The sequence below is a fragment of the Eublepharis macularius genome, chromosome 12 (genome assembly GCF_028583425.1).
Source record: "Eublepharis macularius isolate TG4126 chromosome 12, MPM_Emac_v1.0, whole genome shotgun sequence".
Lineage (NCBI taxonomy): Eukaryota > Metazoa > Chordata > Lepidosauria > Squamata > Eublepharidae > Eublepharis > Eublepharis macularius.
The window spans coordinates 62,794,689-63,062,230 of record NC_072801.1 but is presented as its reverse complement, the minus strand read 5'-3'; the positions used below and the strand labels follow the sequence as shown (position 1 = coordinate 63,062,230).

The 267,542-nt window shown below is 46.0% G+C and overlaps 13 protein-coding genes across 25 annotated transcripts; 8 read left to right on the top strand and 5 right to left on the bottom strand.

The window, feature by feature from the left end:
* Positions 1-19,387: 19,387 nt before the first annotated feature.
* ZNF865 (zinc finger protein 865) lies at positions 19,388-32,882 on the top strand. The gene is made up of 2 exons (XM_054993115.1): positions 19,388-19,571; positions 26,282-32,882. The coding sequence occupies exon 2, from the start codon at positions 26,305-26,307 to the stop codon at positions 29,218-29,220; it is 2,916 nt and encodes a 971-aa protein (XP_054849090.1). The 5' UTR covers positions 19,388-19,571; positions 26,282-26,304; the 3' UTR covers positions 29,221-32,882.
* Positions 32,883-36,756: 3,874 nt separating this feature from the next.
* LOC129338695 (zinc finger protein 226-like) lies at positions 36,757-40,920 on the bottom strand. 3 transcript variants are annotated; one of them, XM_054993116.1, is made up of 2 exons: positions 40,791-40,920; positions 36,757-39,222 (listed from the first exon to the last, which is right to left on the bottom strand). In XM_054993116.1, exon 2 carries the CDS (start codon positions 39,190-39,192, stop codon positions 37,168-37,170), a length of 2,025 nt encoding a protein of 674 aa, XP_054849091.1. In that variant the 5' UTR covers positions 39,193-39,222; positions 40,791-40,920; the 3' UTR covers positions 36,757-37,167. The 3 variants fall into 3 exon arrangements, with proteins under 3 accessions (XP_054849091.1, XP_054849092.1, XP_054849095.1); XM_054993117.1 differs by having other exon boundaries at positions 36,757-39,217; XM_054993120.1 differs by lacking the exon at positions 40,791-40,920 and adding an exon at positions 40,704-40,784 and having other exon boundaries at positions 36,757-39,217.
* Positions 40,921-47,761: 6,841 nt separating this feature from the next.
* On the bottom strand, positions 47,762-53,420 carry LOC129338261 (zinc finger protein 581-like). Its single transcript, XM_054992339.1, has 2 exons — positions 52,478-53,420; positions 47,762-50,642 (listed from the first exon to the last, which is right to left on the bottom strand). Exon 2 carries the CDS (start codon positions 50,597-50,599, stop codon positions 49,832-49,834), a length of 768 nt encoding a protein of 255 aa, XP_054848314.1. The 5' UTR covers positions 50,600-50,642; positions 52,478-53,420; the 3' UTR covers positions 47,762-49,831.
* Positions 53,421-61,271: 7,851 nt separating this feature from the next.
* CCDC106 (coiled-coil domain containing 106) lies at positions 61,272-74,639 on the top strand. Of its 2 annotated transcripts, XM_054993403.1 has the most exons (7): positions 61,272-61,346; positions 66,757-66,828; positions 67,523-67,622; positions 69,180-69,302; positions 70,558-70,734; positions 71,096-71,296; positions 72,953-74,639. In XM_054993403.1, the coding sequence occupies exons 3-7, from the start codon at positions 67,559-67,561 to the stop codon at positions 73,363-73,365; spliced, it is 978 nt and encodes a 325-aa protein (XP_054849378.1). In that variant the 5' UTR covers positions 61,272-61,346; positions 66,757-66,828; positions 67,523-67,558; the 3' UTR covers positions 73,366-74,639. The 2 variants fall into 2 exon arrangements, with proteins under 2 accessions (XP_054849378.1, XP_054849379.1); XM_054993404.1 differs by lacking the exons at positions 61,272-61,346; positions 66,757-66,828 and having other exon boundaries at positions 67,577-67,626.
* Positions 74,640-77,368: 2,729 nt separating this feature from the next.
* U2AF2 (U2 small nuclear RNA auxiliary factor 2) lies at positions 77,369-100,326 on the top strand. Its single transcript, XM_054993327.1, has 12 exons — positions 77,369-77,580; positions 84,416-84,551; positions 86,825-86,854; positions 87,142-87,245; positions 88,340-88,491; positions 89,561-89,677; positions 90,975-91,113; positions 92,036-92,115; positions 92,394-92,516; positions 97,641-97,727; positions 98,552-98,800; positions 99,797-100,326. The coding sequence occupies exons 1-12, from the start codon at positions 77,532-77,534 to the stop codon at positions 99,929-99,931; spliced, it is 1,401 nt and encodes a 466-aa protein (XP_054849302.1). The 5' UTR covers positions 77,369-77,531; the 3' UTR covers positions 99,932-100,326.
* A 5,044-nt stretch (positions 100,327-105,370) lies between these two features.
* Positions 105,371-135,750, top strand: EPN1 (epsin 1). 7 transcript variants are annotated; one of them, XM_054992317.1, is made up of 12 exons: positions 105,371-106,081; positions 112,875-113,381; positions 115,981-116,230; positions 121,311-121,429; positions 122,715-122,780; positions 124,536-124,607; positions 125,599-125,685; positions 127,242-127,506; positions 129,084-129,251; positions 129,497-129,595; positions 130,072-130,314; positions 131,491-135,750. In XM_054992317.1, the coding sequence occupies exons 2-12, from the start codon at positions 113,154-113,156 to the stop codon at positions 131,832-131,834; spliced, it is 1,941 nt and encodes a 646-aa protein (XP_054848292.1). In that variant the 5' UTR covers positions 105,371-106,081; positions 112,875-113,153; the 3' UTR covers positions 131,835-135,750. The 7 variants fall into 7 exon arrangements, with proteins under 7 accessions (XP_054848292.1, XP_054848291.1, XP_054848295.1 ...); XM_054992316.1 differs by having other exon boundaries at positions 121,311-121,441; XM_054992320.1 differs by lacking the exon at positions 122,715-122,780.
* Positions 135,751-135,768: 18 nt separating this feature from the next.
* LOC129338251 (uncharacterized) lies at positions 135,769-136,844 on the bottom strand. The gene is made up of 2 exons (XM_054992325.1): positions 136,623-136,844; positions 135,769-136,224 (listed from the first exon to the last, which is right to left on the bottom strand). Exons 1-2 carry the CDS (start codon positions 136,709-136,711, stop codon positions 135,927-135,929), a joined length of 387 nt encoding a protein of 128 aa, XP_054848300.1. The 5' UTR covers positions 136,712-136,844; the 3' UTR covers positions 135,769-135,926.
* A 4,728-nt stretch (positions 136,845-141,572) lies between these two features.
* Positions 141,573-147,752, top strand: IZUMO3 (IZUMO family member 3). Its single transcript, XM_054993579.1, has 7 exons — positions 141,573-142,916; positions 143,007-143,081; positions 143,643-143,732; positions 145,256-145,273; positions 145,408-145,488; positions 146,933-147,023; positions 147,695-147,752. The coding sequence occupies exons 1-7, from the start codon at positions 142,685-142,687 to the stop codon at positions 147,750-147,752; spliced, it is 645 nt and encodes a 214-aa protein (XP_054849554.1). The 5' UTR covers positions 141,573-142,684.
* Positions 147,753-148,191: 439 nt separating this feature from the next.
* Positions 148,192-154,099, bottom strand: IZUMO2 (IZUMO family member 2). The gene is made up of 7 exons (XM_054994118.1): positions 153,853-154,099; positions 152,442-152,516; positions 151,127-151,213; positions 150,279-150,299; positions 149,832-149,912; positions 148,384-148,507; positions 148,192-148,234 (listed from the first exon to the last, which is right to left on the bottom strand). Exons 1-7 carry the CDS (start codon positions 154,097-154,099, stop codon positions 148,192-148,194), a joined length of 678 nt encoding a protein of 225 aa, XP_054850093.1.
* Positions 154,100-155,987: 1,888 nt separating this feature from the next.
* LOC129340545 (mpv17-like protein) lies at positions 155,988-160,393 on the bottom strand. Of its 2 annotated transcripts, none has more exons than XM_054995401.1 (5): positions 160,325-160,393; positions 157,551-157,979; positions 157,395-157,465; positions 157,281-157,310; positions 155,988-156,231 (listed from the first exon to the last, which is right to left on the bottom strand). In XM_054995401.1, exons 2-5 carry the CDS (start codon positions 157,870-157,872, stop codon positions 156,025-156,027), a joined length of 630 nt encoding a protein of 209 aa, XP_054851376.1. In that variant the 5' UTR covers positions 157,873-157,979; positions 160,325-160,393; the 3' UTR covers positions 155,988-156,024. The 2 variants fall into 2 exon arrangements, with proteins under 2 accessions (XP_054851376.1, XP_054851377.1); XM_054995402.1 differs by lacking the exon at positions 160,325-160,393 and adding an exon at positions 158,867-158,966.
* Positions 160,394-168,920: 8,527 nt separating this feature from the next.
* On the top strand, positions 168,921-230,504 carry LOC129340225 (myosin-10-like). 2 transcript variants are annotated; one of them, XM_054994881.1, is made up of 43 exons: positions 168,921-168,984; positions 181,389-181,747; positions 185,021-185,177; positions 185,476-185,503; positions 187,186-187,288; positions 189,612-189,632; positions 189,980-190,072; positions 191,880-191,943; positions 192,376-192,474; positions 192,857-193,000; positions 194,232-194,327; positions 195,363-195,481; positions 195,640-195,792; positions 197,045-197,218; positions 198,008-198,181; positions 198,752-198,866; positions 199,137-199,193; positions 200,174-200,367; positions 200,753-200,874; positions 201,257-201,326; positions 201,456-201,616; positions 203,298-203,406; positions 204,649-204,780; positions 206,600-206,806; positions 208,302-208,439; positions 208,803-208,926; positions 210,456-210,627; positions 212,112-212,324; positions 212,470-212,614; positions 213,187-213,393; positions 214,242-214,346; positions 214,580-214,732; positions 216,829-217,077; positions 218,188-218,400; positions 219,538-219,750; positions 220,425-220,586; positions 220,741-220,869; positions 221,194-221,282; positions 221,450-221,573; positions 221,922-222,130; positions 223,097-223,205; positions 224,034-224,206; positions 227,300-230,504. In XM_054994881.1, the coding sequence occupies exons 2-43, from the start codon at positions 181,391-181,393 to the stop codon at positions 227,490-227,492; spliced, it is 6,069 nt and encodes a 2,022-aa protein (XP_054850856.1). In that variant the 5' UTR covers positions 168,921-168,984; positions 181,389-181,390; the 3' UTR covers positions 227,493-230,504. The 2 variants fall into 2 exon arrangements, with proteins under 2 accessions (XP_054850856.1, XP_054850857.1); XM_054994882.1 differs by lacking the exon at positions 199,137-199,193.
* A 2,692-nt stretch (positions 230,505-233,196) lies between these two features.
* Positions 233,197-245,128, top strand: ISOC2 (isochorismatase domain containing 2). The gene is made up of 6 exons (XM_054993440.1): positions 233,197-233,344; positions 240,540-240,696; positions 241,891-242,103; positions 242,576-242,646; positions 242,762-242,879; positions 244,551-245,128. Exons 2-6 carry the CDS (start codon positions 240,565-240,567, stop codon positions 244,629-244,631), a joined length of 615 nt encoding a protein of 204 aa, XP_054849415.1. The 5' UTR covers positions 233,197-233,344; positions 240,540-240,564; the 3' UTR covers positions 244,632-245,128.
* Positions 245,129-247,900: 2,772 nt separating this feature from the next.
* Positions 247,901-266,771, top strand: DBP (D-box binding PAR bZIP transcription factor). 2 transcript variants are annotated; one of them, XM_054994943.1, is made up of 4 exons: positions 247,901-248,968; positions 256,277-256,612; positions 261,806-262,026; positions 265,100-266,771. In XM_054994943.1, exons 1-4 carry the CDS (start codon positions 248,806-248,808, stop codon positions 265,313-265,315), a joined length of 936 nt encoding a protein of 311 aa, XP_054850918.1. In that variant the 5' UTR covers positions 247,901-248,805; the 3' UTR covers positions 265,316-266,771. The 2 variants fall into 2 exon arrangements, with proteins under 2 accessions (XP_054850918.1, XP_054850919.1); XM_054994944.1 differs by lacking the exon at positions 247,901-248,968 and adding an exon at positions 250,669-250,947.
* Positions 266,772-267,542: the final 771 nt, after the last annotated feature.

The following is a 267,542-nucleotide window of genomic DNA, read 5'->3' as shown; positions in this document are numbered from 1 at the left end:
TCACCCAGCTGTAGTCAGGCGCAGAACAGGAGGCAATGCTCCCCCTTTACTCAGCATATATCAGGCATGGAGCAGGTAGCAAAGTCTACCACCTTTCACATGGCTGAGATCAGGCGTGGAGCAGATGACAATGCCCACCCCCCTCTTTCACCAGCTGGAATCAGTGATGGAGGAGCAGCGAATGCCTGCCTGCCCGCCCTCCCCTTTCTAGGGCCCATTATGTTTTTCCCCCACAACAGGCTTCGTTGCTAGTTAAGCATATATTAAAGGGGACCCAGGGTCACCCAGTTGGCTTCAAGCAGAGGGGTAGGAAATCAAACCCAGTTCTTCAGATTAGAATCCTGCTGTTCTTAAGTACTACGCCAAACTGGCTTTCTCTCTCTCTATTTCTCCAGGCAGTTGGCAAACCTAATAGCATGTTGTCTCTTGGGTATACATTATGGGTAGCCAGTTGCAGATGCATTTTGCTGCTGTAGCCTAGTGATCAAGGGATTGTGTTGTGAATTAGTACTCTGCTGGTTCAACTCCCGCGACTGCCATGAGCACAGCAGGGGGCCTTGGGTAAGCCACTCCTCTCAGCCCCAGCTCCCCAGCTGTATTGCGGAAATAATAACAACACTGCCTTTTTTCAGAAGGGTGGTATATAAGCACACTGTTATTATTGTTATTTTGTTTAAAATATGCTGCTCTGTTTCTTTTATCCCTTTGGAAACTTGTATGAAACTTGAGGGCACACAAAATGCCATCCCTGCCTCTGCTGTTGCTACCACAAAAGTTACAGTGCAGTCCTATGCAGAGTTCCTCCAGTCTGAGCCCATTGACTTCAGTGGGCTTAGGCTGGAGCAACTCTACATAGGATTGCAGAGATAGTGAACTAGGAAGGGGCAGACTAAGCGCAGGGGGTGGAGATAGCTTCAGCCTTCTTGTTTCCAAGGGGAAAGTGCTTAAGGCCAACACGGGGATGAGAGTGAGAAATGAGAATCACAAGGCATACAGCAAAGGGCAGGAAAGCATTCAAGAAAAAAATGCAGTCTTGATGCAGTTGGGAGGAGCAGCAGATAGGATTGCCGGCTTCATTCCTGGAGAGAGGCCTTCTGCCTAGAAGAACTGCTTCTTGAAAGGAAGGATTTTGCCCGTTGCTGCTTGCTTCTCCAATTGTTTATTGATAGAATTAAGCCCTTCAACTGTTGCTTCCAAGACAGTTTTTCAGGATACAATGAAACAGTAATTTTTTTAAAAAAGAACACTTAAACTGCAAAGCACAAATATAAATGAAACCAATAAACAACACAAGAGATTAAGGTAAGTGAGATGCCCTGAAGAGGGCATTCCGCAATACTGGAGCAATCACTGAAAAGGCCCTGCTACTATTGGCTGCCAAGCCAAATTCCATAACAATTTTTTTCTTTTAGCAGGTCTTCACTGACTCATCTTGAAGTTCTCAGGGGCTCATGCAGGAGAGAACATTCTTTGAGATAGTCCAGATACAGACAGTTGGGTGTGATGTGGAAAAAGTAGCAGAGTCCAGTAGCACCTTTAAGACTAACCAACTTTATTGTAGCATAAGCTTTCGACGGCCACAGCTCTCTTGATGAATCTGACGAAGAGAGCGGTGGCTGTTGAAAGCTTATGCTACAATAAAGTCGGCTAGTCTTAAAGGTGCTACTGGACTCTGCTATTTTGCTACTGCAGACTAACACGGCTAACTCCTTTGGATCTATGAGAAAAAGTGAAGCAGATGAAAATATTTTAATGCTTTTATCATTTGTCAAGAGCATAAAACAAACTATATGCTGTACAGATGTTAAAAGGACACACTCCTACCTTCAAGCTTGCAACCTAATTTTGGGACACCTCTTAAAATCAAAGGAGCCCTCTTAGGATGGTGCAGCTGGCAATTTGAAAGCACATGGGCCATATTTTGGTGGTGGGAAGTGCCATCAAGTCACAACTGACTTCTGACGACCCTGTAGGCAAGAGATGTTCAGAGGTGGTTTCGGTGCTGGTTCACCTTTCTTGCCTCTGCATAGCAACTGTGGTCTTCCTTGGTGGTTGCCCATCCAGGTGACTCTGCTTAGATTCCAACATAGGAGGAGGTTGGGCTAGCCTGGGCCATCAGGGCAAAGATCCGACTCCAAGTTATTGTCCCCCAAACTCCAGGTGGGAGTCTGAGACCATCTAGTGGTAGAGGAGGGAACTGAATCATCCAGCTTATCTTTGTACAACCAGCTTTCATATACCTGTAAGGTTCCTTATTTAATTCCAGATATAAATGTTGTTAATGTTAGGCTATGGCAGGTACTATTTTTGCCTCCCCTACCAAATGTTGTCCATCCACAAAGTTAAATCTTGGTCTACACATGTAGCAAAAAGAGGTGGTAGAGTCTTGAGGTGGCAGAGGGGACTGTGCCACTTCAGACTGCAGGTGTGATCTATTATTTCAGAATGTTCCCCATGTAGAAAAAGTCCTTGCAAGTAAAAAAACAAAAACCTAGCACATTGTAGTTTAGCCTGCTTTCTGCTGTGCTGGTTTGGGGGGGGGGTTGTTTTTAAATGTAGGGAAATGTTACCCAAAAAATGACCCCCAAAATGGTGATGGTTGGTGTAATTAAAGTGTCAGACTAGAATCTGGGAGGCCCAGGTTCAAAACTCCACTATGCCATGCAGGGCTTTTTTTCTGGGAAAAGAGGTGGTGGAACTCAGTGGGTTGCCTTTGGTGAAAATGATCACAAGGCTGGTGGCCCCGCCCCCTGATCTCCAGACAGAGGGGAGTTGAGATTGCCCTCCGCACTGCTCCAGCAGCACCGAGGGCCATCTAAACTCCCCTCTGTCTGGAGATGGGGGGGCACCAGCCATGTGACCATTTTCAAGAGGTTCTAGAGCTCCATTCCACCACATTCCAGCTGAAAAAAAGCCCTGCTGCCATGGAAGCAGGTTGGGTGATCTTGAGTCAAGCCCTCTTTCAGCCTAACTTATCTCACAGGGTGGTTGAGAGGATAAAACGAAAGAGGGGAGAACCGATGCGATAAGCTGCCTTGATCCCTGTTGTGGGGAGAAGCGGCATATAAATATATCTAAATAAAAAGGCAGCCTGATTAGAGCTATTCCACTTCATTCTGGATCATGAGTGCAGGAGGATGACACGGACACGGACAAAATCGCTGCAGCTAAAGGAACATATTTTGGAATGCTCCCCCATGAAAGCCAGCACAGCAACAGAAAGGAGCGAGTGGGCTGTGTGGGATCCTACCACTTGCTGAAAGGTTGCCTTTTCCTTGAATGGAGTCTTTAAAAAGAAAAAAACATGCAAACCAGCATTAAAAACTGGAACACACCATCTGCAGTCTCAAGTGGTGCAGTCCACTCCATTCCACTTCCTCAGCATTCTGCAATCTCAAAACTAAGTCTAACTATGTCAAATTTACACAAACTCACTCTGTGTGTGTGTGTGTTTTAAGTAGACAGATGCCCAATGGGTCAAAATTAAACCTATGAACACATGTAGTTGCCATATACTGAACCAGACCAGTGGCCCATCAAGGTCAGTATTGATGTATTGTCGAAGGCTTTCACGGCCGGAGAACGATGGTTGTTGGGGGTTTTCCGGGCTGTATTGCCGTGGTCTTGGCATTGTAGTTCCTGACGTTTCGCCAGCAGCTGTGGCTGGCATCTTCAGAGGTGTAGCACCAAAAGACAGAGATCTCTCAGTGTCACAGTGTGGAAAAGATGTAGGTCATTTGTATCTACTCAGGAGGGGTGGGGTTGAGCTGAGTCATTCTGTAAGAGTTTCCCAGGGTGTGGAATGCTAATGGCGGGAGGCTTCACTGTGTCCTGAGGCGGTTCTTTTGCATATGGATTGGTGCTTGATGTGCTAATCTTCTCTGCAGGGCTATTGTCGGGTGTGGAGTGTTTTGTTGGCCTGGTGTTTTTCAGAACTGGAGCCCATGCTCTGTTCATTCTTAAGGTTTCTTCTTTCCTGTTGAAGTTTTGCTTATGCTTGTGAATTTCAATGGCTTCCCTGTGCAGTCTGACAAAGTAGTTGGAAGTGTTGTCCAGTATTTTGGTGTCCTGGAATAAGATACTGTGCCCTGTTTGAGTTAGGCTATGTTCAGCCACTGCTGATTTTTCAGGCTGTCCAAGTCTGCAGTGTCTTTCATGTTCTTTTATTCTTGTCTGGATGCTACGCTTTGTGGTCCCGATGTAAACTTGTCCACAGCTGCAGGGTATACGGTATACTCCTGCAGAGGTGAGGGGATCTCTGCTGTCTTTTGCTGATCGTAGCATCTGTTGTATTTTTCGGGTGGGTCTGAATACTGCTTGAAGGTTATGCTTTTTCATAAGCTTTCCCATCTGATCAGTAATTCCTTTGATATATGGCAAAAACACTTTTCCTGTGGGAGACTGTTTTTCTTTGGTTGTTTGATTCATCCTGGGTTTGATTGCTCTTCGGATTTCATTTCTGGAGTAGCCATTTGCCTGAAGTGCGTGGTTTAGATGATTAATTTCCTCATTGAGAAAGCGCGGCTCACATATCCGTCTTGCACGATCCACTAATGTTTTCATTATGCCTCTTTTCTGTCGGGGGTGGTGATTGGAGTTTTTGTGTAAGTACCGATTAGTGTGAGTTGGTTTCCTGTAGACCTTGTGACCTAACTGAAAGTTTGCTTTGCGGATGACCAAGGTATCCAGGAATGAGAGTTTTCCCTCACTTTCTTTCTCCATTGTGAATTGTATGTTCAGGTGGATGTTGAAAAAACAGCTCTAGAATCAGCACCCCACAAACCCAGTGTATGGTTCCGGTTTGTGGATGATACATTCATCATTTGGAGCCATGGGGAGGAAGAATTGATGGAGTTTTTGAATCATCTCAACAACATCCACCTGAACATACAATTCACAATGGAGAAAGAAAGTGAGGGAAAACTCTCATTCCTGGATACCTTGGTCATCCGCAAAGCAAACTTTCAGTTAGGTCACAAGGTCTACAGGAAACCAACTCACACTGATCGGTACTTACACAAAAACTCCAATCACCACCCCCGACAGAAAAGAGGCATAATGAAAACATTAGTGGATCGTGCAAGACGGATATGTGAGCCGCGCTTTCTCAATGAGGAAATTAATCATCTAAACCACGCACTTCAGGCAAATGGCTACTCCAGAAATGAAATCCGAAGAGCAATCAAACCCAGGATGAATCAAACAACCAAAGAAAAACAGTCTCCCACAGGAAAAGTGTTTTTGCCATATATCAAAGGAATTACTGATCAGATGGGAAAGCTTATGAAAAAGCATAACCTTCAAGCAGTATTCAGACCCACCCGAAAAATACAACAGATGCTACGATCAGCAAAAGACAGCAGAGATCCCCTCACCTCTGCAGGAGTATACCGTATACCCTGCAGCTGTGGACAAGTTTACATCGGGACCACAAAGCGTAGCATCCAGACAAGAATAAAAGAACATGAAAGACACTGCAGACTTGGACAGCCTGAAAAATCAGCAGTGGCTGAACATAGCCTAACTCAAACAGGGCACAGTATCTTATTCCAGGACACCAAAATACTGGACAACACTTCCAACTACTTTGTCAGACTGCACAGGGAAGCCATTGAAATTCACAAGCATAAGCAAAACTTCAACAGGAAAGAAGAAACCTTAAGAATGAACAGAGCATGGGCTCCAGTTCTGAAAAACACCAGGCCAACAAAACACTCCACACCCGACAATAGCCCTGCAGAGAAGATTAGCACATCAAGCACCAATCCATATGCAAAAGAACCGCCTCAGGACACAGTGAAGCCTCCCGCCATTAGCATTCCACACCCTGGGAAACTCTTACAGAATGACTCAGCTCAACCCCACCCCTCCTGAGTAGATACAAATGACCTACATCTTTTCCACACTGTGACACTGAGAGATCTCTGTCTTTTGGTGCTACACCTCTGAAGATGCCAGCCACAGCTGCTGGCGAAACGTCAGGAACTACAATGCCAAGACCACGGCAATACAGCCCGGAAAACCCCCAACAACCAAGGTCAGTATTGTTTACTCAGACAGGTAGTAGCTCTCCAGGGTCTCAGGTGGAGGTCTTTCACATCACCAACTGGAGATGCCATGGATTGAATCGGAGACCATCTGCATGCAAAGCAGAGGTTATGCCACAGAGACATGAGCCCAGATGAAGCTTTCCCAACTTCTGAAAAGGAAGTTTTCCTTCATTCACTGTTGATGCTGTATGTAGCCGATGGTGGCTACATAGTGTAACCGGGGAGGAAGGGGCTTAAATTAAGGTTTCCCCAAACACTGAGGGTTGGTGCCTTTAAGAATAGGAAAAGGCAGGGGCTATCCCCTCTTTGCCAAAGAGCACCGCCACTGAGAACTGCCATACTCAGATAGGAGGGCTGTACTGTAAGGAAGTGCTCTCAAAGAAATGCACCACTAAAGGGATAAGGACTATAGACTTTACTACCATAGACTTTACTACTATGTTGCTGTCAGTATGATCCAACTGGGTAGTTTCCGTGTTGTTTAATATCTCAGTCTTAGAATTGTGTACGCTCTGTTTCAGCATTTCTTCATCTCTGTATTAGATTTCTGTGGGTTTTAAATCTTTGCACATTTGCATTTATGTACCCTGCTACATTGTATATTGAAACGTCTTTGAAATGGCCTTGTCTGACTCTCACTGGGAAATCCGCCTCGAGCCTCAGTGAGAAAGGCGGGCTATAAATAAATAAATAAATCCTGTCAGCCTCAGAGTTGCACAGAAGGCTGAATGCAAGAGAGGGAAGAAGTTGCCGATACCGGCCCGCGACCGGGAAAAGCAGGACATGTTTTAAAGAGACAGGCTTCCCACCCACCCCCCTCACCGCTTCGATCCGCCCGCCTTTGCTTCGCTTGCCCCAAACCTTTGCACGGGGCTTTTTGCCCGCACCAGGCGGCGCTGGGACCCGGGAGCGGCCTCGGAGTGGAGGGAATCGCCCTCTCGGCTCGGTCCAGCTGCTGGGTCCGTGCGCCTCCCGGATGCCCAGCTCAGGCCGGCCAGCCTCTTTTGTTCTGCAGCGGCCGGGCGGCGAGAGGTCCCCACCGGACGCTCCTCTATCTCCTCCCCACCCGCTGCCGGCCCATTGAAACCACCAGCTGCAGCAGATCACGATGCAAAACAGGTAAATAGCGGCTGTCTGTGTCGCCTGCACCGGGTGGGTGACAGCCCAGCCTGGAGCAGAAATGAAGGGGAGGGAGACCGTGGAAGATTTAAGCTTTAGGCTTTCGTGCATAGGCTGGGGGCGCAAGCAGGAAGCCAGATGGATGCTACGGATCTGCTACGGATCTGCTCTTTGGGGCGAGCCTTTCTGCGTTTCAGGAACGGACAATGGACTAGACCTGGATCGTTTTTTCCCACCGCTTCCCCCCCCCTTTTAAAAAAATACTGGGAACCAAACCTTTCTGGAAACCTTTTATTTAATCTGCCCTTCTTCCCTCAAAATGGCATGTGCTTGAAGGATGGCTTGTGATGGAAGGGCACTCATCACAAGCTCAGAGGCCCTCTCTCCTTTTGCCTGGAGCAAAACCAATCCCAAAGTAAACACATGTGGGGGGGGGGTATATTCAGGATCCTTCTAGAATCTGACACAAGATTCTGGAAGATTCATTGGCTGAGCGCTGCCAGGATCTCCGTCCAGATGAAGTGATGAAAGTGGTGGTTATGTTGTTATTGCTGCTGATGCTTGACCTCATGAATTTAGCTGGACGGTGTGCACAGTCCCTACCCGCTTCTCAGAGTCCAGACCTATAAGACTGGTAGATTGTAGAGGTTAAATTAATTGGAGGGAAGGGAGGAATCTCTTCTCCCACTTCATAAAGTCACAGTCCAGATCTCTTGTTTCTGTTCTATTCATTTTTTTTCCTCTTGAGCATTTCTTGTATAGAATACCAGAAATTGTATGGGAATCTTTTAGAAAAAGCATAAAATAACTGAAATGAGCAACAAGATACAGGACTTGACTGTCTTAAAATGCACCAGCAAGACCTGCATTTTTTAAAAAGTACTTGTCAAAGTTGAGTTTCAAAACCAGAATTTGAAAATTTGAATTAATATTCTGAAATTTTTGGTTTGTGCAAAATTTCACCACAACTCTAGTGGATTCTAATTTGTATTTCAGTATATATCTGTAAAACTGGGAAGTAAAGTGTGGAAAGGGTATTCATGGGGCTATGAAAATGATCTGTATAAAGAGATACCAACAAGATTGAAAATGGGTTCTAGAGCAGGATAGTAAATAAGCCTTAAGCTTTTGTGTTTGGTTGCTGTACTGTGAGATACCTGCCATGTGTGTCTCCTGGCAAATGCAGTGGCCAGAGAGAGTTCCCAACAGATAAACAGAGTGACTTCTGCTGGTATCCACCATCCCTTGAGAATGGATGACACCCCTAAAGAATCCAGAGAGTTAAGTTTTGCAGGTATTATTTTTAGGGCACACATCAAATCTCCTTATCGTTCAATAGGGATCAGCCATCCCCTTAACATCTCTGAACTACCCTGTTGTATTTACAAAAGTTCAATTTATGTTGCAAAATCAGAATGTTTGCACAAACCTTCAGAATAAAGGACACAAGCACTGGGTGCACAAATAATTCCTATCTCTATACTTCCCCTCATATGTGACCTTCCTGTCCTCCACATCACATTCCTGTACTTCCTTTTAATAAGCTTGGAATAGCTATTGCCCATGGTTCCTTACTTATGATTGCTTATAGAGTTCGGAATTCCCACCTCATCCACAAGTACCCCTCTTCAGCTGGCCTGACTTTGTGTATGGCACAGTGGTTAAAGGCTAGCTAATCTATGTCATCAGTGTTAAACGGAACTAACTCATAGATTTGGGGCATCAGCGTACATAGTTGGGAGGCACCCAAATGCAAATGCCCCAGTGCGCACACGTTTGTGTATCTAGTTATGCTCCCAAATCTATCATAGGGATATAAACACACATATTTGCATTGACCAAGGAAGACACCATGCATAAAAATCTCTACATCTCATTGAGATTGCACATACATACATTGTCCACAATTGCAACCACGTTTGAGTGCATAATCATCCCCACAATTTGGTGTACATTTTAGAATAATGGTGTACACAGATAGGAAGGTGGATGTGCTTATGGACACACTCTCACACACATGAGCTCTTTATTTTAGATAAAGTGAAGAAAGAAGCTGGGAAACTGGAGTTTAGTCACTATTCGCACTTTATTCGTAGCCTTATTTCCGTGCATTTTATGTGAAACTGAAGCCTGCTGACTTTAATAAGACTTACTCCTAAAGGGCTGCAGAACATGGCGCCACTGGTTTCTAATATGTGCTCCCATGCTTTTTGCTGCTATAGGTTGGTTTAGCTAGCCTCCTAGCTATAATACACCAATATCTTCTCATGGCTTGACCTGCATAGATCATAGAGATTGTGCTCCTAAGATGACAGAATGCAGTTCTGGGGTGGGGATGCTTCCGGATAGACTTCTGTGTGTTTTTCACTGTTCTCCCATCTCTGCAGCAATGTCCCTGTAGCTGAATGTGCTCTTGTTCCTGGTGCCCAATGGAGCCATCTCACAGGTGGCATGTCGACAGGAGTGATGAGCATCCAGCGGAGCTGCAGGCGAAGGCTCGGATGCTGGTGCCAGCTGGGAGTAGTTGGCCAAGAGCAGAAAACCATGGCAGCATCGGGCTTGAGCACCAGCTGATAGAAACCTACCCCCCAGTTCCTTGGGCCCACTGTATGCAGACGTCAGTCGAAAATGATATCCCCCAGAACCATATGGGGATACAGGACCGGCCCTCCCACCCTGAGATCTACAGCATTGCCCTGTGGGGGCCAAAACTGCATTCAGCACTGACCAGACACAAAGGGGGGCGGTCCAACACCCAGGCCTCACCTTCTGCTGCCAAGCATCGTGGCCAGCCAGGAGAGGGAGAGGCAGCAGATGAGGGGTCCTTGGTCTTGATTGATGCAGAAGGGGTGCCTCACACAGTATCCCGACAGGAGGTGGAGCTGGCTGGGCAGGTGCAATCTTCAGAGCCGGAGCTATTGGCGGCAGCTCCACCACCACGGCAGCTGTATTTTTGTCCGATTTGCCTACGGACGTTCCTGTACCAGTCGGACTTGGAGCGCCACAGCATCACCCACTCTGAGAGCAAGCCGTACGTGTGCCGTGAGTGTGGCAAGGCCTTCAAGCGCTCCTCGCACCTTCAACGGCACAAGCACATCCACACCGGCGAACGGCCTTTCAGTTGCTCGGTCTGCCGCAAGGGCTTCCGTGAATCTGGCGAGCTTTTGCGCCACCAGCGGGTGCATACAGGGGAGAAGCCCTACCAGTGCCAGATTTGTCGGTTGCGCTTCACAGAACGCAACACCCTTCGCCGGCATGCCAAGCGCAAGCATGCCCGTGAGACTTACTACCAGCGTTCTGTTGAGGAGGGAGGTGGCAGCTGGACTATGGCGGTGGACTGGGAATCGGAAGTGGTGGCAGGAACTGGTGACTGGGGTATGGAAGAGCTTGGGAGTGGCTGGACCAATGATGCTGTGGAGGACTGGGTTGGGGACAGCAGCCACTGGGGGGAAGCTGCAGAAGGAGGAGTGGGAGGCACACCAGTAGTCATGTCACTGCCAGAGTCAGAATCTGTCAAGGACACAAACAAACTTGAGATCCAACCCCCCTAAATATGCAAATGCTGGGGGGACCAGTGATGAAGCAAGCCTGGGAAATGAACTCTATCCTGCAATTCTCTGTAGGGGCTTAAGTCTCTTGAATTGCCCCTTCCAAGATGTCTCTCAAAGGAAGACAGAAGACTGAGGATGGAGCCCCTTCCTAGAACTGATTTAGAACGTTGAGGACCTTGACATTCCAGTGGTTAGCAAAATGGCGGGGCATCATGATGGACTGGAGAATGCTGCTGGTGGTTAGAGGATCATGGGAGCACTCTTCCTTCCAACAGTTGTATCATGACATCCCAGAGCTATTCAGGGATTGGAGGAACTGCATCTGACATTAAATTCTGTAACAGGGTGGAGCAAGAGCAATTGGGGATTTTGCTCTCTAAGTATGTTGCAATTTTCTGAGAAGAATGAGTGCTGTGAGGGGTGGGTTCCCCCCCACAATTGTTCCCAACAAAACTTTGATACACGGTGGACATGTGTAAGATTATTTACCCCCTTCCTGTTTAAAAACAAAGAATATTATTCTCCATGCAATGGAACGTTTTCAGTTTGCATATGTTTCAATGAATTAACATATATAAAAGAGAAATGGTCTGCTCTCCCCACCCCCCACTTTTCCTAGAAAAGGGGGTTAACTTTCAAAAACATCCCAGTTGTTCATAATGCTAATGTCTGTGCCTAGAATGTGACAGAAAGGGAGTGAACATGCTTGGCCTATGTGGAGTTGTATGCCTTCTCTTGTGTGCCTCTCATTAAGTGTTAAGGGGGCGAGGCAAATTCCTGAGGAGTAGGCCCACCTGGATTCATGTCTGAGAAGAAGTGAAAGACTGAAGAAGTGTTTAGCCGGCAGAAAGGTAGTACATACATGTACTAAACACATTCATGAAATAAATATATAAAAAATGGAGAAGAATGTGAATGCAGTGTTCCCTTCCTGACTGTGCAGAAGTCTGTCATGTTCTTCCTTCCCAGCATGTGGAGATAAAACTGGCATATCATTCTTAAGCATGCTCAGTTACAAGCAAATGCCGTTGGTCTGGCATACTTTTAAAAACAAGATTGTGATATTAGGTCATTGCTCAGCTCCATAAGACCCCATGTGACCTGAGACAAAATCATGATAATTAACGATGACAGATGTGCCAAAGCTACATCTACACCACCAACGGTAACTGGCGTGGCCTCTCCCAAATAAGTTTGGAAATGCATTATTTTAGGAAGGTGCTGAAAATTCTCTGATAGACAACCATAATCTCTTCCCAGAACTATGTTCCCCAGGGCTCTTTGTAGTCGAGCAGGAAACCATATCAATTAATCTGGATTACATTCAGAGTGCAAAAATGCTGCTATCCCAAGGGTTCTTAAATATTCTAACAGCAAGCTTTCCCAAACCAAGCAAGTCATTTCTTCTGGTTTCTAATGTCAAGCCAACCAAGGAGTCAGCTTCCAGTCTTTATTATTTATGTCTCTTGAAAGCTTAGCAAAAAAAGAAGAGGGGGCGTGCAAGTCTGGACAACATTCTCTAAATTCAGGTACTCAAAGCTCTGAGAAAGATGGCTGTTCCAGACAGACCCTGTTGATAAAAAATGATTGCTGCTCTGATTCGTAGCCCAGTTCAAGATACCATTTAGAGGCATTTGAGGGGAGGAGGAACCTGAGCCTGACCAGTCTGTCCTTACAGAGTGGCTCTCAAAGTGTGAGAGCCACTGCCCTGAGGAAAGGTAAAATGCCTCTCTCAGAGCAGAGGACAGGTGCTGCAGGCAGACAGGAATCAGTATTGTGATGTTCAAAGAGGGAGGTGTATGTGGCTAAAAGGTTTGGCAAAAGGGAATACCAATATGCTTAGGCTTTTGATATCAGGACAGTTCAGGTACCAAGACAGTTGGTTTCTTCAGAACCAAGGGACACATGCTAGAATGTCCTGTGAGCTGGCATTCTAAAACTATCTTGCATAGATTTGGTAGATAATAAATATGTTCTGTTGAGTTGTTTTTCTTTTGCCTGTGTGGTTGCACAGGCAAGGGCCTGTATACAAGGTCATGTCCTTGCGTTCTGTTAATTTGGAACAGCTAATTTTGTCTTGTTTTCATTATCACAATTGTCAATGAAGATTAGCATCCCCATTTTGTCCACAAAGATCCATTGGATATGCTACTTCCTGGTAGTTCTTCAGCACAGATCTTATTCTAAAGTCCTTTTCATGTAAACAACATACAGCGTGGAAGCATCTCCAAACTGAATCTGTGTGGTAGCTGTTTCACATAGCAAGCCATTCATGTGCAGTGAATCTGCCGCCACCAGTTGGCTTTCTCCTTGGACTCAGGGCCAAGCTACAAGTGATGAATGACACAGTTTGGACGCTTGTCAGCTTCCCTCAAGTTTTGATGGGAAATGTAGGTGTCCTGGTCTTGCAGCTTGGCTCTCCGGCTGCTGTCCAATGGACTTTTCAACTGTCCCTTGTCCAACATTCTGCCAAGCTGCCTACATTTCCCATCAAAACTTGAGGGAAGCTGACAAGTGTCCAACCTGTGTCATTCATCACTTGTAGTTTGGCCCTCAGATAGCAGTCCTGCCAGGGTTTTCCAGCAGCATAGAGAAAACTGCAGGGCTGTGCAGTATCTGCAAGGTTTGCTCATAGATGGCCTGTTACGTGAAGTAGCTGCTGTGAGGATTGCAGTGAATGAATGAAGTGGCCCAAGTGGATGCTAAATTGGAGGATTTGTGGCATGGAGAGGAATGTGTTGGTTGCACTCACTCAGTGGTCATGGTCCCAACAAGATCACATAGTGTCAAACAAAACAAGTAGCAGGTGATATAAAAGACCTCTGCCTAAGACCCTGGAGAGCTGCTGCCAGTCTGAGTAGACAATACTGATCTTGATAGACCCAAGGTCTGATACAGTGATTTCATGTGATCGTGCATGCATCCTCACCTTTCCAAACAGCAGAGGATATGAGTTAGTGTGACCTGTGCAGTCTTTTTGTAGGAATGAGGCCTATGAACACACAAACCCTACCTGCATTGTAGGCAATGCTTTCCACATATCACCGTAATGCACCAGAGGGATTGCAGAAAGCTTGAAGGCATGTGTGGCATTCCTGTGTGTAAGTCAGTGAGAATGTCCATGTGCAGCACAATATGCAGATAACATTGGCAATGTGCTGTCCACGCACACAAAGTCTCCTACTCCAACTCTAAACTCACGCAAGCTCGAATCATGACTTCTTTGTGTTTTAAAAGGAAAACCAAGATTCTAAGAATTCTGTTTTTGCCACTACATCACGCATGGATGGGCTTTCACAGCCATTTCTCTATGCTTTTGTAGGTAGTAGTATGGGAGAAATGGAGGTGTAGATAAATGTCTCTCTAAAAATTACTCTTCCTTCTCCCCCTCCACCCCCACATTGGTCTTTTGTAGGTGTCTTTGATGGATGGATTCAAGTTGCCGCTGGTGAATAAGCAAGCAAACTTTTGACATTTTCTCCTCCAACAGTTATCTTCTACAAGTCAGAGCATTTCCCTTTAAAATCTGCTCCCTGTCCAATTTTTCTCCCCTAGTGACACCACAGATTAAAGCAGTTCTAAGCATTGCAAAACATGGCGGCCTATTTTATTTGAGGCCATGTTGTATCCTCACTGGCAAATTTCCACCCAGCAACATTATCTCTCTTCCCCTCAAAGGAGCTCCCTGCCTCCTTTTCCCATCAAACTGCATGCGAGAGATGCATGTGGGAGGAAGAGGGTATTTGAAAAGAGCTGGCCTTTTGCCTTGAACTACCTCCAGGGCTCCCTTGTATGCCCAGACCTCCAAGTTATCTGTTAGTTGCCATGGAGACCACCTTGAGCGCACAGTTGGGTTGTTACAAGCAGAATCTTTGTTAAGAAGGGGCTCAAGGCCTTGGCTGTGCAAAGGCTGCAGACGGATTAAATGAAAACAGGCTATCGCATCTCTGTTTTTCTTTTTTTTCCCCCCAGGCAAAGAGATATGAAACTCTGGAAATAAGGAAAATGAGTTCTGGAAGCTTATATTCTTGGATTGTTGTGGTGCAATACTCCATTAAATATTTGTTTGTGCCAGCTGTGTATTTTTTTCCTCCATGGGACATCTATTAAACCACACCTCATGCTTGGAAAGTGTTCTTTGTTTTGTTTCAGTGCCTCATTACAGAGATATAAATGCCTCTGAAGTGTTTACTCACTGGCACTACTATAAACAGGACTTCTATGCAGATTTGTTGCTTTGAAATGGCAGGGTAGGTTGCTTATCCAGGTGAGATCTGCTCCGAGGTGAACACTCCTACTGGAAACAGTAGGCTTGAAGGCCTACCTGTTAAGAAATCTATTCACAAGGAAACACCTCAGCCTGCTAGATGTTCCTCACACAATTAAATGGCATTGTGTTTGAAATGGTGATGTGAAAGTGCTGCTTGTGATATTAATCTGCCAGTTCCAGGTTGGGAAATTCCTGGAGATTTGGGAGGTGGTGAATGGAGAGAGGCTTTGGGGAGGGGAGGGACCTCAGTGAGGTATAATGCCATAAAGTCTGCTCTCCAAAGCAGCCATTTTCTTCAAGTGAACTGACCTCCGTTGTTTGGAGATCAGATGTAAGTCTGGGAATCTTCAGCCAACCACTTATGTGAGATGTTACCACAGTTATCAAGCCTTGTGTGAACCACAATTCTTGGACAGAGTCAGACGGGTATCTTGGAGCAGGTGAAGTGACCCATCTGTAATCCTAAATCTATTCACTCAACCATCACAGCCCAAAGAGAAATAGAACAAATCAGATTTTAAAACCCAAAGACTCCGGTCTGTTTCTTTATTAATATTGTACTGTATTTAAAACTGTATTTTTATGCATGAAATACTGTAAAATAGCTTAAGGGCCCGATTTTGGTGCCAAAAGGTGGATTTTAAAACAAATCTAAAAATAAACCAATAAAATCCCTTTCAGGTGTCTGTGTTTCTGGGTAGGGGAAGTATGTGGGCACATTAATATGCATAATTAAAATGCAAGAAAAGCTCTTCTGGATCCTAGTCCACTATCCCATTTCCCGCTATGGCCAATCAGATGTTTCTGAGAAGCTCACAAAAACAGCCAGAAGGAAACAGCCTTCTTCTGTGGTTTTCCCTCAGCAATTGCTGTTCAAAAGATATACTGCTTCTGAACATAGAAGTTGCATTCAAGTAATGTGGCTTGTATGTGTGTGTAAAGTGCTGTCAAGTCACATGGCGATCCCAGCAAGCGGCTTTCAAGGCAAGTGAGCAGAGGTGGTTTGCCTCCCCCTGCACGGTCTTCCTTGGTGGTTGTTCATCCAAGTACCAACCCTGCTTAGCTTCTGAGATCTGATGAGATCAGACTATACCATGCTGGCTTCCCTCCCAATGTGGCTTATAGCTTTTGTTATACTTCCACAAAGCCACCTAAGGCTGTGGCCAGTGCTACATGTTATGGCAGTGAATTTGTTCCTTTGGTCATGCATTGTGTGAAGGAAAACTTGTCTGCCTTCATCAATTTCATTCGGTAACCACAATTTAGAGGGAAAGGGGGGAATCTTTATTCAGTTTCTCCTCAGTTTTATAGACTTCAATTATATCTCCCTTTGACAGTTTTTTTAAAAACTAAAAAAGCCCCAAATTCTTGGATTTTCCTTGTGGGACAGATCATTTTGGCTGCCTCTTTCTGCACCTTTTAAACTCTAGCTTCTTTGAAATAAGATAGCCAGTTTAAGTAAATGAGAGGTACTAGAGCATTATTCTGAAGTTCACTCATCCCATTGATTTCTAGTTTCTAACCAACCAGGATGTTAGCAGAAGTCAGCATTACATCTTCATGGCCAACTGTCAGAAAAGGAGGTTGTAAAGGTAGAAAAAATGTTTGCCATTTGAATTATTTGCCTACTTTCTATAGAGATGGGTGAATAGATAGTCTTTCTGAGATGAGAATTCTACATGAGCTCAAAAACATTTTTTTCCTATGCATTAAAAAACCCTGTTTCCTGTTGCAATGAAAAGTCAGTCTGTGTATGGCAGCAAGCCAGAGCTTCCAGGGTTTTTTTAAGAAAAAAAGCTGGCAGATACTTTGGGTTGCCAACTGCCTGGAGAAAAAAACGTCCTGCCCTTTAATGGAGGCTTGATGAGTTGTTATTTATGGGGTGATATTATTTACCTCCATTCCATGAAAAAGCTTCAACTGCCCATTTCCACACATTAAGCCTCTATTGAAGAGACTGAACTCTTTTCTTTGCCCAGGTGAGCCTGATCTCGTAAGAACTCAGAAGCTAAGCAGGGTCGGCCTTGGTTAGTATGGGAGACCTCCAATGAAGACTAGGGTTGCAGAGCCAGGCAATGGCAAACCACTTCTCTTAAGTCTCTTGCCACAGAAACTCCACCGGGGTTGCCATGTCAGCTATGACTTGAGGGCTCTCTCCTCCTCCTCCTCCTCCACCACCACCACCACCCTTTTCTCCAAGCCTAGTGACAACCCTACATGAAATACTACCAAAGATTATGGTAACAATTCAGGGAGGTAGTTCAAAAGATATAAAGGAGTTAAGGGATTAGCCACCTATGGATGGGGTGCACTACACACACAAAATATTATCAAATGTAAAATCCTGAACCCTTAATGGGTCCTTTGGAATCTCTAGTATGTGGCATCCTTACCACATTCCACACCAGATAATTACTTTTAGGGCCAGAATCTCAATGTACTTAATAAGGCAAAGTTGCTTCTCTCTTTTCTTCGAGTGTACAGCACAAGAGTGGCATGTATCAGGATAACTCAAAACAGAAGCCCATTGATACCTTAAAGACTTAACATTTATTCAGTATGAGTTTTTGTGAGTCAGAGCTCCCTTCCTCAGATACAGCAGAAACAAAATCATTTTCCTTATTACAACACTGAAAATGTTAAAAGGGAAGGGGGGAAAGATGGAGATGAGCAAAGACTAGTATAAATCAGCAGGTGTGATTCTGTCAGGAACTTGAACTGTTTGTGTAAAGGAATATGAAATTTGCTGCTTTATGTGGCAGAGTTCCACCAGTTACAGCTCTGCTTTGATTTATTCCAGTTTTCTTTGTAATTTGCCCCTCCTTGATCTTGTGTTGCTCTTTAGAGGCCACATTTTGTGCAGTGAGTATCCAGAGCCTGGGGAAATGATTTTCATTGAATGCACATCTGATGTTCATTGAATCATGAAATGATGTCAGATGCAAGGCTCTGAACTCTTACCGTTTTTTTTCAGGATCTCATGAACATATGAAACTGTCTTATACTGAGTCTATCAAGGTCAGTGATTGTCTCCTCTGGCTAGCAACATTTCTTCAGGTTCTTGGGTCCAAATCTTTCATGTCACGTAGTACCATCCTGATCCTTTCTAATTGTAGATAGCTGTGACTGAACCTGGATCTTTCTGCACTAAGCCATGGCCCCAGCCCTGACTCATGGCACCCTTAGCATTCTACACGTTAATCACATTCAAGGTCAGACTCCCAATGTAGGGCAAAGGTACTGACTTGTCAATGGCAGCAAGTACTCCAATGAACAGATGCTCATCAAATAGCAGTGGAATTGGCTTTCTGCAATAAAAAATTGCCAGTCATCTGATGGGGGAAGAATCTGGCCCTCCACATCCTTTGAGTATTTCGCTTTCACTACAGATGTATTGTTCCACACCATGTGCGAAAACCTGCATCTTTGCTAGTTTAAATAGCACTGCACCACAGTAGCAGTTTGTTTATAGTGTAACTTTACAAAGGGGGAAATCATGAAATAGCATGTGGAGGAATATGTCACTCTCATGTCCCCCAGTAAGCATAAAATGTCTCAGAGCTCCATCTCGTCCTATACATTTGCACAACCCTTTGCTCCTGGGGCCACGCCAACAACATTTCTTCCTTTTATATCTCATCATCAATTTTCTCCCCAGTTAATCCCTAATTATTTTCCCAGGCAGAACTCCCCTGCCCTTAACTGTTGAGGAAATACAGCAGTGCAACGTTTTCCATTACTCTCATCTCACCGCAATGCCACTCAGCCACATCCATCCACCTAAAAATATGCAAATACGTAGCAACGCTTTTGATTCTGCGCTGTCGTACGAACGCGTTATTTTTATTGCATTGTATTGCACTGAACTACATTTGCAACACCCAAGAGGGAACTAGAAAATAGCTTAATCTACTGAAATTCTGCCACCCAGACAGACCTCTCTCTCACAAACAGGCAACCCTGAATGCGTTGCAACGCTTTTCATTCTGCTGTGCAGGACTAACGCGCTATTTTTATTGCATTGAACTGCATCTGCCACACCAAAGAGGGAACTAGAAAATAGCTTAATCTACTGAAATTCTGCCACGCAGACAGCCCTCTCACACACACTCAAAATAGGCAACCCTGAATGCGTTGCAACGCTCTCTGTAGGACTAATACATTTTTTTCATTGCACTGAGCTGCACTTGCAACACCAAGGAGACAGAGTCGGAGGCGGGGCACGCAGAACTCCCGCGACGCCTCGTGGGTAAAGCGAAGGGCCCGCGGGCACGCGCAAAGGACTCCGGGAAGCGAAGCTGAGGGTAGGTGGGGGCGCAGTGCGCAGAGGGTTGTGGGTACGAAGGGAGGGCAGGAAGCGGGGCTCTGGCCTGGGAGGGAGGCTTCCGGTTCCGGCCGGGCCTGTGCGAGTTGCAGCCTGACAGTGCCCCCCTTACCCCCACCCCAGCGGGAGCAGAGGCGCCCCCCGTATATCCCGGGGGCAAGGCGAGGGCGAGGGGGGTCCCCCCGACTCCAATCCTGCTGCACAGGGACCAGCCCCTACCCGGGGCGCAGAGGAGGCTGGGGCAGCGCCACACACCGGTGAGTGCCGCCCTAGAGCCAGCCTTGCCCTAGAGATTACCTTCCCCCCCCTCCTATCGTATGGCGGACGCGAATTCTTGCGAGCCCCCCTCCCGCTTTGACTTCCGCCTCCCCCTCCCTTCTCTGGCCCCACCCCTGGCCACTCTGCAAACCTGCTTGACCCACCCCGTCGCCCCCCTTCTTCGCCTCCTTCCCCAGGAGTCCCTCTGGTCGTCCTTTCGTCAGGGAGATGCACCCATACTGGCCTCTACTTGTTCGCCCGTCCGTATCCTGACACACACACACCCCACCACCAGAAAGATGCATTACGTATTTTCACCCCTCGCCCACCTGCACATCCTACCGCACAGTTGTGCTGTCTCCCCAGAATCTCTCGGATTTGAGTTCACTGGCACCCTAGAGACCTACGAGATTGAGTCAAAGCTCCCTTTTTCAAATACCGTTAAAGATATAAAGATATTCTTTGTATTTGAAGAAGGTAGCTCTGACTCTCGAAAGCTCATAGCCTGAAAATCTTGTGGGTCATTAAGGTTCCACTGGACTCAAATCCTGCAATTCTACTACAGACCAATGCAGCTACCTACCTGAAACCAAAATCTTTCGATTTCTTGTATCCAAACCTTTAACCATAGCATATAGATTTAGGTTGCACCCCCAAACTTCTAACTTACATAGCCATTCATAGCTCTGCCTTTCTCATAGCGGGGTACCTGATCTTCTTTTTAGCTTGCTCCGTATTCTTTTATAAAGAAATATCAACATCTCTATTTCTTGCCTCAAATCTGAAGCATGCTATCACAAGCTTGTTTTATCTCATAAGCCTGCCATCTTTTGCCTGCCATATCATAAAGCACCTTCTGTTTTTTTTTTAAAGCGTTTTCCTGGGCAATGTTTGTTTGATTGTTCCATTCTCCAAATACTCCAGGCAATTTACAAGTAGAAGGGATTACCTCAGTTTCCTTGACCCCTCCCTCCCCTCTGTCCTACCATTTAGTTCTGCCCACATCTTTAGATCAGAAGGGCATTGATTGTTCTTTACCACTGGGGGCATTATGCTCTGAAATTCTGCCTTTTTTCTTTTAGTCAAGGGCAATTTGCCAAAAGTTGAGGTTAGGGTAGAAATGGGCGACAATAGCACTGTTCCTTAGTACAACAGTATATTGATGTCACAGCGTGTGGAGAGCAGGTTGGGAATCTTTTCTATGGTTTCCCAACCTTTAAGAGCATTTTGATCATGAAAAATGGGGGGAAATAGTTGAAACCCCAAGCTCTTACTAGGCGTCTTTGTGTGAGCACGCATTTATAGGTGGCAGCAGAGTTGGTATAGAATGTTGAAATTGGCCTCAGGAGAGGAGACAACTTGAACACTCAAAATAGTTTTTACGTTTAATCCCTGTGTCTTCAATGGTTTACAAAGTGAAGTTATAGACTGTCCTGGTTTTTCTTCCCAATTCTGGCAGGAATTTTGGACTACTTCACATTAGGCTGCTTCTGTGAAGAATATCCTATCTCTGCAAGACCATGAAACCCATGCACAGATAACCATCATGTGAGATAGCTCATTCACATGTTTCATTCAGTATGCACACACTAGGATGCCATACCCAAATGAAGCTTCTCAGGGTGTGCCCATGGAGTTAAAAAACAGACATTTCTGATAATTACTGCATTTGACTATGGCTTCCAACAAAGCAAATGTGTCTGTCACTTGCAGTGATCTCTGTAAGGATATCATGTTTTCTTTTGCAGAGAAGGACTTTCCACACAGGAACAACCTATAATATTAGTCCTAAGATTCCTGACAGAAGGAAGGGGGAAAAATACTGGGACAGACCAGTATAGCCTTGTATGACTTCGATGCTGTCCCTGTATGCTTCTCAGTATCATATTGCGATCCCTTCCATTATTAAGAGGATGACTGTTTTACTACAGGGTAATTTAAAAGCAGTGGACATGGACAGGTCCATTTGTTGTGTCTAGCCATGTAGTAACATGTTTTGGAACACATCTACGCTGGGTCAGAAATCCAGGGCAGTGGTAAAATTCTCCTTTATTCAAATAGAGATTCCTTGACTAAATAGTTCCTCGTGTTGCTGGCCTTCTGCACCATGGCAAGCCTTTACCTGCATTCACTCACAATGTGTTTTCCTTATGATGCCACTCATATAGTAAGCTACACCTTCCTGGAACTCCCTTCCCTTGGACTGTTGTTGGAGCTGTAACTACAGCGTATTTTGAAAGCAGCCCTGCAAGAATTTTCTGTTGGAATAGACATGATGGTGACCAGAGTTAAGCTAACGAGGTGGATGTGTGGTTATTTAACTTTTTGATGATATTTTCCATAAACATTTTGGCTTGGACACTTTGAACAAGTTCCATATGCGCTAGACAGTTTCTGTGAGGGATCATGCTTCCTCTTGCCTTAGTACTTACGTTTGCACAAAGGCTCATTGAAAGCAATTGCTCTTGTGCAAATGGAAGTACTAGTGGAAGAGCAAGTATGTTCCATCACAGAGGCTGTCTAGTGCTCATGGAACTTACTATAGGACCAAGGACTGTTAGTTGTTGTGAATATCTGGCACTTATGGGGGGGGGGGGGAATCCAGCAATTAAATATGAGCTGTGTATGTCATATACCATGTGTTTCTTTCTGACTTTGCAGGAACCTCAAAGAGGTAAGCCACAGTACATCTGCAAAGCTTCTCCTGGTCCACCATGACCTCATTTTATTTATTGGTTAACCCGTCCCTCTTCCTTTCTTGTACAATCTGTAGAGTATGGTTGTTTGGCTCCTACCCACCTAATTTAGAGTGTAAGCTTTATTAGGAAACAGTTGGATTCACTTATAAGTACTTTATAGGGTCTAACATGCTGTTGGCATTGATTTTAAATGGTTAGCTCTACTGGACAGCTGAGTAATGTTTGACCCATTGTCATGTGACCAAATATTCCAGTTAGTGGCAGTCTACCATTTTTATTTCATTATGGTGTAATTTCTTAGCAAGGGTGAGAAAGAAGTCTGTTTTCCTACCCTTTCCCTGCAGCATTTAGGGGCAGACCTGACCCCCATAACAAAACTTTTCCTACTGGCTACCTGCTGGCAACTCCAAATGGGAAAGATTGGCTTTTTACTTCTTAGCATCATTTCCTGTAAAGAACTGACTTTGGAGCTTTGTTTCTAATCTGCCCTTTGTTTTTTATTTCTTTTTTTCAGTGCAATCCTAAAAAGAGTTATTCCAGTCTAAGCCTATTGATTTCAATGGTCTTAGACTGGCGTATCTCTGCTTAGGATTGCTCTGTTAGAATTGTATCTGGTCTGACTCTTGAGTTCCAGCTTCAAATCCAAAGAACTGGACAGTGATTTATTTGCATTTGTAGAAATCTTACCTAGCATTAAGTTATGATAATTCATTGTGATTTTTAAAAGTTGTTTCATTGTTTAATAATAACAGCTAATTCGTTTTTGTAACTAGCGTAAGTATCTAATCTGTTGACAGTATTAAAGTATCTTTTTTGTTCCAATACAGTTAATTCTTTGAAAATATATAAACCAGCACTTCACCCATCAGCTGACAAAGACTTCTTTAATTGGTTTAATGGTCAGCTCTACCATTAAGTAGAATGACAAAAAAAAGTTATGGAGACACAGGTTGCAAAATAAAATAAAACCATCTCTTCCCACCCAGTGGCACCTTAAAGGCTAACCACATTTGTCCCAACCTAAGTCTTCATGAGTCACAGCTTACTTTTTCAGATGCGAGAAATGTTCATGCATAAGACAGACACGGTTATACTGAAAGCTGCAAACTACAGAAAGGTGGGGCAGAGGGAGATATTACAAAGAGAGAGAAATTTAAAACTAAATCCAATCAGAAGAATAATAAATCTACTCAGAGTAGGTGAGGATCGCTTCCAACTGTGATAGATGGACAAAGGAGGATTAATGTAAAACAGATATGTATAGAAGTGCCGGTTGAAACCTAAAGATATAGCTGAAGTATAGCTGAAGTCATTACATGTGCAAGAGGTGAGATAGGCTAAGATGTTAGCTCCTATTGTGAGAAATCACATGTCCTTGTGTGGGGATGGGGATGGGGGCTGACAGTGTTGATGAATTCAAGTGCTATGGATTGGTTACAGTTCCCAGTGCGTCTGCTATTGATGTAATAAATCACCTATTAGTAATATTAGTCCTATACATTAGATTCTTCCATATATCTATAGCTTGAGCTACCTTTGTAGACTTGAAACGGAAGGAGTTGAATGACTTGGAGGTAACTTGAAAAAGGTGTTCAAAAAGGCGCATTTACTGAATGCGAACAGTGAAGAATTGCCTTGATGAATCACACCAACTATCCCAGTTCTACCTGTAGCAGTGGCTAACCAAAAGTTGCATGCAAAGTGTGATAGGTAGTGACCATATTATGTGATTACTATGTTTGAGAAGCTTTAGGTGGGTAGATGTGTTGGTCTGCATTAGAACAGCAAGTGGCACCTTAAAGACCAACAAGATTTACAGGATATGCGCTTTCAAAAGTCAGAGCTCTCATCATCAGTTACAAGTAGTTTCCATTGGCCTATCCCGGTATTATTTACTCTGACAGGCAGTGGCTTTTCAGGGTATTAGGTAGAGGTCTTTTACATTACCTGCTGAGAGCCAGTGTGGCATAGTGGTTAGAGTGGCAGACTAGGATCTGAGAGGCCCAGGTTCAAATCCCCACTCTGCCACAGAAGCTTGCTGGGTGACCTTGGGCCAGTCATACCCTCTCAGCCTAACCTACCTCATGAGGTATTTAAGATAAAATGGAGAAGAGGAGAATGACGTGAGCTGCTTTGAGTCCCCACTGGGAAGAAAAGCGGGGTATAAAAAAATTAAATAAATCCCTTAATGGAAGTTTGAAGTTTGGATCTTCTATAGGCAAAGCACATGTTCTTATCACTGAGCATGACTCCTTCCTAAACCTGTCAGAAGGGGTGTGCAAGTCTGCTGCTGTTCTTGTTCTTACCCTATAATGTATGAGAAAAGGAACCAGGACAAGTCTTATGAAGAACAATACATGTAAGTGTTTAGCCAGAGCTGGACACAGGAATTGGAGGTGAGCCACATTGCTTGTAGGGCCATTCATAGTTCCTTGACCCTTCTCATGTCTAACATACAGAGTAACGTGGCATAGAGGTTGGGGTTTCATCCTAGTAACTGGGGAAGTCCAGTTTCAAATCCCCACTCTGCCATGGAAGCTTGGGCCGATTACACCGTCTCAGCCTAACCTACTTCACCGGGTTATCATGAAAATAAAATAAAGAATGTAAGCCAATTTGGGGTGTAAGGTGATACAAATAAAAATACATGCAGCTGAATTAGTCTGCTTTAGTTTATACAAGTTGTAGAATTCAGTGCTTTGATGCAGAATGTTCGGGAAGTCTTGAGTGCAAAGAAGAATTTAAGTTTGAATAAGTCTAAAGAACACATGCTCCAATTAGGGACAAGCTGAACTAGGAAAACATGGGACTAGAAGGGGCCAAGAAGCCCACTTCTTCAGTTTGGAATCCTCCGGTCCTATGCGAGTTGTTATTGGTCAAATTTGTATTGTGCCCTCCCCTTCCTGGGTTTTCAAGGGCTCATATATGGGGTGTCTGAATTTAGATCTGGGTTTGTCACATTCAGTCTCAACTCCATGGGGTGCCAAAAGCAGCGAGGAGGCACATATATCTTGCCAAAACAGACTCTGCTGTATGGCCAGGTCATAACTACAAGGGAAGCATGTGATTAGCTGAGGGGCAAGTATGGGCTTCTGGACTCCCTAAAATGACCCTGGCCATCCATGCTTTCTTCATCCATGTTTCTAGTCCCTCATTTGTCTTCCACCCCACTTCAGACCCACATGTCATCCTCTCACTCTGAGTTCGTGGCTGAACTGAAAATTTGTATCCAGGTCTTCCAGCTCATAACACATGCTTTCAGCTGCAGTAGTTTTAACAGCTGATAGAACTCCATAAATCTTCATAGAACTGGTGGCACAGGAGTTATCAGGGCTCATCAAGTACTGCCAAATATAAACCCTGCTGGCATCATAAAAATAAAGTGGTATCAAGCATCTCACAGATAGCGAGCCGCATAAAAAGAGGTAAGGAAGCCTCAGAGCTCATTAGCTGAATAGCAATTAGGATCTTTTTAATTGCATGTTCTTCATCTCACAGTATGTGAAGCGTAATGGCTCAGTGACTGAACATCTGCTTGGTATGCAGAAGGTCCCGGGTTCAGTCCCAAGCATCTCCAGTTAAAGACTCTGGCAGGAAGTGATGGGAAAGATTTTTGCCTGCAACCCTGGAGAGCTGCTGCCAGTTTGAGTAGACGATACTGGCTGTGATGGACCAAGAGTCTGAGTCAGTGTAAGGCAGCTTCATGTGTGAGTTATTGTTTGGTCTCAAAAACAAGGGGCTGCAGAGGAGGAGAAACTTGATATACCTAGCAGGATTTGAATCCAGTGACACCTTAGAGACTAACACATTTTCAGGGTATTAGCTTTGGAGAGTCAGAGCTCTGACTCTTGAAAACTCATACCCGGAAAATCTTATTGGTCTCTGAGGTACCACTGGACTCAAATCCTGCTGTTCTTCTGCAGACCAACATGGCTACCCACCTAAAACTATCTTGATGTACATAGTATGCATATATTTATGTTGATACCGTGTTTTGCTTCTTCATCTAGGCAGTGCCCCCTCCCGGGCGGAGATGGAAGCCAATGCAGCGAGCGATGAGGGTGTGCATTTCCAGAGCTACCCATTCGACTTCCTGGAGTTCCTAAACCACCAGCGCTTTGAACCTATGGAGGCCTATAACCACGAACACGCCAAAGCAGTCGCTTCTCTCCCCTGCCCACAGCCGCAGTACGAGTACACCCAGCCACCTACTGCTGCCCCTCCAACTCACTTTGACCGTGTCCCTCCAACTGTTGGCACTTCTAAGCCCAAAACTGAGGGCCCCTCCTCCTCTTCTTCCTCATCCACCTCTTCTACTAACGTTCAAGTCAAGAAAGCTGACCCTGGGGCACCTGCATCACAGCAGCAGCAGCCGCCACAGCCCCCATACAGTACTCCAGCAGTGGTTCCACCAACAGGCCAGCCTCTCTTTGATACTACAGCTGCAGCTGCCGCAGCTGCCGCTGCCTACAACACTCCACAGTGGGGTATTGTGGACCTTTCTGGCCACCAGCACCTCTTCAGTAGCCTGAAACGTGGGCAGGCACCACCACCGGCTGCCACCTCTGTAACCCCTGACAGCCAGGCAATCAAGGACGACAAAAACTACTTTAGGCGTTTGAAATACTTCATTGATCGGCGCTTCCCGTGTGGGGTGTGCCAAAAATCATTCAAACAGTCATCCCACCTGGTGCAGCACATGCTGGTACATACGGGCGAACGGCCATATGAGTGCACCACCTGCGGGCGCACTTACAACCACATCTCCAGTCTCATTCGGCACCGACGCTGTCACAAGGACACAGAGGATGCCACAGCGGCTGCTAATGCAGCGGCTGCTAATGTAGCAGCAGCAGCTGCTGCTGCTGCTGCTGCCGCCGCCGTAACCAGCGCAGCTCCTGCTCCCAATGCTGAGGGAGCCGTCCAACCTCCTCCTCAAAGCAGCAACCCACAGGTAGTACCAACACCGACTGGTGTGACTGCTGCCTCTGCTCTGGGTGCGGCCATTGCTCAGACAGAAGGTCCTTTCACTTGTTCTCTCTGCTGGAAGGTGTTTAAAAAGCCAAGCCACTTGCATCAGCATCAGATCATTCACACTGGTGAAAAGCCGTTCTCGTGCTCCGTCTGCCAGAAAAGCTTCAACCGCCGTGAGAGCCTGAAGCGGCACATACGGACCCATTCAGACCTCTTGCGAGTGCAGTGTGGGGTGTGTGGCAAGGAATTCCGAGATGCCTCCTACCTACTCAAGCACCAGGCAACCCACGCCCCACCTGGAACCATACCCCCACGTCCAGAATACAAGTGTGACATCTGTGGCAAGGGCTATGTAGCTCCCCAAAACCTCCTGCGTCATCGGCAGCTGCAGCATGAGGGAGCCCAACTACCCAAGGATGGCACCAATGCTGCACTTCCCTACCTGCCCCCAGGGGCATATCTCCTCCCCCAAGATGGACAGACTACCAGTTCTGAGGGAGACACCAAGCCAGCATCATATGGGCTTTTGGGTGCTCACCCACTACTGGTGGGGACAGCAGCGGGCAAGAACTTCTGCTGTGGGATCTGTGGCCGTGGCTTTGGGCGGAGGGAGACACTCAAACGACATGAACGGATTCATACGGGCGAGAAACCCCACCAGTGTGCAGTGTGTGGGAAGCGCTTCCGCGAATCCTTCCACCTCAGCAAACACCATGTGGTGCACACCCGGGAGAGGCCCTACAAATGCGAGATATGTGGGAAGGTTTTTGGTTACCCGCAGAGCTTAACCCGGCACAAACAGATCCACCGGCTGCAACTTCCTTGCTCTTTGCCACCGATGGGACCTTCACTGACCCCCATGGGGCCCTCGCTGCCCCCACCTCCTGAGGGGCTAACCTACGGCTGTTCCGACTGCGGAGAACGCTTCCCTGATCTCTTTCATGTCATGAGTCACAAGGAGGTCCATGTGGCTGAGAAGCCATACCCTTGTGATGCCTGCGGCAAGTGCTTTGGCTTCATTGAGAACCTCATGTGGCACAAGCTGGTCCACCAGGCTGCTCCTGAACGGCTCCTGCCCCCAGATGAGACAGCAGCAGCAGTTGCACCGCTGGAGAATGGGCTGGCTGGGGGTGACAATATGACATCGTATGAAGATCACCATCCCACCTTGCCAAGTGGGGAACGCTTCTCCTGTTCCATCTGTGGCCAGACCTTCAAGCATTTCCTGGGGCTCGTCACCCACAAGTATGTGCACCTGGTGCGTCGCACACTGGCCTGTTCAGTATGTGGGCAGAGTTTTGCAGGAGCCTATGACCTGCTGCTGCATCGCCGCACCCATCTGCAGAAGCGCCATTTCTCTTGCCCAGTTTGTGGCAAGCGCTTCTGGGAGGCCGCTCTGCTGATGCGCCATCAACGATGTCACACAGAGGAGCGCCCTTACCGCTGCACCGTCTGTGGACGTGGCTTCCTGCGCTCATGGTACCTACGTCAACATAAAGTGGTGCACACAGGAGAGCGAGCCTACAAATGTGCCCTCTGCAACAAGCGCTTTGCGCAGTCATCCAGCCTGGCCGAACATCAGCGTCTTCACGTGGTGGCCAGGCCCCAGCGTTGTCCCACCTGTGGCAAGACCTTCCGCTATCGCAGCAACCTTCTGGAGCACCAGCGAGTGCATCTAGGTGAGAAGGTCTACCGCTGTGACCGCTGTTCCAAGAGCTTCTTTTACCTGTCATCCATCTTGCGTCACCAACGCTCCCACGATGCCAAGCGTGAGTTAAGATGTGGGGCCTGCCTCAAGCTCTTCAAGGACCCCAAGTATTTCAGCAAACATCTCCAGGCCCACCAGGGTGGGCGACCCTTCAAGTGCAGCACCTGCGGGGAAGCCTTCTCCAACACCTACGGTCTCAAGAAGCACCGCCACATTCACAAGATGGAGCGCTTTGCTGCTATGGGGGGCCACAAAGAACAACCGTAGTGTTGAGGTGGCTGCAGAAAGGATGGGTGGTCTAAGGGAGAGAAAAGGGGGCTAGTTCCAGGCTACTGTAAGCCATAAGGGCGGGGGGTTCCATATAGTAAGCAAATTGTGCTTGTTTGAAGTGAGATGGCACAGTTGGGGAGGGGTCACAAATACCTGGATTGGGCAAGTCATAACACCAGAGAGAGAATACGTGAGAGCTTAATGAGGAAGGAAAGTTAATACAAGTTGTCCTGCTGTTCAGTTTCCTAAAACAAATAGTCATAATCCTGTCCACCATGGATTCCCCAGGATGAAGGGGTGTGTGGGGGGGTGGGGGCTGCCTAAGAGGTGGCATTTTCCCACCAAGAGTGAGTATAGCTTTGGAGATGGAAATTGTGGGAAGAGAGAATAGGGCTAGAGCATAGCCTCCATGACATGATGCTTTTCCGTATGCAGAGAGAATTGAATATGAGAGACCATTCAGACGTGTGATTCCCCTGACTGCGCTCTAAAATGGTACATCACAGGAGGACTGTGTCACAGATGAATTCTTTTTAAATATATGTGAATTGGCCTTCAGAAGGTAGACAGGAAGTGCAAAAGCATTGTTGGTTGTCCCTTATTAAACCTATAGCATGGGCCCTCTCCTTTGGGTTAGCCATCAGTGCCTCTCCTTTTTCCCCAGTATGCTAAAATTCTTGCATAAGCCAATGCACCATTGCACCTAGAGTAAATGAGCCACCTCCCAGCATCAATGCTGAATGCCTTTTCTTGAGCTAGAGTGGATCTGGGATGGGGGCTATGGTAAGTGGTCACTCACGCACAATCCAAGTCTACTTGTTTGTATGCCCCTGTTGGTTGAGCCAGGAAAGCAAACTAACCTGGTGGCCACTCACATCCCAGGCCAGAGTGATATGTTGCTTCTGGTTTTTTGCCCATCTATTCATGTGCATTCTCCCCTCCTAGGTCTGAGCCATGGGCCCCTCCCTTTCTTGGCATGTCCTCCCCCCTCTCCATCAAATCAAATGCAGGCTGGTCAGTTTGGAGTCAGCATGCCTCTTGATAACATCTTCATCCTCAGTCCCGTCATGGGATGTCATTCCCGAAGTAGGAACAGACAAAAGAAATGCTTGCAAATAGTCTTTTGTCCCCATGTGTTACCTTGACCTCTCCACTCCTTTTTTTGTACCTTCTTTCAGCAAACTCCAGGGCATATCACTGTGTAGCTCTGAGCAGGAAGGCATGGCTGATGTACTACAAACAACCAAAGAGTTCTAAAAGAGCCGCTCCTCCTCCTCTGGACCCTATGCTGGACATTCCGTTCTCTGTGGGGGTCCCCCCCACTTTTGTGATCTAAGTAGAGAATTTGGAGCAGCATTTGGTGGCCCAGTGTGCCATTTAAACAATCTAGATGCATAACGAAAAACATGAGGGACAGAAGAGTAATGGCTAAAATGTGTCTCAGCAGAAGAAAAGGGGAAAAGATACCTCATGATAAATAAGTTGGATCAGCTAATTGATCCAGTCACACTAAAGTCTTGCCTCCAGCAGTGATGGATACTGGATCTTCCTTTTGTTTTTAATTTTTATCCTGAAGTTAAAAACCTGAACATGTAGCTGAAATTCAGTGGACTTTTTCTGGTTCTACTTCTGTTTGCCTTCTATGGAAACCGTTTTTCCATATATTCTTTCCTGGCTTCCTGATTTGCCAGTAGAAATGAACAGTAGTACAAATTTCCCTTTATGAATATGCTACACCCTCTTTATCCCATATCTGCTTATCAGAAGTAGCTCCTTCTATATTTTACTTGAACAGTGCATCCATGGAAGTCCCATGGAAAGGAATACTAATCTCCAAACTTTTCAAATCCTGAAGGTTATTCTGTATGCCATCCACTTTTTAAACTTGATAAAATGGGTTCACAACAACGTATCCAGTAGGTGATATGTGTATTGAATTGTTTAATTGTAGTTTCCTGGTTGGACAATAGAACACAGGAGAAGATGGGGGTGGGAGGGGAGAGAGAAAAAATGTTTTATGCTTTCTCATAAGAGAAAATACTGTTTTAGAATCGCCAAACCATCTGCCTTTGGCCAAGCCTGTGGACCTCCAAAGGAAATTTTCTCAGAATAATTTACAAGTCTGGAACATACATGACAGATTTCATGATTGATTGCGATTTCAATCTGAAAATTGATTTTATCCTGTTCAGCCAGACCTTGCTTAAGACGTTCACAATCATGACCTATTTCCAACAAATGAGAAAATGTAATCTCTTTATTTTAGGCGTTCTTTTAAAAGTTTCCTGGCCTCAGTTAATGTAAGTTATCCTTGACATTCTTTGACCACCCTTTTTGTGCTCAGAATTAGAAAGTGACACTCATTCAGTGCATATTTTTGGATAGAGGGGAAGATGGCACAACAGAAAGAATGCAAGTGCTTTTCTAGCCAAGTCTTTTATGGCAGAGCAGGCATGAAGTACTTGCTAGCAAAGGCTCACCTGACCCCTGATAATTTTTTCAGAGCTGTTTAACATTTGCAGTCATCCTTTTTAGAAGCTGTTTCATCCCCCCTCCCTCCCCCAAGTATATATTTCTGTTCTGTGTTGTGGTTGGGCTTTGCTAGTTGGTACAATGTGAATTAGCTCCTGAAACACATCCTGTCATGATTCTGAAAGAGAGCCAGCTAGGACCACATTGTCTCCGGAAAAGCTGAAAGGCTCCGGAAGAGCAAAGGGCCTGGGAGGCAGGGTGCTTTGGGTAGAGTTCTATGGAAGAGGCTTGTAAGAACTCAGTGGGTTGAAGATGTGGAAGGCCAAAGTTTTAATTCTGGTTGGGAAGCCAGAGGGTTTTTTTGAAGAATTGGTTGGTTTGGATAACATGGTTCAGAGTTCCCATTGCATTGCCTTGCCTGTTATATTCCTAGTTGGATTCTGAGCCCTGATTTGTGTGCTGCTAGGATGCCACTGGTCCTGCAGGTCCCTGTCGACACTGATGTCTTCTCTGCCTCTTATTGGAATTGTGAAACAGGGACAGGGACGATCATCTTTTCCTAGCGTTGGGCATTACTTTTTAAGACACCACAAGACACACAGTAATCGTCAAAGAACTTCTTCAGCCCTCCCATATTTTGGAGAATTTGGGATTCAGTGGGTATGACAGAATGGCAGGACAAATTTCTCATGCTGGCGAAACTGGGAGATGAATATTCTTGAGACAGGACTCAAAAATCCCCAGACCTACAACCGTTGCAACTTCGGGATGAAGAGTCAGATCACCATTTGAACCCAACCCTTCGTTATCGTGTTAGCAGATGACTTTTTATATTAATACAGATATATAAATACATACATTTATATATAAATTCTTCTTTTCTAATTACCCCTTTCTCCTATTGGCCACAGAGTGCAGTTCCTTTGGTGCCAAGCTTCCTCTGTGTTAACAAATGTACTAAAATATGTATAGAACCCCTTTCTTCACACAGTTGTTGGGCCTGGACTATGATAGGCTCTTGTTGTGCCCCTCGGGAACTGTACAGTGTGTGTGTTTCTCAGTCCGGTGGGGGACTGGAGCGTGTTCGTGTTTTAAAACAAGCAGTTGCTAAAAGTATCTGAATTACAATGTACAGACTAAACAAACATTAAAAAAGAATGGGAAAAATGTATGTGCCATGCATTGGAAAGGGGGCCAGGTTTGTTTAACGGATGGTACGGGGGCGCTGGAGCTCAGAGAAGTGTCCCTTTTAAGACTCTCCACTATACAGAGCTTCCTGAAACAACCGCGTTGGGACTGCATGAGTATTCTACAGTGGAGAGGATTTCTGTTGCTTAAAGATGGTCCAGGCTAATCCAGTCTCCTCAGGTCTTGAAAGCTAAGCAGGATCAGCCCTGGTCAGTATTTGGATGGGAGACCACCAAGGGAAGGCCAGGATTACTACATAGAGGCAGGCAATGGCAAACCACCTCTTAATGTCTCTTGCCTTGAAAACCCCATAGGATCACCATTAGTTGGCTATGACTTGATGGCACAAAAAAAATGGGGAGATATCCCTGAAGTTGTTAGTATACAGCTCCAGGGTTAGTCAAGGCCAAAGTTTTGAGACCAGCTGTATGAAGGGTAGACCTCCTTCTAGATCCTAGCCAGGAAGGTGATCCAGATGGGCTTCGCAGCAACCTTCCTCAATGGAGCTCCCTTTCTGCTGTGCAGAGGGTTTCTATTGTCCTTGCAGATCTCCAGGAAGTCAGAGTACAAGGGGTGAAGCTCCTGCTGAAAAGTTTCCGACCAGTATTGATGTAAGATGGAAAGTTGTGGGCAAGCTGGAGGAGATGCACAATGGAATCCCACTTCCACATTAAAATAGGCCCAGAAATGAAACATTCCGAGACAAAGCAGGGTCCCCAAGACCTGGCTGCCTGCCTTTTTCCAGTAACATAAGGGGGGAAAGAAACCTTAACCCAACTAAGTAGGTCAAGGAATAAAAACGTAATGAACCAGGGTGGGAGGATATAAATTTAATAAACACCACTTAGAAATACGATAAAATTATGAAATGCCATATATTACATATATTAAAACCCCAAACCAGTTAAGATAACAGCACACTAAATCATTGTCCAACTGATCATCAAATGTGGTTCGACAAAAAATTGCTTTCATCAGTGGGAAAAAATTTCTCAAGATAACTATGAGTGTAGTCACATCAAATGACCACATAAACACATGTATCCAGCCAATCAGGTGAAGCACTTCAGTGTACCATTGTAAAATTAGTGTCTTCCTATAAATCAGAATCTTTGGGAAAACTCTAGTCACTCTATGCTAAATTCCCTGAAATTAGTCAAATGTGTACCTTTCTATAAATACGTAGTAGTTAACCCTTTGCAAACAGTGCTTCATTTAACTGAGCAGAGTCGTTCTGAAAACTATAGGAAGAGACTAATTCTATAATGGTACACTGAAGTTCTCCACCTAATCAGCAGGATAAATGTGTTTATATGGTCATTTTATACACATAGTTGAGAATTTTTTTTCCACTGATGAAGGCAATTTCTTGCCAAAACATATTCAGTGATCTATTTGACAATGATTTAGTGTGCTGTTAACTAGTTAGGGAGGTGGTGTTAATGCATTGTATTTCATCTATTTTACTGTAGTTCTAGTGGCACTTACTAAATTTATATCCTCCCTCACTGGTTCATTATCTGTTTGGTTACTTGACTTCCTTCCTCCACCAGTCCTTTTCGGGGAGGGAGGCAAGAACTGGCAGAGAAGCAGCTTTGTGCAAACTCAATTAGCTACAAGATTTGAAAGGGTTAAAATGTGTGGAGTTATTGTAAAACATATGAATTAATTTTAAGACAACGATGAAGGCAGTGTCATCTAGCCAAACAATACTTTCAAATTGTTTTTTCCTGGGGGGGGGGGAAGCACAGTCCAAAAGTATCCATGCATTGGCTGACCTTAAATTGCAATATAACATTTTTGCAAGCAGTATCGATTACACAGAACTTGCTTGAGAAATCCTCTCTCCCTTCCCCCGTTTATTTTACCTCACCACCCGTAGGATAGAATAGGCAGAATATACATGAGAAGGTATAGCAGAGTTCCCTTACTCTTCTTGCCTATCTCATTTTTTAACCCTCATGTCTTTGAGGCTCCTGTAATACTCCACTTGGAACAAGTTCCCTTTTTTAAGGATCAGTGCATGTTGATTTTCTATCATGAAATATAAGTTCAGGTGGTAACTTGAAACACCCTGAAAAATATTTGAAAAATGACTTGAAAACTGAGGTATGGTGTAAGTGGCATGCGTTCAGAATCTGAAGTTGTACAATATAGCCAAGCGACCCAGTTTGCATTGTGTATGGAAAGCAGCCATGAGAATACATCTTTGGAGAAGACCATAATGATGTTAAATTGTAAATGTACAATGAAAAATGAAGAACTGAAAACAATTTTGTTTAATTAAAGGAGGAGGGAGGCCCAGCAGTTTATAAGGTTTCCTTTAAGACCAAAAACAAATCACTTCTACAAAGAGAGATACAAGATGGTGGGATCTAAACTGATGAAGGAAAATTTGGGCTGCATCTTCAACTGATGTTTGATGGAGTAGGTCGTCTCGGATTTTTCTCTTGGCGTTTTCTGGCTGGATCATGCAATTATTTTGCTTCCCTGCCCCCTATCACAATCACATGAAAATTCACGATAGTATAAAGCATACATTAAAAAAACGCTTTAGATTTGCAAATCAGAATTGTCATTATTTGGGGTTTTTTAGAACATGACATCAGTGATTTTTCGGAAAATTTATTTCTGGCTTTGGGTATTGGCTGACAGACAATATTTACAAGACTTTGGGGAGACCTATTTTCCCTTAATTCTTGTGCCCATTTTGCATAATATGAACAAATATTTAGGGTTCCCCTGATTTATTTATTTACTAACAATTTGGACCAATATGGTTCAAATAATTTTGGCTCTGTTAAAACTTTGTAGCTGGTGGTTGTTACAAGGGCTCTGCTAAAGAAAAATTCTGTACACAAAAGAAATTTCCCGTGTACAATCAATGTCTCCTTCCAATAATATTATAAACAATCTATTTATTAATTATTGGAAAATTAATATCACGACTCATACCACATATTACAGTGCAAAATAGCTACAATTTCATAGGCGTTATATATACTCCAGATTAATCAATTAAAGTGTCCTGTGCTCCAAATCCTATGGTTCATACTACTTAAAGTGCAATTGTTTTAAGCATCATTTGACACAAAATTTCATATATGGAGTCAATTTCGCCTTATATCTCAGTTCAATATGGGTACGGTCCAAAAGTATCCCAGACACTGTGAAGGTCACAGATCATACGTAGACCTTGGTTATATTCTTTTGGTATACATAGAAGATTCTGTGACCATAGAAGATTCTGTGACTTTACAAGTATGCTTCCTCATGTCAGTTACCAATTCATTGCTCTCTCTTGGTAACTGACATGAGGAAGCATACTTGTAAAGTCTGACACAGAAGATTCTGTGACCATGATTTTTCTAACGGACGGTCCAGATTCCCATCAAGTCCGTTTCCAAGGTTCTTTCTCAAAGAACACAGTTGTCAGACTTTACAAGTATGCTTCCTCATGTCAGTTACCAAGAGAGAGCAATGAATTGGTAACTGACATGAGGAAGCATACTTGTAAAGTCACAGAATCTTCTATGGTCACAGAATCTTCTATGTATACCAAAAGAATATAACCAAGGTCTACGTATGATCTGTGACCTTCACAGTGTCTGGGATACTTTTGGACCGTACCCATATTGAACTGAGATATAAGGCGAAATTGACTCCATATATGAAATTTTGTGTCAAACGATGCTTAAAACAATTGCACTTTAAGTAGTATGAACCATAGGATTTGGAGCACAGGACACTTTAATTGATTAATCTGGAGTATATATAACGCCTATGAAATTGTAGCTATTTTGCACTGTAATATGTGGTATGAGTCGTGATATTAATTTGCCAATAATTAATAAATAGATTGTTTATAATATTATTGGAAGGAGACATTGATTGTACACGGGAAATTTCTTTTGTGAAAAGAAAAATTCTGTGCCAGCCTAGCTCAATACCTGCACCCCCCCCCCAAATTCTACCAATTGTATAAACAAACTAAGCAAATTTGCACATCCTTGCTTATTTTATATAATGTATTTTTTTCTTCTGCTAATCCTGGGAAGGGACACACAGCTCTACAAGGCACTGATCACTACAAGGTTGCTCAGCTTCTCTACCCCACTTCCACTAGGCACTGGCAATTTATTTCAGGCCTTTCTTCGTAGCCTTAAGGACTAGAAACTTTTAAATGAGGAAACGTGCTGAGTGAATGCCAAATCTGGTATTGCAGTGTTGCAATTGCCACAGACCGTATACCATCCAAAAGGGAAGAACTTCCCCCTATTGTGGTCACTGTGGCTTGGCATTCCGTGATGTTTTCTCCACTGCTTTACTGCCACCCCCCCTGCTCTCCTGCAAATGAAGCCGGCGATGCTTGGCAAAGTTGGAAGAGTTATTGAAGCGCCGACGGCACACGGTGCATTCAAAGGGCTTTTCCCCAGTGTGCAACCTGCGGTGAGTCACCAGGGCTGAGCTCTGCGTGAACCGCTTACCACAGACAGTGCAGCCAAAGGGCCTTTCACCTGTGTGTACTCGCAGGTGTTCCTTCAAATCCGTAGCACGTCGGAACTGCTTGGGGCATGCAAAACACAGGAAGGGCTTGGAATCGAATGTGGCTGGGGAATGCTGAGCATAAGGCTCAGGATCTTGGAAAGGAAAGTAAGGGCTCTCTTCTTCCCAAAGCTGAACCGTGCTGCTGACCTGGACTTGCAGCGAGTGGGACTGAGGGGACACCGAAAGGTCGTAAGGCAAAGAGCATGGGTCAGAGATACCTGGTTCCCAAGGGGATGAATGCCTGTCTAAAGGAGCGCATTCATCAAATCCATCCCTTCTTTTTGTTAACTCCGTATCAGGCTGTTCCCAGGCCATGACATCCCTGCTTTCAGGACAAGTCCGGACAGACACGTTAGGCAGTAGAGAGTTCATCTTTCCAAGAGTGCATGCTTGAAAGTTCACCTGCTTCCCCTTACTGATGCCACCATCCTGTCTCAGCTCTCCAAAATGGCCAGTGCTATTTTCACTCATGCCATTGATATGCCCTCCATGGCTGACATTTTGGCTCAGCTTGGTAGCGTTGCCATACTGACTTTGCCTCAGCCCACTGATAGAAGCTGCGCCATTCCGCCTCATGTCTGCAATGGTGCCCTTTCCACCATTATGCTTCAGCCCTTTGAGGTAGTCTCCATTAGGTCTCTGGTCTAAGTCATAGCCCCCAACAACGCTGTCTTGACTCAGCTTGTAAATATGGTCCTTGTTGCCACCCACTGATAAGAGACCTTTTCCACAGCTGACACCGTCTAACCTGCCACTGGGGCTGGCAAAATGTTGCTTCCACTCTCCCTGAGCATGTCTTTCCCCTGATTTCCTTGGCTTCAGACCTTTAGCTTGATTTTCCCCACTAGCATATTTCACAAGCCTGAAGCTGTGACCATTTTGAGTTGCCACTTGATCATAGTTGCTATCCCCATTTTCTCCCAGTTCACCAACACGTCCTTTGCTGTCACCTGTCTTAAATCTGCCACTTCCATGTTTTGTTTCAAGGGTAGGGCCACAGTTAGTGGCACCTTGCTTTACTTTCATCCTCTCGAAATGGCCTACATTTTCACCAGGTTGCCTTACATTATAATTGCTGCCATCTGGGCTTATTAGCCTGTTAATATAAGGACCATTTTGTCTCCCAACAAGGTCACAGCTCCTGTTCTTCTCTCCTTCCCTCAGTTCCTTAATGCTTTGGCAACCATTTTGCCTCAGTATTTTGCCCTGCCATCGCTTGCTGCCATTTTGTCCTTCCATGGGTTGATTCTGCTTCTTCACAGGAAGGATGATACAGTCCTTCCCACCATTCCCCTTGGCACCGTATCTGTATGGTTGGCTATGGATACGTTGGTGCTTGCGAAAATTGGAGCCATTGTTGAAAGACTTAAAGCAGACACCACAGTGGAAAGGTCGTTCCCCAGTATGGATGCGCATGTGGCCAGAAAGCACTGAGCTCTGAGTAAAGCGCTTCCCACAGATGCCGCAGCCATACGGCCTTTCTCCTGTGTGCACCCGCTCATGGTCACGCCGGTCTGAGGCCCTCTTGAAGCACTTGGGGCAGAAAGAGCAACTGTAAGGTCTGTCAGCAGGGAGGGCCTGGGCCTCTTGGTTGTCAGGCAACCAATTCCTGTGCTCCAAGACGATCCTTTTGCAGGCCTGGCATTGTGGAATCTGCTCCTGGGATCCAGTAAGTTCCGGTAGTTCCCTCTGGCACAGGCAACAAGCTGGGAGTGTTACCGACCCATTTTCTTCCTTCACTGTAATCAACTCAGTTTCCATCAGTTAGTCCAAAGCAACACAGCATCTGCCCTTAGAAGAAGAAACAAAATAGAATATGAGAAAAGAGAACACGGAAATACGAAGAAGGGAGTGGAGGAAAGGTAAAATGAAATAAGACGCAGCCCTGGCGTAAAATATCATTTAGCTGCACTGTTCTGTCATATTATAAACTTAATGCCACATATTATAAACCTAATGCCCTCCCATACACACACCATGTATACACCTCCTTCCAGGAGAATTCAGTTTCCAGCGTCTCTGTCTTAACCCAAGTTTCCCTGGAAGCCTTGAAAGTTCTAAGCCCCAGCTCCACCACATCTCTACCTCCAATTTCTTCTTCAGAGATCCTTGGATGAGCAGCGCCAGCAGTTGTGTTCTTCTGCCCACTCTCCTCCAGCAGGGGATTCTGGGCTGGAAGCTCTCTCACTCCTATATCACACATTGATTCACTTTGTTCCCGAAGGACTCAGGCACTCCATCTCCAAAGTGACCCTTTCCCTCGCTAGGCTCTGCTTGTTCCTTATACAGTTTTCGCTAAGTGCAGCCTCCATATACAAGAGCAGTATACCTCTGAATACAAGCCTCTGGGGGCAAACGGCAAGAAGGGAAAGGCCACTGTCCTCCTAGTGAGCACCCAGTGGCCATCTGGCATGGCAGGCACTGCAAGAAACAGAATGACTTGGTGAGCCACCATGCAATTCAACCGTCTGACCTAACCGCGCACCCCCACCCCCACCCTACTAGGTCCCTCTACTTTTTAAGAAGGAGCCAGTCTCCCAACCCAGTCAAGGGATACTGTCTTCCAATCCTGCCCTACTATTTGGGTTGCCAGCTCCAGCTTGGGAAATTCCTAGAGATTCAGGGCAGAGCCCAGGGAGGAAGCTCAACATGGATACGATGCCATAATGCCATAGAATCAGTCTATCCTCTGAATCTTCTATTTCCTTCAGGGGAACAGACCTCTGTGATCTGGAGATCACTTGTAATGCCGTGAGAACGCCAGGCCCCGCCGGGAGGATGGCAACCCTACCTATTCCTCGATAGGACGGAGCTCGTTTTCTTCTTAGAAATCCCAGGGCATCCTGGCTCCCCAATACAGTCACCCTATTCTTCCCCGGGAGCCCTGGCTGTCTCAAAGCTTTCCTCGCCTGCTTTTAACCCACCAGCCCCCTTGCAGAGAACCCAGGCGTCCTGGCTCCCGGCCGTGTTCCCCCTACCCCTTCTAGAGAGGCCAAGCAGCCCGGCTACAGGCTTGGCACAGACCCTCAGGATTGGTGCCCGAGCCCTCCGTCTAGCTGTAGTCCAACATACCCGGTGGTCGTTTTTGGAGTCCTGGGAGAGCAGAGAACAATAGCCCGGGATCGGGCACAGACATGCGGTTGGTTGCAGCTCTGCCGGGCGGGTTGGATCGGCCTGCAAGGCGCCCGTCGATGATGACCCTCCAGGGAGTTCTTCCCGCTTCTCCCACCACCCCACACTCCCCCGATCTGCTTTGGTCCCTTTGTTCCCACCTGCATGCGAATCTCTCTGCTCAATCCAAGAATTGCACCCAGGTCTCTCCGGCCATTTCCCTCGCCTTTCTCCAAATGGACTCTCACCTGCACCAGCCGTCCCTCTCATCCAGGGTGATCCCGGGAAGATTTTTTTTTACAAAGTCCCTTCCCAACTTTCAGTCGCCTTCCGAAGGGAGCAGCAGTTGGGAACAACTCCCCTCCCCCTCTCCTTTCTGCCCATCCTCTTCCTTTGCCTTTACCTCCCCTTTAAATGGAGCCCCAATGGAAATTAAAGGTAACTGGGAGATTGTTTTTCCCTCTTTTTTGTCTGCAGTCAAAAAGACACTCTAAACTGCATTTTTTTTTAATTTAAAGAGCAAGAGGCGCTGAGGTGATGTTGCTTTTCATGATTCAGTTCAGTTGAAATTTCAACATTGCCAGCGATTTAGATCCCACCAAACCCAATCAATATCTCGGTTTAGGGGCAAAGGTAGCCCTGTTGGTCCATAGAAAAATATTAATTTTTTTGTGATACTAATTTTTTGTGATATCAAGAGATATCACAAACGGCATGTTTCAAGTTCCCCAGAGCTCTTCATCAGATGAGATGTTCAGTACAAAAACAATATTTTTTTAAGGGGTCAAGACAGCCTTTCTTATTCTCTGAAACATCTTTTATCTCCCTCCCTCCATATCTTTTCCCCACTGAACCTGACAAAAAGTTCCCGGAAATTTTGTAACATTTTGGTTGAGCCTAATAAAAAAGGTACTTTACTGCTATGTGCTACTGTGTGCTATCTGTTGTTGGGTATGATACTACTGGGTAGTTCTGTGTTGTTTAATGTATCAGTCTTAGAATTGCTTATGCTCTGCTTCAGCATTTCAGGATTTCTGCTAGCTTTAAATCTTTGCAAATTTGCATTTATAGATCCTATTACATCGTTTATTGAAATGTCCTTCAAACTGACTGCACTCTCACACTGTGTGATCAGCTTTGAGTCTCAGTGAGAAAGACAGACTATAAATAATGTAAATAAATAAATAAAATAGTTGACAGTGATCAGTTCACAGAAGGGTCACTGAAGTGACAACCTGTCACCTGTGACAGGTCCCCATCAGTGCAATGCTATACAGAGTTACTCCATGTACTTAAACCGGGGTAACTCTGCATTGCATTGCTCTGAAAACCTAATACCCCGGGGTAAGCTATTCAACTATCTGCTCCACAGCTAAAAGGGAATAAGAGTTTGTTCGTCTTCTAAAGCTGGTACTACCCTACTGCAAAGCTATCTAGCACAGGTGCATAATTCAGTTTCTGGCAAATTTGTTTTCATTGGTTGTATATGGCACAACAAATCAATACAGATGTACAGATCCTAGTATGCACATCATCATCTTGTGTGACAGGGATAGATCTTGCATGCAAATCATGAATCCAGGTGAACAAATTGGGGGGGGGGCTCTGAAGTTGCACCGTTGAGTTTAGGAATGGCTCTGAGGGTTTCAGATCCCAATTTCATCAGTAAGAAACATTTATTAACCACTTGATGCTTGTAGCTTGCTGATGAACTGCCATTAGGATGGAAATGTGGCTTATCTTTACCAAAAAACAGAAAACCACTGAAACTGGATACAGTTCATCACAGTAACCTTCATTACTCCATTTGCATGCAGTATTTATCCTCCTTTCGTTGAACATGAGCATAAAGCTGCAGATAAGCCAGAAACAGTTCCAAAATGTGAGTTAGAAAATATGTATTTATTTATTTACAGTATTCATAGCCTGTTTTTCTGAGGAATAGATAGACTGATAGCACATCAAAGTTAGTTAACAGTACCACTTACATATGTATCATTGCAACCGTTTGGGATCCCCTTATGCAGGAGTCCTACTGCAGGAGAGAAACTACTACAGGGATCCCCCTGCCCAATTCAGCACCATGGTGTGAGGCCGCCAAACTCTTACGTGCAGCTTGCTTCCCTAGCTTTGGACCTCAGCAATTCAGAACTGTAGCTCAGTTGCTCTAGGTAGGATGCAGTGATTCTATTCCTTTAATGGTGATGCTCTCCTCTGTGTCAAGGAGATTTCCTTTGGAGAGAAACAATCCTCTCTTAGTAGAGAGTCCAGTAGCACCTTTAAGACAAACCAACTTTACTGTAGCATAAGCTTTCGAGAAACGATGCATGGAGGGTATGAAGAAACTGGCTAGATAGGTGGTGAGGGGAGGAGGGAGTAGATGCAAACAGTTGCAAAAGTCATGAAAGAGGTGGAGTGCACCTCTGGGTGTGACCCCTCTCCTCCATAGCTGAATCTGAATAGAATGCCTGAAAGGTAGTTACTTCTGATAATGAGATAACCATCCATAGTCTCTATTCAATCCAAGTCTGACTGAGTGAAATTTACATATGAATTCCAATTCAGCAGCTTCCCATTGGATTTTGTTTTTGAAAGCTTTCTGTTGAAATATAGTGACCTTTAAGTCCTTGATGGAATGTCCTGGTAGATTGAAGTGTTCTCCCACTGGTTTCTGGGTGTTGCCATTTTTAATGTTAGATTTGCTTCCATTTATTCTTTTGCGCAGAGGTTGGCTGGTTTGTCCAATGTACAGAGGAGATGAACATGGTTGGCACATGAGGGCATATATCATGTTGGAGGATGAGCAGCTGTAAGAGCCAGAGATTATGTAGTTGACGCCATTGGGTTCTGTAATCGTATTTCCTGGGTAGATATGAGGGCAGAGTTGGCATCTGGGTCTGTTGCAGGGTCTGGTACCTGTGTTGGTGACTCTGCTAGCCGATTCATGGTTGTTAGTGAGAAGTCGTTTAAGGTTGGGGGGCTGTCTGTAGGCAAGGAGAGGTCTTCCACCCATGGCTTGTGAGAGAGAGGCATCATTTTCCAGGATGGGCTGTAGATCACTGATGATACATTGGATGGGTTTGAGCTGGGAGCTATAGGTGACAACCAGTGGTGTTCTGTTGTTAGTTCCTTTAGGTTTGTCCTGCAGCAGGCTGTTTCTGGGTACTAGTCTGGCCCTGTCGATCCATTTCCTTATCTCATTTGGTGGGAACTGTAGTCTCAAAAATGCTTGTTGTAAATCTCTTAAGTGGGAGTCCCGATCTGCTACTATAGACTAACATGACTAACTCCTCTGGATCTCTTAGTAGAGTGGAGTTATAGGTCGGGGATAGGTGATCAGCTACTGTACAATGAGTGGATATAGTTATCTCTTTCTTCCTGTGTTGCATGTGATAACAGGAGTGGTGGTGGCAGAAGCTCTTCCTCCTTTTCCTTATCCTTCTATAGAGAAGAGAAAATTGGAACACTGAAACGTATCCATCACTGCACACCTTCCCAAACCCTAATTTTAAAAATACACAATGATAGGATACAGTATAAAAAGTGCTACAGGCTATACCTTCTTTGCTATTTAAATTATCAAGGGGAAGGAAAGGAAGTGATTAATTAGGATCAAAGGATGTGCTTTTCTTCCAGTGCTTAGTAATTCACACATCCTGTCTCTTTCATATTCAGTGTGGTCCAGGCCCTTAAAGCTCTAGCACTGTGCACTGGTATTGTGATGTGTGGGCCATTGGAGTCCTCCAGCCCTAATCTCCCTCTTCAGAATACTGTAATGGACTCCAGCAAATCAGCATCTCCACCACCTCACATCTGTCACAACTGTGCTTAATATTCCATAGCTTCACGTGGGCAACAGGCATGATTGGTTATTTGGTATTCCCTCCGATCTCTGCTTTTCCTTTAAATATACAAACTCAGGGCTTTTTTCTGGGAAAAGAGGTGGTGGAACTCAGTGGTGGAACTCAGTACTGCACAATTACATCACTTTGGGTCAGCTGGAACAAGGGGGGAGTTTTTAAAAGTTTAAATTGCCCTCTGTAAAAATAGTCACATGGCCTGTAGCCCCACCCCCTGATCTCCAGGCAGAGGGGAGTTTAGATTGCTCTCCCTGCACTGGTGTGGAGGGCAATCTAAACTCCCCTCTGTCTGGAGATCAGGGGGTGGGGCCACAGGCCATGTGACCATTTTCAAAAGGTGCTGGAACTCTGTTCCACCATGTTCCTGCTGAAAAAAAGCCCTGTACAAACTAATAATTTTCTGCATACCTGGGGAGTCAGAGTTTCACTGCCCTGCTGATAAGCAAAGCCACCATCAAGTTCACTATTAGAAGGAGAAATAAAAATCAAATTGAAAATAAATCCACAGCAGCCATCAGAAGAAAAACCAAGATTAAAAACGGTCCGTAACTATGTATTGTCGAAGGCTTTCACGGCCAGAGAACGATGGTTGTTGTGGGTTTTCCGGGCTGTATTGCCGTGGTCTTGGCATTGTAGTTCCTGACGTTTCGCCAGCAGCTGTGGCTGGCATCTTCAGAGGTGTAGCACCAAAAGACAGAGATCTCTCAGTGTCACAGTGTGGAAAGGATGTTGGCAGGTCATTTATATCTACTCAGGAGGGGTGGGGTTGAGCTGAGTCATCCTGTGAGAGTTTCCCAGGGTGTGGAATGCTAATGGCGGGAGGCTTCACTGTATCCTGAGGAGGTTCTTTTGCATATGGATTGGTCCGTAACTATTTTTTAAAAATAGCCAATGAACACATCAAGCAGCAGCAAAAAGCCACAAAGTTACCCATTGCTAAAGGCCTTATGAGATAGGAATGCTTTAAGTGTCAGAAGATAGGTGAGAAGGCTAAGCAAGACTCTTGGGGCTGAGAATTCCAGGTCTGGAAAAAGTCATCAACCTCACCTCTATCATTGTGTATGAACAGAGCAGAAACTCGAGGGAAGGACTCAGATCACAAACTGGTTCCTATCACTGTAGATGGTCCTTTAGCAAGTCCAGTCCTAGACCACTAGGCATCACCACCAGCTCTCTGAATTCGGCCCAGAAAAAAATGGATAGACAATAAAGCTGCAATAGCAATAGTAGTGGAATTACATGTTGGAGAGTAGTTGTAACACAGCAGTAGAGCTCATGCTGTATGTATAAGAGTTAGTCCTGGTTAGTCACTGGTAGTATGTGCTGCGAAAGACCTTTCTGTACTGGAGACCTTGGAGAGCTGCTTACAGTCAGTACAGACACTGTTGAATGAAACAGGCTAAGATACCATTATACGTTTGACTCCCTAAAAAAATAAGATTTAAAATAGCAAGATATTTATGTTTATTCAAGTAAATTTTAAAATAAAGTAAAACTAAACACTACCCCTCCTTTGCTTTGGCATTATCATTATTTTTTTATCATTATTGTTGTTGTCAGGGAAAAATGGAAGAGGACAGCATTTCATTTTAGGGATTGTGTTATTCCAGCTATTTGTATCTGTTCATGATAATGCTCAAAATAGAAAATGCGATCCCCTTTATCACTCCAACAAAACTGAGGAATGATCTTCTCTATGAGTTTTTGGAAAATACCTGCAAAGTAAAATGTTTGTCACATCTAACTTGCAAAATTCTGGAAAATCTCTCTGCTAATCTTTAACACTTATCTTCTGCGGCTTATGACCTGTTACCAAATACTGCAAGATTTGAAGTTGTATCCTACCATTCTACTCAACTAAGTGTGGAGCCTTCCGCGGTAGATGACTCTTCCTGGAGAAAGACTTCACATATAGCTGAGTGATTGGATACAAGCTGACTTTTTATTTTATTAGAAGCAAAAATCTAATAGTAGCAGAAGCAAGAGAAGGCTCAATTTCAGAACTTCTTTAAATTAAAAAAGTAAACATAGGGATGGATCATGCCTTGACCTTCCTCTTCCGCAAGGGCAAGAACCTAACCCCAACCCCATTCCTTTCTCTCTCCTCTGTGCAGACCCCTTTGCTGTGTGGCTACTGGTCCATGTGCATCCTAAGAACCTGGGAATCAACTTTCCTGAAATCAGAAGGGATTGTGTGGGGAGCGGGGAGATATGGAATAGATTTGCAAATGCTAGTATCTTCCACCAAGACTGCTGGATCCAGTCCACTATTGACCTGCAGGATTCCCTTCTCTGGATCCAGTCCACTATTGACCTGTAGGACTCCTTTCTACAAGATGTATGAGAAGCAAGGAGGCTTCAGCCTTCCTAGAAGACATGGTCCATAAATACCAGCTGCATATAGTCCATCTGCGGTTTCTTAGGAGGGAAGTTTTCTGCATGTCCTCAAAGGTGCCTTCTTCAGTCAACTTGCAGATGAAATGACAGCTAATGATCTCAGAGCAGCTTTATGCGGCAATTGTGTTTACTGTAACAAGCGTGCAAAGTGTGACAATCCTTGAACACCCATATACACACTGAGTTGGGTCCGGCACAGAATTTTTTGCTTGCACCAAGCCAAACGTATTGCATCCTCACTTTCAGTTGTGCTTGAACAAGATCTTGTGCACAGTGCAACCAATTTCTGGGCACTATAATACAGATAAAAGAAAGCACTCGGTATTGCGTAAGAGCTTGTGAGTAGAACTGCGCTAGGTCCATTTATGTTTCCACTTTCTGGATCTAAGCCATTGCTTATAAATTCCCAATCTAGCCTGGTTCCCTCACCCCAAACTACAGCAGTTATAAAATCTATTCATACCCGAATCGCACTTTTAAGGGCTCCTCCTTTACGTCCAGAAGGTCTGGAATCTTCTGATCAGCTATAACAAGTGCACTCACCAAAACATTTATTCTACATCAATGTCTGTTTTCTTTATCCCATGCTGTGTGCAGTTTTTTGAAAGTAAAATTTAAATTGTCAAGTATGGCAGTTTTTCCATTTTCTACAAAACAAAACTCTAGACCTCATGGTCGCATGGAGATGTTTGCAATGTACAGTTTGCAGTTTGGAAAGATTTTCCACACTCAGCTTGAAACCTTGCATGGCTTCCATTAAGGCTTCATTTAAGTTTGTGAACCTTCACAGCACTGAAGCATTTAAAAGCACATCCTGGGGTTTTTTTAAAAAAAGGGTTTTTTAAGCATACGTTTCTGGTTCAGAATAAAGCGAGTGACTGAAGACGTTTATGCAAAATGAGCACTATGCGTACATTTTATTGATTTGCATATTTTGAGCACTAGACTGGCATATTCAACACATATTTGGATTTTTAAAAATTTTGGTGCATAAAATGACGAGTCCAGTGTATATCCATCCCCCCTCCCCCTACAATCAAACTTCTTCCCTTTCTCGCCCTCTTCTCACCATGGTCAAAGCAAACCGCTGATCTCCCATATCTTGATAAAAACCTTTGTTGCATTTTTAAAAGTCACATATACGAAAGGCACTCTTCTCAATCTCAGCATCAGAGGGTTCACTTCCTATCAACGCTTCTACAAGATGGGAAGTAATATAGCGTCACTTTATAACAAACACACAAAGATGAACCAAAACCCGAGAATTATGTTTAATTAAAAAAGGACACACACAGATCAAAGACTCCACGCTAAATATGAAGTGGAGAAAAGATGACCCAGGGATCTCCCTGGCAAACTTTGGATGTATCAGTCTCTCTGGCACCTTGGAACACATGCTGTGGTTCAGGCTCCCCCACTTATTTCCCCTGGTTAAGGAAACAGACATCCTAAGTGCATGATCTATTGTAGGAAGCCACTACAGTCTTATTGCGTATACCCCACAAGCCAAAAGTCAGGCATGAAGCGCAAAATATCCTTCTGCCGCACAACTGGGGTTTCAATGTGCCTGACTCACAACTGTCTGGAAAACTCTCAGTGTCTGATCAAAGGCAGAAGGAAACAAGGCCTGGCAGGAAGAGTGGGTCTTAGCCACAGCTCGATTAACAGTATATTTTAGAAGAAATGTAGAACTGCCAGCTCTTTTTCTTTTTAACTGGAAATGTCTGGAGGATTTGGAAATAAGAGATTAAAGGACAAAGTGCAAAGGAATACCCCATATTATGTCCCTCAGTACCACTGCTCCCTAATTGCTTTTAAAAAAAATCAGAACCAGAATCTCTTACAGCTAAATGGCTCCTCTTACTACTCCTTCATCTGTTTAATATGGAAGACCATCCCAGCAGAAGCTTTCATGAGTCAGAGCTCACATCATCTCATGCCAGGCATCTGACAACATATGCTTTGGCTGAGCTAAGCTTATGCTGGAATATATTTTTAAGGTGCCACTGGACATAATGAAACAGCTACCCCTCTGTTTGTGACTGCGGATGTAGGGTGGGAAGCAAGTTTGGGCACAGGTGAGTTGGGGGTAGGATTCTATGCCAGGCTGGCACCCAGTTCTTCAAATGAGACTTCCGCAAGGGGTTCAGAATTCTGAAAACTGAATTCAAATCTGTAGTCGGTAATTGCAGAGGAAGGCATTTCCTTGGCTTCCCCCTCCAGTTCATTTCCCCCAAACCAACAGAAGCTGACACTTTTCCATATTTGTGAAGCATATTTTTATGAAATGGGCAGGCCCAAGTTTCTTTGGCCAGAATGAGGTCTCCATGCTGTTTCTGGGCCAATGCGCACCTGAAAGGGATGTAGGGTAACCCTTAGCAGAGGGCTGCCACTTCAAGGCCAGGTAAATGAACGGGTAGATGTGCGTTGCCAGACTACAGACTTCATGACAACATGTCCTTCAGGCATACATGGTGGGGACAGCGCCTGCCCGTAAGTGCAAGGTTTGGGTCAAGTGGGCTGGGTTCTGCCTGCCACACAGTCAAAGTATTGGCCAATGCTGGATGCTAGTGGGCCATGCTCTCTGTTACAGAGGCCAGCGTATTCATGGTGGATGCAACTGACCTACAGGGGCAGTGGTCACCAGGGGGAAGCAGGAGGGAATAGCTCTCCCGGCCAGTTCATTAGGAGCCCAGACTGGCATGACAAATGAGGGTATCTACAGAGCTGGAAGGCCAGGTCCTTGCAGCATGAGAAAGCAGGCAATGTCCATGTTAGGTCTCAGCAAGCTGGCTTTCCCATGCATTTCCAATGCATTTCAGGCATTTGAGGGCAAGATTCTCTATTCAATTTTTTCCATGGAACAGTAAGCTGTTAAGTGGCAGATGTGGAAGTACCAGTTCCATAAAACGAGGCCAGGATTGCCATAGCATGCCTGGATGCTAGCAAGTCCCAGAAATTAGATTCTTAAGGTCTTGGCAGGCAGCAGGTCTCCATGATTGTGACACAGGTAGGTCCCAGAAGGCCAGTCTCTATGGTGTAGGGAGGAGCTGTAGACGATGCTTCCGGCGGATGTGCCTCTGGAGAGTGTTGCGCTCACCAAAGCGCATATAGCATGCTTCACACTGGTAGGGCCGCTCGCCTGTGTGCACTCGCTGATGATGCAAGAGCTCCCCAGAGTCACGGAAGCTACGCTGGCAGATGGGGCATTGATGGGGCTTACGGCCAGAGTGGGTATATTTGTGGCGCTCCAAGTGGGATGTGCGTTTGAAGGCCTTGCCACAGGCTCTGCAAACATGTGGCTTGCTTTCTGAGTGGGTAATGCTGTGGCGCTGCAGGTAAGACAGGTACTCAAATGTTCGTGAACACACTGGACAGCAGTACACCTTGCGCAAGGGCCCTCCACTCCCTCCACCATCTGCACCTCCTGTGGTTGCCCCTGTTGTCCCTACCCCCTCTTCAACCAGTACCGTGTATGGCAGCCCCTGGCTGTCAATCAGCAAGTAGCGCCCCAGTCGAGAAGTTTCTCCTTGTTCTATGCTAGTTGTCCCGACAGGAACATGGGCCCGTTTGCCAGCTGTGGGCAGCCCATTCAAACCCTGAAGAAGGGCACCGGCAGGAGAAGGCACTGGTGGGCGAGACAGTTTAGGAGGTGGTATTTGGATATTTCCTCCCTCTTCCTCCAGCTCCAGCTTGATGTGCCCCATGTTAGTTGTGGGGTCTTGCAGGTGGGGGCGTTCCATGGTTTCGGCTGGTCTACAGGGATTCCCTGTAGACTTGGAATGTCTTTGCAGCTCCATAAGGATCTCCTTAGAAATATTTCCTTGGGATGAACTGCCAAGTCTGCAATAAGAAAGCAAGCATGTTAATTGCGCAAGTGAGAGTTATTCGAATGGCTGAATCCACAGTACTTGTAGAGCTTCACAGTGCAATTCTAAGCACAATTATACTTTTCTAAGCCAATTGACTTCAATGCACTTATGCCTAGGAATGAACTTATGCTTTGGAATGCAGCAATGCCAACTTAAAAAACTGTACTTGATAAATCATTTTCTTTTAAACAATTTAATTATTACTCCAATACTGAGTGCTCAAGATTTGAGGTTTAGAAGGAAAAATAACATGCAATGCAAAAAGGAAAGTTACCACTAACTGTTAGAAGGAAAGACATTTTGCATATTTTCTTCTTCATCTCCAGGTTACAACAAACCAGACCTGAAAGAGCCTTAAAAATTAAATAAGTACACCCTAACCTAACAGACCAACCGATCACAACTCCAATGATTAACTCAGTCCTACTCATGCTACTTAGGAATAAGTCCATGGGATACAGTGGGACTTGTTTCCATATAGGCACACACAGGATTAGGTTGGAGTTTCCTGTTCTTGGAAATTTCACAAAACTTGAGCTGCAAACAACAACAAAATATTCCAGCTGGTGCCAGAATAGTTTGTTCCATTTGTTCCTCTTCTCTTTGCAGCTGGATTCACTACAACTCTAGGAAATTTACACAGGCGTTACTCACAGCAGGAAGCAAAAGCTTATGATCCCTCCTGCTATACTTCCAAAAAGATATTCAAAGTATTTGTTGTGTTTCTTCTTGTGAATGCAGCCTTAGCCCTAGTCTTGCCTAGAAAATGCTAACCAAGTTTTGGCCCATAGATGATACACTTCATAGGACAAATCCAGTACAAACCAAAAGCAAAGGAACTGAAATAAAATTTGGCTAGGAAGTCAAAACAGGCTGAGATAGTAAGATTTCATCCCCCGGAGGGTAGCAGGGGTCACATGGGAGCACAAGCTTCTAAATAAGGGGTAGAGGTCTTAATAAGTTTCTGACATAAATATTGCAATTTTAGGCAATGACCACCATACCCCAAGAATGACTCGTTCACAATTTTGGGGAATTTCAAAATACTTTTGGAAAGCTTACAAGCCCTTCAGATGCTCGCTGTATCTGGTAAGAGATACACTGCCTCTGAACATGAGGGTCCCATTTAACTATCAGAGCTGAAAAGAGAAGCTAGCATGGCCAGAGCTAGAGAAAAATAGGTAGGAGGAACTTGAAGGTGCCAAGGAGTGCAGTGGAAATGGCTTGGCAATAGGAGTGGGAGCACCCCCACGTTTTGAAGGCATCTGTGTGTCATAGCCACCATCCCAGCTGACCCTTCCTTTAACATACCAACAGGTCATAAGAACATAAGAAGCACCTTGATGCAGTGGATCAGTGCTTCATCTAGTGCAGCATCCTATTCTACACCATGGCCAACTAGCTGCCAGCATACAGGGCATAGAGGCCAATGTGGTTTCCTAAAACTGGTATTCAGAGATTTACTACCTCTGAACGTGGAGGCTCTCATTTTCCATCATGGTCAGTACCCAATGATGGGCCTATCCTCCATGAATGGGTCCCATATTAGCAGCCACTACTACATCCTGTGGCAGTGAATTCCACAATTTAATTACTTGTTGAGTGAAGCATTATTTCCATTTGTCTGTCCTGAATCTACTGCCCATCAACTTCATTGGGTGCCCTCAAGTTTTAGCATTATGGGAGAGGAAGAAAAAAGTCATCTTTATCCACATTCTCCACCCCATGCATAGTTTTATAAACCTGTATCTTATTCCCATGCGCCCACCCCCCACCAGTAATTCCCCTCTTCTAAACTGAACTTACCCTGCTTGGATGACGTCCCTAAGTGTACATCTGAACTCTCATTTCTGCATCAAAGTTTCATGCCAAGGTGGGTGGGCAACAAAATATGCCCTTTGCTACCATCCTGGAGGGCTGAGTAAAGGAAACGGTAACATCCCAGTGGAGAAATCCTATCAATCCAAGGCAGCAATATCAGTTGGTGGTCTGCAGAGGTCCAAGCAATGCAGTTTGCAGTAACAATCCAGGCTATGTGTCAGGCTGCGACTGGCAGAGAGCACCCCCCCCCAGTCCCACATTACCAGGATGAAGGAAAGGGACGAAGAATGCCACCTTAGTACCCCAGGTGCAGCAGACAGAACCAGGCTAATTAAGTACCAATCCAAGAAGCTGTGAAGTCGCCCAAGGCTCAGCAAGGGAAGAAACAGTTCAGAAGAGGTGGCATCCATCCAGTGGGCACAGCTGGCAGCAAGCTATGCCTACGCATCCTGACAAGGGTAAAAAGATCCATGCTGGAGATTTGCCCCTGGGGTCTGATGAAGTTGGCAGCCCCCATCCCCCTCCACTTCCCACCCATGGAAGGGTCTTTAATCCTAAACCGATGCAAATTTAGGATGAGCCTGCTGCACCCCCTCGCCAAAAGAGCAACAGTGGGAGCTATCCAGGTCAGGGTGCCTCTCGCCCCCTTCCCTCCACCCCGCTCAGCCTCAAGATCCTCCTCAGTTCCCTAAAAGGAAGAGGCCGAAAAGGATGAAACGAGCGGGGGGACATTGCAGGAGGGAAGGGAAGAGCTCGGCAGGGAGTGGGTGGGAGGGGAGGGGAGGGGGGATTTCTACCTAGCTCTGCCAGGGGGAGGGGGGGCTGAAGGTGGAGGAGAAGGAGGCGGAGTGGGTGCCACAGCAAAAGGAGTCCTGACGGAAACGCAGCAGCTTCTCCCACCGGCTGGTGACAGAGAAGTTCCCGGATAAACATTACTCTTCCCCCTCTTCGGGGTGGGGTGGGGTGGGGGGGATGGGTGAGGTTCTCATACACCTTCGAAAGCACCGAGGAATCCGGGATCCACCCCCCGGGGGCCTCCACCCACTAGACTCTCCCTCGCTTTGCTCCGCTTCTTTTCCTCTGCTGCCAGCCCCGGACTCTGTATGCAGCCTTGGAACGCGATAGGAAGCAGGGGTCTGATGTCGTATAAGATAAAAAAACTAGGCTTGCCAACTCCAGTTCCTGGAGATTTAGGGGTGGAGCCTGGGGAGGAACCTCACAGGGTTGCCAACTCCGGGTTAGGAAATTCCTGGAGATTTGGGAGGTTGGAACCTGGGGTGAGTTATGGGGAGGGAAGAGACCTCAGCAAGGTATAATTCACTCTCCAAAACTGCCATTTCCTTCAGGGGAACGGACCTCTGTCTGGGCTGGAGGTCAGTTGTATCGACTCCAGGCCCCACCTGGAGGCTGGTAAGCCTAGACCTCACGGGTATAATGCCATCGAGTTTGCCCTCTAAAGCAGCCATTTTCTCCAGTGAAACTAATCTCTGTGTCCTGGAAATCAATTGTAATTCCAGGGGAATCGCCTGGCTCTGACAGGGGGTTGACAACCTTTGCATGCATCTTGAGTCTTGAGCCTCCTTCTCACCCCCCTACCACAGGTAAGCCATCACAGGCCAGCCAACCCCGTTTCATCAGGCACTAATGGAGTGGAGCTTTGCATACAGGGCTAGGGTGTGCAGCTGCCTTGAACCCCAAGTCAGCTACAGGTTTGGGGCCATGTGTTCCCCCATCACCCTTAAAATTCCATCCTGCCCCCCAAAAAGTTACATTCTAGTGCACCCCCTGGTGTCCAGTTGCTTACCCTGCCCACTTCTTACCCTATCCAGAGTCTCTAGATGCTGCTTTCACACATGTTGAATAATTCACTTTTGCAGTTAGTTGCAAGTTGGTTTTCCAGTTTCATACAGTAAAATCCAGTTGCAAACTGCATTGGAAGTGAATTGAAAGTGCCATATGGTCTTGGTTACACACTAGACTCCCTCTTCTTAGGGTTGCCAAAAGGCCTGGGGAAAATTGTCCTGTCCCTTTAACAGAGGTTAGATGGGATGTTATTTACCTCTATAGCATGACAAGCATTTACATGCACTAAGCCTGCAGATGCAACTGTTTTCTCCAGGTCTTTTGGCAACCTTGCCTCCTCTCTCTTCCTTCCCCCAGAGAATTTGGAAGGATCCATTCTCAACTCTACACCTTCAGGCTGATGAAAAACGCATATGTGTTTTCCTTATTTATCATGCAAGCTGATAAAGGCTCAAGAGAGAGAAGAAGAGTAAGAAGTAAGATTTCCTGACAGTTTTTCTAGAAGCTACCTGTGTATTAATTAATAGTGGCAGTAAGAAGTGGAGTCAGAATATGTAATAATTTAATCCAGAAAAATAGGAGGGGGGTTGTAGAGCATATTTTTATTTACTTTATTCATATCCCACCTTTCTCCCCAATGGGACCCCAGGTGGCGTACATAAATTATCCTCCATTTTATCCCTGCAACAACCCTGTGAGGTAGGGTAGGGTAAGAGTGTGTGACTGGCCAAAGGTCACTCAGCAAGCTTCCATGGCAGAACGGTGATTCAAACCTGGATCTCTCAGATCTTAGTCCAATACTTTAACCACTAAACCATGCTGGCTTGGCAGCAGTGTGAGGAGACACAGGATAATCATGAAATATTGTAGCACAATGGTTAAGTGGTTTGACTGTGAAGCAGCACTCTGCTGGTTCAAATCTCACCACTGCCATGAGCTTAGCAGGTGGCTTTGGGTAATTGACTCCTCTCAGCCCTGGCTCCCCAGCTGTATTGTGGGCAGGGTTTTTTTCCCGCTGGAACACGGTGGAACGCAGTTCCGGAACCTCTTGAAACTGGTCACATGGCTGGTGGCCCTGCCCCCTGATCTCCAGACAGAGAGGAGTTTAGATTGCCCTCTGTGCCGCTGCCAAGCGCCAAGCGGCGTGGAGGGCAATCTAAACTCACCTCTGTCTGGAGATCAGGGGGTGGGGCCAACAGTCATGTGACCATTTTCTCCGAGGGCAACCCAGTTCCACCACCTCTTTTCCCAGAAAAAAAGCCCTGATTGTGGGGATAATAATAGCATTAACTTGTTCACTGCTCTGAGTGGGGCACTAATCTGTCTAGAAGATGGTGTATAGCTGCAGTTATTATTATTATTGTTTGAATATCTCCATGTGGTGACATAAACTATGCTAGCTGGTGACATTTTGAGGACTTTGGATAATTTGACACTAGAACTTAACAGGGAGGTATGAAAGCCAGTGGGCTCTTTGATAAAATGGTCAGAATCTATACACTGGGACAAATAATTTTTTTAAAAAAATCTTGTGGAAGAGATTTTGAGCCCCAGCCCTCCCTATCTGTCAGTAGTTATGTTGATTTTGGCAAAAATTTTCATGCTCTTTTCTGTCTGTTTCTATAACAATCACAATCAAAGTACAGCTAGTCTGTCTTGTGATCTTGAGCCTGCTGTCATGCTTAAGAACATAGGAAGCGCCTTGCCAGAGCTGACCAAGGTCCACCTAATCCAGCATTCTGGTAACCAGAAGATATTAGGTAGACAACTGGAAGTTGACCAAGAGTTAACTGCCAGATCATTACCTACTTTGAGCCTGTCCTTGATCTAATTGATTCAACTTTCTCACAGAATGTCAGAATTATGAGTTAGACCTTTTTGCTCTTCTATACCGCCATACCATATACATGGCATATTCCCTACTCCAGGCGGCTGTGACAAGACACTGGGTTGGATCCAGACTAAGTTTTCTAATGGCAGAACGGAACTTTCTTTTTAAAAATATTATTGTTTGTTTATTAATTTCAGATAATAAAGTCAACCATATACACAATAAACAGCAACTTCATATAATCGTCCAGATCCTATTTCTACAATCATCAATTACTTCAATCATCAGTAATCATCTATGTCATATATAAACCTAAACACAACATCTAAATCATATAAGAGAATAACTTAACAGATAAAATGCTATCAGTTAAATTGTCATCAGTTAAATCATATACCTATATAAAAATATATATTCCTAGCTTTCCACTTTTATTTTAATATCCGTCCATCTATCACCATTTTTAATAATAGTTGTTCTTAGTTATTCTTAGTTTTCAGCTACATAATCAAAAAAAGCTTTCCATTTTTCCTGAAATGCTAAGATTGGCCTATTATGTATATAAGATATTAATTTTGCCATTGGCCTATTATGCATATAAGATATTAATGTTGTCATTGGCCTATTATGTATATAAGATATTAATGTTGCCATTGACACATAGCAGAATGGAACTTTTCTGCTTCCACCCCTCCTACTGCAATCCAGTAATCTCCACAGAATGCTTTTCCTGGGGATAGGGGACCCCGAGGAATTACGTGAGGGAGATCTGCAGCAGGAAGGAGGAATCTGCGGAAATTTCCATTTTCATCTGCATCCAGCCCATTGATTCCGCAGTACTCACTTGATAGAACTCCATTGTTATCTGAACTGCAGGCTGCAGTGTGTCAATAATGGTTAAACAGAATAGAAGGATTTGAATCCAGTGGCACCTTAGAGACCAACAAGATATTCAGGGTATAAGCTTTTGAGATTTAAAGCTCCCTTCTTCAGATATAAAATAGAATAGTTAAGAATGAAATCGCCATGGTCACAGACAGTTTACCTTTGAGTAGCAGATGAAACTTTAAGGCACACAGTCTTCCTCAAGGCTACCTCTATCCTGTTCTGCTTGTGAAAGTACTAATATTACAATGATTCACATCCTGAAAAAATATTTGTTTCTCTGCATTTTGGGCTATGGAGCTCTTTCCACAAGACCATTCTGGCACTGGAATATTGATGGTGAGGGATACCAGCTTCTGCTCATTCTTCTGCCTCAGAAATGACAGTATTAATTCCACCTGCCATTTTCTGCTGCCACACACAACCCTCTTTCACAAGTGCGTACACAGCCATTCTTAACACACAGTATACAGAGAGCTATTGAAGGAAACCCAGTACAGCCATTCTTCCCCTACACATACACATGCTCACACGTGCGTGCGCACACATTACACATACTCACAGAGCAGATGATAGTTGGAGGGTAAGTGATATGTTCAGGGTGAGGCCTTTTGTCTCATGGCTTCTCCCACCCACTAGGATAATTGTTAGGCTCTGGGATCCTATTTTTAGTCTTAATTATGGGTTGTGGCATTAAAATAATGTCTGTTCCTGCGCATTCTAGGTTCCGTTTCAGCACGTTTCAGTATCCCTCTCTCCCGCATACTCCCCTGCATTCTTCCATAGCTGTCTTGCCAAAGAGCAAGAGGTTCTTTAGGATTTGATAGCAATAAGCATACCGGTATGGAAGGAAAGCAATTTATTAAACAAAGCACGTAAAATACAAGAAAGACATAAATGCATAATCAAGACAGAGCATACATACAAAGAGATAACAGAGGAAACATCAGCACAAAAGCATAGCAGAACAGAGGAAGGATGCCACCTGATGATTTACACTGCCAGTTTCAGTTGTTTGGGACCCCAAAAGACCACGGGCAGTCTCTTGTGGCCAATTTGTGCCCAGCATCTTACCGGTCCGTCTAGGCTGAAGTCCAGTTTGAGAGGGATTTCACCAAGACTTATATAGGTTAAACTTACATATGCCCCCCTGGTACATTAATCTTCCTCAAAAGAGGGATGATTAAAGAGAAGTTGACTGATTGTCACAAAGGGAAGGTTCAAGACCAAAACATGCTGTGTCCCAGGCCAGCTGGCGCCAGTTCAAGAAATTATTGCCTGCCTATCCTTGGGGCCAGTTTGCTTGACCTCTCTGGGAATCCCTGTACCCAAACCACCAGCAAGGCTAGAGCTTATATCAGGAGAGCACAGTATAGCTTAGAAAGGCATATTCAAGCAAGAAATCATATTCAGGCCCTGGCATGAACAGGGCAAGATGGCAGAACTTGTGATACACCCACTAACTCCTCAATATACCATATTCTTGCACAATTTCCACTACAATAGTTATGGCAAGGTTTTCTCTTGTTTGTTGGTTAATTTTTTTTATAACTTAAGCCCACCTGGAGTTTAAAGTTTTTACATGAAGATTAACATCCAGCATGCTTTGCAATGTAGCTTGCCTGCCCAACCAGCCCAGTTTTCCCTCCATATCTTCTGAGGCGCTCCTGCAACAACCAAAAACAAGATGCTGGGTGAGGTACATTTATGCTCTAACGAGTTCTGTAGGGGAGACTCAGAGAAGGAATTATGCTGGGAGTCTGACTGCTGCCTATGTTCTTAGATGGGAAGCAACTTCCTCTTCCCTCCAGATATTATTAGCTTATAAAAGATTATCCAGATTTATAATAAGGATGAGGAAGATGAAGGATGGTTGGGAGTTTGTGAGAAGGGAGGGAAAGTGGGAATGGACAGGGAAAGTGAAATAGGTTTGTCTGCAGCAGAGATGCCAAAGGGGTGGGATCACGCACTGAAGCTACTGGGTTAGATCCAACTAAGTTTTCCAGTCTTGCCCAGTTTTCTACTTTATGACACCTCATATGGCTTTTCTTTAATTCCTTCAGGTCCCATGATCCTCAGCTTAGCCGTTTTGAGTGGTCAAAGGGGATCCCTCGTGCCTTTTCCATCAGTGTAAAAACAATTTGGATTCAGTTCATTGTAACCAGGCCTTTGCTGACTTTATCACACTTTTAATTACAAATTTTATTTACAATATTTCTGTACCGTTTTACCCTGTACTCTGAAAAATGTACAAGTGAATTAAAACGTACAATAAAATAACCAAAACTTCAAATCCACAATAAAATACCAAACAACATTCAAACAACAAGGCTCTACAGACCAAATTCAGGCTAAGAGGAAAGTCTTGCGCCCTTTGTGGAATAAAACATAATATTGCATTCTGCTGCCTCTGGTTGGGTAAAGAATGGAAGTGCTGTAGTAGAGCCTTGTCCTGGCAAACAGAAGGGCCCTGGCATCTCCAGAGCCCATAGTAGGTGATGCAGAAGAGGTCTCCTTGAACCTAGAGTGCTGCTGCCAGTTAGTGTGGACTAACTCTAGGGAGAATGTGTTGATGCCTCCCCCCCAAATATCACCCTCTGAAGCCATTGTTTGAATAGTTGCATAAGAAGAGCCCTCCTGGTTCAGTCCGATTGTCTATCCAGCATCCTGTTTTCCCCGGTAATCAATCAGATATCCCAAAAAGTTCACAATGCAGGAGCCTGGAGGCTAAGGACTCTTTTGTCATTGCACCCTACTTAGCTATCCTGGCTAATAGCCCTGGATAGATCCAACCTCTGTGAATGTGCCTAATCTCCTTTTAAAGCATTGAAGCTAGGGGCTGTCACTACATTACATGGCCGTGACTTCCATAAGTTGATGATTCGGTGTGTGAAGATGTACTTTTCTCTGGTCTGACCCAAGTCAATTGCCCATCAATCTTAACTGGGTGCCTCCAAATTCTAGGGAGAAAAGTTCTCTCAATCCATTTTGACCAGCTGTGATTTTTTCCCCTTCAGGTTTGGTTTTTCTCATTCTTGGAACAGTTGCTTAAGGCTGATCACTTTGGGATTTTAGCATGTTGGGGATATGAAGGGATGGGGAGAAGGCTTGAGCTCATTGGTGTTTGGATCTAGAGCAGATTTAAAGACTGAGTGTTCAGGGGTAGATGACATAACTTTCAGGAAGTCTGAACCCTGTTGCCCCTCATTTTAGAAATATGCATTGTTTATATAGACATGCATTGTGTGCTGTTGGTGTCAGGTTGTTTCTGACTTATGGCAACCCTATGAATGAAAGACTCCAAAATGTCCTGTCATTAACAGCCTTGCTCAGATCTTGGAGGATGTGGCTTCCTTTACTGAGTCAAACCATCTCAGTTTGGCTCTTCCTCTTTTCCTAATGCCATCAACTTTTCCTAGCATTCTTGTCTTTTCCAGAGAATCTTGTCTTCTCATGATGTGACCAAAGGACAATAGCCTCAGTTTAGTCGTTTGAGCTTCTAGGGGGAATTCAGGCTTGATTTGATCTAGAACCCACTTATTCATCTTTTGGGTGGTCCATGGTATCGGTAAATCTCTTCTCTAGCAGCACATTTTGAATGAATTAAAAGTCTTCCTGTCAGATTTCTCCGTTGTTCAGCTTCTAAATGTTTCAGTGCCTGTTCTGAACAGCTAGGAACTCTTGGCTGTATAGAGGTGTACGGAGTCTAAAACAAATACAGAAACACACTCCTCCATGGGCTTTTCAAACAAAATGTCTTCAGGGGCTGAGCAAAGGCCTCCCTGGGCCAGATAGTGGTGACAAGAGGATTGTGTGTGTGTGTGAGATGCACTTTTGGATGGGTGGAACGTTTTAGTGAGATTGATCGGCGGCGGTTCTCCTTGAAGTCAACAAGGAGATTATTTACTTTATTGATAACTAGTAAGCTGAATGTCGGATGACCATTTGATGTTGCACTGATGAACGTGTACGTATGGACATGCAGGGCCAGTTAAGGTTGCCAGTTTCCAGGCGGGGCCTGGAGATCTCCCAGAATTACAACTGATCTCGAGACTACCGAGATCAGTTCCCCTGGAGAAAAAGGCTATTTTGAAGGCATTGCACCCTCCCCAGGTTCCACCCCCAATCTCCAGGAATCTCCAAAACCAGAGTTGGCAACCGTACCTTTGCCTCCAGCCGCCAACGCGCCCCTGTTCAGCCAGCCCCCTCCCCACCTTCAAGCTGCCTCGCTCCTCCTCCCTCTGCCGCCCCGCCTTCTCCCGCCGCACTTTAGGGACGCTCCCTGCTCGGCTCCTTGCTTGGGAGCTTCGCTGCGGATGCGGCCAGAGGTCCAAGGTAAGACTGGGGGTGGGATGGGATGGGATGGCCGGGGGAAGCAGGGCTTTCAGCCCTCGTTCGCAGCCCTCGGCCCTTGCCTGCCGCCGCCACCTCCTTAGAAGAAGGGCTGCTGGTCCCCCGAGAGGTGCTCCCGACCATCCCGCTCGCCGAGCCCAGGGGCGCGCTACCCGAGGCGCACGGAAGGTCCTTTGGCGACTCCAAAGTCCTGGGGCGCGCGTCGCCAACCAGAGGGGCTGGGAGACGAATCGCTCTTCGCAGGGCAGCAGCCGGAGCCATTTTGCAGCGGGGAGGATGATCGACTCTTGATTTTATTTTCCCCCTTATTTACCAAAGGCCCGATCTGGTTGGGCGAGGGGAGGGAGGGACGGATCTTCAGCCCCCAATTTGGCGTCATCGAGCGGGCTGGAGAAGGGAGTTAGCGTGGGAGAAAGCTGGTGGGTAGGAGGGAGAAGGCAGGCAGGCAGGAGGCCCCTGGGGTGGTCTTTTTGGATATAAGATAAGGAGAGTTGAGGCTTGCCAACATTCGGGGTGAGGGGTGGGGGGGATTTCCCGGAATTACAACGGATCTCCAGACGACAGAGATTAGTTCCCCAGGAAGAAATGTCAGGTTTGGAGGGTGAATTTCATGGCATTATACCCCCCTGAGATCCCTCCCGTTCCCAGGTTCCACCCCCAAGATCTCCTAGAATGTCTCAACCTGGAGTTGGCAACTGTAGCTGGGAAGTGCATACATCAGTTTAAGGACCCCCGCCCCCAAAAGGGTGGCGGAGGGAGTAGGGTGGAGGTTGGCTTTGCAGAGACGGCAGGCAGGTGGTGTGTTGAAGTACCAGTACCAGTGAGCCTTGGCTAGACAGGGAAGTTGTGTGTGTGAAGGCTGGAGAGGGTGGGAACTCTGTTGTTGCTAGGTACAGCCCAAGTTACTTACAGTGCAATCCTAAGAAGAGTTATTCCAGTCTAAACCCATTGCAGTCATTGAGCTTAGACCGGAGTAACTCTGTTTAGGATTGCACTGATAGATGCCCTCAGGAGGTGCAGGTCAGAATCTCCCAGTTGTGCCCCTGGAATCCCTTGCAACATCACAAAGGATATTGGGACATGACTTTAGGGTGGTTCTCTGCTTCACTATGCCCTTAAAATGTTATCTCGGAAACCATCGCTTGGGCTGCTTGTGCCCATACCTGCCCAGTTTTGCTTTCCGTAGGCTGAGGTGGCTGGTTAAGATGCTATCACTTTCTAAGCTTTAGTTGGATAGGCTTCAGTTAGAGGGGGGGGGGGCATAGCTAGAGAAAAGAGGCCCTTTGGGGGCCTGTACATAATAATGAAAATGGGATTTAAATAAGTGAGGCTGCATATCAGTGCAATGTTCAGAGAAGGCTGAAAGGTTGGCGGCTGAAATATTGAGCCTTAGATCTCTCACTCTTCTTGATCTAGATGATGCTAGTTGAGCCCAAGATGCAAGAGGGTCCGACACAGCTGATTATTACACTGTATTTGTAGGGTCTTGGGTGGAGTTATTAATAATTACAGTGATTAGGGAGGGAAGTAATATATAAATACTGAGCGCTTAAAGTCAATCGCATGCACCTGGGATCTGCAACTGATGGCTCCAGAGCCAAATGTGGCACAGTGGGATGTTAGAATAACCAGTACATGAAGAGAATGGCAGGCAAGTATTTTTATGGGGCTGAAGGGCCTCTTAGGGATAACTTCACAGAAATGGAAGTGAGAGAGGTGAACAGTTGCCAGTAATCTAGCCGTGAACCATGCACATATTTATGCTAGTACATTGAAACAACTTGCACAGAGTGCTACTGTATACATTTATTGTGAGACCTCACCTGTGCCACTTCTTAATAAAAGACTCTTAACAGCCTGTGTTTGATCTGCAGAAACCTTATGGATTATTAATCAACATGTCAGTTATGAGTATATTGTCTTTAATAATGAATGGATTTGGGGAGTTGTATAAGAGAGAATCTACAAATGAATGGACCACAGGTGGTTGAAGGGCAATTGAGTGGGTGCGAGGAGGATAGCAATGGGATACAGCAATGGATGGACCAAAGGAAAATGGAGCCTACTATAAAGCAGGATGGGGAAAGAGAGAATAGGAACAAGATGCAGTAATGAAAGAATCATGAGGCTGTTGGGCGTTGTTTGGGAACTGAAGATGGTGTTTGGACAATGGCTGAGCCGCAAACCTAGAATTGAGAAAAACCTTAAACTTGAGACTTGCACCAGTATCAGATTTTTAAGTGCTTGAACAACCAGGCAACTGGGATTATTCTGGGATAGCAATATCTGGGATAGCTGGTGAATAATTCACTGTGGCAGAACCTGACCCTTTTTGGGGATAGGCATTTGCAATAGGCAGAGTGGTTTTTCTGGCAATGTTTGGAGATTGGTCTGGGATGCTAGAATAGCAAGGCCCTGTGCATGCCATAATGCTTAAGGCTAAAATCAGTCTCTCTCTTTCACCCTCCTGTAATTTTCTGGTATGAAATATCTTTGAGGTGGAAGTAATAGATTTGTGCGATCCTGAGAATGAAATGGATATGTTAATGAATGGCTTGGTTCTGCCCTTGCATGAAGAAGATGTACGTAGGTGGGATACAGTAATAGATGGACCATTATTAATAGGCTTTAGTTGGCTGGGAGAGGTGCGGAGGCAGGGGAAGGAGAGAGACAGATGAGAGGTTGTGCTATTAAGAGGAAGGAATCCAGCCATTTCTGATGTATGGAACCTTGACTGGCATGTGATGCCCAGGTGGAAAAACAGCTAGTTTATTTTGGGATGGAGGTACAAAAGATTGGGCAAGGGTAGTGGAGAAATCCAACGTTTAGCAGAATGGATGTTAAATTTAATGAACTTAGAGTCATTCCCACTCCACTGCCACCCCCGCAAGAGTCATCTTTATAGACGTAGCTGCTGTGCAGGAAAATCTGGTTTCCAATCCCAAATAATTTTATGTTTTCTTTTGTTTTAAAGCCCTAAGATGTTTTCTCACCTTTTAAAGAAATGCTCCCTTCGCCCTTAAGAATGTCACATCGAAATATTCTATCATGTTTGAACATAAAATACAAACATGGGATGTTTTGGAAATCTTAAAAAGATTCCCTCTGAAATATTAGAAAAGGAAATGAAGTCAGTGCCGTTCACTTACATCAGTTTAGCCCATTTGGGCCCCGTTCTGTTTCCAGAGAATTTGCAAACTTGTGACAATTCAGTCACTTGATGATTGAAACCACCCAGGTGACCATGTATGTATGAATGAGCCATCACAAATAAAACACGCATCTGACGAAGAGAACTGTGATTCTCGAAAGCTTATGCTATAGTAAAGTTGGTTAGTCTTAAAGGTGCTACTGGACTCTTTTTGATTTTGCTACTACAGACCAACACGGCTAACTCCTCTGGATCCACAAATAAAACAATGTTCTTAGTGGGTCATAGTGCCTCTAGGGTCACCATTCCTGACAACTGATCAATCATATACGATCAGTTAACCATATTGTAATTGGGGAGGGGTTGCTGCTCATGGGCAGAGAGGCTGCTTGGCATGTAGAAGGTTGCAGGTGCAATCCATGGCAGCTCCAGTTAAAAAGATCAGGTTGTAGGAGATACAAAAAACCTCTGCATAAAACCCCAGGGAGCCTCTGAGTAGACAATACTGATCTTGATAGACCAGTGGTCTGATTCGGTGTAAGGCAGCTTCATGTGTGACTCCAGTCCAATATTGACAAATTATTACATGAAGCAACGAATGTCAGTGTAAGTGGCAGCTTACTTTTTTAACTTATTAGCAAGAGCAGGAACGAGTGTGCACCAGCCCTGTAGTAACCCAGGGCCGCCCTGAAATGTTGCTTCTCTTACTAGCTGCTTGTTAATACAGAGTGATTCCGCACACGTTGGATAATGCACTTCCAATCCTCTTTATAGATAATTTAGAACAGATTTTTGTGTGTGCGGAACAAAAAATCCACCTCAAACGATTGATAAAGTGCATTGAAAGTGCATTATCCAACGTGTGCGGAATCAGCCAAAGTAGACATTTCCAACTGGAAACATGCAATCCTTTCTGCACAGTACACTTTAAGCCAGTGCCTCTGCATATTCGTGCCAATCAACGCTGAATTGGATTGAATTATGTTCCTTTAAATCAATTTGCTTACAAAACTGTTCAGAATTGCATAGTTGCTTCCTTTTAATTGCAACTGCCTTGAAATCTGACTTTTTTTAAATTTAAGAGTTGCTGTTACTTTATTTTGGTGCTGCTTTCATTTTTCTTTTTTAAATAATTGGAAATTGATGTTTCAGGATACAGACCAAAGGGAAGTATTGTTCAGTGAATTGTTCACCTTTTTTGAAACCTTACCTGAAATAGTTATTCATTTTAAAAAATCCTAAAATTTAGTTTTGCTGTGTTACAATAAAAATTAATAAATTTGTAATTGGCATGAAGTATCAGAACTGTTGGTAATTAAATTTTTCTCTTTTTCTAAGAATGTTAGTACTGGATTTTTAAAATACTCAACCAAAATTTCATGGATCTGACCAACTCTGAGCACCACAAACACTATGTTTTCCAACAGAATTAATTCACATATTCAGCTGCGAGTGAACTAGAATCCCTATCTGGATTGAAAGGTTTAACAGTATACTTCTAAAGAGAGTTCCACCTTTCTAAGCTCATTGAAGTCAATTAAAGGTGTAACTTGGCTGAATCCTAGAATCTTATTTGTCTTTGGTTAGCAATAGGTTATAGCATTTGACTACTGATAATATCAAAGTTAATCTCTTTACATAGGGGAAATGGGGAGGGATCGGGAAAGTTAAACAAAATCATACTAAGGGGAAGACTATTATAAATCACTAAGTTGGGTGAGAGGGGAGGAGGGAGGGGCTAATTTCAATAAGAGGGAAGACAGTTGATTGTTAGTAAAATGGATAAGGCACAATGTTAAAATTCAAAACTACTGTTACATATATCTTTAATTGATGTTATTTTCTGGAATTGTAAATCTTGCAATAAGCAATCCTAAAACTAAGATCATCTGTAACGATCATATTTGTGTTTAATGAATATCATCCCATTTGTTGTTATTGTTATTGAAAATATTGAAATAAAAAAAAGGTGTAACTTGGCTTAGGATTGCACTATAAACATTCCTCAGGCAGAAAGTAATTGTTGGGTACCTCTACAGGACTGCTATGAGCAGAGGTACCCCCTCATTCCTATCTCCTTTGGGCAATGTTCCTCCATCTGCCCTTTTCGATGGTATCTGGGAAAACACTGAAGATATTGTCTTCCACCTACCATTCTTGATCTGGCTTGGCATCTCTGATTACCTCTGTTTTTATAGGTTCCTGTAACCTACTGATTTTCCACTTTTTACCTTTGCTCAGGTATCTGGAGTCATTTGCAGGTGGACAGGCAGCTGTGTGGAGGCTGGAGCCCTGAGAGTCATCCTGGCTCAGGTAGACATCCTCTTCAGTTTAGGAGAAGGAGATGATACTGGGGAAACCAGGATTTCTCGCCTTCCTAAAAGAACTTACGGAGTTTAGCATGCTTACACTAGGGCAGAGCCCCCAGATCTTTTCTCAGTGCCCAGCCTGAGAATGTACAATAATAATAGTAGTCATGGTGCAGAAAAGTACCTCTGAACACGTGTAGGTGCCTTTTTTCACCACAGGAATTGAGGGTTTCTAAAGCAGATGGCATGGGTTCCAAGCAGGTCTTCTCTCAGCAGTTGAATATATTGCGGGATTTGGGAGACAAGAGGCACAACTCCTAGTTCTACATATAAGAGAGTCCATAAAACGTGCTTGTGCAATTTTTACATGGAGGGGAGTATTCAAGAATTATCTCTCCCACCATTCCTGTGAAAGGTTGTGGCATGTATGACCCTGCTAGAGAGACCTTGTCATTTCCCTAGATGGGTACAGCTCTTAGAGAAGGGCTATAGCTATAGAAATCAATTATTTAGTGTTCTCTGAATGGATCACAAAATTTTAAGAGATGAATAGAGTATTCTGGAGAGTGTTAATTGACTTAAAGAGTTCACTGGCTAGGAAAACCTGAGAAATAGGTATCTTGGACCATGTAGGGGAAACTAGAAGGTAACTGTATGATCCAACCGCCCAGTCATAACCCTTCTTCTCTCTTCTCCAGGCTGGCAATATCCGTCCCCCCCGAGGTAGGAGGACAATGAGTGAGAATAATCATCATCACCAACGGTCAGGTATGGGTAGAGGACGTCGTGCAAAGCAAGGTTGGTATGTGTTGGTCGACTAACTGGTGAATTACATGGGGTCGTGTGGGGTAGAGTGGCAGTTCATCTGCTGTTGTCCTGATCAGATCTCTTAGCAAGAGCTTCAACATGTACCTGTCATGGAGAATTCCTGTGAATCCTAGAAGCAGCTCCTGCAGAATGCCAACTGTTTGTCAATGCAATAAACTGTTAAGGTTGTTGTTATTCCTTGAGAATGCAGATTTGACATCCAGCAAATATAAATGGTGTAGAGCACAAACACAAGTATGCAAACAGAGAAACCGTATAAATGCCTGGAGTGTGGAAAAAGCTCCAGGGACAGTGGAAGTCTTACAGTCCATCAAAGAATTCACCCAGGGGAGAAACTGTATAAATGCTTGGTGTGTGGAAAAAGCTTCAGTGGCAATGGAGGCGTTAATTCTCATAGAAGAATAGAGCCTTGTCCATATGATCTGGTAACACTATTCCAAGGAACTCTTGAAATATCAACACAAATGTCATTTCCAGGGTTTTTTTTCTGGGAAAAGAGGTGGCAGAACTCTCAAGAGGGAAATGAGGAAGAAACACACGGGATTCTTTGAAATAATATTATTTTCAAGCACTATTGCCGAGCAGGGGTCATTTCATAGAAAAGGAGCTGGAGGAACTCATTAGCATAACTCATTCACATATGCCACACCCCTTGACATCACCGGAAGTGTGTCATTAGTATAACTGATTTGCATATGCCACACCCCCTGACATCACCTATCCTGGCCATTCAGGGCTGAAATTGGGCCCAAAATGGCAAAAAGGGGCTGGAAATGGCTGAAAAGGGGCCAAAAATGGTCAAGATCAGGCCACTACTGAGTGGGAGAGTGATCTACCACCCATCAGAGGCCTGATCTGGGCCGTTTTGGCCCCAATCCAGGCTGAAATGGGCCCAAAATGGCTGAGAGTCAGGTGGGTGGGGCCACCTGACATGTGACCTCTTTGGGGAACTGCTGGAACTGCATTCGTGTGCATTCCCCCTTGAAATGAGCCCTGTTGCCGAGTATTTTCAAGAGGTGCCGGAACTCGGTTCTACCGCGTTCCCCCTGAAAAAATGCCGTCATTTCCATTTTTGAAATCCAGTTCAACAGAGTGAGATCACACAAACACATACAAGTTTCTGTAGGTATATTGCACTTACTCTTAACCACTGGTGTCTTGTTTTATTTTTTAAAAAATTGGTACACACTAACAAGGATTACTTGTTGGTACACCGTGTTGGGCACAGAATAGAGAATCTTCTGGAAAGGCATATGTGTGGTTTGCATGGTTTTTTTTTCACAGAAAGGCAGAAATATTGTCACCTTTAAAGCAGCCTCAAGATATTACTGTAAGACGAAAAGTTGGGAAACGCCTGGATTGCTGTCTGTTGTATCTCACCCACTGTTATAATCACCAGAAATTCAGCTTTAAGCCACTATCTTTTCCTATCAACATTTCTCTCTTCCTTAGAGTTTCATGGATTCTTGTCACGACAAAATTATGCTCTTCTTTCTCCCCACCCCAACCCCGTCTTAATGTCCACAGTGAAAGAAGACAGTGAAACTTCTGAAATATCCATACCCCTCAATGAGCCACAGCAGATGGAGTCACAAATGCAAGCTCAGCAGCAGTTATATTACGGCCTGAGTCCCCCACAGAATTTTGATGGTGAGAATATTTTTACTCTCCCTCCTGCTGAAACTTACACATCTGTGCTGACCCAGTATTAATGTGTTACTTGACACAGGTAAAAGGTTCCCGTGTGATTTGTTTTTTTAAAAGTGGCCATCCCTAGATTGAATGTAATCCTGCTGTCATTTCTGTCATCGTGGCAATTCCAGAAAGTAGCAGTTGTGGAGTGTAGTGGTTGTTGTGACTTTGGAAACGGGGATTCAAATCCCTACTCAGCCACGAGTCTCACTGGATAATCCTGGGCCAGTTGGCTTCCTTCACAGGTTTGTTGTGTGGATTAAAGCAGGACTGTATATGCTGCTCTGAACTCCTTGGAGCGAGAGCAGAATAAAAATCAAGTAAATAAAATACAATACATTTCTCCATGTGATCGGAGACCATTTTGTCTGTGTGAAGCTGCTGTAAGAATTTTGTATTTTTGTAGGATATTGATGGGTGATTTCTTGGGGTGGGGAGTGGAGGAAAAGGAATAAAAAGATGGAGATCAGTTAGACCATTTTGCATAAAGGCATAACCTTTCCCCTATTTTTTCTCCTCCCAATTACAATTTTCAATTTTCAATTAGATGAAATCTAAATCTGTCCACATGGGAGGTGCCTTAGCAAGAAAGCTTAACTATAGAAGAATTTATTTATTTCAAATTTGTATTCTGCCCTCCCCACGAGCGGGTTCAGGGTGGATAACAACATATTAAAAATACAATTTAAAATTCATGTTCACTAAAAACAATACATTTAAAACAGGTAAATGCCTAGGAAAAGCAACCCCACTGTGGTTGTCACCAGCCCAAGTGTAAGGCTTCCTATTTGTTTATAAACACACTGGTTTTCTCCCAATGTTTGGGGACCCAAAACAGCTTACATCATCATCCCTCCTCCATTTTATCCTCACAACAAGAAGCTTGTGAGGAAGGTTATGCTGAGAAAAAGTGGCTGGCTCAAGGTCACCCAGTGAGTTTCCATGACAGCTTGAAGTTTTGAGACTGAGCCCCTCATGTCCTAGTCTCTTAACCGCTACACCACAATGGCTCTTTCCTTTAGATGCAAAGCAGAAGATTTATGCAGGCAGGGTGCAGACTTCTAACGCTTCCCCTTGGGGATTCTTAGGAAGGTTTTTGGGACAGCATGGGATTGGCACCTCAGGGTGTTTGAGAAGAAGAGTGTGTGTGTGTGAAAGAAAACAGTTTTTGCTGCGACAAGCTCTTTCTTTTCCCCCTCTTGTTGAATCTCAGAGGCTCCTGAGATGTCAGCTCCCTCGCTGACTCTGGTGACAAGCATGAGGACACAGTTGCACATGGCCCTAGAGAGGAACTCCTGGTTGCAGAAGCGAATTGAGGACTTGGAAGAAGAACGGGACTTCCTGCGTTGCCAGTTAGACAAGTTCATCTCCTCTGCCCGTCTAGATGCTGGTAACAGGAGGGCTCAGGAAGCTGAGTGGGTTGTACCAAGGTGGATTCTGGATTCTCTTGGGAGGAAAAAAATAACCCTAGAGAAGGTGATAGGGGAAGCATAAAAGACTCATGGCTCTCCATGGAGAAAGAAGAGGATGCCTAGATTCTACAGGGAGGGGAGCAGAGCTCAAACAAGTTAGGGTAGAGAGGGAACTGGGATGTGGGGAGGGGTGAAATAGTGGGACTAACAAAGCAAAGGGGAGGATGTCTTGGATTCTCTGATCTTGAGAAATTGAGCCTGTTAGCTGGGCAGACTGTAGATGCAGATCCCTGTCTCTCCAGCTGTGTGATGCAGCCTGTTCTCTCCTCCCCACCTTAGACGACCACTGCCGCAGTAAACAGCCCGCACGAAGGTCTGAGATATCTGAGAGTCGGAATGGGGATGTGACAGATGATGACAGCTTGGGATCTTGGCTGAGTGCCAGCCCTGAAGAAGGGGGCTCTGCAGAGCATAAGAAACAGAAAGGAGGGGTTAATCGGCGGCGCTTTGTCAAGCCTAAAGTCCGCGAGAGGCAGAGGGGTGAGTAGTAAGGTTGCGAAGGAGAAGGGAGTCAATTCATGGTTGCTCATGGTTAGACCTCCCCAGCCTCCCCAGCTACATTTATTGACTCATTTGCAAGCTATCTACCCACAAACGTGAGCTCGAGGAGGTTTATAAGATACACCAATCATATCCCCCCCAAAGAAACAGCTGGTAGCAGTTTTTTAAAAACACATGGAGCATTTTAACAGAACAGAACTGGAGAGGCATTGTAGTGTAGGGCAGTGGTTAGAGTGTCGGACTAGGATCTGGGAGACCCAGGGTTCGAATCCCCACTCTGCCATGGAACCATAGGGCAAGTCACACCCTGTCAGCCTAACCTACCTCACTGGGTTGTTGTGAGGATAAAATGAAGGATAGGAGAATGATGTAAATTGCTTTGAATCCCCATAGGGGAGAAAAGTGGGGATATAAATAAAAATAAGTACATAAAATTCAGCAATACAGTATCACCAAAACAACAACCCAGAATAAAAACAATCAGAAAGTGTTTGAATTAGTGTTGCCTTACAAGGTCTCAATTTTTATTAAAGGTAGAGAGAAAATAGCTCATGTCTCTTCGGTAGCCTCTTTTAGAGCATTGGAGCAACCAATGACAAAGCCCTGGGATGGGCCCACAAAAATCTGAACCTCCCTATGGAAGGGCTTGTGAAGGAAGACAAGAGATGATGATCAGTGTTAGGGCACAGGTTCATACAACAGTTCATCAGGCAGAAGCTGTGAATCTTAGATTTGGTCTTTCTTATTCTATTCCCATCCATCTTGTTCTACTAGAGCAGATTTCCCCAATGAGGAAGTGCAGATCTGTTACCTCCCAATATAGTATGCAGCTGGACTAGATTTGCAACCATGCATTTGATTGGTGCAATTGATTCTGATTGTGAAGGTGTTGGGAGTTCCAAGTCTTAAAACTTTCTGAGTCTAAAAACAATGATAGAGTAGAAGGGTGTGGAGATTAATAATGGATTGGGAAGCAGAATGATAGAAAAAGTGTTCAGCTCACACTTTGGAAAATAGGGGGATTGTTAAATTATTTAAAAGGAAAATGGGAGGTGAGCAGAAGCATAAAGAAGCACATATATAAAAATGATTATCACAAAAGCAGCACATGGCAAATTGCTATAATAATATGAACTCTCTTTTTTTCCCCCTTGCCTGTACTGGATCCCACCTTTCTCCCACCACCGCATTTCCGTGTTCTAAATCTTCATCTCCTCCTGTTGCAAACCACCTGGCCTTCTTCATTATGAGATCTCTCTTGCTTGGCTTTGCCTTTCTCCATTGGTTCCCTTTGGTGCCTGCCTGCTCTCTCTTCTTGCTTGTCTTCTATGCATTATCTCTTTGCGTTCCTATCTACTGAACTTCCTTTTCTTGCTCAATTTGGTTATCATCTTTGCTTGGTCTTCATTCATCTCTCTCTTCCTCCTATTGGGCTGTTTCATGTTTTCTACATATCACATTTGTATCTGTTTTCCAACCCCTGATTCCCACCTCTTTTGATTTCTGATTCTTGTCCTGGTCTCTGGGCTATCATGAGCTACCACTTCTCTTTTCTGTTTTGTCCTTTTCTTCCTACTCCCAAATGACTCTTCTTCCCCCACCCAATCACCATGTGAATCTGGGCCTGCTGCTCAGTCAAAGACGTGGACGGGGTGTTGTGCCGCTACAAGAAGATCCTCTACACTTTTCAGAAGCTGCAAAGCATGAGCCGGGCCTTTGAACACCACCGAGTGGACCGGAACACGGTGGCTCTGACGACACCCATAGCCGAGCTCCTCATTGTGGCTCCTGAAAAGCTGGCTGAGGTGGGTGAATTTGACTCCTCCAAGGAGCGCCTGCTGGAGTATTCCCGACGCTGTTTCATGGCACTGGATGACGAGACACTCAAGAAGGTCCAAGCTCTCAAGAAAAGCAAACTCCTTCTGCCCATCACCTACCGATTCAAGCGGAAAACAGACTCCCCTGGCCCGGCTGCCAGCAACCCCCTGCCCTTGCCTGCCACACCACCCAAGCTGCATTTACCCATTGCCGATTGCTTAAAGCGATGATTTCCTGCCTCAGTATCAGGAACCCACTTTCTCAGCTCTTCAACCCTCTATCCCAGTTAGGATAGACTGCCCCCCCCCGCTTTGTTCCCCAGGACTGTCCTCCATTTCTTATCAGCCATTTCCCCTACCCCCTTTTTCTTTTCAGTGGTTTGTAAAATGCCAAATGGAAGACCCTGTTTCAGGGCAGGGTTGGCCCACCTTTAAGGGAAGCAGGATGCTTTATTTTGAAGCCAGCACTTCAGGGAACGTTCTTGAGGCATGCACTTTGAACAGATCTTCAGTCACTATAGCATTTGTGGCACATCAACAACTTGAAAAGGGTTGAGGACGCACTTAGTATGCAGTTTACAAAAAATCTCCATCTTACTACCTGCAGGATTTTCTTACTGCCCGTAGGAGTGGCCTATTCCCAAGCCTGTTTTAACAACTCCAGAACACTGAGTCATGGTGTTTCTGGATGTTGCTTAGAGTTGCTAGGTCATCCCGTGGAGACAATGCTTGTCTGCTCTCAGAATTTAGTAGACTGAGAAAATAAAGCCACTGCCTATCCTATCTGATTGCTCTACCCATCTCTGTAGCTTACTGTGGGCTCATATTGGAGACTGGAGGTCATGAGAGAAGGAAGGCGATACAGAATAGATTTCAAAAGTCCTGATCATTGAGCGTGTTTTTTCAAAGTCTTTGGTGTATGCTACTGGTATCCTCTCAAGCTCCTTAGATGGAGAAACTAACTGCAACATTCAGCACCTTCCAAACACTTCCCTATTCTTTCCCAAAGATGTTCCCCTGGTCCCACGGGATCTCTTTACCTCATGGTTGTTCTGAGAAGCATCCATGCAAACCACTGCCCTTTCCTCCCTAGCTATTATCCCAATCCAGAGCTGGCTTTATTTCATTGGCACTTTTATGCCATTTACACTCCTTCCCCCCTCCCTCTGGTCTCTAAGACAGGGTGTGTGTGTGTTTTCTTATACTTCTGTGGCTTCAAGCTGCTGCTGTGTGTGTGTGTCACAAGCGTGCAAGGATTTCGACTGTGTGTTGCCTGCTTCTTAGGGAGGCCTTCTTTCTATTCAGTGTCATTAATGGACTGTTTCTACTGTGCCTGTAATTTCTCAGTCTTTCCCCCCATGTTTAAAAAAAATTATAAAAAAGAAAATCTTTAAAAAAAAACCAATTTACTAAGAGAATTTAAATTAAACAGAGTTTTGAATAAAACCAAAGAGTGTATGGTTCAGTTTTTATACATGCTTGATATTTCCTATAATTGCAGAATCAGGCTTATTTGTGACTAGTGTTGATACCTGTACAGGTGAGGGTACAAGCGCTGGAGGGTTTTTCTAAATATTCTCTGGGTTACTTGGGTCTTGTTCAGCCTCGCTTTCCTAAAATGGGACTACTACTAGCTTTCATCATAGTTTCATTGAGAAGACAAAACAGTCAGCACAGTAGAAACGACTATTAATAATGGCAAAATGCAGTGGTAAAAAGACAGTAAATAAATAGGTCTAAATAAATAAATCTTGGTTTTAAAGGATTGCTGTTGTGAACAAATATGCACACTTTTGAGTTAAGCAGATTTTAAAACACTGCACAAAAGTAGCCAATTCACTGAGAACAGCTTTTATGACTGAATTCTGTACTATACATTGAAAGAAGTACATAGGAGGTAAAATGCATAATGCTAGAGGCCTACACTGCAAGATATACAGCCGTTTGCTGCTCCTGAACTATCCAGTTCACTGACAGAACCACTCTGATCTCTCTTTTGTACCTGTTTCTCTTGCTTCTCACCCATTATGTGCACATCTATTATTGGCATACATTCTGCTTGTGGAGAAGCTTCACCACTTAAAAGAATAATACAGATCTGTGAAAACTATTAGATGTTCATCACTAACTGGGTTTGGGGGGATTTCAGGGTCAACACAACCTCTACTGCTCTTAAAGGAACATTATTGGTCTTTATCCTTGATGCCAATCACTTAGGCAAAACTCATTTGCAGTAATGAGATAGCTGAACTCAACAAAAATACCACGGTGTAGGAAAAAGGATATGATACAGTCTTTTTGCATTAAGAATTGAGGGGGTTTATCATAATACAGTGATACTGTACCCCATGAAGACTGACGAATATATACCGCAATATTTACCCTTGAAATGAATGGGAGTTGGATCCAATTCTTGCACTGTACTACTTCATTCAGTAGGGCTTGTGCAGGAGAACTTCATTCTGTATTATGCTGAATGACTAAAAACAAGGCTTTTTATATGTGTTGTATAGCTATGTTAGAGCAAAAGTTAAACCCCCTTTTTAAAAATGGGTGTGTTCACTCAGGTAGACTTCGTGGTCTCAAAGAAATGCATCAAGGATTAAGTTTCGCTAAATCTGCTGTGTTTAAAGAGAATCTATATAAGATGTTCCATAGATGGTATCTAACGCCAGTTAGACTGGCTAAATGTTTAAAAATATGTCAAATAAGTGTTGCAAATGTAAGGGAGGTATAGGGACATTTTTCCATATGTGGTGGTCCTGCAAAGAAGTACATAGATATTGAATAATGGTACATAAGTTAATACAAAATATCTTACAGATAACAATTCCTTTGAAACCAGAAATTTTTCTATTAACCTGTATGTCGGATATAAAGAGAGAGCAAGAACACTTAGTAATCCATATAGTAACAGTGGCTAGAATCTTATTAGCAACCTACTGGAAACAACAAAGAATCCCCCAGCAAGAAGAACTAATAACAAAGGTAACGGAGACGGTGGAAATGGATAAATTAACATTGTTAATGAAAGGGCAAATGGAAGAAGACTTCTCTGTACCATGGGATCCCTTCTACAAATGGATGACAAATAACTATAACCGGTAAACACAAATATGATATTAAGATTAACTGTATAATGACATAATAGAACTCACGATGTAATAAGATGAAATATAAGAGATAAAGAAATAGATAACAGATATTGACAAGTAAAATAACTCATGTTTGTATATATATGTTGGAAAACAAAAGTATTTTTTTTAAAAAAAGGATTACGTTTCGAGTCCAGTGGCACCTTACAGACCAACCAGAGCTTTTGAATCAGACCATCAAGAACTATAGGCTTAAAAAAAAAACCTATAGGCTTTACTACTATGTACTGTCTCTTGCTCTATAATCCAACAGGATAGCTTTGATGTTGTTTAATATGTCAGTCTTGGAATTGCTTATGCTCTTTTCCAGCATTTCTTCAACTCTATTTGAATTTACGCACGCACACACACACAGACGTGATCTTGCCCTTTTTACTTCAGATATTTTGTGTCTGGCTTTGAACAAGTCAATAGTTAATTTGCTTTTCCAAAAATACTGAACTCGTCACCAAGAGCTAATGACTAGGTAGAGAGAGGATGCCCAAAAACAAGAGAGCGCAGTAGAAACACCGAGTTGTACAACTGAGCCTAAAACTTGGAAAAAAGGAACAGGAGTATAGTTGCCAAACACTAGGTGGAGACTAGAGCGCTCCCAGAATAACAACTGATCTCCAGACAACAAAGATCTGTTCCCCTGGAAGAAATGGCTGCTTTAGAGAATCAACTTCATAGCATTAGGAACTTGATGGAAGTATCTGCAGAACTGAGCTATGACTCACGAAAGCTCGTACCCTGTCACAAATCTTATTAGTCTTATAGGTGCTACTGGACTCTTGCTCTTCTTGTACTGCTACAGACAGACTAACACGGCTACCCATCTTTTGACCTCTACGGTATTTTAAATCGCTTAGCCCCAACCCAGCCCCCGCCCTCCATGGGACCAATAACCTACAGCTTGTTAGAACAACGGAAGTGACGTTAACGGAAATATACCGTTCTTTCCGAGTTCTAAAAAAGTCTCTTCCGGAAAAGCGCGGCCTCCTTTCTCGAGCGTTTCTGGGAGCTCCTCCCCCGAAGCATTGTCCTCGCGAGAAACTCGAGCGCGTCCGTCGTTCCCGTTCCGGAGATAGCCGAGCGCCTTCGCAAACGCTCGGAACAGCTTCCGAAAGCTGCCGAACTCCGAGGAAGGCGCCGCTGCGGCCTAGTGCGTGAGAAGGCGCTGGGAGAAGCGAGAAGTCCGAAGCGAGCGTAGTGGCGAGGTCGGGCCTGGGCCGCCGCCGTCCTTCTCCCTTTCCCGTGACCATGTCCGACTTCGACGAGTTCGAGCGGCAGCTGAACGAAAACAAACAGGGTGAGCGCGAGGGGAGCGAGGCCCAGCCGCGCTCTTCCCTCCGACATTGACCGCGCTGCGCCTGAAACGCGCTCTGAGGCGGCCGCGTGGGGTGTTGCTGGCGGCGTTAACTGGCTTCTGGGCGCCTTCCGACTCCTCTCTCGCGCTCTCCTGCCTCCTCTGCAGCCTGCTTAGTTTGGCGGGAGTCTGAGGGGAGAGGCCCGTTGGCCCTGTGGCGGGCGCAGCAGCCCCTTAGGAGGGCGAAGGGCGCCAAGGAGGCCTCGGGGGGAGGGAGCCTTTCGAATCCCCTCCACAGTCGTTTATTGCCCCTCATTGTCCCGAAAAGGCTTTAACCGCCTCTTTGGGGAGGGAGGTGTTTATATTTTCTCTCCCCCCACCACCTAATCCAGGTTTCGGGGCCTTTTTCTTCCTCCTTTGTCTAATTTTAATTAGAGTGGCCAACCTTCAGAAGGTGGCTGGAGATCTCCCGGAATTGATTGTACAGACTGACCCAAGCTGTGAAATCCGCCTTGAGTCTCAGCGAGAAAGGCGGATTATGAATAAAGTAAATAAAACAAAAATGATTCCCGGGCCACACGGAACAGTTTCCCTGGAGAAAATGGCTGCTTTGGGGTGGGTGGGTCTCTGTATGGCATTATACCCCTTTGAGATCTTCTCAAACCCGGCTCTCTTCAGCCTCCACCCCCAAAATCTCCAGAATTTTTCTAGCCTGGATCTTATTAGTCCAAATGTGTTCTACTCCCCTGCTCCCGTTTCAAGAGAGGGTGGCTAGCCAGCACCGGGTTAAGGCCTGACCTCAAATGCCTGCTTGAACTGTGAAGCTCACCAGTGATCTTGGGCCTGTCATTATTTCAACATGACCTACCTTGCAGGATTGTTGTGAAAATAAAAAGGGATTGAGCTAGCTTCAGCTTTTGGGAGGGAAGGTGATGATGCCTAGCATTGTACAGTGCTTAGGGTGTTCAAAGTCATAGATACTTTCTGTTAGGTAACTGTGTTGGTCTGTAGTAGAACAGCAGAATTTGAGTCCAGTAGAGACCAACAAGATTTTTAGGATACACGCTTTTGAAAGTCAAAGCTCTTTTCTTTAGATACTAAGAATGGAGCTTTGACCCTTGACAGCTTACACCCTGTAAATCTTGTTGGTCTCTAAGGTGCTACTGGACTCAAATTTTGCTCTCAGTGTCATATGAAAGCAAGTACAGTAGGCCTCTAGTATCTCCCATTTTGGGGAGGAGGAGGGCTTTATGCTGAGTGAGAGACTGGTGGCCACCTATTAAATTATTGGCAAGGGCCAAGATTTTAATCTGGTACATGGCAGATCACAACTAATCTTAACTGCTGTTCTGGCTTATGATGATGGGCTGGGCTTTGTGAGGCTGCCTCAGCACAATTCTTAGAATTTGTTTCCCCACCCCCTCTGCCCCTCATTGGTTTGTATGAAAATCACATACTTCTCATCTTTAGTTTCCCTAAATCAGATGTTGTAGAGGTCAGCAACTGGGCTTTCTCTGGCCAGATCCTGCCTTTCTTCTCCCTCCCAACAGCCCCTTCTCAGCCTAGACGTGAGAGGGGTGTGGCAGCCATGGCAGTAGGTCTCAGGGAATTCCGGTTTAGTGGAGCTCTGGGCCACTGCCTTCCATCTTTGTCTCAAAGCTGCTTGGAGATGAGGGTCCTGAACACTTTCATTTCACCAAAGTGGGTCTTTCCCTCAGAAATGTGGCTTAATCTGTCCTCAACTTCACCATCAGTATCCCTAAATTGTGTTTTATTTCTCTATCCTCCTGAAGAAAATAATGTTTCTTCTCAGTTTTGCAGAAATGTGAATTGACATTGTTTTTCACCCTCTTACCTGAGCAGCTATGAACATTGGTTTATGTTACCATAGTTACCAGGCTTGATCCCTAATTTACCTTTCTTGGTGGAGTTGCTGTGCATCTGAGTACTTTTATAGTTTTAATTTTCCTGCAATGCATTGAGAATATATAATTCACATAAATCTCTTAAGATAGTGAATCCCATATTTCAATTTCTCAGTTTCCTACTTCATCATGGTCAAATACTCACATAGTCAAATGCAGGTGTACGTGTACAAAGTTCCTCACCTGCTTGCTCACGTGTACAAAAGAGAACCAAAATGACTGACTTGTGTAAAGTTTCTATGCCTGAAGGTCATCCTTACTTGTCACAAACAACTGGACAAATTGCTGCTTAAAAACAGAGTATAATGAATCCCTGTTGGGGGTTATTCGAGAGAGGCGTCCCTTTCTTCCATACTGTTCACATGGTCTTTCATACAGGCTTCTATTTTGCTGGATGCTGTTAAAGACTTGTCAAGATTTTTTAAAAAGGATTGCACACGATGCTAGCAGCTTAAACACGTTCACTCTCCTATTCAGCTCAGTATAAATAGTAGCTGTTTGCTGTCATCTGTGGCAGACTTTTTAAGTATATGCAGCTATTGTAAGTTTGCAAGAGAAAGACAGAGCATATGCTAAACCAGTATGGCAGTAGTTCTTAAACTGTGAGGTACCTGGAAGACAGGGTGGGAGCTTTAATTTCCTGCTGAAGTTAGGGTGCTGAGACAGGTGGAGCCTTCCTTTCCCACCAAGATCAGGTAGATTGAATTGCCCTGACTGTGATGCCACTCAGCTTGTGGGGGTGAAGGCACTTACTGACCAATCATCCCAGTGGGAATTGGCAGGATTGTTGGGAGAAAGATTTCAGAGCTCCTGCTCTGTTTTTAAGGTATTTTTTCTGAGCAGAGAAATCCTGTTATGCTAGCATGAGATTACTATCCTTATCCACAGATCCTCATGCATAATAGAAGTATGCATAAGACTCTATGCCAGGATCTCCATGCAAGATGCATGGAAGAATGCTGGACTGGGGTCTTTAGAAAGTAGCATAAATTCAGAAACTGTCTTTCCTTGCCCCTTCCCCTGGTTTGAGAAAATTTTGATGAACACTGCAATATTGTGAACTACAGCAGTGCCAGTTTCTTCTTCCAGTGTTTGTATTTCCCCTGCGTTTAGAGTACTTTCTACAAGTACTGAATCTGGTAAAACACAAGAAAGTAATAGATGAGGTTTAGATAGAATGGGTCATTTTAGCATTCCTGGGTTATTTATTGCACCATGATGGCTCAAGGCAGGAGTAGATTCCTATCCTAGATTAAGACTTGAACAAATAAATAGCTGACAGAACAGAAGGAGAGCTGCATTCTTCTCCTTGAAGTTTCAGAAATCTGTATTGGTGCCACATCTTGCTCTCCCATTTGTATTGCTTTTTGCACAAAAATTAAGCATCACAGCTCCTGGTTCCATTATGCGTGTCTGCATGAATTCTAGCTAGCCAGAAACCTGCATGTGCCTCTTTATCAGAATGTTTTTGCACACACATCCCTGCCTTTCATGGTATAACAACTGATGTCAGGACAAATATGGCTTTGTGCTAGTCACTCTACAACATTACTCCTTATTGTTCCTTTCCAGCACAGCTGCATGAGCCTTCTCTGGTATTCAGAACTGTTCTTTATGTTTGGAGTCTAGCCCTCTGAGTTCTGTTGCTTGCATTGCTTAAACTATATCTGCATTTAAAATAGATAGCCCCAGCAGTTCTTCCTAACAAGTCAGTGAGGTATAGTAGTCACAGTGTTTAACCAAGACTAAAGAAGATCCAAGTTCAGATCTCCACATAACCGTGAAATGCTCTGAATTGTAATGGAATGATCCATTCCTCATTAAAGTTTCCAAACAGTCCAGCTCTGAGATTTATATCTTAAATTCCGAACAGCTCAGAGAGCTTCAGATAAAGTCTCAAGACAGATCTTTCTTCTTGTTTAACCCTTTCCATCAGGGCACACAGAGACTGCTTTTTAAAATTTAATCTTGATTTCAATAAAGAATCATCTTCTTAATAATCTAATATTTTTATTAAAGCAAGCCACTGAAATATAAAATTAAAATGAAACCAATATTAAAATGAAACCAATAATTGATGAACATATATATGCAATAAAAAGTAAATCTAACATTTCTCAATTAAAATGAATGATTTAAGATCAGATCATACTCAAGTCTACTATGAAATGCGTTGGATTTTGAATAAAATCACACACAGACCCAAATCTTCCTTACCTAAATCATCTTCATGAGATTTCTTTCATCAAAACCCTAACTTCTTATCTGGGTGATATCATTTATACTAATTAAATATGTGCTATCTATAAAGACATTTCTAAGATCTTTTACATGTAACAATGACAAACATGTGACATAAATCTTAGCTAATTCTTCAGATTTTCAATTGTGTGACATTTTACTAAAGCAAAGTGTGATGTAGATGCATGATAAACTATAAACCTTTAAAGTTGTAAAAAAGTTACCATGAGCAGATTAAAGAATCGTTAATCTGTCTTTGTCCAAGTACTTTTAATTGGTTGTCAAAAGATAAAAGGAACAGCTTTGTCTTACACACCTGCTAACAAATTACATTGACGTTTATACAAAATTCACTAGAATAAATGGTTATAACGAGACTATATTGTGATTTAATTCATATTTGCTCTGTAGGGTGACCGTGGGCCAATCACATTCTGCCTATCCTACCTCATTGGGTTGCTGTGAGCATAAAATGAAGGAGGGGGGAATTATATATGGGGAATTATATATGATTCCTTAAGCTCTTTGAAGAAAGAGCAGAATAAAAATCTAATTAAAAATGTCCACACAATTCTCAGTTGTTTAAAAAGTTGCAAGCCAAAGATCTTTAATTTGTGCAGAGTTGAAACTCTGCAGCCTCTTCCACTGACTAGTGTTACAGTCATGTATACACAGAGAGCTCCTGGTTCTTGCTTCCTGAGTTGACGTTGAATCCTACCAAGTGGGACAGAAAGTGATCTCATGCGTCTCTTTGTTAGGGGATCCAACCTTGTGTGTCTCAGCACCCATAGGTCTGGCTATGCTAAATGGCTTGAAGATGAGGGTTATTCTCACTTATTAAATTGATTCATTAACAAAAAACATCGTTTTGCCATATGTTAAGAAAAATTCCAATTTCCCTTGCTCTGTAAAAACATATAGCGCTTCCCAGATCTTTCTCCAGTGACGTTTCGGCTGTTTACACATGACTTTCCATGATGAAGGATATATGCTGTAGTGGAGGAACAGCCCATATAACAAAGTGAATTCTTTAAAGTGCAAGTGCTATAAAATGTGCAATGCTGATGCAACAATTTGATACAGTAGTTAATACAACAATTAATACAGCGATTTAGTACAGAAGTACTACATAATCAGTTCATAAGCAATTGTACAAATTATACACGAATTACTTTTTGCCAACAGCAGAGTCATTAACTCCGGGTGAGATAAAGATCTTTGATAGTCATGAGTCCATTTTTAACCGGTTAATTCATTCAAGTTTCTTCAAGAAGGAGTAGGCTGATATGCCGAAGCTGGAAAAAAGACCTGTCACGCCCAATCTGGGGCCAGCTATAACAGCAGATTTCGTCTATACTTCTTCAGGAGCGTGTACTCTATTACAAATAAAGAATTTTTAAAATATTCTATACACTAACGATTATCTTCCATGTAACTCATAATACAGCATCTTTTACTCACTCATTGGAATGAATCCTAAACACACAACCCGGAACATGAAAGAAGCTGAAAGAAAGCCGGCAGAGGATTTGAGGAGAGTTCTCTCAGCTGTTTGGCGCGCAAGAGAATACACTGCCACCATGTTCCGGGTTGTGTGTTTAGGATTCATTCCAATGAGTGAGTAAAAGATGCTGTATTATGAGTTACATGGAAGATAATCGTTAGTGTATAGAATATTTTAAAAATTCTTTATTTGTAATAGAGTACACGCTCCTGAAGAAGTATAGACGAAATCTGCTGTTATAGCTGGCCCCAGATTGGGCGTGACAGGTCTTTTTTCCAGCTTCGGCATATCAGCCTACTCCTTCTTGAAGAAACTTGAATGAATTAACCGGTTAAAAATGGACTCATGACTATCAAAGATCTTTATCTCACCCGGAGTTAATGACTCTGCTGTTGGCAAAAAGTAATTCGTGTATAATTTGTACAATTGCTTATGAACTGATTATGTAGTATTTCTGTACTAAATCGCTGTATTAATTGTTGTATTAACTACTGTATCAAATTGTTGCATCAGCATTGCACATTTTATAGCACTTGCATTTTAAAGAATTCACTTTGTTATATGGGCTGTTAAGCCTTTTTCGTTTCCCGTGATTATTCTCTGTTGGGTTGCTGAATCTTAACGGGAACGGCCATTGTTTTTGGACTGTAGTGGAGGAACAGGCAGATAGCAAATTGAGTATCCTGGAGCATTGTTACGCGTATAATGCCTGTGTGGCTGTGCACTAGCCATGACCCAGCCAGCAAGTTCCCCCTTGGTACGTGGGAGTTTTGTGTCCCCATTTCCTACCTTTAATTGCAAGTTGCCATTTCTTTGGAAGATGAAATCCTGCCTACTGAAGGAAAAAGCTTACTGCTTTGTTGACCTGGGGGGGGGGGGGCGTTAATCACAGAGGGACAGGGTTGGGCCTAACAAACAGGGTTAAGGATTGCAGTGTTTAATGCATTTGCCTCTTAGGTTAATACATACTGGCAAGTGACTTGTAGAAATTGGGTTGGGGTAGAACACTTCCCAGGTTTTACCAGGTAGTTTTTTCCAGAAACCAATCAGATTTTTTTTTAAGCCGGTTCTTCCTGGAAAGGGGAAAGAATATGTGATGTGTGTCAGCGTATTTGATTATTCTAAGGCTGCAGCCAGCAGCTCACCATGATTCTGCTGTCCCCTTTAGAACGTGACAAAGAGAACCGTCACCGGAAACGCAGCCACAGTCGCTCACGGAGTCGTGACAGGAAACGCCGCAGCCGTAGTCGTGACCGGCGCAACAGGGACCAGCGCAGTGTCTCACGGGATCGCAGGAGACGCAGGTGATGGGGGACACAGATTTCCAGCTGAGGGGAGGTCTGTGTGGGCTTCTTCACTGTTCATTGTGGATAGGTGGAAAAATAAGGACTCCTGGTTTGGTTTATTGGGAGCCAGAGTATCTTGGATCTTTGTCACATTGTGGCCAGCGCAGCCTGGGCTAGGAGGTAGCAATTCTAATTTATTTGAGATTGGGGGCGGGGGGGACAGAGCAAGATGGCAAGGAATTTATTTGAGAATTGAACCCTAATTGATTTTTATGGGAAGAGTAAAATGTTAGAGTCCAACGGGTGGGGGAATAGCAGAAGATAACCTGTGAACTAGAACAACTGAGCATATCTTGCCTAGGATGGCACAGGGCATCTCTGGCTGGCTGAGTCTTTTTCACTTCATAAGACAGCATGGTATGAATGGTTGGATTAGGATCTGAGAGGCCAGGTTTGACTCCCCGCTCTGCCATGGAATCTGGTGGGGTAAATTTGGGCCAGTTGCAGACACTCAGCCTAACCTACATTACGGGGTTGTTGTGGGGATAAAATGGAGGAGAGGAGAACACTTTGGGTCCGTATTGGGAGAACGGTAAAATATAATTGAAGTAAATAAGACAGCAGAAGATTTGCACTGATTAGTTGCATACTGACATCCTTTCTTCAAAGTTCTGTAAATGGGTACAGGGTTCCTCTGAGATTCTTTATTTAACGGGTGATGAAATGTATTGATTGTTTGCTTGCTACGCCTTAAGTAGAAAACTACTGCAGTATCTTCAACTGAATATAAGTCAAGCAAAAGTGGGAAAACTGGAACCAGAATTTCCTAAATTTCAGATAGGAATAGAGGTTTTTTCCTGTAGTAGTTTGTAATTTACCATATCGTGCTTAACATGCTCTCATTTTAAGGTAGGAGAGGCTTTTTGAAAACTTGATGAACTTTCTCATCCTGGAGTTGAAAGTTCTGAGGAAGTTTGTCTTTCCCCCATATTGCTTATATACCAAGTACCAAACAAAATCTTAAGTTTTACACATAAAAATAAAATGGCCCCTGTCTGCAGCTGTATAACTTAAAATTCCATGTCTGTGGTGCGTACTTTCAAACCATGATTTGAAGCAGATGGTTGGAGTTTTTTCCCATGTGGGCCACTTCTCTTCCTGGATACCTGTTCTGAAACCCCAAAATGATTCTTCTGCATAGGAAGATACAGCTAGAAAGTGGCAGGAATTTAGGTGGGTATAATGTTCCACAAGAGCCAATTCTAAGGCAGTTCCAAGAATTTTGCTCACAATAAATAGGACTGCTGGTGAGCACCATTCATTAGCAAAGTATTGTGCACAAACCTAATTGATTAAATGCAGCTTTGTCAGAGTTCTATTCTTATACGGGGCTGCTGTCCGATGTCTTCAGTGAGTTGTGGTTAGTGTGCATCATAGTGTTTGTGTGAGGGGGGGGGCGTGTGGAGTTTGTGGTGTTTGGTTTGTTTGCTTTTGGCAGTCTTAATGAACAAGAAAAGGGATGCTGCACTTTATAAAGTGTAGCTCTCATTTCATATGGGAGGGGCAGGTAGGGTAAATCTATTTCTGTTAAGCAACAAAAGGCTTATTCAAGAACTTTGGATTCTTAAATTGTTGATGCCCACTCTAGGTGCCCACTTGGTGGCCATGACATTAGAAGTACAGTAAAAATTAAAAGAAATGTTGTCACTCACCCATCCACCTGTATATCTACTCTCCTTATTACTTTAGTTCTATTTTCCTGGTCAGAATAAGCATCAAAGCCCTATTACTACTGACTTTCCTTTTTTGGGGTATATTTCTGTGTATGTTATGTTATAATATATGACTTTCCTATGCATCTGTAAAGATGAGAACTTGCGCAGGTCTTTCTAAAAACCTAGAATCTTGTTACTGATAGCTGACCATAACACAGCTCTCTGTTCCCTAGTGGATTTTTTTCTTTATTGAACTGCCCATTCGAAACAGACAGATCCTCCATATGTTTGAATGTGAAGATTTTCATATACCCTGGGAGAAAACCTAGTCTTGAAATTGAGTAAATACTGTGTATTTTTTTCTTTCTGAACATAGTTATAACGTTGACTGTTGCTGCTGCATAAATGAGTGGGGTTCTCTGTGAAGCTTCTTCCCCATCTCAATCTCTCAGTTGTCTCTGCTCGCTCAGGACTACTGAGATTCTAAGGCCACAATTGGTTCTCTCCATATAGGCCACCTAGGCCTGCTTTGTCCAATAGGGGAGGATGCAAACTCATTTTGTTTTTCCTTTTCAGATCACCTCTAAGCCTCTCAGGTCCTTTGAGGTGAGTATTGCGAGTTCTCCCTTGTGCTGACAGAGAAATCGGGAGGTGGAAGAAAGCCCATTGGGGTGGAGAAATCACAACAGTATTTGACTTTGGGGCACTCTTTTCCCAGTACACACACCATGTGATAGCTAGGTTCTCCTGTAGATGCCAGTGCCAGGAATCATCTTCGGGATCACAAATTAACAAGGATCAGCATCTTATTGTGAGGTCTCAAACTGAAACTAACCCAGAGATAGCAGCTTGACACCAGACAATTCAAATTGTTACCATTTTTCTCTCCACAGCCGTTCGCCACGGCACGAGAAGAAGAAGAAGGTTCGCAAGTATTGGGATGTCCCGCCTCCAGGTTTTGAACACATCACACCCATGCAGTATAAAGCCATGCAAGGTAGACCTATTCCTGCTTGAATTACCTTGTCCTCACCTTACTGTAAAAAGGAAGTGGAGTACTGTCTGCTGAAAGTGTCCTTGTCCATAATACAAATCTATGGCAGTGTAGTTTCATGTTATCTCCAGAAGTTCTTACTTTATTTATGCAGAATTCTCCCTCCATTCATTGTCATGCATGCCTGCCTTCTCCATTCCCGAAGAGAAATCAAACTGAAGGTGGAACCTCTTGGTAGCAGAGAGGCTCCCCTTGAACACTACACCTTCCTAGATCCCTTGTTTAATCACAAACCAGCCAATAAGCAATCTACATCTGACCCCTTTTTCTCATGTGATGTTTGTATTCCTGTAGCACACATGTCACTGAATTTAAGGGAACAATTTTGGAGTAAAAGTGTAGCTTTGAGCTGCAAATCTTTTAACATTCCTTTACTCCATCGTGGCACAGAAATAGACTTGCTAACTTGGGGCATTTTACCTGCATCTGAATTTTAATTCTTACTGATTATAGCATTAAAAGAAAGAAAAAACCTCACTCCAGCAATCATGAGTACAAATAAAAAGAAAACTGGAATGATCAGCCTCTTAGATGGGAACTCCTTTATGTACTGAACCCCCTGAAAACTGCATGTTGTCTGTCTTTGGACTGATCATTGATTTTCCAGCTTTTTGAAATGGAGATACAATTAGTTTATTGGTCATCTTGTGATCCCTGAACATTTATTGCCTTGCTAGTTTGTATCTCTTCCTCCTCATTTGTCACAGTTTTAATTAAATGCTCTGAATTTTTGGAGTCATTTTTCCAGAACAGCAGTGTTACAGTCTGATTTTAGTCCAGTGGCACCGTAGAGACCAACAAGATTTTCACAGTGTAAGCTTTCAAAAGTCAGAGCTTCTTTCTTCAGACACCTCTGACTCTCAAAAGCTTACACTCTGAAAATCTTGTTGGTCTCTTAAAGTGCCACTGGATTAAAATCCTGCTGCTCTACTGCAGACCAACCTGGCTACCCACCTAAGTATTACTGTAATGCTGCAGCTACTTAGCATGATGGTGATCTCAGGATTGTAATTTTGGGTGCTATTTTTTCTTCCCAGCTGCGGGACAGATTCCAGCTACAGCTCTCCTGCCAACCATGACCCCTGATGGACTGGCCGTGACACCCACTCCGGTGCCTGTGGTAGGCAGCCAGATGACACGGCAAGCCCGGCGTCTCTATGTGGGAAACATCCCTTTCGGAATTACTGAGGTATTGACTTGTTTCCTTATACATGTCTCTGATCTCACTGGAGTGTTAATTCCTTTCTCTCTGGATCTGGGAATTTTGAGCGGAGGACTTGTTTGGAAGCTTCACTGAGAAGCGTGGGCAGTTGAAAGCATAGACTAGGTTGAAGCAGAGAAGGTGATGACTTCTGAGTGAGGCTATCCAGCCTTTAAACATTCACCACCACCCCTCCGGCATCTTGTTTCCAAACTGGTTCGCTCGAGAACAAATGGCAAGTAGCTGTATTTCAGCTCCAGATTTTCCTTTAGAAACTAACAGGACTTCACAATCCAGCTAGAAGAGACACAAGCCTAGGGTCTGGTACTAAAGGCTAGTCCTGATATTTCTGCTTTGTGTATCCTGATCACTTTCCTCTTGGGGAAGCTCAGTTCCAGAACTAGATTGGCAAATGACTAGAGATTTTACTTCCTGTCTAGTGTGGTTGTAGTGAGGAATAAAATGAATTTTATGGGTAACTTTATCTAGTCCTTCTTTCCTTCTGTTTCTTGCAGAATAATATTTATAATTCAGATTTGTACAGGAGCATTATTGTGTGTTGCGGATGTGGGAACTTTCCTTACAAAATGGCTAAACCGTATAAATAGCTTCTCCTGTTGTTACAATTCAAAGATACATTTTTAAGTCTCCTGCATGCTGAATCACCTTGCCTGGAGCTCTATTTTCAGATAGTCCTCTTCTGTGCATATGTTTTGTCTTGGGCAGAAAAGACCAGATATGCACCTGTAATAGGATTTCACCCAGGTTAAAGAAAACCAAGCAATGGGGATGAGAAATAATTGCATTTTACTGTCTCAATGAACAGGAGATTCAGTACGGGTGGTCATTATTTCAATTTCGCTACCAAAAAGAAATTCCAAATAGTTGTTTCCATTTCTCTTTAAAGTGAATAATGTGTGGGGCTACAAGCGGAATTGCAGTCCCAAAGTTTGCTACTGTCACAGCAGGCAAGTAGGCAGTTTTGCTTTATAAACTCTTTGGGGTCCTGACAGCTATTCCAGCCTGTGTGATATTTTTATTTCTCCTTTCTCCACAGGAAGCTATGATGGATTTCTTCAATGCTCAGATGCGTCTTGGTGGTCTTACCCAAGCTCCTGGTAACCCAGTCTTGGCTGTGCAGATCAACCAAGACAAGAACTTTGCATTTTTAGAGGTGAGTTGGAGGACATGGTATATGGCAGTCACCTCACAAAAGGAGTCCTGCTTCTACATGCAGACCAGAGCATCCAACAATAGCAATTAGTGGCAGCTTTGAAATCCTAATTTTTAAACAGCAAATTACTAATCAACCTCATTGCAGAAAAACCTAATGGGGCAAGTAGTATCTAAATGAGGCTTCTAGTGTAGGGAGAATGTAGGTTGTGGGGTGGGCAGTTGGTGTTCAGCACACTTCTTTTTCTTGACCTAAACACTCCCCCAAGCAACCATGCATAGGTTGACCTCTCAGTCCTGTTCTTCGGGCTAACACATTTAGGAAAGCGTCTCCTCCCTTATGAGGCCATGTATTAAAATTAGCAAATGGTATTCAGATTATCCAAACTTCTGCAAATTTACATATTAGAGAGCAGCAGTAAAATTTCATTGTTTTTGTTCTAAACATTTTTGTAGACCTTTCAGGAAAACACCATGTTTTCAGTATAGTTTTATAAAAGGCATCATTCTCCATCAGTGGAGGAACAATACAGTCTGTTGTCTGAAAAACATGTGAATTCCAAAAAGGGCTTCTGCCTAGCAAATTCCAACTCTGTTCAAAGTGTTATGTCAGAACATCTTTAATATGAAATTAAGAACTAAAAGGTTCTAGGATGGTAATGATAGGGTCATAAAGTTCTACGTCACAGGGGCAGAGTGCAGATTTGGGAGTACATGGCTCAAAAAGAGCAGGGGTTTAGATTAGTGAGATGGGAAGCTTATAATAGCGTCCTTCATTGCAAGTGTTGGGAAGCTGTTTACGGGACAATAGTTCAGTTGTTCATTGCATTGACAACTGTGGGAGACCAAGAGACAACAGGGTTAGCCTTTTCTTTATGCAGGAGACTTCTAGCAGCAAGGCAGTATTTACTTGTCCAGTTCTCACAGTTTCTAGATAAGAGTGCTAAAGGACTTAGGAAGGGGGCAAATTGCAGCTGGGGGTGGGAAGAGAAGACAAGATGACCTGGCTAATTTGAGAACAGTACTGCTTCCATTACTTTGTTTAACTCTCTCACCTAGAATTTCTATGAAATCTGAATAGTAAAGAGTCCAGTAGCACCTTTAAGACTAACCAACTTTACTGCTACAGGAAAGTTGGTTAGTCTTAAAGGTGCAACAGGACTCTTTACTATTTTGCTACTACAGATTAACACAGCTAACTCCTCTGGATCTATGAAATCTGAGGAAACCTCTTGCTTGATACCTAACCACTCTCTTTCAAGCACTTTTCACTTTTTTCCTTTTTAATCTTTCTGCAGTTCCGTTCAGTGGATGAAACAACCCAAGCTATGGCCTTTGATGGGATAATTTTTCAGGGACAGTCACTGAAGATCAGACGCCCCCATGATTACCAGCCCCTTCCTGGCATGTCTGAAAATCCTTCTGTCTATGTGCCAGGTGAGTGCATCAGGGCCCTGATAAAAACGGAGGAGTCAGCTGTCTGATACACAAATAATATAGACAGTTTGATGTGGCTGATCCTAAACATGTTGAAATATCATAGAGCTAGACAGGATTCCAAAGGTCATTTAGTCCAACCCTCTGCACAGTGCAGGAAATTCACTACTTCCCTCCTCATCCCCCTCCCCAGTCATTCCTGGGGGAATGCCCACAGGAAGGCAAAAAATTTCCAGAATCCCTGGCCAGTCTGGCCTAGAGGAAAATTCCTTCCTGAGGCCAAAGTGGCGATTGGTGTTACCCTGGGTTCATAAGAGAGGGCCATGAGAGCCAAGCACCGGCTCATCCCTCCCCCCCCCCCTCACAATCTGCCTACATTCATACTGAGTCATAGAATCAGCATTGCTGACAGATTGCCTTCTAGTCTTTGCTTTAACCTCCAAAGAACAGCTTGCCACCTCTTGGGGAATCCTGTTCCATGAACAGATACTATTAATTTTTGGGATGATCTTTAATACTTAGCTGAAAGTGCTTTGAGTTTAATTTTATTTAACCTGTTGGTTCTTGTCTGACTCTGGGGCAACAGAAGACATATCTGCTCCATCCTCTGTCACAGTTCTTCAAATACTTGAAGGTGGCTATCCTGTCTCTTCTCAGTCATTTCCTGCCGATGCTAAACGTACCTAACCCCATCAGCCTTTCTTCATAGGATCTCACCATCTTCGTTGCTCTCTGTTGGATAGCTTATTAACAACTTTCTTAAACTGTGGTGCCCCAGAATTGAACACAGTACTCCAAGTGAGATCTACCCAGTGCAGAGTACAGTGATACCATTACTTCACATGATCTGGACACTGTACTTCTGTTGATGCAGGCCAAAATTATGTTTGCCTTTGAGTTGAGTTCCTTTTCCCTCTTGCAGGCGTTGTGTCCACAGTGGTTCCAGACTCTGCTCATAAGCTGTTCATTGGGGGTCTGCCAAACTATCTTAATGATGATCAGGTAAGCCTGGGAGCAAGAGGAACAGTTTATCATCTACCAAGATACTCCTCAAGAGTCATTTCCTCACCCCCCCCCACAGCCTCTTTTTAAAGATGCCAGGCAGCTCTCGCTAGTGTAACTTGGTTCTTCAATAAAAGTATCCATATCTCTCCACCACCCCTCATAACTCCACCATATTTATTTGGCCAAGTTCCCATATTTTGGAGGGGGGGGGGGGAGGTCAGTCTGTGGTGGTGTAGTCAAAATCACTCAGTTTTTCTTGTCTCCTCTGCTTGCAGGTCAAGGAATTGCTCACTTCTTTTGGGCCCCTGAAGGCTTTCAACCTAGTGAAGGACAGTGCCACTGGCCTGTCGAAAGGTTATGCCTTCTGTGAATATGTGGACATCAACGTCACAGACCAGGTAAGGCCATCCTCCCTCTTTTGTCCTTTTATTCTTTTGCTCCACAGCGGCCCGCCGACCTGCCCGTGGGATGAGGGGGGTTCTTTGTCCTTTGAGCAGGTGGGGTGTTTTTTTCTCTCCTCCTCCCCTCTAGGGGGCGCCAGCTTTTCTCTCCTTTACAGCACAGCTGCTGACTTAGCGGCAGACACCATCGAGTTAGTGTTCTGATCACTTCTGCTTTTTGTTCCCCCCAAAAAAACCAACAACTCTCCCCGAATGTTAGTCGGAGAAGGCTTCGGCCTTTTTGCGAAGACCCCGGCCGCCGTGCCCGACCGAGAGCCGGTAAGAAGCCCTCCCCTCACCAGCCAGGGAAGAGCCGGGTCCGTAGCGCATCTTGCCCATTTCCCCATCCCCACCCCCCAAGTGATTTCTCCGTCCCACGTGCTTAATAACTGTGTTTCCTTTCTCCCGCTGTGCTTTGTGTTACAGCGGGAGGAGGTGGAACAGGCCCTTAATTTTCAGATGTGCTCTGCTTGCGAACTCCAGTAGGAGTTGTAAAATGCAAGTATTGACATATATATACTATAATAATAAACCAAAGGAAGAGCACCCCCATTTCCCCTTGCCCCTGTTGGAGAGGGGGGATCTGTGGTAGAGAGGAAACACCCCACAACCCCCTGTAGGGTTCAAAGAGTGTCGGTGGTAACTTTGCATGCTGAGCGCAAGCTCTTCTTTCTGGGTTGAGCTCCTAAGGGTTATTGCATGTCTATAAATAATTGCGTGCCTCTGGTGTGTGTGGATATGTGTGTGTTTTTATATACCCTCACACATACATTTGCTTCATGTCCTGTGCAGTTTTTTTTTTCCCATATGCTGCTTGGGAAGTATGTTTTTGTTTCTTAACCTTCCCTCCCTCCCTGCTCCACCCTTCCCTGGTCTCTCTGCATTAAGGAGAAAGGTATCAGTTTTAGCAAGAGCTAAAATCTTGGTTTAGACATACAGAATCCAACTGGTCTTCTCTAGAAGAAAAAGAGAATTGCAGGGTGTGTGTGACAGATATTTGAATGGGCTTTGGAAGAGGGGAAAGGATTGCTTGCCGTCTTTGAGGTTCGGGCATAATGCAATTTAATTTACAGAAAGGTAAGCTTATGAAGGACGTTAGGGAACATTATTTTAGAGTTAAGAAAAAGTGATTCAGAATAGCAAGCTGCCTAGAGGGACTATGGAATGTCTCTTAGAGGCTTTTAAGAAATGGTTGGTCAAGTATTTGCATGGGGGACAGGGCTTTGAATAATGGCCCTTTTCAAGTATGGTTCTAAGTGCAGGACTTTGTACTCCAGTTCAGTTAGACTACTCATGCACAGAATTAAACAACCTGAGAAATCTGTTTTTTCAAAGAAAAATATTGAAAATCAAATTTTAATGTCTCTGACAGCAAAGTGTGACCGAGGTGGCGGGGGGCCCTATGAAATAGGGCCTGCAGAGGTCAGGATCAAGCTTTAAGTTAGTGATACTCAGTGGCTTAGGAGCCAGATGTGGCTCCTTGTTATGCCACCTGTGTCTGTTCTGAGCTGTGTTCCCCTGCGTGACACCTACCCCATGTTCCAGGGAAGTGAGCAAGGCCATTGCCCAGTAGAGCTTTCGGTTGGCAGGTTGTTCTCGCTTTGAAACAGCTGCTGCCACAGTGACTGGAGAACAAATAAGCTGCAAGCCTCCAAGAGCTGTGGGCTTCATGCCACAAATGGAAGTAAAAGGCCAATACTCTCCAGCAAGCCCCCATCACTTTGCAGCGTCTGAACTCTTACCCCAGTACTAGGGCAGCTGCTGGGAGTAGAGCAAGAAAAGAGAGAGAGTACAACCACCCAGAAAAAGAGCAAACTGGCCACAGTGAGGTAGTGGTGGTTTTACTCCCCTTTCTCTATGGCCATCTTGCTCCTGTCACCTTTGCCCTGAGCTACTATGGTTTCTTGTTGGGGAAACCCTTCCCCTCATTAGTCCAGATACACAAGGGCTGGCTAAACTTCAACAGTGGTGGGGCAAGACTGCCCTATATGTTCAGAGATATTCTGGCAATTTAAAAAGTTATATTGATGTATTTTGTGGTTTTATATTAGTGTGTGTGTGTGTGTGTGTGGGAGGGGGTGATGCCATGGGTAGGATATACAGTAGTCACATGGCTCTTGTTGTTGACGGTAATTGTGAATGTGGCTCTCCATCAGCTGTGGAGCAAGTACCACTGCTTTGGGGGTTGTCTCCAAAAGGCTGCTTCTGCTCTCTGCAAATGCCAGTATTCCTGGCAGTTGTTGAATAGTTGGTATTAAGCGCTGATGGCAGGACTACCCCTCCTCCCCCCGGTGGCTCAATAAGTACAAGCTGGCTGCACCAATATCCTCTCACTGTTCTGCTGTTGGAGTGGACGTGGAGGATCGGAGGTACAAAACAGGAGGAGCCAAAATGAAGACTGAACCAGTGCAAAGTTAATTCTGAAGAAAAATGTCTTGAGGTTATTAAAAGGCAATTTTGAACTTTTTCAACCTACAGAATGTGTGAATAAAAATAAGGCTTTAAAACGGAAACCAGGTGTTGGAGCCCGGTTCTTCAGCACTGGATCCTTGGATTCCCTAGGAGAGGTGGAAATGACACTTGGGTCCTTGAAGCCTTTAATAATATAGTTTACAAAATGATTTTACAACAATACCATTTTATTTACACAACTTGTTTTAAGAGTTAATGGTTTACTCAAGGCTGAGATGGGGATTTGAGCCCCAAGTCTTCTGCATGTAGACCTTATATTAGTTGCTACTCCAAACTATCCATTTATTTAAACTTGTAACGTATTCCCATTGTACAGATGGGCTGCTGACCAAGTTGGATGTTCCGTCTCCAGAGAACCAAAGTTATAAACTAAGTGAGAACTTTGTGTATGTATTCACTCAGTGTGGTTGTGCTTCCTGAATTCAAAATTTCAGTTAACTCTCTCGGTGAGGTCTTGAGTGGCAAGTTGCATGGAAGGGAGACATAATGAGGAAAATAGAGTTGGGCCAGCTGAGTGAGCAAGATGGGGCTTGGTGTGTACTCATCAGTGTGCAGGAAATTCATTGGCACCATGCTACGTTGCTATACTATTTCTACGTTTTCAGTTGTCTCCAGAAGTGTTGTACAAAACAAGTGCCTTCAAAACAAGACAATAAACAGAATGAATGATGTCTGCAACACCCTGCAGAGCGCAATCTGCAGGGTGTTGTGCTCTGCAGACAAGCAACTCCTGGTGGTCCCCGGCCTGAAGGACATCCATCTGGCCTCAACCAGGGCCAGGGCTTTTTCTGCGCGGGCCCTGGCCTGGTGGAACGCTCTCCCGCTGGAGATCCGGGCCCTGCAGGACTTGGTACAGTTTCACAGGGCCTGTAAAATGGAGATGTTCCGCCGGGCCTTTGGCTGAGTGCCAGCGGCTGTCCTCCTTCTTCCATCTAAGACCACCACTTCTTCTGGGGCTGCCCTCGGCCGTCTGCTATGCCCGTATATGGACTCCCAATATTTGTTTAAATGGCCTGCTCCTGGACTATTTTAATGACTTTCAAAAAAATATTATTGATTTTGTTTTTGTGACTTTTAAAATGTTTTTAACATATTTTTAAAATGTTGTTAGCTGCCCTGAGCCCATCTGTGGGGAGGGCGGGGTATAAATAAATAAAATAAGTACATAAATAAATAAAATCAGATGTGAACAACCAATCACAGGAGAAATGCTAGTGCAAATAATTGATTCTCAAAATGCAGAGCAGACCAAGATGTTCCTAACCTGCTCCTGGAATGCTATAAGAGTGAGAGATAGCAACTTGCTGAGGCTCATTCCAAGGCAACCACTGAAAAGTCCCTGCTCTTTATGGAGGCCAGTGAGGCTTCCATAGAAGGTGGAATTTAAAACAGGCCTTGCCTGTCAAACTTAGGGGAGGTTCATACAGGCAAAGATGCTTTCTGAGTCTCTCAGGAATTCAGGCTATTAAAGATAAAATCCAGCGCAGGCTGGACAGCAGTGTAGTTTCAAAATAGACACCATGTGATGTGATAAGTCATAAGATGAACTGTGACATTGAGTACTAGCTGAAGTTTTCTGAGCTGTCTTAAAGGGTAGCCCCATGTAAAGAGTATTGCTACAGTGTAATTTCCGCTACCAAGGGATGCATGATGGCAGTTGATTCTGTGTTAGTATTGAAAGTGTTGTGTTGTTGCCCCCCCCCGGCAAATCCTTGCTTAGAAAACTGCTCATATTCTTCTCTATCTTTGTAAAAAGTGGTGGCTAGTGGCTTATGCCCTCTTATGCCTTATGGCTCGATAGTTGATTTAAAATACAGCCCCAAGGAATGAGTCGATTCAACCAGTGAGTCTATGGCTGAGTTGCTGCTTTAATTTGAGGCCTTTCCACTTATAGACAAGGTCCAAGCCTCTATCCACTGGGTCATTCTCAAAATGGGTGGAAGTCCTGGAGCCTGAACTATGTGGATTTCCTTTCACTGCTCAGTATAGCTACATGCAGCCTACTGGAATGGAGCAGTTCTTGCATTGTTGTGGAAGGTCTTTTCCTGTCTGGGAGAAAACATTTCTTTGGGATGTGAGGCCTGCCTGCCACACTAGAATGTACTAGTATGTATCTTTTTGCTCAAGCTAGTGAAAGTAAATCTTGCTCTGGGGCAAGGTAGTGGTAGTAGTTGAACTTGGTTGTGACTGGATGCAGACCCTGGAGCACATTCTGGGGAAAATAGGAATTTGCCTGTCTCCTTTGGACTTCTGTCTATGCTAAGGACATTTAGCTGAAGCTGAAACCTCATTTCTGCCCTCTTCTCCTTCATGCAGACAGTCCGTGTTGACTCACCTTAATTCCTTCTGATATGGAGTGTTTTTTTAAAAAAATTAATCCTCTTGCTACCTTGCCCATTTGGGCCCCAGCAGGTGGTAACTAAGCCAAATATGTTGTTAATTCTATAGCAGTGCAGTTCAGGTAGGAGTCTTGTGGGGAGGGGCAGGAGAGGTACCTTTTTGTGTACGAATGCGTGGATGTTTTGGAAGTGAGGGTGGAGGGGTTGTGATTGGCAGTCTTGGAGGCTCAAGTTTTGAAGTGTCTGGATTCACTTTTTTCTGCCCTCACAGGCCATCGCGGGCTTGAACGGTATGCAACTGGGCGACAAGAAGTTGTTGGTGCAGAGAGCCAGCGTGGGAGCCAAGAATGCTACTCTGGTGAGCAAAGGAGTTGTCAGCTAGGAAGGGCCGGGAGATGGGAACAGTGCCAAAAGACTTACAATTTAGTGTACATATTTGCAACTTCTTTTGTCTGCGGGTTGGTTATCAACAAGTACAACGCTGCAGGGACATCACTCACACTTCTGCTTAATCTCAGCCTGTTAAAAGAAATGTGTCCACTTCTTTTTAAGCATTAGCAGTGAGCCATTTTAAATCTGTAAAAGGCAGCTAGGAAGATCTGTGCAAAACATTTCTGACTTTGCACTGCCATTTCCCATTTTCATTTCAATGTCAGGCAGATATAGACAAACTGCCCATGGCCCTGGTGGAGTAAAACAAAAAAAAATTGCCAAAAAGTATCTGGAATACCTTTCCCTAAAATGTTGACAAATGAGCATACAGTCAGGACAACCAAGCTAAATTAGGCCACATGTTGGCAGAATTGTGCATGAATACATCTCCTTCTAGTGTGAATCTTCAGCTGGAAAACTGAAGCTCCCCATGAACCACACAGCAACTTCATATATCTGAGGACCGCAACTGTTGCTCTTCTGCCTGTCAATAGAAATATGAGCTTATTACCCATGCCATTGACTAGGAGGAAGTACTCTGCAAACACACACAGTCCCTAGGGACATGATTTAAAATAATTAGACATGTTTTTTGGAACATAGGAAGACTGGTAAGGAAAGCTTCCAGAGTTTTCTGGGAGGGAAGAGTTGAGGAAATGATGTAGGGGTTTTTTGTAACAAGTGTTTTATAAGGAGTCGGTGGCACTTAGCCAGGTGTGGCATTAAATTCTTGCCTCATTCTCCACCTAGAGCACAATAAACCAGACCCCAGTGACCCTGCAGGTCCCCGGCCTGATGAGCTCACAGGTTCAGATGGGTGGCCATCCCACCGAGGTGCTGTGCCTCATGAACATGGTGCTGCCCGAAGAGCTGCTTGATGATGAGGAGTATGAGGAGATTGTTGAGGACGTACGCGATGAGTGCAGCAAATATGGTGTTGTGAAGTCCATCGAGATCCCCCGGCCCGTAGATGGTGTCGAGGTGCCTGGCTGTGGAAAGGTACTCAAGTGCTTGCTCAGAATGGGGGAAATTGTGTGCGCGCGTGTGGTTTAGAACAGCAAAGGCAAATGCTGTGGTACTGCTGAATAAATACTGCCATCGCCAAAACATTTGTTTGGCACCAGTGGGATGCACTGTGCTGCATGGAACACAGAAGTACTATGGCTGCTGCCCAGCAGGCTTCCGCTCCTGAGATGCTTCTGTAAAAGAGTGACTGGACTGGAGCCCAGGCATGTGAATAGGCCGCTAGCCATTTAAAAGGCGCTGCTGTGTAGTAGTTAGAGTGCTGGACTTGGATCTGTGTGATCAGGTTTGAATCCCTCACTATGCAACGGAAGCTTGCTAGGGGAGCTTGGGCCTAACCCACTTCACAGGGTTGTTGAGAGGATAAAGTGTGAAGGAGGCCACTCTCAATTGTGGAGAAAAACGGGGTTTACATAAAATAAATAAGACTGAAATGGGCCAGGAAAATCTTTTGGGGTGGGGTGGTGGTGGTAACTTAAGTAGTGCACCTTTCCCTGCTGAGATTCCTGGCATCCCAGCCCTAAAGCAGAATTTAAAAGTTTTTGAAGTACTTTTGTAGGAATTGAGTGTATAGAATGAACATGGGAGTCAGGGCTCTTAGGAGAGAACTAGAATTTTATTGAAGCCTGGAGTCACAGGTTGAATTCCACAAGATTGAAATGATTACATTTATCAGTACAAAGCTGATAGTTTTATGAACTACTAAGCCACTGTAGTCAGTTGGTCAAAACATATTTGGATCAGGGCGTTGGTCAGTTGTGCACAAGAAATACTTCACAAAAGTACAGTGTTGGCAGCCTAATTCACCTTCCTATGCATGCAAACAAATGTCTGTGGATATTGGTTGTTGGTACTGTGGTGGGGGTGTCGGATCTTGCTCCTTTTGGGTTTGATGCTTTCAGTATTACAGTGGAAATGCTTGCCATTAATTCTTTCTCATTCTCTTCTCCTCCCCCAATCATCTCTCTGTAGATCTTCGTGGAGTTCACATCTGTCTTCGACTGTCAGAAGGCCATGCAAGGCCTGACTGGCCGCAAGTTTGCAAACCGGGTTGTGGTGACCAAGTACTGCGACCCTGACTCCTACCATCGCCGAGACTTCTGGTAGTCAAACCCTGAGCCAGGCTGGGGGTAGGGAGGGGGGTGTCTGAGAAAGCAGGGGCAGCTCGCTGGCCAGGGAGGCTCCTTTAGCAGAATAGCCTGTTTTATGGCCAAAACCACCTGTATTTTTTTCTTCCAATTGTCCCACTCCCTTCCTTTTCTATCCCTGCCACCAACTCCTTCTCCCCACGGTTTCCCAGTGATGGTTACTCTGTAGTAGAGTTGTTGTCTTTCCTCCCTGCTCCTCCCCTTTCTCCATGATGTTTCTGATTTTTTTGCTAAGAGGAGTTTCGCGCTCAAAAAGATGGGCCTGTTTTGTTGTAATTTCCTTTCCTCTGCGCTGTGTGTATGGACAACTATTTCTCTAGCGTTGTCTCTCATAATTAAACATTTTTTCCAATTCCCTGGTGTCATTTGGGCATCTTCCTCTATTTGGTTTTAATATCTGGTTGTAAGTTAACATGGGAATAAGAATATCCAACCCAAAGGATTGTTCAGATTGATCCTGGGTTGGTCCTAGGAACAAAAGATGTGGAGTAAAGTGATACCTTAAAGGCTGGATAATTCTTTAATTAGCCAGCTGTAATGGGACCAGTAACCAGCCTCTAAGTGCAAAAAAACTCTTCTGCCTGTTCACCACCAAGAGCTAACTCACCTATATTCAATAAAAGTCCCAACTGACTCATCTGGCATCTTTTCATACTTGGGCCTACATCTGTCAGTGAAAAACCAGTGTGTTCTCTTCTTAGGGTGGTTCACACATGAGCTTTCTCAGTGCAACATAGTCTTAAGGGAAAGCAATGCACTCTCCTCTCTTCCCCTCTGTGTTCCTGTTTAAGGTACAGGAGATCACTCTTCATATGCCTGGACTGCCTGCAATGCTAGAGCTACATATTTGGTGGTTTTTAGACATAGGAAACCCTCAGAAACTCATTTGCTAAGAATCTTTCATTTAAAAAAGGAGCAAGTTTGTAACACTTAAAGCTACAATGTAATGCTTGGGCAATACCTGGTGAGACCTGGCAAACCGGAGGAAATTACCTATATGTTGATGTAATGAAATTACATTGCAGTGGTTAGCTGAGGAAGTAACAAATCTTAAACTTGTCTTGTACAGAATCTAGAAAGTGATTAGATAGCTGCCAATATACACGAATGTGTATAGCCTTATGGGAGCATTTCATGGAACTCCCAACTCTTGAATGGGAGGGGTGGGTTTAATGGTGATTGTTTCAATCACACTGTGGGAACCACTTGAGCACTGGCCCAGCTGCCTCCAACTCTGTAAAAAGGGCTGAAAAGTACAGCATTCTTCTTTGTGGAAGGAATTATAAGAGGCAGCAATTGACTAATGAGTGGCAGTGTACAGCAGGCGTGTTACTTGCTGCCCAGGTTTGTGGCCCATATGAACAAGGATCTGTCGGCATGGTTGTTAAGCGAAGCCTCTACACGGGCCTGCCTCTCTAATGCTGTCTTCCTGCTGGTTGCTTATGGCAAAGCTTAGAGCAAAAACACATTCAAGGTAGAAAGCAGCAAATGAACTTTAACTCCGAAACGGCCAGTATCAGACCGCTGATGGGCGGGGGAGGGTTCCTCCACCCAACAGCAGCCTGTTTCAGCCTGATTTGGACTGAATACAAAAAGCCGGGAGTCCACCAGTTAACCAAATCTTACTATTAAATATAAGTGCAAAGTGCAGGTGCAAACAGTGTAAACTGTGTACAATAGCAATAAATGAATATAAATATGAATGCAATTTCAGTTCATCAAAGTCCGTATACAAAATCCATAAATAATCCACAATGGGAGATCCGGAGGTAGGAAAAAGCTGTGCCAGGGTGCCAGGTAAGTAGACCACAGTCCACGCAGGGGTAGAAGATGAGTGTGCCGACGAGCAGATGCGTGCATAGATTTTCCAGTTTCCGTTTCGTGTTGAAAACACTTCTTCTTAGGCACAATGAACATGGAAGGGCAGAGTTCTCCCGGTCACAAACACTCCTAGATCATGTCTTTTACTGTAAGGTTATCCACGGACAGATGCCTAAGAAGTAGTGTTTTCAGCACAAAACGGGAACTGGAAAATCTATGCACGCATCTGCCCGTCGGCACACTCATCTTCTACCCCTGCGTGGACTGTGGTCTACTTATCTGGTACCCTGGCACAGCTTTTTCCTGCCTCCGGATCTCCCATTGTGGATTATTTATGGATTTTGTATATGGACTTTGATGAACTGAAATTGCATTCATATTTATATTCATTTATTGCTATTGTACACAGTTTACACTGTTTGCACCTGCACTTTGCACTTACATTTAATAGTAAGATTTGGTTAACTGGTGGATTCCCGGCTTTTTGTATTCAGTGCTATCTACTATCCAGGTTTGTCTCCCCTACTCTTGTCAGCCTGATTTGGACCTGATCTAGGCTGATCCTGTTCCCGGAAGTGATGTTGTTGTGCAGTCCTGGGACACACGGGCAGCACCTCCTCCTGGGAGTTACCCTAGGTGACAGTTCCCCCACCTCTTTCCCCAGAAAAAAAAAGCCCTTAGGTGTGCTTAACTATGCTGGATTGGGCTGTTAGAGGCAGCTATTAATGCTAATATACTAAAATGGAAGACACGAAATGGCCACTAGATGGTGTTATGTTTCTTTTGTGGGATCGTTAAGGGTTGGTACACTGAATTTCCAGATGGCCATTTAAATGCATTAAATCACTAGCCATCTACTCAGTATTGTCTCTTCTGACATGCAGAGCTTTGGGCAAAGCATAGCCCTTCCTCCCCCTTTTCCCAAGATGTCAGAAGTGTAGGTCTCAGAACTTAAAAGAGAATGGAATCATGAGGCACTATTCTATCTTAATTTCTGATAGCTAATTAAGGGACACATCATCTCTGCTGGAATTCATCAAACCACGCACTCCTAGTATATTTTCATTCTTCCTTTCTTCCAAGATGCTCAGAGCAGCATATATAGTTTTCCCTTCCTCAGCACAAGGCTGCGAAATTGGTTGGTTGAGAAGAGAAGATGGTCCAAAGTTCACTGTGGCAGTCAGATAGGGAATGGGGTTTATTTTAACTTGTCCCACCGATACTGCCATTGTGACAATAGGTTGTGAAATATTTTTTCTGCTGTCACTATTCACCCTTAAAGGTGTAATTTTTTTTTAATGTCGTACCTTGACACTGAGACTAAGGAATCTTTCTATATAAAAGGCAAGCCGTGTTGGTGACAACTCACTTTTCATCCTGGTGCGTCTGTGCAGGAGCACCAGGATAAAACCTGAGTGATTGCCAATATGGCTTCCAGAGGGCACCACCATGGCGGGAAGGCCAGCATTCCTGGGTGCCGTTTTCTTTAAAATGGGCTCTGTTGCTAGTAATAAAATAAATGTAAATCTTTATTAAAGAGCTTGCTGTTAATATAAAGAAAGCTGGTGCTACCAATATTCCTTCTCTACCGTGCTAAAGGTCATATAGCCTGTTTCCCTTTCTACTGCTCAAAGCACACAGACCTTTGCTTATGTGCTGTGAGGTCTTCCTTGGCTTTCTTTGTATCATAAAGCCACCAATAGCTTTTTTCCCTTTCTGGCCCTCCCTAGCCTCCATGTTCCTCTTATCCAGCTCTATTTTATTGCCTCTTTTAACAGCTGTTGAATTTTCATACTTCAGACTGCTTCAGCCAACTAAAATGGACTGTTTCAGGCTCACATTGCATTGGTTCTAACCTAAAGGCCAACACAAGTCTTTAAATTGTCCACTAACTAATCAGAAGTGATGCATTTGGGATTATCTAATATACATGTGACAGTTACTGAAATCCTTGGACAGTTACTTTCTTGGGAATAGGAGCTAGGTATCAGCTGCACAGGCAGCCCAGAGACCTACATATTTTGTAAGATTATCTCCTAATTTAGAATTTGAAAAAAAAATCTAAAACATCTTTTTAAAAATAAACTGGTTACCCACTTTGTCAATTTTCTGAGCAGGATTTTTACTTTCTCAGCAATCAGTATAATTTCGTGGCAAAATGGGGCAAGAGAAGGATATAAATTAAAATTGGGTTGGGGGGGCGGAAATGCTGGCTTTGTTTTCTTCTAGATGTTCTCTTATTTTCTAGCTGGTGCATGGGAAGCAAAATGCAAAGCAGCTCGCATGCTTGCAGTTTTAACTTGCTTGAAGGGGTCTCTCTTTTTTGGCCTTTTAAGTCAATACTTTCGTAATTCGAACAAAAACATTCAAAATTCCATGTGCTTTGCTAAAGGCAGCACCTAAAAGACACTCTTACTGATTACAATATTAAAGGTAAGAGAAAAGCAAGAAGAAAGACACAGGAAGTAATTGTGAATGATGGAAGTCACGATAGCCGCCTTTTGCCACAAAAACCCCTAGCAGATAAAATTGGGCAGCGGCTCCTTTAAATTCTGGGATGCTGTGCCTCCATCTTGTAGGCAGAACAATAGAGAGAGATCACTCTGAACTTCCGGGCAATGCAAAGTTACCACTAGCTGTAATTTTAAGAGTTCCAGGTTGGGAAATTCCTGGCGGTTTGGGAGGTGGAGCCAGAGAGGGCGGGATCGGAGGAGGGAAGAGACCTTAGCAGGGGATGATGCATGGAGGCAGTCAACATTCCAAAGCAGCCATTTTCTCCAGGGAAGCTGATCTCTTGCCTGTAGAGCAGTTGTAATTCGGGTGCTCTCCAGCCACCACTTGGAAGTTGACAACCAAACCTATTCTTTCCTGTAAAGTTACGGTGGGAAATAATAGCTGTGATGTAGTGTGTGACTTAATTTCTATCTCTAGGGGCTGATTGCGGCTAGTTTTTGTCCCCCTCTATTGGTGGGCTGAGCCAAGAGGGCCAATGAAAAGAGAGCCTTCAGTCTTAATAGAGGTAGAAAAAGCTGTTTCCACAGGCACAATCAAATGCAGGAAAAAATCGAAATGATTTGCACCTTCGTGGAGGCAAAGGCTGTGGAGGCTTCATTATAGACATGCTCGAAAGTGGGGACTTATTGTAAGGGCTTTCAATATTCAATTTCGGTTTTTTAATTTGCCAGAAAGTGAGGTACTGCGTCATTCTGACGTTTCTCGATATAGTGTCTCACTGAGAGCTCTCTGACCTAGAGGCACTTCCGGTTCTCAGTTGGCCGTGCGGGGTTACCAACGCAAAGAGAGAGGACACGGTAGAAATACAAGCCAGCCTCGCATATGGCGCCGGCCATCTAAAATCCGGAAGTGAAACCTATCACACAAGCAGCTGCGTCCGTAGTTTTACTTCCTCTTAGTCCTTTGATCTCCCTTCCGTTCATTCTAGTCGCCTGCCTTCTCTCTATGATGTAAGGAAACTGCGGTCATAGAGGCGGTGCGGACGGAAGTCGGTAAACCCCAGAGGAGGGAGGGAGGGAGGACGGAAATTGCGGAAACTCTACTTCCGCTTCCGCCTTGCGGAGGGACCTCCCGGCGCTGCTGTTGCTGCCGCTCCTGCCCCGAGGGCCGAGAGGGGCCCGGAGCCTCCCGGGGGCCATAGAGACGCTGTGGGGTAGAGCGACGCTCTAGGGGGCCCATACTTCGTTGGCCTGTCAGGGCTGCCGGTGTTCACCAGCTGGGGCTTCTCCGAGACGGGGTCAGGCTGGGGCCAAGCCTAGGACGGGGGCGGAGAAACCGCTTTCCCCTTACACATGCCCGCCTTCCGCGTCCTTTCTTCACAGCGGTGGAGTGACACCCGGGTGACCTTTGACCCTCAGCCTGGCCCGTGACATGACCTCTCCCTTCCCTGTTGTGTGACCCTTGAACCCAGCCCTCGGCCTTCCAGCTGTGCTCCATAGAGGGTCTCTGCCTCTCTCATCCCCCGACGTGGCTCCATCCGCCCCCCGTCCCCTTCTGCACTTCTCGAGCTGCCTCTCATGGCCGGCCTGCTTCCCTCCTGAAGCCTCCGCCCTCCCGCTTCCACCCCCACACTGTCACCATTCCCTCCACCTTTTAAGAAAGACGGACTCTGGCTATGCCCCCTGGCTGGGGGAAGTTGAAACCCCCGCTCTGACCCCAGGAGACTTCAGCGGTGCTGTGGTCGCTTATGGAGCTGCCTGCCTGAAGCCTTCACCCCAAGAGAGGCAGTAGGGGGAACCTGCAGAAGGTGCAGTTAAGGGGATCCGTCTCCTAGGTGAGTGACTGAGGTTTTGGTTAATGTGGTTAATGTTGGGGAAAGGGTGGAGATAGGGGCTGAAACAAGCAAGGCAGACAGTATTTTGAAGAGTTAGCAGAGAGACTGATTTGGGATCCCTCTATTAGGAGGAAGGGAGGTTTGGCTTTCGAAAGCTTCTATACCCTAAAGATCTTGTTGGTCTCTAAGGTGGCCCTAGGCTCAAATCTGGCTGTTCTGCTGCAGACCAACGAGGCTACCTATCTGAAACTATAATTTCTGCTTTAATCAAGTTGCATTGTGCCATTGAACCTTGGTATCCTGATTCCCTTCTTTGCTACACCCCTCCCGCCTCAAGAGTGGGATATAAAGGCTCAGGGATCTCCACTTCTACTTATATTGGACAAAGAGAACTTTGACTCTCAAAAGTTTATACCCTGAAAATCATTTGGTCTCTAAAGTGCCCCTGCTCTTTGATCCTGCTGTTCTACAGCAGACCAACATGGCTACCTATCTGAAACTATCTTTGGTGCTTGCTAGACTTTGCAACTGACCCCTTGCATCCTAGCTTCTGGGTCAGATTCCCAAAGATCAGATAAGGAAGCAAGTGTGTCCTGTAGAAGTGGGTGGGTGGGGGAGGAGGGAGGGACTCTGACTTCCATGGAATGAGGCTGACATTGGGCATGCCAGACAAGTTATATCGGTATCAGCTTGTAGAGAGGGAAAAGAAAAAGGGCTCCAGTGACTCTGGATTAAAATAGAAGTCTTAACAGCTGTGGATTCACTGCGTTCAGCAAGCTGATAGCTAGCTTTTGGTTTGGGGCAGGCTAGAGGGGAATGATTAAAGGGAGGGTGCTTTGGTAATGTAGTAAAATGGTTTGGCAAGAGACCTAGAGTGAGTAAAAGGAAGTAATTTTTCAGGCTATAAATTGGGTAACACTTGATGTAGCAATAGGATTTACCTTTGATGACTTTTGAATAGATTAGATGAATTTATGGAGGAAAATCTACCAGGATATTAGCCAAGAGAGCTGTTAGCAAACGAACCTCTGAATTCAGAGGTAATTATATTATCTCTGATAAATAAACATTGTTGATTAGAAATATGAGGGATAGTTATCTCCATGTCCTGCTTGTGCGTTTTCAAGAGGACACATAGCTGTCCTGTTTTAGTGATGGGATGCTAGGCCAGATGGATTTTTGATCTGATCCAACAAGGCAATTTAAGTTATTTCAGTGAAAGACATAACTGAACTTGCTCCTTTTAGATCTTTGCTTTTGAAGCATAGAGAGCCTGTTCTTCAGTCACTTATTTCCAGTCCAAATAGGCTTTTGCCTCTGTACTTAGCACCTGGACCCATTTGACCCACTTTCTTTACAACCAGTTCCACATCCTAAAGACAGGAGGGGAAAATGTTGCTGCTTGACATTGGGCTTTGAGTTTGCAAATAGTGGAGAAAAGGGGAGAAGTCAAGTGTTTTTACACAGTGCCAGAGTTTCTGCCTCTGTAGGAACCCCCCTGTATGCCTTCCTTAAAGTCCTGGTTCTGCTGTGATTGATTGTTCTGTGGGGAAAAGATTGTGTATAATTAAGGAGCAGAAGATCTCTGATGTTAGGCTAGTGAAACAGAATGGGAGCAAACAAGTTCTGAGTGGGAAAGAGTTACTCATAGGTAGGAAAACAGGGTTTGAGGAGCCACACAGATGGGTTGGATGCAGACATTATCAGTATAGGCACTCTGGAATCATTTCCAATCTCAGTCAATCTCTCTGTCTTTGAGTAAACTCAGAGATAACAACTCACATATCTTCTAGAGGCTCTCCCCATAGCTTAGGCCTCGAAACATTTTCTTTGTCTCTGGGAGAGAACCCAGGCTTATTTTCAGCCTTCATAGTTTTGCACGTTTATGACCGTATTTTCTAATACTATGTGCCATGATGACATTTCTAAGTGCCATGAAAAGCTGGGGCCTGGGATTTGTCTAGTCTTGCTATAGCTGTATGAGGTAGAGACTTCTGTTGGCTTATAAGGGGATTTCTTAGAAGCTCAGATGCACTTCCAGATTTTTTAAATTGTGCAATCTGCTTGCAGCATTTGGTTTTAGTGAACCCACAATGCCCTACACAATTGCTTAATCTTTGTTTTATTTATTTGATATATTTTTGTCCCACTTTTTCTTCCTGATGGAGACTCAAAGCAGCTTACAAAAAAATCTTCCTTGGTTTCAGTGGGGCTTGTATGTGGTCTTCATAGCTGTTTGTATTCAACGTGGGAAAGTGACTTAGCTCTGTGTAACTTAGCTGTCCTCTTCTTTTGGAAGAATAAACCAGACCTTAAACAGCATGTTAAACTTTGCCTCATCTACATTAAGTATCTCGCACAGGAATGAAATGGTAGGGCTGCTTGTCATTGTAGGAAACATACTTGGGACAATGTTATTCTCTTCTGCCTTATTATAGCTGGAAACCTGCAGACTGCTCCTCTGACAATTGCCTTCCCTTTTCATGAGAGTGCAATCTGTGATGCTCTCTATGCCCCTCTTCTGCAATAAAAAGTACCCCAAGGGACACTTCCTGGGATGCACTCCTATCATACTGTACTACCAGTCATGTGTGCTGGAGACATTGTGCTAGTGCAGAGGAACAGCAGTCCCCAGAGGATAAAAACTTAGTGGAGCAATTTTGGTTGGTCCTGGGGGAATGCACTTCTCGTGTATGCTTGGTTGTGGTAATGTAATTGTAACCTGCCCTTCCATTAAAGAACACATAGCAGTTTTTAACCACTCAACCCCATGGGGTATTTTCAATGGGGTGAGAGCAACTTGCTTAAGGCTCACCAGTGAGTTCTATATCTGAGCTAGGGTTTAATTTGGGGTTCCCACATCCAAACCCAGCAGTCTAGCTGCTGCACCTATCCCGGCTTAGTACAGTTTTGGTCCTGCAATTGATAATGATGATTGACAACAGGGTAGGATGCAAAAAATGTATGCATATGTTGCTCCTGAGACATGGCATGCAGATTCTTCCCATGTTTATTCCCACCTCCTTTTGTTTCAAAAGCTACATTGCACACTCCTCAGGCAGGGAATTGTCCTCTACTGCTCTGTAAAGCACCATCTGCACTGGCGGCACTGTATTTTAAAAAAAAGTACGACTAATTTGTGAGACATCACCCACTAGAAGCTTTAAAATGAAAGCTGAAATCACAAGGAAGTTGAATTCTGTGCTTAAGGCTACTTCCTTTGCTATGCTGTGGAATACACAATACGGTAACCGTGGTCAGCACAGCAACTCTGCCCCAAGGAGAATCAAACTCTCTCTAATGAATGATATGGCGCTAGGACAAGGGAAGCGATTTGGGTCAATGATGCCAAAGGAACAGAGTGGCGAGGTGCAGCACTTTAAAGTTGCTCAGATTCTTTTAAATGCTCTGCCTGCTTTCCAGTATATTGCTATGTTCAAGAGGCTTAGAAACTTGCTATTAAAAATGCTGAGTTTAGAGTCTGCACAGGGAACCATGTCTACATTACGGCACACACTTCCATAAAAATCAGAAGATGGGTTCATCTAGTTCCACAAGTGACTATTGTGTTTGCAAGCACCTTTCCAAAAGTCTTTCCCTGAGCCACTGCATATGCCAAGGCTTGAATCCGAGTCCTTCTCCACGTAAAGTATGTCCTCGGCTGCTGGGGTATGACCCTTCCCCAGCTTATATGTGAGGAAATTTCAGGATTGTGACCCTTGACTACACTTGGGTGGTGGGTGAGTGTGAAGAAGTGAGACCCAACAAGCGCCTCCACCAAAGCAGCCAGCGCTGTTGCGGTCGATTGGTTTTCTAATTTAAAAGTGTGGAGTCTAATTGGATTGGAATCCCCGCTGTCTACTGTGAAGGGGGTGTTCAGGGACCCTGGCATCATTCCATCCCTCTTGACTGAGCAATTAACTTATTTTTCCCTCAAATCCAGACAGTTTTTTTAAAATTCCTGGAACATTTAATCAAGAGAAATTGTTTGCTGTCATTCAGTGTCCTCAAATGGTACTTGGCTTAAGAAACTGCAATTTTTTTACTAATTGTTTGATGAAGTATAAGACTGGGAGGAAGTGTGAAGCTCTGTTTCAAAGACTTTGTTAGGGGTTTTATTTCTTTTTCAGCTAACCGTTTTTGCCGTCTTGCCAGCTCCAGCTTTAGACTGTGGGATGTGCAAGAGTAAGGAAGGGCAGGGAAAAGATTAGATAAAAGCAGATTCAGGTGAAAAAATGTCCTGTAGCCGGGGGTGCTTTTTCAACCTCTTTCCCCTTTTGAGCGTAGCTTTCATTGTCCTTGAAAGCTGGTTGGTGGAAATTGGGAAGGAAGGAGAGCTGAAGATTCTCTTGAAGGACTAGTTCTACTGTTGTAGAAGGAGATGGTGTCATGGTGAAGAGAACAAGCTGCAATCCCAGAGGTTCCTTGAGGCTTTGCCACAAACTCACTCGGTAGCCTCAGACAAACTGTTCTCGGTTCAGCCTGCCACCATTTACAATATGTTTTTGCAAGGGAGTCAGATAAATGAATGTTGGATAGATCCACCAATAGCTATTAGATGTGATGGATAAACAGAACTTTCTTATTTAGAGTGTAGCTTTGAATTCCAGTTGCAGGGGAGCATCAATGCAGGAAGCCTTGACCTCCGTACTTTTCTTGTAGGCCTTCTGCAAGGTGGGGGTCTCTCTGGATGCCATCATGGGAAAGAGGATGCTGGCCTAGGTGGATCTTGGTCTGATCCAGCAGGGCTTTTCTTGCTTTAAGATCAGAGATGGCTGCAGTAGTCAGTCCTTATCTGAAGTTAATGTTGGGTAACTCACTCCCTTCATCTTTTACAGTACTGATAGGCATTGACTTTTTTAAATAATAAAAGCTATTTTGGAGAATTACTATAATTGCATTTTCTTGCAACTCTGTTCTGCATTGCTTTGGATAAACTGTGTTATACTTGAGGGGAGGACTTCCTTTCCAGAACATTTTTAGAAAAGATGCTACTGTTTGCAAGTTTAATTAAATTGGTTAAAACGAACTTGTGATTCAGTGGCATAAGAGAGTTGCATTTGCTGCAGTTATTTCTACCATCTGGATCGTGAAGACGTGTACCAGGAAATAAGTTCTGTTTAAATCAGTGGTGCTTACTTTGCTATTAATCTTTTAAGGACAAAGGTGCACAGTAGTTCCCTCTCTGCCACCGCATCTTCTGCAATGGTTTCCTGTGTCTTTCAGTGAAAATTCTAGCGTCAGAAGCAACATTAAGAAATCCGGAAAGGGATGGAAGGAAGAAGTTTCCAAAAACTGGCTGCTGTGACTCATTCCTTAGAAATGTCAACTTCCTTCCTGTTTTGCATTTGAGGATGTCAGGGGGGTCAGGCGGAGCCAGGGGCTCCAGGATACAGAGGATGGGTTTGAGAGAGAATCCATGGCTACATGTCCTCTGCCTTCTGCTCTAGTTTTCCAAATACTTCATATCTGCCTGAAAATCTAGGGGTGTGTGTGTGTGTGGCTCCCTTCCCTCCCCCTCTGACCCAGACCCTCAAGCCTTTCTGAAAGTCCTGTCAAAGTCTCATGCCTTCGACTGGCAATGGTTACTTAATGATGAAAGATGTTCCATGTCCTCAGAAGCACTTTGCACTTTAGTGTGCAGGCATAGAGAGGCTGTTGAGTCTATGCCCGATATAGGCAGGTGTGTATAGAAGAGCCCAGAGTCTTGGTGTCAACCTTGATCAGTGCTGATCAGAGATAAGAATGAAAGCCAAGTCTAATGTTCTGCCCATGAAAGTGACTGGCCCCCTCAGGCCAAGTTTGAGTCATTGAATGTTCCATTTGGTGGAGATTGAATAGAACAAGGTCTACATCTCTTCTAAGCTACCTAGAAAGTACCAGTAGCTGCCACTGGAGAAGGAGGTAAGGATGGCTGCATGGGATTCCTTGGGGAACCACTTTGGCCACATGAAGTTTTGGACCAGAGATGAACCTTTGGTTGTCTGATTGAACATAAACCACTCTTAATGAGCTGTGGCACCTTAGAGGGGCAGGATTCAGGATCCTCAGGTTCTCAGGAGAGTCCCTAGCACAGTGGCAACGCATGTGCTTTATATGCAGACGGTCCCAGCTCAGTCTCCAGCCTCTACTGTTGAAAAGATTTCCAGGAAAGACCACTGCCCAAGATTATGGAGCACCACTGTCAAGCAGAGTAGGCATGGACCATTGGCCTGACTTTCTGCAAGGCAACTTGATACATTCAGCTTTTGTTTAGTTGTTTTTAAAGTTTCACACTCCTTGAGGCTGTGCACATGCTACTAGCCTGTGAGCAACTTTTGGTGACTCATAGAAGGAGGATGGGACTGAAAGGTGGGCTTCAGGTAGCCTTGTGGGTATATGGTTTTGGTGCCCTGGAAGACGCTTTCTTCTTCCTGAATGAGTAATGGAAAATAGGCAAATATAACGCAACAGGCATACTTGGTTTGCACAGTTCGTACAGGCAGTGGAATCTTGTGTGGTTTTTCTTTTGGCTGTTTTGGCACAAAATTTAAGATTAGCTCAGTGAAGAAGACAGATTTCAACTGACTTACTTGGACAAGGTTCTTTATTACAAGGGTCTGCTGATGCAAACATTCAAATATTCCCCTCCGTATGTTCTGCATGGGAGTTTCACTGGAAATAGGTTCGGGGGAGGGGACTGTTCCTTCAGTAAAATATGAAACATTTGGCCCCTTTGTAAATCAGTTTCAACCAGGTGTATGAAAGGAAGTGGTTCCTTCGACTGCTGATGTCCCACCTTCTTGTCTTCCAGGTGCATTTCAGAATGACTTTCACGCCCAGGTTGCCGCCAGGTGAGTGTGCAGCACACTGAGGTGGCACGAGAAGAGCTGCCGTGGCCTCCCCTCTCAGGAAGCATTGGGATCCATTCCATCTAGACACAGCGGACACCTCCATCTTAAGGAGGTGTTGATTTCTGTGCAGGGGCAAGCCCCCTTGCCCTGCGCGGCCAATCCTATCTCGGAGCCATTGCCAAGAGGTCTGTGGTAGTGGGGGGCTGTGGTCCCCCCTGTCTGTTTAAGCAGCTGCCACCATGTCGACTTCCTCTCTGCGCCGCCAGATGAAGAACATTGTACACAACTATTCCGAGGCAGAAATCAAGGTGCGGGAGGCTACCTCGAATGATCCATGGGGCCCCTCCAGCTCCCTCATGTCTGAAATTGCTGATCTCACCTACAATGTGGTGGCCTTCTCTGAAATCATGAGCATGATCTGGAAGCGTCTCAATGACCACGGCAAGAACTGGCGTCATGTCTACAAGGTAAGGCGCTCAGTCACAGCCGTTACCACCACCCCATCTCTGAACTGCTAGATCAAGTGTTGGCAACCGTTCCTAGTTAAACAGCCAAACAATGTCAAATCTCACAGCCAGAGATCATTAGAGAGCTGTTATAAGGCAGTCTAACTGCATGACTGAAAATATACAATTTAAGATTACTGATAATTGACACGTTTCATAATGTTTCTGCAGCCCAAACACTGGTTCTTGTGAGTCCTTCGTTAGGCAGTGCCATGCATGACGAGATGCCAGCAATTCATACCCAGGAGCTTCAGCATGTGAGGCCAGTACTCAGCCGCTGAGCCACGTTGCCGGGGAGGGGGTGACTCAATAGCGAAGCATCTGCAGTACACGCTGAGGGATCTTTGGCATCTCCAGTGAAAAGGATCAGATGACAGGTGTTGTGAAGGATCTGTGCCCGAGAACCTGAAAGCCACCGCCAGAATGAATAGACAGTACAGACCTTCATAGACCGATGGTCTGATTCAGTATAAGGCAGCTTCATTTGTTCCTGTTTGCTGAAGATGTTGGCCACCAGTAGGAAACTGGCTGCACGGTTTACGACAGGGCTGGGAGAACGGAAGAAGACTGGGTTTCATCTTGAGTGTGGCTAGTGGAAAGCTCAAGTTGAATCAGAAAGAGCGTGCTGTAGAGTTCATTGAAAAGCCCATGAGCAGCAGTGAGAGCAGCAAAGGAGTTACTTTTTTGCTGCCCTTTTGTCAGCAAAGTTACATCCAGCTCAAGTAATTCAGCATTTGACAGGTTCAGAAATATGGAGGGAATTGGCTAATCGCTGTGATGTCTTTTTGTGAGAGATTTTATCTCTGAGAGAGATTTTATCTGCAAAGAATCACAAAAAGACACCACAGAGATCGCTCAGATTTTATCAGACTTGAGTGCTTCTTTAGAAATATTTTGGATAGTAAAGGTGTCTGAAGAACCATCTTGGGACTTTCTCTCCCTACGGATAGTTTCAGCTTGTTATCTTTGAATGGTGTTGACAGGATCCGGAGTGCTGTAAAGCCCCACCTGGCTTAGGCCCTTGCCTATCTTGGTTGATAAAATCTTGTGGGACTAAGGCAAGGGGGCCAAAATGCGGATTATCAATGCCGCTTGTGCTGTGGGAGATTTTCTGCAGCCTTTGTAAGAGGGTGTCCACTGCCCCTCATAAAAAAACCAACAACTCTCAATAAAAGGCTTATGGCCAATCACAGGCTGTTGTAAAAGTTGCCCTTTTAAGGAAGTTGGTGTCAAAGCATTTCCCAGGTTTCCTGGATGACTCATCCACCCTTGACCCTTTTCAGGCTGGCTTCTAGCCTGACTATGAAAATGTCATGGTCTTGCTTGCTCTGATAGGACAATCTCCAGTTACAGACTGATATACGGAATGCTTCGTTATTAATACTGCTGGGTTTTGCAGCTGAATTTGACACAGTTGACCACTCAGTTGCATTGCAGTGCTTGGAATGCAAGGTGGGGAATAGAGGGGGCAGCACTGCTCAGAAGATGTAATTAGGGAGTCAAGATTGTGGAATTTAACCTGCAGTGTGTTCCCGGGTTCATTGTTACTACCCATGTGTTTTAAATTCTTTTGCAAGTCACTGAATGAGCTCATCCAAAACTTTGAAGTTGAGTGTCCTCAGCTAAGCCTCTTGAAGCAGCTATCTTTGCTCTTGGCTATTTGCTGTGATTCAGTGGCTGTGAGAGGACAAGCAAAAAGTGAATGCAGGAAAGATGACAGAAGTGCTGTTGGTTGGCGGGCTGGTGGAGTAAATAACTGTTTGTTCCCAAATCTTGATGGAGTCATATTATCTTTTTGAGGTTCAGATGAGACATAAAATTTTTGGAAAAGTCATGGAAAAGAACCATCTCTCTCCCCCTCACCATTTTGTGTTGGCGGGGGGGTGTGTGACTGAAATCTCTGTAGTACTGTTACTCATTGAACAACACAAAATGGATCATTTGTAACTTAGCATCTAAAGTTGTACTATTGGCACATTTATTGATTTAAAAGTATAAAAATCTTCATTTTCTTGAAGAAAAATTGTGAGTATACTCAATACTTGAAAAAGTTGCAAATTGCTGTGCCCTGTGCTACAGTTGCACCTGTGTCTTTAGTTTTTGCCATCCGAGAGGTGAGAAAAAATAAAAGTTGATGGTAGAAAACATTCAGTAGTAAGCAGAAGAAAGTGTATCATTTGGATAGGAACTCATAAGAAGCATTTTACTCATTCTAAAAGCACAAATATTTGATAGGATTTTTTTTTCCAGTGAGTTCCCCAAATTGCCTAATTTTTTTATTGGAAAATAATTGAAAAAAGGCTTTGGAGGGGAACCCCCCCCCCCAGAAAAATACTGTTTTGTTTGTGAACTGCCCTTGAAGACAATCTGGGAACTTCTTTGGGTGCAGTTTGATGACATCCCTACCGCTACTTCCAGAAGTCTCTGCTTCCTGGTCTACCTGCCTCCACTCAGAGAATTTCTGGGCTTTTAGTCTTTTCTCCCCGTGAACACCTGTGAATTATTGGCCTCTCTCTTTTGGGCGGGAGTCAATCTCTTTTTTTCTTTCTGTCTTCTCCAGGCCATGACTCTGATGGAGTACTTGATCAAGACTGGCTCAGAGCGAGTGGCGCAGCAATGCAAGGAGAACATCTATGCCATCCAGACGCTGAAGGATTTCCAGTATGTTGACCGCGATGGCAAGGATCAGGGAGTCAATGTGCGGGAGAAGGCCAAGCAGTTGGTGGCCCTCCTGAAAGACGATGAGCGCCTCAAAGAGGAGCGGGCTCACGCGCTCAAGACTAAGGAGAAACTGGCCCAGACTGCCACTGGTAAGTGATCACTTCTGTGCTGGCTGAGCTGATCCACCTCACACTGTCTAGCTCCCTTGCTCTCTGTCTGTATGTAGCATGCATCCATAGATGGCTGTTAGGGGAGATACAAATGTTCCCCGATCCCTTCACCGGGCTTAAAAACAATAGGGTTACATAAAATACACAGATCCAGAAGAGCTCTGTGGCAAAGACAGCTGTGACTCTCAAAGGTTTATGCTACAATAAAGTTGGTTAGTCTTAAAGGTGCTACTAGACTATAAAATACACAGGGCACTAAACCACAACCCTGCTGTCTTTATTAAAATGCCCTCACAAACAGTTCACGAGGGCATGACAGGAATGACAGGTGTGTGGGAGCAACAACAGTGAATGCGCAACCCTTGATCTTACTGATCTGCAGAGTGGCACTTTCAGAAGGAGCAGTAGAATCTTCTGATCACCATTTTGTGTGTAAGAGAAATCCTTGGCTAGAGCATGTATAGGCAGAAGGTCCCGGGTTCAGTCTATGGTATCTTTTTAAAAAAATGGTATACTGAGACTTTGGAGAGCTGCGGCCAGTCAAAGTAGACAATACTGGGCAAAGTGGACCAGTTAAAGAAGCAACAGATTTGCATGTTTGTGTCCTAGAAATGTTCTATTACCTCTAGAAAAGAAAGAACCATTGTCTATCTTGAAGAGATCCTTGAAGAAGCACAGTCATTTCTCAGGCACCCCGCCTGCCCCAAATCAAAAGACTTAGCAACATCTAAGCACACTGATTCTGTGTTTGCGAAGCTGCTGCTGTTTATTAACTTTAAGTGTATGTATGCTGCTTTTCTTCCCAAAGGAGGTGGAGAGGACCCTAAGTAATTTACAGTACAAAAGTGGAATTTATCCAAAGAGAAGGCTTTGGAGTGCTGGGCAGGTTTTTCTCTCTTTTCCTGACGGAAGGTTTTCCTCCCAGCTCCAGGCTACAAATCTCAGGCAAAGAGGTGAAGGCCAGCAGCCCTTTGTTTCATGCCTTTTAAAAAGGCTACCTGCCAGAAAAGGGCTGGGCAGGGACTCGTAACGATAAGGTCTTATGGCAACTGGCTGGTATCTCCCCACCTGTTACTGTTAGGCAGTGCAGAGCTGGAGAGCCTGCAAGGAGGTTGGAATGTTTTGATCTCTGCATCTAATGTCAGCGCAAAGAGTGCAGTTGTTGGCCATCCCTGCCTAGAGAGCAGAAGATAATGCCGGGATGTCTTGTTCTATGCAGTGAGCGGGGGGATTCTGAGCAGGCTGTGAGGATGCTTGAAAAATTGAGATCCTTTACTTGTCTCCCCACACAGAAGCTCCTTTCCTGCCCTGAATTTACCATATTAAGGAATTTGGTGCCCCAGTCTATGTCCTCTCCCCTGAAATCATACTTGCTCAAATTTTGGGCCCGGCTGCTCCTCCCTGATTAAAACGAGGCTGGCCTGACAAGATGGCCCCCCCTTCTTCTTGTGCTTGGCAGGTTGCCAGGCTCTGAGGCCAAGTTACAGGCCTCCTTGATCTGCCAGGGCCCCTTTGCTGTGTTGATAACCCCAAGATCAAATTCCACCCTCTGTTGTTTGCAAAGCACCAGGTGAGATAAGCAGGTGGGAGTTCGCTTTCGCTTTCTATTGAAGTTGCTCTGCAAAAAATACAAGGAATTGGTTAAACATTAGATAGATGAGGTAAAAAAAGTAGCAGGAGGGGAATTCCAAAGCCTTTCCCACCCCCCAAACTGCTGGAGGGCTATAAGTGATTCCTTTTGTATTTTTAAATTTAATAGAGCAAGATTAGAATCCAGTAGCACCTTAAAGACTAACAAGGTTGCCAGGGTATAAGCTCTTTTTGTCAGATACCTTGATAGGGCTTTAAATTTGATAGGTATTTTCAAAAGGTGTTTAGTAATCCATTTTAAACCATCCTGGACCTTCCTAAACTACCCACGGTTATCTGCCTTGGGCCTTCCTACATGAACTGTTCAGCATTTACCCTGTTCTTGTGCCTCACCCTGAATGTTTCTTTAAAAATTCATGCTCTTGCCATACATGGCTTCAGTGTCAGGCTAACGCTGGAAGGAAGACCTGGTTTCAGATCCCCGCTGTGCCATGTAGCCTCTCAGGTGTCCATGGGCCAGTTGCACTCTTGGCCTAACTTCTACCATGCGGGTTGTTGCCTCTTGTAGAGGACCCAACTCCGTAGCATGCCTTTGCTTGCATTTGTACTTTAAACAACAGTTGCAAGAATTCCTGAGCTGTGAGTTGGAATAGCCAAACAGTTTCCCCGAAGGGCTACGTTGTAGCAGGTAGACATTTGATTAGTACCTGATTGAGAAAGCCCCGACAAAGCCTGTGCCTCTTCACCCAGTTCTTCACCTTTTCCTTAGCCATGCCATTCCCTCTCCAACCTTCTCCTTCTCTAACCGCATAAAAAGAGATAAATACTAGGCATTGCCCCTTTTCCATCTACTGCCAGTTCCAATCACTGTGTTGTTTCCACCCAGCCATTTTGATGGGACATGAGCACCCTGTGGTTGCTAGATAGTTGCAGTTGCTAGGCAACGGAAAGATTTTCTGGCTTTCAGGTTTGCTCAAAGATAGCCGAGGAGCACTTGCATACTGTTGCCTTGGGCCTGTTAACTCAGTCCTTGCCCAGCCTCAGCAAATTGGTCAACTTGACTATGCATAAGCTTCTGGAAAAAGAGGCTTCAGAGATCGCATTTAAGGGGCAGCTTGGTGTAGTTTGAGACAAATATCTCATTTGTGTACAAACTGGACATCAGTCTCGAACACAGAAATCACATTGGGAACAACCAAAGTCTCGTTTCATTAAAATCCAGAGTGGAGGTGAGGTGCTGATACTGTGTGGTGGAGATCCCAATACTGTTCCGGAATGTTCTGTGTGTGTTTTCTTGGATCAGCATCTGTTGGCAGAGGAGAGCACGAACATTTGAGTTGTGCAGAAAAATCTTCCTGTCTGTCCAAGTAACTTTTAGCTCTGTTGACGTCTACCCTAAAAACTCACATTCTCTCATTCAGCAGCAAAATTTAATACAAATAAATACTGGTTTATGCCGGGCAAGACATAAGTGTTGTGAAGCATTGATTCACTGTAAGATCTTCCCCTGAGAATGAGGAACTGTTAGACAATCTCTGTGCATGTGTAGGGGAGAGGGATTGCTATACCTCTGAACAAAGCCTCTTCTTTAGGGTTCGAATCAGCGTACCCATTTTTGCCTGTCTGTATTTTGCCTCTTGATGAAAGAAGGGAAAATATTAATGGGGTCCTGAAAAGGACAGGAAAGACATTCGTTCCCCTCCTGTCTCCATCTTCCCAGTGGCTGGCTTACCACCACTACCCCATGACACTGGTTGTGCTGTTGCTGGCGTCCCTGTGCTAATGAGGGGTGACATTTGGTGCCAGGCTGTCTAGGGCGGGGGAGGGAGAGGAGACTGGTATTCAGGTCATGGCACCGGTGGCTGTACTGTCCTCTTTCCTTTCTTCTCCCTCTGTCTCTGCCAAGGCTTGTAGAGTGGCATGCCAAATCTCCTGCCGCAAGGGTTGTTCCCTTCCAGGCGCACCGAAACAGGGATACTCTCATTTTCATTTATGTGGCATACCAATTCCCAGGTCCTATCTAATTATATTTTATTTATTTAGAGCAGTTCTAACACTGCCTGTCAGTTACACAGTTCTCCAAGATAGCATGTGTTTGAAATACTTCCCTAAAATCACCATTCTGTTCCTGCCACCCCATCATTTTAGCTATGTGGTGACAACCTTCTTTCTGTGAGAACCTTTTTACGGACAAAAAGAAGTACTTCTTTACGTAACAAAAGAATTTGCTGCCAGAGGAAGTAGCAATGGCCACGGGCATAGAGGGATTAGACAGATTCATGGCAGATAGGTCTTATCAGTGGCTGCTGCCCAAAGGGAACCTCCACACTCACAGGTGGCGAACCTCTGGGTATCGATGCCAGGGGAAGGCCTCAGTCTCCGTGCCCTGTTGTCGGCCTCTCGGAGTAACTCGTCGGCCACTTGCTGAACAAGATGGGACCGCTGGTCTGCTCTAGCAGGACTCTTCTTATGTTCTGTGGGAGAAAATCTGACATCCTCCCTGGGAGCAGATTGCTCTGATGTTCTAAGCGTGGTGGTTGCTGTGGTGGTTGCTCATTCTGATAAAGTATGCATGTTCTGGGATGTCAAAAACTGCATGCTAGACTTTTGTTGGGGTTTTTGGGTTATTTTTTTAATGTGGTGGAGAAACAATACACTGCGTGATGGAACCTTTTCCACAATTCTTTAAGCGTCTGTCCAGCTCCAGGCTAGTGAGTTGGGATAGGTAATAAGGTTAAAAACAGATGGCCGCTTAAGCCCTTTGGTGGCTGTCGGGGGGAGGGGGTGGAAACAAGGAGCTGCCGTGCAAAGGCTGCGTCCCTTTAACATTGTCCGATCCTACCCCAGCTTCTGACATTTCACTAGGCTCTGTTGACATTGTTTCTCCCCAGGCCATACGGGCTGGAAATGTGAAAAAAGGAGTTTGTAAAGTTTGAGGCTGCTTTCACAGCCATTCATTCAGCTCTTGGGCTGTGTATTGTGATGTACAAAGCATGCCACTGAGAGTCCAGGAGGCAAAGTGAGAGAGCCTTGAGGACGGCTTGGCTGAGCTGTGTGCTGTTCCTGGCCAGTGCCTCATCTCACCCTCTCCCTCCTGCCCCCTGTTGCTCATTCATATAAGACCAGGCAGTATACAAAGGTGGTGCCCACTCTGGTACAGCCCCTCCAGGAGCACAAAACCCTCTTAAAATTTATACTGCCGCTTTATCTTTCTGTTCCTCAAAGGAGCTCAGGACCCACGTGCATTTGTTTTATCTTGACAACTTCCCTGTGAAGTGGGCTAGCCTGAGAGGTGGCAGCTGGCCCAAGGTCACGCAGGAAGCCGAGGGGGGATTTGAACACAGCTCACCTTGTCCCTTGTTCAGTGCCCTAACCGTTGCTCTATGGTTAGCGTGCCCTGCACTCTTCTGGAGAGAGTGCATCTTGACAGCACTGACCCTTTCCTTCCGCCCCTTCCCCCGTTCTTCAGCTTCGTCATCTTTGGCAAACGCCCCGGTGGAAGCCGAGCAGGCCTGGCCCCAGAGCAGCGGGGAGGAGGAGCTGCAGCTACAGCTAGCGCTGGCCATGAGCAAGGAGGAAGCGGAGCAGGTAAGCGCCAAGGTAAATCTGTCGCTGGAGGCTCCTTGGGTGGGCGGGAAGGCAAAGGGGGTCGTGGTGGATCATGAAAGAGATGCAGAGACCAGCAGGCAGCCCACACCTGGCATCAGGTTGGTTCTGAGGTCACCACCCTTTTCGGCTCTGATGGGTGGAAACTTCTCTTGCAGGCCGATAAAAGCAGACTTATACAAGCAGGGCCACACCTGTGCCTGTGTGGGAGCAAGCAGTGCCCAAAAGTTGGATATTGTGCACCTGAACCCTGCCCACAAATCTTACTAATGAATTGGAAACAACGTAAATATAGACAGCATAACTTTAAAAAATCATTACAGAACCAGTGAAAGTATAATTCCATTAGGGGCTGGCGTTATCTGCCAGCTAAATTAACACCACCAATATTCCAGAACTGATATGCTTAATTATCTGTATGGTTTGTATTGTGAATATCATGCTCTTCCTCATATAGCACGTTTCCTCTTCTCTCCACAGTAGGATGATCCATTTAGCCATTTTGGTATTACACATCAGTTGTGAGTCTATAGATGTGTATACTTTTCTGGCAGCGACACAAAAATGAAGTAGGATCAATATTGGTCACTTTCCCAGGTGTTGGACTGCCTCCTCGCTGGATTTAAAAGGCACCCTGAGATACTCTTCTTCCAGCTCTAGAAATAATCGGGCTGGACCCCATCAGAACTTTCCCACAAAACTTCCACAAGGTTGTTAGTGGGGAAGTTCATCAAGGCCTGACCATTAGCTTGTTTGAGAATTACTGGTGCACAAATTATCTTTTGGATTATACAGTAACAAAATATGATTTTTTTTTATATTGACAGTGTTGAAATATTATATTGTGGTGCTTACATGGTATGTCTTTCAGCTCTATACCCATGCCTTAATAGGATATTCACTTTACTGGTTCTATAAATTATCTTCACCTAATCAGCTCTCTGAAGCTTTTTCCATTCATTAGTGATTTTTTTTTAATCTATCATATGGCCATTGGTGAAGGAAACATTGCTGGCCTTTGAACCCTTGCTCAATTAAAAAAAAGAATTACCAATTGGTGATCAGGGACATGGTTTTTATACCTGCTAGAAGAAAAGATTGGCAAGCTTTGTGTCCATTGTATGCACAGATATCCCTTGAGCACGTTGAACTTGTGGGTACTGAGCTTTGTTGTCAACCTCTGGTCGTTCCATTGGACCCAGTTGGAGGAGAGACTGGGTTGGATCCCACAGATCCATTCCCCTAATAGCAGCTCTTTCCCCCCCAGCGCAAGGAGCCTTCGCCTGACGCAAGAGGCTCTGAGAGAACGGAACTGCAGGGTCCAACCTGTTGTGTGAGTTGCGAGCTGTTGGCCATGGCCATGTTGGGGAGAGAGACTGGTGGGCAGCAGGCCATTTTCTTTAGTGGCCATCATGCCCTGCAGTGCAACCTGGGTAAAAAAAAGTTGAGCCCCCCCCCCCCCGAACTTTGGATAACTGGGAAAGAGGGACCAGAGCAATGCAGATGAATCCGAGCTGATGTTTTCCAACAGGAAGTGGCTTTTTGATGGAGATATTTTCATCCAGATTTTCATGTAGAGGCCCATTGACGATGGACCTCCCCCCAGTCCCAACCAGGGGAGACCGTGAATGTTTCCCTTCCCTGTCACAGGATCCTGTCCCCTTGGGTTTTACTGTCCTTCTCTGTCATATCTTGTGCGTTCCTCAGTATCCAGTGTCCTCAGAAGCACTTCCACGGAACTGAAGGTTGTGGGGTTGATGCTGTCTTCAGATCTGCCTCTCTTTCTCAGCTGCCAGACCCAGATTTGGATCATATGGCTCTTGATCACGTTAGGCCCACCTACCTTGGGTTTTGGCCAGGCCCTCACTCTGTTTATTAATTATACTTTTACCTGCTCCTTCATAAAGGGGTGAGGGAGAGAAATCAACCATCTCCCACCCAGGCACGGATCAGGGCCACCTGTGCTTTCCTTCAAGTAAGGCTACATCATTGGGTTCTCTCAGACCTTTTCCTCAACTCCTGTCACAGCCCATGAGACCCGTGAGGCCTGCCTCGCAATGCTGACTGTTCCGTCTCCTCCTCCTTGCCTTTCCTGTGGCTCCTCTGATTGGGGGTGATCATGTTTGCTTACTCTGCCACCCTTTTTTCATTTGATTTGTGGCTCCTTATTCCCTTGCCCTTTTCCTCAGTCATGCCCTGTTACCCCACCCTGTTTGTAAATTGGGATTGGGGGTGGGGGGAATCCACCTTCAAAGATCCAGGGAGATGACCTGTTAAGCGATTTAGATTTCTCTGTACCAAAATGGTCCTAATTTGGAGCAGTTAACCCTTTCTCCTTTCCCAGAGACCAAAAGAGATCATTCATATCCCTTGCCCTGAACTAGTTTTGTGAGGTTGGACTTGGATTGTTGTTGGTTGAGGGTGGGGGGGTTCTGCTATCACAGAGAGGATGTCTTCTGGCATTTTGTTTCCAGGCCATGACAAGATTGTGATGGTTTCCAGTTTGTATCAGGGTGGCCTCAGAACAGATGGGTTAGGTGGAGAGACCTGTCCTAGGCCCTCTTGGGGAGTTTAACGGCAAAGTAGGGATTAGAACTAAGATGCTCCCACGTCCACACTTAGTATTTGTGGGCTACAGCCTACAGATGCTTATGCTGCCATTAAATCTGCTAGCCTGCAAGGTGACACAAGGCTCTTGTTCTTGCTGTGGTGGGCTAACATGGCGGCACCACAGGAACTTCTATACGTAAAAGTGCTGACTCCTAAAACACACACACACTTAATACAGTTGCTTTCTGTTTGTGTCAGTACAGTCTGTACCCCAAAGGGGGTTCAAGTGTGTGTGGAGGGTCTTTGTGAGCACCCCCTCATTAGGACAGACTGCCCAGAGAAAGAGAGAGAGAGTATATGAGTGCCCCATCAAAGACAGAGACAGAGTGTTGGGAACGGGGTGCGGGTGGCTAACCAGAGTGAGTAAAGACTGGGAAGCATCTGTAGCTCGTCCGTCATTTCTTTCCCTCGCTTCTCCTCCCTCTGCTACGTCAAACTCCATTCCATGCCTCTTATTTTGTGTTTCTTCCCCCCCCAGCCCCCTGCAGTGGCCGACGAGGACCTACAGCTCCAGCTAGCCCTTAGCTTGAGCAAAGAGGAACACGACAAGGTTAGACTCTGATCACACACACGCCCCCTCCCTCTGACAACCGTGCCTTGGAAATAATCAACTAAACCACTACCTCCCCCTCCCCAAACAGGCCCCTTCCCCCTCCCTCACACTTTCCACTAACTTGGCGTTCTCTGTCTCTCCACATTCCATCCTAAGCAGACCGATGCAACGTGCCGTGTCTCCATTCCACTTTAGACTTCTTTAATTGTCCACTGCTGTAGACTCGACATTTCCCATGCTACCGTCCCTCAAGGAAGGCCCCGGAGGTTGGACAGCTCAAGTCTGTGTGTCCTCCTAAGCCTGCTACAAGCTCTGGGCCTTTTTTATAACCGGTGCCTATCCAAGGCATTTATCAGGTGTCTTCTGAAGAACAGATGATAAGCCGAAGGAGGAGGAACCTGCTGGATGGGGGACGGGCTTTGGAAAGGGAGAAAATAGAAACCTGGACCAAAGGGGTTTGGGGGGTGGGGTCTGGTTTGGCTGTGAAGGGCATGAGAGTTAGCTGAGGAAGAGGATGGTTAGCATATTCAATGGGATGTGAGAGGAGAGGGAGGGAAAATAGTTTTTCTTGGCCTGAACCACGTTATTGGGGAGGAGGATAGAATGGAAAGACCTGAATTAGGCTATTGACCCAACTCAAGGTACCTACAGTAGGGTCGGGGGAATGCTTTCCTCTTGAGCTCTCCTGCATTCTCAGAGTAGGGCAGATTGGGACTCCAGGACTCTCCTAGTTTGGGAGTGCAGCACTGGGTTCCTCCTTCATTCTTGGCTCTTTGGAGTGCCTTCCTGAAGGTAAAGGAGTTTTCATTATGCCTGAGCTGAACGGGATTTTAGATGGCTGCTTAGATGAAAAACAACATCTAGAGTTAACCACCTTGGTGCTGCCAAATCTCTCTGCCTGCCTGCCTCCCTTCTGAAGGTGAGTAACCACCAGCAGTCACCTGCCATCTTGGGTTGATACCTCTGTCCTTCCCACAACCCTTTGCAGGAGGAGCGAATCCGGCGTGGGGATGACCTACGACTCCAGATGGCCATTGAGGAGAGCAAAAAGGAGTCTGTGCCTGCAAAGGAGGAGGTGAGGCAGGCCAGAAGACAATGGCCCCGTGGTTCCTAAGGGAGGGGAGAAGACAATCAAAGGCAAATGAATGGCCATGATATGCGCACTGGGAGGCTTGTCTGTTCGTGTCTAGAGAAATACAAAATCAATGTAATACCTTTGTTAGGGCCAACCCAATGACACGTAGAGTGAGCAAGCTTTCAAGTTTCCATAAACTCTTCATCAGGCCAAGTATTACAAAATTTAAAAAGGGTGGGGGGGGGAAGCAGATTTTTAAGCAACTTTTTCAGAACATGGTATTAAGAAGATCTCCTGATGCCAGCAAATAGTGGATTTACATTGGGCCTGATGAAAAGTTTTGGAGAACTCGAAAGCTTGATGATTAAATAGTACGTGGACTGTGTTCTTGGCTTCTTGGATTTTACTTTTACTAGAAAAAATATATCTAGTAAAGTAGCTGGTTGCTCTGCCAGTCTCAAAAGCAGCAAAACAGGTCATTGACAGTCAAGGGAGAGGGTCTCTGGGTACTTGGGACTCTCCCAGGTATGCATGAAAATATGCTTTTGTAAATTTGTCGAAAGAAAAAAGCCCTCTATGCAAATACCTGGTGCTTGGAGAGGGCTGAGCATGTTCTAGGAGGCACAGTACAGAATACTGAGAGCAGTCAAGAACCAGCTAAAGGAAAATGGAGGAGAAATTGGCCTGCTTGGGAGAGTGTATAGAGTAAGGGGGAAGGGGTTCTTTTCAAATCTCTTTGATGCTCTATAGCTTGTGCCTCTGAATGCAACCAACAGGGGAATGCCAGCATTTAGAGGCATACAGTAAGCCACAAAGAGAGCAAAATGCTAGAATAGACAGCCTTTGGCCTGTTTCAGCAAGATAATTCCTCAGAAGTTGAGAGAGCAGGGATTGCATCCAGGGAGGCAAGTTACAGGAAGGGACTTGCCAAACTGGGTCGTCTGCCTCTCTCCATCTCCTTGCTATTCTGTATGGCCATAGAAAAGAGCTAGGCCTGGAGGCTCCATCATGCTGTAAGTCTCTTGGATGGCTGGAGATGGGGGATGTTGGTTCTAAGTTGCTCTTTTCTGTATCTGGGTTGCTGGGGTGTGTGAGCCTTTGGCCTGTGAGGAGCGCTTAGCTGCAAGCACACAATGCTGATCACCTGATTTGGTGGGCTGTGCCATTGACTGTAGGTAGAGCAATGCCCACTGCCTTTCAGAGCAGTCCAAAAGCCCCAGGAGAGAAGCAAAACTCCATCAGGGATAGGGTTGACAGCTCTAAGATGGAAAATTCTTGGAGTTTTGGGGGTGGAGTCCAGAGAGGGACTTCAACAATGTTTAATGCCATAGAGTCCACCCTCCAAAGCCGCCATTTTGTCTGGGGGAAATTATCTTTGTTGGCTGGAAATTGGTTGTAATTCTGGGAGATCTCCAGACCCAGAGGCTGGCAATGCTAGCCAGAAAGGGCTTCTGGGTACTTTGGAACAGGAAAGGGGGGGTTGCTGTGTTTCAGCTGGGGGAAAGGAGGCATGGGTTTCTCTCCCTCTGTCTTTCTCAATGTATCCCCCCATGCAGTCATCACTCATGGATCTCGCTGATGTCTTCACCACCCCACCGGCTGCCGCTGACCCCTGGGGTGGTCCTCCTGCCCCTGCTGACCCCTGGGGCGGCTCTGCTCCAGTTGTGCCCGCAGCTCCCACCGACCCCTGGGGACCACCTGCTACTGGAGCAGCTTCCACAGGGGGAGACCCTTGGGGGCCCCCTGCAGCGCCCCCTGCAGTGCCCTCAGACCCATGGGGAGGTGCCACAGCTACAAGCACTGACCCCTGGAAACCTGAAGGTAAGCACCAGTGCTTCTAAGAGGCTGGGGAAGCATTTTGCAGAAGATTTAAAGCAGCTTCTAATTAGGCACGGTATCGAGGTCTAGGAGCATGGTTTTTCCTAGGCTACCCCACTCCCCCAAATACCCTTGGAGATATAGATAGGTTTCTTCTCAGGATTTTGGAGATTACTTTTGACTATGATCCAGATCATGGGCATAGGCCAAATTGTCCAGGAGGGTCAGGAGTTGAAGCTTAGCAGATGTGTTTGCATCTAACAATAATTTTGCCCCCTACTTCGCAAGCACCAACTGATTTTTGTGGGTCTGCACATGCGTACTTCTTATTCCCCTTCCCCTCGTTTAACTACTAGGTTATTCATGTTTTGACCATGGTGGACTTTTAATTTTTTTTATTATCTCTTGCCCAAAAATTTCTGTAATATTCAACTGGGAAAGTCAGGGGTAATAATGGCCTTGCCCCAGAGAACTGAACTCGTTCAATTTTCTGAACAGCACTAATTGTCATCTTACAAATAACAAAATAACAAATATGTATTACTTTTTAAAATATATAACTATTGTTATCCAGCAATTACAGAGGTTAAGGGTAGAAATATCCCAATTATTACTTAGCCCCAGTTAATTTATTTGTTTTATTTATTTATTTATTTATTTCATTTATAGTCCGACTTTCTCACTAAGACTCAAGGCGGATTACACAGTATGAGCTTAGTACAATCAGTATCAAGTACATTTCCATATAATGTCAAGGACATTTCCATAATGCCATAGGGTAAATATAAACAAGCTTACAAAGACATACCATTATCAAGGATTCAATACAGAGTAGAAGAAATGCTAAACAGAACATAATGAAATCTAGGACTGATAATAAAAGCTGAAGCAGAACATAATCCATTCTAGGACTAACATTTGACAACATGAAGCACGGTAGTGCATAGGTGTACATATTTAAAGCAGCAGATAGTATGTAAGGCAACATGGTGAAGTCTATGGTCCCTAACTCATTAGTGAAGCATCTGAGACTTCATCCCTACAATACAGCCCTCCGTATTTGAGTAAAAACCCTTTTTGAATAATTCTGTTTTGCATCGTTTGCGGAAATCCAGGAGAGTGGGGGCTCTCCTGACTTCCTCAGGCAGGCCGTTCCACAGAGTAGGGGCCACCACAGAGAAAGCCTGTGTAGAGGCTGCTGTTGATTTCGCCCATGTTGCAGCCTGGCACCTCTAGGAGACGTTTCCTGCCCTTCCTCATAAGATAATACGATGAGGCCCAAAATAAACCCAAAGAGGTTTTCAAACAGTTGAATCATTGAGAATTACACGTGTGATCTAATACCCATCCTGAAATGTATCCTCCTGAAACATCATTAGATGTCGGCCATCTTTAAACCACATCTTTCTCTCTTTGTGTGAGATGAAGATATTCAGGCCTTTCTCACACAGCTATTCTGATGCTGCCTCTTACCACTTCCTGTCTCAGAGGCTCTCCCCCACCCTGGGTGTCCATTGCAAGATAGATGGGTATTTGTCAAGCTCTTACAAAACAGGCTCTGATATTAAGTCTCCTCCCAGGTGCGGGTTCCGCTGGGACTACAGCAGCGCCACCCACAGACCCCTGGTCGTCCGGTCCAGCTCCCACATCCCAAGCGAAAACCGCCCCTGACCCTTGGGCTCCAGCATCCACATTCTCAGATCCCTGGGGCGGCTCCCCTTCCAAACCCAGCACCAATGGCACTGCAGGTGAGGGAAAGCAGGCCCTCGGGAATCCTGGATTGGGGAGGGGGCTGAAGAAGGGGTTATGGCAAACAGGCTGATGAACCAGGATTCCTGGCCGTTGTGTCCCAGTATGTCAGAGAAAGGGAAGGAAACCAGGACTGCTGGATCTTCAAGGAAAGGCAAGGGAATGGGCCCCCTTCTCCCTGCTAATCTTACCACCCCCACCCCTTCCCTCTCTGCCCTCTTACTGCCTTGTCCCTCCCCTCCAGCTGGTGGAGGCTTTGAGCAGTTTGGCAGCCCCGATGGGGATGAATTCTCGGATTTCGACAGCCTGCGTCCAGCACTGCCCAAATCTGGGAGCAGCACAGGTGAGCCCTGCTCCCTGCATGGCTCCGCCTCTTTGCCTGACTCCATTCCTGTGCATGTTCTTCTCACCCTCTGCTGCCCCAGCTGCCTAACCTAAGCATGCTGTTCCATGAAGGACTGGGTTATAAGCCAGCCTACCCGTTTCCATACCTCTTTGGTTTTTCTCTTCGCTGCCCCTCCATGCCAGCCCAGCCCTGCTTGGAGTCCCAAGAGCAAATATTGTTCCTGCATGTATTTCGAGTGGGGAAACGGTTTTGTCTTGCTAGTCTCTCTAGCTTGGGGCTCGCCTGAGGTTTTGCATAACTTCATCTGTGTGAGAGGATTGAATGCAGAGGTGCCCTCAGCTGGTCACCTATTGATGCATTTACCCCGGTGTATGTGTCTTCTTCCCTACACTTTTCTGCTTTTCTAAATCTTCTCATACTTTCCCCTTTTTTAACCACCCTCCTGGCTTTTCTTTCTTTCTTTCTGATCCCAGGTGAGCTGTCACTGTTAGCTGGGGAGGTGCCGGTTTCGCGGGCTGCTGTTGGCACCGACAGTCCCAACGCTTTTGACATGACGGCAGTGAGTGGATCATTAGCCGAAGCCTCTAAGCCAACGCGCAAGACCCCCGAGTCGTTCCTGGGTCCCAATGCTGCCCTTGTCGACTTGGACTCGCTGGTCAGCAAGCCTTCTGTCCCCTCTAGTGTTGCAAAGGCCTCCAATCCCTTCCTACCCCCTGGTAAGCACTGGGACCCTTCAGCAAGCATGACTTGTGGATCAGAGCAGGGCAGAAACTAAGTTCTGAAAATTCTGGTTGTTGTGGGTTTTCCGGGCTGTATGGCCGTGGTCTTGGCATTGTAGTTCCTGACGTTTCGCCAGCAGCTGTGGCTGGCATCTTCAGAGGTGTAGCACCAAAAGACAGAGATCTCTGTGTCACCTGATCTCTGTCTTTTGGTGCTACACCTCTGAAGATGCCAGCCTCAGCTGCTGGCGAAACGTCAGGAACTACAATGCCAAGACCACGGCAATACAGCCCGGAAAACCCACAACAACCATCGTTCTCCGGCCGTGAAAGCCTTTGACAATACATCTGAAAATTCTCCTTAGTTTTTTTGGGTTGGGAAGAACAGCTTAAGCCTTCTACCCTCACCGAGTCTAGCAGGATAGAGGTGAAGGTTGGTAGCAGTATTCTTTGTTCCATTCTTCCCCCACCTCCCTGTGGACGCTGCTGTTTGGAGCAGGATTGAAAACAGAACTGAGTGGAGTCTGTATTAAAAACTTTGCAGTAAGGTAATTTTTTCCCTGTGGCCAGAAAACCTGTATTATACAAATCGAGCTTTTTCATGTGATCTTGTGTAAACCTACATACTTGGTTTTGATAGGATATGTACAGCACCTTAGACTAGAAATTGGCCAGGCCGCACATTTTCTAGCATAACTTGACTTGTGAGGAGTAGAAACTTGCCTGAAAATCTGAGACAGACAAACCCTACCTCTGCGTGGCACACGCCCGCAAGGCAGGAGGCCCCCTGTTCTGCTACCAGGGTGGCTAGGAACCAGAGCAGCAGGGTTCTTTAGGGCCTCTGGTCTCTGAGTCTTTTCTGGATTCTCTGGTGAAATGAGAAGATGCGGTGTTTGGATTTCACCATGGGAGGCCCAGGTTCCAAATCTCTGCCTTGCCATGAAAGCTGTAATCTTAAAAGCAAGATAAGGAAGGTCTCTCACAGTTCTTGCTTTAGTGTTTTCATTGGATTGGGCATGGGACATTAAAGCAGGACGTGGCAGGCATTTGGGGCTTCCTGGGTGGATCTGAGCAGCCTGGTGGTGATGGTGCGGTGTCACGGCAAGGAAGGCAATGAGGAAGGCTTCCTTCATAATGACTTTCCCATCTCTCTCTCTCTCTCATCCACTGCAGGTTCAGCTCCCACCCCGCCAGCCTCTGCCACAAACCCATTTCAGGCGACAGCAACCACCCCCCTTTCTCTCAACCAACTGCGCGTCAGTCCAGTTCTTCCTCTGTCCCAGCCAACACCTCCAGCTTTCCCCGCCACAGCACCCATGGTCTCTGTCTCCCCCATGGCCCCCGGGATGCCCTTAGCCTCTGTTTCCCCATTGGTGGGGGTGCAACCCTTGGGGGCTGTTCCGCCCATGGGTCTCCCTGCCATGGGACTGCCCCCTCCGACCATGCCACCTGCCGGCATCGTCCCCAGCAACACGTCGGCCTCCACCATGGGGAGCACCAATCCGTTCTTGCTATAATTGATGGGATCCTCATCCTGTGGTGAACCCCACCCCTCTCTCTCCCCTTTCCCCTCCCACCCAGTTGTATTCCCAGATGGTGAAAACGGCCCCCTAAGATTCCACTCCAGAATGGGGAAGCTGGGGTGGGGGTGCGGGAAAAGGAGGAGAGAGACAGGACTGGACTGAGAGTTCTTCCAGCCCCATGTTTCAGAGGCTGGGCAGATTCCCCCCCCCCTTCTTTTGGTGTAGGCCGGTCGGTAAGGAGTCCTCTGCTCCCGAATCACGTTGGCCTTTAGGGTGGTTGGGAGGGTCCATTTTTGCTACGATTCTAGGAACAGTGAGTGGCAGCTCTCAACAACTCTATGGGAAGTTTGGATGCTGTATGCAGGGAAGCGAATTAGAAAATGACAAAATGGGGGGCAGGGTAGGGGTGGCCTTCTCTCCTTTTTTTGCCCTTTCTCCCCTTGTTACAACATCAGCCCTACTTCTTGAGGCAATGGTAAAATAGAACATTATCCTCCTGCACACTTTGGACCCTATGTCTCTCTCCTACCCCTGCAAAAGGGGATCAGAAAGGGAAATAGCCCCCACCCAACCTCTAGGCCTTTCCAGATGAAGTTCTCAAGGGGAGGGGACTCTACCCTTTTTATTATAATTTTTTCCTAAACTTCTACCTTTTCCCTTTCCAAACGCATTACTTTTTTTCTCCGTTTCCCACTTTAGCTGGGACCAGCCCTCCTCTGCCTTTTTTTTCTCTTGAAGGGTAGAACTGGGGCATAATCAATGAGCCCCCCCCCCCGCACTCTAGAGGGCATGGTTGAGACAGAGGGGAATATTGGTCTGTCTCCTCCAGCCCTGGGGCCAAGAGGGATACCACTAACCTACGGTCAGAGACCAAAGCTGGATCTAGAGCAGTGAGCTGGGCCAGGCTACTTGGAGTGGTGTCGCGCTGGAAGACCACCTTCAGTAACCTCCCAGTTGATCCTTTAGAAGAATCACCTTTACACAAAGCATGGAACCCTGATCAATTTGTCATGCCTTTGGGGAGCCTTGAAACAGTCGCTGCAGCCTACTGTGAAGGAGGAACCTGGAAGCCATCCGAGGACCTAGAAACCGTCAAAGGGAGCTTTTATGAGGCTTGAGAAGAGTTGCAGGAGCACTAGAGCTGTTGGCCTGCTGCTTGGCAGCCTCAGGACTAGTGAAAGGCTCCTGTTAATTTGGGAAAGCAGGAACTAAAGCCACCCCTTCTTCACCCCACCTTAATCTGTGGACTCGAGTAGCCCAGAGCCAGGATTGCCTTGGAGGAGTGCAGCGAAAACACTATGGACACTTGGAACTTTCCTGCCAACTGTGCATATTGCTTGGAAGGTGGGGCGGGGGGGACAGTCCATGCTCCCACAGCCCCAAGACTCCACTCAGCGGCACTCTTCATGTGTGTGGCATTCAGACACGGGCTCTCACTTTTCTGTGCGTGATCCACTCTTCTTCCCACACTGCGTCATCCTCAAATGCCACCATTTGTATTACGCACCGAGGGCCTACCACGAGAGGCACAGTGGATTTACAGACGAAACTTTAACTCTTCCCCCCCCCCCCGAACTTTCATCCTTGACCAGCACAGTGTCTGCTGCAGGGGAGCGGGGAGCAGGAGTACGAGAACCGCTTGGACTGGGTGTAAACATGATGGGGGGGATAGATGGTTGGATGGTTGTATTCCCACCTCCCCTTCTATGTCAGCAGCTTGTGGGGAAGGGAGGGTCAAAGCCTGTGTGTGTGTGTGTATGTGCGTATGCGTGTGTGGTGCTGCTGTGATTGTCCGTTATTGTTTTATGTTGAGGGGGGCCCTCGCTCTTAAGTACCCAGGACAATCTGCTGAATCCCTCATTCCTGGGCCCCCCTCCCCTGCAATTGTTTCCAAAGTGGGTGGCGTATCCTACTTCTCTCCCCCTTCCCTCCGATCAATCGATCATGTTTGGGATGACTTTCCCCCTACAAACCCATATTTGAAGAATCATGTCATTGATCAGGGGTTTGGGAAAGTTAATCTTGGCTGTGTGCGACCCCCCCCCCTTGGCTTTCTCCCCCTCCCACCCCACTGCTCTGGTATGCATCAGAAAAAAAAACTCTTAATGAAATGAAATAAATGGAAGTTCTTATGCGGCACCTGAAGGCTTTGCCTCTGGGCTAGCTTTTGTTGCCGGGGAAGTGGGGAGGAACAGCAGGAAAAAGGGATGCTGTTCCTTCATTTACTTGGTTACTTTGTGTGAGATAAAGTTAAATATTTTGGGAGCTTTTCACAGAGGAGCGTTCCCAAGGGTGATCCATCCCCCTACAGTCTGAAGTGGTACAGTCCATGCTGCCACCTCATTCCCTTGAGTGTGTGTGAGAGCTTAGGCCTCAGTGGTACTGAAGTAAGGTGGGACTGGGAATTCAGTGACAATGCAGTTCATGCTCGTGCTTGAGGCTTGAACTGGCTGGGGAAGGTTCAGAACTCCTTTGCGCAATCACAGTTCAGAAATCGTTGCCTGCGGCTTGATGTTCCTAACACAAATACCACCGCATCTCAGAATTTCCACCAAGGCCACCCCAAAACTTTCACTATCCCCAGTGTGCAGTGGATGCTGCCCACTGGAGAGCAATCAGCCCTGCCCTTAAAGCACAGGTATGTCAAGAGCTGCTCATTTTGCCACTACTTGGCTGACTTCTGGTAACTTTCTGGTCTCTTTTGCCTCTGGTGGGCTCCAGAAGTCTCATCCCTTAGCGTGGCTAATAGCCTAGCTTCAACAAGCTTTGGCAAATCCCTGAACTGTTAGAGATAGAGCTTGGGAAAAGAAAGGACTGGGGTTAAAGTTAGCGCCACAGTTAGTGGGAGGGAGGGCCTTCTGAGTTGAGCATGTGTTTGTGATCCTAAAGGTCAGTTTGCATGAACATGTACTAAACTTGGTAGGTGCTCAGCTCTGATGGCTTGGGGCAAAACGATGAAATGGCTCCATTGAAAAGTGTAGAGGTCTTGATCGTGGAGTTCTGTATTGAAGCATGTGGAGAAATTACACTGCAAGCCTCGTTTCTGCCCATGTAGGAACTTGTAAGTTCTGTGGCTGTCCCAGATCTCTCTGGTAAGGCCCTTCTCTATCTTATTCCTGGTGTGACCTTTCAGGCTGTCATCAACTAGTCACAAAGAGTTTTCCTGCTGAAGTACTAGTAGTCTAGCCCACTTTGCTTATGCTGTCTAACGTGGGGATGGACAAATGAACTCGTGCGCTGTGGGGGATGTAGGGATCAACTACAGCCCCCTTCCCCTTATTCCTTCTAGCTAAGTGTGACTAAAAAGGGCTTGGGTGCAGAGATCAGTCTACCCATGTTGAATCAGAATGTTAGATTTAAAAAAGAGACCAGAATGCACTCAATTTTGGGATCACAATGGAGTAAGCAAAAATCAAAAGTCATTTAAACAGTCCTCTAACTGTGATACTGTGTATCTTTAAAAGGTGGTTAGAATAAGGATAGGTGTTTATTCTTTGCAAGTTTCTGACGTTCTGTTGCCTCAGTTTAATGCTGTGTGGGATTGGTAGCCTTTGCAACAGAGCTCTGATGTGAGAGGGCTCCCGGTAAGAGAAGTCAAGACGGCTAAGGAAGTTCAAAGAAATAAGAGGGCTCCTTCTGCATGTCCAGGGGTTTTAGAATCTTTCATTGCCCACCACTTGCTTTTCCCCATTTGGCTTTCCAAACTCTACTGCTTGGGTGTGACTTTTCTGACCTTTGTTCTTCCCAGGCTAAGGCTATCTGTGCATCTATGGAGTTGCATAGCTGTGGTGCTGGGTGATCACACACTGCTTTTCCCTTGTGTAGTGGTGCAATATAGCCTCTGCCTCTGTACAGAGTGCAGACCTAATTACTTCCAACTTTTAAGTAAATTCTGGGACGTAAGGCATTTCCTCACAAGGTGATTAATCTGTCGTGGCACAAATATATGTCCTTCAGAGGACAGAGCCATCGCTTGATGCCCTAAGAAGAATGGATGTCACTGACAAAAATTATTTTTAGTAAATAGTTTAATTTCCTGCATCGTTCTGCTCTGGGAGCCTTGAGCTCTAACCACAAGGCTGAGTTCTAACTTGGTGGGCTCCAGATATGTGGTGGGCTTGGAATAGGTGGTGGGTCCTGGCTTGATGGTTGGCTCCAAGTATATGATGGGTTTGGAATATTTTCATATGGGGGAATATTTGGAATATTTTCATATAGGATGTCAGTCTTCGTGGGGTTTGGAGTCTTCCCTGCTGGAGTACTTGGGGTGTCTGTGTCTTCTGACCACTCTGAGTCCTGTGAACTCTCTGAGCTCTTTGAACTTTCTGTGCCGCCATCCTCTTCAGCCTTGGATTCTCCTTCCCCCTTTTTCTGACGGTAATACCTATAGGCAAAGAGGAAAACAGTAGGCGTCCTAGAGCTGCAACGAGAAGATGCTTCTTTAGTGCTTCAGCCTATGAATTCTGCTGAAGGGGGAATCATAATTCTTAGTTTTTACATATCCCTTTCAGTGTTCGAAACACTTCACATGTGTTATCTTGTTGTAATCCTTTCAACAGCCCTGTAAAATAGGTCAGCTGGAGGCCTGAGTCTGAAAGAAAGTGGCTTGCCTAAGCAGTGGGTGACAGCTAACATAAGCCAGGTTCTCGAGTCATAGCTGGTGTGCCCTCCTCCTCTAACCAGGCGTGTTGTGCTGTCTCCGAGTCCCAGATTTAAGATTATAGGATTCAGCATAGTCTCCCCCCTCCCTCCCTACATACCCCTGACTATCTACAGTCTCACCACACTGCAGCTCCAGCACCAAGCAAGATCACAAGGGTAACCAGCACACCAGCAGCAACGTTGGACCCTGCAAGAAAGGCACAGAGCATCTTTCAAAAAGTGGAGGGGATAATCTGGATAGGAGGCAAGTTAGTGATAGTCACGAAGATCAGCAAAAGCAACATTAGGATCTGCAACCAGAATAAGTTTGTCCAACTGGTGGGGGAGCTGCCTGGATCTCAAGAAATGGGCACCCTAAAAAGTATCATTTGTTTTTGTGACTGCCACTCAGTCTGCTACGAGGCCTGAGGATGGTAAGAAAAAAGGTGGACATCCTGAACAGGAGTGCTACAGAAACGCTGTTATGACTCATGGATCAATTGAGCAATAAGTGCAGAATAGTTTTGTGGTGCGAGCATGTTGGCCAAAGCATTTAAGGTAGATGTATTGAAAAGGAGCAGATGGGCACCAAGAGTTCAGGATGCCAGGCTGTTGGGGGTTAGCAATCAAAGGGCAATGTTAACCTGGCCAGGAAGAGGGAAATACCCCCTTTTGTTGCTGTAGCATAGTGGTTAAGTGGTTGGCATGGGAATCAGCTCTCTGCAGGTTTGAATCCCCCTACTGCCATGGATCCAGAGGAGTTAGCCGTGTTAGTCTGTAGTAGCAAAATCAAAAAGAGTCCAGTAGCACCTTTAAGACTAACCAATTTTATTGTAGCATAAGCTTTCGAGAATCAAGTTCTCTTCATCAGATGCATGATACAATCTGACGAAGAGAACTTGATTCTCGAAAGCTTATGCTACAATAAAATTGGTTAGTCTTAAAGGTGCTACTGGACTCTCTTTGATTTTCCTACTGCCATGAGCTCAGCAGATGCTTTGGGCAAGCTACTCCTCTCAACCCCAGCTGAATTGTAGGGATAATAATAACACTGACTTTATTCACTATGAGTGGTGCACAAATCTGTCTAGAAAAACAGTATATAAACGTGGTTGTTACCATTTTGTCTGCCCTACAGCCCCATGAAGAAGGCTACTTGAAATAAATGAGGCCAAGGTTGTGAGTAGAGCTCCAAGGTCCTGTGTCCTGCAGCTTGGAGATTGTGCTCTGCCTTACCGTAGTGGCTCTCAGTTTGTCCTGGCTGCAACAGGGTGGAGAAGATGCTGTGTTTGGAGGATAGGGTGGAGATTAATATTGAGAGAGAGAGTTACCTGCACATACTAAGGGATCTTTGCACAGTGCTTTGACCACATGGCAGCTTGTGCAGTCTGCCAGTTCATAAGGTCGGAATCGGATCTGGTCTGTGTGTGACAGAAGAGAGAGGAGCAGTGAGACTTTATAAAGGCACCTTAAGATATAAATACTAAACAACATGTTATGCGGGAAAGCAGGGTGTGCAATGGCAGCATGTAGGAAAATAGGTACATGTCCTACTAGAGTGACCCTATCGTCGTGCTCCCCCCTTGTTCCACCATTTGAGAAATAATTTGTGTATTCAAAACAATCCTGTATCTATTGAGCTGTGGTTACTCAAAGGTACCAGATCAGGAACCCTATTGCTCTTTGCCCAGTCGGTAAACCTTTTACACGATAGAAGTGGGATGGTTCCACTTCGAGGGAAAGGATAAATAAATGAATCCTACCCTTTATGCTCAGCAGCATTCTCTCACACACAAGTAAATTGGAGACTAAAACACAGACACCAGATGGCCAGACACGCACTTTTAGGCTGGACAGATGGACTCACCGCAGGAGTAGCTGCAGACTGTGAGATTGTAAGGAGAGAGAGAGAGAGAGAGAACAATGGGTGAGACAGGCCCAGGAAAACCTGGTTCTCTTCTGCCCAAAGAACTCCAGACTCCGTTTTCCCAATCCTAACCCTCCCTCCAAACCCAGCAGCATCTCTGGAATCCATCTCGGCTTGTTCCCAGTTCAAATTGGCCAGAGGCCCTACCCCCGCTGCTTCCTCCTCACAACCCATATTTAAGCTCACTGCCTAGTTTTGTATGTTCATGGATCAGAATGTCCTGCTTCCATACTTGCAGCTGCAAAAATGAACTGGAATCCCTGCTTTACCTATAAGCGGGCCTTGGAGAGGGAGAGGGGGGACTGATCTTGCAAAACAAGATTAGAGTGGGGAAAGGAGCATGGGAAGAGTTAAGCAACACCTCTTGTAGGAAGGCACTCAAACGTGCACAGCTCCCCCAACTGCTTGTTGCTTCTGCAGAAGCAGCTTTTCCTGCTTTAAAAGCATGCTGCCCTGGGTTACCACCATCCACAAGGGTGTATCACGTCTGCCTTGGCCCTTAGAGCAACATTTAGAATAGCACAGCATCATAAAAATGTCTTTGCGTTGCTTTACTGTCTGCAGGGCTGGGCTCAGGTAGGTCCCTCTGGGTAGGGGAGCCTAGAATGAGATGACACGACTGAGAAGGCCCTGTTATATTCCAGTCCAGAAACCTGTGGGATCCTTGAACCAAACATGAAATGGGTCCATTTTAACAGGACTGATGGGGGGGGGGTGGAGGTGGAGAGAGATTGTGTTGTTGTGATGTTTCTTATCACACTTCAGAAATAAAAGGGGCATTTTTCTCTCATGACATGAGAGAAGTAAGTAACTGGTCCCCTTCTGCCCAAATACCTCAAGACTCCGTTTCCCCAGTCCTAACCCTCCCTGCAAACCCAACAGCATCCTGGCAACAGAGCCAGGACCCTGTCCTCCTTTGCCTTTGGTCATGCTCAGAGGGGTGGGAGCAGCTCTTACCTTCTGCTCGAAAGGCGCTTGATACCGCTTCCAATCTTCTGCTGAAATTCTGTTTTTCCTGCTCTGCCTCTGTCACAAGGCGTTCGGGATCTGTGGGTAAAAGGAGCCGGGTTGGTGGAAGCTGAGGTTTCCTGGGTTCTGTGAAAGAGTTGAAGGCCAGAGAGCTGGGTGGAACTATGATCCAAAGTCTAAGGCCTGGGAGACCCAAGTTTCAATTCCCACTGTACCATGAAAGCTCACTAGGTGGCCTTGGGCCAGTCACACACACTCTGAGCTTCACATACCTCACAGGGTTGTGGTGAGGATAAAACTGAGGATGGGGGAAATTGGGTATGGTGTCCTGAACTCCTTAGATAAAGAGCAAGATAAAACATGCATGAGATGAGAACATCTAGTGAGCAAGAGTGAGTCCATGCATGCTTGCCTATCTCTTGGAGATGACAACTTTAGGCAACCTGCATGTGTGAAGTAGCCATCACACCTCATATGTGGAGTTTTTCATTTTGTTAATTCAATGACTGAGGGAATCCTTCACCTCCTTGACGTACAACAAAATGTTGGAGGTGAACTATTTTGATTGCTGAATATCTAACTGTGTGAATCCAAGTCCAAGAAAGAGCGCTCACGGTCACTTAGCACAGATTAATAATACCTTAGTGGTTATGATATCCTGAGTGGTGAATCCAAAACACAATGTGAACATTATCAGAGTTATAATGATAAAAAGCATATAAGACTGGTCAGCAACTGGAATAGCATGTTAAACTCTAAAACTCATTGAATGGATGAAATTTCTCTCCTGACAGGAATCCATAATGGTTTGCAGTTATTTCATGACCTGTCCTTTCGTTCCTTCTTTAGTCAATTTTAGAAATAACAGTTGTGCATTCAGGATAAGAATAGCTTGGTGTGTGCATCAGAAGGTGAAAGGAAGGTTGCACGATGGCAGTCAGTAGCTGTCTGGCATGGTTAAGCGGCAGGTAAAACTTGGAAGGATGAAATAAACTCTTACTTTTTTTATTTTTCTGGATGATCTGTTCAAGGAGAAGCAAGAGATTCCCAGCCTCACGTTCCATATCATCCCGTTCTGCAGACACCCGAATGGACAGACAAAAAAATGCCTGGTGATGTTTGGTTCTAGTTCTCAGATCTAAACACAATCACCCATTCTACACTCCTGGCCTAACGTGCCAGTTTTTCTGAGCCTGCCTTGCTGTGCGTGTCCAGCACTGTAAGACAGAGAAGGTTTGAGGGAAACCTGGTGTCTAGGCAGGGCAGCTGAATGGAAGGGCTGCATACCTACTGGGACAGTTTTTCAGACTTCATGTCCCTGCAGAAACCTTCTCATGTCATTTTTCCCCCCTTGCAGATCTGACATAGAATTATCCAGCACTGCAGATAATCTTCTGTAGCATGCCCAGTTAACACGATACTCTAGCTAGGCCATTTGGACACTTCTGTGGTCTCGTACCAAGAGTATACCTTGATACATGTCCAGTCTTTTCCTGTAGATTTACATGTGAAGGGAAACTAGCAATGGCAGGCAAGCCTTTATCTGGACAACCTCTTCTGAAATTCTTATTGAATATCTCAATATTCCTGATATGACTATTGGAGAGCTTTTATACATTTCCAAGGAATTCCAGAACACAGTTTGAAAACCACTGCTAGGTAACACAGGCCCTGCACTCTCTGCCATAAGCTGTGCGTGTTTCTGCTTCGCCTGTGGGTGAGAAGCTGGGCATCTGATCAGTTTCGCTGCATAAGTCTCTTACACAAATTTACTTCACTCCTCATTCTTACTCAGAATTCCAGGGATTTGGGTGTTTCCAGAGAACAGAATGTCTTGCAGAAGACTCAGGGGGCTCCTTTGCTACACGGAGGGTTTCCCATTCCCTTGTAAGGGACAGCGGAACCTTCAGTTCATTTCCATAATTTATTCCACCTGCAGTCTTTTCATCACCATGTTGCAGGTAACAGCAAGTGAGTAATCAAAATAGATACATTTAGCAAAAGCGGGTTTTCAAATCCTGTGGACTGCAGGCTGAGAACATTTTCCATGGGAAAAACCAACATCAGACATTCAAGGAGTCCACAAAAAGCACCAATAGTTTTGTGCAGTTTACATTACACATCACACATAGCTGCTGTGGTCCCTGACTGGCCTTGAGCTTGGATTGTTGATTTGACTGTGAGCGGCATATTAACTTCCTATTGCTGGTTTGTTATCAGCCTGGGCAATCTTATTATGAGATGGCTGACTATGCTGAATACTACCCTTCACTGTGTTCCAGTCTTCCAGGTAGTATCCAGATCCTCATTTTCCTGCATCTGGTTCCTCTTTGCCATGTGTTGAAAGTTTTCCCTATCACAGACTATGGATTGAGTTACTGGATATTGACCTATTTGACTGTGTTACTGTCTAAATGTTGCTACTGTCATCATGGTACTATTTAATGTAAACACCCAGGCTTGAAAAAAAGAATAGAACCTCTGTCCCAACCTACATGCTGGCCTCTCAGACCCATGCCTAAGTGAATTCTTGCTTGAGGGCTAAGATACGACACAATAAAGATCAGGCATATACAGACATATTTTTACAATGAATGCAGATTTTTCTAACATCAACATTTGTAAAGATTTCTCTGTTAGACTTTACACCTTTCTCAAATATGTATGTTTAATTACAGGCAACAGGCATACTAAATTATAATTGCCTCCCCCCTCCGGTCCAATTCAAATGTTATATCCTTCAGATTTTAAAAGAGAATGGTGGCAAAAGTTACTTTTAAAGATATCTGGCCATTTTGAGAAGTTATTCCCTAATATCTGAGCCCTCTCCCCCTCTGTCAATCCTATACCCAGGAATCTTCCACCATAGATGGCAGGTTGTCCACTGCTCCCCAGGAAAAGCCGTTCCAGATTTTCAGCAACATCTCTGTTTCCACTAAGTAGAAGCTGCACGTCATAGCTGAAATATATGGCTGCATCTGGCCAGCAAGCAAGGCAAGTGTCAGCCAGCTGCACAGACAGGGCCCAGATCAGCAGTCCAAGTGGAGAGGCCATAGCCATGGAAACCAGAGGAAAATGAGTCTCTTCCTATCCAGACACTGACATCAGCCGTTGTTCTACCCTGATCTCTTCTTCAGCTTCTTACGTCATATCCTATTCTACCTCCAGCATCACAGTCCTGTTATTTATTTATTCTTTCCTTGGCAGCATTGCCTTGTGTCATGGAGATATTTGTCTTGCCAACAATGCCTGACATAAGAACGTTACCTAGGCTACAGTATGTAGTCATGATGGGGAGCCTGTTGCCATGGTAATGATGGCCCAGTTCCTGCTAGCTTTCCCCCTGTTGCTCTGGTCCCTCCAAGGGGTGGCCAGCTGCCTTCACTGTGACCGTCGCTTCTTGGACTCTGTGGCCACCTTGCTGAAGGAAACTCTGCCAGCAGACCTATCAGGACGTGACACCTTAATGGAACGGCACATTGAGGAGTTGGCTGATTTGCATGGGACTTATCTCCAAAACAACTATGAACGAGTATTGGGTATGATCTGAATTAAGCAAGGCTGGACTGGTTGAGGGGCTTCTGTGGGATCAAGATCAAAAGATTACATAAGCTAATGTCTTTTTGCAGATGTCCGAGGAGTGGCGTCTATCAAATCAGACATTATTAATCAGTTGCGTGAAATCAAGAAGCAACCATGGAAAGGTAAATAAGGGAAGAGAGGGAGCTGGTTGTAGGGATTACTGCTGGATTTTATGGAATTATTACTTCAGATGTTAATCTTCCACATGAATCTCACAAAGCCGTCACCTCCAGGCAAATCCAAGCAATATTGAACCAGCGGCTGCTTCTCCAGTCTGCATGGAAATGTATAAACCGGGGCATTTGTTAACCACCTGGCAGGCCACAAATCAAGCTGGTAGATCATATTCATTCTGATGGGTGCAGGTATTGAGGCCCACAGTAAGCCAATAAAACCAAGATAGATGTTTTAACATCAACATTCACTCAGAAACTCCGTCCTAACTATATGCTAAATCTGAAACTCATTGGTGTGGTGGAGGGGTGGGTTGAGGCTCATGTGAAAAGCTTGGGAGCCCTGCTTGGGAAAAAAGGTGGAACAATTTTCTCCTACAGTTAACCCATAGTTATTCCTTAGCTCCAGTGCCCACCCCCAGTACAGGTTGCAGTGCTAAGACACAGCTTGCTATTTTAACTCTCCTCCCCACCCCCTCTCTATCGCTCTTTTTCTTCTTCCTTCCTCAGGGGTCTTCATATGGCAGCTCTCCATGTACCATCTCAGGGTTTCCCTGCGAAAGCACATGAAGCAAACTCTTGAGCGATTTGCTGACCTAGGTACTTGTCCTAAAGGGGAAAGGCTTGGGTGGAATGAGAAACCAGGTGACCTAACTCCCAACACCCCTTTCTCCAATCGACTAGAATAAACATCACTTCCCATCCCCAAATAACCTAGAGCCCTGCTCCTAGCCCAACCCTCAGTTTACCCTTGGTTCCCAGAAGTTCCTCCAAATAGAGTAGAACCAGGGCTTTTTTTCAGCTGGAATGCGGTGGAATGGAGTTCCGGATCCCCTTGAAAATGGTCACATGGCTGGTGGTCCCGCCCCCTGATCTCCAGACAGGGGGGAGTTGAGATTGCCCTCCGGCCATGTGACCGTTTTCTCCGAGGGCAACCCACTGAGTTCAACCATCTCTTTTCCCAGAAAAAAAGCCCTGAGTAGAACCCATATGTTTTATCATCAACATGCCAGCCAGAGAGGCTGTGGGTTTCTCTCCTACTACAGGGGTTAAATTAGCATTGGAAAACTAGGAGTTAAGATTGTGTTACACACACACACACCTTCTTAAGCAGAGTGACCATTCACAGAAGTTATCTTGTATACATTTGAGCATTGCATAGTAATGTCACAGAGATGTACCTCCTTAATTTTGTAATGTGTGTGTGTACAAGTTTTGGACTCCTTGCTTTTCTGCATGGTGAGAAGGCTCAGGGTCAGCTCTTCCAATATTTGGTTTCCTTTGGAGGAGAGAATGATCCCTAGAGACCTAAAGCATTTTTGTAATATTTGCTTCATTTGAAAATATACCAGTATGCCTGTGGAGGCACTTCTGCAGGGCAGCTTATCTTCTATCCAAATCAGATTCCCCAGAGAAAGATCCTGCACCCTAAGGGCTTTCTCCTTTGTTCACCTTTCATCTTTCTTTCTCAGGGCCAAACTAGACATGACAGCATCCTTGTGGCCACCATGCGGAAGACACCGCCATTTTAAAGTCATTTAAAAATGCTATGAGGGCCCATTCTTGGGAGAACAAGTATGCAGAGCTGCAGGCCTCGTGATAATTTTAAATGACTTTAGAATAATGATGATGTCCTCATGGTGGCCACAAGGATGCCATAACCTTTAGTTTGGCCCTCACATTCCCTCAGAGTGAGATGGAGAGATCACTTTCTCTTAGCTCTGTTGGGACCTCAAGTGAGAGAAACAAAGATCATCTCCTGATAATTAACTCCCATTGAGGGCACATTTACTGTCCTTGAATGCATAAAGCCTTTTTTTTTTGTCAAAGTTCCCTGATGCCTGCCAGAGTAATTTTAGGCCAAGCCAGATGTGTAATGGAGTGAGACCACTCCCTTTCTAGAATGCATCCCTACATAATGTACACTGAGCGACCAGATCAGTTGAGCATCTTTAATAGAATCAGCTTGTATCCCTTGCTTCGGCCATGACATTGATATCTGTGTTAGGACTCATGCCTGATGAAGACTGCCACGTTGCTTGCTAGCTAATAGCTCATGAGGAATTCTGAATTGTGTGTGTCTGACTATCCTTTCTTCCCTCCCCCCCCCACTCTCACTTTAGCTTGCTCAGAGGATTGTAGTAAGTATGAGCACCCCCAATCCTACTGTTCCCCCCAGAATCTTCCCCTTTGCCCCTTTTCTTTCAGTCAGCCTATGCAGCCTCCTGGACAGGAATCGGCCACATGCCTAGACCTGGTGCTCTTCCTTCCATAGCAGTGACTGAAGGCCCCATTTTAGACTGCTGGACCTGCTTGCGTATTGCCGCCCAGTGCTTTGATGGAGAGCTCTGTGGAGGTACAGCTGGGGATGAGGATGGAGCTTAAATTCCTAGGTTCTCGGATGATCGTCTCTTTTGGGGCAGGGCTGTATTCAGCACCGGTGCCTTCAAGGAAGCGCTAGACCCAGACACTAGGACCTTGTAACAGTTTCATAGTAGCTTAACAGAAGCCAGTTGCAAATGGATAGCCCTTATGGTATGCAGTAGAAGGGCAAAGTTCGAGTCCAGTAGCACCTTAAAGACCAACAAGATTCTAAGGGTATAAATTTTCACAGCTACCCTCATCAGATAAAGGGACTCTCAAAAGTTTATACCCTGGAAATCTTTTTGGTCTTTAAGGTGCTACTGGACTCTCTAAACCTTGCTCTTAACTCAAAACGGTTTCTTTTCAAAGAATCCTGAGAATTGTAATTCAGCAAGGATGTTGAGAATTCTAAGGTAGAAATCTTCGTCTAACCAAAATGCTATTCCTAGAAATTCCCGGCAAAAAAGACATGCCCACATTCCTCCAGATTTGAGCCCCAGAACGCTTCCCATTCCATGTTCTTGTGGTTGTTTGTGTTTCAGAACTGTAATCCAGTTTATAACAGAACAAGCTTGCAAACTGTACCCCGTTCCTTTGAGTTGGTCCCTGGGAGATTGGAAAAAACCCATGGCTGTTCCATATTTCTGCTTGGTGCCGATGCCCCTTTCCCTCAGTCTTGGGGGTACCGAAACCAGACTAGGTATCAACTGCTGCCACCAGCAACTCTGAATGTATCTTCAGCTAGACAGAGTTACACATCTAGTACTCTGAACTTGTGTTGCCACTTCTCCCACTTTGCCCCTACAAACTAACGTAAGGATGACCTATTGCAACTTTACACTTTTGAGCTATCACGCTCCAGAGATGGTGAATATATCCACTGGCCTTTCATTACCACCATTAAGATAGCAAGACTGATAGCAAGAAAAGGCATGGTGATGTGTTACTAGAGATCAGGCTCCAAACATTCAAAATATAATGAAGTTAAATAAATGAATGAAAAGACTACAAGTGGTCTGTTCAACATTCAGGAAATATGTAGCCCTTGCTTACCATCTGAAAGCCACTATTTTGGAGGCTGGACCATAATGCAAGTAGGCAGGGCTTTTTTTCTGGGAAAAGAGGTGGTGGAACTCAGTGGGTTGCCCTCGGAGAAAATGGTTACATGGCTGGTGGCCCCGCCCCCTGTTCTCCAGACAGAGGGGAGTTTAGATTGCCCGGGCAATCTAAACTCCCCTCTGTCTGGAGATCAGGGGGCGGGGCCACCAGCCATGTGACCATTTTCAAGAGGTTCCGGAACACCGTTCCCCCGCGTTCCCCCTGAAAAAAAGCCCTGCAAGTAGGGATACCTGTTCTACCCCCCTCCCCACATTGTGAGACTGACTTCTTGATCCCACCACCCATGCGGCTAACAGGGTCTGTCTGTTGCCCACTAGTGGAAGATGAGCGTATGGCAGAACACAAAGAAATAATTCTCTACGTGTTCCTTGTATGCGAGTCGGTGTTGATTTCTTCAGCTGTACTTATGTAAGTATATGGCTCTGGCACACCCCCTCACTTTCCCATGGGAAGCCTTTAGGCTCCCCCCCTTGGTTCTTCTCCATACTTGCCTTGCTTCCTGAAGAATACATGGGCCTCAGTCCCAGAAGGCTGGTGCACAAGATCATGGCCTGGTCATAATAAACCAAAGAGCTCTAGCAGCTCTCTGTTCCAACCCACTTGACCCACATTTGTTTTATTACATGCATCTCAGGAGGAGTTAATATGAAAACAGAAAATTTGAAATTAACCTTTCTGAGAATGAAAGCACGTTGCTGTCCTTCATGGCTCCAGTGGAAGCTCAGTGACGTCTCCGTGAGCTCAACATCCTGCCTGTTTCCTTCTGTCACTACCTTCCATTTCCTTGCCATTAAATTCCAAATTATTTGAATTGCAAGCATACAAACAAGCATATTTATGAGCAGGGAACCGGTATGGGAAGAAGAATCAAACCCCCCTTTCCACGACTATTGTGGCTCACTCAGCACCATAAGTTTTAGTGCAAAATTAAACAGCTGGAGTTCCCCTCCATATAGTTTTTGGCCTGAATTCAAACAAGTTTGAGAAACATCCTTGTAAACCAACAGGGTCCCACTCCTGCTCCAGAAGAGTTAATAGCTCTTATTCTGCCTGTAGTCACTGCACTTCTCCATTTCCAGATATTTGGTGTGTTTCAAACACAAAAAGAAGATGTTGAAGAAAGCTCTGGCACGCTAGGTGGACTGGAGGAAGAGAAGCCTTCGACGATGCCCCCCTCCCGATGATGCCCCCCCTTCCCGGCCCTTCCTCAAGCTTCAACCCCGTAGGTCAAATAAAACCCATTATATTTGGTTTTGATTTCGGATCAGAGTGGAGAACGCTTAGTGGATTAGTGCATTATAGAGTGGAAGCTGGCTGCTAGGACACAGATTCCAGATAAAGCCAGATCTTTTCTGTACCAAAAGAACCCCCAAAATGAACCACTGGGACCTATGTTTATTATGGGGCATTTGATAATGGGAAGGAAAATGGAGGGGAGACTGTATAGGTCAGTTGTGGCAGAAAAAGATGTTTTGGAAGCAGCTGTGTGGTCCGAGTCCCACACTTTGTAGCAGGAGGCGAAAGAGAATCTTTTCCATCACATGTCCCATAGCAGTGGAAAGGGGGCAGATCTCGGCTAAACATACAGAAACAGCTGGTTTCTCCAGTATACTATAATCCTGAGGAGAAGAAACAGTTAGTGGCCCCCTAGCCCCCCAGCCCCTTTACCAGGGCGGAGTGAGCTGCAAATGCCTGTTGCAGAGAAACAAAGGTGGAGTTCCCTTTCCAGGGCATTCTGGGGTGGAGGTAGCAGTTACTTTCTACTCACGAGCCCATGATCACCAGGAATAGCACTCCACCCATGCACAGGACAATAGCAACTCCATTTTTGGCAATATTAGGATCCCACAGGACTGCTCCGTAGCGAAGAGAGAGGCGGTCCTGTGAATCAACTGAACAAACAGATCCCATATTTTGTGCATGAAAATTTTTCACTGAAGTCCCTGCACTAAAACCTGGGCATATTGCCCCAAGCATCACAGCCTTCTCTCTCTTCCATCTTCCTCCCTCCAAGTGACTCTCAAACTTTTGAAGTTCTATATTAATTTACATTTTGGCATTCACTTGCAAAATAACACACATCTTGCAAGAATCTCACATCCATTAACAATGAACAAGTTCGTATTTTATATTTTTAATTTTCAATGTCTGTAAATATTATATTATTGAGCATTTCGTGGCCATTTTGCACAATGCAAACCCACAGTCTGAGAATCACTCAACTGAGAAACTGAGCAGTTTGTTAGGAAGTCCCCAATTCAAATGTCCTCTGCCATGAATTCACCAGATAGGCAAGCCCCCCCTATCTCTGGGCCTCAGATTTCCATCATGGGGATATAACACTAACATCCCTTGCAGGGCTATTGTAAGACTTTGTGAACAAAGTTATGCGGCATGCTTATGAATATTCTAAAAGCACTATCTAAATACTAGGTTGGATTTTACCAGCTTTCCCACTTCCTTTTCATACAGCCCTTGTTTGGCATGACATTTCTCCATGTGATCCCGGGATCCTTGGGCCAAAAGGGGTCAAATGGTGCTCCTCTTTCCTCTTTCACTAGTAGAAAAGCTGGTAGGATCCAGTCCCAATAGTATAATCATTATCAAGGTGCTATGAGTCAATTCCAAGTCTACTCTGTTCTTTCAAGGTCTGATATTTTCTGTCCTGAAGGAAAGAATGTAAGGCAAATGGGACACAGACAGGTCTGCATATGAGATTGATCGAGTATCTCCAACAAAAATATCTGCCTCCCCACCTTTAACTTTGTGAGTGTTGTTTACTCATTATATAAATTTTAGGTCCGATTTTCTGTAGAGCTGAGTAAGTGCTGGCCTCTGCTGGCCATGGCAACCACACACACGGCCATTCCACAATTTCATCCTAAATACGCACCCTGGTATGTTCTACCATCTATTCCATCAGGATTTGATCCCATAATGGGTTTTGAACCTGGGATCTGTGGTGTCACCACTCATCAGCTCTGGCTAAATAAAGGAACTGTAGAGAAACCAGTTATATATCACCAAGAAAATTCTTAACAGCAATTGAGCCTCTGCCAGTTGGACCCTGATGAAAGCTATCAAGTCATCCATCTTGGTCAATGTATTGCCTTCATTTGCTTCCCCACCAAAGTAACTGGGTCTGGCCTGTCACCTTCTAAAAGAAAGCAACAACCCCCACCCCACCCCCATCTTAATATCCCCAGATCTACCTACCAAAGCACTGACTTGTTGTGTAGCAAACAGCGTTGATATCTTTACATCCTACACAGTCCAAGACGCTGTATCGGAGCCAGGCTGCAACAAACAAGGGGGAGAGAAAACATGAGAAAGCTCCCAAACACAGTGATACTGAGCTGGGCTAAGCAAGGACGGCTCTTTGAAGAAAGCCTTCCACATTTCCCTGGCTGGAGCCCAGTGGCAGACCATCTGTTTTGCACACAGAGGGTTGCAGGTTCAATCCCCTGGTATCTCCAGTTAAAGGGATTGGGTCGTATGTGATATGAAAGATCTCTACCTGAGACCCTGCAGAATCACTGCCAGTCAGTTTAGACAATACAGACCTTGATACACCAAGGATCTGATTAAGTATAAGACAGTTCCTGTGTTTATTGATCAGGTCTCCATCCTCCTAAACCCAGCAATACAACACCATGAACTTACCACAGTTTGCCCTGTCACAAGCTGTGAGGGGGAAAGAGAGTTAAAAATTAGTGGGACTGCACCTATTTTCAATCAACCACAGATTTTTTTCCCCAACTTCAACATGTTCCCAGAGGACAATCTGCCCTCTGCTTCTATTCCTGGGCAGGAATATTGCAGTTCGTACCACCAGTAGCAGCAAATGAGAAAAATGACCCCTAGAGGTTGCAAGTGGGTGGTCACACAGACTGTTAGCAACCCTGTTTGCATGTCAGCAGGAGTAAATTGGGAAGTGAGCAGTCTGTGCCTTTTCCCATATAACTCCACAACAAAAGGGCTAGAAACGTACTTTTGGGGGGTGGGGGGGGAATGAAACTTGGGAACGAATATGTTGTGGGAATAGATTGTTATAATAATATGTTCCAGCAATCTAGCAATTCCGGTTTTTGTTTTTTAAGTCCCTCAAAAGCCCTCCAGAAGCTGAGGGAAATCGCAGCCACAAAGGGCTCAGAATAGGAAAGAGGAGGGATCATGTCCGTGCAGATGCTCCATTGCGGCTGCAAATGCTTCTAGGTTGTAGCAGTAATGAAAGCTGCATGGAGAATCACCTCTACATGGAACCAGCTTTTCTTCTGGTGATAAAAGGAAGGAAGCTTTTTCTTTTGATCACCACCAACGGCCAATCTAGGGATCACGGGCATGCTGGATCCAACCCAAGGCTGTATTTTTGTCACTGATCCAGTAATGGAAACAAGAAGCAAAAGTGACCTTGAAATCAGAGTGGTGGTCTGCTTACATAAGATTTTCAAAAATTGGGAAAACATGGGGGAAATGTAATAGGGCCACGAGGCTGCAGAAAATCTCATTACCTTTCATCTGATGTTCCTTTAAAGCCACTTTAAGCTTCATGGTCGTTTTCTTCCGGAATCCAACCAGTTCATCCAGCAAGGCCTGGTCTGGGAACACAGAACAAGAGATGCTGGGGGTGGTTGGCTGTCCCATAGGTGGTTAAAAAAAAAATCACAAAGGCTGATACAGTTAAGAAAGAGTTAATATTTGGAAGTTAGGCCATCTGCCTCTTGGTGGAGCCTGGGAAGAAGTAGCTGTGGTATGGTTGTTAAGATGGCTGCTGGTTGCATTTAGAGCCTCTAGGCCCAAGGTATGCAATTTTTAAATAAACCTGTTGAGTTTCTGCATAAGCAGCTGGGATCAATTATTTGGGAAACCTGGAGAATCTTCCTCAGTTCCTGTTATAACACCGTACAAGACCCTTTATTAACCAGCCAAGCATGAAGGTCAAGAGCCAGAGGGGTCCCAGGCAAAACCTCTCTCTGGTAGGGTTACCAACTCCAGATTGGAAAATTCCTGGAGATTCAAGGGTAGAACCTGGGGAGGGGAGGGACTAGGGTTGCCAGGCTCCAGGTGGTAGCTGGAGATCTCTCAGAATTACAACTGATCCCCAGGTGACAAACATCAGTTCCCCTAGAGAAAATGGTTGCTTTGGAGGGTGCACTCCATGACGTTATACCCCACTGAGGTCCCTCCCCTTCCTAAACCCCTCCCTCTCCAGGCTCCACCCCCCAAATCTCCAGGAATTTCCCAATCCAGACTTGGCACTCCAGGAGGGACCTCAGCAGGGTATAATTGCATACAGCCCACCTTCCAAAACAATCATTTTCTCCAGGGGACTTGATCTCTGTAGTCTGGAGATCAGCCATAATTCCAGGTCACACCTGAAGGTTGGCAACCCTATCCTCTAGGTACCTTCCCCACCAATGTAACTGGGTCTGACCTCTGGGTACCCCTCGCGTTCAGAATAATACACCTAGAATCCTTGATCACAACAGGTATGCTGCAACTGGTCCCTTGGCAGCACCTTGCACAGCCCTTGGAGAGCCCTCAGGGTGATCTGGGCAGAGAATTTGTACATTCAATAGAAGTTCAGTGAGGGGTACTGTTTAAAAGGGCCCTGGGAACAGCAAAATGGCTCTCTAGGAAAGGAGGAGACGTAATTGATTTGGGACAAAGCAAGAATAATCACAGGTGGATAGTTACCTTCTTCACGAAGAGGCTGAGGAGGTTTTCCCCGGGGGGGGGGCGGGATTGTGCCTGGCTAGAGGGACCGTAGAAATGGCTGTCCCAGCACAAGAGCAGTCTAGGGAGTGGAGGCCCTGGGACTCTCACCTGTGAGAGAGCTTTGAGCCAGCTCTTCCGTTTTGGACCTCACTTCCTGGATCAGGGCATCAACTGTACTCTTAACTGAGAGAAAGGAAAGAAAGATGGCAGCAATCACTGGACATGGTCCTGCAATAATGGTAGCCAGAGGGAATAGCTCGGACAGAGCAACCCAAGGGTATCTGATGTCTTCTGAGAGAAGGGGTAGGCTATGTGCTTTTCCAGATTACAACAAAATACATTGGGTTTGAGCCAACCAGGATTTTTTCCCCCATTCAGCCTCACCTAATTTGTTTCCTTACTATAGCCCTTTTCTCACATGGCTGTTGTCCACCATGCAGGTCGAGTAATCCTCAGCATGGGCTTTTTGGGTTGTCAAAGGAGATCCCGGTCCATTTTTAACCAACAGAGAGAGGCTGGCTGGGCCCAACCTGTTATTTTAGTGCTGTCCCACATAGGGTCGCTAACTCCAGGTTGGGAAATTCGTGAAGATTTTGGGGGTGAAACTTTGGGGACAGTGGGGGAGGGGGAGGGGAAAAGACCTCAGCTGGATATAATGTCACGGAATCCAACCTCCAAACCAGCCATTTTCTTGATTTCTGTAGCCTGGAGATCGGCTGTAACTCAGGGAGATCTTCAGCCACCCCCTGGAGGTTGGCAACCCTAGCTCTACAGCTAAGCTCTGATCGAGACAATATTAAGTTCCCATGCAAACTGATTGGGTGGGTGGGAGGGGGTAAACTTCAGCAGATGTATTGTCTGGTTGAAGCTTGGAGACGGCTTGACATGGTTCGCTTTTTAAGCAGAAGGTATACAGAAGAGGAGGAAGAGGAATATGCAAATTAAAGATCTATAGTTGCCTTGAGCTTCTTTGAAAACAAGTGGGTTAAAAAAGGCAGAAATAAATAAAAAAGTGATGAACGAGAGAAGGTTCATGAAATTAGGGCACATCAGTAGGGACCCATGTTAGCATTATCACTTTTTTAAACTCTGAAATATATATATTGCCACTATACAGAACTGGGGAGGAGGAACTGTTTATCCTTTACAGGAGGAAAAACGGGATGTAATAGTATTTTATGTAAGTTCCATTAAATGGCACAGGAACAGTGAGGAAGGGACGGTTCCTGATTTGACAAGGCAGACTTATAAAATACTTCAAATAAATAAAGATGTAGCTCATTACTAAGTAACGGCACAACCACTAGCCAATAATTGTCTGCAGCATTTATAAAACTACCTTCCATGCTACAACCAAACTCTAACAGATGTCCTAACTGCAGAGTTTTCTTCCTGGCAGCAAAACTTATTCGTTGATGGGAAGATGTCTGGATAACAACTGTGCATTTAGTGCCCAATTAAATTACTATGTGGAAAGGCCTCTGTTTGATTGCCCATCCCAAGCAGAGTGAAGCTGTACCTGCAAAGCCAGAAAACTGGCTGGTAGCGTAATGTGAGAAAAAATCCCCCTCGAGACCCTTCAGCAGTGCCGTGGCTCGCACCTTGAGGCGAGTGTCATGGATTTGACGTGGAACAAGCTCAGTCCTGAGCTTAGCCACATTCTCCTTGAATTTTTCATCACACTGTAGACAGCCTTGAAGGCCTGTGGGCCACAAGACCAGAAGCTGCAGGAGCAACAGCAGTGAAGGAGGGCATGTGAGAAGCATGGCTGACCAGAGGCCACAGAGCTGGCCTACTTCAGGGTTCTCAAAAGTGAAGTCACAATCCAAGTTGCTCTTTGCGGAATGTGCATCAGAGTTGCTTGAACCACAATTTTTTAAGCAAGAAAGATCCTAAGAGGTCATCAAGTGTGGAGATAAACAGACTGGGAAGCCTTTTGGATCTCTAGAAGAGTTGTGGGATCTTGTGGCCAGGCAATTCATTGGTTCCTTGAGAATTAATGTTTCCCTGGTAAAGTTAAGACAAGTCCCTAACTTGATCAGCTTGCAAACATTTTTAGAATTGTCAGAAACAGTAGTGGGTACCACCACCACCAAATGGCTGCCATGGGAGTGGGACCAGTCACAAAATGGCTGCAACAGGATCAACAAGCAACTACAAATATGCCAAGCCAAACATCCCCCTATGATTAAGGTAGTCATTTCCAAATGGATTCTCCCTGCAGACACAAAGATAATGCCTCCTCTCAGCTTTTCTGATGCACCTCATGTTCCAATGAACTGGAGGAGAGTCAAGGATGGCTCTTTGCTTTGGGAAAGAAACAAGTGGGCACTAGAATACATCTGCAGGCACCGTGCTGTTCATGGGTGTCATATTGGAGATCAGTGATCTAAGGGAGATCATGTTATACATGGATATTATTATTTACATAGTGTTTTAGAGCATTCAGGCCATTTCACTGATCTAATCATTATATTCACCCTGTAAGGTTGAACAGTAATTTAAGACTGCAGAGTAGCTGGGGAAATGAGGCTGAGAGTTACCTAAACAAGGTCATTAAGACAGAAAATTCAAATTGGGGGCTTTCTGATTCATAGTTCATCCACGCTGCTATACCTGTTAGCCCTTGGAGAAGAATTCTGCATACTGAGAATCTCAGTCTTTTCTCCCTCATAGCTGTAAAGAGCATGTGAAAGCAAGGCATTGATGCCTGGTGGAATCCCAGAAGCTCCATACTGGCTTGTGTTGGGTTTGCAGTGTTTCCTGTGTACAGATAAGAGTCTGTAGTTGGGCACATTTTTCCATGCATAAAGTCCCAAATTCAGGCTCTGGCCTTCAGTGTCCATGTGGATTGTGTCTGCTTATGAAATATAAAACAAAACTTTTTTGTTTTCAGATTACTCATATGTTGCAGAGGGTGCTACCTTAGAAGAGGCATTCTTTCACAAGAAGGAATGCCTCTTCTAACATGGTGCCTACATAGGTTTTGTAGGTTCTTACCTATCTCAGGACACTGGAGTGTGATTACATATACTGGTTATGGATTAGGAGGGATACGAAGCAGATTTTCTTCAGAGATCTTCCAGATTAGGAATATAAAAGAGAGACTTTTTAATACATTGGCAAGGACACAAGCTATAAAAGCTAGATACTAGAGGGACTTATAATGTGTTGATATTTTCTGAATATTGGTTTTGTGTGCTAATAAATTGAAACAATATTGTTTATGTCATAACATGTATTAAATATCCAATCAATTATGTTATGAAAATAAATCTAAATATATATATCTTACTCCCCCCCTTTTTGTCACGTATTTTAAAAAAACCATTAAATAGTGTGTTGTACGTTATGGTTTTTCTCTGTAATATTATCTGATTAAATAATAATAGTTGTCTGAAAACAAATTCACACGCCCCGAAAGCAGGGCTGTCTTTTGATGAAACATTACACCCTTGAACAAAACACATGAGGACTCTTTAACACAAACCAGTTTGCACCATTTTGGATTTTGTCCTTTGTTATTGTACTTGACCTATTTGGTGCCACCCACCTAAAGGATGTCAAGCCTGAAAAGGGCACAGATTGGCAACCATCAGCCAGTGCCTGGCAATGTTTGTAGAGACTAAGGATTAGAAATCAGGGAACAGGAGGTATAATCAACAATATAAGGATTTATTGAGTCCCTTCATTATCTCTCAGAAGGCATGTTTACTCCATTTTCATTTCTTGTAGACGGAAAGAACCCTGCCAAACCTGGCAGTGCCTGGAACATTCGGGAGGTGGTATCATGGGCATCATTTTGGCGCAGATAGCAGAGAAAAGCCGTCCACAGGAAAGAGCAGGCGCCCACGTAGGCCGTACGCAGCACAGGTGGAACAAGAGTAAAATTCACTGTCTGGTTGAGGGAGAGAGATGAGATGAGGGAGACAAAAACTAGCAGTGCTGCGATGATGGAGCCTATTTTCCTGTGTGGAGCCTGCTTTGGTCTGGCAAATGGCTGCTTTATGGTAGCACTATGAGGGAGTTCTTTCATCCTGAAAGGGCCATTCATGTCAGGCAGGGTTTAGAAGTGCTAACAGCAGGTTTAGTTCTCAGAAGCAGACTGGTTTAATGTGGTTGCCAAGAGGGGCACACGCTGGTGGTTGAACTCTTTTGGTCTTTCTAGGCAGACAAAGGTCTATGTGATACGAACTCCAGTAAACTTTAAATGATATTTGGAAAACCTGAGGGAAACACATCTCTTCTACTCTCATACAGTAGACTGGCAGTTTCTGATACATACTCTCTCTCTCTGAAAATATATGCAAAAGTGAATACTCTTTCTCTAAGCTTTCTCTCACACAATTACAAATGCATAGAGTTTATTCTTGAACACCAAAACCATTATCTTCCCCTCTAGGGAATGAAATAAAGTTATTTTTTGTTTATCTCTGATCTCCTCCTTGGTCCTCGTGAGCAGACAAGGTTACTCCATACTAAAGACCAAAGCAGAGGTGACATTTACCTCTATAGCACATCTGAGGAAGGTGGGGGGTGTACCTCTAAACAATAATATAATTTACTTCACAGGTGGCTGGCCTACAAAGAAGTTACCAAGTACTTTCAGGTTTGCTGAGGGATATTCCCACCAAAAGGAAAAGTCCCTCTCAGGTTTGTCACACACTTGCAAATAACCAAGCCACACTACTATCGCACATACACACTCCTTCCCAAAAGCCTTGGAACTGACACAGCTGTGTTTTTCCACAACAACAGGACAGGCAGAAATGCATCAGGTAAAGTTCTCCCATTACATCATCTTCTTGCCAAGATAAGCTTCTTCTGCCAAACTGCTGCCCCTCTTGTAACTGCTTAAAGGCACACAAGCTCCGTTAGGAAAAAAAGCAAGCAGCCCTGAGCTTCAGATGTTGGAGTGAGGGAAGAAGGGGTCACAGTGTGACTCACCTGGAATAAAGTCCAGCAGAGCACTCCAGTCTGAAAGAGAAATTATGGCAAGCTGAGAGTAAAAATGATGGTTCCAAGCCTTTAAAATACACAATCACCACCACATGTAATTACCTTGTATGTTGGCCAAAACTTTTCCCGCAAGTTCCCAAAAATGTCACTTTCCCCATCCAGGAGAGACAAGCCTACAATGGGTAGAAGATGCCACTTTTATTCAGCTCACCCTCTCTGAAAGGTCCTCCACCCACCTCTCCCCCCCCAATCTCTCACCAGCATAAAATGCTCCAATTGTGAGTGGCGCTGCTATGGCCTGGTCACAAGTGACTTTCGCGATCACTCTGGCCACATTTGTTCCTGGAAGAAGGCGCTCCAGACTCCGGAACCAGAAATAATTGAAGTTGGCATGGAAGCTGAATCCCACCAGGGCTACTTTTCCTGTCTGCTTCAGATCCAAATATCCTTGCTCAGAAGCATCCAGATGTGGCCTGGCTAATACCTGCTGGGCCACATCTGCTGCTGAAAACAGTGTCCCATAAGCGGCCACATTCACCACCCAAGGGTGGCGACGCACCAAGCCCAGCAGGGGCCACATTAGGCTTGGGATTTAGTATGGTGGGAGTGCAGTTCCTTGAAGGGTTGCTAGTTGGCCAGGTACTCGACTCAGATGAACTGTAATGTTGCGTTGTACTGGTATGTTGCCTGCAAATACACAAAACCCAAATCTGTTACTTCTCTGAACCACAAGGTTGCAACTGTATGTTCAACTGGGTGAAAGACTGAGCTCACGATAGGCCTTTGCATGAGGTGTGCACATTTTCTGCTTCTGTTCCCTGCAATGTGTTCTGTGTGCTGACTCTGAATGACGATAGCATACAGTGACCACCTTCGCTTGTTTGGGCAGCTGCATCCTGCACAGTTGGTTTGGTGACTTGGTCTAAGAGCACCCAGTGAGTTCTAGGCTGGGTTAGAGTTTGAACTGGGCACTTACACTTTTCCCCCCCATTAATCTACTTTCACACATTAATGCCATCTGTGCACATGTAAAAAGTTTGCCTGCATACATGTACATCAGACTACTTGTTGCCAAACAGCACGACCCACTTCAAGCCCTTACACATTCATACACATACGTATTTCTATAAAGATATATACATTTTATAAAACCTCCCCCTAAAGCAGCTGCTTCAGAGCTTTGGGGTACCTCCTGCTCTTCTGTGTTTGACCAGTCTCTGTATCAGGCATCTGACGAAGAGAACTTGATTCTCGAAAGCTTATGCTACAATAAAATTGGTTAGTGTTAAAGGTGCTACTGGACTCTGTTTGATTGGGGTACTATAAGACCCATTTCTGCAGATGGATGTTCAGGTATCAGGTGTGGCCTTCACTAGTGCCTTTTAGCAGCTTCAGCCGATTCCTCAGCTGCATTAAGAGGCTCTGGTTACTGTTATGCATGCACTCTGGCGATTTCCAGGTTAGATCATTGCAGTGCATTTTACATGGGGCTGCCTTTGAAGTCTGTTCGGATACTCCAGTTGCTTTGGAACGCTGCAGCGAGACTAGTTAAGATGATCAGGAAAGTCTCTCACCACTCTCGAAGGAATTTCATTTCTGAGCACAATTCAGAGTTGCTGGTACACCTCCATGCTCTGTAGCCTGTTCTTTGTATCTATCTTCAGTCATTATCAAACCGTGCACTGCATGAAGGTGTGGCTGGATGCAGAGCTCTGTCCTTGCACTCTAAGCAGTCATCCACAATTTGATTCTACTGTGTGGACAATGTAATCCAGTTGCAAGTTATTACTATAGTCACTAACAATAGTGCACTCTCCAACCATCCACCTTTGAAGCATCCCTCTTTCTTGCACATAATGTATACACGCCTCTCACAGAGCCTCTTCGGCCTGAACCCTCAGCACTGGAAAATAATACTTGTCAAAATCCCCCATGGGAATAGCATACATATGGGGAAAGTTACATTGGGATGGGTTATAGTCAGTGCTTTTTTTCTAAAAAAATGTTTTGGGGTACTCTCTGTTTGACTCAAGAAAATCACCATTTTGTAGTTCAAATCGGAAAAAATAAATGCAGTCAATGGACAAAATCACCAAGAACATGCATTTCCGCATATTACACAGCTCACAATAACTTCCAGATTGGCATGAGATTGTGTTCACCGTGAAAGGAAATGATGTTAGAAGACTGTCAGTGATGAGAATTATGGGTATCAATATTGCCAACCAAGCCCCTCTATAGTGACAAGTGTGCACAACCAAAGAGTTTCGGTATAGACAAACTCTTTGCACTCTTTTGCAAAACGTACACAAATACACAAATTGGTTGCCGCCATAGGGGGTAGCAACAAGACTGACCAATCACCATGCTAGATTCCAACTACCAGAGCGCCAAGTGGCTTAGAGAAGACTTGTTTGTATTTGTCTGCACCCTAACGATCACAGATTATGCCAGCGATCTCGGTGGCGTGTTCAATGCTCAAAGACGTTCCATTTTTTGTAAGACGAACAGTGCTCCTAGTGATTTAAATATAACTAAACATCTTTGTTGCCAACATGCGCTACATAAAACGTAACAAATCACATAAATATCCACAATATGTTTGAAGTTGGTTTAGCGAGAATTCCGTCATTTTAAAATTTTTACTTTCTCCTGTTAGAAACACACAATGTTTAGGGGTATGCGTCCCCCCAGAAAAAAATCACTGGTTTTAGTTATGAAGATAACAGATCTCCACATAAAGTTTCAATGCACAAGGAAGGGTGGAATCAAAAACGACCACCCAGTCAATGGGAAATTCATGTACAAGAAAGTGCTGCCGAGCGCGTCGGCAGAAATGTTCTGCTGCCTCCCTGAGCAAGTAAAACAACTTGGCCACATCTGAGTGAGGCGGCAACACACCCATTTCAGAAAGCAAGCGCTCTGTAGCCCAGTTCACACGTGCACCCTGCGACTCTTTTCTCTCTTCCTCGCAGGCCCACCCACAGTTCCGCCCAGGACTACTACCCCACCCCAAGTATTCAAACCCTTACTCCCAGTCTCGCGTCCTTCCTTTCCTCCCTCGTGGGCTAGCAGCAGCGGCAGGGAGGGTCGAGTCAGCCACGCGGCCTATTCCTGGGGGGCTATAAATAGCCACAAACATGGGAATGGCTCCGAAAAGGAAAAATGCTGGAGGAGCTGCCCCGACTGAATGCTCATTGAAGACCGGCCCGCCCTCTCTCCATACTGACCCCCGGGCTATCAAGAAGCCGTAACGGGGCAAAGGTAGGTGGGTGGGGAGGGACAGAAAATGGCCCGCTCGTTCCCACGAGTAAGAGGCACCCCCGGCTACAGATCTGTGTCGGGAAAGAACGAGTTAATTATAGCAGACACCGGGGAAAGTGCTGACACAAGTAAGCGGCGCAACGCAACACTTTCCCTTAATCTCTGCAGAGCATTCATTGATCTCCTTTTTCTACGTTTCGGGTCATGGAACGGAAAATGCTATTTGTGTTTCCTGATTTCGGAAATCTCTTCTGAACAAACCACGTCATTCTTTTATTCTTATTAATGCCTTTTAATTAGTTGGAAGTGCGGGGTTTGTTTGTTTGTTTTGCAACTTTTAACAAGGTTCGTACATTCTGGTTTAGGGAGGCAGGCTTAGGCGAGCACACTTGCCGGTATGAACCTCAAATCCAGCTTCGATGCCTTTGGCGAACCCGGAGTCGGCTCGGAAATGGAGTTTTTTTGGGCGCCAGGGGGCGCCGTTTGACCACTCCGTGCTGGAGTCCTTCTTAGGCGCAGTGGTGGGAGGTGGCAGGGAGATTCCCTGCGAGAAGCCCCATGGGAATGAATGAAAAGGAGTTGCGCAAACTCCCCTTGACTGCGGCTCAAACTCCCAGATCCCCGCACCCGAACTCGAAAGGGTTTCTCCCACTCGATGCCGATCTAGGTGGACCTTTCCTGTGCTCACAAGGACTGCGGCTTTGGGACTCTGAAAAGCACCTGTTCCGCTTTCCCCAGCTGCAGTTAGCAGATGCAAGACAGCCTCCGAAGGGACAATGCTGAGATAAATGGACTCATAGCCCGAGTCGGTATTAGGCAGATCCCTATGTTTATATTTCAGTAGGGAGTGTGTTGCAAAGTCCTGGGGATGGGTTCTGGCACACCTCTAGCAGCAGGATTAGGTGTTTGGGGAAGGGAAGAGATTCCTTCCTTGGAATGTTTTGTGAGTGATGCTACCTGATCCTGAAGGAAAGGGCCACTTCTGTTCAAAGACACGCTCCTGGTCCAAGGGATCCTTGTGTGTGATAGCTAAGCCTGGCAACAGACATTGCAGCCGATTTGTTTCCCATCAGTTGCCTGCTGATCTACAGAGTATCCATGTAGGTCATGGCTTAGATGTGTGTAAAACTTTGCACCAATGTGCAACTGCCAAAGGATCCAGGTGCAGCGCCAAACCTACTGCATATCCAAAGCGACAGGTATCTGCATTAATAGTTTTGTTGAGGTCTGTCCAGCATAGAGTGAACCAAACATCAGAAAATAAGGGCAGCTATGCATACTCAGCCCAATGGCCTATCCAGTCCAGGGCCGTTTTCACATGTCTTACTGGCTCTGGTATGTCGCACAATGCTCCCACAAGGACAGCGTCTTCCTGGTGCGATTTCGCGCGAGAACCAGGAAATCACGTCAGGAAGACACTGTCCTTGCGGGAGCTTTGTGCGACGTACCGGAGCTGGTAAGACGTGTGAAAATGGCCCAGCGTCTTGTTTCATGTAGACAATTTCAGGGGGGTAGCTGTGTTGGTATGTGGTAGAAGAGCAAGATTCAGGTCCAGTAGCATCTTAGAGACCAACTTAGATTTCCAGGGTATGTGCTTTCAAGAGTTAGAGCTCCCTTCATCAGATACAAGATCTTGCTCTTGAAAGCTCATACCCTAGAAATCTAGTTGGTCTTTAAGGTCCTACTAAGGTTGGCCAGCTCCACATTGAGAAATTTCTGGAGATTTGGGGGGTGGAGCTTGGAGTGGGTGGAATTTGGGAGGGGAGGGGCCTCAGCAGGGTATAATGCCATAGAGTCCACTCTCCATAGCAGCCATTTTTCCCCAGGGGAACTGATCTCTGTCGGTTGAAGATCAGTTGTAATTCTGGGAAATCTCCAGCCATCACCTGGAGTCTGGCAACCTACTGGACCCAAATCTTGTTTCACACAGCAGCCAACTCTACAATTCTATGATTCTATGAGATGCTTCGGCTTGAGAGCAGCAGTGCTGACCTTGAATAGACCAATGGTCTGACTCGGTATTTGGCATCTTCATATGCCTTATATCATCAGACGAAGAAGGCTTCAGCCTGTGAAAGTTTGTGCCGCAGGACTCTGTTGTTTTTGCTGCAACGGCCTAACACTGCCCCTACTCTGGAATGTGCCTGAGCTTGGTGTGTATAAATAAAGTTGTGCGCTATAAGCATCGTCGTTCTGGTGAGAGAATTGTAACAGGCTAGTTTGATGAGTCACTTCTACCTCTAAAAGTGGCTGAGCAAACCTTACCCTCAGGCCCCGCTCCAATGAATCTCATTTTTGGTTGTGACGTTTTCTAGGTCCACATTTATGTTTGTGACACTTCCCTGGGTCCTCCTGGGCAGTTTCTGCTGCGTCATTGGGTAACACGACTCTGCCCTGGAAATAAATGGGTACAGTAGTCCTTTAGGAATGGAGCTGAGATACCTGCTTGCCACAAGGGGGAAGTGTCTCTTTTAGAGAGCCAATGCGAAGACCGTCATTTCAGGATTTGTGAGCTTCAAAACCATTGTGGTGAATTGCATTTGTGTGTGTGTGAGAGAGAAGATATTTTCAACCTCACCATTTTGACACATGATAACCTTGGGAACATCACTCCCAAAGTATTGATATCAGTACTGTGCCAAGCAGGGCTTTTTTTCTGGGAAAGGAGGTGGTGGAACTCAGTGGGTTGCCAGCACAGGGGGCAACTCTTGGTGGGAGGTAGTGCCCCTGGTACCACATGCGTGTGTGAACAATGACGTCACTTTGGGTCAGCTGGAACAAGAGGGGAGTTTTTTAAAGTTTAAGTTACCCTCGGTGAAAATAGTCACATGGCTGGTGGCCCCGCCCCCTGATCTCCAGACAGAGGGGAGTTTAGATTGCCCTCCGCGACTCCCCTCTGTCTGGAGATGAGGGGGCGGGGCCACCAGCCATGTGACCATTTTCAAGAGGTTCTGGAACTCCATTCCACCGCATTCCAGCTGAAAAAAAGCCCTGGTGCTATTGAATCCTGCACGTGGAAACAGAAGTACATGGGTCTGCTATCCTGCTTTTTCTTAAGGCTGGCTGCTATGCAGCTACATGTATAAGAGGAGCATTCCACATTATGCAAGGAATTAGGACTGTTGAGATTTGGAGGGACAGCTGGGTGTGAAAAATGGGAAGAGACACAGGTGGATTGTGAGGGAAGCAGCATGCAGGTTTAAGAAAGGGAGAGCCGTTGGTTGAGAATAATGCCTGGTTCACACATGCAGGAGAAGAATGAAGAGGTAGAATACTGAGGGGGTAGAATGAACTTGAGACTGTACATGGCAGGTTTCAGTCTTAAATATTTCTTTGCATTAAAAAAACCCTCAATGGATACTAGAGCTCTAGCACAGCAGAGAGAGAGAGAGAGAGAGAGATTCTGCTTCATTTGTTTGTTTGCTTGTGCTAGTTTTCTGTCTGCAGGGTTTTCCTCATGGGAGCATTTCAAAAAGGGATCCTCCACAGGCAATTTGAAGTGGAGGAATCCATTCTGCCACCTCAGGCCTTTGCCCCCCTCACTGCCATCTGAGGTTGCCAACATCCAGGTGGGGCCTGGAGAACTCCCAGAATTACAGTTCATGTCCAGACTATAAAGAATTCCCTGTAGAAAAATGGCTGCTTTGAAGGGTGGCATTATACCCCACAGAGCTCCTTCCTCTGCCCAAACCCCACCCTCCCCAGGGCTCACCTCCAAATCTTCAGGAATTTCTAGGAGTTGGAAACCCTATTGCCACCACCATTCACCTCTATGTGTGAACCAGGACTTAAGGAGAAAGTAGAGTGGAAGAAACAGTGTGGCAGAGAAGGGACAGAGAGTTTCTTGACTGGAAAAGAATGAAACTAGTTTTTCAAAGTAAATTAAAAAACAAAGAGATACACCTAGTGGGCAGGGAAGGCTGGTCATTGTGAGATCCATCAAGACTATCTAACAACCATCCCCAACCAAGAATCCACAGAGGCTGAGGGTACTTATCACAACTTCTGATCCCACATCGGGACTGTAGTAGCAAGAGCATCCGCTGTAAATCAATCACTGAACGGAGAATGTTAATGTTTTCAGTTTGGACTCAAAGTCTGGTATGTAATGCTTTGGAGTTTGTCATTCTTACTTTGTTCTGAGAATGGTTCTAATTGATTTTCGTTCTTGAAGAAGTAAGTTAATTAAACTGTAACCTGTGTTCTCCAATTCCTATCTGCTTTTCATTGGTACACGTGGTTGTGTGAATAGATGCAGATGGGTAGCAGCGGCACTGCTGTGAGAGATCTTTTTTAGGCCAGGCACTGTGTGGGATTAGAGCAAACAACTTTGACATGCATCTTGTCCCGTCTCTTGGAGCAATTTGGAACACAAAATAACAGCAACAACAACTGTGCTTATATACCGCTCTTCTAGACAGATTAGTATCTCACCCAAAACGGTGAACAAGTTAGTGTTATTATTATTTTGTGCTCTAATTGCTCCAAGAGACAGGACTGATTTAACAGAAATATTTTTTGTTTGTTTGTTTTATAGGTCTCTGGATCAAAATTGTCAGATCCTGAAGGATTTAGAGATGGATAGAAAAACCATTCTGTAGACACAAAAGGTGAGTGAGAGGAGGCTTTCCCCTAAATAATCAAAAGGCAAAGGAGGGAATTGACACTTGGAGATTCATTTTCAGCAAAGATACAGACTGCTGTCTTTCCTAACAGCTCCATCCGTGGGCCATTTCCACATGTCCCCCCCCCTTCTGAAAAATGGCGCAAAACGTACAGAACGGTGCGCCTTCATAGCACGATTTTCCATCATGAATTTGCTTCATGGCGCGTTTTCTGACATCATCGCGCCACGAAGCAAAGTCATGTCGGGAAATCGCGCCATGAAGGCGTGTCATTCCATAAGTTTTGCTCCATTTTTCGGGAGGGGGAGAAGACGTGTGGAAACGGCCGTGTTTGTTTGACAAAATAGTTTGTGTTTTGATGGCCTGATAGTGGAAGAAGGATTCTGCAACAAAGTAGACAAAAATAGGAAACAGTTGTTATGATTTTTTAAAAAATAAGATGAAGTACAGGGATGAAAAATAGGAATTGTAAAGCATTTCACACTATAAACTATTAGAGTGTTATACACACACACAAGTGCTATCTACTTCTGCACGGATATTTCAGTCCAACTTGGTTTCCTTACATCAGCCCTGTTTTGGGAATCCTTCACACGTCGTCCTCTATTCAACCAGGTTCCATGTCACCCCCACCCCCTGCCTTTTATTGGTTTGGTACGAACTTTTGGAAAGATTGCAGTCAAAGTGCCTTTGGATTCCATGTGGACAGGAAGATGTGAATTTTTGCATGAACTGCTTACACCTGAGTCATTTTCCTTGCCCTAATCCTATCAAAACCGCCAATTTCCCCTTAACTGAGGGCTTTCCCTAGGCTTTTGAAAACCGGTGATTGACAGGTTGCTGTTGTGTGAAAACATTACATTTTGGCTCAGGGCTCAGGGATATCTATTCCTACTTATATCTGATGAAGGGAGCTTGACTCTCAAAAGCTTACAGAATGGAAATTTTCTTGGTCTTTAAGGTGCTGCCCGCCTCAGTCCTTGGTCGTCTACTGCAGACCAACATGGCTACTCAACCAAAACAACCTATTGCTGCAAACTACTAGTTTCCAGCTTTCATTTTAAAAAAGCAAGTATCTAACTCTTTTCGCTGCAGAGATTTAAGGGGAAAGGTGCACATGTCTCCTCATAATTCTACAATGAAAAGAGCTGGATAATTACTTTGGTTTAAAAATGAAACCTGGAATTACTACATGAAAGCAATAAGTAATTGTAACAGTATAATACTAGAGCAATCTGGCATTTCCCTTTTTAACAAAAGCTCCAGGGGTGGGGTGACGGCAGGGAGTTGAGGCAAGAAAAGAGCAGGGAAAACTGCTTTGTGGACTCTCCATTGGCACTGTGACGAATGCCTCTGCATTCTCAGCATGAAATGAGAGAATCATCTCTGTGTGGAAGCAGCCTGTGTACACTTGCAATTTCTGTTCTGATTTTCATTTCTCAGTTGCAAAGGAGAATAGAAAATAAGTATGTTGATATGTCCATGTTAAAATAACCAAGAGCAGCAACGCAGCAGACAAGAACCACCACTAAGAATTCCAAAGGGGTCAAAATACTAGTCTGATGTAGGAAAGCAACACTCGAAAGACTAACAAATCCATTGTGCCCAAAGATTTCATGAGTTTGTCAGATCCTCTGGTTCCTGAAAGCTTATGATAGATAGACGGACGGACGGACGGAGTCATTAATCTTTAAAATACTATGAAGTCTCCAAAGTCAAGCAAAACAAGGCTGCTGTATATTTATTGTACTCCGCTCTGAGCCCATTTGCGGGGAGAGCAGACTAGAAATGTAATAAATAATAATAATTGTAACAGTGCAACCCTAAGCAGAATTACTGCAGTCTAAGACCATTGATTTCATTGGGCTTAGATTGGAACAATTCTGTTTAGGATTGCACTGTGAGAGAGCTAACCAAATCGCACACAGAAGGGCTTTCCGGAGCTCCAGGGTGACCTTCAAGAAGGCCCTGCTCCTTGCGGAAGGCCCTCTGACAGATCACAAATGCCAGGGAGGAAGCACTCCGTGAGAAACACAGATAGAGTTTTGTAGGCCAGTCACAGGTACTTAACAAACATATTTTCATTCCCTCTAATAGGAGGCAAGTGGGTGGCTTGCGCCAGTCACAAAAGCAGCAAAACCAGGCCACCCACAGTCAAGGTAGAAGTTTCCCCATACTCAAGGGGACTCCCTTGCTATGCAGAAAAAGATGACTTTGCAAAGTAACCAAAAGGAAAAGAGGGAGAGGAAGGATAGCCTGATGAGGACCAAACCCTCCTCATTGGCCTCCGGGAACCATGAAAGGTTGAGAGCAAGTGTGTGAGAGTTGAAACGGGGGGAGAGCAAAGGGGGAGATGAGGAAACTGGCTGCTGAAGTTCGTAGTATCCTGCAGAGGTATATTTTGGTTGAGGAAGTTTCCCAGTTGGTTATTCTTTCTACCTGCATAATTCCTTGCATTGCAGGCCAATGGTTTGTAAAGATATTTAAAAATCAGGAAGTTCCAGCAACTTAATGGCACCCTTGTCCCCATTCAGACATGCCTTCAGGTATCACTTGTCCAGATCTGTTACTATCTGTCTGGATACAGACTTGAAAAATAGGATTTGCATTCAGGATTCTGTAGGAAGAGAAGCTGTTGTTGTTTCCATACCACCAGACATACTTTTTTTCCTGAATTAAAATAGGGAAGCAGAATTCAGTTTTATACCCCCAAAATTTATCCTTCAGAGTATGCAAGAATAATAATTATCTGACCTCAGAGGAGCACACCTGGTATGCTTCTGCACAACTTGTGTTTGCCTCCTGACTGGAAAGAGGCAAAGCCAATGACTCATACAGGGATACAGCAGGCAGCCTCATCTGATATTATGTAGTTTTTTTCCTCCATTTTTTCAGCAGTGGTGAATGAATGATCCAGTCACATCTGATATGAGAGCAAGTAATTTCTGTAGCATCCTTGGATGATCCAATCACATGTTATGAGGCAAATTTATCCACCTTCAATGAGGCAGATTTATCTACCTCCAGTGGTGGCTAAGAGGCCAGTAATTTGTGCAGGATTCTATGGGCAACCTCTTCCAACAGTGGGCAATTCTGAAACGTCTCTGTCTACCCAATCACACAATGCAGAGATTAAGCAGAATTGCTCACTCGCCTCCAGCAGAAATTGATTGAAAGCCGGCAAAGTCAGAGCAGTGACTCACAGTGAGATGCAACAGGCAACCTCCCTCACATATGGCTTCATGTTTTTAATGTATCTTTTGTAGCATGATGTTTGGGAGTTAGTGCTCTAGTGGGATATGTGGAGGAGGAGGAGGAGGAGGAGGAGGGGAGGCTGAGATATGTAGGAGGGTCCATTAGTTGGTTTGAATAGCAGAGAAGGGGGGATCCTATTCTCTGACGTAATCCCAACCCCCTCCCAGCAGACAATAGACCTCATTCATCCTTCCCGTCTCCCTTCCTCTCAAGATCGGTCCATACACAAAGAAATCCATTCAGCCTCCAAAAGACCCACCTACTCTGCTTCCTCTGCTTGGCTGGCTGTCCAGTCACTCATTTTATTCCCACCCCCTAAGGCGTGTGTGAGTGACTGCCTTTCCCAGCCTCTCTTTCCCTTGCAGTTGGATTTCTCCCCCCTCCACCACTGCCACACCCTCTTTGCGGTGATTGGTCAGGGTGGGCATGGCCACAGCACCCGGACTCCTCCCCTTCGCCAGTTGCTGCTCAGTTGCTGTTGGGCCTTGGAGGTGTCAACATCTCTCTCTGCCAGGAGTGGGGAGGGGAGAGCTCGTCTGTCTGCTAAGGTACAGTGTGCTCCATACAGGGCCTCCTTACTCTGCCTGCTCTTGCGGCTTCTGCTTGTGCGGCTCTCTGGAACAGTGGATCATGGCAAGGGTCTTCTGCGGGCTGGGAGAGGGGGAGGGGGTGGGCAGTCTGTCACTGATGTCCAGATGTTTGCCTTAATGGTCCAAGCTGTGGGTGAAACATACAGAGATGTGACACTGCAGTTCCCTGAGGGTGATCTTTTGCTTGGAATCTGGAAACTGCTGGGAAAATGTCATTTGGCCTTGTATGGGGGGTGGGGGGGAAATTGCCTGGAATGTCATCCATTTGTCCTCATGTTAAAACAATTGATGATGCTTGACATTTTCCAGTCCATCTCCACCCCACCACCCCACCCATTGCCTCCTTTGGGCTCAGCCTCTGTTTGCTTTTGATTTCCTGATTCTCTGTGAATTCATGCACCTGCCTCCTGGCCTTTCACTTATTTAATTGTGTCCAGGTATGGACGCTGGTTTTTCAGCCATTGCTCCATACCCTTTGTTCTCTTATCTGTCTATCTGCCCTAACCCTCTTATATCCATTCCCGGTACTGGCTGTCTCTGTTCCTTTATCCTGTTTTATTTGCGCCCAGCCAGAGGACATCAGCTAGGGAATTTCTGCAAGGTTTCTTCTGATCTCCCCCCCCCTTCATCTCCTACCTTTATCCCCATACTGGGCTTTGCTTAAGTATGGATTCCTTTTTTGCTCCTCAAAGCCTGTCACCCAGTAGTATGAAAGAAAACCCATTGGTGCTGGGAGGGATGGAGAGAACTGTCTCTGCCTTGAAGAAATGCCTTCAGTACCGCAAAGGCCTCTCTTTTAACATTGCTGAGGAATCAGTGCATCTAACCTGAAACTCGATTACGAGGAAGGAGAATGTAAAGGAATGGATGATTTGGGTAGCTAGGGTCAGTCATAGCCAGGGGTGGGTCTTGCTGCCCCCACCCTGTACACTCGGATTTACCGGCAAGAGTAGGCCCAGCTGTGTAATCAGAATGTCTAGTTAATGCAGGTTTCTTGCTGCAAGGGGTTTGTGCTGCCGGTTTTTTGCACAAAACACAAATCCTTAAGGATAATGTAATTGATTGCAGTATTAATGTGTTTGCTGCAGCCAGACATGTAGCAGGGAGGCGCTCCGTGGGTTGAAAAGATTGAAAATGTCACCAAATGAATTGCAAATGTAATTGGGCACATGCGCCCGTTGCCTTTTGAGACAAAAAGTCCAGGAATTTTTGTTTTATGCCCCAAAATAACATCAAGCATGCCAGGAATGCAGCTTTGTGTTTTCATGACAAAAAAAGAGAGGTATTTGAAGCTTCTCTCTCTCTCTGTGTGACTAACCTCTAATTCGAGGCAGCTGAAAGAACCATCTGAATTTCATCAATTCAATTAAGTAGTTTTATCTAGAAGTCCACCAAAGTGCCTAGATATGATCTGCAGATCTAGAGAATTCTTAGCATTTGCTGTGTCAACAGAGCGCTGAATTCCAGAGGGGATAGCTATGTTAGACTGTTGTGGCAAAAACAGGGAAGAGTCTTGTGGAACCTTAAAGACTTAATGATTTTATTGTGGCAGAAGCTTTTGTTTTGCCCATGTTTTTTTCCAGATGTGCGATCAATAGAATAGTGGAACAACTTTGCTCCCTTTTTTTATATTGAAGAAGAAAGCGACCTGAACAACGTCTAAAAAGTCAGATTTGACAGGTGACTTTACTTCTAGATTATAACTCGTACCCTGCCACCCCATGAAAAATTTAAATAGGAAGGGGTAATTTAACCAATGAAAAGCTGGGACATTCTGTAGTTAGGTGATTAAGTACAGAAGTAATGCTCTTTGGTCTAAAACCACATTCTTTCTTTCTCTCTGCACTATTCAACTACTGTGGTATGCGTTATTCAAAAGGCATCCGCTGGCCGTTAGCTGCAGAGTAGCTCTTTGTATCTGAAGAGTCTCTCTGTCTGATTTCATAATCCTGAATGTGTTCATATTTTGGTGAAATAGATTTATGAAAATACAGTTTTAGTTGTTAGCGGTGGGGTTGTTCCCCAATCCTTAATGATTTTTCGTGTGCTGTGTGTGAACTGCTGTAGGGAGCTTTGGCTGACTTTTTATCAGAAAAGAAAAAGTACTTTGGGGAGACGTACTTCCCTGACATTGAGGTGTCCATTGATGGGCTGAACAAGCATTTGTTCAAAACTCTCAGAACAGAGGGGCTAGCTCACAATGGCGCCTTAAGCCCCATACAGCAAAAGTTGAACATTGTGATTTAAAAAGAAGATGATTTCATGTCTGGCTTCACATTGAATTGGGACAAGAACTGAGAGAGACTGGTTAATTCCCATTGCCTCTCTGAGTTTCCCGTAGGACGTCTCCACTGGACTTGAGCACCAGTTATGTTTCAGGCAACTGATATTTATAGCAGCAATGGGCACGTATACGCCATGGAAGCCGCCTGTTCCCTGCCCCCCTCCCAACCCTCTCTGCTTCGTCCTAAACTTGGAACAGCGATCTTGGCAGAAGGTCTGGATACGTTAAGAGTCATATGAACCGGCCGGCACAACAATTAGCAGGCGTGCCGTGTGCTCCGGAGAAGGGGTGGAGGCCATGCGGGGCAGATGCAGAAGTTGCACACTCACAAACACAAACTTGACACACGCACCAGTAACACACATTTAAGCCGAGTTTGTCTGTCAGCCTGTGTCCGTGATCGTTACAAAGATAGCAGCAGTCACCCCAGAGAGGCCCAAAGGACCCAGGAGTCCTGGCTCCTGGCGACTTGGCTGTGGCCCATGCATTTCCCCATCCTGCTTCTAGAGAACCCAGGATTCCTGTTCCTTTGCTATAACTCCTCTGGGGCATTTTTCAAACACTCCTGGCTCCCGACTATCTTCTTCCCCATGCTTCTGCCCTCAACCCGCTCCAGGAAATCCTTGGGCTTTTGATATTCCCCTTTCCATCATCTGCTAAATCCTGTCGTCCTCTCAAAGAAGCCGAGTTCACTGGCTCCCAAATTCTTGTTGACTCCTAGATGTACAAACTCCTTCTGCCTCTAAATTCTGCATCATGGATAGGCAAATAAAGAGTTAAGGGGAGTTTGGGGAAGAAGTGGTAATGAAGGAGAGGAGGGGTTGCTCTGCATACTGCTGGGAAAGGGGCCAGGATTCCTTGGGTGTCACTAGGGTAGCTAATACTGGAGATGTCAGTGGAAGGACAAAGTGGGACCTGCACCCTCCAGAGACCAGTGGCATTTATTTACTTCATATGAAGCTTGCACGCTAGCCAGACCGAGGGTCATACACTCTCACACTGTACCTGTTTAATAGTGGCAGCATTTATATTTCTAGTGTTTGCTAGCTTTGTAGTAGTTGCTGGTAGCTGTATCAGCGTGTCTTAACTGAATCCCGCCGTTTTTTATAGGACTTCATCTGAATGCTAATGGTGGCAGGGCTAGGGGGCAGAAAACCCTCATTCCTGTTTCTGGTTAACAAACGGCTCCAGGATGGGATAAGTGAGGTAAACAACCACCTACACAAAGTGGCACGCCAGCCCTAACCAGCACACTGGTCGTACTGTTCTTTCCAAGGTCCATTTTCTCTGCTTTCTGGCCAGCAGGTAGAGAAGGGATAACACAGCGCTATGGGAGCGATAATAATGCAGTGCTATAGTGGCCGCCTATGAAAATGCAGCACAGTGTTTAATGTGGCTGCCATCATGTCTTCCTCTTTGCCCCCTGGTTTGAATCCAAAAGTCATAGGTCCAAGAGAGAAGCAGTGGGAAACTGGTCCCTGTGCATATCTTCCTTCCCTCCAGCTCTCCAGTCCTCTCTGTATTACTAGCACTTCTGGCAGAGGTTAGATGGAGCAAGCTGCATGTACGCCTAGTTTTAAGACTAACCTTAGAAGGCTGATACTACAGAGAGAGAAACAAACATAACATGGTATTATTGACCACTCACTGCTCGCCCATAGACAATTGATGCTCACCCCAGGTGATACACAACAAAGAGGATGGTGTCTGGAATGATGAACTCCTGCAAAAGATAAAATAAATTACTGGACTGATTAATGGAATTATACCTACTTAAGGATTATAATATGGGTGATCCTCTTTATCAGGTGTCATTTCGTAGAAAAAGAGCTGGAGGAACTCATTAGCATAACTCATTAGTATATGCCACACCCCTTGACATCACTGGAAATGTGTCATTAGCATAACTGATTTGCATATGCCACACCCCCTGACATCACTTATCCTGGCGGCTTTGGACCCAATCCTGGCCATTCAGGGCCGAAATTGGGCCCAAAATGGCAAAAAGGGGCCCAAAATGGTCAGGATCAAGCCGCTGCTGAACAGGAGAGTGATCTACCACCTGTCAGAGGCCCGATCCGGGCCATTTCGGCCCCAATCCAGGACGAAACAGGCCCAAAATGGCCATGAGTCAGGTGGACGAGGCCACCTGACATGTGACCTCTTTGGGGAACTGCCGGAACTGCATTCCCCTTCGAAATGAGCCCTGCTCTTTATGTATCTGGAGAAGTGTTGTTACCTGACTTGTATATGAACAGGCACTGACAAGTGGTTATATATTCTATTGGTTTGTTTAAAAGTTGAACTGAGAGTAAAGAGTGTAAGCAGTTAGATTGTTACGGTGGTATTTTTCCTTTTTTCACTAGAGCTCACCCCAGGTGAGCAGGGAAGTAACTCAGTCCTACAAGGCTGTGGTATTTCACAGGTTGATTGGTGGGGGGCTCACAAGCAAGCCCTGCAGGAGGGGCCTGGCTGGCTTGCTGTGATACACAAAGCAAGCTTGTTCACTGAATGCAAAGTGAGCAGTGCCTATTTCCCCCCTCCTCTTTGTTTGAACTTTGGAACTGTCTGGGACCTTAACAGCCTGAGTTCTTCCGGGGTCACTGGCAGAGGGGACCAGAAACCAGGACTGCCTTGGCTTCCTCAGAGGTGACTGTGGGCTGAAACAAGGAAGGACTTAACAGGCTTGACTCCCCGAGTTCACCAGGGCACCTGGTAGGCTTGTCCTGAAATACTTCTTGTTGTATTTGTGTGACAAGAACTTTTGACAGGTGAACAGCAAAAAAACCAAACAAGACTCCTAATGCAAATAGTCTTGAGCTGGCTGCTGAGAGCAAGCAGAGTATGTGAGCTGGGCACCGCCTTCCGAGGGTTTAAGGAGCCTCCGAGATTGGGGAGGCAGCCACACCAGAAATATTTCAACCATCCCAAGCAAAACAAACTCCTGTGGCTCTCTTAACTAACAATTATAGGAAGGTCTCGGCCCATGGAGCATTGGTTCCCATTCTTAACCCTTTCACGCTTGTTCCTCCCTTCCTCTCTCCTGCTAAGCCCCTTCCTGGTCCAGAGAACCCAGGAGTCCTGGCTCTCAGCCTCTCCTCATTTGAACACTAGGCACCACTCCCTACTGGCTTCTCATCTTCAATTGGCTTTGAAGATGAATGCTACTGGCACCTCTGCAGAGAACTGCGTTTTCTGCCTTACCCATTTCTTTCTTACCCATGCCGCACCCCAGAGAGAGACGCATTTGGAACCAATTACCCCTGGGCATGGTGCCATGCCTTGTGGCTTTCTTTTGGAGTATTCGGGCCAGATCAAACCCACTGGGCCTAGAAGCCCAGTGGGTTTGATCTGGCCTTCCTCCCATCTGTCTTCAGCATCACGCAAATGATCTGTCGTACTTAGAATTCGTCTCTTCCCTCTTTGCTGTCCCCTGCCCAATCTCCTTTTTTTTTTCCTTTTTCATTGACCGTTCAGTGCCTGGAGGGTGAGGGTTTGGAGTGCTCACTGTTCAGGTTAACGTGCTTGTGACAGTCCAGTTGTGGGCTTTCAAGGGCATTCTTGCAATTCCATAAGGTGCTGCCAGTCCCAAACCACCAGCCAAGGGCAGGGGGGCATTGGCAGGGCATTCTCTGTGGAGGGAGGGACTTGCCTTCTTTTAAAAAAACACAATATGAGTACTACGTTTCATCATCCTTGCTGTTTTAAGCCACTGCCTCCCCATGGAACAAACCAGGAGTCTTGGCTTCTGAGCCCTTTCTTCTTCCTTCACCGCATATTCTGAATTCAGGAATTTCCAGCCGGCCATCATCATCAACCCTCTTGACCAGAGTGAATTTCTCCATCCTGTGGAATATGCTGATTTGTTCATTTGCATATGCTATTTATCACTTGGTGGTAGAGGAAAGTGTGGTCAAGTCACAGTTGATTTACGACGACCCCATAGGGGTTTCCAGGCAAGAGTTGTTCAGAAGTGGTTTACCATTGCCTGCCTCTGTATAGCGACCCTGGTCTTCCTTGGTGGTCTGCCATCCAAGTTTCAGTTGTGAGTGACCCTGCTTCGTTTCCAAGATGACGAGATTGGGTTAGCAGGGGCGATCCGGGTCAGGGTGAAAGTGGTATGTCATGAAGGGGCTCAAACCCTCAAGCTTACGATCTGAAGTCAGACATCTTATCTGTTAGGCCACACAAACTTTCACTTATATAAGTTCAGCTCAGTTATCTTGGTGTTGGTATTTATCCTGGTTTTGATGGGGTCCGGCATTTGGTCCAGCGCTATGAGGTTCATCCTTGCCATTGAATTCTCAGGTGGCTCCCTGGCCCATAGTACCTTCACACAAGAACTGGTTTTGCCATTGTTATCCCTTTCTCTGGAAACTTCCAGATTTGATTGCTGCAACATCTTATGTATGGACTTCTTAAGAAGACTGTTTGAAAACTTGGACTGATTCACATTTCACAATATGGTGGCCAACGAGGCCGGCAGATCTAATCATCTGTTGCCAGTGCTGAAAAATCTTCAGTGGCTACAAGTTTTGAGGAATTTGAAGAAGTGGTTCTTACCTGTGGAAGCCCACGAAAGGCAGGGATCAGGATACTTGGAGGTTTGTCCACTTCCTTAAGCATCTTCCCATGCCTCAAGATCTTCTGCTAAGCCCTCTTCGGGGTATCCCTCTCAAAAGCAAGTGAAGGTGGGTAGCAGCAGGGAGCAAGGTCGCTTCCGTAGCAGCACCCAAACTTACCTCCCTTGTTCTCTTCGTCAGGTAACATCACTATTCACTTTGGCCTCTGGAGACGTCTGACTGCTATTTTTAGGATACTTCTTGCCGTCTATAAGTTTTTAGTTGCTTTTGTTTCTACTGCGTAGACTGTTCTGGGTGGTTATTTTTGATCGAAAGCTGCCAGAGGCCTGGATTAGGTGGAAAGGTGTGGTGTTTTCAATAAAATAAAATAAAAATAAATACCCTGTTTCGCCACTGTCATGAGTTACAGGGTAAAACAGGTACATGATTCAGTGTTGATTCAGATTTGGAATGAATCCTTGGACAATCTGCGTTTGGAGAGCCCCAGATCGGACGTGCTGGGCCCTCTGCAGGGTGCCTTAGGAGTCCCATTCCAGCGTGCCACTTGCGACTTCATTAAGGATGCTAACTTTTGAACTGGCCCTTGTAGCTCCCCTTTTTAACAACCCTTTGAGTTGAGCAATTAGCAGATGTTAATCTTCAGCACAGCGCCACGGAAATGAAATAGGAGCAGGTCAGGCCGTTGTTTTTACCACCTGGTCAGTTGGCAGCCCTAATTTCCCCAACTTTCCCCCAATTTATGGTCGCTACCTTCTTTTCCTGGCAGGGCTCCTGTGCCTTTTACAGTTTCACAACAGGCAGAAACTCAGCAGGTAAAGCTTTTCTTAGCTCCACATCCCAATGGCACCAGTTTAATTTCTGTATGTAGAAGTGCTTAAAGGCACAAGAATTCTGTTGTGGGGAGGGTGGCAGCTTCAGGGCGCATTGTAAAATTTGGGGACCCAGTGAGGTGATTCCCTGTGGCTTTCCATTTTCACACTTGATCTGCCTTTTGTTTTCAGGGAGTTTAGAGTCTGGTGGTGATTCTAGAGAAAGGGACACTGAACACTAGGAATCCTGGATTTGTCAGGGCCTCCAGGGGCCAGAGGCAATTGTTTGCCACCACCCTAATGGCCTCACCCAGGGATTGCTCAGCAAATTAATTAGCTAACGAGGGCGCAGCTGGCTCGTTAGTGCCACTCAGCTGGGCACTGCTTGACAGGGCTCAGGGTAGCTTGGCACTTTTCTCACTGCTTCAGACTCCTTTGGTCGGATGTTGGCCTGTCCCCCAGGTGGGCAGGAGTGTGGCGATTGGGAGACTGTGTGGAATGTTGTGGAAGTACGTTGTGTGTGGAAGTGGGGAATTTTTTTTGTGTGTGGAACAGAGTTGGCCCATTAATGTGGTAGGGCAGGGTGAGGCTGCAGGGAAGGACTGGAACTGAGACACCAGGCCTATTCAGACAGAAATTCGACATGGTGGTTTAGAGTGGTAGAGCGGAACACCAGGAATTAATGGGGTCTTTGGGCAAAGAGGAGATGCCCAATGCCAGAGGAGATAAGACAGATTCATGAAGAATAGGCCTGTCAGTGGGTATAAACCATAATGGAAAATGGAACCTCTGTGTTCAGAGGCAATATACCTCTGAATACCAATTACTGCGTGAGGGGAGAGGAAATGACAGTGGGAGATCTTGGCCTCTGTTGCCCTGCTTGTTTGTTGATCTTCTGGAGTATTGCTGGTCGCTGTAGAAAACAGAATACTGGACTGCATGAACCATTGGTTTGATCCAGCAGGGCTCCAGTTACATTTTTATGCCATTTTGATTTGGGGAGGGGGGGGTAGGTGAGATAGTGGATAGGTTTCTCCCTGTATAGGTGGAGATACATTTGTATGCCTTCTTGGTAACATGTCAAAACTCTGAAGTTCTGATTGCAGAAAGCAGAGGCGTTAACTCTAGAACAGTGAGACAATTTGCTATCTCATGCTGAAGTTTGTGGGTACAAGGGTATATAGGAGCTGGATGAATGGCAAAGGAGAGTATAGGGGATGTGGGCATAGGGTCAATGTGGCATGCATGCCCGGTTTGGGTTAGAGAGTGTGTTATGTGTAAGTAAAAGATTTAGTGAATCTAAATCACAGAGAATGAGGAGTCTAATCTTTGTGTCCTTATTTGCAAAGAGCGAAAAAGTTACACTATCTAAAGACAAACCAGTGCTGGTATTTGTAAATGAGCCACCACACATGAAGGGGGGTGGTGGTTTGCCCTGTATTAATCCCTGGCAAATGGGAGTAAACCTGGGAGTGTATTGTAGGAGTGAAATACATTTGCGCAGTGGGAGACAGTACAATATCAGGGCTTTCCTTGAAAGGAAAGAGAATCCTTGTGGGTTACAGCAGGGGCAAGTGGGACAGACGAGTTGCTCCCGGGTTCTTGGGCAAGGGTGTGGCAGCTGTGGCAGGTGGTTGCCTGGCAAAGATATGCTCAGCGGGTTGCACCTGCCTTGGTTGGCAGCCAAGGGCGTTACCAGCCACCCTTTGCTCTTTGTAGGAAGAAGTGGAGCCTCTTTCTTTCTCCCCCCCCCCTCCATCCTAACACTGTGAGGACATTCTCCCCTTTCCCCCTTCTCCTCTCCTCTGTACCCCATGAGTCACCACAAAAATCCCTCCTGGTTCACCGAGAGTCTCCATATGATGCGTGGCCATTTTGCCGTTCCCCCCTCCACTAACAGAAAGCCCTTTGGCGAGAGTGGCCAACCCCCAGGTGGGGCCAGGAATTCTCTCAGAATTACAACTGATCTCCAGACTGCAGGGATGAGTTGCTGTGGAGAAAATGGAAGCTTCAGAAAGTAGACTGTATAGTATTCCGTAGATTCTACGTGAAATCTCTCCCCAAATTCTGCCCTACACAGGCATCGCCTCCAAATCTCCAGGAATTTCCCAGGTTGGAGTTGGCAACTGTACTTTTTCATCGCTGCCTGACAGCTCTCAAACAGTAAAAAGTAAAGCGCCTTTGAGTGTAGGCAGAGTGCGTTCCCCTGATTTCTGGGAAACCGCAATCAGGGGTTGGTATGCATACCTTATAGGTCACAGCATGTGCCCAGGTACCTCTGTCCTTGGAGTTCAAGTGCAGCAATTGGCGGGGGGGGGGCATCATAGGTTATGCTCGACTGAGTTGAATATGAGTAGGATTGTGTCTAACATGTATGATGCAAAAGCACCACAAAAGCAGCTTTTGAAATAATAGGGACGAAGTGCTCTTTGCAGACCTGTTCATGCAAAGAAAAGACAAGGCCTCCTATCGTAGGGAGACCCCTGCGGCCAACTCTGGTGGCTGGAACAAGGACGTGAGTGTCTGGCTGCAGCAGCCCAAGCAAACAAGACTGCCGCTTGCACCAGCGAGCCCAGCAGGGCCCTGGCCTGGGATGGGTGTGGGGAAGTTGGAAAATCTAGCTCATCAGCCAGATGCTTCCTGGGGTCTCTGAGCTGGGGATCAGGAAGGAGAGTTTCGGCAATTGGATTTTATGGGAGAAGAGAGAAACCTAGCAAGCAAGTGCCTGGAAGAGGGCGGGTGGAGACTACGTGGGAGGTAGGATTCCTGGGGTCTTTCCCCATCACTGATACAATTAAATGTTTCGCAGTCCCTCTTTGGCAGCCAGGTTTTTTTAGCGTTTCCTGTCTACATCTGTTCTTAACTTCCTTGAATGTGAGCAGATCTGCTATATCCCATTGGGTCAGGACCCACATGTGAGTTGTAGCCTGACCAGAGGTGGATCACAGCAAAAGTGCTGCAGTGGTTCCTCTTTTAGAACAGAAAAATGGGGGCGAGGGGCAGACAGATAAAGTGGACACTGCATGTGTTTGCCAGCTCTATGCTTATTTAACCGTCATGGTGGTCCCTGCAAAAGTCCTGGGAACTGGTTAGTTGCTAAGAATTCTCTTGAAGATCTCTATCATCTTCTGCGCCCCCCACCCCCCCAACTGCAATTACTGTGAGTCCTTTCAGAACAGGAACTAAATCAGTATGATATCTGTACTGCACATATGGCCTGAGATGGAAGAGAAGGAGGGAGATACAGGCTTAAAAAAATTAAAACTGGGTCTGATGTTGTTGGTTGATGGGTGTAGCTGATTGGTCCGGAGTTCTGTGTGATGTGCATGCAAATCCAATTTCTTCCTTTTTTGATCGTTTTGTTCTAGATAGTGGTTGGAAGGGGCAAGGGGTGTTGTTGCCGGCTACCGTGACGAATTTGTAAGGCACCCTCAGTTTTAAAAACGACTAAATATTTTTGTTGCAATTTTCTTCCTGCCTCTGTTGATTCCTTGTCCTTCAATTGTGGTTATTAGGAATGGACTAATCGTAGGGATACATTACACCCTCCCACACCAACTTTATTTGCTGGAATGCATAGCCAATGAATAGGCTGGGCTGGGAGGTGGTTGAATCAGTTTTCCATTTCTCTGCAAGTGTTGGAACGGCAGTGTCAGGTCCGTGCTGCCCGCCTGAGCCGCCACCTCCTCCCTTGCACATGCCCACACAAACATGCCCAAATCCTGCAACAAGGACATGCAAATTTGGCAATACATGGAAGCTACATTTTTTAAAAACCGCTACAGGTTTTGCATAGCTTAAATGTCTTAGGTTTTACAGAACTGGCTTTGTACTGATGGACTCTTCCAGAAGGTGGAATATTGTGTTTAAAGGCTAGTGCTAAAGAGAAAAGCCTGGGGAGAAATGTTTGTTTTGTCTTCACAGCTTCAGGAAAAACTGGAAATGTGTTTTGAAGGGCGGGGTGGGGGGGGGAGATAAGAAGAATCTGTTCTGTATATACATCTGAATATGAAAACACTGAAATGCCCGCTTCTTTCCTGTTTTCGGACAGAAACCCCTCCCTGAGCTCAGCTGCCATTCCTCACCCACCAGAACCACAGCCTTCTTGCTGAGAACTTGAGAGAGTCTTGATTCCCGGCACCCTTTTGCTTTTCTCAGTACACTCTACCTTGCCAAAATCCAGATTTTATTTCTCTGTAATTCCTCTGTAAACACAGCATTTTTCTGTTGTTGACGTTGTAATGTTTGTATGAGAAACTTGGAGTCTGAAGGATTTGACTGAGTTTTGTATTTGGTGATCGAATAACTGCTATAAATATTTCCATAGTCCCCGCCCCCTTCCCCAAATGTGCATTTTTCCCTCCAGAGGAGGAAAATTTTCCAGATGTGTTCTATCCCCGTTTCCGTAAAAGGGAGCAAAGAGAGAAAGAATGTGTAGGGAGCAGTGAAAATACCTTGAGTGGAAGGACCTGTAGAGAGTAACTTGAGATGTGATCTTCCAGTTGTGCAGGGTGATAGGGTACCCAACAAGAAGCAGGGACCAAGGACAGGGTACATTGGAGTTGGGGGGCGTGGAGAAGACATAGGGTTCAAAATTAAAGTCCCTGGTATTTGGGGAGGGGGGGGTCCAGACTGCCAGATAAGCAAAATGTGCCCTGGCTCACCTATTCCTTGTTTTTATCTCAGCCATGGCTGTCCGGGCCCCTGCACCGCGGGGCGACGTCGGCGCTGAGAGATACCTGTTTGTGGACCGAAACCAGGTGGGAAACCCAGCATCACAAGCTGACTGGACAGCCAAGCGACTGGTGTGGGTCCCATCGGAGCGTCATGGCTTTGAGGCGGCTGGGCTGCGGGAAGAGCGGGGAGATGAGGTGCTGGTGGAGCTTACCGAGAACGGGCGTCAGGTGCTGGTCGCCAAGGATGACATCCAGAAGATGAACCCTCCCAAATTCACCAAGGTGGAAGACATGGCGGAGCTGACCTGTCTGAACGAGGCTTCTGTGCTGCATAACCTCAAAGACCGCTACTACTCTGGCCTCATCTATGTGAGTGTCAGACCCAGGTTGCTGCTTCTCGTGCTAGAGAATCCTCCCACCTCGTTCTGTTACCATTGCTATGACTCGCTGAACCTGCTTCTCTACCCCACTAGGCTTCTTTCCAAAACAGCCCAGGAGTTCTGCTCTCTGTACCCCTTTCCATCATCCAATAAACACTCTGCCGGGGAACCTGAATGTCCCAGTCCCAGCTCCTGGCTGTGTTGCCACTAGACCCCTCATATTGAAGCTGCCTTATGCACAGTCAGACCATTGGTCTATCGAGACTAGTCTTGTCTGTTTTGATTGGCAGCAATTCTGCAAGGTCCCAAGGAGTGATCTTAATCCTTTTAACCAGAGATGCCGAGTACTGAAGCTGGGGCCTTCAGCTGGAGCATATTAGAGCCAGTGCACCCCCTACTGGGGAATGGCTCCAGGCAGCCAGGCCTATGGGGCTGGTTTCCCCTCCTCGTTGCGTGTGGTTGTGTTGAAGTGCTGATCTGTTCAGTCACAGGGGCACTGATGCCAAGCAGTGGGGAATGCAAGGTTGAGTGTTGTTTCTGATTTGTGAAGTGTGTGTGATGATGCCAAAAGGGGGGGTAGCTTCTTTCTCCCCCCCCATTAATCCCCAGTTTGCTATAGAGTGGAGGACAAGGGAAGGCATGTCCCTCCCCTTCTGTCCTGGTATTGTCTCGCTCTGGTTTCCGTGGCACCCATGCGGGCACAAAAGGCTGCCCTGAGAGGCTCTATGCCACAACATTCTCTAAGCCACACGTCATTGCTGACTTGCGGACAGCCCCGCACCCTCCCCCCCCCCCCCGATCCCCACCCCTGCAGCTGGGTATCGGGGCGGGGAACGAACTAGACCTGTTTAGCCAGAACAGGAGCCTGTGACGGGGTGTGAAATGAATTCTCCTTCAGGCACATTCACAAACACGCTGAATCTTAGAAGTGGAAGTTGCCGCAGTGAAGCACCTAAACGTGTTCCCGGATCTGAGGCAGAATATGTTGTGTATGTAGCGCCCTGAACAGGAGACCTTTAGACTTCAATGGAAATGAAAATCCTTCACAAAAGGAGAATGATACGGCCTCCCTCAGCAGTGTCTCTACGCTGAGCCTGCTCTGGAGTGCTTCCAGCTGCTTAACCTATCTCTTCCTCCCTGTAATTTTAACCTCTTGCTTCATGTCCTGTTCGGAAGGCTGATTCAGTCGTTTTGGCTCCTCAGTACAGGCTCTCGCAGCCTGATCAGCCGGTGCTAAGGCAGGCAGGTGGTTGCCCTACCACGGCTCAATTCAGCTGTTGGCACTCCACCGGGAAAACATCCAGGGCTAGTGACGGTGTGCGAAGAATGCCCAGATTTCAAGCTGAATTTGGCAACCAGCTTGGCAAAGCAAGTTACTAAAAGCCACAGTCAGTGCAGAGGAAATGTTTGCCAGAACGGAGCCTCTTTTCACAGAGGAGCCGCGCTCTGCTTTCTTTCTCATGCCAGCTTATTAGATTTTTTAAAAGAGACTCTCAGTGGGCTTCCAGGCTGGATTGCTTTGGGCAGCAGATTCCAGAAGGTTGCCGTTTTCTTGCCTTTAATCTCAAATTTGTTTTTATGATACGGGAATATCATGCTCCGGTCCAACAACTTCGACTTCTCACATCAGAGTTGAAAATGTCTGACAGGAACGACAGGTTCTCCTCAGACACATGTTCTTCTCTTCCCTTTTCTCCCCTTTTCTCCCCGCTCATGTAAACCACAGGCTAGCTGCTACATGGGAGTGCCCAGGTTCCCTGCCTCAAATTAAAACATGCTTGATTAATTCAACCAAACAAGGTCTAACTCTTCTTTCCCCCGGCTCTACATTTGGCTTGAAACAGAAATAGCTGTACATTCTAATAATGTCTTTGAATAAATCGTGCGGGCTTTCACAGAACAATACTCAAAGCCTAGCTACAAGATATATTTTTCATGGGTACATCCCCTGGTCAGGTCAACAGAGAGAGTCTGGGAGTTCTGTGCTTCCCAGACATGTGTAGGATCAGTTTGGACCAGAACCACTGCATACAGGGAGAGAAGTCTTGGATCTCCCTTCCCTTGTGACTTTTCCCCAACCTGCAACAGCTTTGGGGAGCCAGCCTTGGCTCCTCTGGGGAAAGTTACCATGTAGCCTATCGGTTACATTTCTGCAGTGGGGCAAATAGCAGCTCCTCCTGGCCCCATTTCAGGTTGAGAAAATGGTGCAGGGAGGAGGTCTAACCCCCCCTCTCCACATGTGCCATGCATGCCTGGGAAGCATGAAACTCCCAGACCATGTCTGAGCAGAACCACAAGTGACAAAAGGCACAGATTGGACACTTGTCAGCTTCCCTCAAGTTTTGATGGGAAATGTAGGCAGCTTGGCGGAATGTTGGACAAGTGACAGTTGAAAAGTCCATTGGACAGCAGACAGAGAGCCAAGCTGCGAGACCAGGATGCCTACATTTCCCATCAAAACTTGAGGGAAGCAGACAAGTGTCCAATCTGTGCCTTTTGTCACTTGTGGTTCTGCTCTCAGTTGACCCTACCCATGGGTACATGTACATAGGCCCTTGCATGAGCTGTAATTTATTTATTTATTTATTTATTTATTTATTTATTTATTTATTTATTTATTTATTTATTTATTTATTTATTTGATATCATTTATAGTCCATCTTTCTCACTGAGACTTAAGGCGGATTACATGGTATGAAATTAGTACAGTCAATATCAAGGACATTTCCATAAACAATGCCGCAGGGATAATAAATACAAGTTTACAAAGACATAGAATTAGCAAGAATCCAATATAGCGTTGAAGAAATGCTGAAACAGAACATAATCAGTTCTAGGACTGGCATTAAACAACATGAAGCACAGGTAGCTCAGAGGAGCACATACTTAAAGCAACAGCTAGTTTGTAAGGCAACATAGTGGTGAAGTCTATGGTCCCTAACTTGTTAGTGAAACATCTCTTTGAGATCCTCTCCCTACAATACAGTGCTCCTGAGTAATAATCCTATTTGATTAATTCAGTTTTGCATCATTTGCAGAAAGCCAGGAAAATGGGGGGGTCTCCTGACCTCCTCACGCAGGCTGTTCTACAGGGTAGAGGCCAAAACTGAGAAAGCCCGTGTATGGGCTGCTGTTGATTTCACCCATGTGCAGGGTGGCACCTGCAAGAGATCCTGTTTTAAACTTGCTTTGTGCATTTGTGGAAAAAGGAAACGTAACTGTTCTAAGATGCCCTGTCCTTTCCCTTTCTCTCCTGCGACAGACATATTCGGGGCTTTTCTGCGTGGTCATCAACCCTTATAAGAACTTGCCCATTTATACAGAGCAAATCGTGGAGATGTATCGGGGCAAGAAGCGCCATGAGATGCCCCCCCACATCTATGCCATCTCTGAGGCGGCCTATCGAAGCATGTTGCAAGGTATGAACTGGAGCTAGGAGCAGCTGGAATTGACTGGGGCAGGGAAGAATCTGAGGGTGGCTTGCTGGAGTAGGGAGAAAAGTTCAAAAAGTTCATACTCCCTAACTGAATTGGGGGATGGGAAGGAAAAAAAGTACCCTTGGGCAGGTGCCTGCGTGGTTTGAAATTCCTGTGATGGTGGAAACTGAGCTGGGAAGATGAATGAATATGCATCTCTGGTGCCCTCCAATGGAGGACAGCAATCTTGAGTCTCTAGTAGGAGAGATGGACTCTGAATTTTCTTTCTTGCCCTCTACAGACCGAGAAGATCAGTCCATCTTGTGCACGTGAGTGTCGCCTTGATTGGGCTGAATTGAACTGTGGGAAGGGACTATCAGTAGTGGGTGTGCCAAAGGGTCAGTCATTGCACACAGCTGCTTTGTATGTCTCTTTTGTGGACCCAGAAGCACAAATCCAGAATATGAAGGTATTCAAGGCAACGCTTGTGAGACCATTTCCTGTTCTAATTATCTACCTGTGGTATTGGCCCCCAAAGAGCCATTTTACGGGCAACTGCTGTGTACGTTTCCCTTATGAATACCAACCCCATATTCTAGCACTTCACCCTGTCGACAGGCTTCCCTGGCAGAGGTGGGGAGGAAGCGCTTCTCCTTCTCAAAGTCCTTCTTCTTATGCCTGCTGGTAGACGTGGCAGAATGCCCAGCCTGGGTCTGAAATTGCAAGACGTGTTCGTCTAAGTATGAGGGAAATAACGTTTGTAACTGAATAATGTTGATTTGATTAACTGGGCACTGGCATTTTAAACGGCGTTCTTTTTAATGCCAGCACTCTTAAACTAGGGACACGCAGGGTCATCTCAGAAGAAGATTTCCTCCTGTGTGTGAGGGAATGCCTCTTCTGAGACTGCTTTAACACACATGCGCACATCCTCTTAAGACCAAAGCATGCTGTTGTTCCACCACCACCCCTTAACTTTATAGGCAGATCCATGCAGAATTAGTAATTGGGCTAAAACTAATTGACAGATTTCTTTAATAGAATGACCCTCCTCTTTGAGAGTGTTCAAAGTACTCATGTTCTATAGGATGCTTCCACACAGATATTTTGTTCTGCTGTGGATTTCTTACTGCAGTTTTCAGGAGTATCCTGTTCTGTGTTTCCTCCTACTTTGCTGTGATCATTTGCCACCCCAGCCTGGTTGGGTATGACCTTTTCAGAAGTTTTGCAGAGTGGTTTGGGATGCTGTGTGGATGGGAAGGTGCATATTTTTGCCCCACATTAGTGCCATTTTCCATATCTCAGCCCCGGTAGCCAACATCCCCCCTACTCCTCCCCCATGGAGAGCTTTTTTCAAGCTTTTAGAAAAAAGATCCAATAGTTGGTAGATTACTATAGCATTATAATGATCTATTGCAACAATACATTCATTTTCATCTCACATTTTTTAAAAGTGAGTCTCTAGCCCTTTTCATTGTGGAGTTGCATGTGGAAAGGTGCGAGCAGCATGTCACATTGTGGGATTATTGTAATAGAATGTTAGAGTGTTATCATGCTATAGTAATCTAGCAATTCCTAATTTTTTAAAAAAGCCCTCTGGTAGGGGGTGCAAATGATGTCCTTGGGGGAGCTGAGGTGAGGAAGATGCCAGGAAAACTGCTGTGTGGGCACACTATTTACAACAGCAATGAGGATTACATAGATAACCATCTGTGAAAGCAGCTGTTATCTCAGTAATCCTTGCAAACCTGGTAATATTATTCCCATCTCAGAAGTTCATGGCTGAGCTATGGGATTTGAACGGTGGTCTTCTCAGTTCATGGCTCGCTCTTAGCTGCTATGAAACAGCAACTCGGTTGGTATGAAATGCAGACCCAGGCAGAGAAAGAAGGAAGGCGGGAGGCGAGACTTCTTCCAGGAGCCTATGCAGCTTAAAGCGGGTCTGAGAGAGGGCCTGTGTATGCGCCATTCAGGCTGTTCTCTCACTCTCAGTGTCTGATCTTGTTGGCAGGGGGGAATCTGGCGCTGGCAAGACCGAAAACACTAAAAAAGTGATCCAGTACTTGGCGCATGTGGCTTCATCTCACAAAGCCCGTAAGGACCACAATGTGCCGGTGAGTAGCCTCTTCCCACCACACCTACCTCTCCCCTGTGCATCACTGACCTCTGACAGAGACTCCCCTCCCTTGTGAGCAATATAGCCTGAGTTTCCCCTGCCCACCGTTGTTTGCATTCCTGAGTTAGAGCATAGCGGTTTAGGGTGACTCTCACTTATGCTCTTGCCCACCTGGTGGCCGTGAGGTGGAAGTACCTGCCTCACCTGGACTGTGCAGCCGCCGCCTCTCAGCAGCCCTGGCTCAACCCAAAGCTAGCCTGAGGTGCTGCTAGGAATGTGAGGGCGTCAGTCTTGGAGCCCTTTGAGTGAGTAATTGATTCTAAATGACCTGTGGAGAGGCCTTTCCCTCCTCAGTCAATATTCTCACTTGCTCCATGCCCATTTGGAATCCGGAAGGATAAATGCCACATTTAAAAGTCATGGAGTCCAGGCTGGTCTGAGCCCCAGAGTTGTATTTTATCCTCCGTGCCTTTTTTTTTTAAAAAAGGAAATGAGCCAAAGCTTGTATCCAAGTTGCTCCTCTCAACCTCTGTGCTGCTGCTCGTACTGTTGTTTCCTCGCCCACCTCCCGGTATCTTTGTGTCTGTCTGCCTTCCTTCCAGTCATGCCAGTTCTGACCTTTGCACCCTTGTGGGCCTTCAGATGAAAGGCCCATCCTAAGCCCACTTTGCCTCTTGCAGAAGATGCACAATGAGAATCAATCCACGGCCACCCCTGCTGTTCTAACACGGTGGTGGTGGTGGGGATTTGCTCTAGCCCACAGAATTTGGGAGGGACCTTGACATGAGACGTTGTTGGTGTTGTTGTTTTCCTTTTGAAGCACTGGGCATTTGCCAACTGTAGGGGGGGGGGGTGGCAAGTTGCTTGCGTTCTAATAACTCTTCCCTCAGCGCTTCTCATGTTTGGTGACTGCCTGAATGCCCCATTTGAAGGATATTTCTGGTCTAGTGGAAGTATGGCGGTGGTCTTGTCTTCCATGGTCATCAAGAGAAATACTTGTATGGAGTCAGACCAATACTTCTTTTTAACCTAGTATTGCCTGCCTTGGCCAGCAGTGACTCTCTGGGGTCTTGGCCAGAGATCCTTCCCACCTGTTCACTGAGATCCTTCCCTCCCCCAATGGAAATAAGGTGGGAACCTGGGAGTTTGCTTATCAGGTCAAGGTCAATCTTTTGGAGGCCTTATGGACACAGCAGGCGCGTGTGTCTTTTAAAAAGAGTTACACAGACAAAAATCAACCGATTCCTGCTCTGGATATTTCACTACTGGCATGATAGCCATCATCATAGCCTCCATACAAGCCAATCCAATTGCAAGTGACTGCAGTGAGACGCCACGAGAGCTCCATATCCAGCGATGCATGGATTCAGTGCTCAGCCTGAGGTGGGGGCATGCAAACTTAGAATTCTCTTCTGATATTTTGGGTACTCTGGCAGAAGAAAGGCACTGTTGAGGGAGTGGGTCCTTTGCCAGTCTGGCCCGCTGGCAAACGCCCATCCTCGCCACCTTTTTAAAGAGAGCTTTTGGGTTTGCTCAGGTAAAACGATTTGTCCTTGGGATGCGGGCCTTACCCCCTGAAAGGAAGTGTGTTTTTGTACGTGTGTGTGTGTGTTGTGGTTGTGGCACAGAAGCAATGTGAATTGTGTGGGGTGCAGGTGAGTAAGTGGCCTCACTTTGTGGGGTTGGAGCAGAAAGTCCTGTCCAACACTTATTCTTGGCTGGGGAGGACGTGGGGAGGAGCCAGAAGGGAGGGCTGGTATTAATCTCCCCCTCTGTTGTTTTGCCACCCCAGCCGGAGTGCCCGAACGAAGCCAAGCAACAGGCAAGAGAGCACCTTGCATGCTGCTGAGATGCAGCCCCCCCCCACTCACGCACCCCCCTCCCCACCTCCACATGCTGGTTGCTGATCACTCACTGGCTGCTGCTCCCGGCCCTGCCTCCTTTTTTATTTGGCTGCAGTTCTTGCTTTGAAGTGCTTTCATTGTTGGTCTTTTAACATTTTTGTGGATTCTCGTTTTTGTTTTTCAATGATGGCACTCTTCCCTCATCAGAGGCAGGACTCAGGGGCTTTCTGAGAAAGGAACAAGAATCTACCAGGTTGAGGCAGCTGGGAATGGGAGCCCATCCCCCCGTCCACCTTCTCACCATCACCCCGTTATTGGTTCTCAGTTCATGTCACTGCATCGTTCCCTTTGTTTGTGATGTGATTTTAACCCTTTGGTGTTTTTGTTTTTGTTTTGTTTGTTTCTTTGTTCTTGCTCCTTGGCGCCCCCCCCCTCATTTTATGTTGCGTGATGTCATCCCCACCCCGCCCTCCATAGACCTCCAACCCTGCTTCCTACGTGAGTAGTTTTTTGTTGTGCTTTTTAGGGTCTTGGAGGGGGCAGGGTTGTTTTCTCGCATTATGTGTTTGTGTTTCTGTGTCTAAATGGTGTCTCCTTCTGGGGACTAGGATAGCACAGAGCTCCTCCCACACCTCCCAAAGAAGCACTCCTTCACCAAAACCTTCCCTCTGCGAGGACCAGAATTTCTGGGAGTGTTTCCTCTGCCCCATAACTAGTGCTCCTCCCTCCCCAGTTCCCTGTGATGCCCTTTGCTAGGCTTGGAGTTCTGCCACGATTGCAGTTTCTTCTCTGAAGAAGATACCTGAGTATGCATCACCCTTTTCTCCCACTTCCCTTCCCTCTAGGGTGAACTGGAACGGCAACTGCTACAAGCCAACCCGATCTTGGAAGCATTTGGCAATGCAAAAACCGTCAAAAACGACAACTCCTCACGATTTGTAAGTCTTTCTGTATTTAAAAGAAAAGAAACTTTCTGGAATAATAATAATAATAACAACAATCACATTCGATTTATGTACCACCCTTCAGGACAACTTAATGCCACACTCAGAGTGGTTTACAAAGTGTGTTACTATTATCCTCATGACAATCACCCTGTGGGTCTGAGAGAGCTCTGAGAAGCTGTGACTGACCCAAGGTCACCAAGGCTTCATGTGGAGGAGTGGGGAATCAAACCTGGCTCTCCAGATTAGAGTCCTGCCACTCTTAACCACTACCCCAAACTGGCATTGATGTTGGCCTTGAATTAGAGGAGCACTGATGTTGTTGCAGATCTAAAACACTACAGGCATCTAATCCAAGTCCAGCAGCACCTTGAAGACTAGCAGCATTTATTTCAGCAAATAGTTAGACACACATACCTAAGTGGGTACTTTACCTGTGGGAAAGGAGTCTGGAATGTGCCACTCCAGAGATCCTTGGCTACCTCAGTGCATCTCTTTTAAGTGTTCCTTAAGGTGTGTGTTCCTCATTTAAGTCTAATGATGTTTCACACATTGCTCCATTGAACGGCAGTAACCAGCAAAAAGGATATGCAATAGGAAGCACCTCGTTCAAGGTGGTGATATTGGGGCCTGAGTAGGGGGGTGCATTGTGTGTATGAGAGAGAGAACTGCCATTTCTGTCTCCTGTGCTGGCCCTTTTGGTCTTTCTCAAGTTTACAGTGGTTAGAATAGAGATTCTCACCTCCCTTGGTGAGCGATTTGCATTGATGTCAAAGATCCATTCAACTATTAAACCTGGGTTTTTTTCTTTCAATACTGTAATTGCTGAAGGGTTTGTTTAGCTCTTGCAGGTAGAAAAGTATGTACTTTTTAGATCCTTTACTTCCTGGGAAGGAAGAATAAATTTCCCTCCCTCCCCGCCCCTAGCTAGAAAAGGAGCTGTGTTAAAACCAAATGCCCTGTGAGGAAAACTGAAGAGCAAAAAAGCAAGCCCACACATCCTCTATAGCGACTGTTGCCTTTTACTTCCAGTCTCCACCTATCCCCAAGTATATATAATTGGTTTCGATTTTATCTTTCCTCTGTTCCTCTTTTTTGTTCCTGCAAATCTATTTGTCTGTTGTACTGACTGTGACTCCATTAAGGGATAAGCATCCTTTCATTCATCTCTTAATTTCCCAAACCCACCCTTAACCCTTGGGGAAGGGCTGGATGCTCACATTGCCAGTTTCAAACTCCCTCATGTTGGTAGAGCCAGGTCAACAATTCTCCTGCCTCCTTGAAAAACCTTTGTCAGAGAAACCAGTTTTCTTCCTCTCCTTGTGGAAGGTGCATTTTCAAATTCCCCCTACTTTTTGTTGAGAGATGACAGTTTATAGCTCCTCCTCCTTAAAAAGACCAAGTGTATGTGTTGGGGAGCGAGTGTTTCTTTTCCTCCTTGTTGAAAGGAGAAATAAGTTTCTGCTAATCTTTCCCATTTCTGTAAACTCAGATTTCTTCTTCTCCTGGTTAAGGACTCACCAGTTCTAGAGCCATCATTAGTTGATCTGGAGAGATAAGCCCATGTCTTGACTCTGCACCAAAGTGGGATGTCTATGAATGCAATATTGAGAGATTTCTTATCTTAAAGTCAAGACACTTTTAAAGAAAATGAATAAATAAAGCTACAGAAAACATTCTACTCTGGATGTGATGTACATATTTGGTAGGGATCTCTATTTATAAATGAAATCAATTCCCTTTTGTGTACCACTCGCCTTCCCTGATCTCCACTTTCCCCCTCTTTTCTCCCTCTCTTTAGGGTAAATTTATACGCATCAATTTTGATGTAGCTGGCTACATTGTTGGAGCCAATATAGAGACATGTATCCTACTTGTGTGAGAGTAGAATTCTGTGTGAAGAAGCAGAGAGATTGGGAAATAGGACTCCTGTGTTGTATGGGCAAATGATAGAGACTGAGTTGAGAAACACGAGGGATTCTGGGATCTGGGACTCCTGATGTCCTAGAGCAGGGGGCAGGGCTACAGCCAGGATTCCTGATGGGCTAGAGCAGGGAGCAGGGGGCAGGGCTAGAGTCAGGACTCCCAATGAGCTAAAGCAGGAGGCGGGACTGGAACGGGAACTCCTGATGGGCTGGAGCAGGGGGCAGGGCTGAAGCTGGGACTCCTGGTCAGCTATAGCAGGGTGGAGGGTGCAGGAATTGCTTTTGGTTTTAGTGGTGATTTTGTGGAGGGAAAGAGGCAGGTTGGTATCCAGATACCTTTTAGTTTCTCAGCCTTAACCCTGAGTGGCCCAGATCTGTTGGAGAAATCCCGAGCTATCCGTCAAGCCAAGGATGAGCGAACCTTCCACATCTTTTATCAGCTTTTAGTGGGCGCTGGTGAGCACATGAAAGGTAAATCATTTTTTCATATTACTCAGGCAGTTCATGACTTGGCTTCCTTTCTTCTCACTATTAGGCCATGTCTTCCTAAAGTTGGGACTTCTTGGTCCTTAAGAGTAAGTCATAGATCTGATGGGAGGGTGGGTGGGCCTAAGGAGCACCTCAGAAGAGTGAACTGGAACTCATGGCAGCTCTCTGGCATTTCAGCCTTGCGACATAAAACTGTCTGAAAATGGACAGACTGGGCAAGACATGATGAGAATATATGGGAAAGAAGTGGAGCTCAGGGGCGGCAACCGTGAAGTGAGGAAAGGGCTTTGGGCCTGATCTGCAGACATGGAGATTTGGCCTAAGAGTCTCTTCTTCTTCTTTCTCCTCCTCCTGTAACCTACAGCGGAGTTGCTGCTGGAGCCATTCAACCAGTACCGCTTCCTATCCAATGGGTACCTGCCCATACCAGGGCAGCAGGACAAAGAGATCTTTCAGGAGACCATGGAGTCGATGCGCATCATGGGTTTTTCCCACGAGGAGATACATTGTGAGTCCTTCTCATGTGAATGCACGGGTGAGGGGCAAAGAGAGGCAACGCATGAGAACTGCCATACAGGGTTCGACTCAGTGATCTAATTCAGCATACCGTTGGCCATCTAGGATGAGCCAGAGCCTCTAAGATGTTTGTAAGCAGGGCCTAGATGATGACTTCATGCCCCTATTTAGCATCAGGTGTGCGGAGATGTTCTATATTTGAACATGAGGCCTGCAGTTTTGGCTGCCCAAGCTAGCAGCCACCAGTAATCCTATCCTGTCCTCCCATATTTACATAATCAGAGGGGTTTTTTATAAAACATTTTGGTTTATGTTTGTGTAGCGTAATGGTTGAGAGACTGAGATACGCATCAGGAGTTCTCTGAGTTGAACCTCGCCTCTGCCCCAAGCTCACTAACAGCACAACTCTAAGCAGAGTTGCACCTTTGACTTCAGTTGCACCCAGGGCTTTTTTTCTGGGAAAAGAGGTGGTGGAACTCAGTAGTGGAACTCAAGACTGCACAATGATGTTACTTTGGGTCAGCTGGAACAAGGGGGGAGTTTTTTAAAGTTTAAATTGCCCTCGGTGAAAATGGTCACATGGCCGGTGGCCCTGCCCCTGATCTCCAGACAGAGGGGAGTTTAGATTGCCCTCCGTACCACTTGGTGGCACAGAGGGCAATCTAAACTCCCCAATATCTGGAGATCAGGGGTGGGGCCACCGGCCATGTGACCATTTTTAAGCAGTGCCAGAACTCTGTTCCACCACGTTCCCGCTGAAAAAAAGCCCTGGTTGCACCTATTGACTTCAGTGGATTTAGAAAGCTGTAATTCTGTTCAAGACTGCACTATAGGTGGCCTGGGAAAGCTAGTCTGAGCAGAATACGTACCTACCATATATATTTGTTTGTAAAGATTCCAGAAAAGATAACATATGTGGAGTGTCGTGAACACAGGAAGCCCCATATAAATGCTAACTGTTATTACCCCTGTTTGTACCAGTGGCCATCACAATAGCCTATTGCAGTGAGTGCCAAAAGTTAATGTGGTGTAATATTTTAGTTAGTTCTTTAGGTTGTCTTAAACTTGCTGCCTAAACTTTTTTTTAAAAAAAACAGATAGTCTTGAATGTTTAAATTTGCAAAGAGTAGTTTTTGGTGGGGACAGGTGGAAAGATGTCTTTCCAAAAGACTGAAGAAGGAAGGGACAAGGGAGAAACGTGTCTCTTGTTGTCCTGCTCCCAGGTATGTTGCGGATGGTCTCAGCTGTGCTGCAGTTTGGGAACATTTCTTTCCGGAAGGAGAGAAACACAGACCAGGCCTCCATGCCTGATAACACAGGTAGGAGGGAGCTCGGGGTGGGGGAGGGGGGCAGGCATCTTTTGGGAAACCGGCATGGCTTATTTGCTATTCCTCCTTCAGGGCTGGGGCTTGGCCTTGGAAAATGTAAATTGATTTTTGTGAATATGTTTGCATGGATAAGGCCCTGTTCATTTTCAAATGCATTTCCACCATATTTGGCTGATTTATTTATTTATTTATTTATTTATTTATTTATTTATTTATTTATTTATTTTATTGCACTTCTAGACCGCCCTCCCCGTCAGGCAGGCTCAGGGCGGTGTAACAACATACGATTTTTACATAAAGATTAAAAGCAATAAAAACATTATAAAAACATTCTTCCATATACAATTAAAATTGGCAGATATAAATATTAAAATACGGCATTTTAGGCGCAGGGCTTGGCTCTTGCATCATGCCCTGCGTCACACTTATGAGCTCCTGCATGGGTGGTGGACGGTCTTCAGTGGTATGGCCGGCAAGAGGACAGCCTAGCCCCCACCAAATGCCTGGCGGATGTCATCAGTTTTTCTTGAATTTTGACTTCAAGATTTACAAAGCAGCATATTTTAAAATGGAAGCTAACGAACAAACAAAATCTACATGAGTGAGATGAAAAAAACCTCACAATATTCTAACAAGATTGAAATCTCATGGGCTTACAAACTTGCTTTAAAAAAGTAGCAAGCCGGCAATATCTGAAATGGAACTGTTTCACCATATCTCATAAGAATGCTGAATTGCAGGAGACAATTCAACCAAAATATGTGGGTCTTTACTGCTCTCAAGTGGCATCAAAATGGCAGCTTTTGTCATGCCTGATTTGGCATTGTTGCAAGAAAGAGGTAGAGGCTACCTGCAAGCCACCCTCTGTTCTGTAACACTTGTACTTATGCTATTTCCCAGTCTACCAGAAGATTGTTTTCTTCCAAGGTTGACCAGATTTGGGGAGGGGCGGGGCTCAGCAATCCTGAGCCATCATGGAATGGGCTTTGAGAGGGCTGTTGCCAACATGTCTTTTGTCCCTTCCAGCTGCCCAGAAGCTCTGCCACCTTCTAGGCATGAACGTCACAGAGTTCTCCCGTGCCATCCTCACCCCACGCATCAAGGTCGGGAGAGACTATGTGCAGAAGGCTCAGACGAAGGAGCAGGTGAGTGGAAGCTGGAAGCTGGGTGAGAGGAAAATGGGTGCTTGTGAAGGATACATTGATGCAAGAAGGGTGATTTGCTGAGATGGGGTGGGGACAGGGGAGCCTAAGCACGCAAGGTGACTTCTCTCTCTCTTCTGACCTCTCTATCTCTTCCCCAGGCCGACTTTGCTGTTGAAGCTCTAGCAAAAGCCACCTATGAGCGGCTCTTCCGCTGGCTGGTGCATCGGATCAACCGTGCGCTGGACCGTACCAAGCGCCAAGGGGCATCCTTCATTGGTATTCTGGACATCGCAGGTTTTGAAATATTCCAGGTGAGAGGGGAAGGGGACCAGCATGTGGGCAGTTTGTTTACAACCATTTCCTCATCCTTTTGTCCACATGAAGCCTTCGTATCTATCCACACATCGTGACTTTCTCCCTCTCGTCCTTTCCCCCCAATCATTCCTTCCTCAAATTCTTCCTTGCCTAACCTGTCAACATTTGCACCTTCCTCTGAAGAACAGTGATATACCCATTCTGTGACTTCGACAGGTACAAAACAGGACAGAAATTCAACAGGTGCTACTCTTCTATCTAAACCTGAATGACTATGTCATGGTTTTCTTCCCCCTTAAGAACTTGTCAAAGGCACAAACTCTGTCAGAAACAAAATCCTCATGGTAGTTTTATTTCTGTGCTGGTACCTTCTGACTTCTCTGTTCCCCTGTGTTAAAGATAGCTTTTGACATAGTTGTGGTGTTCCCTTCAAGCCTTGCTTGTGAGTTTCTTGTGAATAGCTGACTGGCCAGTGTGGACTTAGATAAACCCTTCCCAAAATCAAACTAGACCATTCTTAGTTTCAGCATCAAGAGAACCCTTCTGGATAGGAGGATTCCTATCATTATTTTTTCAAATCTATGCTCTGGCACCTAAGATAATTCCCAACAATCCAAATATAACTGGTAAGATAACAGGTCTGCATTTAAAGCATGAGGAACTACAATAGCAATCAGTTGAAACAGAAAAGTTTTCACAGCTCAGCAGGCCTCTTTAGGGAAAGGTTTCCTCAAATGTGGTGCCGCCAGGAAGAGCCATTCCTGTTGCAGTCACCTCTTGAGCTTCCAGGAGAAAAGGCACACGGAGCATTATCTGACTGCTCTGGATGCATGACTGCCGGTAGACATGATGTGTGTGGGTACAGGTGATGCATGTAGAGGGGGGAAACATGTCTGAATATTGCCAAAACCACTCTTGCCCACAATTGAGCATGCCAGCCCACCGGGGTGCACTTGCTACCGTGTGGGCACAGAACCAAAGGTGGTTGTCCATCCTTTATGTTCTGTGATAAGAAGTGCTGCTTTTCCAGTGTTCCCAATCACAGGGGCAGTTTGCTTGCACATGTAGGCTCTATGCCCACATTGTGGAGGCTGGGGGTGGTTTATACAGTCCCACTCCCCCTTTATGACTCATGGGGGGACAGGGTTGTGGAAGCCCATCAGAGTCCAGTGGCCTGTACAGCACGAGTTTTTACCTTGTGTTTCCTTTGACTGATGATTCTTCCTCTTTCTCTTTGTCCCCCCGCAGCTGAATTCCTTTGAACAGCTTTGCATCAACTACACCAATGAAAAACTCCAGCAGCTGTTCAATCATACGATGTTTGTGCTGGAGCAGGAAGAATACCAGCGAGAAGGCATCGAGTGGAACTTCATCGACTTCGGCCTGGACCTTCAACCTTGCATCGACCTCATTGAGAGGCCGGTGAGTGAAGGGAGGAAATTTGGGGGTCCTGTGACTGGGGGACGGGGGAGGAGGCTTCTGTTTTGCCTATCAGAAAGCAGATCGTGGATCTCCAAGCTTGCTGAACAAGGGAGCACTTCTGGAATTTTGAGAACAAAACAGTTGTGGAGAGTGGGTGTGATCAGTTGCGAAACGGTGGAAGGTTCCTAGCCAATATGTTGGAGGGCTCCTGTGATGGAGACTGCTCTTTCCAAAGTTTTCCTGGGCTGTTTGGCAGCTCCTCCTGTTGCGGTGAAGTAGAGGAAAGCCAAGACGGGCTCTTTGTTTTGGGGAAGAAGGAAGTGGGGGCCAGAGAACACATTAATAGGCATCCTTGGGTATCGCACTGGTGATAGCGGAAGTAGACTGTTTTCTACCTGCACTATGGAGGGTTTTCGTGGGCCTTTGAAAAAGACCTGTAATTGATATATTTCTATGTCAATTACAATTCCTTAAACCACCAAAAGCCCTTTGGTGGGGTGGAGAGAATAGTAGCTGGAGGAGGTAGGGCAAAGAAAGTGCAGGGGAAAACCATCATGTAAAGACTGTAGTTGCTGTGAAAGCCTCTTCATTTTCACCATGTGGAAGCATCCTTTGTTGAGCAGAGGATCCTGCTTTTGATTGGAGGAACTGGCTGCTTCTAATTTTTGTATAATGTCTTCTGATTGGTGTGCACTCAACTCTCTCCCCCTGTCCCATCCCAATGGCAAAACTGAGGCTTCTGCTTAGGAATCCTTGCTAACAATTTGGGCTCTGTGTGCTTTGCCCCAGGCAAACCCCCCAGGGGTGCTAGCTCTGTTGGATGAGGAATGCTGGTTCCCCAAAGCCACTGACAAGAGCTTTGTGGAGAAAGTGACTCAGGAACAGGGATCCCACCCCAAGTTCCAGAAGCCCCGGCAGCTGCGAGACAGAGCTGACTTCTGCATCATTCATTACGCTGGCAGGGTAAGTGGCGCCCGTTGCATGCTACATAGTCGTGGTTATGTTCGTATTCTTCCTTTTCTTCTCCGGAACTCAAGGCAGCAGGTAGAAGAACAGATTCAGCCAGCTTTTCTGCTGGTGAAATAAGGAAGGGAGGGCCCCTTTTGGCCACCCAAAACAGCTATGCTGGTGATCCAAAGATTTGTGTGTACCAAAGCTGTGTGGGATGGATGCTGTAGCAAGGAGGAGAATTAGCCAAGGGTGAGCAAACAGGTTTGCTGGATCCAATCCGTTGTGTCCACAGATTCATTCCCAATGACCAGATCTACTTAGTTTCAGCAAAAGTGGTGTCTTTTGTACCTTCAGACTATGCCCTTGCCTCGAAACTGATGCATTCAGACTGAGAATCAATCTTAGACACAGAAATATACGCTCAAGGGAGGTTCACCTTCAGTGGTCCTTGTTGCTGGATGGAAAAGAATTCACTTTGCTTCGCGTCCCTAGCAGCCAGAAGATCCTGAAAATGTGTGATATCTACACTGTGCTTCTGCTCTTGATTTCTCTTGTCTCCATTTTCCACTTTTCCTTGGAAAGGTTGATTACAAAGCGGATGAATGGCTCATGAAGAACATGGATCCTTTGAACGACAACGTGGCCACCCTCCTCCACCAGAGCGCAGACAAGTTCACAGCAGAACTGTGGAAAGACGGTAGGGTGGTGGTGAAGGCTAAATCAGGAGATGGAAAAGGTTGCCCATCTAGAGTCTCAGACTTTTAATATCTTTAATACTTTCATTAACTCTTCTTAACATACTTTTTAAGGCTGTTTGTGATCTCTCTGTCGCAAATATTACTAACCTCTTTGCTGTTCGCTGTTTCTCTTTTTCTCTCCTGATTCATCTCTCCTGTCCCACCACGGATGGCCTTGTGAAATTTCTCGTGTCCCTCTCCCCACCTGCTTGCCCTTTTCCTGTCTCTAGAAATCCAGAACATACAGAAGGTCTATTTCTTTGACAGCTATGCTGTGGCTCCTCAGGGTCCAGCGGAAAGTATGTCTTTTCTCTTTCTCTCACCTTCATTGTGTAGGAAAAGAGAAGTAGGAGCACACATATGGAGGGGCAGAGGTGGTAAAATGTATCCCTTCCCTTCAGCTTTAGAACTGAGTTACAGGATTGGCTGTAGGTCCCTTACAATCCAATCCTAAGCAATTGTTCTTTGACTTTTGAATTGAACTTCTAAGGTATCTCTTTCACCTTGGCTTTCAACTGCTTGGCCAATGGCTCATCTGCCCCTCTGTGACATCAGAGCAGCTCAGCCAATGGCAGCCCCAAGGTCTGCAATGCCTTCTAAGGCCTACTGTGACATGAGATCAAATCAGCCACTCACTGCTAGGTAATACTTGTAGCCTGCTTCTGTAAAGCCTTTCCCCCTGTGGCTGTGCCTGCAGTCACAATTTACGTGGGTTATGGAGGAAGGGCCCTGACCTGGTTAGTCCGGGCAAGCTTGATCTCATCAGATCTCAGAAGCTAAGCAAAGGTGGCCTTGGTTAGTAATTGGAGGGGAGGCCTCCAAAGAAAACCAGGGTTGCAGAGTCAGGTAATGGCAGATCACCTCTGTTAGTCTTTTGCCCTGAAAACCCCAGCAGGTGAGGGGGGGGGGTTACCATAAGTAACTATGACTTGATGGCACTTTCCACCACCACCATGGAGAGAGGACAGGGGCTAGCTGTGATACCTGAAGGACTTTACCTTGAGGTTGTGGGGATTGTCCTTGGTGGCCGTCTTCTTGCTTCTGACTGTATAACTTAAGTGCACTCGAACATAATAGGTTTGAAAAATAACAGTTTTGTGCATGTTTCCTCAAGAGCGTTCAGTGGGATGAAAGGTGGTAGTTATTAAAGGTGGGGGTGGAGTTGGAAAGGGGGAACCTGCAGCTGTTCTGGTGGGTCAGAGCATGGAAATACTAGAAGAGCGGTTCAACGTGTTTGGGTTTTCTCCTCCTTCCCTTTGCATTCTAGTGGACCGAATTGTGGGTCTGGACCAAGTGAGCGGTATGGGAGACCTCGCCTTTGGTGCCTCGTACAAGACAAAGAAGGGAATGTTCCGCACGGTGGGGCAGCTGTACAAGGAGAGCCTCTCCAAGCTCATGTCAACCCTGCGCAACACGAACCCCAACTTTGTGCGCTGCATCATACCAAACCATGAGAAGAGAGTGAGTTCGTTGTCCACTTGGGGCGGGTACTGTTGGGCCTGTAGATGTGCATATATGCATGTGTGGCTGGATGAGAAGGCGCCCTAGGCCAGGATCAGCTGCCTTCCATGTCCAAACAAGGCCCGTGCTATCCTTTGTGCCAAAGGGGAGAAAGCAATCTCTCAGTAGCACATACGTGTAAGGCAGGGCATTGGTATTGAGGCAGCATGGTTGGAAGTGAGTGTGAGGAAGAAGGGCATGGATGTGTCAGGGAGTGGCCTGTGAAGCCCAAATTCAGTAGCAGAAGAGTGAGGGTCTTGGCATATTGTGGGACGCCCACATACCCACACGGAGGCAATAGTCTACTTTCTGAAGTGCTGTCTCACAGGCTGTGCTTCTCTTCCAGGCTGGAAAACTGGAACCACACCTTGTCCTGGATCAACTGCGCTGCAATGGAGTCCTGGAGGGAATTCGCATTTGCCGCCAGGGATTCCCCAACCGCATCATCTTTCAGGAATTCCGACAGAGGTACCTGATGCCCAGTTATCTAGCTCCAAGCCTCTCAAAGGGCAGTGGCCTGATGGAACTGGTCACTATCTAGGATCTGTTATGTAGGCCCTTCTGGTCTAAACTTTGGGTTCATTCCTTGTTGAGGGGCCAGCATGTTGTAGTGATTCGCTTGTTGCTTTGGACCCAAGTGTGAATCCCCCAGTAGGCCACAAATCCTGCTGGAGGTACTTGGATTAAACCGGAAGACGGCGGACCCATTTTAGTGATTGGGGCAGTAGAATAACTACCCAGAGCTCCTTGGAGGAAGGGAGGTATCTGAAGGTGAGGCGTAACAATGAATTAAGAGTCGCGTGTCTCAAACGCCATGTCTAACCCTCTTATTTCTCAATTTTCCGGACAGGTATGAGATACTCACGCCCAACGCCATCCCTAAGGGCTTCATGGATGGGAAACAGGCCTGCGAGCGCATGGTAGGTGGGGATTACTGAGCAAAATGGAGGAAAGGGAGGATGCTAGGAGGAGTCTAGTCCCTGAGAGTGAGAGAATCTTGGCGTTAATGCCCTGCCACCTTCTCCTGTTCCTTCGATTCTTCCTGACAGATCAAGGCTCTAGAGTTGGACCCCAACCTCTACCGCATCGGCCAGAGCAAGATCTTCTTCCGGGCTGGTGTTCTGGCTCACCTGGAAGAAGAACGGGACCTGAAGATTACAGATATCATTGTGTCCTTCCAGGCTGCAGCCCGGGGATACCTAGCTCGCAAGTGAGCACTGGGGTGAATGGCTGAAGACTCTAGCTCTTGTAGAGCGGCTTGGGTGGGTTAGGGTAGCCAGATCATTCAGGGCTCCCTAAAAAGGATGGGAGCTTTCACAGGTGTAGAGCAGGAAGAGCTGACATGGGAGGAGGCTGCGCTGTGAGGCCAAGCCTTTGTAAGTTAAAGCACAGCTGACCAGAAGTTAGGCCTCATTCTCACAAAGAGAAAAGGAGGGGGTGAGCCCCTGCCTGGGGCATACCACTTTAGGCCACAGGCCAGGGTTTGCATAGCTGAATGTCCCTCTTCCATGTAAAAATCCTTTGCACGTAGAAAACTGGGACGGTGAAGGGAGGGGCTGGGCTGGAGCCCTTCTACATGGAAGGATTCTTTTGCATGGAGGCACATTTGAGTTAGGTCAGGTGGGCCTTGGCCTGCTGCATGAAGCAGGTACAGCCCGGATGCACATGTACCGCTTCGTCTGCCACTTTTGTGAGGCTTTGTCCCAAATCTGCCCTTTGCTGTGCTAGGCCGCTGGCCCCCCAAATACATAGTGTTGTTAACCTTGACTGGCAAATGGCCCCTCCAAGGTCTTCTTTTTAATTGGAGACTGAACATGGGTGTGCATTATGAAAGTGCGATGGCCTCTTGTAGAAATCCTGGCCCCAGCCATCAAGCACCAGGACTTAATTTAGCTGAAATGCCTTCCCTTGTTGTCAGACAGAGAGAGCCAGGGACTGGGTACTGCCCTAATCCACCTCCTCTTCCATAGCTTTACTCCCTTCTAAACTGGGAGCCAGAGCTAGTTGGTCCTCCTCAGCCTCTTCTTTCAAGCATTTTAAAGGCCCCACTCTGGCCTGGGGCGTGTCCAGGGCCTCCCTCTACCCAGAAGCCCTAAGTGGGCTTGGCCAGACCTGTGAGGGACCAACAGTGCCTTCTGAGCAATTTCCACACATCCCAAGGTGGAGCTTCCCAACAGCTGTCAAAGGGCTCTCTGTCAGTGGGCGCCTGGCTCTTAAAAGGCCGGCTGCCATTGATCATCTGGCTGGTATGTGGATCTTTATAAGGTGCCTCAGTCACTCCACTGGGCCTGGTGACTGCTAGGCTTGACCTTGAGGGGAGCCATGGTGTTGTTCCACTGCCCCTCAACACCTCTCTCATGTGGAAAAACCAAACTGGCACTTGGTCAGCTGTCAATAAAGGGGGAGGGGGGAAGGGGGGCTGTAGGTGAGACCTGGTTCTCCACCTGGCTCACTGCTTGGGCTCCCTCCACCTGCCTTCCTGTCCACTTACCACCTCTCTGAAGTGTGTGGCCTGAAGAGGCTATACTTATCAAATACCCATTGCCTTTATGCACATGTTGCGTCATTTTTTGCCTGCTTGACATAAAGAACGGCAAGGAGTTTGTGGAGTCGTAGATTGAGGAGAGGCCATGGCAACTGTGGAGCATCTCCTTGGCATGCAGAAGGTCCCAGGTTCAATCCCCATCATCTTCAGTTAAAAGAACCAGGAAGTAGGTGGAGTGAAAGACCTCTGCCCGAGTCCCTGGAGAGCCGCTGCCAATACTGCCCTTGACGAACCCGTCTGATTCCATATAAGGAAGCTTCTTGTGTTCATGTGCACCCAGCCCAAGTGGCCTGCTGCAGACACGGACCACAGCTATCCAGGTTACTCTCTTGTGCCTCCCTTGCAGGGCTTTTATGAAAAAGCAGCAACAGATGAGCGCTCTCAAGGTCATGCAGCGCAACTGCGCCGCCTACCTCAAGCTGCGCCACTGGCAGTGGTGGCGTCTGTTCACCAAGGTGAGTGGAATGGGCTCAGCCTTGGAAGCCCTCTTTTCTAATAAACTGAAAACACAATAGGTTTTTGGGGAGCGGGGATGGTTATAAGCACGGGTTATTAGCAGCTTGGTTTCTGCAGGGAGGGAGATTGCGTAGACACAGTGCCCCCCAAATGAAAAAAAGGCTAGACCATTTCAGTTTCTCTTCTAATCAGGTAGATCAGATGAGGCATCACATTTTTGTGGCTTCGACACTCGGTGCGACTTTCGCATGAGGCAAGTGTGGGTTGCCCAGTTTGGTGTGGGACGGGGAATCCTTTGCCGTTAATAGCTGAACAGACGGCATAACTTTTGGTAATGACCTTTCCCACTGCAGTGTTGATGGATCATCTGAAAGGGGAGGACCGTAGCCTGTTCTGAATCTGGGTCCCCAATATAACAGCTCTAGGGACATGAGAAGAGCTCTGCTGGATCAGACCAGTAGTCCATCTGGTCCCGCCTGGGTCCAGAGTTACTTGCTAAATGTGCAGAGGAGTTAGCCGTGTTAGTCTGTAGTAACAAAATAGTAAAAAGTCCAGTAGCACCTTTAAGTCTAACCAACTTTATTGTGGCATAAGCTTTCGAGAACCACAGTTCATCAGATGCATCTGATGAAGAGTACTGTGGTTCTCGAAAGCTTATGCCACAATAAAGTTGGTTAGACTTAAAGGTGCTACTGGACTCTTTACTATTTTGCTAAATGTGTGCACATGCTGAGAAAAGCCTCAAGTAAACTGGTCCAGAGCCCTTGGCAGCTCTTAGGGGTCTTGGGAAGGCTGTGTTCAGCATCCAAGAACAGGAGTGAGAGTCTGGCGGGGCCAGACATCCTCTTTTAAAGCCGTCTATGCCAGTGGCCATCTCTACCTCCTCTGGCAGTGAATTCCACGTTTTAATCACTTTTTGAGTAAGGAGCTTTGCTTATTTAAAAAACAGCAGCTCCAGGCCCTCAGTATTGTGAAAGAAAGCATCAGGGCATGTGTGCAGTGTTCAGCAAAGGCTGAGATACGCAAAAGCACTGCTGTACACAGCTGCTCGCTTCTCTTTCCTATCTCGCTGGTTTCCTGACCTCTCCTGTCCTCAGCACAGGGTCACAGTTCAAGTGAGAAGCCTTGGGAAGACTTTCTGGGCTGAGTATTTGCATAGGGGTTTCCCCCCCCCCCTCCCAGACATCCCCCTCCCTTAGCTCGGCTCCCTCATCATCCTCATGTCTTTCCTTGCTTGCCAGGTGAAGCCCCTCTTGCAGGTGACACGGCAGGATGAGGTGATGCAAGCCAAGGCACTGGAGCTGCAAAAGGTGCAAGAGAAACACTCAAAAACCCAAACGGACCTCAAGGAACTGGAAAACAAATACCAGCAGGTGAGCATCGAGAATCCTGGAGATACAGTACCACCTGTTACTAACCATTCTCCCCCACCCCTCAAGTGAACCTTAGTTCCTTCTTGAACATACAGGAACTCGTACATCATACGCGAAGCTGCTTTAAACTGTGTCAGAGCCTTGGTCCATCAAAGTCAGTATTGTTCACTCGGACTGGTAGCATCTCTCTAGGGTTTCAAGTCAAGGTCTTTCACCTGACCCCCACCTGATTCTTTTACCTGGAGATGCTGGGGATCGAACCAGAGACCTTCTGCATGCAAAGCATATGCTCTAGCCACTGATGCCCTCCCCTAACCACTGAGCCACTCCTTGTTGTCTCTAATCTACATTTACTACATACCTCCTTGCTGCCCTTTTCAGTCCATCTCAGTACTCAAATCCATTCCTAATAGGTCTGTTACACTTCTGCTAGGAACACATTTTCACTCTCTTCTTCTTCTTTAAATCCTCATACTCCATATTTCACTTACGTTGCATATCATGTTTCTGGTCCATACTGTGTTCTCTCTGCCCCTGGCTGTACCTCCTGACAACATGGGAAGCTGCTTTCTACCGAGTAAGATGCTTGGTCTGTCCAGGTCGGTATTGGCTGGCAGTGGCTCTTCAGGGTTTCAGCAAGAGGTCTTTTCACATCACACACTACATTTAACTGGAGCTGCCAAGGATTGAATCTGGGACCTTCTGTGTGCCAAGCAGATGCTGTACCCACTGGGCCATAGCTCCTGACCTTTTCTCCCTACTGTGAGCCTTCTTTTTGCTTCTCCCACTCCAGTCTGTGATTTCTGCCATGCTTCTCCTTGCACGAGGGTCAGTTTCTCTCCAGTGTCTCCATGGTAGAGAGCCTTCTTTGCTTGCCTTTAGACCCCAGGTTCAGCCTCTAGATCTCAAGAAGCAGGGCTTAAGGAAAAGCTTGTGCCCAAGAGCCTGATTGCCATAGTACATAGTGCTAGACACACTAACACATCTCCTCGTCTGCTCAAGGCCTCCTGCAGGCACCATCCTGCAAATGGGCAAGATCAACAGCCGCTCACACACTTGGCTTTTCCTGCTGTGGTCCCTGCCTTGTGGTACGGCCTGCCTGAGGAGGCCAGGAGGGATCTCAAGCTTCAGTCATTCTGCAAACGATATAAAATGGGGGTCGTTCAGGAGGGCTTTTCTTTAAAGTTAATAGGGCTCTCCTAGAACAGAATCTCTCAGGTCCAGGAAGGGGCTTTATAAAGGAGAGGATTGTGAATTATACTGCTGTGGGTAGGGCATACCATCTGTTTGCTGTATGCATTACCATGTTGTCGCCACATTGTTTTCTACTGATGCAGTGCCATTTTTCTGCATTGTATCTACACTCTGTGTCACGTCTGCTGTGCTTGTTCAGGTTTCTGTGCTCCTTGTCCTGCTACATTGCTTACGAGATGTCTCATCATATTGAATTGCAAGGACTTAACTTGTGCAATTTGCTTTGATTATCATGGAGAAAGGTGGACTATAAACCCAATTAAAAATGGAGGGCAAATTGTGGCCCACAGGCCACATCTGGCTCTCCAAGCTACTTAACAGTTTGTTGGGAGGGTCAGCCTGTGGGGTCGCAGCATTGGCTAGGGGGCTCCTGATCAGTTGTTTTAGGACCATTAAGAATTCCAGAGCGGGCTGCATCTGGGCTTCCCCAGCTTGTGATAGCTCTGTGTTGGACACCCATCTTCCTGTCCCAGTTTCCAGCACTGGCTCTGGGAAGAGCTTTGTGTGCTAGAGACTCCCCGAGTCTCATGCCTGTCCCTCCTTTTTGATCCCAATTTCATGGCAGCTCGCAGAGGAGAAGTCCATCCTAACAGAGCAGTTGCAGGCTGAGATTGAGCTCTTTACAGAAGCTGAGGAGATGCGGGCGCGACTGGCAGCACGGAAGCAAGAGCTGGAGGACATTCTGCATGAGCTGGAGTCGCGGGTGGAAGAGGAAGAGGAGCGTTGCCAGCAGCTGCAGGGGGACAAGAAGAAGATGCAGCAGCACGTGCAGGTGGGAAGGGAGGGTGGCTGATGAGAAGGGGGACAACAGGTGCTATGGAGGCTTCTGTGGGGGAAGCATCAGTCCCTTCTTGGGGGGTGGGCGGGAGAGAGAGTCACGGTAAGGAGGACTAAACAAAAGAGAAAAATGCCGTGACTTACTAAAGATCATTACACAATACAATGAAAATGCACTTGTTGCAGTTTGAAATATTGTTAACTTTACTGTAATAATTGCTTGCCACTTTGTATAGATCTGTGATACCTTCTGTTTGTTGTTCATTGCAATATATATAAAAAAAGAGACATTGTTATATATTGAAGGTTATTTCATTGTATTGTGTAACGATCTTTAGTAAGTAAGTAAGTCATGGAGTTTTCCTCTTTTGTTTGGTCCTTCTTGTGGGGGAGCATGTTGATTGTAGAGGAGAAGATGGGCAAACCTTCCTCAGTTTGGTATAGTTGATGAAATCAGCCGTTCTCGGAGGGGGATTTTTGCAAGATGAGTGCAGCTTGCCCATAATCTTGGCTGGTGACTGCAAAGTAGGGCTTTCTCTGTGATGGCACAACTTCCTTATTAGAAAAGACCCATCTAGTCCCATTCCTCTTACCTGTGAGGACAACAGTGAAATTTGGGTCCAGATTTGTGTGTTGTGTGTCTTTATTCTCAGTTGACTTTTAATGCTTAATGTGAATTTAATGTCTTGGGGTTTGTTGCTTTTGAGTTTGTGTATGTGTATTGTGAGTTGCTTTGAACTCCTGTTGGCAGAAAGGCGGGGCCATAAATAATATATTCAGGAGTTTTATGAGTTGCCTTTTCAGAGACCTAAATGTAGTGAATAAACGAAGCACATTGCAGTGGTTTGAGGGCCAAACTGTATGTATGTATAAAGTGCCACAAGTCACAACTGACTTATGGTGACCTTGTAGAGTTTTCACGGCAAGAGACAAAAAAAGATGATTTACCATCGCCTGACTCTGTGTAGCAACCCTGGACTTCCTCGGTGGACTCCCATACGAGTACTAACCATGGCTAACCCTGCTTAGCTTTTGAGATCTGAGGAGATCGGGCTAACCGAGGTCATCCAGATCAGGGCAAGGGCCAAACGACAGCCTACAATTTCTAATGAGTCAAGGTCAGTTTCCCCATAGCCAACTCGCTTCCCCTGCAGCCACACAGTGGGGGAAAGTCAGTTTTGAAGTCCATAGGGGCCTGAGTCAGCTTGGTACCACAGCATGGGGGGGGGAAGGGGGCTCCAGTTTTGCCCCTCTGTACAATTTTTCCTGTGCCAAAATGGCCAGGAGAGGAGGAGGGAGGTATTTGCCCCATTTTGGAGCTGCCCATCCAGTATTCTGTAGCTGCTTTAGGGAGAACGAGTCACCCTGGAGATCATAAGATGTAGCTTGGCCCTGAGATCTGAGCTTGGATCCTTGAGATGGATTTGAGGCTAGGTACCCCTCTCTCATCAAGACGTGGCCGTCACTCAGTGCTCTTGTTCTCTCTCCAGGACCTTGAGGAGCAGCTGGAGGAAGAAGAAGCCGCCCGGCAGAAGCTGCAGCTGGAGAAAGTCAGCACAGAAGCTAAGCTGAAGAAAATGGAAGAAGACTTACTGGTGCTGGAAGACCAAAACTCAAAGCTGCTCAAAGTGAGTGCAGCACCCGTCTACTCCACGCCGTCCCTCCCTGAAGGGCACGTGGGTGCGTTTGCATTCCCGTGTTGTGTTCTGTAAGGCAAAGATCTGGGGTCATCTGAAATGGGAATGACTGGGTTTCATCCTGCATTTCCAGCACACTGCTTTGGAGTTCTCGTCTTACTTGGCAGGTAGGAGGGCGAAGCCTGTTAGCAACCAAAAGAAGTCCCACTTTTTTAGGAAGATGCTGAGGGAGGTATTTAGGGGCATTGCAGAGGACCAGGCTGGGCTAGGTGGGAGGTAGGATCAGGAGAAGAGTAGTAATAGTACTCTCACTTCCCTTCTCCTCCCCGCCCTGTTCCTTATTGCCTCTTCTAGGAGAGGAAGCTGATGGAGGAACGTCTTTCGGAGTTTACCTGTCACATGGCAGAAGAGGAGGAGAAAGTGAAGAGCCTGTCCAAACTGCGCAACAAATACGAAGCAGTCATGGCCGACATGGAAGGTGCGCCAGGGAACTGGGCAAGGTGTGCCAAGAAGAGCTTGGCTGAGTTTTGCTAAGAGCCGTTCAGATGGCAGGCATTCCCTTGAGGAAACTGCAGGCTGGAGTGGTGCACAATACTGTAGTGGGAAATGGGGGTGTGAAATCCAGATCCAGGATTTGGGGGGAAAGCTGGATTTTTGCCAATCCAGCTAAATCCTGGGAACACTAAAACAAGGCTCACCCCGGAACAAGGCAACAAGGAGAAAGTGGGAAACCCACACGGGATAGATCCTGAAATGACTTACAGTCACTACTGCTGCAACAAATGTTCTTTGTAATTATACAAACATACAAATATATATATATATATATATATATATATATATATATATATATATTTTAAGGCTAACACTCTCTAATCAATGTGACAAATGTGCTCAACATCAAACAGACATAGAGTGATACAAAATTACAATATAACAAATGCAACAAATGCAGTACATTCTCTTGTTACTAAGCCCTCTGCGAGGTTCATAGCTTATATATCAGTCTGAGGCAGACTGAGATAGCAAAGTCCTATTCTAGCTAAATCCGGCTTTCCCAAATCCAATCAGAGAATCTGGGATCTGATCCAGGAACCCAGATCCAGACCCCAGGAAAAATCTGGGTAAATCCAGGAAGCATGGCTTCAACCTCTGGCTTGCTCCTTCCTGGGCTTCTGCTTTTTTTCCTAGAGGGAAAGGGTAGTAGAGAGGGGGGAGGTAGGTAGAGGGGAGGGGAGTGAGGCAGGGAGGGGGAAGTGAGTGGCCAGTCTGTGCAAGAATTCTTCTTGTCTGCTTGGCTTCTATGAATGACCCTGGTTAAGTTGGGCTAAGTTGCAACAGTGTTCCTTGCTTCAGTTTGCTTTAGGTGGAATTCTGGTTTGGCATGTTGGTCCACTTGATTCACTTTGGTTTTAGGGGAATTCCATCCATCCCCTTGCTTCAGTTTGGTTCTGTTGGGCTTCCTCTCGTATTTGAGGGTATGCCTTTGGCCATTGGCAGCCTTGTGTTTATGCCTAAGAAGCTGCTTGGAAATGTTTCCCCCATAGGAAACAATGGAGAGCGAGTGGGGGCACCTTCTTCGGGGGCCCATAGAATTGGACCCCAGGATCTAATCTTCCTGAAACTTGGGTAGTCTTTAGAGGTCAGGAGTAGGTTCCATTAAAATCTAGTGATGTTTGCTTGAAAAATGCCACGCCCAGCACCCTGGATAGCCCCCAAACAAAGGGGAATGGCCAAATAAATCTGGGATTATCTGTTTTAAACGGATCAGAGAATTTTCCTGGATTTCAGGAATCCAAAATGTTGTTGAGATCCCTGAAACACGTATCTGGATTCCCTTTCCACCCTTTTTTTTTGGGTGCACACCCTAGTGAGAAGCAGCCTTTTTTCCTTTAGCCATGTGGGATGCCAAGAAGGAGGCTGTGAGCATTCCTGAAAAGTCCATCCCTGCCGCTGTGTTGGGCTCTCTCACCTGACTCTTCCATTTCTGCCCCCGACCACCTCCAGATCGGCTGAAGAAGGAGGAGAAGGGCCGCCAAGAACTGGAGAAGCTGAAGCGCAAGCTGGACGGGGAGGCAGGTGATCTGCAGGAGCAAGTGGTGGAGCTTCAACAGCAACTGGAAGAGCTCCGCCAAGCACTGGCAAGGAAGGAGGCTGAGCTGCAGGCAGCCCTGGCCAGGTAGGCAAGTTGGACCTCCTGCCGGAGTGGAGCTTTTCCTGAGGTCCTAGAAGGGCGAACAACCAGACCAGTGCTGACGTTCCTAAATGGGCCATCTTTTCGGTGAATGTGAATATAGCGGCTGGGATGATAGTTTCGAGTTCCTTGTATAGTTAAGTCCATGTACAGAGATCACTTTAAGTACAGTCTTTGCTACAGGATTTGCAGGCTAAATAAACTTAAGCTGACAATTTTATTGGTGGCTCCCCTGGATTCTTCCATCTTCCAGAGAAACCAAGAAGGTTAGAGATTCCTTAGTGGTTTAACAATCAACCTTTCCACCTGAGGCTGTTAAAACACATTAACATTGATGCACTCTTCTTTATGGGGCGGTGTTGTTTTGAGAGCTTTAAAAATTGGAGCAGCTTCCAAATACATAAAATGAAGATCATGCCTCCACATGGTTGCCGTGAGCTTTCTTCTTCCTTTCCTGTAGAAAGCCCACAGCAGTGGTGGAAACGTTGGGTCCGGCAGAAGAACCTCCCGAACCTAGTGTTTGTTTTTTTTAAAAAAAGATTCTGATTCGGGAACTCAAAACCTAATTATACTTTTTGCTGTTAACTGATATGAATGACTGGCTGAGAGGAGGTTGACATAGTTTCCTGCATAAGCAACCATCTTTCCATTCATAGGAATTCTTTAGAGGACGTTGAATGACTAAGGAAATGGAATGCTGTGGTTGGGGGTCAGGGGAGTACAGACCATTCTGGGAGCTCTTGGCTGAACTCTAGAGAAGAGCCATTCTGGGAACTTGGGGAATGTCTGCACTCCAACCTTAAATTAGATCTGTGTCTTGGCTTCCTCCCTGGAAAATTTGGTAAATGTAATGTTGAGATGATGTTAGATCTGTCTAACTGAGCATATAACCACACAATCCATTTCTTCTGGGCTGAGTCAGCAGATGTATTCTGGGAGTCCATGCCTCTCAGGTGTGCACAGGCTTCATTTGGATTGGGACCTCAGCGTGCAAGGAGAAACTGCTTAAGCCTTCCGTCCCCAGTACCATTTTCCTGACCTAAAATGGCCAAGGGGGTGGGGGGAGAATTTTACCTTCTTGGTGCAATATGTACAAAGTGCACGCATGCTCCCAGGGCCAATGACATCACTTTGGGTCAGCTGGAACAAGGGGGGAGTTTTTAAAAGTTTAAATCGCCTTCAGTGAAAATGGTCACATGGCCAGTGGCCCCGCTCCCTGATCTCCAGACAGAGGGGAGTTTAGATTGCCCTCTGCACTGCTCCAGCGGCGTGGCGGGCAATCTAAACTCCCCTCTGTCTGGAGATCAGGGGGTGGGGCCACCAGCCATGTGACCTTTTTCAAGAGGTTCCGGAACTCCATTCCACCATGTTCCAGCTGAAAAAAAGCCCTGCTCACAGATGTTGTGCCTCTAGCCCCTCCTTTCCCCCATGACCCACATTTACCCTGGCTCTTTCTGTGTGCCGTGCAGAGTGGAAGAAGAATCGGCACAGAAGAATGCCGTGCTGAAGTCGCTGCGTGAGCTACAGGCACAGTTAGCAGAGCTGCAGGAGGATATGGAGTCCGAGAAGGCAGCTCGCGCCAAGGCTGAGAAGCAGCGGCGTGACCTAGGTGAGGAGCTGGAGGCACTGAAGACAGAACTCGAGGACACCCTGGACTCGACCGCTGCGCAGCAAGAGCTACGGTAAAACCTGATGGGCAGGATGTCCCCCTCGCCCCAGTAGATACCCCATCTCGTTTTGTAGATCACAATAATCCCCATCTCAAATGGCTACCCTGGAGCAACCTCTCTTGACTGTCAGCCTTATATTTTTCTCTTTCCATCGCAGATCAAAGCGGGAGCAGGAAGTGACTGAGCTAAAGAAGACCATAGAGGAGGAAGTCAAGGCGCATGAGGCACAAGTGATGGAAATGCGCCAGCGTCATACAAGTGCCCTTGAGGAACTGTCGGAGCAGCTGGAGCAGTCACGTCGGGTATGCTGAAGAGAGGCAGGAACGAGTTGGGTTGTTGGGATGAAGAATATAATAATAATAATAATAATAATAATAATAACAACAACTATAATGTTTGATCTATATACTGCCCTTCAGGATGACTTAACACCCACTCAGAGCAGTTTACAAAGTATGTCATTATTATCCCCACAACAACAAACTCCCTGTGAGGTGGGTGGGGCTGAGAGAGCTCCTAGAAGCTGTGACTGACCCAAAGTCACCCAGCTGGCTTCAAGTGGAGGAGTGGGGAATCAAACCTGGTTCTCCAGATTAGAGTCCCACGCTCTTAACCACTACACCAAACTGGGAGCAGAGGGGAGGTCTGGTAGGCTAGAGGGAAAAGCTCTGGAGCCAAGGGGCCCAGGTGGGTGTGAAAACCAGACTGTGGGGTGGAGGAAAGGAGTTAAAATGGTTCAAGGCAGGGAATGCTTAGTCTGTGTTTGAAAAGTCCATTGAGATTGGGGGGGAATAAGAGGATTTGAGCAAGGGCGTATCTGAGAGCTGGCTCTCTTGCGGGTTCTTATTTCTGTCTCATCCCTGCTGTCCCCCAGTTCAGAACTAATCTGGAGAAGGCCAAGCAAGCCTTGGAGGGAGAGAGTGCCGAGATGCAGAAAGAAGTGAAACTTCTGCAAGGGACCAAACTGGAGTCGGAGCAACGGCGCAAGAAACTGGAGGGGCAAGTCCAGGAGCTGCAGCTTCGGGTGGCCGAGAGTGAGAAGGCCAAGGCTGAACTCACAGAAAGGCTGGTGAAGCTGCAGGTGTGTGAAACCAAGAGGGTCCCCAACCATTTAAATCTCCTCATTTTCAGACACCACCTCCCACGACACCCAACTAGTCCTTTCCCCAAACCTTACTTAGAACTGTATGTTCAGCTACATCCATCTATCTGTATATCCATCCCTGGCTGAATGTGCACCAAGGCAACCAAGATACTGAATTCTATCTTTAGATACATTATGCAGAAATGCATTCAGTAGATGATTCCACTGCAGGGATCATGAATTTGAAGGTGATTGGGAAAAGGTTGGGGTGACATACAGCGAAGACTAGAGAGGCTGTGCAGAAACGTGGACTGGGAGGTGATAGTCGAGGAGGGGTTCAGGCCTACTGTAGGGAGTGCGACTGCAGAGGCCTCGTTCTCCAAAACTATCATAAGCTTGTACCCAGTTACCTATCTGCTGGAGTCTGAAGGCCAAACTAGACATACTTATCTTTAAAACACGGGTCTCCTAAATTTTTTTAAAAGTCATTTCCTGCAGCTGCTGTGTGGCTGCAGGGAACTAGAGTTGGATCTCGGGAACCTGAACTCAACTTTTTCAAAACAAGCATGTCTAGTTTGGCCCTGAGGAGCCAATCACTGCCTATTCATTAAATTCACAAGGGTGAGAAAAGTGCTTGTTTTTTAAATTTGCACAGAAGGCAAAGGTTGAGTTTCTTGAAATGCCATGTTTTGTACCAAATATTTTCTTGGAGCATGGAATACAAAGCCCCTGGGCCTTATCCCACCTAGTTGCTTGCTTGAGAGATTAGTAGTTTGATTTTCCTGTAATGTGTTTTGGACCTAATCTTTTCCGTCTGCCTGCCTGCTGTTGTCTTCTGGAAACAGAGTGAACTTGATGCAGTCTCTGGTACCCTGGGAACTGCGGAGTCCAAGACGATAAAGCTTGCCAAAGACCTGGCCAGTATTGAATCTCACCTGCAAGATACTCAGGTACATTGTGAGTGTGAGGCATGTTTTGCTCTGTTGGAATTTCGTTTGTGGGGACGGTGTGTAGACGTATCCTGCCTGGGTGAATTTTAGCAGGTTAAAGGTGAGCCAGAACCCTTGGTATCTCTTCCTTTCGGGGGTGCAGAGCCTAGTGGGCTTCAGAATCTTGTTCTTGGCTGAGTTGGGAGAGTTCGGTCTCTAATGCCAACTCTTTTTCTCCCTCCGCCAAATATCAGGAACTGCTCCAGGAAGAGACACGGCAGAAGCTGAACCTGAGCTCGCGAGTCCGGCAGTTGGAGGAGGAAAAGGCAGCCCTAGCGGAGCAACTGGAGGAGGAGGAGGCTGTTAAAGCCAACTTCACCCGCCAGACCCAGGCCTTGCAGCAGCAGGTGGGGGATGGAGAAAGGGTGCCAACAGGGCAGTGGCTCCAAAATCACTGGAAGGCCAAATACATCTTGTTTTAGTGGGTTAATGATGAATTAAAGAGGCAGATGCTCGCAATGCATTTTTGATTATGCAATCTTTGCAAGGAGGACAGGGGGAAACAAGCTGGTAGAGTTTTTTTTAAGCTCTGCAGTTTTCTGGATGCCTCCTCAAAGAAGGCTTGGCTAGAGGGGGCAGCAAAGTGTATCAAAGAGAGGCCATGCACTGATGTGGCTGCAGTTTGGAGTTGTGAATGGGGGACATACCCAGGTTCTAATTTGTACTCATTCATGAAGCAGGGAAGGAGGCAATGATAAGAAATAACTACTTGGCACCTGAGATTCAAGTGGTTGGAAAGGCAGCATTTACTAGTTTACACCTTTCCTTGTATTGCACACACCACACCTTGGTGGTTGTGAGCATGAAGGGTTCAGGGCTGTCTTGAAACTTAAGAGTGAGAATTGAAACTGATCAGTGGGCCCTAACGGAATTTTGTCCACTAGAGAAGGTGGATTGAGGAATCCTAGCCAGGTTTTTATCTGGAGCAATGTTCAAACAATGAAGGAGAACAGTACACCAGGATTTATGCTTCAGTTGCCGCATTACTTTGCCTTTAGCAGCACAGAAAGGCAAGGGACCTTATTCCACTACTGTCTTTCCCTCTGTTCTTCTGGAACATGAAAAGGAGGAAGGTTGTGCAAATGGGCTGTGCTTTAGCTGTAGTGCAATACAGAAAGTATATTTTCTGTGTGGGGAGGGGATGGCACGGCCTCCCTTTCTGCCAGAAATTTTGCTGGTGATATGGCTTTCAATTATACATTGTTTTGGAGAGCATTCAATCATAGGGTTTGTTACCCAAATGGGATGATCTTTTTGTGAGGGGAATTAGCGTTCAAGGAGAGGCAGTGAGAGGTGAGTAACTAGCATGATCTTCACCAATGTATACCAGGTCCCTTCCCTCAGAGGACTCTCAAAATGTTCAAGCGGGTGTGTAACAAAAAGAATTTTTATTAAAGAGGTATCAAAAGCAGTCATACAAGAACATACACCACACGCATACAAAGTTTCCTAGGAAAAGCAGAGAGGAGGTTGGATAGAGCTTCAGGGTCTGGGGTTATAGTTACCAGTCCAAAAGGGGAGCAGCCCCAGTATGCAGCGCTTCATGGCAAGAAGGGAGAGAGCGGCGCAGACATGCAGACTGAGGGTGCATGGGTGGGAGGTCCCAAGTCACACTAAGCACATGGCAGGACAGCCTAATTATTGAGCAAAACGTATCCTGGGGCAAAACTGACGTCTTACTCTCAAAGACAATAGCTTGATGGCTGTCTCCGGAGGTGAGACAATAAAATTGGGAAAGCTTGATTAAACCTTCCTGGGAAGAATTAAAGGTGTGAAAAGGTGATTGATGACCTGCGATGACTGAATGAGTGAGACTTAACCATTCCTGAATGGCTCAGGCTGGGATAAGGGATAAGGAGAAGATTGGCAGGGTGTGGAAGTGATTGATTCAGGAACTCCTGGAAGACCCTGTTGTCTTAGGATCTTTGCACATCTCCAGGGCATGGGGTCTGAAAGCTGTTCTTGCCTGGTGACTCACATACTAGTAATTTTCCAGCACCCGGCCGGGATCTGGCATCCATTTCCTGCCTTGCTAGGCAGCATTTCTGCGTTCAAAACACATACAGAGACAGGCTTATTACATTGCCATATTCACAAGCCTGTTTAATAACATGAGGCAGGTCCAACTACTAACAGGTTGCTGTAAGTTGATAGTGACTTGATGCCGCATAACGCACACATGGTAAAAATTAAAAGAAAACAAAACAAAAATGATCTCTGGGTAAACATGCTAGCAGTGACGCTTTTTATATAAGAACTAATCCTGCTTTGTCAGCATAGCAAAGGAATAAAGAGCACCGTCAGGTCACAGCAAGAGAAGCTGGACTTTTTCCCCCTGCAGTAAAAGCATTCAGTTTTCAAACATTCTAAGGTATCTTGGGTATGTGTGCGTGTGCACGTGCGGGCACACACTTACAACCCTTCCCTGTGGCCATTTCCCCAGGTGATGGAGACCAAGAAGAAACTGGAGGAGGATGCTGGAGTTGCAGAGTCAATAGAAGAAGCCCGGCGCCGAGCAGCCAAGGAACTAGAGGCTCTCGGCCTGCGCTACGAGGAGCGTGTCCAGGCCTGTGACAAGCTGGAAAAAGGACGGACCCGGCTACAGCAGGAGCTGGATGATGTCACGGTGGCCCTGGACCAGCAGCGCCAGGTGGTCTCTGCACTTGAGAAAAAGCAGAAGAAGTTTGACCAGGTGAGGCTTCCGTCCATGTGACCAGTCCATCCGCTAAGCTCCGGTGGTTGTCCTCTCTCCATTTCCAGCTTGGGTGGATGTGCCCTAAACTCATCCCCTGCTCAGGCAGTTAATCTGCCAGGCTTCTATCTCTCCCTGCCTTAACTTGCTCCAAAAACTGTCGTTACTGATCATTTCAAGGTAGGTATTCTCTTAAAATGAAGGCTATCATACAGTCATTTGAGTTGTAGTCAGTTAATAAAGTGTAAAGATTTTAACGTGCATAGGAAAAAAGAACAATAGTTCTGAAAGGAAACCATACTCCCTCAGTCCTTAGGTGATACACTCGTATGGAAGCAGGCATCCACTTAGAGGCATTCTCTTGTCTGTGCTTTCAAGAGAGGGAATGCCTCTTAAGGTAGCCGCTGGCATCTGCAGTTTATATCAGCGCTTGTTCTATTCTAGGGGAGGGGTGGAATCTGCTGCCTGGTTAATTAGGGGTGCCATCTTGTTTTTAACTGAATTAATCTATCCCAATAATTGGTTAAATAGCGCAGCTCTAGTAAAATTTCTTTCCATTCTCTTCATCAACTGCCTTTCTCCTTATCCCTTTAGTTTCCCCCTGCAAAGTTCCTCTTCATCCTAGGTCAGAGAGTTGCCATTCTGTGTATCGGATCTGTCATTCTTAACGTCTGAAAATTGGAACCAGTGTGATCTGGAAAATACAGGCTTGGTCTGGAAAGTCTGGGTTTATTTATTTACCATATTTATATGCCACCTTTCTCATGGAACACCGGGCTCAAAACTGCTTACAAAATTAATAGCATAGAAAATCCACTGAGACAAAAACACTCCTGCTATGAAACACAAAACAGGGGAATAAAGCACAGAAAAGGGGACCAACTGCAGGCCACGGCAGTAAGCAGCTTCTCCTTTCCCCGACCGAGATCTTGACAGCACCTCTAGGCAGGGGTGGAGCCACAGGCCCATAGGCTGAATGAGGAGCTGGCCATATGCAGACCAGAGCCTGGGTTTAATTCCTCTGATCATGTCTGCCCCCACCTGAAGAAAATTTCAAGGACAGCTTTGCTCTCCTTCTGAATTATTGGTATCTATTTGATTTTCTGGCAGATGCTGGCCGAGGAGAAGCTGATCTCTGCTCGCCATGCGGAGGAAAGGGACCGCGCAGAGGCTGATGCTCGCGAGAAGGAGACCAAGGTGCTGTCGTTGAGCCGCGCCCTAGAGGAGGCGCAAGAGACGCGGGATGAGCTGGAGAGGCAGAACAAGCAGCTGCGGGCAGAGATGGATGATCTGGTCAGCTCGAAAGATGACGTCGGAAAGAATGTAAGACCCACCATGCCACCTGAGCTGGCTAGAGAGCAAAGGTGGAGAAGCCCTGGGCTTAGAGCTTAAGAGATGCTGAGAGGTCAGACCGCCTCTTCTGGAAAGGGAATGAGGTCTGATATAGGGAGATATTAAGAACTCCTAGATTGTAAAACCGGGCATCTAAAAACCTGGGATTGCAGTGTGTGTATAAAGGGCCATCAAGTCTCTACTAACTTATGGCAACTCCATAGAGTTTTCAAGGCAAGAGTTTAACAGGTGGTTTGCCTTTGCCTGCCACTGTGTAGCAACCCTGGACTTCATTGGTGGTCTCCCACCCAAGTATTAACTCGGGCCAACCCTGCTTAGCTTCTGAGATCTGACTAGATCGGACTGGCCTGGCCCATTTAGGGCAGAGCTGCAATAAATTCATGTCAGTTTTAACAACTATACTGTAGGTTTGGGATGGAAGGCAGCATGGCGTGAGCCGATCTTATCAGATCTCAGAAGCTAAGGAGGGTCAATACTTGGATGGGAGCCCATTAAGGAAGACTCTGCAGAGGAAGGCACTGGAAAACCCCCTCTGCTTCTCACTGGCCTTGAAAGCCCCTTGCCGGGGTCACCGCAAGTCAGTTTTTATTTTTATTTAATTATTTATGTTATTTATAGTCCGCCTTTCTTACTGAGACTCAAGGTGGATTACAGAGTATAAGTCAATATGAATATTGGTTGGGACATTCAGCAAACAATTTAATACAGTAAGGATAGCAGAAATTTGAAAACAAGCAGAAATCCAATATGGAGCTGAAGCAAAAAACAATGCAGAAACAAAACGTTAAAACAGCATAGAACTATCAAGTAGGTGCATACTTAGCATACACTAGTATAGTCTATGGTCCCTATCCCTGTACCTACTTGATGGCACATACGTTTGCACTGTAGGTTTGGTGCTTATTTTAGATGCACGTTTTGAAAATTTGCTCTGATCCTCAAGATTGCCGTTTGTGTGTCCACACCTGCAGGTTGTCATACAGGTATCCTGACAGGGAACCACTGTTCCAGGAGTGATCTTCACAGATCTCCACTCCCTCCCCCGTACACAAAACACACTGTTTGTTCTTCCTTCCTTTCAGTCATTCTTGCCCTTCTCCAAATCAGGTGCATGAGCTGGAACGGTCCAAGCGAGCCCTGGAGCAGCAAGTGCAAGAGATGCGGGCCCAACTGGAGGAGCTGGAAGACGAGCTTCAGGCCACAGAGGATGGGAAGCTCCGGTTGGAGGTCAACATGCAAGCTCTGAAGGCCCAGCACGAGAGGGAACTGCAAAGCCGGGACGATGCCAACGATGACAAAAAGAAGCTGCTCAGCAAGCAGGTGGGGAGGGAGGCCTTTGGGCGGGGGGTGGGGGTGGAAAGGCCAAGCCCCAGGCAGCCCAAGGCCTGAGCAGCAAAAGAGAGGCTTAGGTGCCGGAAGCCCCGGAAGTCACACACGCTTCGCTTCTGGGAGTGAGGGAGAACTTTGTGGTGGGGAAAGACAAGGGAGAGTGAGGGCAGCTCAGAAATAAAGAACGGTGTGTGAAGTAAAGAATGATGACACACAGTAGTTTGGGTAAGGGAGTGTGTGGGATGAAAAAGGGGCTCAGTGGATAGAGAAGAGGGGAAGGTGGAACCAGCGTGTGGGTAGCCCACAGCAGGAGCAACGAAGAGGCAAGCTTTATTTTCTAACTGTTATTTAATTCACTTTGAAGCATATGGAAAGGTGAGATACATAGATGCTTTTAATAAATAAATCAGTAAATCTGGCAGCTTGGAGCAGGTCAGTATCTGCTTTCCTCTGAGTGGGTGGAAAGTCCCTAAAAATGGCATCATCCGGGTACGGATCATTCTTCTATGGATCTCTGGCCTACTCTAGAAAGGAGAATTTTCACACATGCAGAAGTAACCTGATTCTGGACTGCTTACACAGTTTGTTGTATTCTGAGGACTGGACCTGCAGAGCATGGGGCAAAGGTCTCTCCTGACAATCTGCACTGGCTGTTGTATCCGCAGGTGCGGGAGCTGGAGGCTGAACTGGATGCAGAGAGGAAGCAACGGGCTCAGGCGCTTGCAGCCCGGAAGAAACTTGAGCTCGATCTGCAGGAGGCGCTGGCACAACTGGATGCTGCCAACAAGGGACGGGACGAGGCAGGGAAACAGCTGCGCAAGTTGCAGGTGCGTGCACCACATGAATGCTTGGCACCCAACCGTGCAACATGACTTTAGGGCACCAACCTTCCTTATTCCCTTGCAGACTGCAGCAGCCATCTTAAAGGGGGAAAGGTGCAGGCTGTGTTGCCAGCGCTCTCTCTCTTCTTCCTGATTCCAGGCCCAGATGAAAGAGCTCTGGCGGGAAGTGGAGGAAGCCCGAGCAGCCCGCGAGGAGATCTTCATCCAGTCCCGTGAGAGCGAGAAGAAACTGAAGAATCTGGAGGCGGAGCTATTGCAGCTGCAGGAGGTGTGGGCGTCGCTCTTGGGTCCTCCTGGTGGAACTGCCAGCTGAGGCCGGGGAGGTTAATGTAGCTCTGTAAAGGACTGGGGACTGGGGAATTGTGTGTGCAGACAGACATCTAGTGTGGCAATGGAAATCCTTGCCGTGCCCCTTTCCACGTTGCAGCCAAGCCCCTTCCCACATCCAGAGTGCTGTGGTAGACTTCTTCCTGGCAGGAAAGAGAAATTCTCCTGTTTCCATGAAGCATTGAGGAGTGGAGGCTGATGGATCCTGCCATGAGCTTCTTCTAACTCCCTGCTCTGCCACTTCCTTTTTTTCTGCCCTTTGCAGGAGCTGGCGGCCTCGGAACGAGCCAAGCGGCAGGCACAACAGGAGCGAGACGACCTGGCCGATGAGTTGGCCAATGGGAACAGCGGCAAGTGAGTTTGCGTGGCTTTCCCCCACTTCCCACCACCCTGCTCCTCCTCTCTTTCCCACTGCAAGTGCAGAAATGGTTTAAAATGTCTTCTGGGGATTATTTAATCTGGATCATCTTCAAAGATAGCCTTCTGATTCGTTGCTAACCCTCTGAACACCCCCCACTCAGATCAGCCCTCCTGGATGAAAAACGCCACTTGGAGGCTAGAATCGGGCAGCTGGAGGAAGAGCTAGATGAAGAGCAGAGCAACATGGAGCTCTTGAATGACCGATACCGTAAGCTCAGCATGCAGGTGAGTGGCAGCTTTTGGAGAGGCCTGGCAGCTATTTTTTTGTGCACGAGTTTTGTTGTGATATATCCTATTCCCCGCCTCCCAACAGGGACCCAAAAGAGCCTGCAACTCTGTTCTTTGCTTCTCTGTTTTTCATCTTTGCGGCAACCTTGTGAAGTAGGTTAGGCTGAGAGAGAGTGACCGGCCCAAAATCACCCCGCAAAGTTGCCTTGACAGGGTGGGGAGTCCAACCTGAGTTTCCCAGATCCTAGTCCAACACCCTCACCACTACAGTGCCCTGTGGGGTCTGCAGGGACCAGAACCACCTCCTACTTATCCCCCCCCCCATCCAACGTGTCCCATCTGCAGGTTGAAACTCTTACCACAGAGTTGGGGGCCGAGCGCAGCTTTTCACAGAAGGCGGAAAATGCCCGACAGCAGCTGGAGCGCCAGAACAAAGACCTGAGGGCCAAGCTGGGAGAGATGGACTCATCTGTCAAGTCCAAGTATAAGCTCGCGATTGCAACTTTGGAGTCCAAGGTAGCCCAGCTGGAAGAGCAGTTGGAGCAGGAGTCCAGGTAAAGGCGTGGGGCCGCAGCTGTGGACAGACATTTCTGAATAAAAGCAAGGATGAATATGTGTATCTTGCTCTTGCATGGGGGCTCACAATGATTCTCCATCCTGTCTGATAATCACTATGCTTAGCTCTATTTGCTTGCCTGCTTGCTTCTGTATATATAATCCAGCTTTCTTGCAGAGACCCAAGGTGGATTTACAAAATGTAGCAACAATGCAACCCGACAGCATAAGACATCCAGTAAGCAATGCAACCAGGCTAGCATTAGAAAATTAGAAGTCAGTGGGAACAAAAAACTCAAAACAAACAGTCTAAGTCCTGCAATGCTGTCAGCCATGCAAAAAAATAGAATACAAAAGTAGTAGACAAGGTGGTAAAAGATAACACACACAATAAACAGTATAATCCTGTGGTGGTGGTGGTGGTGGCAGTGGAGAGTGCCCTCAAGTCATAGCTGACTTATGGCAACCCCTGCTGGGGTTTTCTAGGCAAGAGACACCTCTGTTAGTCCCTTGCCATTGCCTGCCTCCACAACCTTAGTCTTCGTTGGAGGTCTCCCATCCAATTACTAACCAAGGACAACCCTGCTTAGCTTCTGAGCTCTGACAAGATCAGGCTCACCTGGGCTTATCCAGGTCAGGAAGCAACCCTATACCCTTATAAAAGCACCCTCCTTTACCCTTCCATAATACTTCCGAACCTGTTTCCTGATATTCTCTGGACGATTCCGTGGGCCTTCTGTCCATGCTTTCAAACAAAAATCAGAATCCTTTAGTCTGCGTAAATTATCCATATTTGCATATAATTGCTCATTCTGCTATCCACGTGGATTGCCAAAAAGAAATGGAAGCATTCTGTTATGGGGAAGAGTTATGACCAACAGCTTGGACCAAGGAGGATGAGGCATCCCTCTTTCTTCTCTTGCCCCCACCCCCAAATTTATCTTCCTAATTTTTGTGGTTTTTAGGGAAAGGATCTTGTCAGGGAAACTCGTGCGGCGGGCAGAAAAGAAACTCAAGGAGGTCATCCTACAGGTGGAGGAAGAGAGGAGGAACTCAGACCAGTACAAGGATCAGGTACGACAAAGATGCATGAGAACCTTGCCGTGCCACTCACGTTCGGAACCCTGGTTTTGGTTTCAGTGCCAGCGGCTGAGTGTTAGAAAATGATGAGAAAAAGTAAAGAGAGGTGCTACGTTTCTTTCCATCACTGGTTATAAGCCCCTGCCCATTTGAGATTATAATCGACAGTTTACAGGCCATGGTGTATGTCACGGTCAGTATTCAAATTAAATGGAAGGGTATAAGGGGCATTGATGCCATTCCTTTCTTGATGCCCCCTCCCCTTAAATAATGTTTTTAAAAGCTACTTGTGGGGCTTTGGAGGCAAAGCTTATGGATTCATTGGGGGCTCTCCTACCTTTTCCCTTGTGATGTGAGCAGTAAATAGGCTTGCAGTTTCCAAGCATGCTTAAATTTTAGCATCTCTCAATTTTTAGAAATGAAGTGCCTACCCAATTCTTTCCCCCACTTCCTTCAGCTCATCTGTGACCATTCTAGTTAGAGTTGCCAGCCTCCATGGTGGGGGCTGGAGTTCTCCCAGAATTACAGCTGATCCAGACTTCAGAGATCAGCTGCCCTGGAGAACTAGGCAGCTGCAGAAGGCAGACTTTATGGTATACTATAGATTCTAGTTGAAATCCTTCCTCAGGCACTGCCTACAAAACTCCAGGAATTTCCCAGGCCAGAGTTGGCAACCCTAGTTCTGGGTGAGAAAATGAGCAAACAAATTGGCGTCTCGATGGTGAATTTTCTTGTGTTGATTTATTTTGAAGGTATTTATTTTTTTAATGATCTTCCTTGTGTTCCCTTTATGCCTCGCTCTTCTCTCACCTTATCTTGCAGGTTGAGAAGAGCCACCTGCGGCTGAAGCAGCTGAAACGGCAGCTGGAGGAGGCAGAGGAAGAGGCATCCCGGGCCAACGCTAGCCGACGTCGCATGCAGCGAGAGCTTGAGGATGTCACGGAGTCGGCTGAGTCCATGAACCGTGAGGTCACCAACCTGCGGAACCGACTCAGGTGTGTGGCTGTATGTGGGCTGTGCTTGACACTGGTTGGATTTGAATACAGTGCCCCCGATTTAAAGATTAACATTCCATCTGGGTTGATAGTTATGAGCCCAATCTAAGGTGGAGATAGATTCAGCTGTGCCTTGAATGCCCAGGTTCTCCTCCTATCTCCCCGCTCCTTCAAATGCTCCCGTTTTGTCTGTCCTTTTATCCCCCTAATTGGTTATCATTTGTGTTGCAAGCTGTGCACAACTCTGCAAGATAGATTATGTCGAGAGGTGATTACTGGCATAAGGCCACTTGGAGCTCTGCGGCTGAGCCCATACTTCAACCTATGTTTCTCCAGCCCCAATCCAACTGTCTGTCCCAATGTCTCCCAAGCAGTGGAATCCGGTATTCTGCAGGACATCGCCAAGGGTTCCACAAGAAATCATGGAATAAGTAATTTAAAATTTTGAAATACTGCAAAGAATTCCAATTATCCAAATTTGGCCAAGAATTCAACTTTTGTGCAAAAATAAGCAAGCCCAAATATCACACTGAAAGTAAACCTGATATTGACTCTGGATGTGAACTTTATTTTGATGTTGAAATTATCTTTATTTTTATTTGATATTTTGATATTTGAAAAAAAATAGATAATACAAAATAGACAGCAAAATGCTTCACTTCTTATTACAATGTAAACCGAGAGAGAGAGCATGCATGCACAGCTCTTTTCAAATAAAATTTCTTGACAATAATTTAGAAGTAATTGAATTGCACTCTCTACCATCAACTTTTTCTGGCCTGTAAACGTTTTCAGATGTAGAGGTTCCATGGGATTTGATAAATTAATTTAGGGGGTTCGTCCATGAAAAAAAGGTTGGGAAACACTGGTCTATCCATTACTTCATTATGGTTATGAAAAACATTTGCCCACATTTGTATGCCGGTAAATATAGTTAGAAAAGGAAGCAAAGGAAGCTTCCTTTTCTAACTATATTTACCGGCATACAAATTAAACAAAGAAGTTTGTAAGCCAACTTTGATAAGGAAGATGTTTGTTCAGTGAGGAGCCCAAGAGGGCAGTGTTATACATTTTTCCAATAATTTAAACCAGAAAAAATCAAATCATTTCCCTCCCTTGCAGAAATCCCAGATGTCCTGCTTTCCTTTCAATAATGCCTCCCTCCTTCTGAAGAACCCAAGAATCTTGGTTCCTGGGCAACCACTGAGAACTTGGCTGGGAATCACAATTCAGAGGCTCCTCCTCTTCCCATTTTTTAACATTTACCCCCTCCCCCCACCCAGTGAACTCAGCGGTTCTGCCTCCAACCACACCACGTATTCATCTTGCTTGGAACCTCTACACCCATTGTTCGTGGCCTCATACTGTTTACTGTCCTCCCCTTTAGTGTGGGGTTCTCTCTTGATCATTCTTTCATATTGGCATCTCTTTGTTTTCTCTCTCTTTCTCTTTCTTGTTACATTCCATCTTTTTCTCGATCCAACAGCAAGTTAGAGCGCCGTCAGCGGAAGTACGTTCTCAACCCTCCCCACCCCTGCTCCAGTGGTTTTGCATGTGTGTGTGTGCTGTGCAGTGCAATTTTGGGGAGGAGGGGAGGGAAGCGTGTTTTGCGTGTGCAGTTGTGGCTTCACCACCCCCGGCAGGGGCGCTGTAGAGAAAACAGCAGGAGCACGTACTTAAGCAAGTCTGGCAATTTTGCTCTTGTAAAGGTGGGGGCGGGGAAGAACGCTTCTGTCTAACGCTGCTTGCTTGCTTGAGGTTTTTAAAAAACATCTTACTTTTCAACAAAAATCTGCCTCCCAAAATGGCTCGGAGCAATTATCATTAAACAGGAGTCCAGCATGCCCTTAGAGATGAACAAAACTGATTCTGCCATGAGCTTTCGTGAGAGTTTTAGCCTTTTAAAGGTGCCCCTAGGCTGCTTATTTCATTTTACTGCCACAGACTTAAGAGGGCTACCCCTTAGAATTAGCAGTTACAATGGACTGTGCAGCTGGCCAGGGACTGCGTGTCAATGAAATCAAGAGCCAGGCCGGCCTCTGCTCTTCAGAGTACGAACTGAAAGGCTAGGCTTATCAAAGGGAAAGGTAGTGTGCACAGACTGGTTTGATCCCAGGTCTGAGCAAGAAGGTGAGTAGATAATGGAAGCTTAATGGTCTTTGCCTGCTGGTGTGTTTACTAAGATGGAGATGGAACATCTGCCTACTGGACCCAGGTTCTCCTGGAGCCGAGTTCTTTCTGGCATGGGCGGAGGAAACGTGTTTTCTGTAGCTGCTCAGTTACCAGCAGAGATGCCTGAGGCCAGGATGTCTCGTCCTGGGAGAAAATGCAGTGCAACTTCTCCCTGGCCCATGGCCCCCTCTGGCTGGTGGCAGAGCCCAGAGTGGCCAACACTTTTGCTGGCCTTGCAAGCCCATCTCATGCCCACGAAAAAGGACGAGTGCACCCCCTCCTTAATTTAAAAAGAAGAAAAGGCAGGACTGTCCCGTGGCCCAATTGTATACAACTTAAGAGCCTCTCCAAAACATACACGTTGACTTGCAGATGCCAGGAAACAATTCTGACCTGTAGTGAGCGCAAGTCTGAGTGCTTAAAAACTGCAAAAAAGGAAGGTCTCAGGGAGGAGAGAAGCTGGTGCTCTTGCATGGCTTTCCTGCCTGTTCCAGGAAGCAAGATGGAAGCACGCAGGATAAAGTTAACTAGACTGAGAGGCACATCCTAAGCCTTCCAGTATGGACTTCAGGTCTGCCATTGGTTGGCTTTAATGTCCTGTGGTCTGAGTTTTTTCTGGTGCAAAATCTCAAAAGTGCCAATCCTGAGTATCCTGGGAATGTCGTCAGGATTGGAAAAACTTCCCGGTCGCAGCGAGAACAAGCTGAGAACTTCAGAAGTTGCCCCCAAGGAAGTGCTGTTACAGTGAATGCAATACAAGCGCTTGCTAGAGAGAGTCTAGTCCCAGTACGAGGCAGGGGTGCTCGGTGGTACTTGGAAAACGGCTACCTGAGAAAACTTGCCAAGTTCCAACCAGGAGTTGTGATGTGAGAGCTTCACGCTTTAACCGCAGCTTCTTTTTCTCTCCTTCGGCCCCCGCAGACGTACACCTCTGAGCTTCACCACTCGAACCGTGCGGCAGGTTTTCCGCTTGGATGGCGTTTCAGATGAGGAGACCGAGGACCCGGAAAGCGACTCCCCGTCTGCAAACCACCAGCCCTCCCAGCCTCCAGTTTCCTCTCAGGGGCAACAGCAGCAGCCCACCCCCCCGGCTGAGCCAGCCCAGACTGAATGAGGAAGGGTGTGTTAGACCCCCAGGTGGGTGGGGCAGACCTTGGGGTAGGGATCCCTGATCTTGTGCAGTGTCTGAAATGCATATGGGAACGGGCCCTCCCCCCCCCACTCACCTAGCCCCGCTGCCAATCCTGGCTCTTCTTATAAGGGTCTCCTAACTAATTTGAGAGAGCCCTTCTCATATCAGGATGCACTTTAATGCCCACCACCCCTGAGGGGTGGCGTTAGGATGGGGTCGGGGGTCAGGATTTTAACTATATCCCTTTTAACTGAGAGAAAAACCCCAACTCAAATAGCCAATATCTCTCCGGCACTTTTTTTCTTGCCCTTCTTTATTTTGTCGTCGTCCCCCCCACCCCCGCCCCCCAGTTCCAGTCAGAACATAAAAAAAACTTCTTCCCAATCTAAAAGATTGTGAACAGTTAATGGACACAGACTGGTGGCAAAGAACGACCCAATCTGACAATGCAGCTGCTTCTGGAGCAAAGATGTTGGCCTGTCCCCCCATCCCTCTGCCTGGGTCATCCAGGTCTAGGGGCGGCGGCAGGTTTTTTACACCCTTCGCTCAGCACTGCGATGCGGCTGCAACCAGGGTGCCTTCTGCTCCCTGTGTACCAAAGTCACTCCATTGCATTCCCATGCCCCAAACCTCCTTGCCTTCTGTTCCCGGCCTTTGCAGAGAAGAGGGGTTGGGGGGGGGGTTGCAGGTGCCTCCCATATCTCTTCCCAGAAAGGACATGTGGAATTGATCATCACCAGAAGGATTTTGCTTCCGGCCTGTTGCAGCCGGCCACCGTTTTCTGACTCTCCTCCAGCACCCTGAGCGAACGTGGAGAGTGAACTGGAAACCTTTCATCTCAGCCTGCCTTCTCCGTTGTGGATTGAGACTCGGATCCCACCCATCTCTGCATATCGTTGCCAGTGGTCAAGAGCACTTTGATCTTTTCTCCCACCCCATCTCCTTTAAACCTGCTAGGTCTTCGTTTTGTTTCATCTGTAGTCGGGAAGTCAGGATCTGCAAACCCCATAGCTTACTCCATCATTGGTGAGCCCTGCCCAACCATTCCTGTGCACTGGGGGTGACTGTACCGTGCATGGAATTCCACACAGAATCTGACACACAGCCTGGATGCTTAAAGACTCTGTGCTCGCCTTAATTACCTTTTTTCCAAGAGAGGGAGAGAGGGTAGTCCTCAAGAGCTGTAGATGTACATTTTGAAAATGCCCCCACTGTGTTTGCAGAAGCCACTAATGGCCATTGCTTCTGCTATTCCTTGCTTGAGGCCTCCTGCCCCAGTATAGCACTTTACCAAAAAATAGTCCCAGTTCTTATAAGGCTTACTATAAGGCATGCAGTTGAGCAAATGCATGCAAAATAAGGGCAATTGCTGAAGGAGTACTTGATTTTACCTACGTCTTTCTAAGCAGCTTTAGTATCCTTTGTGCAGAATGGAAGGAGGGGAAAGGACAGGGTCAGGTACGAAGAGTTCAGATCATCCTTGGCAGTTTTCCTTCTTCCCTTGCTCATGAGTATGATTATTAAGTGGAGAAGATTTCTTATCCTCATGACGGTTGGGGAGTAGAGCCAGATTCTCCAAATGCATCACTCTGTGCTTGCCACGAACATTCCCCGTCTTCACCTATCCTAGAATTAACAGCTTTGTTGACACACAGACTCAGCATCACTTCACATGTAACTGTTTCTTGTGCACAGGAAACCTCTACCTGTGGGCAACATGCATATAATATCATATGTGAAAATAGTGCAAACATCTCCTCCTCCAAGGGCACTTCTTTGGCAACTGCTTGTGTGGGGGTGTAAAGTGCCATCAAGTTGCAGCTGACTTATGTAGTGTGTTCAAGGCGAGATGACCACAGGTAGTGTGCCATCGCCTGCCTCTGCGTAATGACCCTGGACTTCCTTGGTGGTTTCTCATCCAAGTACTACCCAGTGCTGATTCTGCTGAGATTGGATGAGATCAAGCTAGCCGGGGATCTACTTACGTATATGAAAAAATGCACTGTGTGAAACAACCCTTATCCTGAGATGAAACAGAGGCAACCTCGAAGCCCCTGATTATCCAGGGGCCAGTTTTCCCTAACCGGCTTTTGCTTAATGCCTTGATAAAGGCGAACTGGCCACCTTTATTCTTCGGGAGGAGGCTGCAATAGTGGCAATGGTTTGGGGGTATCCAAAGGATAAGAACTTAAATACTTGGCGTTAGAGCATTTAAAGTGCTTTTGCAGTCATTCTCTCAGGAAACCTCTGGTAGCTATACATTTTCATCTCGCCCTTCCTCCAAGGAATGATGTGTATGCAGGCTCACTGCCATCTCCTCCTTGCTCTCTTAAAACCCCTGTGGCCTCAGGCCAAGAGAGGAAGTTACTTATGGTCACTGAGTGAGCTTCATGGCTGAGGCTGACACTCTGACCACTAAACCACACTAGCTCTGCCATAGATGACCCACTGTGCAATTTCCATAAACATCTGTGTAGGAACAGGTGGGGAACAAGGAAAGAAGAACCCAGCTCAATACTTTTGATATTTGATGCAGTCACTCAGTTGCTCAGAATGCAAGGTTTGCAAATCCTACCTTTGACTCCGGGTAAAATATCCAGATTTAAGCTCTTCTGGCTCCAGAAACTGGACCTGGGGTTGGGCCTGCCTTCTCTCCTTTTTAATTTTTTTGCATGGTGATTTCTTGTCTTTATTTGTGTTAATCCTATTATTATTGGTGTATTATTTGTTTCTAACAAATACTATCTTTTAAACAACTTGATTTTTTTTCTCAAACCCGGGGGGTTTGCTTTTTTTTTATTTTAAATCTCCTGTGTCATTCAGTTTGTTTGGTTTTTTTCTTCTTGCTGGCTTGCATCTTTTTGGAGTTCTTATTCTGATGTAAAGGGCCATAGCAATTATCCTGTTCCTTTTTGTTAAAAAAGAAAAAAAGAAAGAAAAAGAAATACTTTTTAAGAAAAAGTATGTCTTCTATTAAAAGCTCATCTCAGATAACCGGACTGCTGATTTTAAAGATTGTTTTGGTTTTGTCACTGAGTTAAACAGTGTCGTAAACGGTCCTCACAGAAGTCTCAAGGCAGAAATTCTGGAGCTGGGCCTTGGTGCAGGTGCCTTCTTGCTGAGCATGAGTCGTTCACCAGCAGAGGCGCCCCCAGACTACTTTAAAAAATGCCATTTCCTTTATTTTGTTCTAAGCCAATTGTTAGAAAAACAAGGACCAGAATTGAGGAATCTCCTGTTTTTGCTCCATCTCTTTTCACTCCCAGTTACCAGAATGTTTGATCTCAAGACTTGGCAACCCCCCCCCCTCCTCCCATGTCCTGCTCTTGGCATTACACATAATCAGCAGAGCACTTTTGTGTAACATTCCTCCAGCTGGCATAGCCAATAGTTGTTAATGGCTCTTTCTCCTTGCTACCTTTTAACCTGGCCAGTTAGATATGGACCAGCCCTCTGGTTGCAAAATCAAGGCAGCAAGGGCTTTTCTTTGGGGAGGGTGAATGGGGGCAGATTACCTGTCTCACATAGGGAGGCGGGTGTATCCGCATTGACAACAATACCATGTTTTAGTGTTTGAAATTTTTGGATCCTTGTTCTTTCAAGGCAGAAAGACTAGTCAATAAAAATGTAACCCCAAGACTACCTGTGTAATTTCAGTAGTTTTGGTAAGCCTGCGCTCCATTTGCTGGCCTGTTGACTGTACTGGAGAGATCTGTTCTTATCTTGGTTTGGCCTGAAAATTTAATCCAACATATCACCTCCTCTTCCCCACCCCAAGCTACCCAAGGAATTTTGCTGAGAGCCCAACCCAGAGCAGAAAGGAATACTAACTGGCCCATTTCAAGTTCTCTTTCCCCTCTCTCTGTGTCTCTCTCACACACGTCCCTAACTCAAATCTTTCCACCATATAGAACAATGCAACACAACTGAGGATGCTCACACATAAATATAGCACTGAACAGGCAGCCTCTCTGAGTTCAATCAAACAACTGGTTCTGCTTGCAAAATTTTGTGCTGAGTTAAGTCCCAGAGAGGTGGGGGATTCTTCTCATCCACCTCTCTTTCCAAAAGGTTTAGTTCTAACAAACTGGACAATGCAGTAACCAGAATGCAAATCTGCAGCTTGGAAGACGTGGCCCTTATAAAGATGAGAAGAGCCAAAAAACACCTTTATCAAGTTGCCAGGCTACCAGCCTGACATTCTCCCTACGGGACTAATCCAACTATTATTTAGAGGTTACAAAAGAATCTAAAGAACTTGCTGTGTTAAATTCCCCATCAAGTATAATTTTTTTAAAAAATAAGCATATGCATAGGCACCTGTGTTTTCCTAACCCAGAAAAAAACCCAGTATTGACAGCCAGTGGATTGATATGGGAGGGGACCTCCAGTGAGTGTTCAGGGCCTGGTCTTCTATTGGGTCTGTGGTTTAGTGCTGAGTTAAGAGAACTGGATGCTTATCAGGCCATGGTATTCTCTGTGGCGATTTCTGCTACCTGGCAAACAACAGCAATATGCCGCACTCTTTTCCAAAACTGCTGCAGCTGTATTACAATTCTGGGGTATTTGGTGTCTCCGGAAGAACTCTGTCCAGCCTAAAGCGTCCCCCCAAGAAATTGTTCTGAAAGTCACTGAACTGCTGTGTGCAAGCCAGAGAGCTGATCAGCGTCTTCAGAGAAGCAGTTCTGCTCTTGGTACAGATGGAGAATAGCACAATGGAATGCTTAAAAACACCTTGCCTGTTGAAAGTTAGGTACTCCAGGATGAAGATAGTTAATCACCTCCTTGCTGTGATTTCTAAGTATGAGAAGGGTTTTATTAAAGAATTTGGGAGAACACTTAAATATGCCACCCTGCATCTGTGTGGGAGGTTCCAAGAACAAGTGTTCATTATTTGAGAGCCAGTTTTGTGTAGTGGTTAGAGCAGCGGGACTGTAATCTGGAGAATGTTTGGATTCCCCACTCCTCTGCTTGAAGCCACCTGGGCGATGTTGGGTCAATCAGCTTCACTCAGCACCCGGATTCACTCAGCACCACCGACCTCTCAGGGTGATTGTGGGGGTAATAATAGCATACTTTGTAAACCGCTCTGAGCGGGCGTGGGGTTGTCCTGAAGGGCGGTATATAATATTAATAGTAGTTCTATGCATTAAGTGACAAGGTCCAATGAACAGATATTTCTGCACAGGTATGAAGGCAGTATTGATAATACTGTTGCCCTGGAGAAAATAGTTTCAGGTAGGTAGCCATGTTGGTCTGCAGTAGAACAGCAGGACTTGGATCCAGTGGCACCTTACAGACGAACAAGAGTTCGGAGTGTGAGCTTTCGAGAGTCTTCAGACTCCTCTACTGAGCCGCCTCCTCGAACTTTGCCCTCCCCAAGCTCCGGTCCCAAATCTCCAGGAATTTTACGACCCGGAGTTGGTAACCGTGCCAGTATCCGCTCTACCGCAGCCAAACAAAACGGGGCTCGTTTCTCCATATGGCGGTTTGGAACTTTCCGGCCTTTCGGCTCCTCATGGAACGCGACAAGAAGGGACACCATTGGCTGAAAGCGAGGGGCGAGCTCCATTACGTCAACCCCTCGTTTTTGCTATTGGGCGACTGAAGATCTATAGGCGTGGCCATGTGACGTTAAGCTCCAGCCCCTGGTCGACTAGCGAGTCAGCGACTCAATCGGCGGGGATTGGGGAGGAGACGCGAGTTCCTGCGGGAAAGGGTGGGAGGAGGCAAGCCAAGACTCCCGGGCGGTCTGCGCTCCGTAGTCGCGAGAACGGTACTGGAGGCGGGGGTATCCCCGGCCCCTCGGAGTGGCCTTTTGTGCGAGCGGCCAGGTAGGCCAGCTGTCCTCTCCTGAGCTTCATCCCCCTTTGTAGTTAGCAATCCCGCATTTTCTTCGAGCCTCGCTTTACTCAGTTTTTAAAGTGCTAGTGGACAGTTAGGGTTGTCAACCTCCAGGTGAGCCTGGAGATCTCCCGGAGCTGCGACTGATCTCCAGGCTGCAGAGTTCAGGTCTCCTGGAGAATATGGAAGCTTCAAAAGATGGACTCTATGTCACCTCGTCCCCTTTGAGCTCCATCTCCAAACTCATCTTCCCCAGGCTCCACCGCTAAATCTCTAGGAATTTCGCGACCCAAAGTTGGTAACCCTAGCGCTCCTGTTTAATGCTTTCTCGGCCGCATACGTAGGATCCGGCGGTCTGCATCGCGCACACAAAATACAGTGTCTAAAAATCTTCCCGACCCCTTTTGGGGACACTTGTTGGACAACGTTATCTCTTTCCTTATACACTTCGTGGGCGCCTGTTGACTTTTAGTAGAGGGAAGTTTGCAGGGGGAGTGTCGCCAGGAAGAAGGATAAGGACTTGCCCCGCGGAGGGGCGAAGAGGGCAGATTTCGTTTGCCTCTCCGCTTCTACCTTGCAGGTCTGATTTGCAACCCCGTCGCTCTCTCCCATCGAAGGAAATGGAAGTCTGTTTCTCCCTCGCCTAACTTATGCTTTCTTCAAAGGGTTCAGGGTGGTTTACCTGCGCCTCTCCTCTCTCTTTTTTGGGGGATAGAAAATAATGGCGATTTTGTTTTCTATTTAGAAACAACAAGCAAAAAGAGAAACTAGTAATCGCCAAAAGATCATGGCGTGTTCTTGCTCTTTTTTTACTGTTAAAATGCCCCTCCCCGTTTATTTTCTCTTCCCATTCCCTCTTATAAGAAGTTATGGTAGACCGATCTCTTGCTCTAGCTATGGTTGTCAGCTCCAGGTTGGGAAATTCCTGGAGATTTGGGAGTAGAGCCTGAGATGTATGGGTTGGTGGAGGGGGAACCTCAGTGGGGTATAATGTCATAGAGCTCACCCTCCAAAGCAGCCATTTTATCTAGGGGAAGTGATTTCTTTCGGCTGGAGAGCAGTTGTAATTCCAGTAGATCTCCAGCCTCCACCTGGAGACTGGCAACATTAGGCAACCCTTGACCGTTGCAGGCTGCTGCACCTTCAAGCTGCTCTCCTGCGACCTCTCGCCCTTCTGCTCACTGAATGAAGCAATTACAAAGGCCTGACCTACAGGCAAACTAGATGGCCGCCTAGGGCAGCAGGCTTTATAGGGCACCAAATTAGAAGGAAATAAATTTATTTTATCTATTTTTTTTAAACCCTAATATTATCTCATCTAAATATAACTTCTATTTTTATTTCTGTTGGAGGGCTGCGAGGCAAAGTCATTGTTTGCCAAGGCTGCAAAAATAAACCCCTTGGGCCAATCCTGGCCATTACCGTTCCGTGGACCCAAACTGTCAAACCCATCTGGTTCACTAGAGAAAGAATTTAGCATGCAGGTGATAAACTGTATCTTTTCAGGCAATCACACTTCATCCTCAAAGGTTCAATAATTGAAAGGACCAAAGCAATATGTTGCTAGTTGAGTTATCTACCAGCAGAGGGCACCACTTTCCTTCCAGCTGCTCATAGATTGTAGCATCTGGACTTTGGACATGGCTATTTATGAAGTTATTTGGGTGGCCTTCAAAGATCTGCTTTCTCTTGTCTTAAACTATATCACCAGGGCTTTTTTTTTTTTACAAACTTTATTTTTCAATTTCCATTTTTTAAGAGAAAAAACAACAACATCAACAACAACAATAGCAGGTTTACAGATACAACTATAGCATGAGAAAAACAACACTGCTGGTGCAAAGTTAAACTCCAGAGAGCCGTAAAATTCCAGGTTAATTGAAGAATGTTAGTTAACCACCTGTAGAATATGGATTCAGCTCATAAAGTGGACAAGACTAATTAGCATACTATCTGAGATATGGGTTTGGTCTGACCGTAGCACATAGGTAAGATAGGGAAGCCATAAGGTGGCAAAAGTAGATTGAAAGTTTGGGTTATCTAGAGAGCGAAGGGGGTCAGTCAGCTTTTCCATTAGGAAAATTTCCCACAATTTATTGAACCACATAGATACTGGGGGCAGGGAAGCCCTTCTCCACGCAGAGGCTATGACTAATTTGGCAGCCGCCAAGAGGTACATGGTTAAGTCTTTTCTAAGTTTTGGGATGCTATCATTCTCCCAAAGCCCCAACAGTATTAATTCTGGCTGCATAGGGATCGTGTAACCAACAATTCTCTCAACATGGAGAAGGACCTTCCACCAGGGCTTTTTAAAGATAAAAGGAGAGGGGGGGAATCAAGGCCTTTGAAAATATAAAATGCTTTATAACAACCACAATGTGGCAAGCAAAGTTCCATGTGTGAGGCAATGCACCTTGGGACCAAAACTCCAATCTTTAAATATAGGCAGATGGGTTTTGAACTGCTTGAAACTGAGATGGAAAGAGATCTTGGAGTTGTATTGGCAAGCTCAACAAAAAAGGCCCCTTGGTGTGCAGCAATGATGAAATGGCAAGCTCTGTGCTGGGGATTATTAGGAAAGAGACTGAAAATAAAATGGCAAATATTGTGATGCCTTGTACAGAGCCATGGTGCAGCCACATTCGGAATACTGTGTATCGTTTTAGCTACCATATCTCAAAAGGAAAAAGGTAAAAGCACAGAAGGGGGCAACCAAGGTGAGCAAGGATTGTAGGACCCTGAGACTGCTTAGTATTTTAAAAAAGAGGGCTAATACGGGGTGGGGTGGCAGTGCAGGGAATGTGATAGAAAAATGATGCAGAAAGTGGATAGAAGGATCTTTCCCCTCCTTCTCTGATAATGCCAGAACTCGGGGACCCAGTTACGTTGATGAGCAATAGGTACAGGGCAGACAAAAGGAAATATTTCTTTGAGGTAAAGCATACCATCAAACTCTGGGATTCACTGCCAGTGATGGCCATGAGCATAAATGGCTTAAAAGTGGGGTTAGACAGATTCGTGGAGGACAGGTCCGTCAGTAGATACCTCTGTATTCAGAGGACTTGGCCTCTATGCCCTATTTATTGGCCTTCCAGGGCAACCGTTTGGTCACTGCGTGAAACATGAGGCTGGACTAGGTGGATCCCTAGTTTGACCTAGCAGGTCTACCTTCTTATGTAGAATGCTATCTAATGTTTCTTTTTAAATAACTGAACATAAATTTTATGCTAAGGAATGGACTACGCATGACGTTCGAGATCTGTGATTTGAGCCTTATAAACTGGGCCCTAAAAGGGGGGAATATCTGGATTGGGCCAGTAGTGCTGGGCAGGGAGGCGGAGGACACACATTGATTTCACTAGTCAGAGTGACTCCTCTAGGGGGAAATAGCAGCACTTAGAATGGCCCTATGTTGTCTTCATGTGCAGTCAAGTCGCCTCCGACCTATGGCAATCCTATGAATGAAAGACCTCCAAAACATCCTATCATTAACAGACATACTCAGATCCTGCAACCTAGAGGACATGGCTCTTTTTATTGAGTCAAGCCATCTTATTTTGAGTCTTCCTCTTTTTTTACAGCCTACCACTTTTCCTAGCATTATTGATTTTTCCAGAGAATCTTGTCTTCTCATGATTTGACCAAAGTACGGTAGCCTTACTTTTGTCATTTTAGCTTCTAGGGAGAATTCAGGCTTGATTTGATCTAGTACCCTCTTATTTGTCTTTTTGGCCCTCCATGTTATCTGCAAAACTCTCCTCCAGCACCACATTTCACATTGATCAATTTTCTTCCTGTCAGCCTTCTTCACTGTCCAACTTTCATATCCATACATAGTAATGGGGAATACCATAGTTTGGATTATCTTGGTCCCCATAGAGAGATCTTTATCTTTAAGGATCTTTTCTAGCTCCCTCACAGCTGTTCTTCCAAATCTCAATCTTCTTCTGATTTCTTCATTGTAGTCTCCCTTTCGGTTGATGATTGAGCCAAGGAATAGAAAATCTTGAACAATTTCAGTTTCCTCATTGTCAGCTTTAAAATTGTGTATTTCCTTAGTAGTCATTACTTCTGTCTTCTTGAAGTTCAGCTGTAATCCTGCTTTGGCACTTTGTCCTTTAACCTTCATCAGTAGTTGTTTCAAGTCTTCACTATTTTCTGCCAGTAACTTAATGTCACCTGCATATCTCAAATTGTTAATGTGCGCTCTACCTTCTTCTAGATTTTATCCAGCTTTCCTTATGATGTACTCTGTATAGAGGTTGAACAGGTAGGGAGATAATATGCATCCTTCTCGGATATCATTGCCAATTGGAAATCATTCTGTTTCCCCATATTCTGTCTTGACAGTAGCCTCTTTCCCAGAGTACAGGTTGCACATCAAAACAATCAGATGTTGTGGCACCCCCATTTCTTTTAAGACTCTCCATAGCTTTTCATGATCCACTCAGTCAAAAGCTTTGCAGTAATCTATTAAACACAAGCTGATTTTCTACAGAAATTCCCTGGTATCTTCCATTAGCCATCGTAAATTTGCAGTGTGATCTCTGGTACCTCTTCCTTTTCTGAATCCAACTCTAACATCTGGCATTTCTCATTCCATATATGGTAAGAGACTTTGCTGTAGAATTTTGAGCATCAATTTGCTTGCATGGGAAATTAATGCGATAATCTGATAGTTGCTACACTCTTTGGCATCCCTTTTTTTGGAATTGGAATATAGACTGAGCATTTCCAGTCTGTGGGCTGTTGTTTAGTTTTCCAATTTTTTGGACAGATTCTTGTTAAGATTTTGATGGACTCCGTTTCTGTGGCTTGAAATAACTCTGTTGGTATTCCATCTACTCCAGGTGGTTTGTTTCTCCCAATTGATTTGAGTGTAGCTTTTATTTCACTTTCTAAGATTTCTTGTTCTTTATCAAAAGATTTTTCATCAAAGGTATCTGTCATCCTTCCATCTCTTCTGTATAGTTCTTCAGTGTATTGTTTCCATCTTTCTTTTATTTTGTCCTGATCAGATACTGTATTTCTGTGTTGATTTTTCAGCATCCCAAGCCATGCTTGAACTTCCCTTTGATTTCTTGGATCTTTTGGAACAGAGCTCTCATTCTTTATTTTTTTATTGTTGTTTTCTATTTCTTTGCAAGGTAATTATAATACATTTTTTGTCTCTGTGCAAGTCGCTGAAAAGCTGTATTTATAATTGTAACCCTATTTCTGTCACCTTTTGCTTCTCGTCTATCTTTAGCAATTTTAAGAGTTTCCTCAGTCATCCATTTGGGTTTCTCCTTTCTTTTGGCTACAGGAATAATCTTTGCACGTTCTTCCTTGACATATTGTCTCTGGTTTCAGCCCATAGCTCTTCTGGCTCACACTGGGAAACATTGCAGGGAAGAGAGTTAACAGTCCCTGCACTGCAGTCCCAATTTTGTCCTCTTCAGGCTGTTTTTCAGGACCAGATAACACCTCAGGAGATTCATTCACAATAACTTTTGTGAAGCTTGGTCCCTAAACTCTTGTAGAGTCAGTTTTGGAAGCAAGGTGCAAAATACGATGGGATTTTCTTACTTTTACTTGCTGTATAGAAGAGGGAATTTTGATGGGGCAGCTTGTTCTGAAGGGCAGGGGAGAGCAACTGCAGCTCAGTCTCTCAGTATTCTATGAACAGCTAAAATATCTGCCTTCCATTTACGAGTATACATTTGTCTTCACATTTGCCCACAGATCTATTAGAAAAATGTAGAAGGGTCTGTGCAGTCATACTGGCAGTGTGTTAAATACCTGAGATTTTCACATGCATAGCTCTAGGTATGCGTGCACTCGTGGGAAAATATGCAAATGGAAATACAGATGTAGCCATGGGAAAAATATGCATGCAGAAGAACTGCACCCTCTTGTTCACAGTAATATAAAATGTAATAAACATGGGAGGAGGAAAGTCCTATGCTTGAATCAGAGATCACCTAGCTCTTTGTAAGAAGTTTCTTGGGGTTGGTTCTCTAGTCTGCAAAAAGGAAAGTAACAGGTATTGCGCGTGCTCTCTGTCATGAGCACATAGTAGATAAAAATCAATATTTTTAACTGGAGTCTTTTTAAAAAAAATGTAAACTTCTTGGGCTTCTCTTTCTATTTTGGGGGTGAAAAACCTAGTCACAATGAAATCTTGAGTTGCATGTTAAACCTACACGGATAATCTCTTAATCAATGGACCTCTATTAAACATTAGGTTAAAACCTTCTTTTCAATAGAACCATTGGGAAAAGATGCTTTTGAGATATTAAGGATTGTTAGAATGGCACAATATTATTGTTATGGCCTTGCTGCTGAGAGCCTGGGACTGGCAAGTGATCCCAGGCCCTGGGGTCCATCCCAAGCCCTTAGAAGATACCTTGCTGAAGAATCAGCCACTGCGCCTGCTTGTCTCATACACTCCTAGCTCTGCAATTAGGACTGCTCGCAAACTATAAATATTTATCTTGCATAAACAAACAAGTATCTGAAGAAGTGAGCTCTGACTCACGAAAGCTCATGATGGAATAAGTGTTAGTTTTTAAAGTGCTACTGGACTTTTATTTTATTTTGCTGCAGTAGACTAACACAGCTACCCTACTGGAATAAGCAAACAGGGACATTCTCCCTTTTCATTCTAGTAACTGAGCAGAGCAGTTTGCTTTTCTAAGTAGTACCTGTTTCTGAAAAATTCCAGACCCTCAATTGTCTCCAGAAAAAGGAAACAGGCACCTAAGTAGCCTGGCCTGATGGGTTAGCAGCTACAGTGTTTCAATGTAGGGTGATAATTGGGGCTGGGCAGGAAAAAAAATGTGTTACTGGAGAAGGAATAGAAGAAGATGATGATACTGTTATCCCACCCTTCCTCTAAACTTCCATCCCACAAGAGACATTAGACTGAGGATTAATTCAAGATCACCAGCGACTGGGGATTTGAACCTAGTCCACTGCTCTAACCACTACAACACGTTGGCCATCTTGGTGTGCAGACTCCATTTAGATATAAACGATTAACTCAACCATTTCAATTGCATCATCGTTAGGAAAATATGTAATATTGGGAAACCTGATTTGATCGATTGGCTCTTCCGAAATCAAAATAATTTTTAAGATTGCCCTATGGGGAGAGCTATTTCAAAGGTAACTAGCTCTGAGTGAAGTCGTCTTCCTTTTCAGAGTCTATTTCAGCCTCACTGCAACAATGTCTGCCTGCCGGCTTGGAAAAGTAATTCCCAAAACAAGCATCTTGTTCTTGTGTGACATGCAGGAGAAATTCCGGCCAAATATCAGCTACTTCCCTCAGATTGTATCTGTGGCGGCTCGAATGTTGAAGGTATGTGATGTGTGGGGTGGCTGTGCTTTGGGGAATGGGTCTGGGGCAGATACAGAACACTGGAGGAAGAAGAGGCTATCACCACACTGGCTGTCGTTATCATTTTATTTATTTTTATTTATGTCATTTATCGTCTGCCTTTCTCACTGAGACTCAAGGTGGATTACACAACAACAACAACAACAACAACATTCAGTTCCCTCAGGGCAACTTAATGCCACACTCAGAGTGGTTTACAAAGTGTGTTGTTGTTATCCTCATAACAATCACCCTGTGACGTGGATGGGGAACCAAACCCGGTTGTCCAGATTAGAGTCCTGACACTCTTAACCACTTCATCAACCTGGCTGGGAGATGTTCCAAAGAAGGAAACAGGTCTTTGGACTTTACCACTGTGTATGGAATCTGTTATCTGTTGCTGTAGGCATTATCTTGTTCTCAGTGCACTGTATATCTAAGTAATACAATTTACTACTTACTTAATGTGCCTTACGCTTATGCTTTGTTCAGATTTCTGCTTTTTTCAGATTTTTGCTCTCCCAGTCATATTTCATAGCTTATTAGATGTCTTATCTATTGATTGCATTGACTTACAGTATGTAATCTGCCTTGAGTCTTCGTGAGAAAAGTGGGTTTTAATTAATGTAAATTTTTAAAATAACAATAATAAAACTAGTTCCCGATGTACTTTGGGTTTTCTTTGTCACTGATGCTGTCCAATAGGTGCCTGCAGTTGTTGCATCAAAATCTATACACATCTGTCATACTCATATTAGTCACTTTGCTGTAAAGTAGTTTGGACACCTAGCCGACACTTTTACCATTTGCTACAAAAACTGGCAAAATGTTTTGGCAAGAGATGAGGCAGGAAAAAAAATGGGCGTACCATGAGCTATAACTGCTGTCCTATATCTCTGATAGTGTGTATGAAAGGGGAAGGAGGCCTTACGCTACCATGAGCTCTTTGGAGCTGGGATCTGAATGGAAGATAGATGGCCATAGTGCAGTCTATACTAAATAACTGCTGCTGTGTCCTCAAAAACTGCAAGGTGCAATAATATAGTTGGGCACCTGAGGGCAGTATAATCTCAATTTCTGAAAATAACACTTTTTCCCTCTAAGACCCCTTCCCACCCTTTGAAAGCCAGGGATCCTGCTCCCTCTCAGACAGTGTCCTTTCTCATCCTCTTGCAGGCTGCCAAAGCTCTTGAAATCCCAACTGCGGTGACCGAACAGTACCCCAAAGGCCTGGGTCCAACGGTGCCCGAGCTGGGTGCTGAAGGACTTCGGAAGTACCCCAAGACGTGTTTCAGCATGATAATCCCAGAGGTGGAAAAGGAGATGGCCGCTGTTCCCAACCTCAAATCTGTACTGCTGTGTGGCATTGAGACTCAGGCCTGCATCATGGTATGGGCTTGTGGGGTATAAGGCCTGACGCCAGGGAAGATGGGCCCGTGGCTTTGACCAGTGGGCCGTCTGCTGAAAGGCCCCATAGTACTGGCCTTTGAGGGACCCTGTTTCCCCCTGCAAGCCAGGATAAGTCCTTAATCGGTATAATGGGCTTCATGAATAATTTCACATTCTTGAATACCCAGAAAACAAGGCACTTTGATTTTCTCTCCCCTCAGAGCAGAAGACAGGTAATTGCATTCATCTCTGTGCCTTAAGATTTGGGGAATGTGTCCTCTGGAGTGGGTTGCCCAAATGCCTAGAAATCAGGAGGGGGTGAGTGACCGTTTGGGTCTCCCGTGACTGGCGAGAGAGAGCTGAGTTGTGTGTGCAGCCACTACTTCCACCAGTGGATGGATCACAGCAGGAGAAGAGTGAGGGCCCCACACCGTTCCTGGCTGAGGGCAACACCTCTTCTCTTTGCATTCAGAGCACAGCGCTGGACGTGATGGAACGTGGGCTGGATGTTCATATTGTGGTGGACGCTTGCTCTTCTCGCAGGTGACTGGGGGGGCTGAGGGGCCGGAAGGGTTCAGCATTGGGGAACCGCTGCATGAACGCTGGCTTCCTCCCTCCCTCAATACTGCATTTCTCCTCCTCTCCCTCCTTATCACAGCCAGGTGGACAGGATTGTGGCCTTATCTAGATTACGTCAGAGTGGTGCTTTCCTTACTACCAGCGAAGGGCTTATCCTGCAACTTGTCAGAGATGCCGCGCACCCCAATTTCCGAGAGGTAATTCTCCGGTCTCCCTTACACACCTGAGTCTGCACTCCCCTTTGGGAATCTCCCCCCACCCCTAAATCTTAAGCACACCAATTTCCAAATTGCCTTCCCGCCTACCTTTACTTGATGTTCAACTTTCATACATATTCCAGGCTTAATTGTTACCTGATTATGGGGGGGGGGGGTACAATCATGCTCTTGTGCACGCCTAAAAATTCCCCAAGTATGTCGACACACCTGCCTTGTCAGTGGATGGCCTGTTTTTTTTTCTTTTCGTGACTGGCACAAGCCATCCACCTACTCTTAGATATTGTAGTAGATAGAGCAACATGCTAGGAGCCTGCCAGGGGTTACAGGGGAAGGATAAAGGATTTAGAAATGGTTCCCCTCCTCCAGGATTCCATAAGATCTCAGGGCTTGAACAGAACAACTTCACCATCTCTTCCCTCCCCCTTTTAACTGACTGTTAGTATTCCATACCTCCACAAGGCATACTTTTTCCTCGCCAGCATTTGGATGGAGGGCAGCCTATTTTACAAAATCATATTTCCCCCTTATGCATTCAGGGAATCCCTCAAATATATAAAAAGGCCCATCTTATCCCTGGTAGGCCTGTTCCTCAAGAGATACACACCTTTTTGTGATTAACATGGGGGTCGGCGGCTTTTACTGTTAGATGCAGCAATAATATAGTGAAACAGGGCGATTCTTTCTGGTGGTGGGCTGTGTTCTCTCTCAAACTTGCCCGACACCAGAAGGACTGAAAGTGATAATAAATGGGATATGACAGGAACATCCTGGCCTGTGTACACAAAAGGGAAAGACTGTGTAGATAACTACTTGGGAGTGCCTGTCTGCTCTGACCCAGGAAGAGCAATAACTGAACTTGCAGTAATCCATCTCTGCTCCTCAGGTTTGTTAACATATTCAGGGAATGATTTAGAAGTTGAAGGGGGTTTGGGAAAGAGCTTAGCTCCTAGTAAAATCAAGGGATCTTTAATACACAGGATTGGTTTTTAAATGTGCAATCAGACTGGAAACAGATTAGTTACAGACAACTTATTTATTTTTAATGTAAGCAGTTGCAAACTCTTGGTCAACAGATGGCCTTCTTAGAAGAGGCATTCTTTCTTATCTCCACAAAAGAGGGAATACCTCTTCTGAAGTGCTACCTGCTGTGGCATATGTGGATATCATTTGAAAACAAAGAAAACATGCTTCCCCCACCCTCTCTTCACATATATTGTTCGCTTTGTGTGCAGATTTATGCAAATAAAAATGGATCACATAACTACAGGGCCAAGAGGAGGAGGAGGGGGCAGGCAGAAATGAGAGAAATGAATGGGAATAAGAGAAATGAATGGGAACAAATGGAGTTGTAGGCACTTAGGTGTTCTTGGTGCAACCACCATTGTGAGTTCAGGAACCACCTCCGTTTCCTGATCATGTAAATAAATGCCATCATCTGAGCCACTTCTGGTTGACAACTGAGGCCCAGGGAGCTCGGGGTAGCTCATGCAGTTCTTCACAGCTCCACTTTTATCCCCTGTGAGGTAGGTCAGGCGAAGAATGCAATTAGCCCAAACTTACCCAATGAACTTCCTGGCCAAATGGGGATTTGAACCCAGGCCTCTTGGGGCCTAACCTGACCTGATAACTTGCAGCATGTCTCTTTTTCAGATCCAGAAGCTGATTATGGACCCGGCCCCAGACAGTGGCCTTCTTCCCTTTCTGATGACACCGAGCCCCCTTTTCAGCTAGGTCCGCTGCTCCAGGGCAGATGGCTGTCCTTGAAAGTATCAAAATCATTTGGTTCCTGCAGCCAGTGTCTCCTTTTGGGTAGGGGAGAAGGGAATTGAGACTAGGAGCATGTTGCTTTGTCTTTTTGAACAAGGAGATGCCATGCCCCCTAATTCCAGATGTGTGGGGCCTTTCAGTGCAATGGGTTGTTTAGTTTTAGCTTCAAGGTTTTGTGGTTGTGCGTGTGTCTGCGTGTGTTTCTGTCTGCATCCTGGTGTTTCAAAGTGGCTCCAGGTCTTACCCTCAGTTCCAATTACATCATCTTGTAAGAAAGAAAGGAGAATTTCTGTAAAGGAGGAAAGCCTTCATTGAGTAGATTATTGGTGTCTTCAGACAGATCTGGGTATCTTCTTGATAGTGAACTTGTATGTACAGGAATGGGATTTTGATTTTGCAGGAGTCTGATTCTTCAAGCCGAGAACACCCAGACCGCCATCGGAATAAATGATATTGCTGGATTCAGTGGGCACACACTTATTTTCTTTTCATGTTCACTCTAGTTGTGCTGTGGTAGATGCTTAGAATTTAGAATCTCTCCTGCATTTGGTTACAGATTTAGGAACAGAATGTTGAAATGTTGGAGGTAGAAGGAAAGAAGGCATTGATCTGTGAAAGACAAGGAACTGGGCCTGGCAAAGGAGGAACGGGGACCGACCCAGAGGTCCCCCGCCTCCCACCTAGTGTTGTTTACATCATTTCTAGCTATGCCTTCAGTCATAAGGGTTAACAACTTAGTTTTGTTTAAGAAGGAGGAACTGCTGTGGCATAGTGGGTGAGAGAAGGAGCTGTGATCCGAAGGAGTTCCAAGCTTGCCCTTCCCAAGACTCCTTAAGAAAGCCATTCTTTCTTGGCATCATCTCCTCCCCCTCCATGATACTGGCAGGCTTCACGGGCTTATTGTAAGAATTATGATACATTTCCTTAAGCAAAGCACTTCAGACACAATGAAAGTGGGTTCAAAAAAATTCTGAGGCTTCAGGATTCTGGAATATTTGCCAGTATTCTGCACTGATCTTCTTATTCCACACTGTGGGAGTGTTGTGGAAGACACACACAGCAGGGGCACAGAGCCCAAAGGCTTCTCCCTGGTAGTTTCCTTTATTTCATTTATACATCATTCTTCCCCCTAGAGGGGAACCCAAAGGGCATACAATATTCTCCCCTTCGTTCTCGCAATGACTCTGGAAGATAGTGACTGAGTGCCTCTGACTCAACCAAGCTTTCATGGCAGAGAGGGGATCGAACCTGGATTGCTCAGGTCCTAGTCTGACACTCTTAACTACTACACATGCTGTTGTTGCCCCTTTCCCTCAGCAATTGCATTTAGTTGTGTACTGTCTCTCAACACAAGGACCCATTCATTCACATTGATGGACTGAGACATTTTGAATTGGTCTAACCAATTCAAAATGGGTTAGACCAGGAGATCTTGTCAGATCTGGGAAGCTAAGCAAGGTTGGCCTTGGTTAGTAATTGGATGGGAGACCTCCAACGAAGACCAGGGTTGCAGAGGCAGGCAGTGGCAAGCCACCTCTCTTAGTCTTTTGCCATGAAAACCACACAAGGGGTTGCCATGAGTCAACTGTGATCTGAGGGGAGGATTTCATTTTTTTCAGTTGCTTTTTAAAGGACAGCAGCCCTCGCCACATCCCACAGCAGGCAGAGAGTTCCAGAAGGTTAATGATACATATTGTGACCAGTAGCTTGCAGGTGAGCAACTTCACCTGCAGGTTTCTGTTTCTGTCAAGCAGCCATTGAAGGCACAAGAGCAGATCGGGCCCTTTTGTGTTCCAGTCCCTTGGCAACCCTACAAGCCCTATCCCATCTCCTGGCCTTCTGGGGGAACTGGGGCTGCTGGGCCCAAGCTCCAGGTGGGGAGGGGGCTGTAGCTTTGAAGGGTTGTTCAGAATAAGGACAATTGCACAGTGTGCATCTTGTTCCACTGCAGCACTGCAATGGGGGGAAAGCTGCCCTTGGATTGGTGGTAAGACTCCCTTCCCACGTGATGCTCAATACAGAGTGCTTCACCTTGTAGCTCCAGTCGGAGGAGAGATTGAGAGGAACATTGTGCCGCTTTCAGCTCAGTGGTTAGACCCGGAGACTGAGATCCAAATCCTTACTGTGTCACTTGATTACTACGTGACCTCGGGCTGGTCTGTCTGCCTAACAAGAGTGTTGTAAGGAGGGGAGAACTTGACACCTGGCGTTGAACTCCTTAGTGGAAGGACGGGTTCAAAAATGTGAGAGGGGCCTCTGTGGACTTCGGGTGAGCTTCGCCTTTCCAGCCATGTGGTCAGATCTGTGCATCTGATAAGAGCCTACCTTGGTTCTGAACATTTTAATGTTGTGAGGAAGGCTGAAATCATTTCTGGCAAGGATGCATAGCTGCCCGACCCTCACTGCTGAAAGGAAAATGCCACTTTCTTGCGGCCACATGGTCTATGCTGATGAGATTCAGCACTCGGTTTAATCCTTTGGATCCCTTTACATGGTTTGGGTGAGCGTTTGCCCTGTCAGGCTGAACAGCAGAATTAAATTGACCCAGATCGCACACCAATCAGCAGTGACTCCAGAGTGATTTTATTTATGTCATTTGTAGCCTGCTTTTCTTACTGAGAGTGAAGGCGGATTACACTGTGTGAGTTAGTACTTTCAAAGACGTTGCAATAAACAATGTGGGAGGGTACAGAAATGCAAATTTGCAAAGATTTAAAACCTGCAGAAATCCAATACAGAGTTGAAGAAATGCTGAAACAGCGTAAGCAATACTAAGAGAGCAAGCAGTATAACCAACCGGTATCTGCAGAGCCCCTTAGCTTGGTGCAGGGCGCCCACCAAACCGACCCTTCGCTTTCGCATTTATTTCCCGCGGTCCCTTTAAGACCCAACTTTCTCCCCGCTGGGCTGCCTCATCACAACACCACCAACACGCGCCTGCCCACGTGTTCCCAATCCTGTACAAGCTCCCGTTCCTTCTTCTGTCGGCTTCCCATTGGCCAAAACTGGGTCAGGCTCCTCCCATCGCTTCTGCTGCCATTGGCCAAATCTAGGTCAGAGCCCCACCTGCCCCATGGCAGGCGCACATGACAGAACCAGGAGGGTGGGGGGAGCGGTGTTTGCAAATCTCACGCTTCACGAGTCTGGATTGGTGGAAAAGGGTCTGCTAAGGCCCGCCCACACGTGTCTCTTAGTCCCTCCCCATTCGAATGTTGCAAAAGAAGGGGGGGTGAGATCCGGAGGCAGTTGTAAAGTGCTTGGAGGACAGCAGAGCGATTTTTTAAACACTTTATTTTATTTTTCCAAGTATATTTATAGGTTGGCTGCAGGGAGCTGTTGGGGAAACCTGGAAAGAATTTTGGGAAGCGTCAGGATCTGCTTTCTGTTCCGTTTTTTTGGTGGCGAGGCGACTAGATTCCCCTAGATTCCTCTCCTATTGCCCGGGAGCCCCCGGATTTTGGTTGGTTTTTTTGCATGCCATTTAGGGCTGGGTTCGGCCAGGAGGGAGAAAGCGCAAGGGGGATCAGCCTCTTTGATTACGAGCTCTCTGCGGAAAGGATCCACTTGCTTGGAAGGGGGAACCTGGTCTCTGCGATTTTTGCAAAGCGATCTCCTTAGGTTCACCGCAAGCCAATGACTCTCCCTGCAATAGGAAACGTTTGGTTCTAGGATTATTTCCTCCTCTTCGTGGGGAATCTTTTTGGATCTAAGGAGACCCTCGGACTTTATCCTTTTTTCCCTCCCCACAGTCCCTGCAAGGAAATATTTCTTCCTGGGAGATCCCTCTGTGAGCCGGTTGGCTGCTAAATTTGGAGCGGGCTGGCCGGGCGGGGGGGAGGCCAATCGCCGGCCCCCTGGAGGTTTATTTCAAGGCTAGTGGAAGAAGAGACATCGCCACCTCCACCCCGCGGCTCCCCAAGTCTCCCAACCTTCCTCCCTCTTCCCCCCCTTTCTCCTCCAATCGATCGTCCGGACTGAATAGGTGGATTTCGCTCCGTCTCCAACCCGGGAATTCTGTTTTCTGCCGTTGTTTCCACGGGGCTTTGGTTTTGATCCGTTTTTCCCCCCACCTCGGTACCACCGTCGAAGGAGAAGACCTCTGGCCGGGGGGCGCCTGCTGGATCTCGCTCTCCTCGCCATGGCCCGACCTGCGGCCCAGGCTAGCCCCACGCCTAGCCCCATGCTCTCGGCTCCTCCTCTGGGGCTCGCCAGCCCCAGCTCTGCCATGGTCAGCCTCAAGAGTCTCCTCCAGGGACCGGTCAAGAGTCCCGATCGCCGGGGGCCCAAGGACCTGGGCGCATGTGAGTGACAGCTGTCTCCCCTCCCCATCCACCTGTCTGCCTCCACACTTGCCTGCCTGCCTGCCCTTCTCTCCGCCCACCTGGGTGTCTGTCTACTTTGCTTGCTCGCATCCTTCCATAGCCCTCCATCCGGCGTGGTGCATGTGCCGCTCCAAAGCACTTCAGCTGGGCTTTTCCTGGCCTTTACCGCGGGTTGCTTTTCATCCCATTTTACGGGGGTGGGGGGCATTGACAGATCTCAGGTGCAATCCTAAGCAGAGTTACTTCAGGCTTAGCCCATTGATTTCAATGGGCTTAGACTGGAGCAACTCTTCTTAGGATCGCACTGTGAGTGATATGCCCACGGCTGCATGTATGCAGGGGATTTGGATCAGTCTGTCTCCTGTGGGCTAGAGGAGACCGGTGCTCGCTCCCCGGTCCATCCATGCTGTTCCCCCATGTGTCCTGTCATGTCTTCAGGCCGTTACTGTGCCCCATAAAGTGTGCTGTGTGGCAGCTCACCCTACATTTGATACCCCCCCCATATCCATCGTCCCATGCCGATCGGTGAATTTTTCATAACTGGTGTCCATCTGAGGTGCACCTTTGCCCCTCCCATCATCGTTCAAATGCATCCCTCCCTCAAAAATCCACCAACTCCCTCCTTAGGGGAAACAAACCCACCATCTGTGGGTTGCAAAGGCCTGCTCTGGGCTTCTGGAAAAGGCAAGCCTAGCTGTTCCTGAGACACCCTGCATTTCTGCTTCCAGCTATTCGGGTGGGCCTCAAGTCCTGCACTTGCAACCTCTGCCTGTTCCTGGGGGGGGGAGAGGGGGAGCAGAATAAATGGGGCATCACCTCTAAAGCAGTATCTCCATTTGATCTGCCCCCACCCCACCCAAATCCACAAAAGCCACCTCCACCGTCATACCCCACTGAAATCATAAGGCACCTTCACATATCCAAGACCCTGACAAAGGGGATTAGATAGCCTACACGCTGGTAATGACAAAGCTGCGCTTCTTTCTTAGAAGGGGCTCCGTCGAGGATGTTGTGGGATGAGGAGTGGAATGAGTCTATTTGTGCCCGCAGGAGCTGGGAGCCAGGACTCTTGAGCTGCTGGTGGCTGGAGGAAGGCCCTTAAGGGGACAGCAGGGCTTGGTAGGAGTTGGGCAGGAAGGTCTGCTGGGCTCTCTGGGGGAGGAAGGGAGTCCAGGTGACCACGGCAAAGGGACCAGGGTGATCCGGGATGGAGGGTTCTGGGAGCGAGAGCCCTGCTTAATTCCCTAATGCTCTTGTGCAGCAGGGCACTGTTAAATGGAGTTTTTAATCCGGATTTTAACAGGCTATGTGGTTGGTTGTTGTTGTTTTAATGGTAGGCTGCTGCGCCTGGCACATCAATCGCTCGGGCGGCGCGGGTGACTTTTTGAAGAGTGCCGACTGGGCTGGGGAGGGGGCCGGGGTTTGGAGGAGAGGGGGCTGGAACGAGCCGGCCCGGACTCCTGGGTTCTCCTTGGATCCAGCCGCTTCCTTTGGAGGGGGCGGGGGCTGGGGGAAGTCCTGGTTTTGCTGGAGGAAGGCAGGGACGAGAGCCAGGCCTCCCGAGCCCTCGGAGCTGGACCGCTGCCAGCTCGCCAGGGTTTTCCAGGGTGATCCACAGCGAGCGGGCTGCCTGTGCATGCGCACACCCTCGCCAGTCTAATCCCTTAAAGCTGCACACAGCCCGGCCACGGGACGCGGCAGGAGGGAGCGAAACGTGCAGGCGCGCGGCGGAGCCTTCGCCCCGGGAAACGTTCGCAAAGTCTTTCCCGCCCGGGCGAGGAGGGAGGCGGCGGCGGCGGCGGCTACGGCTGCAGCTGGTCCCCGGCGGGGCATTCCGGGTGCTGCGCGGGGTCAGCGCCTGGCAAGGAGGGGGAGGGAACGCGCGGCCCGAAGCGCCGTCAGGCTGGCATAGTTGGCATTCTGGCTGGCGAGCAGGATGGGAGGCGGACGCACCGACGGTGGGTACCTTGGAGGGGCGGCTCTGATTGGCCAAGGGAGGCTGAAGGGGGGCAGCTGGCACTGCAGTGGGCTGGGTAGGGATTCAGGAGAGGTGTGAAGGGGTATCAATGTATTTTTCCTATTTTTATTGCATTCAATCGATGACACTCTGTTGCATTAGCAGAAAGCCGTAGCAACAATAGAAGGTAAAATCAAATGTCCGTAAAGATAAGATTTTAAAAAAAAATTCTAGGCATTAATCTTTATTATTGTATTGCTAGCAGTCCACCATGCAGGAATTATGTTATATATTAGAAGAGCCCTTGCAAGGGTAGAATGCATCTCTTTGCAGTCTGCAGACAGATGTACTTTGCACATGTGCTGTCCCCCTCCCCACAGGATTTATGTGGACTGAGGGGGCAATCTGGGCTACCTCAGTGCAGCATCCCTGTAGGAGCAAGTGGGAACCGGTCCTGTGTATGGGAGAAAGGAAAAAGGTACAGGCTTGAACACGTTAAGGCTGCGGGTTTGACCTCTGACTGGTGAATTCCACCAGTGAGAATTCAGCCTGTTCCTGAGTAACTTGAGCCTTGTTTCTGTTTCTTGAACACACTGTAGTATAACTGGATGTTGGAAACTGGTCAATGGATAGAGAGCTGAAGATACTATTTCATTATAAGAGCAAGATTCTTCTACTGCAGACCAATATGGCTGTCCATCTGAAGTACTTCATTATCTTATTTCTAAAGCGCTTTGTAGTCTGGCCATTCCTGCCATCTTTGCAGCAACCCCATGGAGTCTAGTTTGTTGTTTGTTCCCATTTCACAGATGAGAACTGAGGTTTGAGGCATGGCCGCTTCTGTAAGGGGTCCAAAGCTAGGCAGGGGTGGGTTGCAATGCTGAGTCTTGCAAATCTAAATATAGCCCTTTAGTTGCATTGGATGAAGCTGGATTAATTAATTTTGATTTATTTAGATTAGATTATACCCTGCTTTTCTCTCCAGTGGGGGACTCATAGTTGTTTACAACATTATCTTCTCTGTTTTATCCTTACAACAGCCCTGTGAGGTAGGTTAGGCTGCAAGAGAGTGACAAGGTTCAAGGGCAGGGGTGGATATGTGAGCCTGGGTCTCCCAGATCTTAGTCCAACACGCTAACCACTCTGCCAGGCTGGAGTAGAGCAATGGGTGAAAATGTGGGGATGAGTTTTGGGCCAGACTTGTGAAGAAGGAAGGTTAAAAGTCAGAAACAAAATAATTTGATTTTCTGTATCATTTCACAAATGCTTATTGTATGCTTTCAACCGCATTCTGATTTTGCTATCCTTAATTCTCTTGAATAATCCTCCCCCATTGTGTCCTTTACTCTCACAACAGACTGTTAGGATAGTTCATTATTATTTCCATTTCACAGACAGAGAGAACTGAGGCTTGAGAAGTTCCCTCTAGTCCCCTCACTGAGTCTAATGGTTGATCCAGGATTTGAGCCAGCTTCTCACAGCAGCCAGTTCCCCCAACACATTCTGTCATCTAAGCCACTTTCACATGTTGGTAGAGGTGCATTGGAAGAAAGAAGAGGAGAGAGAGAGAGAGAGAGAATGGTTGGGTTAACAACCTTGGACAGCAGTTTATGGATTGAAAGCCATTGGCAGGTTTAACCTAGACGGTCTGTGGGGCGTTGTGGGTGACTCGCCCAGTTTCGGGGCGCCAGGCTAGTGTTGCCACAGCCTGTCAGCTGGGCCTGGGTTTCCCTCCCACGTGTCTGGGCACAGTCAAGGCTCAGGTATGAAATGCCACTCCCAGACCTGGCTGGGCCTCGTGTGGAGGGTTGGGCATTGGGAGAATGCTGGTCTATCGTTTTCATTACATTTCATTGAGACCAGACCGACGATGCAATCCAAAGAGAAGTTACTCCAGTCTAAGTCCATTGAAATCAACGTGCTTAGATTGGAGTGACTCTTCTTAGGATTGCACTGCAAGTCATGGGGTTGGCAAAGCTGACAGCCACAACACTGGCAAGAGAATGAAATAATGCACTAGGTTAGAACTTAGACATCTCAGTAAGGTTTACAGCTGGAGGTTATGGGGTGGGGGGACACTAGAGGGAGGGGACATTTCCTGGGACATTGGGTACAGGGGCCCAGCTATGTGGGCTCACCGGAGCAAAAATAATTAGAATTTGAGGCGTCACAGTCTCCTGGATGTTTTCCTTTTTCCAGGCTTCCCTAGGTTTGACCTTGGAAGAAAAATCAGTAACTAGTGAATGCCAGCAGCAAATGAGTAACACCTGGATCTGCCCCTAAGCAGCGCTAAATGCCCCCATATATCCCTTTGCAGCTGTTGCCCAACCAGGGCAGAGCAATGGTGAAGAGCTTGAAGGATTTCAGGGGCAGATGGGCTGAAAAGCCTCTGCAGCAGCAGAAGAGCCCAGTCAAGCGTGGCCAAGCGCGGGGTCAATCAGGGTGAGGCAACTGCTCACGTTTTGCTGGCAAATGCCGCAAGAATTGGAGAGATAGGAATGAGGCCTGGCAGGCGTCGGCGGCGACTTCTCCCCCAAACCCACTTGTCCAGAAGTACCTCAGTATCCGTCTAATCCACCTGTGCATTTCTTCTCTGCCTCTGTTCTTTCTGTCCATCCTTCTACATACACAATCTGCTATCCCCATAGATGGAATGATGCATTTATACTTTAGTTCAATACTGTTGGCTGCGTCAAGGCTTGGGGCTGCGACAATGTAGCGAACTGTTAAATAATTCAATGCCCGGTCTAGAGAGTTGTGAGGTGCAAAGAATGTACAGTGTGAAAGCTCCACATTGACGCGAATAGCCAGTGTTGAAAGTGTTTGACTAGGAGACCCAGGTTCGAATCCTGACTCTGGTACGGAAGCTAACTGGGTGATCTTGGGTCAGTTATCCTAAACTACCTCACAGGGTTGTTGTGAGGATAAAATGGAGGAGAGGAGAATGTTGTGAGCCTCTTCGGGTCCCCACGGGGGAAAAGGCAAAGTATAAATGCAGTAAAATAAAATTTAAATAGTAGAGGCAAGTAGAAAGGTGCAGTCTTCTCTTGCCTCAGCTAGATTGCATGGAGTTGGGCCTGGCCCCAGAGACTGACAGTTTGGTATTTCTAGAAGCTTCCAAAATGGTTGAGGTTAATCCCTCCAACAACCTTCTTGTTTGCTGCCCTCTCATATGTAAAGCACTTTTATTTACTCCATCCTTCCAAGGTCGGTAAAATGAGTACCCAGTTTCCTGGGGGTAAAGTGTAGATGACTGGGGAAGGCAATGGCAAGCCACCCTGTAAAAAGTCTGACAAGAAAACATTGTGATGTGATGTCCCTCATCGGTCAGTAATGACTCGGTGCTTGCACAAGGGACCACCTACCTTCCCCCCCCCCACTTATTTCCTCACTTGATCTCATTAGATTTCAGAATCTAAGCAGGGCTGGCCTTGGTTAGTAAATGGATGGGAGACCTCCAATGAAAAGCAGGGTTGCAGAGGCAGGCACTGGCAAACCACCTCTGTTAGTCTCTTGCCATGAAAACCCCAGCAGGGCTCGCTATAAGTCAACTATGACTTGAGGGCATCTCCACCACCCCTACTCAGTTGATTTACAGCCTGTTTCTCTCAAGGCGGATTACACAACGAAAAGCAATGCAATACGAAAAGTCTAATGCATACAATCAGCATGCCATAAAACTGGATTCCAACGTTAGAGCATTAAAACACAACATAATGCATACAACAAAATGGTAACATACATATAACAAAATTGGATCACAGTATGTAACAGTACAAAATATACCATGAACCAAGCAATGAAATAATACCTTCACAGGTATTAACTACGACTCGGTTCTCTTGCTAAAAATACCCTTCTCTTCCAGCAGCCCGCAGAAGGTGTCCAAGGATTTCTGAAATCCTGGTCCCAGCAGTATCCAAGACTTCATTAGGTACACACAGCCACGTGCAGGCACAGACAGTCTTGCTGATCTGTCAGCCATTCTCTCCCCCCATTTTTCCTCATACAGTGAGATCTCTCGCTGATTCACATATGGAAAGCCCTCATTGTCCAGCTATAGTGCTAACTAAATGTTATCATTCTCAAAATTCCACACTTTTTATCCTGGAGTCCATGTCTGTATTTCCAGTCCAGCTACCTGAACTGAATAATCTCAGTCTTAGCTGTCCACAGTTGGATTATAGTTGTGCTAAATGTGCAAATGGATGTTCACAGGCTTCACAACAGATCGCTGAGTGACTGGTGCTCACACTTGCGTGTTGCTAGGCACCCTTCCTCAGAGAACTCAGGAGCTGGGGCTGCTCCAGTCATTCCACCATAGGCACACAATCCAACTATGCCCAGGATGAATTTGGGGCAAGGAAAAAATGTCACTCAGAAGCAATGGTTTAGTTAGCACAATCTCATTCGAGTCTTTTCATTTCAAAAGTTTAAATGCAGAGTGGAGGGACAAGTGATACTGGCCTGGGGTTTTATGTTTGGAGCCATTCCAATCTTGAAGGAATAAGTTTCAGCTCTTCAAGTAGGTACATGTGGCAGTGCTAAAATGATTACAAGACTTGAATTTTGGCTCCTCACAAAATGTATTTCCTTTTAGTTTAACCCCTTAATCCTCCTTGACTTCCCCCCACTTTGGGGATGTTGCCTGTAAGGCCTTTGGGGGCAGAGGCCCTTACCTTTTGCACATTTTATTCTACCTCACAGGTTGTCTGTTTGTGACTTTGTTAACTGAATTTGTTAACCGCTCTGAGTGTGGCACTAATCTGTCCAGAATAGTGGTATATAAGCACAAGATTGTTGTTTTGTAATATATTTAGGGTACTTATTACTCTGCCTTTCTCATTTAAGTACTCAGGATGGCTTACAAGAGTGGATTTTAACATATGAGAATAAAAAAGAAGTAAATAAAAACCCAGCGCAGCTATAGAAATAAATTCTATAAGAGTATTTTAAATGTACATTGATGTGTTATTGTCTGAGTATGCCTTTCCAAAATTTAAAAACATTTGCCATGAAGAGCACATGTATAACAGGAAGAGGGACTCTGAAGAAATTTTATCTGTGAATTTGCGGTGTTTTTTCTGAATGCACTGCTGTCTATCCAGTCAATCTCAAATTGATATCTCTAAATATAAGAGAAAGTATCAGGCCTAGCTGTAGCTTTCTAGATTCCCATTTTCAGTGTAGCATGCTGCCTCTCTCCTTGTTGAATCCCACTAGATCCCCATTCTTAAAGAACACAGAGATCCCATCTCCTATTTCTCATCCTGTTTCTTTACTATGTGTTTCTCCCATCTGCCCCCTCTTCCCGTTCTATTCTACCTCAGGTGTGATCAAAGAGAAGGAACGGAAGATGGAGGACGATCTGAGCATCTCGCGACCCGGGCACTGCGCTTACCTGGGGTCCCTCCTGTGGGAGCGTACTCTTCCCTACAATGAGATTGAATATGTTGACTTGGATGAGTTTTTGCTGGAAAACGGCTTGCCTCCGAGTCCGGCCCATCAGTCCTTCTCGCCAGGCAGCCAGCCCACTGCATCGCCTTCCAGCGGGGTTGTGGTGGACCTTAGCCGCCCGGCATCGTGCGCGTCATCATCTTCAATCTGCTCCTCATCTGGTGAAGGCCTAGTGGGTAGTGATTATGACCACCACTGCAGCAAGACAGGTAAACTGGCATCTCTCAGTGGTGAAGGTAGTGTGAAGAAAGGTATATATTCTTAAAATTCAAGTAGACCTAAAACTGTATGAGGTGCATTCCTCAGAGAGCAAGCGCTATTTGCAACTCCCAAGAGGCATCATGTGCCACTCTGTGTCATGTGTGAAATAGGCCTAAGTTGCAAGGAAGATGTTTTCTAGTCCCCTCAGTGATTGCAGTGGAGAAAGTCATGTTGTAATTGGGTTGCCCACTTCAGGTTACAGGCATAAAACCAACCCTTAATTTTTTCATAATTTTACAGTGAAAAGTAGCCTTAAGAATTTTGAATGAGGGAGCACTTAACCATTTCCCTGCTGTTTGTTTGCTTAAAATCACAACCCCTGGAGTACTTGTCCTCACATGGGACTGCAAGTATCCCTCTGAAACTCCATTGGAGATGGATATCTGCTTGGGGGAGGGAATTTTGAGGCGGCAGGGAAAGGGTCAAGCACTTCACTCCAACCACTCCAAGGCTTCCCAAGCTAGTTTTCAATTATTATTTTTTTTTAAAGTCAGGGCCTTTCTTATATGCATTTGCATGTAATCTCTAGTTTCCCCCTTTGTTTGCTTAGCTTCCTTTCAAAAAAAGGAGTATAGTTTTTATTCTCAACCTAGTTGCAGGCTGCATGTCTCCAATCAGCTAAGAAGGGAAGCTGACACCTAGTGTGAAATTTATCACAGTAAGATGCAAGTTGCTGAAACAGGGTTCGAGACCTGAGATTTTTCCAGATAAGATTGCACCCTCCTGGGCATTGTGTCTTGGAGTCTCCGAAACTGCAGGCCCTCAGTTGAACAGCAAGATAAATGCCCCCTGAACCATCCACAAATCTCTGCCTGTCCTTCTCTCTGGCTCCTGCTCCATATGCCAGTCACTCTCTCTTTCTTCTAATCTCCCAGGCCTTTGCAAAAATGTTGATTTTTGTTCCAGTATTTTTAATTGGACTAAATTATGCAAATTGCACTCTTCTTATTTCAAGTGCAGGATGTGGTTTCTCTTTCATTGCATGCTAGGAGAGTCTTAGCACCCTGCTGGCAAGGAGAAGGCTATTTCTAGTGCCCTCCCTGGCTGCAAAGAATAAGGGCAGTTTCAAGTTCCCTCCCTGGGAGAGAATAGAGAGTTTCTAATCTCCTCCCTAATTGCACAGAGTAAACATAGCTTTCGGTCCAGCCATTAGCTGCAATAGAGATTGGCAGCCTTTTCCTGACGGCTGCAAGGGTTCTTTCTAGTCCCTCCCCATTGCTGTCAGCCCCTCTGCTTCAGAAACAGAACGTAGTTTTTGTCCTTTATAAGTTTAAGAAGAAAAGATAATTTTAATCCCCTCTAGGTTTGTTGGAAAGTAGATTTCTTAGATGCTGGTTAAGCTAGGTACAAATATTTAGGATTTCAGTCAGTCGTCCCCTGCTAACATTTTGTTGTTGAATGTTAAAGGTAGAGAATAAGCATTTTTTTAAAAAAAAGTTTATAACCATTAGAGAACATCTGTAAATCACCACAGTAACTGGTGTATGTGTGTGTTTTAGGCCCCTGAACTTTGGAGACTTGTACTTTTGAGATGGCTGGGGCAAAATCATATTGTTGATCTTGGGCGGGGGGGGGGGGCTTTCCACTTTGAAGGTGCCAAACGCTTCTAAAATCCATTTTTCATTTCTTGAAAATCTTAAAGAGATCCCCCATAGTCGTCAGAGCAGTTCATATGATGACTTCAGGTTGCAGTGGCCATGTTTAGTTTCTTAGGTTTGTGTGTTTCATTTACACTGGAAGGGCAGAGGATACATTTTTTCAGCTTTATGGGGTCTGGGGTGTTGTAAAATGCAACAGATTTGATTGGTTTTCATTTTTGAATGTCTGTCTCTGGCTTTAGTACGGAGTTCTGGTTTTGATACAGCCCAGTTGATTGTCTGAGAGGAAGGGGGTTATCGTGAGGTGTTTGGGATTTTGTTTGCAATGCAGACTTGAGAAAGTAGCATATGTGGTTAGGAGAAAAAATACTGGACAAACAAGGCAGTGGGACAACTTGTCTCCATCCTCTCTGAATTAATTTGAGGCCTATAAGATTTGGGGGGGGATGCCAGGCCTGTGCGCTCACCATCCAGAGAAGCTATTTTTACACCAGCTGGAGGACAACATGCTCCTAGCTCACTCCCTGTTCAGTTCCACTGGTAACTCCTCAAGCTAACAGCAGGCAACACAGACCTTGATGTTTCACAACATGCAATTAAAAAGAAGTGGTGTTCTCCACAGAGCATTGAGGTGGGTGCCCTGCTCACGCCACAAGGATGGCCTGTACACAAGGGGAGAGATTCCCATCTTAAACAGTGCAACCCTGTGCAGTTACTCCAGCCAGAGCCATTTAAAATGACTGGCCTAAAGCTGGAATTGCATAGGATTGGGCCCTGGCTCCCAACTTTCCCCTACCAGGTATGGTGTCTGCCATTCGCTCCATCTCCTCCCATGGGCATAATCCAGAAACCGGGACTTCCATCCCCCCTCCTTTTAAATCCACGGGCTGCACACTCTAAGAGAGAAGGCTGGAGTCCTTGACAGGGGTGCCAACACTCTGCCCTCCTAATCACGAGACTTCGTGGACGCTTCACACCCTCCCCCCCCATTTTGATCCCACACAAGGAGCCCAGTAATTCTGCATCATTTTCCTTCTCGAGAGCACCCTAGATTCCAAGAAAGCCACTCGACTAGGGTTGCCAGCTCAGGCTGGGAAATTCCTGGAAATTTGGGAGGTGGAGAGTTTGCAGAGCGGAGGGACAGGAGCAGGCGAAAATGCTATGGAGCCCACCCTCTCCAAATGATCCACTTCCTCCGGGGGAGCTGATCAATGGCAGTGCCGGGAGATCTCCAGCCACCGCCTGGAGGTTGGCAGCTCCTGGGCGTGGGTGGAGGGGAGGGGGCTGCAGCGGCCCGGGCGGCGGGGAATCCCGTGCCTTTGCGCCTCGGCTCTGGCCCGGGAAGCCCAGGCAGGCAGGCAGGCAGTCTCGTGTCTGCGCACGGAGCCGCCGGCTCACGTGCCTGGCCCTGCCTCGCGAACACATGTCGCTGGCTGGCTGGGCTCGGCTCGGCGCGCTCTCCCGCTGCCAGCTGGCAGCCGGCCCCTTCCTCGGCGCAGGGCGGGGCCGGCGGGCACGTGGGGCTGCGGTGTGAGGCAGGACCGGCTGCGCCGGAGTGTGCCGAGTGGATGTCCCAGCTGGGCCGCGGCAGCGCAGCCCCAGCAGGTTAGGGCCGAGGGAGGGCCCCGGACGCCTGGGCTTTAAGGGGCGCGGAGGGGCCCCGGACGCCTGGGTTCTCCACGGGGGGGGGGGGCAAAAGGAGCAGGGAGGCTCCCTTGTGGGGGGGAGAGGGGCCCCGGATGCCTGGGTTCTTCAGTGGGGGGAGGGGGCAAAAAGAGCAGGGAGGCTTTGGCTCTCCCTGGAGGGGGGGGCGGGTAGAGGGAAACCGGACGCCTGGGTTCTTTAGTTGGAAGCGGGGAGGCAAACGGACTCCAGACGCCTGGGTTCTCCAGTGAGAATAGGGGGAAGGGGCAAAAAGAGCATGGAGGCTTAGAGTCTCCCTTGTGGGGGAGGCAGAGTGACCCCGGACGCCTGGGTTCTCTCTGCTGGGGGAGCAGACGCTTGGGTTCTCCAGTTGGAAAGGGGGAGGCAAAGGGACCTCGGACTTGGGTTTTCCAAAGGGCGTGCTAGTTGGGAGGTTGAGGCAAGGGGAGAACAGGGGAATCTGGTTGGTGGCAGAAGCAGCCAGGATTCTTGGATTCTGTGATGAGAAATGGAGTCCCTAAGGGGGCAGAAGGAGCCGGGATGCCTGAGTTCTTCAAGGAGACTGTAGCTAGTGATGAGGGTGGGGGAATTGGGACTTTTTCATTTCCTGCTCAGACAGGCAGGTCCTTGAAAGGCCCCAAGGGGTCTTGGATAGAGCGAGTTAGTGGGAGGGGCAAAACCCGACTATCTGGAGGGAGGAGTTCCATCACAGACTCCTTGATCCTCTGAGGAAAGAGGGTGGCCTGGGGGGGGAGATCCAGACACTGGGGTTCCTGTGAGAGATTGTAAGAGGGTAGGATAGAGGATTAGAGAGGTGCTCAGATATGCTCCCTGTGAAAGGTGCTGGAAGTTTGCTGAGGGGGCAGTGGCAGAGTGCTAGGAATGGCACCTCTTTTGGCGGGGTGGGTAGTGAAAAGCATAGCGGCCGTTAAGCACCTCTCTGTCTGGGAGGATTCTGACCCTACTGCTTTGAGGGGAACAGGCCTTGACAGCCTCTGGTTCCCAGTTGGTGGCCATATCCCATTTCCTTAAGCGGTAACACATGATGCCGGCTTAAAACTCTCACATGGGGAAAGGGGGTTGCTTGAATCCCTCCTCTCCCCATCTGTTAAGGCATTCAACAGGCCACATGGTCTGTTGGACGCTGCATACTGTATGATGCCACACCTAAAAATGGGTTCATGGAGATCTTTAATTCTCAGCCGTTTGCCAGCTGCTCTACATGACTTTATTTCTTACTGTGCCTGTAGCTGTGAAGTGTGAAGCCATGTCCCCCCCCCCCAATCCATTGTTAGGACACAATCCCGTGGCTGTGCCCCCATGTCCTTTCTAAGCAGATGGATGTGGAGCAGGGAGATGTTGGAGTGAATATACAGGATTGTGTGTATGTCAACTTCCAGGACTGGACTGTAGGGCTGTTAAGGTAAAATCTCTTAAAATTCTTCTTTACCCAGTTTTTCCCTGAAATCCAACAATTTTTTTCCTGCCCTCTTTTTAGGAATTTGGAGTCACTTTCTAATCAATTCCCTTTTTGCTCAAAGAGGAATTTGAAAAGAAGTGGTTCTGCAAAATTTCAGAATTTCACTCTGTCGATGCTCAGAGGCAGGCAGTGTCTTCCTGCTACAGCACCACCATGGCTGTATAACATAACACAACTGCAAAGGGCAGGTTACAAAAGGGCGCCATGATTTCAAAGAGAAATAAAGAAACCCTGCGCTTTAAAGAGAAAAAGAGGAATCAGTGGCTATATCTAAAAAAGTAAATTCTGGAAAAAGGAAGTTCCCACCCCATAACAACCCTACTGCACTGCAGATTGTGCCTTGGCATCTGATGTTTTCTTGCAACACTGTGAGTGTGTGAAGCTCACCTGGGTATCTCTTTCCTCTTCGCCCTCTTCAGGCCCTGTCACGCCTGTGTCTCGAAGCACGCCCAGTCCTGTGGACCCCGAGGCTGTGGATGTTCTCATGAACTTCGACCCTGACCCCGCTGACTTGGCGCTCTCCAGCATCCCGGGACATGAGACCTTTGATCCCCGTAAGCATCGCTTTTCTGAGGAGGAACTCAAACCACAACCTATCATGAAAAAGGCCCGGAAAATACAGGTGCCAGATGATCAGAAGGTGAGATTGGAGCACACATCTTTCATTGGAACCTCACCTGCTTAGCCACTTCTTGCTGTGGGGAGCGGGGGTGTCACCGCCTTTGATTTCAGGACACGCCCTTTCCCTGGTTGAAAATCTGGCAAGAATCTGGGGCTTTTTCAGTCATTTGATCCTCTCTTCCCACCCTCCCTCCAAACAGATTGAAGTACAATTTCAGGAGGTGTAAACGTCCCACCTCCCAGGCAACACAAACTGCTTGCTTGGGGAAAAGGATGGCAATAGTAAAGTGATAGCTAAGGCCACATTTCATTGGCACCAGCTGCAGTCCTGCCATAATGACGCAGGATAATCAACATGGGAAAGAGTTGGCATGAGTGGGTGGGGCCATGCTTGCCTTCTTAGCCCTGCCCACAGGATTTACTCACATGAATGGACAGTCTCTTTGAAAAAAATCAAGTTTGAAGAATTCGTTCTCAGATAGTTTCAGCTGTTAGCTCTGTTGAACATTTTTTCACCCCAAAGCTGCCCTTTGCAGAGCAAAAACAGCATTGTAGCTAGGGGGGAGCAGGTTTAGCCATGTTTTTCTTCCCTGAGGCTTTGCATATCATGTACATGGACGCATTTAATGTGTGGTCCATATGTAGCACCAGAGCCACATTGATGGCTGGTCCTTTGGGAATTATCAGCATAAGGTAATTGTGCTTTGACATGGGGAACTCGTGTTTAAATCCTTGCTGGGTTCCAGGGGCCCTGGGAAGTCTTTATGCTTGACTTACCTTCGAGGGTTGTTGTGATGCTAAAACACTGCTCTGAGCTTCTTGGAGGAAAAGCAGGGGGCTTAGTGTGTGGAAATTTATGATATCATCGTTTATATGGAGTCTTAATGGGGAAGCCCTCATGTGGCTTTGTTCCTTACACAGCAAATAATTAAAATACAGTGGGACTAAGCCTGTGAAACAAACATGTACAGACACACACATGGGCTGCAGTTCAGATAAATAAGAAATCAATTACTACACAGGTTGATTTATTGCAGAAATATTAACCAGCCAGTTGTTAAGTGGTTCGGCTGCAAATTAGCACTCGACTGGTTTGAATCCCACTGCTGCCATGAGCTCAGTAGGCGGCCTTGGGTAAGCCACTCCTCTCAGCCCCAGCTCCCCAGCTGTATTGTGGAGATAACAATAACACTAACTTGTTCACCGCTCTGGGTGAGGCACTAATTTGTCTAGAAAAGTGATATATAAGCACTATTATTATTATTATTATTTTATTATTATTGAGGTCATTTTTAATTAATAAGAACACAAAGCTCTGCCAGATCAAACCATTAATCCATCTAGTCCAGCAGCCTCTTTCCCTCAGTGCCCAATCAGATTGCCCCTCCCAGTTCGTACGGGAACAGGGAACCTACCTTTTTGTAATTCCTCCAGCCCTCCCCACAGTATATTGCCTATGAACATGGAGGTCCTATTTGGCCTCTCTGAATTTGTCTAATCTCCTTTCAAAAGATATCCGAAGCGGTGGCCACCACTGCATCTTGTGGCAGAGAGTTCTGCCGGTTAAGTATATTTTGTGGGACAATAGTATGCAAATTGTTTTCCTGCAGGAGAACTCTTTCCTCAACAACCAGATCTGCTAAGGAGCCTAGTTATTTTGTAAGAGATACCAGGGCAGGATCCACATTGCTCAGTCAGTCTCCTCTTGCTTGCTTGGAGCACTGCCAGTGAGGACTCTCGGGTCTCAGCATTGCCCTGGGTGGCCTGAAAAAAACGCTCAGTGCTCCCCTTTAGTTGCACATTGTGAAGGACATTCCATATAGGCTGGCAAGCTTGCCTGCCATGACATTTTCTTCTTTACAAAATGCAGAAATCTCTTATTAGCAAAATACTTGTGTGTGTGGTTAATGATTTGACATGCGGTTGAGGGAGTGGAGTTTTTGTCTGTCTGGAGGTATGATTGGTACGAATCTGTTCTCAATTCCGTGTGTGTGAGCGTTTTCATCTTTTTCAGAGTAGGGTTCTGTGCTTGCATGTCCCAGGGGGCTACTGTCTCTTTTTCTGATTGTAGCTGTGTCTGAGAGCCAAATTGTGTCAAGTGTGGCTATTTGAGGGTAGTGATTGTGTTATATTGAACAGTGTTTTGTGTGTGTGGAAGGTTGACAGTAATATGGGAGGGTGTGCCTAGTAGGGAATGTGCCAGTGGGTGTGGACCTGTGTTTCTAAGTAAGTGATTATTATGCATGATTTTCTGAGATTGCATGCGTCTTTAAGGAAAGAGTGAGGTGTGTGTGTTACCAGGTTTCATGAAAGGAGAGGAGTTAAGCGTGCATGCATGTGCGCTTCAGGAAGTATCTCTGTATGCCATTTGGGAAAGTGTGCATCTAATCAGATTCCTGAACATTAATAGTATATGAAATTAGGTTTAGAAAGAGCCCGGTGGGGTGTGCTTAATTTTTAAAAAACAGAAAGAGAAGACCAGAGCCTCAAGAGCACAAGGCAACATCTGCAGAGCAAGAGAAGGGCATTCTGCACATGCTCAGACACAGTAGTCTTAGCAAGGATCTGGGAAAACAGTTCCAGCAAACAATTGATAGGTTAATGTAGTGCAAAATTGGTTACAGCTGGTCTGTCTAGTGGTTAGAGTGTCAGAGTAGGATCTGGGAAACCCAGGTTCGAATCCCCACTCTGCCATGCAATTTTGCTGGTTGACTGTGGGCCACTCACTCTCTCTGAGCCTAATCTACCACACAGAGTAGTTGTGAGGGGTAAAATGCAGCAGAGGAAAACAGTGTAAGCCACTTTGGGTCTCCATTGGGGAGAAAGGCAGAGTAAACTTTGCAAGGAAGCCTTAAGAAGTTACTAGCTCCCCCCCAAAAGTCCACTAGCTGATACAGCACCCCTGCAGAGGAGCTAACTAAGAGAGTCCACTTGGGGAGTCCTTTTGCATCCTGATTTTCGGCAAATGAATCCTAAGTAGCATTTAGTGGTTTCTGGAAGAACAGTGTTTTCCTGTGCACCATGTTAGTGGCTCATCTCCTCTGATCCCTGGTATATTTGTCTCCCCTCTGCCTCTCTTTCTTTCGGGTCAGGATGAGAAATATTGGAACCGGAGGTATAAAAACAATGAGGCAGCAAAACGTTCACGGGATGCCCGCCGCCTCAAGGAGAACCAGATCACAGTCCGAGCGGCCTTCCTGGAAAAGGAGAATGCCGTCCTGCGTCAGGAGGTGGCCAACATCCGCCAAGAACTCACCCGCTACCGCAGCATCCTCTCCAAGTATGAATCGCAGCATGGCACCTTGTAAAATGCACGGCGGGGGATGTTGTGCTCTTCTCCATTGCCCCACCTCTGAAGCAGTGGGGCCACCCTGGTTTTCAACCCTGATCCCTGTCTTCCCGGGCAAACAAATAATCAAACAACAGATGTTTGGAACGAGGGGAAAGGTCCGAGGTGGGTGATTCCCACGTACGGGACTATCGTGGTCCGGGTGCACGACAGAAGGGATAAAGACTTTCTGGGCTGGCGCATGCCGACCCTCACCAAGACAAGGGCGGTGATGTCAAGATGATGTTGAACCGGGCATTGTAGGCACATGGAACACACACAACACACAAGGGCTCTGGTGCACGCTGGAAGATGTCTTGTATGCGTGTACACACACACACACACACACACACGTTAGGTTTGTTGGCAGACTTTAATGTCTGAGGGCCGGAATTCAATCCCAGACTGCCACATTTGCTCACCTCTGCTTGTCATATGTGGCATTTGGCTTGATGACATGGTTGGCTCAGGAGGCATCAGGTGTGTCAGGATGCCTGGGTTCTCATTCTCTCAACAGCAGGTGCATCTTTTCAAGCAGATGTTTTGCACAAGATTTATCAATCCCTTTCTTGTTTCTCCCATTGACTCTTCAACAGGGGTGGGGGACAGGATGATGAAAGGCAGCCGGCTGCAGTGGTGGGCATGGGACCCAGGTGTCCTGGGCTCCTCTTCCCCACCAGGCATTAAACCACTACATCCTCCACCCCCTTCACAAGAGAACCCAGGACTCCTGGCACCCTGAAAAGAGGACAAGAGGATTTTGTTCTTTCTGGCAGCAGTAAACATCTTTTTTTTTTTCCTTCTGCCTACAAAATGCCAAAATTAAAAACAACAAAAACGGGTCGCACTCGCATATTTTTCCACAATTGGACTTGAATGGGCTTTTGTGTCAGAGGGCAGGTGTTAGGGGTATTAGTTTATTATGATTATCTTATACTTACTTTTAGTTAAAAGGCAAGTGATGGATTCTGTTTTCTTCTCCCTCCCCTCCCCGCTGTTTTGTGTCAAGCACTGTCTGATGTAGTCATGTATAGAAACTCAACAAACACAAAACCTCATTGATGACCCTACATAAATATGAACATTCTATATATATATAAATATATATAAATATATAAAATTTTCTCTTTTTTTTGTAAAAAAAATATAAATATATAAAGACTCCAGGAGAGACTTGAGAGATTAAACTATGTTCTTCTATTGGGGAAAGGATGGTTCTTTCGTACAGAAAGGGGGGGGATATGGTCTTTTTATCTCCTTTGGGGAGTTTCCTGGTCTTTTTAATTTTCCACGTAACAATGTTGCTGATTGGGGGCGGGGAGCAACCGATAGAACAGATTTTTCAAAAGGATGTTTACAATTGTATACTACAAGCAAAGAGAAATAAAGACAGGATTTGGAAAAAAAAGAATGAACAAAAACCAGCACTGTTACGTGTTTTGTGTCTGCTGCATAGATTGAATTCAGGTATGCGCTCTGAATCCTCACTGCAAATACAAAACTAGCCGAGTTAGTGCCTTTTGCCCTGTGCAGTTTTTTAGTACATCTCTCTGGTAGTTTGCAGTTTAATCTTGTGTTTGATTCCTGGTTCATATATGCAGGAGAATAAGGATGGAAGAACAGACCAGGACACTTTAGACGGCAAGCCGGGGCTTCTGTTTTGAATGTTCCTTTGCACGGGAACACCATGCAAATAGAAAATGGCAGGGTGAAAACTGCTTCCTGAGCGGTTTTTTTGTATTAGCAAGGGTTGTTTTTTTTAAGGGGATCCCTCACTGCCAGTCTGAAGCAGTGCAGTTTCTTCTGCCACCTCAGGTCTCTACCTTCCCTCTTATTTTCTATTTTTAGATACTTATACCTTACTTTTCTCCACAACAGAAACCCAAAGCAGCTCCCAACATCATATTCCTCCATTTTAGCATCTCAATAATACCCCTATGCAGGGCTTATTTTGAGGGGGAACGCACAGGAACACAGTTCCAGTAGTTCTCCAAAAAGGTCACATGTCAGGTGGCCCCGCCCACCTGATTTTTGGCGATTTTGGGCCCATTTCGGCCTGGATCAGGGCTGAAACAGTCCAATTCAGGCGCAATTTGGGCCCAAAATGCCCAAGATTGGGCCCCAAACAGCCAGGATTGGTCCTGAAATGGCCAGGATCGGGCCTCTGACATGGTGGATCATTCTCCCGCTTAGCAGCAGCCCAAGCC

Excerpts from the sequence above, each read along its gene's own strand:
- LOC129338261 (XM_054992339.1), bottom strand. The coding sequence starts at position 50,599 with ATGGAGCTGCAAAGACATTCCAAGTCTACAGGGAATCCCTGTAGACCA.
- LOC129340545 (XM_054995401.1), bottom strand. The coding sequence starts at position 157,872 with ATGTGGCCCCTGCTGGGCTTGGTGCGTCGCCACCCTTGGGTGGTGAAT. Across the intron at positions 157,311-157,394 it reads AGTTTTGGCCAACATACAAG|ACTGGAGTGCTCTGCTGGAC; the intron begins GTAATTACATGT and ends TTTCTCTTTCAG. Across the intron at positions 156,232-157,280 it reads TCTGCTGGACTTTATTCCAG|ACAGTGAATTTTACTCTTGT; the intron begins GTGAGTCACACT and ends TCCCTCAACCAG.
- U2AF2 (XM_054993327.1), top strand. The coding sequence starts at position 77,532 with ATGTCCGACTTCGACGAGTTCGAGCGGCAGCTGAACGAAAACAAACAG. Across the intron at positions 91,114-92,035 it reads TCCTTCTGTCTATGTGCCAG|GCGTTGTGTCCACAGTGGTT; the intron begins GTGAGTGCATCA and ends TCCCTCTTGCAG. Across the intron at positions 92,116-92,393 it reads ACTATCTTAATGATGATCAG|GTCAAGGAATTGCTCACTTC; the intron begins GTAAGCCTGGGA and ends CTCTGCTTGCAG.
- IZUMO3 (XM_054993579.1), top strand. The coding sequence starts at position 142,685 with ATGGTAATGATGGCCCAGTTCCTGCTAGCTTTCCCCCTGTTGCTCTGG. Across the intron at positions 143,082-143,642 it reads CAAGAAGCAACCATGGAAAG|GGGTCTTCATATGGCAGCTC; the intron begins GTAAATAAGGGA and ends TTCCTTCCTCAG. Across the intron at positions 145,489-146,932 it reads TGATGGAGAGCTCTGTGGAG|TGGAAGATGAGCGTATGGCA; the intron begins GTACAGCTGGGG and ends GTTGCCCACTAG.
- ZNF865 (XM_054993115.1), top strand. The coding sequence starts at position 26,305 with ATGGAAGCCAATGCAGCGAGCGATGAGGGTGTGCATTTCCAGAGCTAC.
- CCDC106 (XM_054993403.1), top strand. The coding sequence starts at position 67,559 with ATGAGTGAGAATAATCATCATCACCAACGGTCAGGTATGGGTAGAGGA. Across the intron at positions 69,303-70,557 it reads TCCCCCACAGAATTTTGATG|AGGCTCCTGAGATGTCAGCT; the intron begins GTGAGAATATTT and ends GTTGAATCTCAG. Across the intron at positions 70,735-71,095 it reads CTCTGCCCGTCTAGATGCTG|ACGACCACTGCCGCAGTAAA; the intron begins GTAACAGGAGGG and ends TCCCCACCTTAG.
- DBP (XM_054994943.1), top strand. The coding sequence starts at position 248,806 with ATGGCCCGACCTGCGGCCCAGGCTAGCCCCACGCCTAGCCCCATGCTC. Across the intron at positions 256,613-261,805 it reads CCACCACTGCAGCAAGACAG|GCCCTGTCACGCCTGTGTCT; the intron begins GTAAACTGGCAT and ends CGCCCTCTTCAG. Across the intron at positions 262,027-265,099 it reads AGGTGCCAGATGATCAGAAG|GATGAGAAATATTGGAACCG; the intron begins GTGAGATTGGAG and ends CTTTCGGGTCAG.
- IZUMO2 (XM_054994118.1), bottom strand. The coding sequence starts at position 154,099 with ATGCTTCTCACATGCCCTCCTTCACTGCTGTTGCTCCTGCAGCTTCTG. Across the intron at positions 152,517-153,852 it reads CCAGTTTTCTGGCTTTGCAG|TTAAGAGTACAGTTGATGCC; the intron begins GTACAGCTTCAC and ends CCTTTCTCTCAG. Across the intron at positions 148,508-149,831 it reads CACAACAAGTCAGTGCTTTG|TTGATTCACAGGACCGCCTC; the intron begins GTAGGTAGATCT and ends CTGTTTGTTCAG.
- EPN1 (XM_054992316.1), top strand. The coding sequence starts at position 113,154 with ATGTCGACTTCCTCTCTGCGCCGCCAGATGAAGAACATTGTACACAAC. Across the intron at positions 122,781-124,535 it reads TGCAGGGTCCAACCTGTTGT|CCCCCTGCAGTGGCCGACGA; the intron begins GTGAGTTGCGAG and ends TTCCCCCCCCAG. Across the intron at positions 127,507-129,083 it reads TGACCCCTGGAAACCTGAAG|GTGCGGGTTCCGCTGGGACT; the intron begins GTAAGCACCAGT and ends GTCTCCTCCCAG.
- LOC129340225 (XM_054994881.1), top strand. The coding sequence starts at position 181,391 with ATGGCTGTCCGGGCCCCTGCACCGCGGGGCGACGTCGGCGCTGAGAGA. Across the intron at positions 206,807-208,301 it reads AGATGCAGCAGCACGTGCAG|GACCTTGAGGAGCAGCTGGA; the intron begins GTGGGAAGGGAG and ends TTCTCTCTCCAG. Across the intron at positions 208,927-210,455 it reads AGTCATGGCCGACATGGAAG|ATCGGCTGAAGAAGGAGGAG; the intron begins GTGCGCCAGGGA and ends GACCACCTCCAG.
- ISOC2 (XM_054993440.1), top strand. The coding sequence starts at position 240,565 with ATGTCTGCCTGCCGGCTTGGAAAAGTAATTCCCAAAACAAGCATCTTG. Across the intron at positions 242,104-242,575 it reads AGACTCAGGCCTGCATCATG|AGCACAGCGCTGGACGTGAT; the intron begins GTATGGGCTTGT and ends CTTTGCATTCAG. Across the intron at positions 242,647-242,761 it reads GACGCTTGCTCTTCTCGCAG|CCAGGTGGACAGGATTGTGG; the intron begins GTGACTGGGGGG and ends TCCTTATCACAG.
- LOC129338695 (XM_054993116.1), bottom strand. The coding sequence starts at position 39,192 with ATGGAAACTGAGTTGATTACAGTGAAGGAAGAAAATGGGTCGGTAACA.
- LOC129338251 (XM_054992325.1), bottom strand. The coding sequence starts at position 136,711 with ATGCTCTGTGCCTTTCTTGCAGGGTCCAACGTTGCTGCTGGTGTGCTG. Across the intron at positions 136,225-136,622 it reads GGTGCTGGAGCTGCAGTGTG|GTATTACCGTCAGAAAAAGG; the intron begins GTGAGACTGTAG and ends CTTTGCCTATAG.